A 273,273-nucleotide genomic window follows, 5' to 3' on the forward strand; every position below is an offset into this window, starting at 1 on the left:
AAGGTGTTGGACTAGGACCTGGGAAACCCAGGTTCAAGTCCCTAACTGTGTCATGGAAGCTTGCTAGATGACCTTGGGCCAGTTACGCACTCTCAGCCCTGACCCTGGCTACTATTTGGATGGGAGACCTCCAAGGAATACCAGGGTTGTGACGTCTCTTGCCTTGAGATCCCTACACGGTCAGCTGTGACATAGTGGCAAAAAAAAAAGTATATCATTACCAACTGATGATTAATCTGTAATATCGGTATGACAATAGTTTGCATTGCCTGTTGAACAGAAAAAACTCTTGCCCCAAAAAGGTTGATCATAAGTGGTAAAATAGAATGTAATAGGCACACAGAGCATCAGTAAATTACGACAAGATACAAAATTTCTGTTCAGTATCAATCTGCTTCTGGGCTGCAGTGGTTTTGCCCATCATCCCTTGAGGTTGGTTTGTTTGGGATTTGCAGCTGAATTTTGCATGGTACTCTGGTTTTCCATATGCTTCAGAAGAATATTCAGTAGGATTTGGTGGACTCTGTAGCTCAGGGGTCCCTAACCCTCTTGATCCAGTGAGCACCTTTGGAATTCTGACACAGGTGATGGGTGCAACCGCAAAATGGCTGCTGCATTAAATGGCTGCCACAAGAGGTAAAGCCAACCACAAAGGTCAAGGAGTGAGGTTATGCATAACTGTAATAGCAACTCCTCTGCATTTCAGGTAGGTCTATTTAACAGGATGTTATTTATATGAACTTATTGTTTAAAAAGTTTTCATAAATACAGCTTGCCTTCAGTCACACAATGTGCTGTCACACTTGTGCTGTGTTAGCAAATGTTTAAAAATCTGCACAGTCAATCAGATCTCCAATGGCCAGTCAGAAGCTTGCTGGGCAAAAGTTTCACCTGGCCCCACCCACTTTCTAAAGACACTTTGCGGGCATCAGGAAAGAAGGTGGTGGGTGCCATGGTGCCTGGACCCACGCTGTAGTTCTTCTGTAGCCCTGTTCTGAAGCAGGATGTTCTGGCTAGCAATATAGTTCTAGAATTTGTGGGTATGAATGTTGTTAGAGTTGTCTAAATTAGAAAATGGGCATGTTTTTAAAATGGGTTGACCCTCATGAGGTTCCTTGAAGGGGTAATGTACACCATAAGGTGCAGAGCTCAGATTGGTATGGGTGGATAGGATGATCCAGCACATTTTCCAGATGTGTCTCCTCCTAAGTCAAATGTTTCCTGCAGTAACCTTTGCATGCAATAGTTGTTCCAGAATAACACCTCTTTATTTTGCCACAGAGAATTCTCTGCCCTGAGGGTCATTCATACAGTTTTCTGAGGCAAGTTTTCTAATTGCAGTGGCTTGACTTGGTTTCTCTGTACACCAGCAGATGTGTCTCCTGTCATGGTAAGTGAGAGGCAAAATGGCAGTGTCCTAGTGCATCTTGAACTCAAGCTGCATGCCTATCCTGAAGAGTTAATCCGGCAGCGCTGTGGTTACAATGGACATACGGAATACCTGATTCGCTGGAGTGTCTTCAGCTTGGAGAATGGTACAGGAAGAAGCACAGATGCCTCTCCAGCAGAGAGCAAAATGGAGAACGTCCTGATGTGGATGTCAGCAGATGATGTTTATGCAAACTGTCCCACACTCCTGGGTACTAGGAAGCCCGAGGAGAAGCCCGAGGGGAAAGCATCATTCCCTCCTGATGTCCCACTGGATGAGGCCTCGTTTTTGGAGATGAAGGCTGATGTCAGGAACCTGGTGCAACGGGTTGCTGAACAGATGGTCAGCTCCACAGTCTCTCAGCCCTCCATCCTCAATACCATCCATGTGCTCAGCGCCTATGCCAATATTGGCTCACTGATAGGCGTCTTCAAGGAGACAGGTGCCCTGGATCTGCTGATGAAGATGCTGTGTAATGAGGAGAAGCAAATCCGCCGCAGTGCTGGCAAGATGCTGAGGGCTTTGGCTTCACATGATGCAGGTGAGACACATCAAAGGGTATGAGTGGAGTTGTTCGTTTTAGGGAATTGTGTTATGCAATTCCTATCAAAAACTTTGTAACCATTTCCAGTTTTTGTGTAATACCTAAATGGTTGGACCATCAAGACAAGTTGAGGTTGACTGTCTGATAAACACATTTCAGAGTCCCTCAAGAAGTGGAATCCCAGAAAAAATGGAAGTTGATAATTTGACTTCACCATCCTCAGGATCTGTAACTGAACAAAAGAAAGGGTAAAAATGGGTATTTGGCTCAAAGCAAGCAGGACCAACACAGTACATCATCTAAAATTAACCTCCACTATGATTAATACAAGAACTATGACATGTTTTGTTTTCTCTTGGACTTTTCAGGGACGTATGTTCTGTTTAGTGATAGACAGTTAACTAACCACTGGCTTCTGTGCTTGCTCTTGGAAGCTGCCATTATTCTCACCCTCTTCCCAGGAGGCCAAAGGTGCAATCTAATCCTAGTTCCACCTAGAATCTAGTCAAGTTTGCAAAGCATTCTATACAGGATGCAGATAAAGGGTCTTAAGGCCTGAAACATCTTGGTGTCTCCCACCCCTTTATAAACATCCAGCCTGTTGAAGATTTCTGGAGAACTTGAAAGCACACTCTCTTGTTTCATTTTGATTGGTCTTAATAAAATTTATTATATAGATTTTGTTTTTGGATTTTGCTTTGGACCAGTGTAGTAGCCTGTGCAACTTGAGTTCTTAAAATTGTAATTAGGTTTCCTTATGTACCCCAGTCATCTTAGTGCTACTGTATCACAACATCCATCTGCTCATCTTTTTATAATAGTTCAGTGGACTGCGCATTCCGTTATTAATTCTGGTATAAAACTTGATCCATTCTAAACATATGTTGCTAACATGTGTTCCATGTGTTCTGCTGCCTGTTTCATTGACATTTCCAAGCTACCAAGAGGCTCAGGGTTAGGCTCGGCTAGACTGTTGTTTCCAGCTTTTGCCTGACACTGTGTTTGCTTGCAAGGCTGACTACTGCTTCAGCATATTAGCAGGTTTAAATTCCTTCATGCCCCTGTCACATAGTCAAATAAGTTAAAACTTTAGTTGTGCAGAAAAGGGGCAGCTATTCTTACCTCTAGCATCATGAAATCTCATGTGGCCAAATTGCCAGAAGGGAAATACAGTATTTCCTCAGTGTTGACTGCTGCACTACAGCCTTGGTAGTCAAACTGGAATAGCTGTTGTAGCTGGAATGGAATTTGCTAACCTGTATTCTGGGAAAGAAGTGTTTAGGTGCTAGTCACTATATATACCTGTGTTTATTGGAGCACTTTCTTGCCCCTGCCTCTTTGTCTTTTTAAATCTGGAGCACTAGGCTGTAATTCCTATATTGACAGTCCTGTTCAATGCAAACTATAACCTTCTAAGTCCATTGACTACAACAAGCCCTGCTTAGGTGGGCACTGTAACTCCTGTATATTTATCTTATTTATTCACTCCATTTATAGTCTGCCTTTCTTGCTGAGACTTGATCAGCTAGCAAGAACCTTTGCAGTAGGACTCAAACAACATATAAAACACCAAAACAAAGCCAAAAAACCATCTAAGGCACTACAGTGCCATAATGTAGCAAATAGGTTGCAAAGGTAGAAGACACTGCAGTAAAAGGAAGGTGATAAGTACAAAACAACAACAACCCACAACTACAAGCTTGTTCTTTTATGAAAACAACATTCTTAACTGTTTCATTACATTACAGTTCTACTTCCTTTATAAAAATGTCCTGAACATTTCTATTTGTCACATTCTGCAAAATGATAGAAATGAGGGGGCCTTCTTGACCTCCTCAGGTAAGCTGTTTCACAAGGTGGGAGCCATCACAGAGAATACGCATGAATATGCAGTTGCCAATCTGACCCAATTGGTTTCCTCATTAAAATAATAATTGAGACCCTATGATGCTTCCCCCTCCCCTTTTCACTTTGCCAAGCGGCTCCTTTTTCCTCTTCTCTTTTTTTCCTGTCTGCCCTCCAGATGTTAAAATGTATATAATATTCTGGCCCACCCTAGGATGCTGAGAAACTGAAAAACCCTTCTTTGGTATATGTTGGAATAAGACACACATGAGGCTGATATGAATTCACAACACATAAACTTTTATTTCACTCTTACAGGGAAATGGTCAAGTCAGGCTGTCGGAGGTTTCAGTTTTAACCTTGACAGGTGAAAGGGCAACCGGAATGAACATTTCATATAACTATATACGATAGATAGGTTGTAGCAAAAATGTAGTTGTTTTGTTCTACCAACAGGTGTTTGTAGCTGTTGAAGGAGATCACTTGGCTGTCACTCCTTAGATAAACAAGGACAAACTTTGGTTCTTGTAGGTTATCCGGGCTGTGTGACCGTGGTCTTGGTATTTTCTTTCCTGATGTTTTGCCAGCAGCTGTGGCAGGCATCTTTAGAGGAATAACACTGAAGGGCAGTGTCTCTCAGTGTCAAGTGTGTAGGAAGAGTAATATATAGTCAGAAAGGGGTTGGGTTTGAGCTGAATCATTGTCCTGCAAAAAGTATCAAAGGTAATGTGCTAATCAAGGACAAACTTGTTTGACACAAAATTGTCAACGTCTGTGGAGGCAGGAATATACACACAGGTTCAAATTTTCCATCTTTAACACTTGATAGGGATTACCATCCTTTCCTAAGAACTATTTCCCTCAGGGAAGGACTACTGGTTCCACTTCCCTGTTTCCACTCTTCTCTGTACCTCCAACTGCCTAACATTCTGTCATCTCTCATTGGTTGCTCTTAGGGAGAGGCCAAACCTAACCTGTCTATCACAGGCCCTTTCTGTAATATTCTACCCTGAATCACCATTTTATGGCCTGGTGTGTCACGTATTTTCACGTTGTATAAAAGAAGTGACTTCCATTCTGCCATAGATTCCCAAGCTTGAAAGTATAAACACACATGTACATGAAGCTGCCTTAAACTGAGTGAGACTATTGGTCTTTCAAGGTCTGTCTTGTCTGCTCTGGCTGGCAGTGGCTCTCGGGTCTCAAGCAGAGGTATTTCACATCACCTACTGCCTGGTATTTTTTTAACAGGAGATGGCTGTGATTGAACCTGGGACCTTTATGTAAAGCAGTTGCTGTGCTACTGACCCATGACTACTCCCTGATTCTACAGGGTGCAGTAGAATAGGAGAAGGGAAACACTGCACTAATGTTTCTGGTTCTAGGAAGCCGAGCCTACGTTCTCTTGTCCCTGAGTCAGCAGGATGGCATTGAAGATCAAATGGACTTTGACAGTTGCTATACTCTCCTTGAGCTGTTTGCAGAGACGACATCCTCAGAAGAGCACTGTGTGTCCTTTGAAGGGATCCAACTTCCTGAGGTATTAACTGGTTGTCATCATCTGATAGTTTCAGCCCTCAGTTTTCTGGCTGGAACCCCTATCTGGTGATGTCTAATTACCACAGCAGGAATGCCAAAGTAGGTTTTCCTTGTTCCCTCCCTTTTCTGCTTGTCCAGTGGCCATCACAAGGTTGACAAATGAAAGGTGTGCAGTAATGGAAAGAGCAGTGATATTGAACGGGGTTGCCAGCAGCCTGAAGAAAAAATGACCTGCCCCTAGAAACGGGTTAATGGGATGTTATTTACCAGGTGGTATTATCTACCTCTGTGCCATGAAAAGCTCCTGGTGCCCACTTGCACATATATTACGCCTCTCTTAAAGGAGCAAGACATTTTATTTTCTCCAGGTTGTTGGCAACCCTAATATTGAAGCTGCAGTGGGTGGGCAGAAGCAGCTTGCAATCACAGTATGTGAAAAGTATGCTGGCATTTGAGGATTAGAATTGCCCTGTTCCCATATTAGAGTGAATGCACATACATCTGTTTGTAAGAAAGAGCCAATGCATGTTGACTTTGCAAATTAAACCAGGGACTGGTAAATGGATAAATGTGTTTAAATCGCATGTTCACCTGTACATGCATTGAATGTAAAATGAAAATTACTCAACACATGTATAAAGAAAAACCAAGCATACACTATACAGGGATTATAGATGTGTTCATCGTGACTTTTGAACATGGCTATGGGCTAGGTGTTTCACAATGAGGGACGGGATGGGAAGCAGTATTTTTTGGCCAAGAGGGTGACCTATTTGTCTGTTTCAGATTCCAGGGAAACTGCTCTTTTCACTGGTTAAGCGGTACCTGGGTGTCACCTCCCTCATGGGCAAGCTGAACACCACCTCAGAGCCAGGAGGGGAGGAGGCAGGCTCTGTGCCCTCCCCTGCAAATCATGAGGGACAGAAAAGGATGCAATGTGAGTTTGACTTCAGCGTGGCCATGGGCAGCCTCATTTCAGAGTTGGTGCAGGTTATGGGCTGGGATCGTAATCAGGAGCTCAAGGAAAGGCGACCTCGAGTTGCTAAGTCTATCTTCCAGCCCCAGGTTCTTCCCAACTATGCCATCGTCCAATCAGCCACTCACCTGCCCCAGAAAGAGATCAGAACCTTCAAGACGCGCTCTGCCTTTCCCAGTTGCAGTGGCTATGTGGAATATGTGCAAGAGAAGCTGGTGTGTGGCATGCGCGTGCGCATGTTGGAAGACTACGAAAAAGTATGTGCGGGAGACGAGGGCGACTTCCTTCTCAGCAATAATGGCACCCCACCTGTTCAGGTACTTCTGAGTGTGGGGCAGGGTTGTACTAGGTGATGCCATGCTCTGGCAGCTGGATGGCTGGCATTGAGATTCATGTTTTGCCAAGTTCGTTTAGTTTCTGAAGCTCTGGTGTGCACCTGTGTTTGCATCTGCTCTGTGAACAAGAGAATCATTCTTGAATCCAGAAAAATGTTTTGAGGTGGCTGCCAAGTAATATATGGGATGTTTTGGGATAGATCACCTTTTCTTGTTCACTGGAAAAGTAAGCTGAGGAATTCTTATGTTTGGCTCCAATTTTCTAGGTTCATTGGGAGTCTCTGGGCCATATATATTGGGTTCCTTGGCACATGATTGAGATTATCAGTGGATCGGGTCAGGCAGAGCAGAAGGCCCTGGAAAAAGTGTCCAACCTTACAAAGACTCTGAGAGAGGATACAGGTAAGGCAGTCCTAATATGTCAGGTTTATATTTCCTCAAGCTGCAAAGGCAGGTCTGTGTTCATTGTTCCGTCACCTACCATTTGGGCTTCGTTCATGCTGTTCATTTCTTTCCTATGGGCTGATTTTGGCTTACTCTTTTTCCAGTTTGCCACTTGAACTAATGGAATTGGCTATTGAAAGGATAATTTTTCCCCAGTGGGTCACATGTTCACAGGTTTTGTCTTTGCCTGATTCTGAGAGATTGGAAGCACAGAGCACGTTATTTCATCTATCTTAGCCATACAAACAAAGCGATGTTTCACAAAAAATTCATCCTTTCATGATTGGGCCATGTGAATACCTAGAAAAAGAACCTGCTTCTGTCTTGAGAAGAATTTATTCCCGTTCAGGAGAAGGCTAGGGGGTATTTCTTAGTCTTTGCCTCGGGCTAAGCCTAAGCCTGGATATGTCCTTTTCCTTCTTTGCAAATGATATATGATTGCTATATTCATAACTGAAATGGTGTTTAAAATGGGTATCCAAAACTCAGTACAAAATGTTGTGGGAAGCAGCCCTTTCGTGTATGGTATAAGAGATTGTTTCACTGGCTCTACTTTATTATTATAGCACAATGAATCAGAGCATGAGCTGTTAGCTGAAAGTCCTGAGCTAATGAGGTGGCTTTAGGTAAATTGTTGTATTTAAGCCTCAGCTTCCTGTATGTATTATTGAAATAATAATACTGGCCTACCTTACAGTGACACTGTAACGATAGTTGAGATGAAGCTTTTGGAAACTTTAAATATATAGAATTATTTTCCTATCATTTTCCCCTATCTTCCATTATTTCTTTGCCTGCATTCTTTGGTTGTTTATTAACTGAAAGTGCTCAGAGGGCTGGACTAGGAAGATTTTAATCCTCTTCTCGGCCATGGAAGCCAGCTGGGTGACCTTGGGCCAGTCACGCACTCTCAGCCCTGACCTACCTCACAGGGTTGTTGTGAGGATAAAATGGAGGAGAGGAGAACACTGGAAGCCGCTTTGGGGTCCCCTGTTGGGGGGAGAAAGGGCGGGATACAAACTAAGTAAATAAAATAAAATAAATAAATATATAGATTTAAAGCTGAGACAATGGTTGAAAAAGGGCTTTCTCCAGGATCAGATTGTATTGCAATCTGCTTGGATACCAGCCCCACCTACCTCACAGGGTGTCTGTTGTGGGGAGGGGAAGGGAAGGTGATTGTAAACCGGTTTGATTCTTCCTTAAGTGGTACAAAAAGTCGGCATATGAAAACCAACTCCTCCTCCTCTTTTTCCTCTTCATCTTCTACTACCACTACCAGTATTTAAAGTGTCTGCCTCTCAAGAAGCCCTAAAGACCCTCTCTGTGATTTTGTGCCTAGCTTCAGTTAACCAGAGGTTGTTCCATAAGCCACTTCCGGGGCTCTGCTCACTGCCATATCTGACAGATCGGATGACTGAGAAGACTGGGACCCTGAACCTGGCCGAATGGTGGGAGCTGCTCTTCTTCATTAAGAAATTAGAACCTCAGAAGCAACAGGAAATTATTCAGTTCATCCAGCAAAACCAGAAGGTAAAAAGCTGGAGGAATAATTTTGAGGCAAGCATGAACCTGTGCTTCTCTCCTACTATAGTACTAGTATTACAGTTGATCACTGATTCATGACAGAGAGAAAGAGTGTCCTAGAGCTTCCACCCTCACCTGTTCAAAATTGCCTTGCCTGCATTTTCCAGAGCCTGTAAGAAATAACCATTTAATAGGTTTAAGGGGAGACAGCTCTCCCACAGATAACACCACCAGCAGCCACTGGGGAGTGGCAGTTCAAGAAGTGGTTCTGTTAGTGCATATTCTGTTTCAGGCTGGCTGTTATTTATCGAAAGCTGGTTCTGTTCATTTTGGACTTGTGGGCATTTGGTGTGGGTGTGTCTAGCCCCAGGTGTATCATCTGCAGTGAGGTCTACTTCCATTAACTCTGTTTATGTTTTCAGCTGTCACAGCTGGACGAAGAAGGCCTGATCCAGCTGTCTGTGTCAACGGAGCTGGCTCAGAAAGTGCTAGAGCTCCTGAGCCAGCAGTGCCTGGGATGCACCCAAAGGGACCTGCAACGTTGCCACGTCTATCTCAAGTATTGTTTCTTCAAGGGGCAGGCAAATGAGAACTACCAAAATGGGGACAAGATTCCTGTGGAGTCTGGCAGCCTTCCTGAAGCCATGGCACCCAAAACGTCAAAGGAGTCACCCTCTGCAGAAGAAGCTCTCCCAGCTCCATCTATGGTGGAGAAAACAGACACACAACTGAATAAGGAGCTTTTCAGATTGGAAGAACTTTCCTTCCCAGAAACCCTGGAGGAGAAAGCCAAAGGTGAGTGCCAGCCAGCAGCCTAACCTTTCTTACGTAACATTCTTAAGAACATAAGAAGAGTCCTGCTGGATCAGAGTTGTGGTCCATTTCACACAGTAGACCACTGGTTGCCCTGAAGGGTCAACAGACAAGCCATAGTGGCCAAGCCCCTGATGTTGCCTCCTAGCACTGGCTTTCAGAGGTTAACTGACTCTGCATAGGGAGGTTTGCTTTAGTCACCATGTCTAGTAGCCATGGATGGATCTACCCTCTGTGAATATGTCGAATCCCCTTTTAAACCTATCTATGGTTGTAGCCCTGTAGGCATTTCTGGACCTGCATTAATTTGTGGAAATCACACAGCACTGACTGTAAAGAAACAGGTGGGCAAGAAGAACGAGTGCTGATGCAGCAATCCCCACTCTTGTGCTGCATCCCCATCAGAGGCACGTTGCTATCCTAATCAGTTGATGATCAGCAGGGATGCTGGGAAAAGAAGGACAAAGGGATCTGCAATATGGGTTGCTGAGAAAGAGCAGCCAAAGGGTTGGGATGCGCTGGCAAAACTGACTGAGGGACACATGAACACATGAAGCTGCCTTATACTGAATCAGACCCTTGGTCCATCAAAGTCAGTACTGTCTACTCAGACCGGCAGCATTTCTCCAGGGTCTCATGCAGAGGTCTTTCACATCACTTACTTGCCTAGTACCTTTAACTGGAGATGCCAGGGATTGAACCTGGGACCTTCTGCATGCAAAGCAGAGGCTCTACCACTGAGCCACAGCCCCTCCCCTTGTGCTGATTGATCCTGTTGATCAGCTTTCTGCAGTGTGAAAGTGGCAGGGAAAAAGAGCGCCTTGGAGCAGCTGGCAGAGGTGATGGAGGTGATCCAGAAGCCCAGTTGTGGCGTGTTGCTGCAGATGGCCAGTCTCAGATTCATCACTGATATCTTGGAAGAGGAGCCTGGGCAACAGAAGCAGCTTGTCAAAGCAGAGGATGAACTCGCCATCAGGTCAGTTCTGTGTTTTGTTGCTTCTCTGCTTGCAGATAGGACCCTTTCCATGACTCCGCTCTGTTGGAGACCAGGCCAGGAATCTTTCCCTCTTTTTTTACTTCACTGCATAGGAAAGGCAAGCGAACAGTGCAGCAGATTTTTGGCATAGAGGTGATGTTTGAAACTTCCATCATTCTTCTTTCCTCTGTTTTATCCTTGTAACATCCTTTGTGAGGTAGGTTAGGTGGAGAGTATGTGTCTAGCTCAAGGTCACCCAGCATGCTTCTGTGGCAGAATGGGGATTCAAACCTGAGTCTCCCAGATCCTAATCCAACTCTCTAACCATTACACTACACTGTCTCCCTGTTAAATCTCTTTGATACTTAACTGAAATTGACTGTAAGATTACTGTAGGCTGGGGCTTGGCCCTAATCAATCTTCTAAGGGTCAGGCTCCCTGATGACTGGTCCCTCTTACCACCCCCAGGGAGAAAACAGTCAAGATGCTGGTGGAGCTGCTGAACTGCCGAGTGGAGAAACTGCTGATTGTGTTGGTTCTGCGGATGCTGTATGTGCTTCTGGCCAAATATGACTGGCGGATACCCTTTGCCACCAAAGGCGGGCTGCAGGCCATGCTGTGCTGCATGCTGGAGTATCCCACGTCAGCGCTGGTGCAGCAAGCTGGCCTGGCAGTAAGTATGGATGCAGAGCTTGACAGAGTTGGGGGCAGGAGGTTGGGGAAGAAGAAATGAAGAAGCAGAAAGTCTGTGCTGATGTGCTGTGCAAGCCCAGAGCAGTGGGGTTGAGCACTGAATTTTGGGGGTCGGGAGTTGGTTTGTTTTAGGAAGGGATGCATAACTGTCTGTTCAGGAGAAGAGCATCATGAAATGGCAAGTGAATGGTGTCAGATCTAGAATCTCGCAAAATATGTGGGAATTTTTTGTTGATGGGTGAAGCATCACATTCTATGTTTGATTTTGGGTGAAAGGAGGATGGATGTGAAAGTGTCAGTGTTGGAAGTTACACAGCCATCCTAGGTATCTTGCCCAGTGAGGCTTCTCTTTCTCCGCTTCCTAGCTCATTCATTTGTTCACTCTCTCCCTCCCTCCCTCTCTCTCTTCCCCTCCCTCCCTCCACTTTTGCTGCCACCAGCTAACCGCTTTTCCCTTTAGGATTCCAGCCTGAAGGTTAGCGCTCAGGCACTCTCTGCTGCTTGCCTGTTAAAGCCTCCATGAACACGTAGAGCTGGAAGGGACCACCAGGTGGAAGGGACCACTAGATGACCACCAGGGTCATCTAGTCCAACCCCCTGCACAATGCAGGAAATTCACAACTACCTCCCCCCCCCCACACACAGTGACATGAAGCTGCTTTATACTGAATCAGACCCTTAGTTCATCAAAGTTGGTACCTTCTATTCAGACTGGCAGTGGCTCTCCAGGGTCTCAGGCAGAGGTGTTTCACATACGAACATATGAGGCTGCCTTATACTGAATCAGACCATTGGTCCATTGAAGCCAGTACTGTCTACTCTGACCTGCAACGGTTCTCCAGTGTCTCAGGCAGAGGTCTTTCACATCACTTACTTGCCTAGTACCTTTAACTAGAGATGCCAGGGATTGAACCTGGGACCTTCTGCATGCCAAGCAGATGCTATCACTGAGCCACAGCCCCTCTGCTTCATATTGTCTTTTTTTGCACTCACTACTGAGTACACTAGGGGAGTAGGGTTTAACTACTCCCCCCTCTCTTTCCCACTTTTGGTATGCATGGACTGGACAGGGGCACAGAGATCAGACTAGCCGCATGGAAAATGAGAAGTTTAATAAGTAAATAAAAAGTGTAGCCCGCGTATGGAAGCACAACAAACTGAGCAAGGATAAAAAGAAACATGTATAAAATGCCATCCTCTAATCCTTGACTCTACATATTCCTATAGAGAAATAGGCGCTATCATTCTTGAAGTTGCATGCATTTAAAAATCATCAGAGCAGCTAATAACCGAGAAAACACAGGTCCCCTTTCACACTGCGACCTTATCCCAATTTGTATGTTTGGGTTTTTTACGCAGGTAGGAACATTTATTTTCAGACATCAGTTAAAAATTATGATATCACATTTTTCTGTGGTTCTCTGCTTTTTTGGTTCATTTTATTAAAACTTTGTGCTATATCGACATATTATTATTTTAAGCAGCAAGTTTGCACTCCACATCCTTTCCCCCTTGTCTCTCTGCACCCTCACAATGTTAAAAGAAAACAAACCCATGGAGCTGAGCAGGGAGACTGATCAAATTTAAAGGGAAACATAGCTGTTGAATAAACAAACAGCAGAACTGTCAAGGGAAAGTCACCATTTGTGAAAGGGTAAGGGTACTTAATGCTAACAGAAACAGGTAATTAACATAACAGTTTTCTGAAAGGAAGGGTTGGAAAGCAATTACTTCAGTGCCACAAAAGCCAAGATTGCAGAGTGGCTAAAAGGCGGAAAAAATGAGGCAGCACATTTAGAAGCGCAGCAGACATTTCAATTGACTATTTGCCATAAATTAGAAGTGCAAGGAAAATTAAACATGGATTTTAACAGATGTTTTTTTAAAAAATGGATAAAACCGACATAAAAAATGGGACAATATCAATTACCCATTAAGGCGTCTGAGATAATGAAAAGAAATCTGTTAGGCATCAGAAGCCAAGTTGATTTAAACACCCTGTTTGAAAGTGCCCTAAGAGAGCTTATTCAACATGCTCAGGAGTTTTACTATCTGCCTCAGCTCACCCCCCAGAAGAGACCCTCTTTCCCTTCCTGTCTGCAGGAAAGGGCTGCTCTTTACTTTGGCCTCCAGAAACTCGATGGCTTAGGTGGCTGCCTATTGTCCTTTTCCTAGCTGGGGCCATCTGTATTTCTATGGCCTGGTTGTGAGGTGGTCCCTTCCAATTTGTCCCCCCCCCCGCTTTCTTCTTGCTTCCCCTTTCCCCCACTTACTGTGTTAGAGTTAACTGCTGTTCTTCCAGGCTTGAGGTGGTGGCTGTGACTGGCTGGCACGATAATTTCTTTCTCTCCCTTGGTGCCTAGACACCCTTTAGGATGCATTATGCTTGGAATAGAGAGAAAGGACTGAGAAAACATTTTCTCCTACCTAAAATACTAGAACTTGAGGGCATCCAGTGAAATTGATGGGCAGTAGATTCAGAATGGCTGAAAGGGCACCCTTCCTTTACACAATGAGTGACTAAAATGTGAACTTTGCTGCCAGAGGATTTATTTTTTGTTTTATTCAATTTGTACCCCGCACTTTCATGGCGAACCAGGATGTAGTGATGGCTACAGCATAGACAGTTTTAAAAGGGAATTGGATAGATTCATGAAGGTCAGGTCTATCCTGGCAACTAGCTATGGTCACTGAAGGGAACCTCTACATTCAGAGGCAGTCAACCTCTGGATCTCAGTGCTAGGAGGCAACATCAGGGGAAAGCCTCAGTCTCCATGCCCTGGTGGTCGCCCTCCAGAGTAACTGGTTGGCCACTATGCGTGACAAGATGCTGGATTAGATGGACCACTGGTCTGATTGAGCAGGACACTTCCTATGTTCATAAGTGCTGCACTTTGATATGCACCCTGGGGAACATTGTCCTTTGAGTGCCTGAAATTATGAACATATTTTTCATGGGGACTGAGAGAGGAGAGAGATTCTTTCAGCCTGTTTCTCAGTGTTACGGCTGGCTACTGCCACAAGCCTTGCACAGCCACTGCTGACTGCAGTGCAGGAAATGTAAGTGGGGTGGATTGTTGTCTCCTTCGAAACCAATGGGAATAAAAACGTACAAATGAAAATGAACACACGTGCATCATGAAAACAAGTGAAGAATCGTTTTGAAAAGGAAAACAAAATAGTGGGGGTATTGGGAGTTGCACATCTCTAATGATTTTATTCTTGCTGCCTTCCCCCTGCCACTGAACTGGTTGTCTTTGCTTTAAGGTGCTGAAGGTACTATTGGGTGTTGGGAACTATGAGCTACCAGGTGCCGGTGGAAAGTCCAACCCTCTGAACCATTCTGATGCCCAGATGATGCGGGAGATCTTTGCCAGCATTGGCTCTGCTTCCAGCAAAGACTCTGACAACTTGCTTTTTGCCATCCCTGCTGCTGTTGAGAAGATGTTGGGCACACCTGGGTAAGAGCAAATGGTTAACCGGGCCAGATAGAGGAGGACCGATCTGTGAGGCTGAGAGCCCACACGGGCAGTCTTGTTTCCATCGAGCGTCTGGGGTGAGGAATCCATGCAGGAATCGTGGCTTGGTCCACCATCCTCTCAGTGCTCCTTCCTCCTTGCAGAGAGACAATCTGATGGGCTCCTTGTCTGCTGCTGCTTGAATTGAACAGTTCTTTGAACAGTTGCTCTTCAGTTCATTTGTCCTCCTGCCCAATGGAATGGCGATTGCCCAGCAGAACAGACAGTCACCCGTTATCCCTTCCTTCCGCAGGGCTTCTTCAGCAGTGCAAAATGGGCTTTTGGCGTTGAACATGCTGATCAACAATCACAAGGGTCTGGCGGAGCAGCTGGGAAACTGTGACCTCCACTTGGTCCTGCAGAACTGCTGCCGCTCTGGCCAGAGCTCCAATGAGATGCTGGCACGAATAGTGCTTAACCGCCTGGCTGAGCATAAGCTGACCCTGAGCCAGGAGAACGCAGGTAGGGAATTCTCCAGCCTTACTAGTCTGATCCTGCATGTACTGCCAGCAGTATCACATTTCAACTATTTGTTGTTGGCATGAAAATGGTTGTGTACAAACTGGCTGGCACCCCCTCTCTCACTAGTACAGTTACCCTCTTATCGTTGGCCTTCTTATTGCCACTTGTGGTTGGTACTCCTGCCTTTTCAATTGCATTTTTCGGGATTGCATTGAGGATGGGGGATCTGCATATTGTTGCCCTGCAGGGTGTTTTTCAGGAATCTCAGAAATGGATGAGGATTCTGAAAACCAACCAAACAGACTTTATTGCAGAAAATTTCTCCCAAATATTGTCTCTCCCCAACCAGACTCTGCAGCCTCCATCATTCTCAAGGAGACCGAAGTTACAACGCTGCTGAGCAGCCTGCGGGAGAGCAGCATTTCCAAGGAGATGGTGGCAGCACTGGAGTGCTGTCTGTGTGGCGTGGCTGCCTGCCCAGAAGAAAACAATTATGAGCTGTTCACTGATGTGCTGCTGCTCAGAGACTTGACGCTGGTGGCATCTGAGAAAGATGTCATGCTGGGAGCACTGAAGTAAGTTTCACATGGATCAGTGGGAAGAGCATGTGGGTTGTGCGCATGAGGTCCTAGGTTCAGCTTTCTGTTAGGCTGAGAATCCCTAAAACATTGTCCTCAGCAAAGGTGACCATGCAATGCTTGGTTGGATGAAGTATAAAGATCCTCATGTCACATGAAGCTGCCTTATACCGTATTGGACCATTAGTCCATCAAGGTCAGTATTTTCTACTCAGACTGGCAGCAGCTCTCCAGGGTCTCCGGAGAGCTGCTACTACCTACTACATCACCTACTACCTGATCCTTTTAGCTGGAGATGCAGGGGATTGAACCTGGGACTTTTTGCATTCCAAGCAGATGCTCTACCATTTAGCTATGGCTGCTCTTGACAGGTCTGGAGATACCACTCTGTGAAGAGCTGGATTTCCCTGAGCTGTTTTCATTGGTATATCTATTTTCAGACCATCCTTCATGCTGTCCTCTTCTAACACTCTTCTTCTTTGGCACAGGGTTTTGGACAACTGTTTGGATAGTCCCTGGTGGGATAAAGTGCCCTGGCATGACTGTATCGAGCCATGTTTGTCTTCCATGAGTGCCCACATAAACGATAGACAGGTAGGGAGGAGGTGTGAAGGGGGACTGATAGCCACCTCAAAGTAGCCAGCCCCATTGAATGCCATTATATGTAGCATCAATTCCATGGATTTCATAGACCAAAATATTATTGACTAGGAAAGAAAGACACTCGGGCTTTGCACATCATCAGCAAATTTTTGCATGACACAAAGCAATATTTGTTTCTTGTTTTCCATGATAAATGTGGCTACTCAGTTTCTCTGTTAGCTAAGTGTGTTGTGTGATAGTGCTTACACAGGCTGTAGCATAATAGTGAGCATCTGGTTTGCGTGCAGAAGATCCTAGGTCCAGTCCCTTGCATCTCGAATTAAAATGTTGTTTTTTTGGTATCAGTTGTGGGGAGCCTGTGCTTGACAGAGTAGACTCTACTGGCTTCAGTAGCCTGATGGTATAAAGCAGTTTCTCACATTAATATGAATTTGGTATATTCATTTCTCAGAATCTTCCTCTTCCCCATTTGCTCTTTAAGATGAACAATATCATGCCTTGTTAAAGGTAACCCCCAACATAAATGCACACAGGCCAATTCTGAGAAAAAACACTGGAGAAGAAGGCAGAGAAAGAGAGAGATGTGATTTGCTAAAAAAAAAAGTCCCCCAAACTGTTGTTGCTCAGTTGAGTGAACGATGCCACCTCTCCTTTGCTCACAGATCGTTCAGGGGTTCACCAGCTTCCTGTACTGTCTCGCCACCCTCGACAAAGATTGTGCTGTCATGATGTGCTGCATGGGTGCTAAGGAAGCCTTGACTAAAGTCCTGGAGAAACACAGCTCCAATGTGCTGCTGGTGACCGAACTGAGGGACCTTGTGAGCAACTGCGAGAAATATGCCAGCCTGTATAAGAAGATGACATCCAGTATCCTGGCTGGCTGCATCCAGGTAAATCTGGTGCCCTTTGTCAGGTCTGGTTTGGGACAAGAGGCCAAGTAGCCAGAGCCACCTGCAGAAGGGGATGCGGAACGCTGAGTATTAGCTGCATCCAGGGGAGACCAGAGCAAACGAACTGAAGAAGCAGGAAGAGAGTGGCATAGAAACAGGCTCCCTATCCCACTCCAGTTTCAGGCCAGGTTTGGTTCTGTAAAACTGGTCATGTCTTGCTATTAGTTTAATGCTTTCAGTTAATACCTTTGGCTCTCTGTTCCTTGCCCTCCCTTATTGACAGATAGCTCTGGGTCAGATAGAAGAACACAGGCGGAGCCATCAGCCTATCACCATCCCGCTCTTTGATGTATTCCTGCACTACCTTTGTCAAGGTGAGTGTCCTTTTATGGTTTGCGGTCAAAGTGACTTCCCCTTTTAGGGCCCCGCCTGCTTGTCCATCTCAGGTTCTTTTGTAGTTTCTCCCTTAGGCTGCAGCTTGGAAGTAAAGGATGACAAGTGTTGGGAGAGAGTGGAAGTTTCCTCCAACCCCTACCGGGCCAGCAAGCTGGTGGACGGGAACCCCAAGACCTACTGGGAATCAAATGGCAGCACCAGCTCCCACTACATCAATGTCTACTTGCTTCGAGGAGTGATAGTCCGGTGAGTGGATTAAGCAGGGGTCTCTGGGCAGGCGAGATTTGGGAGTTGGGTTTGATGAGTGAAGGGTACTCTTGGCCACTGTAATATGTGGGGTTGAAAAGGGGTGGCATTTCTGCCCATTTGCCTAAAATGGGCTTTGTCCCCAACAGGCAAAGCGCTAAAACAGTCATTCTTTGCTGGAATATCCAGCCCTGGCAGGGCTTTCCGCTGGGATTTTTTGGGGTGTCATTTTGGGACCAAGAGAAACAGCAGTGGTGTAGAGCTAGCTTTCTTGTCTCGCCAAGTGTGTTGGTCCTTAAAAAACAAGCCAGACATGCCTTCCTGGTTTCAGAAGGTGTCAGAGTTTCAGCAAGGGCCTGCCTCTAACTCTGTCCTCTTTTCGTACAGGAAGATGTCTATGTTGGTGTCCAGTGAGGATTCCAGCTACATGCCAGCCTGCATTATGGTCATGGGAGGGGAGAGCGCCTCCAGCATCAGCACCAAGCTCAATGTGGTCAGTGCTGTGGCCTGCCTCCATACCCAGAAATTGCAGCGCACAAAGCTTATCAGCATGCCTTGCCTTATTGTGAGGGGCAATGCACATTTTTACACTGCTTTCCCTTCAGTGGCTCTGTGAAAGAGCCAGCATGGTGTAGTGATTAAGAGTGGTGGTTTGTAGTGGTGGATTCTAATCTGGAGAACTGGGTTTGATTTCCCACTTCTCCACATGAGCAGTAGACTCTAACCTGGTGAACCTGGTTGGTTTCCCCACTCCTACACATGAAGCCAGCTGGGTGACCTTGGGCTAGTCACAGCTCTCTTAGAGCTCTCTCAGCCCCACCTACGTCACAGGGTGTCTGCTGTGGGGAGGGAAAGGTGATTGTAAGCTACTTTGATTCTTCCTCAAGTGGTAGTGAAAGTCAGCATATAAAAACCAACTCTTCTTCTTCTATCTGCTATTAGAATATTGCTGGTCTTTTGAATTGTCCTTCCTTTTGTTGTCCACTCCACCCACATTTGGAAATTCTGGAAGAAGTATGTGGCATAAAAGCCTGCCGGTCATGTTGGACCTTTGTTCAGCAGGCACAATGGTGGCTGGGAATCAGTTAACAGCAATTGCCTCCCTGTGCCTCATGGTTTAGGAAATCTCACCTGGTTGAGAAACACTGCTTCTCCACTTGGTTTTTCAGATGTAGCCTTGGGAAAGGAATGGGTGCTGTACTGAATGAATGCTTCACAATCCACAGAAGAAGCATGGTGACTGTTGATTGCCTTGCATATACCAAAGCCTTGACTCTTTTACTTGGCATTCACGTCTCTGTGCAGTGTTCAGCTGGTGTTGGGGAAGGCAGTAAAAGTTATTGCAGCATGCCCCAAAGATTTCTTGTTCCAAAATTGATGAAGCTGCTGAGTCTGTAGGGGTGTATGCCAGGCATTCTGTTTGAGCTTCATATGGCCTCTTCTCTATCAGAGCAGTTGGCTTCTGGCCAGAGGAGACTTCTTGTGAAGCTCTGCCTTAGGGGTCAACTCAACAGCCTTGCCTCCTCCACAGAAATGGTGGGCTTCTGTACACATTTAAAATTTCTTCCTTTGTCTTCACAATATTACCTTGTTATGCGTTTTAGTAATTCTCGTGCCTCTGATCCAACAGGTGAATGTCCCATCATCAGCCAGCAGAGTGACCCTCTTGGAGAACATGAGTTGCTTCTGGCCAGTCATACAGATTAAGATCAAGCACTGTCAGCAGGTAGGAGGGTGTCTTATCTTAAAGCAGTTAGAAGAGAAGGACCCCAGACCTGCTTATCTTTGGCTGTCCAGTAGTCCTGCTAGCAGTACTGGCTCATGTAATGGTCCCATGGCCCTGACCTGGATGGCCCAGGCTAGCCCAATCTTGTCAGTTCTCAGAAGCTAAGTAGGGTGGGCCCTGGTTAGTGCTTGGATGGAAGACCACCAAGGAAGTCCAGAGTTGCTTTGCAGAGGCAAGCAATGGCAAACCACCTCCAAATGTCTCTTGGCTTGAAAACCTTATGGCAGGGGTGTCAAACATAAGGCCTGGGGGCCAGATGGGGCCACTTGAGATCTTTTATCCTGCCCTCGATCCAGCTGAGGCAACCACCCTCCCTACTCTTGATCTGGGCTTGCGAGGCCTGGCCTGGCCCAACCAAGTGACATTTATGGCATATCTGGCCCTCGTAACAATTGAGTTCGACACCCCTGCCATAAGTTGACTGCGACTTGACGGCATGTTACACACACAAAGGCCCTGTGCTCTCTTGCAGGGTGGCATTGACACACGTGTGCGTGGCATCGAGGTGCTGGGCCCCAAGCCCACCTTCTGGCCCATCTTCAAGGAGCAGCTGTGCCGGCGCACGTTCCTCTTCTACACCACCAAGGCACACACCTGGTGCCAGGAAATCTTAGAAGACCGGAGGCAACTGCTGCAGCTCTTCAACAGGTATCCTCGTCCTTCCTCCGGGAGCTGCCCTGGGAGCCTCATGCCTAGGTGGCAGGCAGGGAGGGAGGGGTCTCACCCTCCTCTTGCGCCCAGGCCACGGGATGAACAGGCAGGGCTTAGCAGCCTTGCAAGCGGAGATTCTCCCTGGTCAAGTGGCGATTCCCAGCACCTGCTCCCTTGTCAGTCTTTATCCACCAATTGTCCTAAGAATCCCTTCCCTACGTGGGCCATTGGAAGTGCCCCCATCTCTTGCCTTGTGCATCCCTTCTCCAATCCAGATGTGCCAGCAGCCAGGGGTTAGCCAGGCTTTCCTGCACAGTAATACCTCATGCAGCACCTCCTTGACCTTGCAGGCTGAACAGCGCTCTGCGCCACGAGCAGGAGTTTGCCGACCGCTTCCTTCCCGACGACGAGGCTGCTCAGGCCCTGGGCAAGACCTGCTGGGATGCTCTGATCACCCCCTTGGTGCAGAGCATCACCTCTCCAGGTACTGGCTCTCCTTCCTGGCAAGGCCCCCTGGCTGCCACGGTGGCCCATCCTTCCCTTGGCTGACTCGGGTTCTTCCTACCCTTCCAGACCCCAGTGGGATCAGCCCCCTGTCGTGGCTTCTGAGCCAGTATTTGGAGAACCTGAAGGCAGCTGCAAGAGCCAAGAGACCAGCCGCCATTTTCAACTCCCACGTGCGGCGACTGAGCCACCTGCTGGTGCACGTGGACTCCAGCGGCCCTGAGCCAGAGGAGCTGAAGGCCCCCGTGAAAGCCAGTGAGTGCCATCCCATTGGGTGGGCAGGCGGGCGGCAGAAAGGGTGGGACTTCCCTTCAGAGCGGAAGACCAGAGGGTAGTTGGGGGAGGGAGCCCCTGAAGGTCGGGAAGGTTTTGTTGCCTCCAAAATGGCAGAAGCAAGAAGACCGTTTGTGGCTGGGTTGGGGGGCTCTGTAGGGAAGAATGGAAACTGGGAGTGGGGCATGCGATTCTAGATGGCAGAAGGGAATCCCTGTTTTAACTCCGAGCCTCCCACCAAATTTTCAAAGCCCAGTAAGCCTGAGGCTGTGCTGTTTGATGACCTTCGTTCCCTGCCCATACTTTCATGCCCACTTTGCAGATGGGAAGAACAAGGAGTCGAGTTCTGGGGCTGCCAAGCCAGTGGAGAAGAAAGCCGGCAGCACGACCGGTATCATGCAGTGCTGGAAAGGGGTGGTCCAGCAGCAGGTGCGTGTGGGTGCAGTGGGGTATGGGGCGGAGCTTGTGGGGGGACCCCTTGCCCAGATGCACAGACTGCCTGTTGATGCAAGTTGGTGTTGTCATGCTGGCCCCTTCCTTAACTGGCTGTCAACATCCACTAGAGCATTGTTTACGTGTTTTGGTGTGTGTGTGTGTGTGTGTGTGTGTGTATTAGGGAGCCGTTGGGTGTTCCTTTCCCTGCCCTGCTGAGGAGATCAGAAACCCTGAGGCTGTACAGTGGGGGCGGAGCTCTGTGGGGAAGAGGCTTCTGGTCACCAATCCTTGTGTGATGCTGGTGACTTACAGGGCTGGCCCAAGGGGTTTTGGTGCCCGAGGCGAACTATGACGTTGCTCTCTCCCACCCCCCATTCATCATACATACACAAACATAATGAAACATCACCCGCCTCATTCCAAGGGCTGCAGCCATAAGCCTGCTTCCCTGGGAGTAGATCCCATTGAACATAGTGTGACTTAGTTCTGAGTAGACATGGTAGACATGCCTAGGAGGAACACTGATTTGGCTCCTTCTCTGCCCTGCATTCCTGAGGCTGCCTCTGGCCGTTTTGGCGTCCCCCAGCTCTGGCACCCAAGCTGATTGCCTGGGTTTGCCTGGTAGACCGGAAGGCCCTGGTGACTTAGCTGGGGCTTATTTTTATGTTAAAGTTTCTGCCCCCATCTTGTCGCCCTCCCATGGGCTCCCTGGGCAGCTTGAAAGCCAATGAAAAGATCAGTTAGAATACAAAAAAGAGTTCCAGAACTGTCATAAAATCTGACTTTTCCCTGGCTGGCGGTTGTCATTTGCCCCCCGCAGAAGCCTTGCTGAACAGAAAGGGCCTTAGGAACTTCCAGAAAGTCTTCATGGGCCACTAACGGGCTTGCCTCTGCTTCTGCCATTTGCCCAGGTGAAGCGGTTCCTGGAATCCTCCTGGCAGGACCCGGACTTCGTGGAGCAATATTGCAACATCTACCAGCGCCTCCGCACTGCCATGGAGGAGCTCTTTGGGCAGCAGATGTGCTTCATGCTGGCCCTGCGCCAGGGCTTCTCTGGGGGGCTGCTGCAGCTCTCCTTCCTGACCGCCATGCATGTAAGGGCTGCTAGGGCTTGGCGTCAAGGGTCTGGGCCTCTCCCTGGAATTTAGCCATTGGGAGGAGTGAAGTTTGTCCTGACCTTGGTCTCTTCTGAGGTCCCTTGCGCCAGGCCCAGCCATTAACCTTTGTCTCCTGCAGTTCCAGGGGTTTCTCTGCCTTCTCCAGGCCCCGTAAGTGAGCACAGACTGGTCCCATACTCTCTCTCCTCCTGGGCTTCAGGCACCAGGGACATTGGATCAGCCCCTTCTGTGGAGTACTTACTGCTTGTTTGGTGGGAGGAGTTCCTTCCTTTCCCCCCCATCTCTCCCTGGCTTATCAGGCTTCTCCTGCTCTGTGACCTCCAGGTGAGCGAGCAGTTTGCCCGTTACATTGATGTGTGGATCCAGAAGAGCTGGGCAGACTCGGGTAACGTGGAGACCCTGCGGCGCCTTCAGTGGAGCCTGGAGCCAATCCTCTTCCTGTCTGGTCTGGAACTGGCCAACACCTTTGAGCACTTCTACCGGTGAGGCCTTTGGGGTAGGGAAGAGATGCAGGATGTGGTGGAGGGGGAGAGGAGGAAGGCAGTAGGCGGGGCATGCTTGGGAAGTGATGGCAAAGCGCCTCCACGGGATGAATGGTGACGGATTCAGCCATTGGGATTCCTTCAGGGGAAGGGGTGTGGAAGGGAAAGGGTCTGTGGTCCGGGCTGTGGCTGAGCGAAAGGCCCATGGCCCTTCCTTGTTTCTCCAGGTACTACCTGGGCGACCGGCTCCTGTCCCAGGGCAAGACGTGGCTGGAGAGTGCTGTGGTGGAGCACATCGGGCTCTGCTTCCCCAACCGCTTCCCCCAGCAGATGCTGAAGAACCTGAGTGAGCTGGAGGAGGAGCAGCAGCAGTTCCACCTCTTCCAGCTGCAGCAGCTGGACAAGCACCTGCTGGAACTGGATCAGGATGGGAAATACAAGGAGGAGGAGGGAGAGGTGAGCAGAGCGGGAGGGAGGGGCTCTGCAAAGACCCAGTTCTCAGACCCTCGGCTGCCACGCCCTCTTCCCCGGCATGTCTCCCCAGTGCCTTGGGACCCTGTGGTGTTCTTCAGAGCCACAGTCTGGACACGGGTTCTGTTGCTCTCCCAGGTCATGGAGGAGGAGCCGCACAGTCCGGAAGAAGAGCCGGAGGTGAAGGTGCTGGCTCTGTCTCCCCGCTGCTGGACCGTCTCCCCGCTCTGCTACCTGGAGGAGCCTGCCAGATTTTTCCCACCATCCCTCAGTCAGCACTTGGGCAGGTTTGCTGACTTCTATACCCAGAGTGAGTGTGGGGCTATCAAAGTGCTGAGAGGGTGGTCCGTACAGGTCCCGTGCCTTCCTTGGGCTTGGCTGATCGTGGACAAATCAATGGTGCTGGAGCTGTAGGCTGTAAAATGGGGAAGGGTCCCAAAACCAGGAAATGGCCGGTACTGAACACCCCACAGTCTTTCTATGCCCAGGTCCAGAGAGGCAGTGTTGAAGGTTTCTCTTTTCAGAGGAGAGGTTCACTGTGGCATCTTACAGACCCCCCCCCCCCACAGACACACATACATACACACATGTGTTGGGGCCAGTGCAGATCCTGCCCCCATACTACGGTATCTTGTCCTTACATGGTGGTGGAGAGAGGATTGTTGTGTTGCCAGGAGGGGAGTTAGCCTAGCCATGGGACAGAGGCTTCTCATATTTTTGCCCTACCCTTTTGGCCAGTGACCCTGAAATGTGATAGGAGCTGGTGTCTTGGTGTCCCTGGCACAGTGAGAGGCCACAAGGGAGTGGCAGAGCACGTGCTGTGCAGTGCTGTGCAGCAAGTCCCACGTTCAGTCCTGTGAGAAGGAGCTTGGTTAGGTGGGCAGAGGCTCTACCGGAGACCCGGGAGAGCTACAGCCAGGCAGAGTAGAGGGTAGGGAACTAAAGGGACCGATGGGCCGACAGTATGAGACAGCTTCAAATGGTGCATCCTTTGTGGGATCTAGTTCCAGCCTGGATGTTGAGGGCTTGGAGAACCGGGGGGTGGAGGAGGAGGAGGAGGAGGAGGGGGAGTGGGGAAGCATGAGCCCCACCCATGGCGTTCTCCCTGACCAAACCTTTTTCTTGTTCAGGTCAGAGTCGTTTTGGGCTGCAGCACACGCAGCCACGGCGTTTGCAGTGGACATGGCTGGGCCACGCGGAGCTGTGTTACCAGGACTGGATCCTGCACGTGTCCACCCTGCAGATGTACATCCTTCTGCTCTTCAACACTGCTGAGGTTCTGCCTGCCTTGATACTGATTTCTTTGCCTCTCTGGATTTCTATAATTTGTAGAACAGAACCCAGTCCCTCATAACCCAACCCCCTGTGGATTTTGCACTGTGAAGTCCCACATTCTGCAACATGAAAATTATCCATGAGCACTGCAAGAAGTGGTCACACATAGGATAGTTCCCAATGTTCAATCTACTCTGCCCTGTTCTGGTGATGTATGCAAACCGTGCCCCGGCCTTGCAACATCTTGTGGGATTTGGAACTCCCTCTCCCAAGAGGCAGGGCGGTGGGAATTAAAGGATCGCTTTAATGCATTAACACCTGCTGCTCTGGAATCAGCCATGGAGATTAAGGCTGAGATCAGAGCAGCAGGAGTCACTGCACCAAAGGTCATTCTTTAATTTCTATCCTTACGCCATCTTTGGAAAGGTAGTTCCAAAGTCCTTAAAATTTCCTGTTTCCGAAAGGTCTTATACTAACCTCCCTTTTTTTGTTGGTTCTAGGAGGTTCCTCTGGAGAAATTGTTACAAGATACAGGTCTCTCTCTGGCCCTCCTGGCTCATGCACTGAAACCTCTGGTGGAGAAGGAGTTCCTGATGCAGAATCAGGGTAATTATGAAGAGGAGAGGGAGGAGAGGGGAGAGAGAGAGAGAGAGAGAGAGAAAAGGCATGCAGCTGGCTCTGGGGGATTTTGATAGCTATATCTATGGAACGCTTAGCTTGCCCGGCCCTGCTAGAGTAGCAGCACACAGAGCTTTCACAGCTACATCACATAGAGAGAATCCAGGAAACTGGATTTGCCCTGCCGATCTCAAGCCCTCTGGGTTGTTGTTGTGTTGTTGTTTTTTGCTCTAGGTCTGCTGAGGCTGAATGAGAAGATGCTGGCCCAGTTTTCTGGCCAACACTTGGCTCTGCTACCAAAACGGGCATACTTGAACGTGGTGCAGAATGAGGGCAGCTCTTTGGAGAAGAGACGGAACTTCATCTGCAGCCTCATCCTCCAGATCCTCAAAGAAGAGAAGGCGATGCACATTGACAGACTTGTGTTCAGGGTATGGAGTGCCGGGGTTTGGTCTTTGCTGTGCAGTTCCACTTGCACCCGTAAAGGAGGCTAATGCACTCTTTCCGCTTTTCTCAGGTGATTGATGACTGCCAGAAATTGGACTCTGACTCTGCACCGAAGTTCTTGAACTACCGTCGCAGCAGCAGCACAGATATCCTGTCTTGTGTCCTGCATCTGCTGAAGCAGGGCTCCATCCAGCGCCAGGACAAGAGGCCGCAGCTCCTGGAGTACATCTCCCCTGATCTCCCAACCCCAGTACTGCCAAAGAACCAGCCTCAAGTCGCATTTCAGACCGTCCAGATCAAGAAAGTGCCCAGCGTGCCCTGTGTAGAGAAGAGGCAGACTTTCTCTACCTTCAGGTAGAACTGGCTGCTGGCCTGCTTTTATGGGCCTGTGTGCAGCGCTGGTTGCTTAAGAGTGTAACAAGGCTCTTCCTGCCGGTTGCTACAAGCGATTTCAGCGAAGAGCGTAGTGTTGGGTCAGCAGCACCAGCTTCCACCACAAGTGCCTGCTCCCTGCATGATGGTTTGGTCAATTGCCACAGGCAGCAGTCTACAAGAACATAAGAAAGGCCATGCTGGATCAGACCAAGGTCCATCAAGTCAAGCAGTCTGTTCACACAGTGGCCGACCAGGTGCCTCTAGGAAGACCACAAACAAGACAACTGTAGCAGCATTGTCCTGCCTGTGTTCTACAGCACCTAACACAATAGGCATGCTCCTCTGATCCTGGAGAGAGGAAATGGGTGTCTTGCACAGTGATCGTCCAGCTTCCCTTTTACTGCCTTGCTGGCAGAATTAAGCAAACAAAGCTGGAGCCAGAGAATGTGGAAATTTAGAAAGCAACACAGGCCTCCCTTGAATGTCCAAAGTCGCTTTTGCATCTAAAATCCAAGCAACTCAGATAAATAAGAGGAAGGAGAAGAAACTTTCTAATTGCCTTATTTTTGGAGTAGCAAATTGCCAATGAAGCTTGGTCCCTTTCCTCTCCCTAAGAGCACGTTCTCTGATTAATGCCTCTGGCATTTAGGGAGGAGCTGCACCGATCCATTTGCAGATTCATCCTGCTGCTGGCCAAGGCTGATGGCTCAGTGAGCTGAAGCTGCTATTCACTGAGCGTCCTTTAACCTGTTTTCCACTTTCAGTTTGTCCTTCAAGCCTGGCAAGCCAAAGAGGATTTCCTTAAGCATCCTTTGCCATCATCTTTGTCTTTACTTATGTACATCTGCATTGGCTTCTTACATACTCAGCCACTCCCATACCAGCCTAATGGGGGCAAGACAGCATGAGTTTAATCAAAGGAAGCTGTGGGTCGTACTAACATAAGAAGAACCCTGCAGGATCAGACCAGGGGTTCATCTAGTCCAGCATCCTGTCTCACACAATGGCCAACCTGCTACTCTGGAGGACCAACAATGGCATAGAGGCCTTTGCTTATGTTGCCTCCTGGCACTGGGATGCTGAGGTTTACTACCTCTGAATGCAGAGGCTGCCTTCAGTTCTGAGTCAAGTGCCAGTGCCTTAGCACTCTACGGACCTCGGGTATGTGCTGAGGGAGCTATGGATTCAACTCTCTACCATCATCCCATGATTAGAACTCATCAAAAAAAGATGGGTGTGCTGCTTGTGGCTACTTCAGGATTAGTGGAAGCAGGTGCCAGCTTCTGCTCTGGGCCTGCGCTCCTTAATTCTTGATTCTTTCAACCATATGTAAACTGTGAGCTGGTCAGTTTTATATATATGTGTTGTTATTATGTTGTAAAGTGCAAAATGTAAGTAAATGAGAGCTGAGCACTGTAGGTGTCAACTATCAGGCTCATTTTGGAGCAGGTGTGCTCAAAACACCACTTTTTCTAGCACAGCTCTTGCCTAGCCCTTGCTTCTGCCTATTAGCTGGGGTTGCTGAAAGAGACTCAAAAGTGAGAGAGGAGGTTTCTTTCTTAATGGTACTGCTGTAGCTATAGTCCTGTCCTTTGCTTGGTTGTGGCCTATCTTCAGTGCCACCCCCTTTCTTCCCCATCAGCGTGCTCTTTTCTCCACAGTCCGAAATCCACAATCCTAACACTTTGAGAATCCCAATCAATAAAGACAAATTTGGCCAAGGTGTATTGTATGGCTTCCTTCAACTATTAAAGCCAGAGAAAGGTTGGCATGAACTAGATGACTTGGCATGAAGCTTGGCATGAACTAGATGACTGTCTGGTTTAAGCAACTCAGTTCAGTTGCTTTGGAAATCAGCCCTGGACATACCAAGGCTGGTGCTCGGAAAGAATGGTCAGCATTTGTCACTTGCACAACCGGTGCCAGCTTGCAGCTTCTCTCTTTGCATTTCTTCTTGCACTCAGTTCATGGGAGGAGAGTACAAGGCAGCTCCAGCACCTTCTGTCACCAATATCCTATGTGAGTACCTTTGTTCTTAGTGCAGACAGTGGAGGTATCCCAACCCCATTAGCAGCAGCTGTTCTATACAAGCCAGGAGGCCATTTGTACACACCATTCCTCTGTTGTTCATACAGGCCTGCAGACAACCCCCCCTTTAGTGGGGCAGTAAGGAATATGAACTAGGGAGGCGGCCACTCTTTAAACCAGGGGTGTGGAACCTTTTTTCTGCCAAGGGCCATTTGGATATTTATAACATCATTTGCAGGCCATACAAAATTATCAACTTAAGAATTAGCTGACCAAGCCCCAAGCAGGCAGCTACCCCCACCCCTGTGCGGGCAAGCATCCAACCGGTGGCACACTCGCCTACCTGGGGGCACAGGATGGTGTGTTGCTCCAGCCGCATGCTGGAGTTGCTCCTGCTCCGCATGGTCGGGGCCGGATTCTACAACCGGCTCCTGCTACCTCCGCCTGCAGGGATGAAATGAGGACACACTGGCTAAGAACTCCCCCCCCCCATGTGCATTCTGGCCCTGCCCCCTTTAACCCCTCCATTGTCGCCACTTCTGCCCCCAGCCCTCTTGTAGTACAGAGGGAATACGTTTCTCCATGGCCCAGGTGAGAAAGGGTTAACACAGTTTCTTGGGTGGTCCTAGCTGCTCCATAGCTAGCGACTTTTCTGCAAGGGGGAAAAAAGTTTCCTTTTCTCGGGAAAACAAACTCACAGCTGCCTTGGATAGAGGCTACTCCTGTCTGCGGGAGGGGGTGGATCACCAGTCTTAGATCCTTCTGAGCTAGAGATCAGCCAGGACCCACAAAGACCAAATGATTTTGTGAGCCTTAAACGGCCCTCGGGCCTGACATTCCCCACCCCTGCTTTAAACAGTTTTCTTTCTGACATTTGGAAAGCCCATACTGGCTGTTGGGGGATTTGATGGATCTATGGTGCTTAGCACAAGAGGTTGCTGACTAGATCTCACCCACCCCGCTTCTTGTTCTCCCTGAGTCAGGCAAAAAAGCCACACAGTACATTGGGGGTCAAGAGGAGTCTTGTGAAGAACTGGAGTACAAGGCTGTCACCTTTTTGGATTAGCAGAACATGAAGGATTGTCTCTCCCCCCCCCCTCAGTATTGACTCTGTGCCTCCTTTACTTCCCTCGCTGTCTTCTTACCCTCTCCCTGGCACAAGCTTTGCAACTCAGCTGAGCTCAAGCTGGCCTAAGCTGATTTCCCTCATGCCAGGGAGAGAGCAAAGGGGCCGCAAGGGAAGTCAAGGATGCTCAGGCTTCCTGCTGCTGAATCCTGCTCTAGGGCAGCCGGCAACATTGTAAAAGCCTCCCTTGGCAAGAGGCCTGTGCACGCTTTGCCATCCCTCTCTGCCTTCTCACTCCCCCGCATGAGACACAGCAGCTGAGGTGGGACTGCCAAGGCACCCGGAGGACAAAGGGGTGCGAAACCCCACTGGGGCTGGCTTGCTCTTTTCCTAGTGGTGGCGGCAGAAGCAACTCTATTCTTCCTTCTCTGCAGCCAGCTTGCTCTCCTCCTAGCAGCTGTCCACATGCAGGGAAGAGAGCGCAAGAGGCTACAGAAAAGGTTGGGTGGCTTGCTGGGAAGGACGGGCCTTTACTTCCATCCCTGGCATGAGGCTCACACTGTACCGATCCTCCAGTCCCTTCAGCAGCAGCAGCTGTCTCCAAGTGGGAACCCCCTACCAACCACAAGCCTCACCAGGCAATGGCCTTGCCCACATACCTGAAACACAGGGTGGGTGGCACATTGGGGTCACACGCAGCATGTCACGAGAGACATATTTGGCTGTTGAGCGAGTATCCCCACTTTGGACTCTGACCCCTAAAGCATGAACAAACAGCCAGCTGGCATTGAAAACTGATCCACAAACCCAAGCAGACACCTGGTCACAATGGTACCAGCATTAATTTATTAAAATTAATCCCAAAAGCAACCTTACATTAAAGTTTAACAAAAATAGAATCTTGTAAAAAATGGGGTTAACCCACCATCCCTGCTCTCCTAACCACGAGCAGCTGCGTCTGCCAGGCAGGCGCAATACCACAGTTTAGGTCTCTGAATTCGGTAGGATACACTTTCAAGGCGGGGGGGAGGGGGATTGGTTGGTTTGGCAGTTCTAGTGGCACGAGCTCCAGGGAAGCCAAGGCTCTAGCCTTGGAGCCTGCTTTGGGAGAGGGGGAAGGAAGAGGGCGTGTGTAAATCCAGTCAAGGAGGGCAAGGAGGCACCCGCGGCTGCCACAAGAAGGCTACCCTTTCGACACCTTGCTGTGATATCGGGCTGTCTTGTTGAAGCCACTGAAGTACATCTTTAAAAGGACGAGAAAGGGGACAGCCCTCCTGTTTGAACGGCCATCCCACCCTACACTTCATTACAGCTGGTGCTGCTCCTCTGTCTCCCGCTGGCCCGCCTCGCCCTTCCGACAGTGTAAGTGACCTACTACGGTAGCCCAAAGAGGAGCGGCGCTTGGCTCAGCTTACGGCTCCAAGGACTAGCCTCGGAGCTGTCTGAAAGAAGTGCTGGTTCGAGGGGTTTGCGCTGGCTACGAACGGAGTGTACGACTCACACTACTCCCGTTACAGAAGACCACCTTCTATGCCGGAGCTCGAAGCATGGCCGGGGTGGGGGCGCAGGGACCTGGCCTGCCCCACACCTGCGTGAGCATCAGGACTCCCTGGCCCCAGACAGGAGGACACAGAGGTGCTCTTTACACACAAGCAAACATGCAGTGGTGACACACAGTGGAAGTACAGCCATTGGGGGGAGGAAAAGGTCAGGGCTATCCTTGCCTAGCCTCACCTCCCTCCAGACCCTCCATAAAGGTGGAACAGAAGAGTTTGTGGGGAAGTATGCTTTTCCCATCGGTTTCTAGCTGAAGGGCCCTCATCTGAACTTTTCTGCTGTTCCCTCGAAAGGCAGCTTACTGTGCTTTAAAATAGCAAAGAACCCATCATCTCACCCTTCCACGGCTGCAACAGCTGGTCCCATCCTGCCTGCTGAATTGTAGCAGGTCCTGGACCAATCGCTGCCCTGAAACCTGCTGGTTCTGTACCATCACTTCCTCAAGCGGCCAGAGCTGATGAGCAGGAAAAGCTGCTGCCATTTTCCTCTCCCTCTCAGCTTGAACCACAGCAGAAACCACAAGCAGCAGCTCAGAGCCTGATGCTGAAACAGAAGCCCCTGTCCCTGATGCCTTTTTCCTGCCATCTCCGCATCTCTTGATCCAAGAGTATGAAGCTGAACACCACCGATCCTGTCGAAACAGGGAGAGGCCCAACAGTTCAGCCGAGACAGAGCGAGCTGCTTCGTGTTCGAAGGAGATGGGATGCTCAGGCCCCAGTAGCCCCCTGTGAATTCTGTTAGGTGTGACTGCAGAGCAGCACTGGTGGGCAGAGGTCCAGCTTGCCCAGGATGCAACTGTGAGAGCCTGGCTGGGCAACCCTAGAGGAGGGCACTAAATACAATATTTCCTACTAGAGCAGTTACAAAATAGCAGCATGTCAAGAAACCAGCTTCCCCTTCCTCGCCCGTGGCAGGAAGGGGACGGGGAACACAGCCACCACAGGCACAAAGCCTGGCGGGGAGCCGTATGAATCCCCTCAGCCTCTTCCACTCCAGACCCCTCCCCCCGCATCAGAGAAGGCTGATCTGGCATCCTAGCCTCGAGTTCAGGAGAAGCCCGGTGTGTCATTCTTGCATTTCCCTAGGACCCAAGTTCATGTTAAACTAAAATTCATGGGTGAGACGTAAAGCAAATTGGGATGCTCCTTGCCCGGGGCAAGCGGAGCAAGCAGGGCCCCAGCCGGATTTGGCCTCCAGCATCGGGCAAGTCAGTCTTCAGCAGAGGCAATGGAGCTGGGTGTTCTCTCCGTTCTGGCTGGCTAAGCCCCGGTCCTTCCAGGCTGCCCATTTTTGTTTCGTTTTGTCACACATTCTTTGTGTAGCCAAAGATGCCGACCGGGAAATACTTGACGTGTGTCGGCCACTGCGCAGCCAGCTGAAAAAACTTCACATCGTTCCACTCCACGCCATCAATACAAACTGTAAGAGGGGGACACAAAGATATTCAGAGGGTGGAAGGAGTGAAGATGGGAGGAAGTGCTCAGTCTCACAGCTGGGAAGCAGCTGCTGGGAGGAACCATTTTATGTTAAAACTCGCTGTAATAGTGGAGACCCCTTCTGGATGCACACCTTAACGTCGTGAGGGGATTTGTGTGTGTCAGGGAAGCTGAGAGCAATACCGTAAGGGGTCTAGACTCTATCAAGAGACTAAACTCCTAGCAGAGTCACTCAAGACGGAATGGTCACAGCTGAGACACCAGACGAAGATGCATCCACCCCCTTAAAGGATCAGTGGCCACATCCGCAGAAGAGAACAGGCAGTTCCAATGGGGATGGGGGCAGAGGAATCCCTGAAGGTTAGCTACTGGGCAGCAGCAGTAGTAAAAGGTGACACTGGCGGAGGATCTTTCATAGACAACGGCAGTGCCACTACAGCTAACCCTGGTTAGTACTGCACAGAAGAAGGCACTGGTAAACCACTTCTGACCAACCTTTATCTTGAAAACCCTATGATGAGACAATCCAAAATGAAAAAAGAAGCTACAGCCTTCAATTTGCAAGATCTGAGCAAGGCTGTCAAAGACAGGACATTTTGGAGGACTTTCATTCATAGGGTCGCCATGAGTCGGAAGCGACTTGACGGCACTTAACACACACACACAATAGTGTAGAAGGCATTTGCCTCAGATAAATACAAGCCATTTTCTTGAGTACCGGCGCCAAGGGCGGGGGGAGATGGCTGGGGATTGCGGTCTGGCAAGGTATTCAGGGAAAGGACCACAACTCAGCCATGACAGGCCCTGCAGGGGGAAGGCCTTACCACGCAGCATGGTGTTTTGGTGCTTGGCTGTGCAGATCAGACGTGTGATCCCTTCTATCACTTGGCTCTTGGGTTCCAAGTCCTTCTCTTTTGGTTTCTTGCTCAGAAACATCACTGCCAAGGGATAACACAATAGATTGTATAACAGAAGCATGGCCAAACAACAGCTGAACCAGCACACGATTCATGTTCTGGCCCATTTCTGAGAACATACAAAGAGCAGGCCACAAATCTGCCCGTGGAGGGGGAAAAAAGCTCCCATGGACTGACGGAAGAGGACTGATGCTGCAGTCTGATACCTTTCTTGTTCTTCTCCTTGGTGACCACAGTCATGGCCATAGTGTTGGGTGGGGCCAGCTCGCCGGGGCTGGGTATGCGGCTGACCTGGAGGGAGCGGAAGTTGCTTTTCAGGGTATTCTTGATGCCCGTTTCCCGCTTATCGGCCTCTTTCCTTTTCTCCAGCCCCTGGGCGGTCCAGTAATCGACCTGTAGACCCATCACCTCCACGCCTGGACTCAGAGAGCTGGAGGAAGAGGGGAAACACAAGTTATGACAACTCTGAGCCAGCAGGATTGGGTGTGGTGCAGCTCCTGCCAGAGTGTTCCACCTCCAACAGCAAGGAGAAGGGGTGTCTCATGTTTAAATGTCCCATATAAAAATTGCCCAGATACAGAAAACTAGGAATTTAAGAGAATGGTTCTAATGCAGCATTAATTCCAACATGCTATTTATTTATTTTTACAAATGTGCAGGGTTTATAGGGTAAGCAAGCAAACATGTAAAGCTGTGTCCCCTTATAGTCTGCGGTCTAACTGTAGTGCGAACTACACTGCATGATTCTGCTGATGGCATAGCTCAGTTCTCTGATTCTGTACCTCTGAGCAGACATCTCTGTGACTCGCACTGCCATCTTCCATTCCCATAACAGCTTCCGGCCACGCTAGCAGTTGTCTCTGTACTTCCACGCCGAGCCCTTTCTCTAACATCCGATGCCCAAATGCTGCCAGTGAAATTCCCAAGCCTCTTTTGGGAGCAAGCGGTTACGTACCACAGTCTCACTGCACCGAAAAACATGTCATCTTCAACCTGCTCTGGTGTTCTCTCCCTGCACCATGGGGATGGGATGTCTTGCTAAACCCAGCTGCTGCCTCTCACTGTTCTTTACCCTTGCACTCAGCGTGCTAGCTGACGCACTCACAGAAGATTCACCAGTGAAGTCACTGGCAGCGGCCAACTGTTAGTCCACTGGGCCAGAATTCCCGGCACAGCCGTAGCTGAGAGGTGCTTACCCTGCTCCCGAGAGCCCGCTGCTGACTGATGGAGAGGGCGGTGGGGTACCAACTGCCTCCTTGGTATAGGGGACCCCTCCACCAGAGGGAGAGGATGAGCCCAGGAGCGAGGTGGTGCAGATGGTGGCATCGTCAGAATCAACTACAAGAAAAGAACAAAAAACACCTGGTTAATAACGGGGAGGTCCTCGCCTCTCGGCCAGCTGTGCAAGAGGATGGCTGACTGTTATAGGGTGCTGCTTGCTTTACAGTGGGATCTCTCTTAAGTATGCCGTTAGCCTCCCTGGGTAGGGGTGCCCACTCCTGCTGCGGAAGAAGTGAGCTCCCATTTTCTGACTGTTCCCAGAACTGATGGATCCAGGCACCAGGAGGGCCAGCCTTTCCTCCCTTCTTCTCGAGAGTAATGCCCCTTGCGATCACTGATGGCACTGTGAGTCTCTAGGGGCAGCCCTCTTTTCCCACAAGCATTTAGAGTTTTCTATTTCCTGACAGTCTTCTCTCCAGGAATGTGCAAGTGCACAAGAAGCACATGGACCGTACGCAGGCAAGAGAGCAAGCGCCGCTGGGGCCCCCACTTTCTTTGGACAGGCAATGCAGGAACTTCATAGGAAAATGAGCTAGTGCCACCGTTTCTGACTGGAATGATTATTTTTGCCTCCAGGTGTTTCCAACCTATTCTCTCCAGGATCAGAGGAACACGCCTTTTATATGACGTGATGTGGAACACAGGCAGGACAATGCTGCTGCAGTGGTCTTGTTGTGGGCTTCCTAGTAGGGATGCCAGCTCCGGGTTGGGAATTACCTGGAGATTTCGGGGGTGGAGGGCAGGGTTTGGATGGGGGGGGGGACGACTTCAATGCCATAGAAGTCCAATGGCCAAAGCGGTCATTTTCTCCAGGAGAACTGATCTCTATCACCTGGAGATCAGTTGTAATAGCGGGAGATCTCTAGCCACCACCTGGAGGTTGGCAACCCTACTTCCTAGAGGCACCTGGCTGGCCACTGTGTGAACAGACTGCTGGACTTGATGGGCCTTGGTCTGATCCAGCACGGCTTTTCTTATGTTCTTATGTTCTAATCAGTTTGTTTCCCCAACTTCAAAGTAACAAGGTCTGAAAGGCTTCTCAGTCCTTGTGGGCTTCCATCATCTACGCAAATAATGTGTTGAAGTGTGCAAATGCTTTACGTCCTTTGTACAGTGTACTCTCACAAGAACTACGTACATCTTTATTTAAAACATTCGTGCCCTTGCCTTTCCACTATCAAAATACAAAACTAAAATACTTATCAGTCTTTTCTGGGGTGAAATGCCCCTTTACAGAGCCCTGATTTGCGTGGCACGATTTCAGTCTTCTAGGCCTTGCATCATGCTGGCCCCACTGAAGCCTGGAGCCAGTGTGGGGTAGTGATCAGAGTGTCAGATCAGGATCTGAGAGAGCCAGGACTGAGTCCCTGCTCTGCTCTGGAAGCTTGCTGGGTGACCTTGGGCCATAGTCTCAGCCTAACTTACCTCCCAGGGGTTTTGTGAAGATAAAACAGAGCAGAGGCTATGTTAGAAGCTACTTTGGGTCCCCACTGAGGAGAAAGGCAGGCTGTAAATAGAGAATTTTTTTAAAAAATGGTTGGGCCCTGTGGTGACCACTTTCAGATGGGTTTTCACTGTAGCAGGTCCCCAGCTGTGGAACCAGCTTCCAGATGAGGTTTTTCAGATCAGAGATCTTTGCCCATTTAAAAGGATCACAACATCCTGCTTATTCAAGACAGGCTATTTTCCTCATTCGTTAATGTGCTTTCGAGTTCTGATAGCTGCACAGTTGCCTGCTTTCATCTTTCCTGTTTTGCATTTTGTTTGATTTTATTCATTTTGTAGAGTGCTCCTTGCTTGGGAGCACTCTTCCTACTGAAAGGCAGCTTACGCCTCCTACCTAGTGAAAGAAAGTACAGACAGGAGGGGAGAACAAAGGGAGGCCCAACTGGGCTGGAGCCTGGAGGGCCCCATCTTGCCACCCAGCTGAACATAAGAAAGGCCATGCTGGATAAGACCAAGGTCCATCAAATCCAGCAGTCTGTTCACACAGTGGCCAACCAGGTGCCTCTAGGAAACCCACAAACAAGACGACTGCAGCAGCATTTTCTTGCCTGTGTTCCAAAGCACCTATTATAATAGGCATACTCATCTGATCCTGGAGAGAATAGGTATGCATCATGACTAGCATCCATTTTTACTAGTAGCCATGAATAGCCCTCCATGAATATGTCACTCCTCTCTTAAAGCCTTCCAAGTTGGCAGCCATCACTACATCCCAGGGCAGGGAGTTCCACAAGTTAATTATGTTTTGTGTGACGAAATACTTCCTTTTATCTGTTTTATCTGCTGCTCACCTGAGGTGCTGAAGGACTGCTCCACAAGCCCCACCTTCACCACCTGCCAAGCAAGACAGGAGAAAGGAAAAAGTCTGCATCAGAGTTCAGCCAAGGGCCGTCTTTCAGTACGCACACACCACCCCCGCCCCGACTGTCCAGCCAGCAATGGACACTGCACCTCTCAAAGGCAGTGCTTCAGCTTCCTTTCTGAAGGCGATCATCCTCTGTCCCTTTCAGCCTGCACCTGAGAACATCTCAGAGCTGACATTCCAAGTGGAGAAGGAGGCCAGAGAGCTTTCCTCATACTTTCTTACGGTCCTCACCCCTGGCAATACTCACCCCAACAAATGGCACGAATTTCTGGCAGGAGTCCTCGTCTGGGCTGCGAAACAGAACAGAGGCATTTAAAGGTTAAACTTCCCCTGCCTGCGAAGGCAACAGTGAAGCGTGGCTCATGCGCCCGACTTTGCCTCCTAGAATCCCTTGCATGTCACATCCCCAAGAGCCTTCAGATCGGCGAGGGAGCAGCTCTACCCCACCGAGGTCCCGTCTGACGTGAGCAAAAAAGGCCAGGCTTTTTTTTTTTTTTGCTGGCTCCGGGGCTTTGGTTGCAGACGTCCCAACAAAAGCCTGACATTTTTACTAAGCCTGACATTATAAACAAGCAGTGATTGCAGAGCCAAGCGTTGAGAGCCTCTTCCTCTTGGGAAGTGGGAAGGGGGGGGGGAAGAGAAAGGGGGAAAGAAGCAGGACTGATCCCTCTGACTCACACAGCACAGCACCCACCCCACCCCTGCGTCCCACCCAAACACTGGAGCACAGGGTCACACCACACAGGGGAAAGGAGGGGACAGCAGGAGTGAGATGCAGCTCAAAAGGGGATTTTCCTCCCTTCCTTCTTCCCCCCTCCCATTCCTACAGCAGGGAATTCACACATGCAAACCAGGAGCAGCCAGCAGCCCTCGCCTCACACAGGGCAGGCAGGGAGGGAATCGCTTCTGCCCCTAGACAAAAAGGTGAGACGGACGAACGCGGGAGGAGGCAACACTGCAGCAAGCCACAGTCCAATACCTGATATAAAAATCAAAATAGAGGCTTCTTTTCCTTGAATGCCAAAAAACCAAGAAGAGGGAGAGGCGTAAGCACTGCTGGAACACAAGCGATTAAGAGAGCGGTGCTGGGAGACGCCGCACACTGGCCGGCTCGCCCAGTGAGGAGGCCGAGGCAACCGAGGAGGGTGCGGCTACTCTGGCTCTCGCGGCAGCTGCTCGAATGACAAATACTCTCGTCTGAGCAGATCTGTGCAGAAGAGGGCTCCAAAACCCTTGAAAACATAACTGGACTTCTCTTGGTGTATCCAAACAGCAGCTCGCTGAAGCTCTTTCTTCTACACTTGCAAACTTAACCAGAAGCGCAGAAAGACGGTGGGGGAGGGGCTTGCAAAACACAAGGGCCTTTGGTGCCTGCATTTGTGTGCAATTGTACACTTATGCTGCTACCTTGGCGATGGTGGCCCCACCGTCATCTCCACAAGAGACTGGAGACTGATACCAGAGCAGCTTAGGTGCTGTTCTGATCAATTATAAAAGCACCTGTAAAATATTCTGGGCACGATACAGGAATCAAAGCATTCTGCCGTCCATGCTGTGCCTTCTAAGGTACCCCTCAGCACCTGCACTGCCTCCCCCTTTACGCTACGGAAGATCCTTGGGCACATTCTAGGGGCACACACTCCGTCTGTCGAGGGCACTGATCAGGCCTGTTAGGCGTCACTGTCAACCCATGTGAACAAAGTGCGCACCCAGCACCACACCCAATGCTCTGCTGCAGCCGTATGTTGCAGAGGATGACAGTGGAGACATTCCCTTCCGGTGGAATCATGTCTGTCATTAGCCATAGCACTGGGGAACCCCAGAAGTTCTGGAACGCAGGTCTGAAAACCGCGATGCTAAGGGAAGAATTGCAATTGCATGAAGAGCAGCTGCCAGTAGTGGAGTGGCGTCCTACAGCTGAAGAAGCCGTGTATGTACATAATACAATCAGACAAATGGAAGAAAGGATTTCTGATTCCAAAGGGGGGAAATGGTGACAAGGCCTATTTTTAGTGGTAGACCGTTGACATAACTCTTGTGTAATGTTTCATAGATTCTACATGCAGACACAATGTTATTGGCTTTGTTTTAAAGTCATTTATTTTTATTTGCTGCTTTCATATACGTAACTTTAAATTCTGACGTGCTTGGGTTGGGGTGCCTAAGTGATTTCGTGTGAATTTTTAATCATACAGTACTGTCCATCTCTCTCCCACGATTCATCCAAGATACGGAATTCAGGCAGCCTTGCTTGAAACTCAGCTGCTTCCAGAAGCCCAAAACCTGCACAAGGCAATGAGGACTGGCCCAAGACATTCCCATACCCTGAGGCAGCTGCAGTAGGCTATCCTAAGGCATGCGCCCCAAGGTCCCCCAAGCACTGAGGACACATTTTTCTGATCAGATGCTGCTTCCCTGGCACAGCCCAGAGCATCACTCAGGGTGCTATTGGGTCAGCTCTGAGTGCAATGAGTTCATGCAGAAGCCACAGACATGCTGGCCAAGAGCTTTAGGCTCCCCCTGGGGAACTCTCTTCACTCTGCGACCACTCTGCTGACCTGCAGCCTTGCAGGTTTCTGACACAGGCACCTGTGGGTCTGCTTGGACTACCCATGGCTGACCAGGGAAGCTGGAGGGTAAGCCTCTTCATGTTTGCCCCCTAAGCCTGTGGCAAGCTACTTGCAAGAACACATAGCTACATGCAGCATCAAGTTTATGGGTGCGCCGCACAGCAATGATGCAACGATCTTGTAAAGCAATGCTTGCGGTGACATGCCAAAACTCACAGCAGGTGCGCAAGGCCAGCCCACCACAGGCTTCCCGCATCACTCCCATGCCCTCAGGTGCCTGTGTCAACAGGTCAGCTGGAAGGAACTTCCAGACCTAACCCCTTTGCCACGTTTTTTTTCTCTCCCTCTTTGCACAATATGGCTGTCAACTGTCGCTCCATGCAACTGCTATTCCAGCCAAAGGGCCCTTTGGTTTCTCTGCTCATCAGCTCAGGCAAGTGGCGGTCACCTTTGTTTCAGGAGGCCTTAAACATCACAGGACAGGAGAGCATGAGGAATCTGTGAGCCAGCCTGCCTGGTTAGAAACACGAACGGCCTCCTTCAGCCTGGCCTGAGTTGGTGACCCCTCTGCACAGATTACGGGTATGCTTACAGGCCTCACTTTGCCAACTGCCATTCCCTGGCACAGGATTTCACTGCTCACATAAGCAGCGATTCAAACCAAGCAATGAACTGGCTGGAGAAGGGCACGGGAGGCACCAATAGCTGAATACAAGTCAGTGACCGTTTTGCTTCCACTGAGGCTGACGCCTCATATGCTGGAAGGAAAGCTCCTGTTTGGCGACTGCCCCATGGCCACTCCGTCTAGCACATGGAATTGGGCACAGGACCATTCAAGCCAGGGATCTGCCCCAGCAGGAAAGCAGGCCCTCTCCCCTCCTTCCCCAGACACCCCTGCAGTGAATGCAGCAAGCCAGCCGTACGTACTGCGTGCCGATCCCTGTTGGCTGTAGGGGCAAGCAGAGAACAGCAGGGAGTGAAGTACCCCACACACCTGAACTGTGGCAGGAGGAAGCACAGAAACAGCACTTGCAGTCCCCAAAGTCACCGTCTGGACGTGCCTTTTATGCCGGCACAAAGCAGTTTTCCCCCCACCAGGAGAGACAAACTGCCCGCCTGCTGCACCCTGCTGCTGTCCTGTGCTTCAGAGTAGGTTCAGACAAACCAGAGCCACACAGTAGCCCACTGACAAGTTTACCACGTGGCCCTGATGACGGCACGGAGAGGCAACAGTCTGTAGCCTCTAGCTCCCCTGCCTGCCTGCCCCACTGCCCCACCCCCTTGGGAACCGGGGGGGGGGGAGCAACCAGAGCCCATGCTGGATAGGTCCGGCACAGATCCATGAGGGGGACACAGTGTAAGACCAAGTGGCCAGGTCTTTTGCTGAGCTGGGGGAAGGGGTGAATGTAGGAGAGGAAGACTGCAGAGGCCCCCTTACCTCTTCTGCTTGTAGGTCAGCATGGCTTCAGAAATGGGCAGCTGGTGGGACAGGCTGGCACCCGCAATGAACTGGGCAACCCGGCCAGGGACATCCACAGTGTCTGGAGGGAGATGAGGAGATGGGTTAGATAATGCAAAGGGGGGGGGGAGTAAAGCCCCAAAGGGTCCTCCTTCCGCACAGCAGCTTCCCCATGCTGTTGGAGCTCCTGCCTGTCTTCTGGGCTATTACCTGAACTCGGGGGCTCGACTCTACTGAAGAGCTCCCTCCACGCCATGTCCAGAAACAAGGAGCTGTACCTGTTGTCCACAGAACCAAGGTACTTGGCCAGAGGGTGAGAGCCTGAGAATGACACGGAAGAAACAGAGGCATTTAAATAAAAAAAGGGGGAGGAGAACACAGGCAAGGCAAAAAACCCACTGCGTCTGTGACCCAGAGCCAAATCCTGCTTTGGCCAGTCTGTCTTGGCCTCTCCAGCCCGGGTTTTCTTCTTCATCCTTGGGAAAGCTGATAAGACAGTCCTGGTTGATTCCACAATAGCCGTTTAAGTTTAGCATCACCATGACTCATTCACTCCGTATTTACAGATGACCCAAGTGATGATGTAGTCAACACGCCGCATTCGAATATTTGTGGTGTGTTTCCATGTTCTCTTAGATCTGATTTGTGGCAATTTTTTTTGAACTAGAAACAACTGCAGTATAATAGCCAAGGACTACTAACGCTTCCCCAAGGCTACTTCCCAGGGTGGAGGATTTTCCACTGCTCTATGACATCCACCAGTCACGGGGCAGACCCCCCCCCTTTCTATAGGCCCCTCTCGAGCCCTCTCCCCACTTACTTTGCGGATGGTCTGCTGGGAGCTAATGGCGCCATTTTTATTATTATTTATTATTTTATAGAGCTTATTCTGTTTTAAGTGTTCTTGGTTTTAAATGTGTGTGTGTGTATCTCCCTCCTCCCCAGCAGCCCCATTATTTATTTACTTATTTACTACATTTATACTCTGCCTTTCTCTCTTTGGGGACCCAAAACAGCTTACATTGTTCTCCTCCATTTTATCCTCACAATAATCCCATGAAGGCAAAGAGAGCGTGAGGTAGATTAGGCCCAAGGGCATCCAGTCAGTTGGCCCCATCTTCCCCCTCCCATTTTCCCCACGGCTCTTGCTCTACGCCCCTGCTGCCTCCACCTCCACCCCACCTCTCCTCCCTCCACCTGCGTCTTCCCTCCTGACTACCCTCCACCACCTGGAATCTGTTTTACCCCAACATTCTTTCCCCTCCCCCCCCCACCTTCAAGTCTTTTCTTGTGTTTCCCCAGATTTGTAGAAATATGTATCTTAGCCCTGGGTGACTTTTTTGATCCACATGATGAGGCTACCCATCACTATTAGAAATGATACTAAGTTGTGAAAGGAGCCCCTGCCTCGAGTATATTGTTGTTGTAAATCAAATAAATCATCATTTTAAAAAATCCATTTGCAGCCGACTGAGGAAACAGCATCCTTCCGCTGCACGAAAAGGCAGCACCACCCTTGGCCAGAGAACATCAACGTCCTGGGCTGAAGGAAGGCTCTGGCTGCTCTGGGCCTGTATCAACGCCAAGGCTTACCCAAGGGCACCACCAGGAAGCGGAGGTAGTTGAGCCAGTCGGGGGTCTTGCTTGCCAGCTGCTCCACGAAGAAGCGTAGGATGATGCTCAGGTAGCTCTGGTCCCCCGCCACGGCCACTTTCACTGGAGGAGGCATGTGGGAATTACAGTTACAGCTGCCGGAGGGAAGAAAGAGTCTGAGAGGTTCAGAGCGAAGCAGCCACCAGGACAGGAAGAACAAAACACGCGCAGAATCCTTTCCCCACCCACCAAGCATCCACCAATTCTGGATTAAAGGCAGAAAACCACCCAAGCTCAGGTTTTCGATGAAGCTTGGGTAAGTATGAGTTCCAAAGAAGAGGGAAACAATCCCTGTAAATGCCTCTTTGGGATACAGGGCCTGAGCACAATTCCCTAAGAGGAAGCAGGAATGGATGTGTGCTCGATGGATATTGAACCCCAGAGACCGTTCTTTTTTTCCCCTTTTTTTTGGCAAAAGCTAACACATGGCACACCCCGGCTGCCTGCGGGCTATACTCACTATCTCTGGATGCGAGCGACAATAGTGTTGAAGGCAGCCTGGACGTCCGCCATGGAGCAAGTGGAGACGATAGGCTGCTTGTGTTCCTGGAGCTGATCACAAAGATACTGCCAATACAAATCCAGAAAGAAGAATATGAGGACCCGCCTTCTACTGAAGTAGACCCACTGGCCCATCTAACCCAGTATCATCTCCTAGGACTAGACAGCCACTTTCCGGGGTCTCGGGCAGAGACCTTGCCCGGCCCTGCTACCAGATTCATGTGTTCCAAGGCTGTCAGAAGCCAAGGAGCTTCTCCTTTCTCTGAAAATAAGTGATCACAATCTTATTCTAAATTCCTTATTTTTAAAACAATCACATCACAATCTTATTCTAAATTCCTTATTTTTAAAATTGCTTTATCAATATATTTGGGGGTGGGGATGGAAAGTGCCGTCAAGTCGCACCCAACTTATGGCAACCCTGCAGTGTATAAAGATATCACAAACATCATGGATGTTTAGAGGCCAGGGACATTCAGAGGTGGTTTGCCATTGCCTACCTCTGCATAGCAACCCTGGACTTCCTTGGAGGTTTCCCATCCAAGGACTAACCAGGGCCCACCCTACTTAGCTTGCAATATCTGGTGCTGTCATGGCCAGCCTGGGCTATCCAGGTCAGGTCATCAATATATTGACCTCTGTTTATTTTTTTATACTTTTCTATCTAGATCTTTATTACATTTTGGGGACTACAAACTCCCCCAGTCAAGCTGGAGAACCCCCCCCCCCCCGCTGTCTTTAGCCTTGGCTTGAGTCATCGAGTGGCTGCCTTGCCGGGGCCCCTGCTCCTCGCTTGTTTGCTCTGGACAGCACAGGTTGACCTGGGAGGGCTAGTCTTGGTTGCCGTGACAAGGGGGTTGGGCTCACCAGGTAAGGCATGCAAAAGACGTTCAAGAGGCACCAAGGTCCTGCCTGCCTACCCAGCGCACGATCCAGTGCTTACCTGGCCTTGCCACTCGGTGATGTTCACCAGGATGATGCTCTCGGGCAGCTGCTCATCCGAGATCAGGATCTGGTTCAGCTGATCATACACAGACTTGCGGGGCACCTGCAGGAGCCGAGCGAAGTGGCCTTCAGAGCAGCATGAAGCCTGTTATGCCTCTCCTAGGCTCGCAGGTGACTCAAGAGCAAGAAAGCGCTCCTGGCTCCCTTGGTTAAGTGAGAAGCTGCATCTTTGCTTCAACCCTTCACCCATCCATCCCTTTCCATGGGGGGGTCGAGTCGCTCCCAGGAAAAAGGGAGCTCTGCCACCACCTGACCTGAGTGCTCTGCCTTGAGTCTGGGGAGCTCTCGCTGTCCAGGCTGCTGGTCCGGTCCGCCTGGCCCTTGGAGTTCTGCCTGTCCTTGACGGACATGCTGCGGGGCCGCCACAGGGGCTTGTTCTCAACTTTGCTGAAAGACCAGAAGTCAACGTGAGCGGAGGAGGGGTCCCGAGGGAAAGGCTTTCCCTGATGACTGAGCGACCACAGCGGCTGGACTGTGAAAGCTGGCAGCAATGCACAGAGGTCCAGAAAGAGACCATCCAGCCTGTGATATTCATAGGGAACCTTTTCAGGAGGCTTCAAAAAAGCAATTCAAGGACATTGAGAAAAGCCAGCAGGTATCACCGCCTCCATAAAGATCAACTGAGCGTGTCCGCCGACTCTTAACTTCCATGTGTCAAGCTAGCATTGGAAGAATGGCCAGAGACACTTTCTGGATGGCCCTCTTTCAGACTGAGTTCATTACAATTAATTGAATTTCAGCACATCCAGTGATTTACCTTCCTGGGGCAAGTTGGCCAGAAAGAGAACAGCTCAGCCAAAGCTGCCGAGACAGATTTCCCATACGCGTGGGGCTCCAGCAGACAAAACCAGCACACTCCGGTCCCCTGGAATGTGGCCAACGTGGCAAACGTTTGCTATCTGGCCAGCAGGAGGCCCTTCCTTACCTGGGGGAAACAGTGGCTGGGAACTCAGGCTTGCTGATGCTGCTCAGCTGGGCCAGCCGGTCCACACTGCTGTCCTTCAGGGATGTCTCAGTTGTCCCCGGGGACGATTCGTCCACTTCCAATTCCTGAGAGGATGCACAGAAAGGATTGGGGGGGGGGGCTTTAGGCCCTACAAGGGCACCAAGTGAAGGTTTTGATTTGGCAGCCCCCCCCCCCCCACAGAAGCTTTCAGTAATCTGGTTACTCCACCACCACACTGTCAATCCTTCCATCTCCTGCAAATCACCACGCACACACTCGTTCCTTTCCATGCCTCCTCTGCACACTCACTACCCTGACTATATACCACTTTGCAGACACATCTGCTGAATTTACTGGTCACAGCTGGAAGAAGAGTGAAGTACTATTTTCAACTTCTTTGGGTGGGTGGGTGGGGGCGACCCAGCACTGTCAGGGCCCTGATAGCTGGGAGAAGATCCGGGAAAGTAACGGGGGTTTCCACGGTTCTATAATGCACATGATGTGCAAGCAAGCTGAATCACACAGGTTAGCTGGCTCACAGTACAGAGCTCCCGTTAAACGGACCCAGGAGAAAGAAAGGGGTGCAGCAGATATCACTGTACACCACCATGCTGCTATATACACCAGCGTTTCCCAACCTGTGGCTCCTGACCCAAAAGTGGGTTGCGAAGCCTGTGAAAGCAGGTCCCAGGTTTTTGCAGTTTTACTGATTTGTGCATATGCTCAGGTCTTTTTTAAAGCAGATGACCATAGCAAGTAAACTTGGCATCGTGGGTCACCATGCCAAAAAGGTTGGGAACCGCTGACATACACTGCCAACATATGTGCATCACACTGCCCTCGTTATGTTCAACACTGCAGAAATGCAGGGCTGGAGCCAAAGTAGAGTATCTCTATGTGCTGGAAATCCCATGTTGGCGTTGTTGGGGCACCAACAGAAGTTCCTGCCCACCACGATGATCCCACCCTCCAAGCAAAATGGAGAAAGCCAGCTAACCAGACTAGTCCGGTCACACCCATCAGCTTCACAGACTGACCACTGCCGGCCAAACCCTCTTTATGTACAGACTGTTGGGGACAAACGGGTTGTATTAAAATATCCAGTCCACCCAAAATGAGCAACATCCAGATCTACCTTCCCTTCAAAACAAAGTAACTGGAACAGGCAAAGACCACGCCCTTAACCTGGCACGCGGGACTTACCATCGCCGTGGTTTCCATAGCAGCCTCATCCTGGGTGCGGGGAACACCCGCCTTCCGCTTCTCCGCTTCTCCCTGGGTGAGTGGAGGAGGGTGGAAAGGCGGATGGGGGAAAAAACAAAACAATCAGACTAGACGTGAGGACCCCTGATCCACACATCCCCCAAGCGGGGAACAAAGGCAGGGTGCTTCTAAGGTAAAAGGAAACATCGAAACAAAAACTCTGCCCATGGGCTGACCAAGGCATTGGAAAAGGAGCCAGATGGCCCAGGAGGGGAAGCCACCGACCCCTGATGCTACAGGCAGGGGCCGGAGTGGCCCTGGCAGAGCACACGAGTCCAGCCGGCCTGCTCTGAACAGCTCATCAAAGAAAGGCAGGAGAAGGAGAAAGGAAGACAGGAGGGACTGCTCCCAGTAGGATGCAGGTTCTGGAGGGTGAAAGGAAGACAGGAGGGACTGCTCCCAGTAGGATGCAGGTTCTGGAGGGTAGCCCAGGCAGAGAGGCTGCTCGCAGGAGGAGGAGGAGGAGGAGGAGGAGGAGGAGGAGGAGGAGGAGGAGGAGGAGGAGGAGAAAGGAGATAGAGGAGTAACTCACAGGGCTGCCCGACTCTCGCTCTTGCCCTTTCTGGCCGTGCAGACTGCTGATCTCAGTCTGGGAACCAGAGTGTGAGACGCCCTCAAAGAAGCGCCTGCAGAAGAAACAGACAGACAGACGGACAGAGAGACAGACAGACAGAAAGAGAAATGAGGGAGAAGTAAAGTCACCGTGACCCCAGCTCGAAGCCCCTCCTCCGCCTCTGCGCCCGCCAGCAAACCCGCCACCAGAGCCCAGAAGCTTTATGGCGACACAAAAGGACAGGCAAGGAAGGGGCAGGCCCTGGTGAGCAGCAGGTGTGCGCGCGTGTGTGTTTTAAACAAAAAAAAACTTTAATAAAGAAAGAGAATAGAGAATGCCTCTGGCATTTAAGGAGGGCAGCGGGTGTGCCAAGAAGATGAAAAGCCACTGCTGCCTTGGCTAAGCTCATTCTTCTCCCTTGTCTTCCTGCCACACTCTCTCCTTCCAGCCTGAGCTAGGAGAGGCTGCTGGGGAGGGGAGCAGCCCACGGGTTGTCCTTCCCTTCCCTGCCTCTCCTGCTCTCCCCCCACCAGCCCCTTCTCTTTGTGCCTCATAGTGGGATTTTCAAAGTTTCCCCATTTTTATTTTCCCAAGCAGCATTATGATTCCTTTCCCCCCTGTCCTCCCAGGTTTCCCCTTCTGTCCTGGAGGAGCGGTGACCTCCACAATGAGTGGCCATCACTAGACGGACGCAGCACTTCCGGGTCACCTGCGCACCTACACTGTTAGGCCCTTATAAAAAGCCTGAGGCAGGGAGAAAAAACAAGAACAGCACTTCTGCAGCTCAAGGCTGCAGGCTCATTTTACATGAGGAGTGAACAACCAAGTGATAGGATCTGAACTGAGGACTGTTCTGATCTGCCTTCGGCCCCAGCATGGTTTCTAACAGTACTGACACCACATCTTTTGCGAGAACATAGTTCCCCATTTGATGCGTGCGGCATAGTCTGGACCAGGGGTTTCCAACATGGTACCCACCAACACCTTTCCTGGGGGCAGTAAGGGTTTTTTGAGAGTAAGCAGGGTCAAATGGTCCTTTTCCCAGCAGGGCTTCTGTTTGGCCACTGGAGATCTCATGGGCTGTGCAGATTTTTTAAGAGGTTGCTTTGGCAGCAGTTGCCAACACAGCCCGACTAAAAGCGTATGCAAGAAAATATTTTAAAACAATATGTTCATTATAAAAGGCACCTTGTTACACAGAGCTTCTGCCTGAAATGTTGAAGATTTACTACCAGACGTGTGCACCACCTCACTCTGATATTTTGCAGTTGTTCCGCCTCCTGTGGCAGCCATTTCCCGGGTGCGCCCACCACCCTGTATCAGAATTCCAAAGGTGCTCACAAGCTCAAAAAGGTTGGGGACCCCTGGTCTGGGCTGTTCACACCAGTTCGTCCTGCTTCAGAGCTACTGTTCCTACCAGCATGGATGCAACTTTGGGATGGATGCAACATTAGGAAGAATTTTCTAATAGTTAGAGTGGTTCCTCAGTGGAACAGGCTTCCTCGGGAGATGGTAAGTGCTGCTTCCCTGGAGCTTTTTAAGCACAAGCTAGATGGCCATCTGTCAGCAATGCTGATTCTATGACCTTAGGCAGTTCATGAGAGGGAGGGCATCTTGGCCATCTTCTGGGCATGGAGTAGGGGTCGCTGGGTGTGTGTGGGGGGAGGTAGTTGTGAAATTTCTGCATTGTGCAGGGGGTTGGACTAGATCACCCTGGTGGTCCCTTCCAACTCTATGATTCTAACTTAACCTTCAGAAACAAGACTAAGCACCACTGCAGGCGCTGAACGTTTAAGCAAGCATTTGTATCACAAAGGAACAGTGGCCAAAAAGGACTAAGTGTGAAGCAGAATGAAAAATCAACCGGTAACTGACTTAAAATGCCACATGCCAGACACCAGAAAGGGCAGAGTGCATTGCAATTACAGGCTGCTGCCACTGGGTGGCAGAAGAGGAAGGAGAAGTCTCAGGCACTTTCCGCTGAGCCCGGTAAAGCTACAAAGCGGCCAATGCCCCCATGCTGCAGGGTACGCAGAGCAATGGCTGGCAGCAACGGGCCGCTAACGTCACTGGGCTGGCCCAGGAGAAGGAGCAGGGCAACCTTCTTGAAGCTAAGCAGGTCCAACGGCTGCACGGGAGACCTCCTGGGAACTTTGTGTGCGTTGCCTCGAATTCCATGAGGGATGGAAGGCAGAATACAAAAGAAATAAAATGAACCCTGGGCAAGTGAATGAGGTGGGAAGACTCCGTTCAGAACTCTGCTTGGGCGTAAACGTAGCCAAGAGACTGCTGTTACCTCAACCTCATTTCCATGGTGACGATAATACCAGCATACCTTGCACACACAGTGTAAGAATTACTGAGATATTTATGAAGGACTATCTCCTTCCATTAGAAAAAAAAAAGTGTCATTTCAAAGCTTCTGTACAGTGCCTAAATACTGCTGGGGAGAGGAGGAACAGCTCGGCCTGCTTAGCAGGAAGTGTCCGATCAAACCCCTGGCATTTATTGTTCAAAAGGGGTGGGAAAGACTGTGCCCAAGACCCAGAGAGTTACTACGTGCTGGAGCTGGTAAGACCGACCTAGATAGACTGGTAATCTGACACCACGAAAACCAGTTTCATAAATGGTAAACAGCAGCAGCACCAATGCTTGCAGAACACCAAATCTAAATAGATTTTTATCCCCCACTAGTCATGCTTCCAATACAAAAGAATGCTTGCGGCAGAGCAACTGCGTCATCAGTTGCCAACTGCAACAAATCTGATTCCAGCAATTAAGCAGATAATGCCAACAGGCCGGTAAAGCCTCAAGTGCAAATATACTGGTTGATTGGATGCTGCTCAAGAAATTGCCCAGGAACTGCTGTACAGGTACTGCCTCTGCCTCTATAGATAAGGTCAGCAGGCTTCACCTATGGTGAATAAGAATGGCCTCCTGGTGATCAAACTCCAGTAAAATGGATAAGTCTTTAAGGTAATCAAAGGGCTGCACATAGCATAGACAGGCATAGATGGCAAGAAGACTCGCGGCCTTTGTGGCTTCTTTGTAAAGGTAAAGGACAAGGCCCAGCATGTCCCACAGCACCCAGGACCACCTGAGATGGGCTTCCACCTCTACCCCCACCCTATATCCAGGCACCAAGGTTAGCATATGGGAAGAAGTTCCTAGCAGCTCTGCCACAACTATGCAATTCTGTTTCCCTGAAACTCTCCCACTAAGGGATATTCTCAGTTTTAGCAATGAGAAAGAACTCCTTCTAGCATCTAACAGTTGGAGGTGAGCAAGTATTGAACCTAATGGATAGGGAGAGGCAAAAAATGAAATACACACAAACGTATTCTAGTTCTCTCATTGCCATACAATCACTCAAAGATCCACCAGAGAACACAGCCTGGTCCACGGGAGAAAAGGCAATTAAACCACAGCTAACAACAAAACAGTATTTTTCCTAACAGACTCTGAGACAGGGTTGCAGGGTTCTTCCCTTTCCGTTTCTCTCTTCCCTGCTTCTACATGCAAGGAGGCTGGTTACAAAGAAGGGACGGATGAGAACAGTGATACCCTCTTTCAGTTGGAGCCGTTTCCCACTGAGGTGCTTTGCTGGTCTATCCATCCCTGCTGGTCCACTGCAGTTTACGCAGGACTCTCTATCAGCCTGTCAAATCCAAGGTCAGCCTCAAGTTATCAGCATCCATCACGGAAACGTTTTACGGCCCTAAATCTCCCTTTTCCAAGCAAATGAATCAAAACGCAGAAAGCCGCCTCATAAGTCATTGCTTCAGCATCCTGGAGCCAGGGCAGCATCAGAAAGTCAAGCTCTGCTATGGGAAAGGAAACCAGAATTCCCATTTTTAGCAGTGACTCAAAGTGGAAACTACCTTACCTTTCAGGAGGGAGGAGAGTAAACATCCCCCCCACCTGAGACATGCAAAGCCAAGGTGTCGTCCTGCCATTATCCATGAACCTAGAAGGATCCAGGCCTGTCTTTCTTACCTGAGGGTAGGCTTCGGAGTGCTGTGGACGCTTTCGTTATCTTCTATCTCAGGACCACTGTCACTGTTGTTGCATTCCTCCAGGCTATCATAAAGCAGACCCAAGTCTTCCTCCACTTCTTGAGTCTGATCCACTGGATCAGAATCCAAAACCTACATAATCAAAACCAAAGGGGGATAAATATCAGATAACAGCAACCAGTCAAAATGATACTCTTGGAAGAGGGACATCTGTGGCCTAGGGAACCCAACACTCAATAAGAAAACCCAACACTCCATTCCTGCTTTGCCCAAGAATGCTGAACATTTTCTCCCTTCAGAAACATATTTCCTTTACCTCAGAATACATCACAGAAAAACCAGTTCCTCTAAAGAGAGTTTTCAGTGAGAAAAGCATTTAGCATGATATTTTAACACATGAACACACAAAATTAAAGAAGAACATACAAATTCTTCCTCTAAGATGAAGTTGCTGCATGCGCAGTTTGCTCCAGTGGAGAAGACTCAAGTTTAGATAAGACCCAGTGAGACTAGATCCCCGTCCTTTTTAAAAATAGTTAAAAACAACTATTGTGTGGGGGTATGAGTCAGATTGGGGCTAAAGTGATTTTCCAGCACATTCGTTTCCCAAGACCAACAGTGGGGCTCCCACTTGCTCCTCCCTCACCTCCCTAAAGCAGTACTATTTCAATGCAGATCAAAACACAACTGGGGTGGGGGGAGGGAGAGAGATATGCATTGAGAGTATGGCACTGGAGAAGAGGGTTAAACCACCCCTCCTTTCAGAATTGTGGCTCCAATCCAAATAACCTGCCACAAAGCTGCTTTTAAACCATTTTTAAAGGCGGTGGAGGTCACAGATCTCTCTGCATCTTGTCTACATTTGGCCCTCAGAGTGGCGTGCTGCTGCAATGTACCGTAGCCCGGCTGCTTTCTGCACCAAGACTATAAAACACATTCCATGTTAAGCCCCTATGCATTTGCACAGACAACTGGTGTCCGCATATAGCGCATTCTATCCATCGGCCTGGAACGCGCGAAAAGCGAGGAAATCTTCCGCTCGCCAAGAACTCTGCTGATGCAAGCCCTTCGACCTCAAGGGTATTGTTCTGCCAACTTCAGTGAGAGTGGCCTGACCTGGGTTCACCCTGCTGAAAAGAGGCGGTGCGGCTATTATATTACCCTCTTGCTTATGCAGCGCGGACTCGGGCAGCCTCGCTCATTAGGGGAATAGCTGACACTTAGCAGGGACTCCTAGATTTAAGCCTCAGCATCTTTAACAGAGGGAATTTCAAAGTAGCAGGGCTGGGGAACTGTGCCTGTCCATGAACCATCTAAGCCAGGTATGAGACTTCATGATATATAAGACATTAAGCTGATCCCCCTGAGGGTGGCCCTTGTGCAACATGGTCCAGGAGTTGTGCCCCAAAAAACTGTTCATCCTTCAACTTAATAACATACATCACTTCATTTCTCGGCATGATGACCGACAGCTGACCTCTTTGGCACGAGAACGACTGGCCAAAGGCTACAGTGGGGTAGATCCACTCAGGTTTTTCACCTAATTCTCCTCCTTACTCCAGCCCATTTTGCAAATGCCCGTTGCCAATGCAAGTCCCATGATCCCCAGCATAGCCTTTTTGAGGCCAAAGGTCTCCTACTTTATTCTCCAGCAGAGAGGTCAGTTCGATCCATCCCTGTGTTTTGAATTTTTCCATGCCATCGTTCGCTAAGAACAACCAGTGATGCTATCGAACAAACACTGCAGAATCACAGGATGAGGATGACACCCAAAAGCAATCAAGCTTGAACCCTAACCAAGGCTGGAGTTGCCATGCTGAAGCGACTTGTTAACAGGAGTAGGAGGCCACACAGCCCAGGGAGGTCAACAGGAGAACTCAATGCGCATCAATTCCTGCAAGATCTTGGCCTACCAAGGTCCCTAAAGAAAGGTCGCACCACAAACCCCAGGGCCAGGGAAAGCCAAACCACAAAGTTCCCTCTAATTTAAAAAAATATTCTGGGGGAATCTATCTCAGCTCCCCTAACATGGTGATCTGTTGGAGCCAGAAGGTGCTGGCCATACTCCAAGACTGTGTTTTTCGGCTGCTGAACAACTGGACCACACCAGCCCATCTCCCTGTCCCAGCTGCAGCCTTTGCTAATGCTTCTGATCAACATGATGCAGTCAAACAGATGCAATCTCATCTCAAGGCAACCTGGGCCCCTCTAACAACACCTGCCACACCTGGCGCTGAAAACCTTAATTATGACATTCCTTTTACCTGAAGCCGGCAGAAAGACCAAGACCAAAAAAGATACTAAATAATACAATAAAAGACAAATACATTGGCCCTAGGGAAGTGTTTGGCAGGAAATCCTTTCTGGTCCAAAAATGGCGGCATTAAACAGCATGTTAATGACATCTGCAGATTTTACTAATGAGGAAAGCTGTGAATGCTAAATGAGGACAAGGAAGTGATAAAAGTGGGCCTAGCAAGATTTTTAAAAAGGAAACATCAAGCACCAGCTACAAGGCGAGCGTGGGAGGCAGGCGCTGAGCTAGTCTACTTCTCATGCATGAGAGTCGGGCAGAGTAGGGAGAGACTTGGAAATCCCATCTGTGCCCTTGTCAGGAACACATCAACATAGAAAGTTGCCATGCACAGAGCATTTGCCTTTCTAGTTTAGCCTGGTCCACTATGATTGGTGGTGAGTCTTCAAGGTCTCAGGGGGAAAGTTTCTCCCAGTCTTGCAACCCTAGACTCCTTAACAGCAGATAATGGAGACTGGACCTGGGACCTTTTATATAGGAAAGCACATGATCTACCACTGAGCTAAGGCCTCATTCCAGGTTACAGTAACACACACAGGTATTTTATTCATTTCCAGTCCAATAGGACTTAATTTTAACATCATTTGTAGGTGGTTTTTTTTCTTTTTAATTCCTGTAAAACACTTCGGAAGCCAGTGTCGACTGAAAAGGGAGATAAAAAAATTTAAAAGGACAAATTAAAAATGAAGGTATCCCATTTCTATGAGCTGACATCCAGCCCTTTGCCCCTTCTCCCAAAGAAAACAAACATCACATCTATGGCATGAAGATCACAGTATATCCCTGAAAATGGGGTGGGGTGGAACTATACATCCAAAAGATGAAGAGTGGTTTATTTGTGCGGCCAGGCACATTCTGGATAAAAAAGTGTTGCACTGACCTATAACTGTTGTTCATTGAGATGTTTTCGGTGCAGGCACACATTAGGACTGTGCATGCACAAGCCTGCCGACGGAGATAATTTTCTAGCTTCTAGGAATATGAGAGGGCGCCTCACCCCAGCGCGCAGGCATAGGTTTCCCCCCACCCCCGAATGGGAGTGTGCCTAAAGGGGAAGGTGCCCCCTTTCTCCTCAGTTCTTCTTCTGCCCACTGAGCAAGACCCCCAAGAAACAACTAATGTCACTCAGAAAGCTCACAGTGGGGCAGGAGGCAGGGAATGTGTTCCTGCACAGAAGACATCTTGATGAACAAGTTACATGTAAGTGCAGCACTGTTTTCGTCTTCAGTCTTCCGTGCAGTCCCACATTGGGAGAATAACAAGCTACTCACCCGGTGGAGGATGCTGAGCTCTTAGTCAAACAGCGAATGCAGAACTGCTTTCCCAACTGCTGTGTCTTGTCTTGCATCTCTATCCACAGCATAATGGCAGATGAATGAGTCTGGAGGCAATCATGTGGCAGCCTCACAGATGTCCTGGCAAGAGACTCCACTATGGAAGGCAGCGGAGAATGCCTGCGATCTAGTAGAGTGTGCTTGAAGCGAATGAGGGCAATCCATGCCAGCCTGTTGGTAACACAGCCTAATCGTCTGCGCAATATATTGAGGCAAAGTCTGAGAAGACGCTGACTCTTTGGCACGCAGACCGGAAAAACATATAAACAGAGAATGACTCTCCCTAAAATTCTTAGTATGATGTAAATAATATAATAATGCCCTCTTAACATCCAGGCTGTGCAGTGTCCTTTTTGCAGAGGGAAGGGGATTGAGAAAGAACACATGTAAGGACACTGTCTGGGAGAGATGGAACCTAGACAGCACCTTTGGTAAAATTGATTACTGGGACATAGGAGAACCCTGTTTGGGAAAAACTGAACAAAGGGAGGGCAATCTCAAAGGGCTGCCAGCTCACCTACCCTCTTAGCAGAGGTGATAGCTGCTAGGAAACAAACCTTAAGTGAAAGTAAGGAAAGAGGGGCCTCTCCCAAAGGCTCAAATGATGATAACATCAATTGAGATAATACTAAGGAGAGAGACCACTGATGTAGCAGGCCATCTAGGAGGGCATAGATTAAATAACCCTTTAAGAAATTGCTTGGAAGTATGATGGAAAAATACCAAATAACCATCAATCCAATTATGAAATGCCAATACAGCGGCCAAGTGAACTTTCACAAAGGAAGCCCCCAACCCAGCATCCTTAAGGGATAGGAGGTTATTTAAAATAAAAGGTAAAGGGCAGGATGAGGGCGTCTGGCCCCTAATTGTGGACCACTTAACAAAGCGATTCTACTTCAGGGCGTATGAGGAGTGTGTAGAAGGCATCCTAGAATTCAATAAAACTTCTAGTACTTGATGGGAGAACTTCATCGGAGAAGACTGAAAAGCCAGGCTGTGAGGCGCAGTTTGTGAACCTCCTGATGCAGGAGAGACCCCATCGAAAGAAGGTCCAGGGCCTTCCGAAGGTGTATGAACCTGCCATTGGCCTTGAATAGGAGGTCTGAGAATCACAGCATGGCCAAAAAGGTTCCGTGAGGATGCAGTATGTGTTCTGTGCTTGTATACGGGTGAGTACCTTTCCCATCAGGGGAAGGGGCAGGAAAGCATAAAACAGACCCTTGGTCCAAGGGATTTGAAATGCATCCCCTTCTGATCCCGGGTTGTGACTGGCTCTGGAACAGAAACGGGGTGCCTTGGTATTTGCCGAAGTGGCAAACAGATCCACTGCAGGGAATCCCCATACCTAAAAGTCTGGAAGCAGGTAAGACCACTTGAGAGACCACTCGTGATGAGGAAGGGAAAATCTGCTCAATGCACCTGCCGTTGAATTGCGAGCCCTGGCAATGTGGATTGCTTATAAGATAACATTGTGTTGACGAGCCCAGATCCAAACTTTTGTGGCCTCCCTGCAGAGACAACAACACCGTTTCTTCCTGTCTTAGACAGTACATAGTGGTGGTGCTGTCTGTTTGCACCAACACTTGTTTGTTGCGTAGTATATCTGGAAAAAAACCAAAGCATAGTGAGCTGCCCTTAGTTATAGGAAGTTAATGTGTCATTTAGATTCATGATTAGACCATACTCCCTGTACGGAGCACCCCTCACAGTGAGCTCCCCAACCTAGCAAGGAAGCATCTGAGGGTTAACTGTTTTTGTGGGCGTGAAAGAACCCAAAGGGACACCAACCAGTACATTAAAGTGTCCACGGATCACCAAACCACAGTTCTTAGAACAGCTCAAGGAATGGAGAAGTGGACAGTCTGAGATTGTACCATAGGGTTGAAGACCAATTTCGCAATGGCTTTAGTTGTAATCTGGCAGATGGGATGAATGCTGTCGTGGATGCCATCAGGCCAAATAATATCTGAATGCATGAAGCAGATTGCCATCAAAGGATTGGTGATCAGATATCAGTCAGATAGCAAACAATCGTTCAGGGGGTGGGAAAGCCTTCCCTTTAAGAGGAATCCAGGAGTGCCCCAATAAACTGTACTGAGAGACTAGGGTGGACTTTTGCCAATTAATCCAGAGTCCCAATCACTGAACAAGTGACAATATTAACTATAGATTATCCTGAAGCTCCTCCTCAGAGGGAGCTGTAACTAGCCAGCCATCTAGGTAAGGGAAGATTGTGCAGCACTTTGGACATAAAAAGGCAACAACTTTGTGAAAACACGGGGGGCAGAAGATAGTTCAAAGGGGAGAACTGTATACTGAAAAATCTGGTCCCCACATTGAAAACGTAGGTACTTCCTATGGCTGGGATTAATAGAGGTGTGGAAATAAGCATTGTTAAGATCCAAAACTATGAACCACCAATTAAAATTTAAGAACTGCAAAATTTGGGGAAATGAAAGCATACAAAAAGTTTAAACAGACAAGAACTTATTCAATTTTCGAAGGTCAAGAATATGATGGAGACCACCATCCTTCTTTGGAACAGCAAACAACCTGGAATAAAAACCCCGGGTAGAAACATTATGGGGAACCAATTCAACTGCCCCTTTAGACACCAAATCACCCAAAGCTTGAGTGAGCTTCAGGTCAGAACCAGCTTCATTAGGAGAGTGGTGGTAAGCTTAAAAACTCCAGCCGGTATCATTCTGCAATAATTTTTAACACCCAAGAATCTGTGGCAATCTTCATCTAAGCTGGAAAGTGAGCAGCTACTTTCTCCTCGAAGCTAGTAAGTGATGGCAGGGAGCTGTCATATAGTCAAAAGGTAGATGTATGCCCCTGTTGCTTTGGAGACTGGGGCCAAGAAGACCCGGACCTGGGATTTGAAGACCTGCCCTTCCCATGGTTCTGTGCTGGTAAGGGCACTGTTGTCTATAGAAGGTGGAAGAATGACCAGACTTGTGGTACCTCTGCTGTAGGAAACACCCTCTCATCGGGAATTTCTGTCTAGATGATTATGAAGGAGAAGCAGTGACACCCAAGGACCTGGCAGTCTGCTTGTCTTTCTTGATTGGTCCCACAGCCTCATTAGCCTTCTCTGAAAACAAAGTGTGGCCTTCAAAGGGCAGGTCTTCCACCCTTGAGCAAGTCTCAATATTCAAGGCTGTAAAGCGTAGCCAGGAAAAGCGTCTAAATGTAATGGCAGCTGCCATGGCCTGAATCAAGCAGTCAGTTGCATGCCTGCTTGCATTCATTTGTTGTTTTGCCAATTTTGTCGCTTATGCCTTGAGAACTTTAGCTAAGGTACATTTGTCTTCTGGAAGGAGATCAATGTAAGATGCCAATTTCTCCCATCAAAAAAGCTGGTAAGCAACCATTATAGCCTGAGAGTTGACTGTACAAAATTAAGGGCATCAGCTGAGTAGACCTTTCTACCCAGGGCATCAATATTGTGGCCATCTTTGTCCACAGTGGCCGAATGCCCGCCCTTTCTGTATTTGGACTGCAACCAGGGACGAAGGTGCAGGATGTGAAAAAAGAAATCCACAATCAGCCTGTTGTACTTTGTACAGGTTTTCAAACTTTCTAGCCATTGCAGGGATGGAAGAAGGTTTCTCCCAGATATTCTTGGCAACGTTCATGAAAACCTCCAGAACTGGGAAGGCGACAGTCACTGGTGCCTTGGAATATAATGCAGATAAGATCTTGGCTTCAGGCTAGAAGACACTACCTCCGTGTCCAAAACCTTGGCCATTCTGAGCATCTGTTCAGAAAAGAGTCATAGGTCATCATTGAGAGATATAGGCAAATTATTTTCTACAGCCTCATATGGCAACGGGTCTGAAGGTAACTCGGATCTGAGATCGGAATGGGAAGCCTGGTCTTCATGGTTGGAATCAGAGAAGCTTCCACGGCATGAAGGCAGTACTTCAGGCTGTGAATACTGGGAAGCCATAGGAGAGCACTGGCTGGAGGGTGCTTGGGGGGCTGCTGGAGTCACCCATTGAGCCAATGGTATTTGATAAGTCGATGGCACATGCCACTGCAGGTGGATAACTGGCCCAATGTCCCTGCTTGGGTAGGCATGGGCCATTGGGGACCCCACCAAGATTGGGATGGTGGTTGTGGTGGAAACGGTTGAGCAGGAACCGATGCCTGTGGGGGCGAGGCCTGTGTGGCAGGTAACTCTAGAACTGATGACAGCAGAACCGCTAGCTGTGGAATCAACGACTATGTGACAGACACCCGCGGAAGCAAAAACTGCTTTTTCTGATAGGGGAGGATGCTCTGGTAAATCTTTCTCAGAACCGTAGAACTCGGGTTCAAGAAAGCGAGGTGACGGAGTGCAAGGACTGGGTGACGATACCTCCTCAAGCACAATCGGTTCGGAAAGCTTCAGAAGTGAAATAGTAGCTGGGGTCTCCTTGCTTTTATGGTGAGGCGCTGAGCCCTTGCCCACATGTTTGGACTTCATCTTAGCTTTCTTCGCAGGTGGCTCCAAAGAACTACGCTTGGTGACTGTCAGATCTGGTGACCGGGACTGATGTTTGTGGGTGTTCGGGGTCGGAACTGAACGAGAGGACACCACGGAAACAGACATAGAAGTCTGATCATGCATAGCCGATGACTTTGAGGCCGGCTTGTCTGAACAGGACAGAGTACGCTCCCAAAGAACAGCTTTGAGTCATGAAGCCCTATCTGAACAGGCCTTGGGCGTAAATTGCTGGCAATGGCAGCAGGCTCCAATGTTATGCGACTCACCCAAGCAGGTCAGACAAAGGGATGTGCTCGTTCGTTTGAGGCATCTTGGTGCTGCATTTAAGCAGAGGCTGGACAAGCACTTGTCAGGGATGCGCTAGGCTGATCCTGCATTAAGCAGGACTAGATGGCCTGTATGGCCCCTTCCAACTCTATGATTCCATGCATTGGAGACATTTCCTGAACAATGCCTTTTGAGCCCTCTCAAAGACGAAGAAGAAGAACTCTCGGTAGAAAGAAAAAAGAATCAACAAAGTGAGGAGCGAAGCGAGATTGAACCTTTCAGCTTAGTGGCAAAAGAAGAAGCGAGGAGAAAGGGGATGCCTCCCACTTTAAGGCTGGCTCTGATTCGGCAGGAAAACCTATGTATGAGTGCTGGGGTGAGCGTGCCCCTCCTATTCCTAGAAACTAGAAAAATCTCTCTGCCTGCAGGACTGCACGGAAGACTGAAGACAAACGGGGGTGGCCAAAAAGAGAGAAACCAAGCTAACAGTACATCTGACAGGGGCAGATTAAAAAAAAAGTCTTACCTCATCAGTCACTTTAAATCTCTTCAGCAAGGCAACAAATTTCTGCTTGAAGTTTGGTTGCTAAAACAAAACCATTAAGAGTGTGAGATAGCTGGGAGGGAAAGGTCTCTGCCCTTGTTTCCTTATATCTTTTTTCTGAGGAGGGCCAGGCACCAGTCGATGGTCTGGCACAAAACCCCACAGCCAAAGGCTTCTTTGCACATTAGGTTTTCCTATGCAGAAGTCACTTGTCATGCATCAGCCACAACATCTCTTGATCCTACATGTAAATGGCTGTGTCTTTTCCATTTTGAGAAGTGATTTATTCTCTCGTCCTACCTATCAACAGAGCAAGGTCTAGCGCCTTTCTCTGACCTTCCCTTAAAAGCAAGAGGCAGATGACTATGACACAATATAATACTATTTATTAAACGTTAAATGCCAGCGGCGCCTTGGGCACTGGATGGAATGCAGAAGTGACACAGTCTTTACCCAAAGTGCTCACAGTCCGCAAGGCCAGAATGCAGAGGGGAGGAATGCCAAGACTGATTATCACCTCAGCACTGACAGAGCTGTCACTCCTCTGACAAGCCATCCTTTCTGTCACGGCTAAAGGCACGCCAACATGGCAGCCGACTGTGCATTCTCCAGTTAAGGCTGCTCTGTGCACAACTGGATGTCTGGGATCTGTGCCACAACCCCTGCCAGCCATGTGGATGCAGAAAGAGGGCAAGGAATCAATCTATTTATGCCACCCCTCTAGGGAACCTGTTCAAGGTGGCTTACAAAATAAACAATTATAAAAACAAAAACATTACAAGTTATTAATTCAAATCTAGCATTACAAACCTAGCCACAGCATAAAAACAAAGACCATTGAGCAACTTAAAATAACAGTTTCAGAATAAAAGAACACTAAAATGGTATTAAAAGAGCCCTTAAAAGCCTGAGTGAACAGAAACATGTTGACCCCACACCTAACAGAGAGCAGTGTAGACACCAGGCAAACCTCAAAGGGAAGGGCATTCCATAAGTGAGTTGCCGCTGCTGAAAAGGCCCTGTCTCTGGTTGCCGCCTGCCTCACTGCTTAAGGTGGGGGGTACCAAGAGAGCAGGCCTTGTGAGGTAGATCTTAACTGGCAGGCTAGACAATATGGGACGATATGAGGCGATCCTTCAAGTAGCCTGGCCCCAAGCCATTTCGGGCTTTAAAGGTAAGAACCAGCACTTTGAATTTTGCCCAGAAAGAAAGGGGTAGCCAGTGCAGATCTTTCAGCACTGCGGTGATATCATCCCTGTATCCCACCCAAGAGTAGCCTGGTTGTGCATTTTGGGAAAGCTGAAGTTTCCAGACCATATGAAAAGGCAGCCCCATGTGGAGCATATTATAGTAATCTAACCTGGATATAACCAGAGCATGGTCACTTTGGCCAGATATCATTTTTTCGGGAACAGCTGTAGCTGATGTTATTAGTCAAAGCTAATACAAGATACTATGTGCCCCAGAGGCCAGGATCCAGCAGTATCCCCAAGCTACAATCCTGTTCCTTAATGGGAAATACAACCCCTTCCAGGGCAGGCTGACTCCTCAATCCTTGAGCAACAGCACCTCAGTCTTGTCTGGACTGAGCTTCGGTTTATTGGCCATCCATCCCATTACGGTCTCCAGGCACCTGTTATGCACAGATTTCCTATGCATGCACAGACTTCTGGCATCAGGCATGGTGTGCAAGAACATCTGCCAAGTGCCTTAAAGTCTCCCTGTAGAGACATTAAAAAGTGAACGTATGCCTTGGGTTGCAATCTTAAACATACTTATGAAGGAGCAAACGATCTGAGTTCCATGGAATGACTTCTGAGTGGGCAAGCTTAGGCTTCCACTCTCATGGGTGTTAAGTGGAACAGTGGTTGGTTGCAAGGAATCAGAAGAATGTACACTCCATGCTTAAAAACAAACAACATTCTGTAAAGGAGCTCGAATTCTACTTCCCCCAAAAGCTGACACCCCAAAGCAGATCTGGCCTTGGAAGTTGCTGGCATGGATGACTACCTGAAAACCAATGGCCTCTCTCTATATTCAGACTGGAGGTGCTCTAACTGTAACTGCCATAATCTTTCATCCCATCCATCCTCGCAGGAGCTCAGGGTGGCAACATTTTATTCTCACAACAAGTCTGTTGAGGAACTGACAGACTGGGACTGGGCCAAGATCACCCAGAGAGCTCCATAACTGAGCAGGGTTTGAACATTGGTCCTCCCTGGTCCTATCCAGCATAGGAACTACTACATCACGGTGGTTCTCCCTATGCATAAAACACTCGGACAAAAATTCTTTTCTTGGTTGTTTTAGTTTCCTTTCTTTTTTGAATGAAAATTTTCAACATGTCACATGCGCTGCTCAGAGCTTTTGGGATGGAAAAGGAAATAAATCAAATGAATGAATGAAGCCGCTCAGAGCTTCTTGGGAGGCAGAGGGGGATAAAAGTAACTAAATAAATGAATTCTGCAAACTGTATAAATCATGCAGATTAAGCACATTAAGCCTACACTTGGGTATTTTGAATAATTTATTCTGCTTCTGCTAATCATGAAGAAAGGGGTTACAGCAGAATTCCTGCTGCCTTTAGCTATTGCAAGGGCATCAACAACATGCTGAGTTCATAAAGAGTTCCAACTGGACAACAGTATCTCTTCAGTTGGACTCCTATTCTCTAGGACAGCAGTTCTGAAACTGTGCTCCACGGAGCACTTGGTGCTCCGTGAAACATTCCCTATTGCTCTGTGAAGAGATTGGAAAGAAAAATAAATAAAATAATTGTGACAAGATCTCAAAATTGTGAATTTTTGCAGCCATGAACTGTGTGTAAGTATAAAGTAGAAATTATTATGCCCAAATGCTTAAACTATCTTCCATCGTCAATACTACTGTCATTCGGTTTAGTACATAGGTGCTAGGTGAAAATTAGTACTCCGTGACATATTTCTCTCCTGAAAAGTGCTCCTTGTCTCAAAATGTTTGGGAACCGCTGCTCTAGGATATCATCTGATGGGAAAAGCACAGAGCTTCCCAGACAGGGATCAACAGGAATTCCATTCCCAGTAGCCTCCCTTTTGGAAAAGCCAAGAAATGTTGCACTTACTCTGGTCATAGATGTAGTCCTGATCATTTTCCGCCGGGCTTTCTTCGGCTTCCTCACTTCATCCTCTTCATCGTATAAATCCTGAACAGCAAGAGATTGTGGCAAATATCAGAAGAATCCAACATTTGAGGCCAGTGATTTCCAAACTGTTTCTGGGATTGCTTGGTAGTTTATCAACAGTTCCTCAAAGTGACAGTCAGTAATGGAAGAGAACCTTCACCCGAAGACAACTTTACCCCATCATTGCAAATCCTCTCTTGAGGTGCACAATTGCAAGGAAAAACTGGGTGCTTTTTTCCAGGGCCTATTCTCAGTTCACAAAGCCCAAAATTCCTGGACAGCCCCTTGTTGAACTGAGAAAGCCTCTTACAGCACATCTCAGAATCCTCTCTAGCATGCAAAGGCTCTACTGCCAGATGCTCAGGGGCTCCTTGTCTGCAGACAAAAGTATCCTCAGATGGCAGGGAGGTTGAAATGGTGGGCCATCTCCATCCCCTAATAGAACAAAGGGTCATCAGGGGATAGGGATGGTCTACCCAGTATTGGGATTCTTTGACTCCCCTTTTTAATAAGATAATTTAGGGCATCCTCAGTAGTCTCATGAATAACTGAGGTGGAGGCAGTTCTAAGGTTTTTTTTTAATTTGCATATCCTTTGGGATGACCCTTGTACCTCCCCACCACAGGTTTGACCCTTCACTGGGGCAGGAGTGCAGAGGAGTTCTGGCTAGAAAGATCTCTGCATCTCTACAGGAGCCTGTTCTGCAAGACATAGCACAAGGTATTTATTCCAATACAATTTCCAAACCAAATTAAATGCAATCATATGAAACAACTGTTGTACATAGATGTAGGCCTGATCATTTCCCACCAGGCACACTGATATTCCATTAAAATTATATTAAAGTGTGATGTGTTGCTGCAGCTGTGGTGCTGCTGCTTGCACAAGGAGAACTGCGCTAAGTACATCGTCCTTTCCACTCACAAGTGCTGGATCCAACCCATGGAAAAGTGCATTGAAATGAAGCTACACTGTTAGCTGAAAAAAGATAGCATGGGAAGAAGAAAAAAGATAAATACATAATCTTCTTGGAGAGAGGGTGACAGACAGAAGACAAACAGATACCTGGCCTTGCACTGCATCATCACTAGCTTCCTGCTCAGAGGAAAAGCTGTCATCTTCTTCTTCAGAGTAGTTATCAATATCTGGAGAGCGATCTGGAAGAGGAAAATGCAGTTGGTCAAACTGCCCTGAACCAGTGAGGCAAAGGGACAGGAGGGAGGAGTAATGGAAGAAACAGGCACAAAGAGTCAGCAAGCTTTAATGTATAGGACCAGAAACTTGTAGCAGATGATCAGGAGGCAGCGTTAAGCCACTGAAAGGGATGGCATAAGCTGAGGTGCAGAGTATATATATAAGCTCAGAAAAAGAAATTTTGGATTAACAGGGAAGGGAGATAGTGATGGGCGGACAGGAGATCAAGCAAAGATGAAGCTAAAGTGGAAGGCTGATAAGCCAAAGTTTCTAGCAGCCACAGCAGACATGAAAGAACTTCAATTAAACCCTGTCAGGCAGAGTTCTAAGAACATTTGGAGAGTCTGAAATATATATATTTACCAGAGGCTTTGATTTTGGGACCAGAGGGGACATTTCCATCTTCATGGTCAATGGGTTGGCTGGAGAGGGAGTAGATACTGATTTCAGCTACCCGGATGCTCACATCCTTGATGTTACTGTGTAGTCCCAGGAGCTGGCCTCCATCTGTTGGGTGCTGCATTACCTGAGTAGGGGACAAAGCGTGCTACAGGAGACCTCTGGAGCAGAGCAGTGCCTTCCCATTTAGAACAAGTGCTGCAACCAAACTTCTTTATGAGCACCTCCTGCTTCCCATCAGCTCTGGCACCGCCCAGAACTCACCATTCAGAGGTGGTGATTGACACAAAATGGCCGCCTCAGTCCCAGCTTCTCTTACCTCAGCCATGTTGATGATTCCCACTGCCAGTGTCTTGTAGCCCAGAATAGTTCGGTTCTTGTACCTCTTTCTGCGTTGGAGCATAATTTGGAGTTTGTTGCCATCTCTCTTCAGGAAGTGGGGATACTACAGAGGGGGAGACATACAAGTAAAAGCAATGGCTTGGCCTTTCAAACGCCCTCCAAGCCACCTTCCTCTGGGCTTCACCTTAACAGCCCTGCAAGCTTTTACAGCCATTCTAGTCTCCCGGGCATGTCTAGCTCGAACAGACCCTCAGAAGACCAATTATATCCTACACTATACACACGGAAGACAAAAGCCACTTCAGCAGAGACGCAAGGGAATTCCTAGTGTTGCTCTCTATTTCCTAAGGGCACGAATCTATTCAGAAGGCAAAGGTAGTAAGTGTCCTGGTTGCAAGACAATTCTCTGCTTCCTAACCAGTGAGGTTCAAATTACCTGCAACGAAAACGTTAATTCCAGGTCAGTCTCCATCAGGCCACCAGGGGGGAGAACATATTCATTGGATCTCAGGACTCTCTTTGAACCCTGTAACAAGACCAGGAGATGGGTGTGAAGAGCTTGTCAATGGTCACAAACTGAGGTGGTCTCGCTTTAGCCTCTGGAAGCAACCAGACCCGAGAATTTCATAACTTAGATTTAGCCCTCAGAACCAGAAGGTTTTCAGAGAGTTTATACAAAAAGAAGAAGGAAGAACTACTATAGATATTTTTTTGTTTTATAATGTTTAGCGAGTGCCTCTTCACACAAATACCTGAAGCAACAAGGTAACATTATGCCCAAACACATCCTGTAAATGTGAAGACTTTACTGTTAATAGGGTACTAACTTGCTTACAGCACCTGCCTATTCACTACAGCAGGTTAGTTTCTATAGCATAATATACTTCCAGCCCCTGGACCACTGTCTAAGGGGGGGAAAGTGGCCTCAGTGAATAGATAAGATAGCCATACCAGACAATTGACCACGGAAGACCCAAGATTCTACAAGGCTTGGACGATTAATCAGGAAAAATGTCTGGGTAATATTCATTACAAAATGCAAGATTTACAGAAAGGAAACTGCTATTACCAAGGAATCTAGAAGTATCAGCAATTTCCCCCTGCGGATTTAAGAGAAAGCTGATAAGTAAAATGTACATGGACTTGGAAGCAATTGAACAAGATCTCTCAGTACCCAGGAACACAGAATTAGCACTACAAAAGAAATTACTTCAGCGGAGGGATCCCAGGTACATGTAGTTCATAGATTCCTAACAGCATGTAAACAACAACAGTCAGGTTAGTCAACCAGAGCCATAAATGAGGCTGCCCACTATATCTCTGCATGATTTGCTGACCTGGACTCTCACAGGGCAGGTTAATTGCATCTCTGCATTTCTACATTAGATGAGATACAATCAAATGCAGCATATTGCTGACCGTGGGAAGAGGCTGCTCACTGCCTCTGTGCATGAGTAACTGCTCCTCTCCACCACTGAGGGGAGCGGTGAACAAGTTTTACTCTTATACATGAGAAACAATCCTTTATAAGTGTTATAATTGTTCAACAAATGAGAGGAGTATAAATCTTTTAACAAATAAAATAAGCACACCTCTTGTTTTAATTCAGACAAGTGAGTGTAACTTAAATTCCCCAGACTTGGCGGAGAGTGTTTAGATGTTCCTTCGCTGGCTGCCAGACCAGGGCCGTTGCTGAAACTCAACCGCCTGCTCCCATACTGTGGTGGGGGATTCTTTCTGCACTGGAAGAAGTTCTTTCTTGCCAATGAGAAATGTAGGGAAGGCCAAAGTGAAGCAACCAGGCCAAGTAATCCATCCGTCTCAAGTCATTAAGTGACTTGGGCATTAACTTGAGTCCGCTCAAATATTACACAGATCACTCTAGTAAGAGCTCTGCTTCCAGCAGGATTAACAGCAACCTGGCTTAACGTGAGAGAAAGGAAAAGGATTAGCCTGTGTAAAGTTTCAGGAGTGTTTCAACAGCTCTCACACATGCCCACCAATGCTCTCAGACTTTATGTTAGTAATGCCCTTTTAATTAGTTTAAAAATAATATTAATCCGGTGATTGTTATCAAAACAGGTCCCTGGAAGAGTCCACACCTGAAAGGGTGACACAGTGCTCTAGTGTTAGCCTGGGAGACAAGACACAGCAGCCACAGGTTTTTGTTCTAGAGGTGGGCAGCCCTCAGAACTGTGGGGCCTCCTTTTCTTCTTTTGCCAGCCCTGGATTCTGCCAGCCTGAGCCAGCTACAAAACGGTGGCTCCAGTCAGCCATGTCAGTTGCAATTACAGGCTCAATGAACGCAAGATGCCAGACTCCACAAAAACGGGAGCAGATGAAGTCATACATCAGGATGCTAGACAGTCTAGATTCTTCCAAAATGCAATTGACAGGATGTCTTTACTATTCTCTTTTTTCATATTTGGGATCTTTTTGAGTGTGTACAATATTTATTAAAAGGTTCAGAGCCCCAGCCCAGTATCTGATACACAAGCCTTTCCCCCTACTGAAGCTTTAATTTTGCTGGTTTTCCCTCTGAGCAGCAGTGAATGTGCAGCAGCCATCCATTAATCTAAGGGAAGGGAGGAGAACACAAATCAGGGTTTGTTAATAGATCACTGGCCAATGTTCATGACCTGCTGGCTACTGCAGTCCTTACCAACACACACACAGGGCACATGCAAGGGTTTACAGGGGGCATCTCCCCTTTTCCTGATTCCTTCTCTTCTTCTTACGCACCAGCCAGCCTCCTTTCATTTGCACCCGTCTTCAGTTTTCTCTCCCCACACAGCCATTCTCCCAGGAAAAGTCTTGATAACTTGCGCAGTGGCTGCCAACAGCATGCCATGCATAGCTGTGTGGCAGTTGGCGGGCTGGGCCCAGTTGCGCGGCGGCTAATGTCACAAGGCCAGGCCACGTGCTGTGGGTAGTAAGTCTCTGGCAGTCACCACCAAGCCAGTCCCCAGTGAGTCCTCTTCCATCAGCTGACATGAAGGGGGAGGGTGGCAGGACCCTTTCCAGATGGTTTTGGCCTTCAAATCCACCTCTGCTCCCCGTCCCCAGGCTTTGCTTTACAGAACCAAGAACTGGAAAGCTCAGTAATATTGTTGTGGTTGCCTAGCAGCCTCCAACATGGTCAGAGAGCTCAATGGGCATTTCCCCTTAAAACCGCAGGCAGTGTTTCTGTTATTTTGGGGGTTTTTAATTCCCCATTTGTTTTACAGATTTCAGAGGATTTTATTTTTGTAAATTTGGAAGTTCTTTCAGGCTTTAGAGAAATACCCCCATCTGTCCCTAGCTCCAGTTTGCAGATCTATTAATCCACACTCTAAACCCAGTATGGAATTAAGATATATGCCAAGCAGGAGACCTGCAAGACTTGAGAGAGGGAGACCATCCTTTTACATTCTCCTCCCTCCCCTATTGCTTCCCCTGTGGGCACTTTCCCTGCCTTTCACCCCTCCCCCCACATCTAGGGTTGCTAGCTGGTGGCGGGCAAACCCCCGGCAATTGCCCCCTATGCCCGTCAACCACCTGAGGGTCGGCGGGCAAGCGTGCACACGTGCAGCACTTCCGGTTTAGAACCGGAAGTTCCGCTTCGCCAAGGGGCCTTTACCTTTTAGTTTTAGTGGTAAAGGGCCACTTTACCACTCAAACGAAGAGGTAAAGGCCCTTTGCGAGGTGGCACTTCTGGTTCTAAACCAGAACTGCCGCATGTGCGCTGGCACGTGCGGTAAAGGGCCACTGTACCACTCAAACGAAGAGGTAAAGGTCCTTTGCGAGGCGGCACTTCCGGTTCTAAACCGGAAGTACTGCGTGTGCGTTGGCGCGCACACATGCACCCACTTAAATGCGAAAGCCTCCTACCGGAGGAAAAGAGGGACCTGGCAACCCTACCCAGATCCCTGCCTCCCTTTGTGGCCCCTTCCTTATTCTCATGCTTTTCCTGCTTTCCACCACCTCAGCTCCTGCCTCCTCCTCCTCCACCTGGGCTCACCCAGCTATGTCACCTTGCTTTCCCTCCCCACTGCCTCACTGACCACTCGCCTGTTCACCAGCCCACCTGCTTCCAGCCTGCCCACTCACTCGCTCGCTAGCTGGTGAACCTGTCTATATAACGTCTGCCTGCCTGGCTCACTCGGTGGTGGCTTCTCCTCCCCTCCTCACTACCTCCTCCCTTTCCCCCCTCTACCTCCTGGCAGCAGGATCCCTCAGGTGCCGCTCAACCTCCACCTTCTCCTCCTGGCCACCTCCATTCCATTATCACCATTGTCTCTATCTCTAATTGTCCCTTCTCTTTCCTTGGCATTGTCTGCATTTGCACGGACAATGCTCCTCCATTTGGATTAAATCCCCCCCCCCATTTTAAAAAACGTCCGGCATTTTTCTGGCAAACTTGTGGAATCCCTAAGGCCTGTAGAAAAATATCTAGCAGGTACCTCACCCCGTTCTCTAGGTCTATCGATCCACATGGGGACCTGGTTCACTATTAAATATAGAATGCTGGTCAGGTGGGCCTCATTGATTGAGAACAGAGACCCTCCCTAGTTCCATACACCCTGTTTTATGGACCAAGTCCTGTTCCTTTCATTCTGCTTGGATCTATGTGGAAGATCCCCAGACCTAACAACACCCACCGAAAACATCTCACCTCACTGCTGGTCAAGTGCCCCCAACTGCTCCATACTCTCAGAAAGTCAACAGAATTTACTTTATCAAAGGACAAGGCCCCTGGGCAGGTCTGAATTTATGGCAAAAGCACTGACAGCATGCCTCTGATAGATGCTCAGCATAGTCCAAATGAAAGACAAGCCAGAAAGAAGGAATGGAAAATTACTGAAGCTCAGCAGGGCTAATTTGGGATTGACTTGAATGAATGAAAACAGTCCTAGCATGTTAACTAAGTCACTGCTGGGAGAAAGGGGGAACAATGACCTTGGAGTCCTTGCTGAGAAAGGTGGAGGAATTATTTGCTCCTACAGGACTTGCACTGGTATCTTCCAACATGACTTGAACACAGGACTATGGCCCAATGGAGGCAGACCAGGACCCAGAAGGGGTATGTTTAAAGCTCAACCCATACACATAAAAGAACAACAACCTACTCTGGAGGCTATTTCGAGGATGAATAAAATGAAAATTGCAGGTCTATTTTTGCACACACAGTATAGGTATTAAGGACTGAATCCAATGGAGCATTTCTATAGAAGGAAGGACTTAGATAAATCCCCCCCCCTCATTTCAGCCCAAAATATCCCCTCAAAATGCTGTTCTTGGGGGTCCCTTTCCTCCAGGAGTAGCATTTCAGGGGACATTTGTGGGTGCAGAGGAGCATCGAGAAAGCCATGCTTCATGGATTGAAATCCTTTTGTCCATAGCAACATGCTTCTGGATCCATGACTCAATCTAGAATTGAGTCTCCAGAAAAAGCATTTAACATGGCATGTTTCTGGGTGTGTCAACCTTCACATCTGAGTGCTATTAAATTACACCTATTATGTCTCAACTGTCGATAATGAATTACTGGTGGTGATGAATGGAAATGGGGTAAAAACCTGAATGCCAAAATTATCTCCCAAACATTGCCAACTTGCTATGAAATGGCTGGAAAATGTATCTGTGTCAGATAGAGAAACAGAACCCGTACAACTGAGTGAGTCCCGGAGCCTTAAGGAGACAGAACTCTGTTGCCTACATATCCTTCCTCAACAGAAAGGAAGGATGCGGAGGAAGGGGAGGGAGGAAGGAAGAAAGGAAGAAAGGAAGAAAGAAAGAAAGAAAGAAAGAAAGAAAGAAAGAAAGAAAGAGAGAGAGAGAGAGAGAGAGAGAGAGAGAGAGAGAGAGAGAGAGAGAGAGAGAGAGAGAGAGAGAGAGAGAGAGAGAGAATGCATACACAAAAAGCCAAGAGCCCAAGGCAGCCTTTTGCAGAGCAAAAGCCTTTTGTAGAGCAAAAATTGTAAAGGAAGCCATAAAACTCTTCATTGGATGTTAACATTTCAGCTGCCCAGTGATGCCCTTTCTAAAGCTCTGGATGCTGTTTCATTGCTGACCGCCCCCCTGTTCCTATTTTATTTTGCCTCCCCTTAACACTTTATTCTTAAATTTGCACCTGCAACCATTGGGCTTCAGAATTTTTTCCCATGTATTCCCACAATTCAGGGATTCTCAAAACAGGAATTCCAGCTGAGCTGACAAGTGGCCACGATGGATTACTTACTTGCTTTCCCTTTGGCAGGCTAAACTCCTTTAATCCAACCTTTTGTAACAACTGGTCCAGAGTTGGCTTGGACGGAAACTATTAACCTGCACCCTAAATTCTGGTTGCCTCCAGGAAGGACCTCCCAGGCTGCAGTGAAGTCCATAAACATATTAGCCTAGGTAGCAGTTCTGTGTCAACAAGGCTCTGATATAAAGGAGAGGCTCTGTTGGACTGTGTCAAGATGCTCCATCTTGGACCCATTCCCAGGCAAGGGAATGTAGAAGCTCTAAGTAAGGATTAGCTAGCAATACACCTATTTGACTCTTTTTTAAGTGTTCTGCCTGGTTTCATCTTGTCTATAGATTGTTTCCAAGTATCTGTGCTTTCTAGGCTATATAGACAGATACATAGTTATTAAAGTTCTTTTACTTTCAGGACCTCAGAGGATGTAGTTTACTAAGAACTGCTTAGGAAGAATCCTACACAGAGGTTTTCAACACCAGATCCCCTTGGTGCTCAGCCAGTTCAGAGCGCAACGCTGAACCCTGAGAGGTGGGGTAGGGTGAAGGTGGCAGAGGGATGCTGAGAGCCAAGGCAGGTCTGTGACGGTACCCCCTCCCTGTTTTCAAAATTCCAGAAGTGTCCACAGCAAAGTTGGGGATCCATGCTGTCTAAGGAAAGACAGCTGCACATGTTACTTCTTAGGGTGAACATATATTCCAGGAACCACCACTCCTGGCACAAACCCATGGGCAAGCTGAGATCAGCCTGGCAATCTCTTCTGATCAGACCTCCATCACAGATGGTCCATCTGGCTTCGGTCAGAAATCAGGTGCTCTTTGTGGCTGTCCCCAACCCCTCGACTACGTAACCCTGAGACCGTTGGCAATATATATCTCAACCTTCTTAGCATTTACAGAAGCCTTCAAAATCTGGCTATCCCAGAGGGCTTTCTGATTGCAGGTACTAAGCTTCTAGCCTCTGAAATAAACATTTATTGCTTGACAAAGTTATAAATTACAGGAGCTGTGAAAGGAGGATGAATGTTTCTTAAGCTTTTGGTCCCTGATCACAGGGTGAATTTCAACTGTTTTCTAGTAAGTTATTCTAAAATCATAGAGATGGTCTTTAACTTTTATTCTTGGTCACCCTGAGCCTGCTGGAAGGGAGGGATAAACATGTTTAAATTATTGTTTTGTACATGCTATAAACATAACGTTGCAAAATACATCTGCACCGGCTGGGATCGTGACTGCTGCTCCCTGGAGTGCTGACCTACAAACATGAGTTTGCCAATGTAATGTATGAGGTAGTTTTCGAGGGAATTCAGTCTGCAGTGGTCTTCAGACTGCACCCAACATGGTCCATGTGCTGCAGAGTGAAGGACCATGCTCCAGCCGGAATGCATGGAATTTCTGTTTCTCAAAAGCCTCTTCTATAGCTGCTAGAAGATTCTTAAACAGGCCTATTTCTCACCCCCCCCCCCAGACATATTCTTTTCCATGAGAAAAAGAAGGGGTTAAAAACTGAAGTTCCTAAATCTCAAAGTGTTGCGCGGGGGTGGGGGGGAGCGAGAAACAGGAACCATAAGCAATGATGCAGCAGGCATTATGGGATCAACTGTGCAAGTAATCATTTAAACAGAATGGAAGTATTAGCAGAATGGAAATATCAGTAAAAATGCCTGAATGGTACATTAACAGCTCTGTCCTTTCTGCCACCCTTACCCGCAGGCTGCTGTTCACAATGGAAACTATAAAAAACCTTTAGCCTCTTTTGGATGATGTTGACTACACTGCATTTCGGGGAGGGGGGGAAATTACTATTAATTTAAGTGAAATGCCCCATTATGCCCTGGTTGCAATAAACCTCTAATGTTCTTGTGGTCCTTCTCTCTTAACCCTGGCACTTCCAGACAAGACTGGGAACTCAAAGTGAGAAGGCAACTGTTCACACCAGTTTTACTGGTGGTATGAATTGTACCACAACAAATTAGCCACCACCCTTCCGTAGGTTATTTATTCTCCCCAGAAATCACTAGGAAAACATACATGTTGGGTTAGTCTTTGGACTTTAATTTCTGGCTATTCCTGAACGTTTAGGAGACTTTCTACAATATAGAACAGTTGAGACATAAAGATAGCGCAATAAAGTGCTAGTACAATAATTTGAGATCAGGACCTGTCTATTAGTTTTTGTTTGCTTACTGAAGTACGAAAGAACATGACCATGTGCTCTATAAATGAAAGGATAAAGCCCCTTGGCACAGAGTGGAAAGATGCAGTACTGCAGTCAAGAGCTTTCCTCACTACCTGAGTTTGATCCCGGCGTAAGTTGGTTTCAGGTAGCCAGCTCAAGGCTGACTCAGCCTTCCATCCTTCTGAGGTCAGTAAAATGAGTACCCAGCTCACTGGGGGTAAAGGGTAGATGACTGGGGAAGGCACTGGCAAACTACCCCGTAAACACAGTCTGCCTAGTAAATGTTGGGATGTGACGTCACCCCATGGGTCAGTAATGCACCTTTTACAAGCCAGTGTAATTCTAAGATACTTTCCTGATCTATTACAAGGGCAGATAACAAGGGCACAGTAGTTTCAACATTCAATTTCCAGCAGTAAGGCACTTGTAGCTACTGGAAAATAGAAACCTTTACTGCAACACCAGCCTGGGAGTATAACACTCGGGCACAGGTGTCTCTCAAGAAGTGAGAACTGAAGATGTCTATGGGTGGCACATCAGCTCAGAGCTGATTAACTGAAGATAATTTTTTGTAACTTCAGGCCTATCCATTACATAGAATCTTATATAGTCCTCCAGGGAGACTTCAGAGGGGTAGCTGTGCTAGTCTATTACAAGAAAAGCAAATACAAATCTTGTGTGGCCCTCTAAATCAGACAAAATTGTATTCTGCCATAAACTCTTGTCCACAAAGGCTTATGCTGAAATAAAAGTTAGTCAGACTTAAAAGTGCAACAGAATCCCCAGATTTTAGCTCAGCCTTGCAGGTGTGTATAAATTTATGATGGACAGTAAATCAGTTATTTTGTGAGAGACTGTCCACAAGAATTAATATTTCACTTCAACAGATACGAAGAAACAGCTTATCTATGGAAAACTCTTGATGAAAGGATAGAAAATAAGTGTAGAATGTTGGATAACTCTTGTTGTAAAGATAACACCTAAGATTAAGTCATCAAACACTCTTAAAGAACAAAAGAAAGCTTGGAGGAAACAGGAACAAAAGCATCACTGGAACGTGAAACCAGAAAAGTATATGCCATTTTGCCCTCAGACTATGGTGGCCATTGTGCCCTCAGATTAAGGTGGCTATTTGGTCCATAGACAAACTAGACAAGCTGTGAATAATTCATGACCGAGATGCCCCTCAATGTTTTAAAACACTAATTAGTAGCACCATGCTGTACTTGTTCTTTTCCTCCACTGGAGCCAAGTATAGTTTCAGAGAGGCTTTTAAATTATAAAAGAGATATGGGGTTTATATCCTCTCTCCCCCAGTAACCTTCCCATGGGCCTGATCCTTTTTTCAGAAAATGTGAGCGCACCTTATCTTGGAAGTCTTGTGTCACAACTAATTTGGCCTCCCAGACAATTGCCACTTAACTGACATTAGTTATATTACTCATGTCAACAATCCCTTTCCAAAGACATTGAGGGAGGTGACCCACAGTAGCTCATCCCAGTGGCTCTTGAAATTTACACTAATGGGATCCACTCTCAGAACTGTACTTACTTTGAAAACAAAATAGTTGGTTCTCACCCCACAGGCTGACCACCCAATCTCAAACCTCCCACAATCCACTGCTGAGTCCTGATGCAGAAATACTGAATTACTTGTGTCTTCTTGAAGAGCTACAGCAACCTTGGCCTGAGATGGGAGATACAGGCAATCACACAACTGCTTCATCATGTGCTAAATATCATATGGATGTCTTCAACATACTTATCTGGTTGAGCAAACTGGGACAAAGTTAAGGATGTAAGTAGTTCAGCATATTCTGAGTATGTGGCAAAGTAAAACAACCGTCGTAGGAAGATAAATGTATGACTAGTCTACCCGTCTTTGGGGAAAGCACTCAGATGTACCATCTGGCATTACAACAGTACATGGGAATAATGCTACATTGTGGGTCAAATCTGCTGAATCCTCTTTACCATTCTGGATCCTGCAGATGGCAAAACATTTTGCTCCTCAACATTAATCTTCCAGGCTTTTCTGCTCTCTAAAAACATTAGTTTTAACATTCAGAGGTGAATGTTTCTTGTGTTAATTTCTGCCCTTCCTTTTCTTTCTTTCTTGGTTCTTTGGGCGTTATCCAACTCCCTTAACAGCTGCTGTTACACCAAAACAATCACCCACGAATGTAGTTGACACATAATTTTTATTCTTCCACCTGTATGGAAGCATAAAGAGAAGCATTTTGTATAGTGGAAATCAGACACGAAAGAAAACGGTGTCTGGGCCATCCTTGGCTTCTGTGACACCCTCTCACCTCTCCAATCTTGCTCACTTCCCTCAAGGAAACATGAGTTTCCCCCTTTGACACTCACAAACATATTAAATTGTTCCCCAAACTGAATTCTTCGCTCTTAAGAGCACTGCAGCTGCACAATGCTCCTGCTGCCACCCCGATGCAGTGGAGACTGCAATGCCTTTTTAAAAAATTCCTTATTTTGTAATTCCTTTCAATTCTGACATCAAGTCAAAATGGGCAAGCGGGAGACTAAGCAGCACTGCATTAAAGCTTGGGATGGCAAGAACTTCTACACACCTCAAAGCTTTGGAAAAGGTATGGGGTGGGAGAGGAAGAGGGAAATGAGATCAAACACATTGCCTAAAGACACAGGGCAACTCTGCACTTCACACTACCAGTATGAAGAGACCACAAAGATACACCTTTAAACATCTATGTGTTAATTGGGCCAGGGTTTTCCAGAGGCTTACATATCTCAGCTTACCACCTTACTTATTCTAACCTTGTCACTACTCTAGATCTCCAACTATTTAAAAAACGACATCCCTCCCCACAAAAAAACAGCTCTCCCCGTTTTTTAAATTGAACTAATGGGGGTGGGGGAGGTAAGCAGAACTGTCTAATTTTCATAATACATTCTGCAGTATTTTCAAGAAGATGTCACGACACGGACACACAGACATTACATAGGCAAGTACCAGTCCATTCTCAACCCCACAGTAAACCAAACCTCATTATATTGCAAGTCACAGCGGGAGGTTTAAGCCAGCATTAGGGAATTGCTATCACACAGACATCTCCATTTGTATTCATAAAGCAGCTCTGGGTGTTTGGGCAGTTCCATTCTGGCCTGTGTTTGAATCGGAACGGGCCCCCATCGACACAAGGCATTCTACTAAAGTTGCAAAGCTGTTTCCATTCTGAGTCTTTGTGTCCTAGATTCTAAAAAGCCTCAAAAATGTTCCCCTTTGGGGCACATGTTTTCTATTTTCTGAACATGTTTTTGTTTGGTTTCAAAGAAATCGCTCCAGTCCTTTGAGTGAAACAAAAAGGTAGAGGGAAAAATATTGTCTTGTTTACTGCAGGGAAGAATGAAAACAGCTGAAATCTGGGGTGTGAAAATGATAAAAGTTAATTCTAAGCACCACACAATTTGTAAACATGGGGGAAATTAGACCTGAATTAAGAAAATATGTAGAAAAGTCTACATGGATGCACCAGAGAGCCATTAATTTTTAAGTAACAGCAATCTGGGCAGTGGAAGGCTACATTCAGCTGGTATTCCCCCCCCCCCCCCATCTGTTCCAACCATGGTATTTATTTCTATATGAGTTCCTACTATGGCAGCACTTGTATCTTACAGCGGCAAATACTGAGTTAGTGCGAGAAAAGGAAAATATAGGCTGCAATACCAGGAACAATTTCCTGAGATTAAGCCCCACTGAATAAAATGAGACTTAACTACTCGACCTGTTTAGGATTGCTTCCACAGGGAGAAGGGAGGGGCTGTGGCTCAGTGGTAGAGCATCTGCTTGGCATGCAGAGGGTCCCAGGTTCAATCCCCGGCTTCTCCCATTAAAGGGACTAGGCAAGTAGGTGATGTGAAAGATTCCTGCCTGAGACCCTGGAGAGACGCTGCCAGTCTGAGTAGACAATACTGACTTTGATGGACCAAGGGTCTAATTCAGCATAAGGCAGCTTCATGTGTTCACAGCTGCCCACAGTGGCCTAAGGCATTATTTTATTCGAACAAATGTAATCCTATTTTAATCTGGCAGATGAAAAATAGCCTTCTTAGTCTGCACTCTTGCATTTAAACCCAGTCCTAAACCCCAGATGCTGATATGTGTTGTTGGCATGGCACTGCTAGTCAGTATCATGCTTCTTCAGTAGAGAAAACAAATGCAAACAGACCTAACTCCAAGGAGCTCGTAGCAACTGCACTGGACTCAACCGAGGCACCACCCATGCCCATCAAGCATGGAGTAAACATGAAACCTTCTGATTTATTCCAAGAGAGATGGAAGCTGTTCTATCAATATTATTCATTTCACTATGTTTATCTTAAAATGATTTTAGAGCCTACAGTCTTAAATCATATGGTAAATATCCACTTGCAATTTTACATATATAGGTATGTCTCACTGCGTTATTATGTTTATCACAATCCAATTTGGGTTATAACTGAGTTTGTGCATTAAGAAGAGAAGAAATGAAGGAGAAGAAAAGAAGACAGGACAAGAAATGTTGAAAACATTCGATATTACTTTAATAGGCAGTTTTTAATGTATTAGTGAGTTTGCCACAACATATTCTGGGTGCCAAGGAAGGGGGGGAGAAGAAGAAGATCAGCAATGCCCCATGTCAGCCAGATATGGACGCCAGCAACTGAAGCCACCTCACCCCCCATAAGTCACCCTGGCCCCACCCACCCACAGAACACAAAAAGGGGCTGGATCCAGACTAAATTGTCCACTAATGGAGGAGGTGGGATAATTTTAACCAATCCCCTTCCTGCTGCAGACCCGATTTGCCTTTCGTGATGTCCCGGGGGGGGGCAGTCCCCCAGGAGCAGAATTTCAGAGAGATCAGTGGGCTGAAGCGGGACATAGGCAGTTGTGTCCCACTGACAGAAGGGCCTTGCGTGAGCAGAAAAGTTAGTCTAGATCCAGCCCAAAGGAAGGAACAAAGGAAACGCAGCAATCTCCACTGCATGGAAGACTCTGGTGTGGCCAAAAGGAGCCTTGTGCCTACCATATTCCTAGAAATTCCACAGGTGAGCATTCTGTTGCCCTCCTGAAAATACACATCCTTCCAACAGGTGGACACACAGGGAAAGAAATGGGGCCACTCCAACCACATCTTCCAGTTACCTCAAGCTCAGAGTGGAGAGCGAAAGCCCACGGCTTCTCCTAAGCATGGGTCCAGGTCTTGAGGAGGTGGGGGGGATGCTCCAAGGAGTAGCCTTTTGCAAGGCAAGAGGGACACAGATAATGAACAAGAGAACTCTTTGTCATGTAACCTGGATGGTTTATCACAAACTGGGAGAGATGCGGGAGATTGTGACCCAGAATAGCTTTCCCCAATCCATCGCTAAGCAAAAATGAAGGACCCCACACACACTCATGCTCATCCCATTCTGATGACAGCTGAGATTAGTAACAGGCAGAGGGGTGGGTATAGATGTATCTATGTCCCAATGCCCCCCACAATTAAAAAAAAGAGGTTCAGCTCTGAAACAATTCAAACATTTACTGAACAGCATGAGGAATGGAGCTCTGAAGGCCAGTATGGAATTGATAACTCTTCTGGTCTGGCAAGGTTCTTGTGCCTTTAAAAGCAATGCTGAGAGGCAGCAAAATCACAGATAGAGCTGTCCCTATCACAGCATGCCCATGACAGGTGCAACTGTACTGGTCAAGCAACTGTCTGTGAAGCAGCTTGCAATGCAGCAGGAGCCCTCTAGAACTTGGTCGTGTTGTAGGATCAGCAGGTGTTCGGCACTTGCACTTGGTCGTGTTGTAGGATCAGCAGGTGTTCAGCACTTGCACCAGGGTCCATTCTGGCCTCTACCCTTGTTTGAACGCTGCCTGAAAAGAGCAAAAAGAGACATTAAGAGCAGTCATGAATGAAGTTCCAAGTAGCAATAAACAGTGTATGGGTTCAAGCAATCTGCACATGGCGGTGAACTTTGGGTTTGAGAAAGCAGCACTCTTCCAGCTCCTATACCTCTTACCCTTGTGTGGGGGGGGGAGTGTCCCACTCTTTAGGTTTCTCCTGGTGGAGAACTTAGAGGCCAATATTTACCCATTCTTTTCAGGGAGCTGCACTGGAAGTCTGGCTTCAGATTCTGTTGGTGCTGCTATGAGGGACTCTAATCCTACAAGGAAAAAGGTAGCATGAGTGCAGTAGTATTAATGGATGGAGGAAAGTTTGTTTAGTCAATATGTAATATCTACATGCTCTCGGGGAGGGGGGTACAGGAAGTCACACTCTAAGGAACCCCCGGTCCCTTGCTTACCTGTGTGTGATGCAAGATCTTTGCATCCCTAGTTGGAGGAGTGGAGACAGTCCATGTTGATGTTTGTCCCAATGAACTACCTGTAAGGGTTCTCAGTACAGCATGGTTAGCAACAAGCTGTTTGTACAAAATGCCCTTTCCCCAGAGCTGCTACCCCCTAAGTCCCCCCCCCCCGGTGAGTGTTCTAAGTGTGCCCAACATGAGACCAGACAGGTATAGCCCCAAGCAGCATGCCTTATCTTCTGAGAAATAGAAGTCCTCGCTGAGGTTAGGAGAGCCATCACTGGCTGCAGACTTTGTCAACAATGGCTTGGAAGGTGTGGGAGACACGGAGGGGAAAATTTCTTTTCCACTCCCATCAACTTAAGTGGGAATATTTACACTTATATTAGCATTTTCGCCTAACGTGACACTAATGCTACAAATGAGATGTGGGCTGAGAAGACCTAGGACACCAATTCAGCCCTACTTTCCCCTCAGCAGATCCCTGGTACTGCCTATTTCTGGTCTTACGCTGGAGTAGGGCTTAGCTGCAGTTCTAAACTGTTGACATACTGGATTGAAGATTGTTCTGTAATAAGCTGTATGTTTCAATATTTAATGGTGTTGATATTCACATCAATTTTTTTGCCTCTCATTTTCAGCACCAAACTAAACCCTGTCACATTTGATTTCTATCTTGTTTGAGAACTCAGGAGCATACAAATGCACTGAAAAATATCAGGACGACTAAAACTGGAACTCGCATTTCAAGAAATAGGTCTCTAAAATGTTCCTTTCCAGCTACTGAAACTCCACAGAGTATGGATCCTACGGATGTTACCTCAGAAGAGAATAACAGGGAAAGGGAGAAGGCCTGTCCTTCATTTGGAGTGGGGCATTTAATGGCACGTCCTAATCAAGTTCAATGGTGCATGTTCCACATGGAAAGGGAAGAAGACCACTTCACTATTTCTTGTCAGTTCATCAGGAGCAGCTTAAGGCGGTGTAGCTCTAACGGCATCCCTTTCTACCTCCCTGACTCTTGATGAAGTGATAAAACTAACAGCCTAGAATGTCAGAATTCTTTGAATTTTTGTATTCATTTAAAAACCCTGTCCAGTTTTAAAACAGATTAAAAGAAACCAGCGAAATGGACTGTGTTCATAAGTAGCAAATAAAGTAACATCTCTTTGCGGGGAGGGGCCTGGATGAACCAGTCGTGCATTTCATGTGTATAATGGCCATCACTCACTCCCAGCTTGAACTTGCAACATCTTGCCTTTGTTGCAAATGTCAAAGTCTAGTGACAAAGGCACTGTTCAAACTTGCCTTCAATATTTTTAAGTCATTGTATCAACTTCGCTACATTTCTTATTTTGGGGGACTAAAATGGCTACCAACACAATGTTGTAGAACAGTTTTTCCCTGTCCTGCGGCAGGGGTTGGAATAGAAGATCATCACCATATAGCTTAACTAACTGCATAAAGAGATGCAGGCTCTTGATCTTTTCCCTATCCAGCGACACAGAGTGGGTCTTTATAAGTTTATTACACAATGGATGACACATATCTTCCACAGATCTATATTTCCATCTTCCAGAGGCGCCTGGCTGTCCACTGTTTGCAACAGAAGACCCAACCAGATGTATCTTCAGCCAGGTAATTCTTTTTGGTAATCTGTCTAGTTCTTCCACATGTTCTCTCAGACCTTAATGAAGGACATTATAGGCACAGAAGCATGTGGTAAAGATGGGGGAAGGGATAGAAGAGAAATGTATGCAAGAAAGTCATATTGTTCCTTAGAAGCATTTCCAGAACTTCAGACCCTTTCTGTAACGCCCCTCCTGAACAACATATAAGACAAATGAAAGCACCAGATCCCCAAGAAGTATTACAGGCCCAGGGATCTTTCTTCAGTAGAAGAATTATAGCTGTTTTTACTTTCCACACACTAACAGATACACAAGTAGGTAAGTCTATGGAGACACATTTATCAAACTTAATTCCACTGCTTTAATCTGTAAATTCAGACACCTTACTCTGTGTGAAAAAATTTAAAGCAATCCACATAAAGCAACCAGACGGACACTCCAAAACTTGTGAAAGGCTAAGGTGAAGCACGAACATGTGTTGGCCTTCCATGTCTAGTTGCGCACAGCACAAGGCACAAATGCTTATGGATGGACACTCAAGGGATCAAGGGAGATGGAACAATCTAACATCCATTACTAGGGAGTGAAGAAGGCATGTTACAGACATTAAATTCGGCAGTACCTCAAGAAGAAAACCTTCACAGGGTTCCTCGCAACTTGCTACTATTCCACTGACGGACACGCACAGAGCTTGACCCGTAGCATCCCACTTTCACATGGATGCAGACTGCCCTGAATGCTGGGTTGACGACAGCGAATCCCCAAAGGCTGTGTACTGTCAAGTCTTGCCTGCCTTTTTCTCGTTTGATGCATTATCAGGTGACAGAACGTTACATGCCGGTGTGGGTCCTGCCATTGATTTGGGATGAATGGGCCAGTCTAGAACAGATCCTGACTCCAGAAACTGGGAGATCCTCAAGTTACAGCGTACCTTCTCATGTGCAGATTCTGTGTTTCTGTCAGCTCACCCACTACTTCCAGAATGGCAAGCCAAAGGCAGCCTGCTCATTCTGCTCCTTAAACCAGGCACACTACTAAGATTTTAAAGTTTCTTAGTTGTATGGCTACTATGATATTTGATGAGGGGGGTATTGCTATGTGTTGAATGGTGAGGAGTTTTACAGAAACCACAGCAATGACATAAGAACATAACATAAGAAAAGCCCTGCTGGATCAGACCAAAGTCCATCAAGTCCAGCAATCTGTTCACAGTAGCCAAACAGGTGCCTCTAGGAAGCCCTCAAACAAGACGACTGCAGCAGCGTTATCCTGCCTGTGTTCCAAAGCACCTAATAGGCCTGCTCCTCTGATCCTGGAGAGAACAGGTATGCATCATGACTAGTATCCATTTTTACTATTAGCCATGAATACCCCTCTCCTCCATGAACATGTCTACTCCCCTCTTAAAGCCTTCCAAGTTGGCAGCCATCCCCACATCCTGGGGCGGGGAGTTCCACAATGGCCAGGGTGGACTTCTCAGACAGAGGAATTATTACAATTACACTACAGACAGGAAGTGTGACATCTCCACAGAATAGCTGCTAATTTAATTCACCACCCAATTAAGGGACACCATCAAACTAGAAGGTATTAGAACAGTGGGATCTTTAATGGGCCTGACACATTCGATACAGTGAGAGAACAAGGTTCCTTCCATCAGCCTGCCTGGCCCAGTGTCACCTTGCGTCTTCCACTCAGACTCCATGGCCTAATACCACCTTGCAGAAGGGGAAGGGGAAAGAGAGACCCCAAAGCCCCTGATGCGGAACCATAGCCAGAACAACAGGAAGACAGCTAATTTGTAACTGCGTTATGTATATTCTTTGTAAGCCATCTTGGGAACATTAAAAGTCTCAAAAGCAGGGCACAAGGGTTTCCGAACATATAAATAGATAATATTCAGTACATATCAGTGCTCCTGTGCTTTCAAAGGGTAATTTTTCCTTCCACAGCAGCAATAGGACACTCTGAAGTTCTCCCTTCCAAGTGCTTATTAAAAGGCAGCAGAGTATCCCTACTGAATCCAGGAACTCCAGTGCTAAATTGCCTGCGTCCATTGTTCGTGCCTTCCTAATTGGAATACAAGGACAAGTGCAATTTCAACTCCCACCAGCTTCACTCCTACTCCCAAGGCCATAGACAGCTTTTCCTTATGACGTCTAAAAAGAGAAATCATGTGTAGCCTGATAATTTAGAGAAACCTGTTCTTAATCCATCATATTGCAGCCTTTTGCTCGCCCCCCTCCCAGCAGAAATTCCTCCCTCCTTCTCCCTTTGACTTATAATTTTACAGTTCTTGCAAATCTGCCTTAAAAAGTGCATTTTGCATTGTTAAGAGGCAATTCTTTACATTACTATATACTATTGATTATTTACCAGAACAGTAGAGTAGTGAGGTCTATTTAGAAGTGCCATTACTGAATTCAGTCCAATGTACCTTTCCTCTGAAGAGCCAAGCTCTGAAAACAATGGTTTTGCAAACGTGCAGCAAGAGCTGGCTGTGCGTGTCTTACAAGTAAGTATTTGTTTAAAAAAGAAAGCCACAAATAAATGGCTATTATAAATGTACATGGATGTTTAAAAAAAAAAGAGAGAGACTGACAGCCAGCCTAAGGCATGGCGTCGGGGGGGGGGGGCATACCAGAGTTTGATTCATTGACATGTACATCTGCCATTCAGCTGGTCAAAGGGGGAGGAAGCCAGGCTCACCGTGCAGCAGAACACATAAGTCACATCTGAATTATGGCGACCCCATAAGGTTTTCAAGGTAAGAGACCTTCAGAGGTGGTTTGCCATTGCCTGCCTCTGCATCGTAACCCTGGACTTCCTTGGTGGTCTCCCATCCAAATACTAATCAGGGCTGACCCTGCTTAGTTTCTGAGATCAGGATAGTTAGCTTTATTTTAACCCCTGGAAACACTTCAGCATGTCCAATTCTGTCTTCTGTTTATGATCACAGCACTTCTGTTTTTATTTATTTAAGCTTATTAAGTTGTCTGTAGGCAACTTCACACCAGAAGTCACCCACACTTTTGTTTCATGCGCACTGACATCCCAGAGAAAGAAGCCGCACCTCGAAAGTACAATATTACACTGATTCTAAAAAACTAGTCAAAAGTATTCTTTTTAATTTGTAACCTGTCCTATCCCATATGCTCAGTTGGCAGATGGCATCCAAAGAGTATTTCCCATCTCACTCTAGGTAACTCTCCCCACACACCAGATATCCCAGCGTTCCTTAGCCAGCCTTAAGGTACAATGTTTAAAATGCAGGTGTGTTCTTGAAATAACGACTATAGGAGGCAACTTTATACCAAGTCATACCATTGGTCCACCTAACTCAACACTGTCTGCTCTGACCAGCAACTAATACCTGATAATTGGCCTCACTAGAGATTGGCCCTGGGGTCTTCTGCATGCAGTTGGCCTACCCCTCCAAACTGCAATAAAACTCCTTCTTTCATACTGCTCTGCCTAACTAAGCTGCTGCTCTCCAGTATAAACCCTCTCCTTATCCATATCCTCAAGTTTATCCACCCTTTGCTTAACATAACATCTAACTGCACAACCACTGAAGTACCATCTCCTCCTCACACAAGAGCACTGCCAAGCTTCCCATCAGCCAGACACCAGGCTGGTGTATTTATCACGCAGTCTTAAGCCTGGGGTCTTACATTTCCCTGGTAGCATGAAGGATGCCATAGTGCCACCAGGGTAACATAAGAAGTTCCAATCCACGCAGGAGGAGTCCACACTGCAGCTTTCCCCCACATTCACATTGACCCAGTTATTCCAAGAGTTAATACTGGCGTGGAGAGGAGCCACAATGTGGGTTGCTCCAGTTGTTCCCAACTTTTCATGTCACCCCAGCTGCGCAGGAAATGATATTGCAGCTGTGGCTCTTGCACCAGAAGAAGAAAAAGGAGAAGGAGAGTTGGTTTTTACATGCCATTTACGCTATCTTTTAAGGAGAATCAAACAGGCTCAAAATCTCCTTCCTCTCCCCACAACAGACACCTTGTGAGGTAGGGAAGGCTGAGAGAGCTCTAAGAGCACTGTGGCTAGCCCAAGGTCACCCAGCAGGCTTCATGTGTAGGAGTGGAGAAACCAACCCGGTTCACTAGATTAGAGTCCACCACTCCTAACTACTATACCACTCTGGCTCTCTACCAAAACAGCATATGGATGTAGTGTGTGGTATTTAATAGAAAGCCCTGTGGAAGTTGGCAACAGAAACGGAAGTTCAGAATCTCTTTTTAGCTTAATTTTTGTAAATATTACCAAGCTAACAAGAATCTAACATTACAGACAAGAAAATACAAAGAAATCCATGCAAACCAAGAACACCCTTAAAGCGCTGCATTATGCACCACTTTTTCCTATTACAGAATACAGCAATTAAAAAAATTTAAATCTAGATTTAATTTTTGTTGCCAAAACACCAGAAAAGGTTGCAATGTTATCGAAGAACAAGGTTCCTGCTGTCTGCCATCCTTCAAGCATACAAACTCGCTCAACTTCAACCGTTTAGCAATCTGACAAACCTTACTGATCTATGTTTTTATATTCAAATCAATCTGATTTCCATTTATTTTGCAAATAGCATTTTTGCTACAAGAATAAGGTCAACAATCCTATTTACATTCTGCTTTTTACAATTCTCAGAAACAAGCCCTGATAGAATAACATTTGTTTATTTAGGAAGCAGAAGATTTCAATTATGATTAATATCGGCAATGACTTTTCCCCAAACATTTTTAACTGCAAGATATTCTTGCTATATATGAATATAATGGGCTGATCTCGGGCCACATTGCCAACATTTATGGAAAGCTGTCTGAATCACTTATTCAGCCTTTGTGGCATAAAGTACTAAAATAAGACTAATTTTTAAAGTTTCCCTTGCCATATCAAATAATGTCTTCCATTCCACTTCAGAAACCGTTTGTTTCAATGTCAATTCCTCTTACATGTGGAAGACTATCTTGGAGACATCACTGTCTCCAAGACCATCTTCCGCATGTAAGAGTAAGTCTTTATTTACTTATCTGATCCAATTTTCAAGGTTCACCCTCCATTCCACACTGTTCTATCATCTGTTCCTGGTGGTTCTTCTTAATTCTGGGCCTCGTCTCTTGGTTCCAGGTGGACACACTTCTTTCAGGATTTCCTATGCCAGAACCATACTCCTTGGCAACACATTTTGCTTAATCCTCTTTGCGGGTGGTTAGAAGGCCTCTTGAGAACATATTGTATGCCTTTACAGTTTCGGAAGACACAACTCAGTCCTACATAAAAGGAGGTCCCATTGTGCTCAGTGGGTCTTATTTCCAAAGCAGTAGTACACAAGACTGTGGTATTAAAATCCTGCATTTAGAGAGGAAGAATACAGTTTGCTATGAATAGGAGGAGCAGGAAACTCAGGGGCATGTTCCCTCACAAGAAACACAAAATGAAGACTGGCATGAGACTCAGTAGTTCTGCTGTCCCAGTTTTACTAGTGAATGAGACTGGTGTGTGGGCTAATGTACAGTTTACAACCACTACATGAAGACTCCCTGGAACAGGCTACCACAAGGCAGCCATAACATGTGCAAATAGGCTCAGCACATGGATCACCTGCAACACATGGAGACTTTACACATCACCGCAACAAATGTCAGGCAGTGTCAGGGAAGCTCGCTCTCTCTCCATCCGCACTGCAAGCTGCTTGGCACATTACGGTTGTCACACAGCATCTGCTTTCTGTGGCCGCCATGCGCTGTTTGCAGCATGTAGCTGGGACTCTGGCATGCAGGCAAAAACAAGCTTCCGGTCCTGGAGCGACTTGAAACCACCAGCTTCAGTTGCTAATCCCAGATTTAAACTCTAATGATTGCCATACACAGAAGGCCCTGGGCAAAGCCCTTCAGCTCTTCACCCCCGCCTGCTGTCAGCAGTATCCGTGGCTTTACCAACAGCTGACAAGAGCGCCGGAAGGGCACTGGAACGCAAACAGAGGGGGCAAGACCTTTGTTTCCATCCAGGGAATCCGTGCACCAGCTACTCTCGCAAGGAATGAAGGGAGAGGTCACAGGATCATGAGGAGGAGGAGGAGACAGATTTGCAATGTCCAACGTGGAAAGCGTCACATCATCATACTGAAAGGAGAGAGTGATAATCTTTCTCCTACCTCGTACGCAATGAAAAGGAGAAGACTGCCCTGAAAAGATGTGCCAAGACATTCTAAAAAGACCACAAATTCTCCCAATTTGAGCACAAAAGATAATCACCATATTCATATAATCTGTTATGCACACACACATACAAAGGGTAGCCAGGATAAAAATGAAAACAAAAACCTGCAGGCAAGTATAAAAAGCTGGCTTGCCATTTTATGATTGGTTGTGCTGGATAAAAAGGCATTACGCTTGTTTCTGAAGCATGCAAGAGAAGCCCCTGGAGTGATTGCCTTCCACCCTTCGCTTGGTACCATTACTGCTAGCTGCTCCCTGGGCACAATCCACTACTAGAGAGATCCGGTGTTTCCCTTCCTGCTCTTCCTAAAGTTCCACGTTTTGTGCGTCAAACCTGGGATTGCCACCAAGTACGTACCTTGACGGGGGGCAAGCCTGGGATGCCTGTATGTTCCTCAAGACATTCATACATTGCATTTTCATTGCAGTGCAGACTTAACATACACGTTGTGTGAAGTAGCCTTGGCTTTTTATTTCTGATAGCCTGTGTTGGGAAATTAAGTGCCCTCTTTGGAAAAGATAGAGTGAGATATGAATGAATCTATAACCTACGCTTCATATTGTGCTGCGCATAAACATTCAAAGGCTACTAAAAGACGCTGTGTTTTTGCAGAGAGGCGGCTGGCGTTTCAGTGGACCATATTCATATATCCTGGTAATGTGCGTCATATTTTCTTTACTTCAAGAAGGTTATGAGCCCCAAAGGAGAAGAATACAGCATTTAAAATCCCCAGATGGAAGGTATCCAAGAAAAGCAGGAAGCGGAGAGAAGGCTGGGATGCCCCTGACAGTGCCGGGGAAGTTCAGAAGACAAGGTCTGCCATGTAATAGGCAAATATTTCATTAACTAAACGACTGTCAAATTGACAGGAGGGTGGTTTTTGCTCCAGGTTTGAAGCAAGCCCAAGATAGGGAAATATTTGCTCTGCACATAGCTACTTAGGAGAAGGGGCGGGGGAGTTAGGCCACAGTCCTAGCAGCCCTTGGGAATTCTACACCAATAAATCAAAGCTGTGCCGACAGAAGCAAGCTACCCAAACTGGTTGCATTTCACTCATTTAATCAGTTTCATTTTGTAGATTTCCCCCCTCTGTCAGATAGGGAAAGAAAACTGGGATTTGGGAGGGAAGAGGAAAACTCTCCCTTAGGAAACAGACCTCGGCTTCCAAGTTAACTCCCTGAATCCCTCAAACTGCACACTGCACCACCCCACCCCATTCTCCATTACTTGGGGAGAGCAAAATCAGCTCTTTTTATAAAATACAGCATAGCAAATATAGGAAGGTCTACATTGACCTGGAGACCCTTGCTGCTTAAAGGCTTTTCTGCACAATGGCAGACAACCCTCAACCCCTTTCAGGGCCCTTCCTTCATAATCTTACCATTCTACAGAAATCCTAGCACCTTGCGTGGTTCAACACATCTATTATCTATGTCAGAAACCACTCCACACCAGAAAACACAGAGATAAGGAGGATGGCACTTCCTCCAGCTTTAAAGTTAAATCTTGCCTCAGCGAGCAGCCTCCATGGGAATTAGTTAGCTTCAAGGGCTATATTTGTGGCACAGCGTGCAGGAATGTATACAATTTCAAAAAGAAAAGGTTTCCATCAGACACCTGGCGCGCACCCCGTCTCTCTGAAGACCCACAGCAAGGACATGGGATAGGCAACTTACCTGAATCTTCACAGCAATGAGCACAGAGCTTAGCTCCTTGTCCAGTTCCCTCAGGACAGTCAGCTTCTTCAGGCGGAGGCTGCACAGCCTGTAAGACAGAGAGAATGGGACACATTCAGGCACCACCATCCCAGGGCCCCTGCCGCATGGTACCAGGTGCTCCGGAGACAACAAGGGAGGCTGCCGCTCCTCAGCTGGCAGCCTGGCTGAGGGACATCGGGATTCGTGCGACGCAGAGAAAGCGGATCAGAAAAAGAGGGAAGGAGGGAAATTAACAGAGCTAAAGCGGGATTAAGGGGATTATGCCATGACAGTCACAGCCCATGCAGAGGAGAGATCCCTGCCCAAACGGGACCACTGCCAGCCCTGAACACAGACCCCTTCACAATGACTAGTGCAGCGTCTCATAAACTGCAGCACTTCAAGCCATCTTTAATTTTTAAAAAGGAGTATTTGCCCCTGGTTATTTATACCACACTGGACCATGCCTTAAGACTTATCGTAACCGGCCCCTGTTGTAGGCAACTGCTCTTCCAAGCTGACACTGGAGGAACAGGAGATGAGCAACAGCAAGTTGTGCAGGCTTCCAAGATGGTTCCTAGTTGTGTAATCAAACCTCTTACTCAGCCAAGTCTGACACTCAGCCAAGTCTGACACTTATGCACCGGACCACACTAGTTCTTGCTTCCTATTTGGTCAGCCATGCATTCTTTCCAAAACCAAGCACATAATGGCCCCGTTCTTCACCAGTTCATCCACACTGAGTAAAGGAGAAGGGGAAAGAAGAAAACCAGTCTTTCTAGCAGTCTCCTAAAACTGAGATAGCTGAATAAAGGGTTGAACCTGGGGGAAAGGAAGCAGAAGGTGTGTGAGTATAGAATATGGCTGTAGTATCGAACACCTTAATGCACAAAGTGGCTGGAGGCATCCGGCTCCTGTTTCTCTAAGATCTTTTGCCAGCATCAATATGGGGGTCCAGAGGGGCAGTTTACTTGCCAGGTGTGGTTATGCAACGGCCATACAGGACAACGTGAGAATATGGAGGTTCTCATGCAAGTGTACCCTGCAAGCAGAGGTCCATGTGTGTGTATTTTGTAACTGTATTATACAACAGCGCATAAATTAGTATTAAGCAAATAATTCCGCTTCTTGAGAATCTCCTCTTCCTATTTTTTAAAAGTATGCTTCTAGCCCCAAGTCTTCGAAGACAACTTTGTTTTCAATATTTTATTGAATTTTGAAAGAGATGTGAGAAATACAAAAACTAACGTAAGTCAGTTGTATAATAATTCTTTCCAAAGAATGATAATAGCCTAAGGTTTCCTTCAACATTACTAATGGTGTTTTGGAAACCAGCCCTTTCTAGCCCCCACCCCAGCCATATAAACAAGAGCCAGTTAACTTGGACAAGATCCGTCGGAAGTCTGCCCTCTCTGCTTTCTCTGTACAAGGTAACCCACAGCTTAATTAATCACATCTTAACATCTGGCACGTTAGAATCTTTCCAAAGTCATGTCAAACATATTTTTGCAGTAATTATTGGATACGGAACAAGACTCTGCTAGACATGTTGTTTTTCTTTTTTCTTTTCAGTGTCTGTCTGGATATTTCCAAGGAGCAAGGTCTCACAGGAGTCCAACTGCTGATAATCATGAAGAGAGACATAAAGGTGTGTGAGCAATGCCTGATGAAGTCTCGGGATTCAGAGGGGGGCTTGAACAGGTCTTCCACTGGCCAGGGTGAAAGGCTTCAGTACCCTGTGTTAGAATTTCTTAGCAGAAACAAAATTGTGCAAGCTAAGCAGCTATGCAAATGTCTGTAATATGCATAATTTATACTAGTCTCAAACTCAGTTCTTCATATCATTCAATTAGGGTTACTTTAAGACAAAATTCCCTATTCCTGTATACTAGAATGGATCTGAACCCTTTTTTCGGCAGACACTGAAATGGTGGGCACAAAAGAGGGGGAGCCATTAACAAGCTATCTAGCTACTCAGGCGTGCTCACAACAGTTAGAGGTCTAAAAACTGGAGATCTCCTGGTTAGCTTAGCTATGTGTCTGTGACCTTCTGCATAGATTTTTTGGGAGGCCATGGAGCGTGTTAGTTGTGTCCAGTTCCATAATCTTCCGGAGTAGGTAGCACTGATCCAAGGGCAGCCACCAGTTCCCAGGCTTTAAATGACTTGGGATGTTAAAGGCTGAGCTCGTATTAACAGGATTGGCCTTACCTTGCTGCCATCAAAAGAAGCCCTTCTGCAGGTCAGCCTAGCAGCCTTGCTATGGAGGTGCCTCTCTGTGTTCCTCTGTAGCCTTGCTCCAAACCCACTATTATTCACCATCCTGCCTCTGTTCTGGAAGATCTCTCTACTTATCCCAGACATGGTAATTCAGTGGTGAAGGAACATCCCTTCTTCTCTATAGGTTTGTTCCCTGAATTGAACTCCATGTGAAGTGGTGGAAACCTGGTCTGTGATAAACTCACACACCCTAGCTCGGCATTTAAAAAAATAGCTTAAAGCACCTCTCTACTGCCCACCAAAGTCACAGCAGTCACCGCACATGTGTACTCCCTCATGTCACTGGGGAATATCCAGTGCAGCATAAGCCAGCACAATAACTCTCATCTGAAGAGCATGGAAGTCCTGTGAAAATGTATGGAGAATTTCTCTGTCCCTCCCCCTTGCCACCAATCCAGGGGACAGCAAAGGTGCTAGTTTATGCTGTTCAGGATGTTTCCCAATGACATGAGGAACTGCACAAACTGCATGACCTCAGTGGGCAGCAGGCAAGGGTAGCACACACCCGCACTTTTCTTTATTTACTGCTCCAGGGGCTCCAAGATGGAGTCTCCACAATCAAAGAGAGCCCTGACTAGTCACAAACAAGTATTTTGCCATGCAGGTCAAGTATCCATATTTATCTGCAAAATGGGACTAAACTACCAGGTAAGTTCAGTGCAACTCCAGGAAAACAAAAATGCATTAACTTTTTTTTTTTTTTGCTATCACAGGGTTTAATTAGGCAAAAAAAAACTAAATAGAAAACAAAGCATTAACATAAAAATATGAAACTTCACAATTCATTTGTAACATTATGATAGTCAATGTCCTTCAATAAAAGTGCTTGGATAAAAATGTCAATTGTCAGCCACTGACAGTGTACATCTACACTGCATTCTCAACCCATGTCTTTCTAAACTCTCAGTAAAACCCACCGATCTCATGACAAAAATTGCTGGTGTTCCAGAGTTTCGGTGTCACAACCAAGAAAGGCTTCTCAGAAGGCTTGGGGGGGTGGGGGCACCTCTGAAGATGAGGTAGCAGTCAAGTAGGTTTGTAAGGGAGTAGGCGGTCTCTTCAGGTATAATAACACCAATATACAGACAAGGATGAAGTGGTTTCTATAACACAGTTTCTTTTGCAGCTCAGGTGAGTTTGTATGCGGAAGATCCGTACTATGTCTTATACTTGAAGCATACCTGTTCAAGACAAATCCCACTTCCAGCAACTTCCCAAACAGATATCCCTATTCAGAGCCTTATGCCTTCCTATGAAGGGAGCACAGACTCTCAAAAGCTTATTCCCCCCCACCCCCCAAAAAAATCTTGTTGGTCTCTAAGGTGCTACTGGCCTCAAATCTAGCTGTTCTACTGAAGATGAACTCAGCAACCCCCGCCCCCGAAACGTATTTCTCTCTCTTAACTTTGCCAATCAGGCAGAAGCAGATGGATGAATTTACTTCCCCCAACATAAGGTGCCCTGCTAGATCAGACCTTTGGTCCATCTAGTGCAGTGTCCTGTTTCAACAGTGGCCAACTAGTTGCCCTCAAGGCCCAAACACAGCATAGAGGCCTTCACCCTTTGCTGCCTCCTAGTACTGGTATGCAGAGGTTTAATGCCTCTGGACATGGAGGCTCCCTTGAGTCATCGTGATTAGTAGCCATTGATGGATATGTCCTCCACAGATCTTTCTAATCGCATTACTAAAGCCACTGGCTGTGAATTCTACAACTTAATAACTCATTGTATGAAGAAGTACTTTCTTTTGTCTGTCCTCTTGCAGAACTCCACAGTGACAACCAGCGCACGTCTCTGTATTTGATAAATGTTACACATAATTACATTTCATTCTGTGCTCCCTATATTTTATGGCCCCCATGAGCCTGTTTGCTTTTTTAAATCTCCTACATGAAATGACTGCATAGCGAGGAACCACATGTAGCATCTGAACAAATGAAGTCTACTCCACAAAACTGAGACTCCTGTATATTTTACTAAAAATGCATTAAGTAATGTCACTTCCCCCAGAACAACTCTATGTGGACTGAACGTTTGCTGTGTAAGAACAACATTGGTCCAAATATGGCACAGAGATTTTGGAAAGGTTCTTTAAATTTTAAAGATGTTTTGCCTTGAAATTCTGTTTTATCGCTTCTTCATATTTTAATAAGAGATTCAGGTTCAGTGCATGTTTTAAAAGTCCTTGGCTAAAACAGACACTGGCATTGGATATCTTAATTTTTTATTCATGAATGTAATTTTATCCTTCCTTTCCATCCACATGTGAGACCCTCAGTGTGGCTTATAAAAACCAGTAAAGTAGGAAGAAAACCAAATATAAACAATATTAATAATACAACAGAAAACTAGAAACAAACAAGCAGCAGATCAATAAAAGTCAACCACCACAAAATCAACAAAAGCTTATTTTTTAAAAAGTCATCGATTACAACACGGGTCAACAACACACTGAAATAACTGTGCCTTGACATCTAAAGGCAAGTATGGAGGGAGTCAGGCAAATCTCCTGGGACTCAGAGCTCCAAAGTAGAATAGGATCCTACCAAGGATCCATGTAAGTTGTTGATGGTCTTTAATGAACAAAACACCATACCAAAGAAGTCTGTGATTCAATGGGATGCACGTATTCTAGATCTGGGCGGGGCCTTTTAGGTCATCTAGTCCAACCACCACTACCACTCCGTTCAATGCAAGAAAATCCAAACTAAAGCGTTCCCAACAAAATGACTGTCCCGTCTCAGCTTGAAAAACTCCAACGAGAGAAAGCCCTCCCCTCCCCGCCAGCCCACAGCCGATTCCATTGTCAAACTACTCTCACTGTTAAGAAGTTTCTTCTAAAGTTCTTCTAAATTCACCTTCCTGTAACTTAAACCCATAAACTCTAATCTTGCCTTCTGCAGCAGCAGAGAACTAGTCCTTGCCTTCTTTGATGTTACAGACCTTCAGGAATTTGAAAAATGAGATAAACATCTCCAGTTCTTTGCGCCTCTTAACAGACTTGTATTCCATACTACTGAGCGCCTTTGCTTCCCTCCTCTGAACCCAAACTGTCTGCACCTTTCTTCAAGTATCCTGCACAGGACAGGGTGAGGCCTGACTAGTGCAGAAGAACAGAGTGCAACTGTTACTTCTTGGATACTATGCTGCCACTGTGGTGGAAAGTGCCATCAAGTCCCAGCTGGCTTACAATGACCCCGTGGAGTTTTCAAAGCAAGAGACGTTTAGAGGTGGTTTACCCTTGCCTGGCTCTGCATAGTGACTCTGGATTTCTGTTTAGCTTCCATGATCTGAGGAGATCAGGCTCGCCTGAGCCATCCAGGTCAGGGCATGCTTCCAATAAGCACCCTAACACTGCATTAGCCTTTTTTGCCGCTGTATCACAATGCTGACTCAGGTTCAATTTGTGATCCACTACAACCCCAGGATCCTTTTCACAAGTACTGCTGCCAAGCCAGTATTCCTATCGTCTTATACTGCTGTGTGCCTGTATTCATAAAAATGAAGAAGAGTTGTTGTTTTCATATGCCAACTTTCTCTACCACTGAAGGAAGAATCAAACCGGCTTAGAATCACCTTCCCTTCCTCTCTCCGCAACAGACACCCTGTGAGGTAGGTGAGGCTGAGAGAGTGTGACTAGCTCATGGTCACCCAGCTGGCTTCATGTGGAGGAATGGGGAATCAAACCCGGTTCTCCAGATCAGAGTCCACCGCTCCAAACCACCATTCTTAACCACTACACCACGTTGGCTCTTTTGCATTTCAACTGTTAGTTTCAATCCAGCTTTTGAAGCTTTCAAGGACATTTTGAACCATCTCAATCACTGGAAACATTTATCCAATCATAGCAGGTTTTTAAATGCAGACAGCTATTTCTCACACAAGTCAGTCTCTCTTCCTCTTGCATACACATGGGCAGGCTGGCATCGGAAGGAACCACGCCATTGTCCCTTCCCACGCAGTAACTCTGTTCTGAAGGATAATCTGGCCATGGGTTTCGTTCACTACATGAAAAGCAGCGGACTGTTGGGGATTCTGAAGGCACCCTCCAGTCAACACTCAAGGCAAGCTTGGAAGTGGTTAAGATAAGAGTCCACTGGCCACCAGGAGTGGTTCAGGAGGACTTCAAGACATCTCCTTCCAAGATTTCCTAGGCCATTAATGCATGGCAAGATTTCCATTTGTTTGTCCCTGTTCTATTTCAGGATTTATAATCACGCGTTCAAAAAACTTAACGCATGGGGACAGGGACAAACAAATCACAAGAGAGTGCCTTCCCCATCGGGAGAAGCACCTTTTGCCCCCCCCCCCCCGGTCCGGAGCCCCAGGGTTAGAGGAGGAGTGGCGAGTCTGTTGGTTGGCCGACCGGGGGCGGCACTGCTGAGCCGGCTTCCTCCTAGCGGCTTTGGGACACGCACATGGCAGCTCTTCCCAGAGCCCCCCGACAGAAGTCGTGGAGGCGGTGGCTGGAAGTGTGCGCGGTTGATGCCTGAAGGAGCAGCCGCCGCTCCTCCTCTAACGCTGGGACTCCGGGCCGCAGGCTGCTGCAAGGTCGGCTCAAACCCTGGCTGGGGGAAGCAGAGGAGGAGGGCGCAAGGGGGAGAGAGAGGGGTCCGCTGCTGTTGCTGGGGCCTCTGCAGTGGCCACAAGTGGGGAGTCGACCCGGGTGCTGAAACACACCATCAAACTCCCGCTAGTGCAACGAATCTCCTGTAAAAATTGCCACAACGCAGCATTTGGAAACCCCAGGGAAGGGTTGATCCCGCAGGCGGGCAACGGCCATGCGTGTGGCCTGGGAAGATTCGCGGCACTAGCAGGAGATTCACGGGACAAAATGGCCATTGGTTTTTGGTCCCAGAGTCTGTTACCGCACTAGGTATTCCCAGCGATGTATCAAGAGTTTGGAAATGTTATAAAAAACATCGCTTTAAAAGGGTTTTTAAATGCCACGGCTAAAAAATGGTTGGAAGACGTCTTCACAGCTAAAGGGGCCAAAGAAAGTGTGAACAGTATTTTTTATAACAGTTTCAAACTCTTAATACATCGCTGGGAATACCTAGTGCGGTAACAGCCAGTGTCAGGAAACCAAACAGTGAATTCAGAATTCCAAACACTTAAAGCCTGACTTCTTTTCAAATGGTAAATGTAACGTGTAGCCAGGCTTATACAGAAGCAGCGTGGCATAAAGCCACAGAAGAATGGCAACCACACCACTCCTACAACGCAAGATCTGATTCCGTACCAGTGCATTCATTTTCTAGCAGGCACACTCCACTAAAAGTTTATTTCTATACCAACTCTCCCTAGACTTTTACAGCTCCCTGAGCACTCTCCCTCCAGTTGAGACTCTGCATTTATGATGCTTTTCTCACTCCTATGGGCAAGGTTAAAGATTTACCGTATGCTTTTCTTTAAGGTTCTTTATCCAGTCTGCAAACTACAATAGCCCGATACATAAGTCACTTAGGATAACAGATTTCATGTGACACTGTAGAAAATACTTTGCAAAAATCCTATTACTATAGCTACTAAGGACTGGCTTTAGCTGATGCTCAACTCACCGTACGAAAAGCTGCACTGATGCCAGTCACAGGCCCTCCAGAGGAAGTTTGGGTCACTAAGGATGCTAGACAGTCATACAGATACACTCATGTACTAACCTTCAAGCCTCCACCAACTGCCTTCCCCTCAACTTCAAGATCCATAGAAATAGAAGAAACCCACAAAAGCTCTCATCTTACTGGGTTATGCAAGACATGCTAAAGATGTAAAATTTCCAAAGATGTAGATGCGGGGGGAGGGGAGAGTCCCTCATCTATCTGGAAAAAATATAAATTTGTAATATACGCAGTGCTTACTTTCCTATCAACCCTAAACTTTTTACTAACCGCACAACATAAAATGCACCGTTTATGACTTACTTAGCATATAAAATAGTACTGTTAACATATGTATAGAATTCAAAATTATAAATATTTCTATTAAAAATTTGCAAGTATATCCAATATTTGAGAAAGAGCTGGAAAGTGCTGCATATTATACTATTATAGCACAAGGATTTCCCCCACCCTTTTTCCCAACACAGCCCGGGGGTGTGCTCCGTTGAGTGGCTACACGTACAGTATTCAGCGCCCCATGCAGCCCCACAACTGAAGCTATCCTCACACATGACAAATACCTCATCTTTCCCCCTGTCAGTTCTGAAACAGCATTCCTGATTATCTGCAGTTGTGATTAGCTGACGCCAAGAGATTGTTAGTATGGTACCATGGTAAACATTACATTTATTGCTTGATCAGCTCAGCTTTGGGGTTCATCCATTTGTCTCTTATCCCTAGTTGTTCCGGGGAGTCTATTCCAAAGTTTTATTCTGCCAGTGAGTAGAAGCTTGCTTCTGATACCCAAGATAAATATAACAGTTCCCATCCATTTGTTCTTTTACCCAGAAGCTCCTTAAAAGCAATTTATTCCATTATTTTTTAAAAAATAAGCCTGATTAGAATGCAATAAAATTTAGGCCAACGTCTATTAATGTCTCCATTTATCATAATCTATTGAAGGCATTTAAATCAAGATTTTAAATGTTATCTCACTGCATTCACATCATAAGCAACCAGCAGCAGTTTGCTTTTGTACACACCATTATGAGGGGAAACACATTTTAAATTTAATGCAGCTTGATGTGTTACATGTTATTGTTTTTTCCTTGATAAATTAATTTTTATTAGAATGTTTTCATGTTTTATTTTAACACGGTAATTAGTAATGAGCTAGTAATCAGACCTATTATCATGAATGTCCTTTTACAAAACCCTATATACCTAAATAGTAATACATACAGACATAAAAATAACCTACATAAGTGTGATCCTAAGCAGAGTTATATCTTTTAAAGTCCACTAACTTCAACAGATTTAGAAGGGTGTAACCCTGTTTAGGATTGCACTGTAAACTGTTCAGTTCAGTCCTACACACATTTACTCAGAAGACCTACTCCCAAGCATTTAAAACTATAGTAGCCTTATTTTAGTTTTTCCGGCATTACTTCAGAATCCTCCAAACAACTAGCCAGTTGAACATCCCAATTCACAAAGAACATAAGCCAACAATTCCGCTGAAGTCAATGAGACTGAGAGCCAATCCTTACATTCAAATGTGGATCAAGAGATTGTGGGCTAAGCAAAGCTGTGCTGAATGTATTACATCTGCATCCTGCTTTGCTTCATTAGAGCTCGGGGCTGTGTACATTCATTTCCTCCATTTTATAGTCACAACAATCCTGTGAGATAGATCAGGCTAAGAGATAGCAAGCTTGATGACAGAGCAGGGATTTTAACCCAGCACAATCCAGTTCAAGTCCAGTGCTTTATTATCTATGCCACATGAGTTGTGCTTATGGCAAAGCTGTCGTTTAAACCATCTTGCTAACTGCAGCTCACAAAACCACAACACACAATCTTTCAACTCACAACTTCAAAGCAGTAAGAGAAACTGAGCAGCTGCAAAAAAAAAAACAGATACATGCCAATAGTGGCATCACCTTCCATCTCCCTCAACAAGTCACAGAGCATAATCCAAAAAGCTCTTAGAAAGAGCTTGTACACATTATGGGCTTACAGCAGTACTTCTGTAGTCCGTCTACACCTTTCTGACAGTATATTACATCAGACTGCACCTGTGCACTTCCCTTGCCGTTATTCTCCTTCCTTCTCTTACATACAACAATCATGGGTCAAATTCCAAAACCAACTATGCAAAATCAAACAAATCTACAGCTATTTTTTTTCAATCTGTGCATTTTATTAAGCTTCAAGATCTGGGGTTTTCACATTGCAGGCTGTTTGACGTGAAAATGGCAATCGTGGAAGAGCAATAAAAGTAACGTACTGACCACGGAAGCTCAACTTAGCTGCTTTCAAGCTTCCAGAAAACCCGAGGCTGCCCATAAGCTTCCGAGCTTTTCATAAGAGCTTAAAAAAAAAAAAAGTGGGGATCTCTGAGACACAGAATTTTATCCCAAGTGCTGGATTTGGCTTTGATGCAGCCATTCCAGAGACATGCAAAATATAAAAGGCTCTAGCTGGGGAAAGGCAACATTTATATATGTATATATAACTAGTCTCACCTCAACGGCTGAGAGTGGATAACAGTAATCAAAACGATAAAGTAGTCAATTAAAATGCAATTAAAACACCTGTTACTAAAATATCAGTTCCCAAAAGCCAACTTGAATAAAAGGATTTTTACAACTCTTTCAAATGATGCAAAGGCAGCTAGCAAGTTTCCACAGGGAAAGGGTTCCCTGCTACTGCTGATGGAGCACTCCCAGTCAATCTTGCAGATTAGAATGGGGTGTATAGAGATGGACTCTCTCTAAGGGTGGTTGAACCCAAATGGTCAAGCCCTTCAGAGGCTCAAAATGCAGCATCTTGAATCATGTCCAAAACAGAACAGTACAGATCCTGGAGCACTGATGCTAACCCACAGCAGGAGGGCAGCTACCGTACTGGTATCAGCTGAAGCCCCCAGATACTCCCAAGGAATACCCACAGAGTGTGCATTGCAGTAGTCTAGATTTGTGGTTATGAAACTATGAACATACAGCAAGAGCTGCATGCTTTCTTTGGTATCTCCAAAATGACCAACCTGCAACTGAGAAAGCCCCTAGCCAAAGCTGCTTTCAAGCATCATTGGAGAATACACTCTCAACACACTATAGCAATAGTTTGCAACTGGATTTTCCTGTGTGTGAAAGCAGCACAGATCTCAGACAGTACTTTAAGCAAACCGTGGTTTTGGTGCTGTGTTTGGGACATCTGTGAAAGCCCTTCTGCTCAAACCTGGCACTTCCCTTTTCCCTTGCAAGCGTGGATCTCTTAATTGGTTCAAAGGGCAGGATGCCATAATAATGGGTAGGAGCGAAATACACAAAACGCAGAACTTTCTTGTCTGTCTACACATATTATTTATTAGTATACTCTGTGTCTAAACTTGGAAAGCAAGAACATCAGCACCCGTTGACCATGAAGGGGTCATCTTCTGAGCATGGAGTAGGGGTCACTGGGGGCGTGGGGGGAGGCAGTTGTGAATTTCCTGCATTGTGAAGGAGGTTGGGCTAGATGACCCCGGTGGTCCCTTCGAACTCTATGATTCTAGATTCTAAGGCTAAGCCACATGCCATGCCTTCCATGTTGGTAGCTTTCTTCTATTTTCCCCAATGACACAGGCAGGTCTACTCCAGAAATCACTTGCTCTAACCCATTTCCATAACTTCCATCATTCACCCCTTATCTACCAAGAATTCAGTTTGTTCCGGTGAATGGCACATCCACGTCAATAGCTTACAATGAGATGGATCACGACGGGTAGCTACGTTTGTCTGTAGCAGTAGAAAAGAGCAAGAGTCCGGTAGCACCTTAAAGACTAACAACATTTCTGGCAGGGTACGAGCCTTTGTGAGTCACAGCTCACTTCTTCAGACACCTGAACACACCTGGGATCTGAAGATGCCCGATACATGAAGAAGTGAGCTGCAGCCCACGGACGCTCACATCCTGTCAGAAATGTTGTCAAGTCTTTAAGGTGCTACTGGACTCTTGCTCTTTTCTACCAGCTTACAATGTCCTCAAGGTGGCAGCACTTTCATAGCTTCAGCTCCCCTCAGATGGTACCAGTCAGAAGAAGGGAGAAACCAGCTAGCCAGGTCTCTCAGAAAAATTTGAATTTGGACAGGAGGCTCTCCTCTGTTCTTCCCACAAAGGTTTACTATAACGGGTGGGGTGAACACATCTAACCAGACAGCATGTGCAGCCTCAAGAAGAACCGTATCCTCTTATCTAGCCAGTCTTTCAACACACACTGACAGAAATGTGTAAAAAAAAAAAAAGCCCTACATGGAGAGAGGAAAATGACAGGTTGCCTCTGAGGGGAGCCAGTGGAAGCCGGCGGGCCTGCTCTGTGACGACCGAGCCCTTCCTCTTGCCACTCTGCTTGGGTCCCTGCAGGATGCCTGCTTCCTTCCAGTGGAGATCGGAGCTACAGGCCGTTCATTCCCTGTACTACTCCTCTGAGGCTGAGAGGCTCCTGAATCCTGAGGGCAGTGGGAGGTTTGCTGGAGGTGCTCCCAAAATGCAGATAGTAAGAAAGATATGAACAGGAGGCCCACAGCAGAACTGTTTGACTGGTTTGAAAATAGCAAGCTGAAATCCCCCTTGCAAGTTATGTGTGGTGTTTCCTCACTCCTGGCCTGAATTCCCCTCAGTAGAAATAACCTAAAGGCATAAAACAGCTTTGAGAAAGCAACCAGCTAAGCCTCCGAGCGTCCCTCTAGCTTGGCTGAGGCAGCAACAGCTCAAATTGCATTTCTCTTGCAGCCAAGTAAGCCTGCCTGTGCGTTTTCCAAGAACAGCCTCTGTCTGCCTCCAAGATTCCAGTCCTGCTCTTCATTCCCTCTCTTTTGCTGGCCTGAGGCTCTCCCCTTCCTTCTCTGAGCAAGACCCCAAAGGCAAAATTGAAGGAGAGCACAGGCAAAAAGGGAGAGAGAGGATAAAGAGAGAACCTCAGCAATACACGCTGCTTGCCAGCAGTGAATTAAGCAACACAAAAAGGAGAAAAGGGAAAGATACAGGGGAAGGATGGTAGTGCTAGGTGAGCTACCTTTCCATCATCCCTGATCTGCTCTTTAAAATACCCCGATGAGCTTTCAGAGGGCCCTGGGTCCCCCAGACAACCGATTGACAACGAGGGGGGTGACATAACTAAAGTTAGGGCAGCCAACCATAACCCTGGTTTGGTGGACCTGACTGGAATATGGTATCTTCTCGCTAACCATGTGAAGGTCCCAAGTTAAAGATAGCCTGTCTGTATAAGGATGGTTATCTTGATTTATCTTACCCAAGTTAAAAATAAAAGCCAACTCTGGTGCAGAAGACCAGCAGAATCCATGAAATGCTTGAGCTTTCAATCTAAGAAGGGTTTTTTAAGTGATGCAGAGGCTCCCTTGAAGAGGATAACTTCTCACTAAAGGCACTCTGAAGGCTTTTTCTAGATTAGAATCAAGCAATGTGTTTTACAGCCGCATTAGCATTTTGATATGTCATGCAGGCAAGACAAACTTGGATATTTGGACACATTAGTTGCCTTATTGCCTAGGCTCCTCAGAGTATGAACTACAACCTGTTAATAATTCACACCAAAGTGCAGTGCTCAGCTTTTAAAAGTTACTTTAACATAAACTTATACTAGAATACAACACTGATAACTGGCTGCCCGTGGAGTGATTAATTCAGTCCCCTAAACAGTACTGTCTCTCCCTCTCCCATCCTCTCTCATCTCTCCTCCTGGATACTCGAACATTTCCCGGGTGGATTGGAACAAGGAAGAGACAGCTACACATCTTCCTCATCATGCTCCCCTTTACTCCTAGCTAGAAAACAAAAAAAGAAAATCTAGATGAAAATAACCTAAGGGGCATGGAGGAGTTGGGGGAGGTGCAAACAAGGGCTGCTATGGGGAGACACTATATACGAGGAAGGAGGAAGAGGGAAGAAAGAAGGAAGGAGAAGAAGAAGAGATGGTTTTTATATGCCAAACCAGCTTACAATTACCTTCCCTTCCCCTCCCCACAACAAACACCCTGTGAGGTAGGTGGGGCTGAAAGAGTGTGACTAGCCCAAGGTCACCCAGTTGGCTTCATGTGTAGGAGTGGGAAATCAAACCCGGTTCTTCAGAACAGAGTCCACCGATCCAAACCACCGTTCTTAACCACTACACCACGAATTGGTTCTTTGAATCGGCTACTTCAAAGAACCGATTTGTATGCTGCAATCTACAGGAACAGAAAGCGCTTTGGCCAGAGTTAATGTGCTACCCTCGTGCACCCTGCCGTTTGTCAAAAACACATTCCCTGTGGTACAAAACTCTATGTGCATTTGCTACATGTGATGATCTAAAGGGGAGGCTGCATGTTAATCCCCACAAGGCAGTATTTCCTGAGCAGAAGTGTTCAGCATCCCAACTGGTTTATTAGCTGGGTTGTCAGCCTTGGAAATTAGTACATACTAAACTGCTTGTCTGTGCTTCTCGGTTTTGTGCAATCAAAGAATCATTGTGCAATTTATACCGCCTGTATCGCATCATTTATAACATTTAATAAATAAGATGCATTCATGTACTTCTAATTACAGGAGAGCTCGGGAAAGCAATGAGATGTAGCCACCCTGAAAATGCACCCGATAGTTGGTCAGCTCCAAGATAATAAGAGCTCTTGGTATTTAAACAGAAAAATTAAAGGCTATGTAATAAATAAGAAAGGGGATGACTAATGTTCTTTAAAACCCCATTAGGGTTTTGTCTTTTCTCCTCATTAGTTCCTCTTCCACAAGGATATGACAGAACTAAAAACCTCTGCCTGACTCCCTATCCAAAGCGCCTTGTAATACAAGTATGTTGGGAGACAAGAGAAGCCAGAGACAACCAATTCAGGTCTGAGAATGAGAACACTTTCCAGGATTTCAGTTTTCTCCTTTTCTTGAAGCTACCAGGCGATCCATGACAACATTATTTGCATGTAAATCAAGCTCTCAGTATGCATACTGCTCCTTTAAAAAGGCCTGTCAGTGGTCTGGGAGAAATAGATCAGCAAGAATGGAATCCCTGTAAGCGGATGCCCCATTGCAAGCTCCACCCCAAAGCAAAGATTTACAAGCAATGAAACCCTGGACAGCTGAGCCTGGCTTATCAGACACGGGGCGGGGGCTTTCACACAGCAATGGTTTCCTGGGGTTTTCATGTTGCTGCAAGCTGTGAATTAAGCACAGTAGCAAGGGCTCTTCTAAGTGGTGTGTTTTCCCCAATTTCCCCTGCTCCAGCCCCTGCTTCAGCAACACACACACCCCGTACCACTAGGAAGTTTTTAAAAAAATTAACAATTATTAAAATTATTTATCCTAGCCCTTTTTGTTGCAATGCCTTTCCCTTTATATCTCTGCAACAAAATGGGTCAGACACTTTATTTTTAACATGAACGCTGGAAATGTATATTTACTTATTGTTTATTTAATTCATTTATACCTCGCCTTTCTCCCCAATGGGGACCCAAAGCAACTTACATCATCCTCCCTCCTCCATTTTATCCTCACAACCACCCTGTGAGGTAGGTTAGGCTGTGAGAGTGTGACTGGCCCAAGATCACCCAGCAAGCTTCCATGGTACAAGTGGGGATTTGAACATGGGTCTTCCAGATACTAGTCCAATACTCTTAACCACTAAACCACAGTGGCCCTCGGTCAGCTCCATAGGACTTGGCAGATACACTGTTATAACAATAGTGTGACCAAGGAAATGTTGATTAAAATAATAATAATAAGCCCTCTTCCTGCTGGTGCAGAGAGAAGAATGGCCACCGCCAAGGCAAGGGAACTGGCACCAATGTAGGTGGTACCAGAAATAATCTGGATTTTTCCATCTACACAGGAGCTTCCATAACATGACAGAAGTAAAATGGGTTTGGGAAAGAATGCAGAAAAGCTGGAAGGTGCACAGATGTACCACAAAACTGTGTGGAAGTAGGGGGAGGCAACTTCTTAATAACAAACAAGACCAAACAGCCAGGGATGGAAATGACTACAGTTTCATCTATTATGGCATTTTGCAGAAAATCCTCCACACCAATACCATCCTTAGTTACTCGGGTTTGTTACACTCAGGGTTGAGTTCTCCATTCTTGAAGAAAACCTCCATGTTGTCAATAAAGTTTATCACAGAGATTCGTTTCAACTGCTCCTGCAATGAGATAATGACTGTTTATTTGCTGGCGCACAAAATGATTGACATGGTTAGCTCTATGTTCACTGGGTAGAGATGGAGAAGGGGGAACTTGGGCAAATAGCTAGAAGGGAAAGCTCAGGGTCCTTTTGATATTATATACCACTTTTCTGCCATATACTCAAAGCAGTTTCCAGATATACAGGTAATAACAAACAGTAAAGCCAACAACAGATTCAATCAATGAGGGCAAAGTCTTATGAGCATATGATGTTGCCGTATTATTGGTCCTGCTAGGTCACTGTTGTCTAGTTTGACTGGTAGTAGTTTTCTAGGGTTACAGGTAGGGTGTTTTTTTAAAAACACCTGCTATCCTGTAATTTGTCCTCACATTACTGGGGGTGGGACTAAATTCTAAGAGATCAGGGGTTAATTCAGCATACCAAGAAAATTTAAGGCTGACAGTTTAAGGGACATTTGAAACTCCTGGATCACATCATACGCTCAACCACTATGCTATATCAGTTGTACCAGGCCTCTTTGAGTTCTTTAGTAGTCTTACACTGAGGATCACAAAGAATGGTGTTAGATATTCCATACAATACAAGCAAGGGGGCACAGCTCTGTTTCCATTTTTAATAGAAATGCAAGTAAATTTTATCTAGCGCAACAAGTATAAATGGAAAAATATAATACCACAAGTTAAAAGCTGAATACATCTTATCTGGATTAGCATGACAGTGACTATTTGCTATCTGCATTCTCTTCTTCCATTTCTTTACTGTCATTTTAAAGTTACAATCCATTGCATAATTCCCTTGGGCTGTATATCTTTTAAGAACACAGAATGCTAGATACCATCTTAATCGTTGAAAATGTTGTACCAATTTACTAAAACAGATAACCGTTGTCCCATTTAACTTCTTTAAAAGAATGTTTGCAATCTGCATAAATTCAAGAATGAATACAGATCTTTTAAAATGTTATACATGTGCGCACATGCTTGCTTTGCTTGTGTTCAAAGGTAATCACTGTTTTATCCGAAGTCTTCTGGAGATAGATCATGATGGGTAGCTGTGTTAGTCTGTCACTAGCAGTAGAAAAGAGCAAGTCCAGTAGCACCTTAAAGACCAACAAAATTTCTGGCAGGGTATGAGCTTTCGTGAGCCACAGCTCACTTCTTCAGATACCACTTCCTCTGGGGATGTAATGCTTACCATTCTCCTAACCATGGTTAAGAGGTAAGCAGCATTTATAGGCTCATGGGCTCCACTACCAGTTAGGATATCAGGAAGTGTTACATCCCCATCAGGTACTAGGGAGCTGTAACTGTACATCAAAACAACAGAGGCAATATCCCACAAAGTTACCAGAGATAATCTTTAAGAGGTAACGAGGCTTTTTAATGGCCTGTTTTTTTTAAATATTATGGTGATTTTAATTGTAAGCAAGACTCTAAAGAGGCAGTATAGAAATATCCTAAATAAACAAATAAACAAAAAAGATGGCAACAACTGCAATTAAATTGAGTATAACTCACCAGAGGAATAAGTCTCAGAATATAATGTAAGCCACCAGTATCAAATTCTCCCCTCGCTTCAATGAATTTAGTATGAATTTTAAATTGTTCCTTTGAAAGAGAAAACAAGAAAAGGCTCAGGGAGATCCACAATCTGATTTCCATGCAGATTTTATTTATTTTTTAGTTAAGTAACCCATAGAAGGCTCCTGAACTGGGACAGGATCATTATGCTGAGGGCCTTCCCCACCCACCCAGACCATTTTTCCTGAGGCAAGTCTCACCCTGGGGCTGCTATTTGCCCCATGGGGGAAAACACATACATTCAGGGCTCCCTGTGCCAACTGTTAGAATGAACACCTGCGGGGTAACACCTGACCTTGGATCTCCCTGCATTTCAGTGTCAGGAGCTATGGGGACCCAAATCCACAGCCAGAGCCCTGCTCTGGTTGTCAGCTGAGTGGCCTGCCTTCAGGGAAGAACTGCTTGCTCAATCTCCTTCGGACCACAGAGCCCTCCTCAAGATGGCCACCTGAGAAAGCACATTGAGACCGTAGGGGTCCGTTGAGAACCGCGAGGAGCAGCCCAGAGCAGGATTCTGCAACCTATGGCTCCAGAGTCAAATGTGGCTCCGTACAGAACCAAATGCAGCTCTTTAAAAAGAAAATGAAATCTTTAAGTGTGGTAAACTGGAGGGAGTAGGTGGGATGCTAGAATAACCAGTATGTCAGTCAGAGAAGGTTACATTTCTGATCCTCAGTTCACCTAACCTCTGGGCTGAGTTGGACTTCTCTACTTGGTCAGAATAGCCTTGCACCTCAACAACCCATACACTGAACTCCACTTAGAGGCATTTGCTCTGCAGTCAACTGTTTCCTGGATAATACTTTCCTGTCATATGCTTAGGCTTTGAGTGCAAGGGCAGAAATTCACACTTGGAGGCAGAAATAATGCCTTAAAACACAGATTCCCTATACAGCAAGAATGGGAAGAGGCAGACACTTACTGAAAGCAAAAGTTGGCCAAGGAAGTAGATCAGGAGAACTAGAAGTTCAAAGAGAGACCAGAGTCTCAAGTTGGAAGATCAAGAACAAGGAAATCTGATCTACTAACCAGACTCCTCATATTTATATATGGCTTTATCTATCTGCTTATCATTCATTTACCAACAGATTTTGAAACAAAGAGCCTCCCTTGAACAAACATATTCCGGGCTGTTTGTATTCGCTACCAAGCTGTATGGGAGCAACAGCAATAAGGAATATTTATTAAAATGTGGCAAACTGACAAGGAAGGAAGAGGGGGTTCAAAAACAAAAGGACTTGGGCATTTATAGCATGGGAAAGCATCGGGTTTGGGAAAGGGTGCACAATTCAGAATCTAGATAATCTCAGGTTCCATATTATTTTTATACATACCTAAAAAGTCAATAGCTGTTACATTGTAAACTTAATGTCAGATAATCTCAGGCACTGGAGTGGGAAGGGTGATGTCAGGCTGCTGTCTCGGTTTCGTTATTGCCTCTGTCTCTGCGCTGTATTGTCTGCCCCCCAAGGTCGCATACCTAGGCCTGGGAACTCAGCTCCTGGGAAACTGTATTCAGCCTGTGCGTGTAATCTCCCGCCTTTCCTGCCTTATAATATCTCCCAGCTAGTGAGTCTCTCATAGCTGTCATTTTATTCGTTTGCACTGTATGCCTATTTGACCAGTAAAAGCCATCTGTTTGGACTCTATCTGACTTTGTGGTGATTTCTGGTTCTGTGGGCCAAGGGCTGACATTATGACAGCTATCCCTTCTCTTCACCATTCTACTAGCCAGGCTGGAGCCCAGGGGGGTTCGCCTGCCACTTGGATGGGAGCTGTGCAGCTCTCCAGGTGATCTACACCCTGGAGCCCTTCTCTGAGGATCCTACTCTGTTACAAGACTTAATCGCTGAACTTTTCCGGACGACCCGAGAGGTTTGCCGCTTGAGGGGACTGGTACAGGAACAGTGGCAATCTCTTAAAGGACGTCTCTGGATGTTAACGTCGGAGGATACTGATGCTCGTCTAGATCTTCAGGACTTGGATCAATTACTGGACGATGCCCGATTGGCGACTGAGGATTTACAAATATTAACTGGACTTTTGGATAATCTTATTTCTCGAGAAACTCTTTCTACCATGGCGGGAGCCCCGCCGGAGGGTTTTTCCCTGATCCCGGATGCAGCCAGCTGTCAGGCTGAGGCCAAGCGAGTCGCTATTAGCACCGCTCTTCTCCTTGTGGAATGTACAAAGGACACCCCGGTAGCCACCTTGGCTCAAGTTTTGACCTCGACTTTTGGAGCCGAGGCACCCGCACTGGCGGTTCGGGTACAACCTCTGCTGGGCGGGGAACCCGACCCCCTACTCACACTCCTGGAGACAGAACTTTTGCCGCGCATTACGGCAGAGACTGCCCTAAGACTTGAGAACGCCAAAGTTCTTGCGGATCAGCAAGCCGCCGAAGCGGCTAAGGTCGCAAGAGAGAGAGAGGCTGCGGAAGCAGCCAGGGCGGCTGCAGCAAGGATTAGGAATCTGGCGAACGTGGACACGCGCCCCAAGGACAATCTACTAGGGCTATCGGGTCTGTCTTTTTCCCCGCCGTTTGTCCCGTCGCGCGCGACCCAACGCGCACGCCGTTTGGCTGACCGACGTCGAGACTCAGGAGAGTCTGAAGACGAGGATTTATATGGGGATAGCTCTCAATGGGCCACAAGCTTCCGGACCAGTAAGCCTCATCTTACTGGTGGCCCGAGTGAGGAGGTTCATCTCTTACGAGCCCAGAATCGGGAGCTCTCCGACCGTGTTGATCAACTCCAGGAAGTAATGGAACTTATGCTTCAAGAGAACAGGCAATTACAACAAACCCTGATAGCTCAGAGACAGCCCGTTCCGATACCGGGTCAGGGGGTACCCGTACAGCCACCCGCTAATGTGCCTGCTCCACCCTTGCCTCCTGGAGCTCCTGTTGCTCCTCCGCCCGGACCACCCGTGCAACCACCCGCTAATGTGCCTGCTCCACCCTTGCCTCCTGGAGCTCCTGTTGCTCCTCCACCCGGACCACCCGTGCAACCGGGTCAACCTGCGCCCGGCCCTTGGAAGCAACTCAAATTGAGGACTACGTATGACGGATCTCTCGAGACTTTGCCTTGTTTCTTGCATCAAGTGGACAGTTATATGCGAGAACAAGGACAACTTTTCCCCACGGAAGATAGCCGGGTGCGTTACGTAGCTTCCCTTCTGACAGGTAAAGCGGCTGACTGGATGGTCCTCCAGTTTGACACCCGCTCTCGTGCTATTCGTTCCCTCAACAACTTCATGACTGCCCTGAGAAGGAGGTTTGAGGACCCCTTCCTGGGGGAAAGAGCCAAAACGGAACTCTTACAATTAAAACAAGGCTCTGCTACAGTTCGAGAATTTGCCGATGAATTTCAACGACTGGCAAGTAAAATTGTAGGTTGGCCCGAGACCACCCTGATCCATCATTTCAGGGAAGCCTTGCATCCTGACATTCTGAACTGGTCTTACATGTGAGGCGATCCCGATACCCTCGAAGACTGGATCCTATTAGCCGAGGAAGTGGAAAGCCGCCGACGCTTTATTTCTCTTGTCCGTCAAAAGCACAAGGAAAAAGGCACCCAAAAGCCTCAACCCAAGGCACCACTGCTCGTCCCACGAAATCCCCCACGTCCGCCCCAGGAACGTGAAACCCGATTTCAGAGGGGTGCCTGTCTTACTTGCGGAGAAATGGGCCACTTTGCAGCCGTTTGCCCACGCCGCCAGGAATTATTTCGTCCCAGCACGACAACCCGCGCCCGAGGTCGTCCACCACGCAGAGGCACCGCGGCCACCCGCAGCGCAGCTCCGGGAAGACCCACACCCTCTGCACTCCATGCCGGGGACCCAGCCTCCCTGCCTACTACCAACGACCCCGCCGGGTCTCGGATTACAAGTGCCCCATTGGGGGACGACTTTCCCTCTTCGGATGAGGAAAATCCTTGGATTTCTCCAGCCTTAAACCTGGAATCTCCCCTCGACTTGTCAAAAAACGGCTCCGGTCTGTGGTGAATGGAGCGTCTCCACAGACCTCTCAGGATCTTCCTATCAAACCGAATGCTCCTACCAAAATCAAAGAAGTGGACTCCACCGTCTACGTAGATGCAGTTTTACAACAACTTAACGGTGGCCCACAAATCCCCGTCAAAGCACTAATTGACTCCGGTTGCTGTCGCACTCTCATAAGCGAAACCACTTTTGCTGCACTCAGAGCCGACTCTGAGGCTTTACCCGCCCCCGTCCAATTTGCCCAAATGGACGGAAGCCATTTCCAGGGGGGTCCAGTTGATCACCGCACCATAGGGGTGGCAATGGGAATTGGTTCCCACTGGGAACAAATAGACTTCACTATAGCCCCTATCCGATTTGAAGTGGTCTTGGGAATTAACTGGATTAAAGGACATAGTCCCAGTATTGATTGGGAAACAAACACTATCTCCTTCGCTAGTCCCACCTGCGACCAGCATCGGCAAAACTTTGCTCTGCTATATCCGCCCGTTCCAGCATTAACCTCTACTGCCCCAGCACCACCGGCTCTACCCGCTGTATACCGGGACTTTGAAGATGTCTTCGACCTTAGGGAATGTGATGCCTTACCCCCCCACCGGGCCTCAGACTGTGCGATTGAAGTGGTAAAGGACTGCACATTAACCAAGAGTAAGATTTACCCTATGAGCGCTTCCGAGCGCACTGTCCTCCGGGACTTTTTGGACAAAAACCTCGCCAGAGGGTTCATTCGCCCTTCGAATGCCCCAAACTCGGCCCCCGCGTTTTTCGTCCGGAAAAAGGAGGGCGACCTTCGCCTGTGCATTGACTTCAGAAAGCTCAATGCGGTTACCCAGACCAACGCCTATCCTATCCCATTAATATCCGATATTTTGGGACAATTACAGGAAGGCCGTGTGTTCTCTAAATTAGACTTGGTGGAAGCTTACTACCGAGTCCGTATCCGCGAAGGGGATGAGCACCTCACTGCCTTCTCTAGCTGTTTCGGAATGTATGAATTCCTTGTGATGCCGTTCGGATTAAAAGGGGCCCCGGGGGTCTTCATGCAACTCATCAATGAAATCCTACATGACCTTCTATATCGTGGGGTGGTGGTCTACTTAGATGACATTCTCATTTATTCGAAAACTATGGACGAGCATGTGGCTCTGGTCAGGGAAGTTCTGCAACGCCTGCGTAACCATCAACTTTTCGCAAAACTAGCTAAGTGCGAATTTCACCAAAGCAAACTCACGTTTTTGGGATACATCATCTCCCACCAAGGTCTTCGCATGGACCCCGCCAAAGTCCAAGCCGTCCTCGATTGGACTCCCCCCACCAACCGGAAGCAAGTACAGCAATTTCTGGGATTTGCAAACTTCTATCGAGGATTCATCCCTAACTTCGCCCAGGTGGCTCTACCCATTACGGACCTACTGAAAACTAAAGGAAAAGTAAGCTCGGCTGCCTTGCCCTCCGCAAAAATCCTATGGACTGAGCAATGCCAAGCCGCCTTTCTGGCCCTCAAACGCCTCTTCACTTCGGAGCCGGTGCTACAGCACCCAGACCCAAATCAAATGTTCATTGTGCAAGTCGATGCTTCCGATGTAGCCATGGGAGGGGCTCTCCTCCAGCAAGGACCGGATGGTCTTCTTCACCCTTGCGCTTACTTTTCAAAAAAATTTGCGCACGCTCAATTAAACTGGCCCATCTGGGAGAAAGAGGCCTCAGCAGTTCATCATGCACTGACTCTATGGCGACAATTCTTGGAAGGGTCTAAAGTCCCCTTTGAGGTTTGGACCGATCACAAAAATCTAGCTGCCCTCACGGGGTCCCATAAGCTATCGGCGAAACAACAACGGTGGGCGGAGTTCTTTGCGCAGTTCCGTTTCACCCTGAAGCACGTCCCTGGGAAGCAGAACGTTCTCGCGGATGCCCTCTCCCGTTTACCACAATATCCGGTAAAACTCGAAAGACCCACCAACTCTCTGTTCACCCCTATGCAACGTGGGGCTCTACCGATGCTGGCTGTGCAAACTCGATCCCAGCATCAGCACACCTTACCCAACGTACAAGCTCCGCCAGCCCAACCGACTGCCCAGCCGCCACCGCAACAAACCGGAGTTCCCGCCCTTCCTACCCCTCCGACCGCCCAGCCGCCTGCAGTCTGCGCGCCGCCGCACGTAAGCACTAGCCCCATAACTGTTTCTAAGATCTCCATGGCCGACGGGGGGGCCCCCTCCAAAATCCCCATCTCCGAGTCCTTTTTAACTGTCCTTCGGGACCAGTGCCTTTTAGAACGCACCGCTCATACCCTACCTCCTGGTGTTTTGGAACAAGGAGGCTCCTGGTACAAGGACTCGAAATTGTATGTACCCAAAGCTCTCCGAAAGGACGTTTTACATTTAGCTCATGGAGCCAAAACAGCTGGGCACTTTGGGTTTCTGAAAACCCTTCACTTATTGCGCAGACAGTTCTGGTGGGGGGGAATGCGTTCCGACATTGACTCCTTCATCCGCAGCTGTCCCGTTTGTGCCGCTGCGAAACGATCGCAGGGAAAACCCCCGGGACTGCTACAACCTCTTGAAACGCCCAGCAAACCTTGGGAAGTGATTGCTATGGACTTCATGACTGATCTCCCTCTCAGTGGGGGTAAAACTGTGTTGTGGGTTGTTACTGATTTGTTTTCTAAGCAAATACATTTGATTCCATGCGCAGGGATCCCCTCTGCTCAGAAACTGGCCCGCCTCTTCGTGACGCATATCTTTCGCTTACATTCGTTTCCGCGTAAGATAATTTGTGACCGCGGAAGTGGTTTCGTTTCTAAGTTTTGGAAAGCTTTCCTCAAGTTGGTGGGAGTGGAACAAGGGTTATCTAGTGCATACCATCCTCAAACCAATGGTCAAACTGAACGTGTCAATGCTGTACTTGAATGTTATTTACGCTGTTATGTTAACTACCACCAGGATAACTGGGTGGAACTGTTACCTTTAGCAGAATATGCCTACAATAATGCCATGCATCAATCCACAGGTTTTAGCCCATTTTTTGCTGTGTATGGACAAGATTTCAGTCCCATCGCTCCTGCAGATGATGTAGAGGGGGAGGGGAACCCCGACATTGCCTCCTGGGCACACGCCCTCCGTACCACTTGGCCCTGGCTCGTTAGCAACCTCGACCGGGCCAAACGTAAATACAAAGCGCAAGCTGACAAACATCGCTCCCCCGGGGGTGATCTGCAAGTGGGTGCTTTGGTTTACCTTTCCACCAAAAATCTCCGTTCCACCCAACCGTGCCATAAGCTCAGTGCTAAATACATTGGCCCTTTCCCCATCACCCGGGTCATAAACCCTGTCACGGTGGAACTGGCTCTCCCCAAATCCTTGAGGCGTGTGCATCCTGTTTTCCACATTAGCCTCCTCAAACCCCATGTTGCTTCTCCACAGTGGCATCCGGACCCACCTCCTGCGCAACCCATCATGGTGGGGGGGGGAGGAACACTTCGAAGTCTCCAAGATCCTTGACTCCCGTGTTCACCATGGCAACCTGCAATATTTAGTCCGTTGGAAACATTTCCCCCCTGCCTATGACGAATGGGTGCGCGCACGGGATGTCTCCGCCCCCGACCTCGTCGACGCCTTTCACATTGCTTACCCAGATAGGCCAGCCCCCTTGCGAACTGGGAGGGGGCCTTGAGGGGAGCAGAATGTCAGGCTGCTGTCTCGGTTTCGTTATTGCCTCTGTCTCTGCGCTGTATTGTCTGCCCCCCAAGGTCGCATACCTAGGCCTGGGAACTCAGCTCCTGGGAAACTGTATTCAGCCTGTGCGTGTAATCTCCCGCCTTTCCTGCCTTATAATATCTCCCAGCTAGTGAGTCTCTCATAGCTGTCATTTTATTCGTTTGCACTGTATGCCTATTTGACCAGTAAAAGCCATCTGTTTGGACTCTATCTGACTTTGTGGTGATTTCTGGTTCTGTGGGCCAAGGGCTGACAGGTGAGGGGAATGGTTTTAATGCCCTCCTCACCGTCCCCCATAACTAGCAGAAACAAAGTATACAAAATATGCTTAACATCTGTATTTCAGGTATGGAAACAGAAGTCAGCTTTTCCAAAGAAAATTTTTTAGTGCTGAAGACTTACAGTCTTAAAACTAAGTAAACACCCTTGCATATAGTCCCACTCAACATACCAAAATAGGTCCCACCCTCATCCCCAACACAAGGTAATGACGCAATCAGGCTGAACCTGTTCCCAATTTAAACACTCCACTATTATTAAATCTTTTTTATGCTGTTAGAACAAAACCTGACAGATTCAATTGTTACTTCACTTAAGATGCCTCACCTCTAGTGTCCCTTAAAATCCATTAGTACCAGTTTTCACTTCTTGAACTATTTATGCATTCTTATTTCACTCTACATTTCCCCAAATAGATACTTTTATCTTCATCTAGTACTGAAGTCAATCCTCTGCACTGTGCTCCCAAGGCTCAGGAGAAGGCCTTCTCTTTAATTATAACATTTATCTGAGGAAGTTTATTTTATGGATCACAAACTGGAATGATGAGCTTCGGGAAGAAAAGAATCATTCAAAATTCACTAGAGGTGTTACTAGCAGTACCTTTTAGAAATTAAGTCATTTCTAAAGATAACAAGCATATCATATTCTTCAGCTCATCAGCATTGAGATGGGAATTTAGGACTCTGGTATGACCTAAGATAAGTCTATAATAGAAGCCACAGCCCTCAGTTTGAAAGATCTGAGCAAGGATGTTAAGGATATGACGTTTTGGAGGACACTGATTCATAGGGTCGCCATGAGTCAGAAGCGACTTGACAGCACTTAACACACACAGGAGAAGATAACTTGCCACAGCCTTTTCACCCCTGTACAACCGCTCTTTTAAGTTACATTATTAAAAGGATATGAGACTTGCCCTCCTTGGTATCTAGCCTCCCTAAAGAGAGAAGAAAAACAGCCATATATGGCAAAAACATGGAAGTGGGGTTCATATTGTATTTTGGGACAAAATGAGGTTCTTGGATCAGAAAAGAATAAGGTGACTGTTCTAGCTACTGTTGGCCCAAGTCAGAATCCTTACTGGCTGTTCCAATTCCACACCCCATTTGTCACCATCAGGATGGCCATTGTTCTGTGGATTACTACAGTTTTAAATTAACTCTGCAGGGAAAAGCCAGTTCTGTTGCCTCATTCCTTCCATTACTCTAATCCCTTGGGATCAAATTCTAAGGTTCTGTGCCAGTTTATCCATGCTTAACTCGGGCAAGATTCCTACTGAGACCAGTAGAATTGAACAAAGCAACCCAAAGAAGAAATTTTATTATTGATTCACAGCAAGATAATCACTTCAGCAGACTCTGACCAGATGATCAGCTGTAAGTGGTGCAATCTGGAGAGGCGACGAAAAGGGGACAGGGAGGTAAGAGAACAGAATAGCTAGGGGGGAAATCAATACTTTAAGAAAACACAATTGTCTGTTGAAGCAGAGAATAGATAAAGAGTGCTTTTGAAATTTAGCTCAGAGAGGTGATTGGCAACCTCAGCAAATCACAACATTACTTGAAAAGTACCAAGTCTATATGAAAGTACAATAAACAAAATGCTCTCAAATGTACACTGATATTTAATACAGAGGTACGTGTAATGATATGGTAGCAAAGCTTGCTGAGAGACCTTGGGCCAGTCAACCCAAACAACCTCACAGAATTGTTGTGAGGATATAATGGAGAAGGGGAGATTGTTGTAATCCATTTTAGGTCTCCATTGGGGAGAAAAGTGGAGTATAAATGAATAAATAAAAAGAGATACTTCCTAAGGGTGTTCCTAATCAAAACTGTCTTAAGACTCTCAATAATTAGCAACCAAAACTACCTAGGAATCTCCATCAATTTCTTAGCCTCTCAAAAAGAAAGCTTCTTCACTTAACTCCAGGGGTCCCTAACCTTTTTGAGTCTGAGGTCACCTTTGGAATTCTGATACAGGGTGACGAGCACAGCTACAAAATGGCTTCCCCAGTAGGTGGAGCCAATCACAAAATCGCTGCTGCAGGTGGCAAAGCAAATCACAAAATGTCAGGCAGTAAGGTTATATATAACTCTAATATTAACTTTCTAGCATTTCAGGCAGAAGCTCTGTTTAACAGCATGCCTTTTAATCTACACAGCCAAGCAGAAGCCCTGCTATGCAAAAGCTCCATCTAGCCCCACCCACTTTCTAAAAGCACTTGGTGGGCACCAGGAAAGGTGTTGGCAGGCACCATGGCACCCTTGGGCACCACACTGGGTACCAATGACTTATCAGGTATGCAACAATGACTAGCAGACCTGTTGCATCTAAGGACTGTAAAAATATTATCTGAATAGTTAACCAAGATAGAGGAAATGCATTCCTGTAGATATTCCTTCTACCCAGAGGTAAGGAGAGAATCCTGATTGATGGCAGATCCCTCCCATCAAGATTTAAAGGCAGGAAAATTCTACAATTTCCTTTCTTAATGGGAGGCGATCACCCCCTCCTTCAGTTTAAGACTTCCACACCAGAGGTAAGCAGATTAGAAAAATGGCTCTGGAATCACCTGCACTTGAGAATGAATGTGAAAAATTCTTTCCTTCAGACAAATTGATTTCCATTGTCCACCATAACAGACTGCTCTGGATCCTTGTGTGCAGATGGACACACACAGACCATCATGTTGGAATAGGAAGAGAGCCCACTGCAGGAGTCTGGCACGGAATTTGATGCCCTGGAGGTTACCCAGGCACAAAATCACAGACTCCTGCAGGTGAGCCAGGAACGTCAAATCTGTCTTAGATGAGACTGCCACTCATGACTCTGCTATTCCAACTTTTGCTGGTGGTAAGAAGAAATTTTCCTGTGGTGTGTCCATGATCTCTATATCACAGTTACCTCTGATATATATACCAGAAAGACTTGTAATATATCTACTTTATGGGGACATACTTCTGGGACCTCTAGAGAGATCAATAATTTGTCCTTCTGTAGCACCTATGCAACACAGCTTTATGTTTCATTTGGAAGCACTTTTTTCAGGACCAGGTTTAAGAATGTTAGGCCTAGGATTGCCCTCCATTCTTCTTTGGCAAAGGAAAGAAAAGATAGAGTAGATCTCTGAAAACCATTCAGATGGTTTCTGCTGTCTGTTGATTTTCAGGTAATGAAAAGGTTAGCAAGGTGGTTCAGCTCTGAACAATGCCTTTAATCCAACAATCTACAGAGGTTGTCTCCCACTCAGAGATGAAGTCCTCCTCTCGCTGACTGCAGGCGTTCTACTGTCAGTTTTGGAAATGAAAACCATGTTTCTGCCATAGTGGTTGTATACTGTATCTTGAGCCCCCCCCCCCCTCGGGGAGGAGGAAAATGTCCAGAAGTTTCAAAATAATTCCCTTGTTCAAAAAGGGCAAAGTAGCTAGGTTGGTCATGGATGGTCATGAAGTCCACTGCTCAATTTTTAAAAAACCAATACAGTTTGCACTGTGCCATCATGAGTGCTGCCACTGCTTCACAGACAAACCAGAGAGACAAGATTCACATCTGCCATGAAGGAAGGCCTCTGCCTGGGCCAGCTACTGAGTCCCAGTGCTCACTCACCTGTCCTCATGACTTCTGTTCCGGGGAAAAAAGTAGCAACTTATGCTTGAAAGCAAGTGCCACTGTCTAGTAAGCTTTACCAAGGGAAAACTCACTTTTGTGGGTCTCTTGGGAAATCCCCTAATCCTCAAACACTATTGCCCTCGGACTAGGGTAGCTCCTAGGGCATCCACACTCTGATCAAAGGCAGCCATAAATAAGGCTTCTCCAAGAGCTATTGAAGCTCATGAAGAGGCCTAGCTCTGTTTGATAGTGGCTTTGCCAATTGCTCCTTCATTAAAAGAACTCAGAGAATGGAACTCCACTGCTTTCCCCTCTAGAGCATATTTTTTGGCCCTTGTTGCTTTGGATTGGAATAATCCCTGAGAGGATTTCCTCTATACTCTCATAGAGTTCAAGCACGTTAATGGCTCTAATGAAAAGGATTTGGAACTGGTGATCCATCTCAAAAACTCTTTCTTGGACACCTCCTCCTCTTTGTCTGATTCTGGATAAGAAAACTTTGACTCAGACAGGGAAACAGAGATGTCAGCGCTAGCTCTGCCCCTGGGGGTTGCTGGGTCCCCTGTTCTCAAGGTAGCACTCTGGGCAGAGGCCTAAACAGACTAAGCATTATCCTTGGATTAGGCCTTCCTCATATTGGAGGGGAGGCTGCTTTGGGCCCTGCTGAGGGGGACTGTGAAGAGTGTCTTTCTTGCTTCTTCCTACTGCCCTCTGTGGCCAGCTGTTAAGTCAACCAACCATTGGTTTGAGCCAGTCAAATAGCTCTGGCCATAAGTGTGCCCCACAGAGTATTTGAAAGGAGTCAGGGTGGAAGGGTACTATCTGAGACCTTACCCCTTTGCCTTGTGTGACCTGTTGCCTGGCTTGGATGGGGCACTGATCTGTGGGTAGGCCCCTGTGGTAGTCAAGTGGGGTAGGCCCCGATGGGGTGAGGGACCACAGGGTCAATGGACCGCATGATCAGTGGGTGATACAGGAGAAGGCTGGGGTACTGGGGCCATAGGCAGAGAACCACCAGTGGGCCAGGTGTGGCTGGTTAATGGCTTCTGCAGCCCTTGGTGGGGAAGGAGTGCCATTAGACATGCATAAGCCAGGGTGGGCTGGGGAAAGAATGGGAATGAAGTCTTAGGTGTAGGGCCAGTTACTAGTACAGGCATTAAAGGCAGTTATTTGACACACCTGAGAATGGCCAGCAGAGGAGGGGGCCCTGGATTCTGTTTAACATAGCAAGTGAGTCTAGCTACGCTAGAAGAACACCAATAAAGCAGTTCTGAGACAGCATGTGTGTGGGGTCCTTCCCAGAACCATGGAAGGTAGATCCTTGCCCAGTTTGCTGTGACCAGCGACCTTGCAAGTGAGCTGGGAGGCCCCTGCCCCACACGACAGCTCCTGCCACCTGCACTTGATTGTGAACAAAAAGCCTGCCTTCACAAGTGCTAAGTACTAAGCCTCTTTTTCAGAGGGTCCACATGGTGCAGTGGTTACAGTGTCAGAGTAGGATGTGGGAAAACCAAGGTACAAATCCCCACTTAGCCACGGAAACTCACTGGGTGACCATGAGCCACTCTCCCTCAGACTAACCTATCCCACAGAGTTGCCATGGGGAGGATAAAGTGAAGCAGAGAAGAACAACGTTGTAAGATGCTGCGGGTCACACCATTAGGAAGAAAAGTGGTATATAAATATCCACATCAGTAAAGTAAGAAACTAATCTGGGCATCCTGGTCTCTTGCACTGCACCAGGGCTCTGTTAAGTCTTCAGCACGCCCTTTCCTAAGGTGTCTTCTTGGCTCTATGACTGTAGGGGAATACGAAGCATACACTCACAAAAAGAATCTAGCCTGGCATTTGAGGTTTTAAATAAGTTACTCACAGTAGGCAGAGGAGGAGGAAGACGGGTGAATCAGACAAAGGAGAGGAGAAGTTGGAGACAAGGAAAATCAAATGTGAAAGCAGCAGAAAAGGCCTTAGCTGGGGAATTCGTCACTTCAGATCTCCCTGCTGGTCCTGCTGTCATTCCCAGCACAGCGAGAGAACTGAAGGAAGGGGTGTCCTCCTCCCACTGAGAGAGGTGTTAGCCGAATTGCTCCTTTATATGGGGAAATTAGCTGAGCAATCGGTAACTATGTATTTTTATAGCGATCTCGCACTCAACTATACCAGAATCCGTTTAATGAGACGTTTGAATAAAGACAGAGACTAGGAGTTCCAAATTAAACAGTGTTTATGTATTCAGGCATTCAAATGGTGCATCACAAGCATACAAGAAGCTAGTAAATTAAAGGCAGTAGTACAGGGAAATTTGCCAATTTGGCGGGATATCGTAGACCCAATATATTTACCTTATCTAGATGAGGTGCTGTCCAACTCACGCAGACTATAAACAGATTGAAAAGGAAGACCGAGATGGGGGTGGGGGTTCCCGTGGACTTGACCAGCAAGGCGGGAGGAAGCGTGGTAAGGCTCGCGAAACCAAACCAACAGAGTAACGGCAAAGGTGCCAGGAAAGACCTAAGGTGCTATGAATGGGCCAGGGGTATCCTAATTATACTGTTTTCTGGGGGCGGGCAGAGGGGTTTGACCCCTCCCAGGTTCCCAGGTGGCAAAAAGGTGGACAAAAGGATTAAGCTGTGTCTACCGGGGCAGGATAGTGAGAATTTGGAAATCTATTATAATTCCAATGGCTTTCACAACCCGAGATGGTCAAGAATCTTTCTGCTGATGGGATTTACATTCCGGAACAATAGGTGCGATCTGTGCAAATGTCCTGGGGTCTCTGCAGCTGGACAGGAGGGATGACTCATCTGGATATCAGGATTACTGCTAACGACTCATTGAGCAACGGAGGAAGTTGGGAGGGGGAGCAGCTCGCATTGGGTACGTGGCTGTCAGCTCTCTGCGAAATGGCTGCTTCTAAAACAGAGATGTACAGGAACATGGCTCCTCTCAGGTTCACAAGAGACAGCCCTTTGCATCTGGTTCCTAGTAGCTGGTTGCCCGGGCTGGCAAGAGCAGCTGTGTCAGTTTCAAATGAGTCGCGCCGCGACTGCCCAGTAGCGTTTGAGGCAGGCGTGCGGCTAGAAAGCAGTCTGTGCGCTTGCATACCGGGTTGCCAAGTCCAGTCCTGGAGATTTAGGCAGGCCCGTATGCTATCAATTCCCCTCCTTGCCGCCTGAAGACAACGTCTGAAATGGCGGCACACCTAACACGTGTTGATTGAAGTCTTGATTGGAGACACCGGGGTCGGGTTGCATTGGCCAATGGAGGTTTGGGAACCATTTGTCCTATACTAAAACCTTAGATTAAAAACGGGGCCGCCTAGTGACGTTGGACAACCTCTCAAGAAGGGTGCATTGTTAAATTTGCAAGCATATTTCAGGGCGGATGCATTGCATGTATCAAAGCATCCGGTTCATCTTACAGTACAAAATAAAACATTGTTTTCTAAACTCAAGCTTACATTGCTAAACTAACAAACTGAAAACATATACATTGAGTCATAACAGTATACATAGGATACAAAGAAAAAACCTTAGGCAACACTGCCGGATGTAAAAAGGAAAAACTTTGTACCCTTTTTAAAGTTACAGATAGACAAAGATAGAAAGACATACCGCTGGTTTACAAGCATTCGTTTTAGGATCTGGAAAATCTCGTTCCCCTCCTAGTAGAAGGGTGAAGGTACACATAAACACAATGGTTTCCAGTTCGCTCCTCCCTATGGTAAAGAGAGGGGGGGGAGCTAATTAAAAAAAAAAAAAGATCTTCTTTGCCTCTTCCGTTGGCAATCGGCTGGGCTCGGCTATCTTCGTGCTTCTTCGGTAGCACTCTTCGGGGCCTCGCCTGTCTCGGGGGTTGGTATGGGATGGCCTGACTAAGGGGGCGTGGGGTGATTTACATACAGCCTTGCAAGGCATTCTGGTTAGATCTAGGGCCATGCTAGGGGCACAATAAGATTACTATACCATTTCACTCTGGCACCTCTGCCTGTCATCAAGGGGTCAAGTGGTCTGGGATCCTTCCTGCGCACTGGTTTTGTGCCCACTATATCCTTTTAGGGTTGATCTATTGTAGTGGATGCCCTCGCCTTCCATAGCCATCCATCAATCATGAAGACTCGCGCTTGCGCGGTCTTCACTATGGTACCTCTCGGGGGTGGCGCCTATCTGGCGGGTCACCAAAGGTGACCTTGCTGGCTTACACTCGCGCCATTCTGGTTTCGGGCCGGATGATCCCGCCGGGCGAACCGTCGAGGCTCTGACTAATGAAGCGATTCCATTTGGTCAGGCTGGAATCGCTTCCTCGGGAAGGGCCTCAATACTCTTGGTAAAAGACAGATCAGACAAAATATACACACAACACACGCATTAAAACATATATGCATAACTAGAGCCTTAGGGTTGGAGGGGCGGTCGTATGCAAATGGCGGGCATACTGGCATGTTGGGTAGGGGCACCTGTGGGGGCCCCTAGCGCGACTACACACCAGGTGCTCCGTTTGGAGACCTGTAGGGGCACGTGCGGGGGATTAGGTCTGTCTTTGACCTTCCTAGTATGGGCTTTTTGCAATTTTGAGTCGGTCGCCATGCTAGGTGCGTCTACAGCTGTCGTGGACCCGGAGGACTTTCTAGCCCCTGCTCTTCACCGAGCCGGCCTAGTGCTGGCCGTGGGCTGGTGGTCCAAAACCGGCCCGACAATAACTGGCATTGGCTTCCAAGGCATAGGCCAGATCAGACAGTTCCATTCCCGCGAGTACCACAGTGAAACTGCCATCAAATTCCTGACTGTTCCCAGCCAATTTTTCCAAAGGGGCAAGCCGAAAAGGGGTAGCCCCGCCTATGAAGGTCAAAGAACAGACTTAACAGATGGGGGAAAGAGCCCGGATGCGGTCCTATCGGCAAAGGCCGGCCTTTCTCGGATTTCTCCGTAAGGGAAAGGTGTCAATCATTCCTAGTCTCGCGGCCTTTCGAGCTGCGGACCTTCGCTTTACTGATATCACGTTGGAGGCGATTTTGGGGGAGGAGAGGCATTTTGCATAAAGCGCAGGGTATTATGGTACACAATACATTTACACATTTCCTAATAAAACCTTTGCAATAACATTTCTATATCCAGGTGTCTGTAAGGCCTTTCCTGGTTTCCTATTCTTATACATATGAGAAAAATACTAGATGAGAGGTTTAGTTGGACACAGTCTGCAGAAGGTAACCGGGGCTAGGGGACCAAGTTAGACCGAGGCGCAATCCATTAGCTCTAAGCTAATTTTCCCTGGTGGCATGTCCCCACACCCACCAGTAAATGCGGTCCTTCCCCACTAGGCCCGTGTGGGTCTTTTGGATTGCATTTGGGCCATTCTGGTTTTGGATAGCCAGCCCACTGAGCGGGCTAACTATGTAACCAGGACCTTGAGGTCTCTTCCTAACAGGGCGATTCTACAGGAACCGGAATCGCCTTCTCGGGGGGAGACCTCTCCCATACTGGTAAAAGATAGAATTCTAACTAAACAAAGCAGCATATACAATAACATTTCCATACTTGACTTGGTATGCTCCAAGGGGAGGGGGCGAGGGGACTTCATGCTAAAACTGCGCAGACTCGGTCTGCACCAAAGGGTCCGGCTTATGCAAATTTTTGAGTCTAAGGGCTTGATGGGTAACTGACTGCTCCTGGTGTTTAGACAGGTATTCAGCCTAGGTGCTGTCCGTTAAAGAGACAGCTGCAGATTTTTGACACAGAGAAGGGTGCTGGCTTTCCAGGGGAATGTTTGTTTGTCGGTGGGAGGGGGCCCCTGTGATTTCAAGGCGGGTGTCTTTAGGAGACCATGCGGTGGCAGTGGAGGCCTTCCTGCATTGGTGGGTGGGCCGTCCAAAACCAGGATGGCCCGAGTGTTTGCACCCCCCCACTGCCGCAAGGCCTTCTTCTCCGGCAATCAATATGTCCGCTTTGCACGGGCGTCCTTCATTAGCTTGAAATCGGTCGTTGCACCGAGGCTCCCGCCTTTACGGTGGGTGTGAGGACGCGCCACCAGCGGACTCAATCCCGGAGAGAAGGGAAAAAAAAACCTTTTAATTTTTGTGCCCGGGGTTTGGCCAATAACAACCCCACTTTGGATGTTCAAGAATAAATATTGAATTCATGGAAGGGGGAGTGTTCCCTCCTTCCCAACTAGAGGGGGCTTTGGAATGCTGGGGGGGGGGGTGTCTGACCTTAAGGACAATTCATAAAAATACACATAATGCATACAACAATATGAAATTCATTTAGGTGTGCGCGCGCAGCCTGCATTGATCGTGGCATGCCGCTGGGGGTGGAGAGGCCTCTGCACTTGGCACTAGGCATTATGGTCATTCATATTTATGCCTTTCCACAATAAAATTTCTACAACTAGTTCATCCCTTTTTCCATTTGAGTGGCTTATCTGTGTTACACATTTTTACTTGCCACAATAATAATAATAAAATTGCTAGACGAGCCAGAGAGAGAGAGAAGAGAGAGAGAGAGAGAGAGAGAGAGAGAGAGAGAGAGAGAGGGGGGGAGTGGAGAAATGGAGGGTTCCATCTCCTCCCCTCCTCCCTTTCTTTTAGAGCGGCTTATATGCTAGTTGGGTGGTGCGATTGACAATCTCCAGCTTGCTGAGCTGCCTTTTTACCCAGCACCCAAGAAAAATAATCAGCACAGTTAAGCAGGCTTGTGCTGCCAGGATCACAACTATGGGGTGGAGAATCAAATTCAAAAATCCGGTGGCGGAGGGGCTCCATCCCAAAAGGGTTTCCCACCATGAGTGCTCTCCTGCTTTCTTTATTTTGGCAGAGATATCTGCAATCTCCTTGTTATTATGGGAGACGACTAGAGAGCTGGTGTCTCCGGACTGCTTTATTTTCTGGAGGGTTGAATGGAGTTTGGGATGTTGAAACAGCTGACTTATGGCTTCTAAGCCCATCCCTAAAAAGAGGGGTTGAATGTAGGTGAAGAGTTCTGGGGACAAAATCATTTCTTCTCGGGTCCATACAGGGATGGTGTACTGGAAATCACACCCCTGTACAGATGTGAGGTTGCAAAAGCATCTGTTCATAAACGGGAGCATTGGTTGTAATAAAAAGGAATTCAGGATGAGAAAAGGGCAGGGGGATCTTACACAGGCACATCCTTTCCCCAGATATACCAGCGCAGATCCATTCTCCTGCTTCAGGTCATATTTACAGATGCTGACCTGATCTATTTGGGGGGTTAAACAGGGGTGGTGAGGTTCTAACGCATAGTCCTCACAAATGAAACCGAGGCGGTCTCTGTGAACACAACCCTTGGTATTCAGAAAAATTATGCCTTGAGAGGAGAGTCGTGCCCAGTGGGAGGGGTTGTTAGCGTAGAGCACGTCTGACTCTCCTGCTTGCAAGCCTAGGGGAACGATAGGAAAAATGGGAAAAGATTCTCGGCTGCTAGCCGTTAATAAATACAGTAAAAGTTCCTGAGATTGGGGGTGGAAGGTGGAATTCATTAAGGTCCACCATGATTCTAACTGCAGCTCGGTGGCTGTTAATTTTGGGGCTATGAGGTGTCTGATTTCCAGGGGGAGGTGCCCCGCTGAAGCTTCTTTAATTATTCCCATGGCCACGGCTGTGTTTAAACTATGGGCTTGGGTACAAGCTATGGCAATGGACAGATTGGCTTGTAGAGACTGGGTCCCTTTTAAAAGGAGAGCAAAGTCTCTTTCAATTTGGCTTTCCCAATTCACTAAGATTTCACTGATGGAGTGCTGTACTTCAGACATGGATTGCATGGAGTTGGAGATGGGCTTGCCTAGGTCTGAGATCGTGGCTGTAGCATAAGCAAACTTATTAGCCAGGACCTCTATATTTGCCGCATCTATAAGGGCTGCTCCTCCCGCTGCGGGGGCAATCCAATCGGCTGCTGCTCTTTTCCTTCTGTTGGGAGAGGGAGAGGCGTCTGTCCACAACCTGAGCCAAGCTTTCCATCCTTCCTGGCCCGGTTTTAGATAGGGGGCGCATTGGGGTAATCTATTCGTGGTGTTGAGACCCGAGAGCTGAACTCGGATCTCCTTTAGAGACATTTGGGGCTGGATCAGAACGGTTTCCCTTATATCTGTTTTGATCACATGGGAGCCAGCGACTTTAGTAAAATTGTCCATGAGTTTTTGTGGGTCCGAAATTAGGGGGTCAAATGTTAAATTAAAGGAATCCCCTGCTTCCACTTCTAAGTGATATTGACCCACTGAATGAGTCAAACGGATTTCTATCACTCCCAGGTGGTGAAACCTGATAGAGTGGGCTTGACTGGGGCATTTGGGGTCCGTGGACCTTATGAGCCAGTCTGGAGATCCTTGCTTTGCCAAGTCCTCGTTGCTAACTGTCCAAGGGGTATTTGTCCAGTTTCCCACTTGGTTTGTGATGACCTCCCCGGTAGGGGTGGTTAATTTAGTGGACACTTCCATTTTGGTCCTGGTGCCTATTAGGATAATAATTTTTAGGGGTTCCCCTGCCTTCCAACTTGCGGCCGACAACATGCAAACTGCGCAAGCTGGAGCCCAATCCTCGGTAACAGGAGGAGGAGTGGGGGTACGGACAGAGGTGGTCGCTGGCTTTGGGGTAGTTTTCTTTTTACACTGGGTTTTGAGCTTAGGTTGTGGTAGAGTTACTTGGGACCAGTCTTTGAGATTGGGGTCTCCCTCTTGTTTCCAAATGCAAGTAGCTTCAACCAGTGGAATTTGTCTGTCTTCATGGGAATAGCACATGAGGACCTGAGCGCTGGTCTTAACTTCTATACACATGAGAATCAAGTTTGGGGTTTCATCCCATTGTTCTTCGCAACTTCTAAATCTGTTACTTGGGGAAAAGTAGGGATATTCTGTGCGTGTATAACTACTCTTAAGAATGTCACAGACCATGGGCTCATGTTCTGCTCTTGTGCCCTTACATGTCCAGTGCGGTTTTCCCGATATGCTGCGAATTGCATTGTGCAAAGATTGACCATTGCTAAGTTGCAGGGTAACGAGGAAGCACAAGGTCCTGATCCATATTTTCCATTCCATTTTGGGGACCCTGCAAGTACAGAGAGGGATCGGATTCAGGATATGCGGGGGGGTTTTCAACAGAAAAATTTGTGAGGAGGTTGTCTTTCTCTTTCCCCTCCTTGCTTATTCTGGGGCTTTTAACCCAGAAGAAGCAAACTAATAGAAACTATATACAGTCTGTTTCAGATCTCCATGAAGGTGCCTTCCAGAGAGACTGTTGGAAGGTGTGATATACTCATGACTGAGATCTGCTTAGTTCTGACTTCTGAGATTGGGGGCAGCGAGGGGGGTCTCGCGGCTGGTTGAATTTGTGGCTGGACTTCTGGCGGCTTGCCTTTCCACTCCTTTAGCTGGGAGCAGTGGAAGAATTTGTACCAGGTGTCTCCCTTCTGTCGGGGGATGGCGACCTGATAGACGGCAGGGCTCACTCTTTTAGTGATGGACACAGGTCCCTGCCATTTAACGGACAGGGGATGTCCGTCTTTGGAAAATTTTCTGTAAAGGACCAACTGTCCTTCTTCCCACTGTTGGGGTTTTTTGACCCAGCCTAGCTTTTTGTCTATCTTTTGCTGGGTGACTCCTAGGTTCCGTGCCACTTGAAGGTGCACTTCTGAGATGGTTTTGACCAGGCTGCGGACCCATTCCTCGTTAATAACTACAGTCTCCATGTCATTGGGTAGCTGTGAGTCAATCCAGAGGGATTCAGGGAGGCGCATTTTCCTGCCTGTCATGACCATATGGGGAGTATAGCCGTGGGTGGCAACGGTGCCTCTGAGGGCCATTAGTATGATAGGAAGTTTCTCGTCCCAATCTCTCCCTGAGGACTTCACCATTTTGCGAAGTGCCTCCTTGAGGGTTCGGTTTGTCCTTTCAATGGTCCCCGCTGACTGGGGGTGGCCAGCGATGTGGAATCTCTGTTTTATGCCCAGCGCCTTGCACAGCTCCTGGGTGATCTGCCCAGTGAAATGTGTCCCGAGGTCGCTGTCTACTGCGCATATTCCAAAGCGGCTAAAAATATTATTAAATAAAAGGCGGGCTGTGGTGGCTGCATCGTTCCTTTTACATGGAAAAGCCTCGACCCACTTGCTGAACGGATCTATGACAGTCAGGCAGTGCTTATTTCCTCTGGTAGTGGTTGGGAGAGGACCGATAAAATCGATTTGGATTTGTGCCCAGGGACCTTTAACTCTTTGGTGCTGGAGGGGGGCTTTGGGGCCGGATGAGTCCGCATTCACCATAGCGCAGGAGAGACAGTTGTCTACCCACTGAGCTACTTCCTGGCGCATGTGTGGCCACCACCCAACTTCCTGGACCCGGGAGAGCGTGTGCTCTTTGCCCCGGTGCCCCTGTTCATGGACAAACTGAATAAGATCCCCTCTGACATCAGTGGGCACAATCCAATGGAACTCGCCCTCTGAGTCTACTGCCCAGATTATCGAGTCTTTCTCTTGGATGGAGAATCTGCCTGTGGCATCTTTGCCTGCTCAGGCCAGCTCTTGAATAGTCTGGTCTGAACTTTGCATTGTGGCCAAGTCTAAGACTTCTGAGGTTTTCATTTGGGCAGCAGCCCTTCGGGTAGTTACTGATCTGATCTCATTGATGTAGTGGGGTGGGGAGGGTTTGTCATAAGCGGCTGCTGCTTTTGCTTCCTGGTCTGCTGCATTATTCCAGTAGGCAGTGGCAGAGTCATCTTTTTGATGCCCTTTTACGTGTGTTATCTGGGTTATGGCTATGCGCCTCTGAATTAAGGCTGCAGCATCCATCCAGCGTTGCTGGTATGTGACTACCTTGCCATCCTGCGTTTTCCAGTCGTTCTTTTGCCACACTGGGAGCCAGATGGTGGCAGCTCTGACTGCCCAATCTGAGTCTGAATATATGGCAATTGGGGTCCTGGGGTCTTCCCAGTCTAAGACGGCTAAGAGCGCATCTATTTCCGCCGCTTGGCTGGAGTGGGGGCGAGTTATTCCTTTCAGGACATGGTGATCCCTAACTCTGACGGCTGCAAAACCGGTGCGAGGAGAGCCATCAGCGTAGAAGGAGGACCCGTCGCAGAACCAGCACTCGAAGCCAAGTGCTTCTGCTTCTGCTAGGGGGACTCCCTCTCTTGCTGGCCAGGGATCGTGCTCAATTACTGGGAGGGGGCACTCATGTTCCTCTCCTGTAACTATGAGGCCGTAAGGGGAAGATGGCTCACTGGATGCTCTCTGAAACTCCACTCCCTTGTTTACCAGGGCTAGGGTCCATTGAGCGATCCGAGCGTTGGACACTTGTCCATCTTGGATCTTTCCAGAGAGGATGTATTTAAGCAGAGTATGGGTGGTGTGAACTACCACTCGGGATCCTCCGATTATAAACTCCCAGTGGGTCAGGCTCCAAATCAGCGCCAGGCATATCTTTTCACATGGGCTGAAGCGCATCTCTACGGGGGTCAGGTTTCTGGAGGCATAAGCCACTACTCGGGGAGCACCCGCATGTTCTTGGGACAGCGTGGCCCCTAAGCTACGTTCTGAGGTGGCAAGCTGAATTTGAAAAGGCTTGGCTGGGTCTGGATGAGCCAGCGCAGGGGCTTGCATGAGACTGGTTTTCAGGGCAGCAAAAGCTTCCTGTTGTTCCGAGTCCCACTTCCAAGGGGCGTTCTTTTTCAGTAAGGCATACAGGGGTCTGGCCTTATCGGAGAACGACTCAATAAAGTCGCGCGAGAAATTAAAGGTCCCTAGCAAGGCTCTGAGGGAGGGAACATCAGTGGGAGCGGGGAGTTTTGAAATTGCTTCCACCCGCTGACCGTCTGGTGTTCTCCCGTCAGGTCCTAGTGCTAGTCCTAGGTATTTGACGCTGGTTTTGACTAGCTGAGCTTTCTCGCGGCTCGCCTTGAAGCCGGTTTCTCCGATAAGTCTCAGAACTTCTTTTGTGATGTCGGCAGTCTTTTCTGCTGACTCAGAATGTACGAGGATGTCGTCCACGTAACTCAGCACGTGTGGACGCGAGTCAGGCTGGAGTCTTTCCCACATCTGAACCACGTGTGCATGGCAGATGCTCGGGGAAGAATGAAATCCTTGGGGCGTGCGTTTAAACGCATACTGTTGGCCCCTGAAGGTAAAAGCGAACTTGTACCAACAGGACGGGTGGAGCTCAATGCTGTGAAAAGCATTGGCCAAGTCAATAACAGAGTAGAACTTTGATCCAGCCGCGATGGCGGCAAGGATCTCATTATATTTGGCCACTACTGGGGCGACCGGGGGAGTGACTGCATTAAGGGCTCTGAAGTCGACCGTCATTCTCCATGTGACTCCATCTGCTTTTAAGACTGGCCACAAGGGGGCATTGCAGATGGACTGCATTGGGAGAATGACATCCCACTCCAAAAGTCCCTTAATGGTTTTCCCTATACCTTCCTCCGCATCCGCGGGGTATTTGTATTGTCTCTGGGGTGGGGGGTCTTTTCCTTCTATGAGCACACAGGCTCCATGGACCAAGCCGCATTCTGCCTTGTCTGTGACCCACACCTCTGGAAACTCCTGAACCCAGGAATCTTCCTTAAGAGGGGCCAGAGGCAAGGGAGCCTTCAGCGCAGCGCATCTGTGTACTGCGTTCACAAAATCGGGTCCTCCTGGGATACGCCACAGGAAGCCATTGGCGAGGTCAATGGTGATCTGTAGCCCCTTCAGAAAAGGCACCCCCAGGATCCCGTCGTCTTCCCCCCTGTTCTCACATGCAGTGAGGAGAGAGCGGGTGGATCCTACTTGGCAGGGGATGTCTGTCCAAGTTTTTGCAGTCTGATTGCCTCCTGCAAAGCCTGCAAGGCAGACCTCGTGGGGAGTGCTATGTCCCTGTCTGGCGAGCTTGGGATGCAGCACGTTAAGTGCTGCTCCCGTGTCTATAAGGAGTTTGGCGGATTCTGTGTGTCCCGGAGTCCCAATGTCCGCCTTTACCGTGGGCCTCCCCCATGAGTCAGGAGTCAACTTGGCTATGATCTGCCCTGGGGGTGCTATGGACTCCGGGCACCTCTAACACAGGTCTGGAGACGGATCACCGGTGCCCGCTGGGCTTTCTTTGGGCTGCACCTTGGAAATGGCGCTTGCGGAGTTTGGCTGTGGGTCTTTCCCTTGCGGGGCTTCCCAGTTTGCCAGGGCTTGCATTAGGAACTTTGTGGGTTGCCTATGGAATTCCTCCATATTGGCTCCCAGTTCCTTGAGTTTTCCCCAGGTGTACCATCTCAAAGGATCTTGTCCTGGTGGAGGGGGAGGCGTGTGGTTTTTCGAGCCTGAGAGTCCCATCTCGGAGAAGGGGGGGCAGAGGGGGCCGTGTGGTGTTCCGGTCGGTCGTTCAGAGGTCGCTGAGAGAAGGAACCACTTCTTTGCATGGTGTCTCTCCCTCCTCGCCCCCTAAACGAGCCTCGGAATCCACCTCGGTCATGGCCTCGGGGTTGATAGTCATTTCCATTCCCCTGCTTAGAGGAGTGCGTGCCCTCCTGGTAAGGTGCATGCTTGGAATGGGGTCCATTGTTAGAGTAAGTCACCGGCTGAATTGGCTCCCGTGTGACCCTCTCCTTTCTGTTACCCATCTTTGAGTTTCGCCCTGCATCTAAGGTTTCTCTCATGACATTAGCCGCCTCTCTTATGCGCCGCTCAATGTCTTCCCATTCGGTGTCGCCTGCAGCCATCAACCCTGCAGCGAGTTTTGTTTGGGAGTTGAGTCCCCGTACTAAAGGTTCCTTAAAGTCCCTGATATTATAGTCGGTCTGGTCTACTCCCTCGGGAGTCACAGCACCTGCTTGGACAATGCCTGCTAGCAGGGCTAGGAGTTGTTTCCTTGATACATAGGTGTCGGGATCGTCCCCTGGACCTTGCTGTTCCAGCACAAAAAGTGTCTGGACGCTCTGGCCTCCCCATAAGTATTGCAGCATTTCCACCATCCAATCCTTGCATGTTTTATATGCAAGTCTCCTTGAAGCCATAATGGCATTCAAACTGAGTTGCTCGCTTGGGGGAGCGCAGCGGAGGGCTAGTGCTGTTAGGTCGGCTCCGGTGGCCGTGGGATGGGTTAAAGCTACAGTGGCCATCCAGGACACAGCGGTGTCCCTTGTAAAAGGACCTACTTGGGACGCTATAGCTTTAAGTTCGTCTGGGCGCCAGCTCCTGCTTTCACTGACCACCTTCCGAGTGAGCACCGGGTCGGCGGTGCCTTCTCGAGCACTGGTGTTTATAACCTTAGCCAGGACTGGGTTAACTGGTTGATTTACAGTCTCTTGGCATTTAGTGGTCCCTTGGGTTAATATTGGGTACAGTGGGGCGGGGGTAGCTGGCAACTCAATTGCAGCCTCTGGGTGGACTGTAGAGATGAGTGCGTGTTGCAGCCCCAACTGTTGCTTTAAAGAGTTAATTTCTGCCTGACATGCATCATGGGATGCAGCTTCCATTTCTTTCTTAGTCTTTTCAGCTAGGTACTGTGCAGCTTGGGTTGCCTTAGAGGATTGTGCCACTGCCGCCTCTAATTGTTTTTCCAAATGTTTTATTTGAAGCACTAGGGCTTCATTTTTTCTTGTTACTTCTTCTAGGGAGGAGGCTAAACCTCGCTTTTCCAGAGTCAGATCCGTTTTTTCCAGAGCGAGTTCGGTTGTTCTCGTCTCCAGGAAATGCACGTCTTCCTCTGCTTCCCTTATCCTGCCTAGATATGCTTCCTCGGTGACTGCTAATTTATTATTGAGGTCTTCTACCTTTTCTAGTGCCTTTTTCTGAAGGGAAAGGCTATCTTTAATGGCGGAGTATAGACCCCAGGCTATGTGGCGGTCTTTTTGCTTGGATGACGGTTTCTTTTTCTGGCAATGCTCCTCGATTGATTCTCTGAGCATTGTTAGGGGGTCAGAGGTTCCCTGAAAGGCTCCGTCCTCCCAAGGACACTCCCCTTTCTTCGCCAGCCACTTCTCAAGTTTGGGAAGGTCGGACTGCTTCTTGTACCTTGTTTCTAATGTGGTCATAGTGGGCCTAACCCTAACCTCTTGGCAGGTATCCTAAGGGAACCTGCTTGTTTTAGAACCGGGAAACGCTCTTGGCTGCTCCTTTAAGGAAGGAGAGCACGTTTCTGTGCTTACAGGAGACGGTTCCGGCTCGCTTCACAAGGGAAGCGGGCTCGCCTCAGCACATTTGCTTGGTGCTTGCGGGAGACAGTTCAGGCTCGCTCCTAAGGGAAACGGGCTCGTCTCAGCACATGGGGACAACCTTTATCAGAGGAATGTCCTTCAGTCGCGGCAGCGTTCCTGGCACTCTCCTAAGGGATGGGTGCACGCTCCACTCGGGAACCCTTCTGTCGTGGAAACGCTCTTGGCACACTCCTAAAGGACGGGTGCACGTTCCACTTGGGGACCCTGTATTAGTGGCAACGCTCCTGGCACGCTCCTAAGGGACTGGTGCGCGTTCCACTTGGGGATACTCCTGGCAGAACTCCTAAGGGAAAACTGCGTATCCCAGCCTAGCGGGAGTGGCCACTCCTCCGTCCTAGGTCTTTCTGGGTGATTTTAACCCTATGCTGGGGCGCTTCTACTCGCCCAATAACCTCACTCCGCGTCCGGGGTGAGTGAAATAAGATTCAGCAGGCAAAGCCTGGTAATGGTGATGTGGGAGAGGAGAGGAGAGATCGTTTCCTCTCGGGGGATTTCTCAAGGAGGGGGGGGGAATATTATATTGGCCTACGTGTAGGTGCAGATGTCTACGTGCAACCCTACTCTGCAACACCCAACCCAGACAGCCGTTCAAATGGGGAGTCTCCGAAGAGAGGTGGTTCCCAGGGCAAAGCCGTTCAGTCTCCTTGCTTTGCTGAGAAGATAGCTCAGCTGGCGGCTAGACTTAGGGCTGAAAGAATGAAGGGGGGAGAAGCCAACCCACAAGATAGCGCTCACTAGAGCCACACACTCAGACACACACACACTGTCGTTTTACGTGACAATTGATTTTTTGTGAAAAACTGGTCAAAATTCAAAGCGTCTCAGAAAACTTTTTCCTACGTCAACACGCTAAATACACACGTGTCGACTCGCATGTATTCAGACATGCAGGAGTGCCCGCATTCTCCACCAGTAATCTGTTAGCCGAATTGCTCCTTTATATGGGGAAATTAGCTGAGCAATCGGTAACTATGTATTTTTATAGCGATCTCGCACTCAACTATACCAGAATCCGTTTAATGAGACGTTTGAATAAAGACAGAGACTAGGAGTTCCAAATTAAACAGTGTTTATGTATTCAGGCATTCAAATGGTGCATCACAAGCATACAAGAAGCTAGTAAATTAAAGGCAGTAGTACAGGGAAATTTGCCAATTTGGCGGGATATCGTAGACCCAATATATTTACCTTATCTAGATGAGGTGCTGTCCAACTCACGCAGACTATAAACAGATTGAAAAGGAAGACCGAGATGGGGGTGGGGGTTCCCGTGGACTTGACCAGCAAGGCGGGAGGGAGCGTGGTAAGGCTCGCGAAACCAAACCAACAGAGTAACGGCAAAGGTGCCAGGAAAGACCTAAGGTGCTATGAATGGGCCAGGGGTATCCTAATTATACTGTTTTCTGGGGGCGGGCAGAGGGGTTTGACCCCTCCCAGGTTCCCAGGTGGCAAAAAGGTGGACAAAAGGATTAAGCTGTGTCTACCGGGGCAGGATAGTGAGAATTTGGAAATCTATTATAATTCCAATGGCTTTCACAACCCTAGATAGTCAAGAATCTTTCTGCTGATGGGATTTACATTCCGGAACAATAGGTGCGTTCTGTGCAAATGTCCTGGGGTCTCTGCAGCTGGACAGGAGGGATGACTCATCTGGATATCAGGATTACTGCTAACGACTCATTGAGCAACGGAGGAAGTTGGGAGGGGGAGCAGCTCGCATTGGGTACGTGGCTGTCAGCTCTCTGCGAAATGGCTGCTTCTAAAACAGAGATGTACAGGAACATGGCTCCTCTCAGGTTCACAAGAGACAGCCCTTTGCATCTGGTTCCTAGTAGCTGGTTGCCCGGGCTGGCAAGAGCAGCTGTGTCAGTTTCAAATGAGTCGCGCCGCGACTGCCCAGTAGCGTTTGAGGCAGGCGTGCGGCTAGAAAGCAGTCTGTGCGCTTGCATACCGGGTTGCCAAGTCCAGTCCTGGAGATTTAGGCAGGCCCGTATGCTATCAGAGGAAACTGGAAAAATTGTCCTGCCTCCAAATCCCAATAGGAGGAATTACCCATCAGTCAGCATGCTCTCCTCCTCTGAGTGCAGATTTACTACACTACTTCAGTTTATGGGCAGACACCCTCTGTGTAAAAAACACACACCTCAGGACACACTAAATTCTAGGCCAGCCTGATACTTGCTGAACTAGTTTCCCATTTGTACTGAAGTTTGTTGGTTTTAACACAGAGGAGCATTTGAAATGGCAACCCCATCTGCAGTCTGAAGTGGTACAGTCCCATCCGATTACTCCCCCCCCCCATTTCACCACCTCATTCTGCTACATGGATGAGCTTCGATTCCTCTCCATCATATCCAGCTACACCCCACATCACGAGATACCTCCCCCACTTCCCATTGTATCATGGGAATGAGGCAATAAAGCCCCCTCCTTTCTAATATTCTTGCGAGCCAGTGTGGTGTAATGGTTGAGAGCAGTGGACTCTAATCAGGAGAACAGGTTTTGATTCCCTACTCCTCCACATGAGCAGCAGACTCTAATCTGGTGAACCGGGTTGGTTTCCCCACTCCTACACATGAAGCCAGATGGCTGAAATTGGACTAGCCACAGTTTACTCCAAACTCTCTCAGCCCCACCTCCCTTACAAGGTGTCTGTTGTGGGGAGAAGAAGGGAAGGAGAATGCAAAACGGTTTGATTCTCCTTAAAAGGTACAGAAAGGTCATTTATGCATGGGTACTTGAACTCACGTTTGCCCCGTCTGACTGGGCTGTTCCTTGAATTTCTGCACGTGTTTTCCGTCCATTAGAAATGACCTCGCTGCCAGCCCTTGCAATGTCCTGGTCTTCCCATTTCTCTGTTAACCCGACTCTTCCCTCTTCCCTGAGCTCAGCCCAGCTGAAATTTCAGTGCAGAAGGCAAACCACAGGCCACAGGAAAGAGGTGGGGATTCAAACGCTTCCTGTTTCCCCAGAGCTCTTTCTGAAAGGCTTTCTAAAACTTAGGCTTGGATTCCCCCCTCTTTTTTTCAGATTGCTCCGTTTTTTGTCCTTAAAATGCTTTGTTATATGGCAGTTGGGTTTTGGGGTGGGGAATCTTCTCTCACAGTGAGCACTGCGAAGTAAGCCTATTACAAAACAGCATTTAAAGGGGCGGGACTTGATTTGAGCTTGGAGAGAACTTGGTGCAGAGATTCCCAACTGGAAAGTGTGGGTCTACCCAGCAACGAACCTCAGGCAAAACTCCCATGCGTAAATGACCAAAGTCAGCATATAAAAACCAACTCTTCTTCTTCTTCTACCTGGGTGTTTCTGGAATTTGCCAAACACATACACAACATATCCAAACACCCCTCCCTACCTCCCCTCTTCCATGTTTTAGCATTAATGAATGAGGCCTAAGAATTTCAGTCCTCATAAAACCTGTAGGTGGGGAAAACAGTTTTCCCTGACGGAGAATGAAGCAACATATTACAATTGTACCAGGAGCAATATGCTTTTTGTGCCTCAATGTAATAAACCCAGACCACCTCTGGAGACAGTCACTGAAAGTTCTAGCTCTAAGCACTAAACTTGCAATCATACTCACTAAGAGGCTGATTTAATACCAAACATATAAAGTTTCTATGCAAAATGCACCCACAGTAATAGGCAATCAACCCAAATTGTAAAACCAACTAACTAAAACACAATAAAATCAATAACTAATAAGAGTATCAAAGACAGCTGCAGACACCATTTCCTTGGTTTAACCATGTCTGAGAACACAAAATCTTTCCCCCAGCACTTCAATGCAAATAATTAGCCAGCCTCTCCTGGGTAGCTGGTTCCAAAGATGTGATGCCACTTAGGACAGCCCTCCTCCAGGACTTACATGATTTTACATCAAGAAAGGTTGTTAAGCAAACTAAAATGCTACTCCAGATGCCAATGATCATGTCCTATTTCCTATGCTCTGCCTAGAGATTACAGAAAGGCTTCATATTGATAAGGTTAGCACTGCAGTACCATCCTAAACAGGATTACACCTTCCTATTCCCACTGATTTAGAAGGGTGTAATTCTGCTTAGGATGGCACTGCTAGTGTTGGGACATTTCCACAGACCACTCCTGGTACAACATTTTTGTACCAGAGATGCAAACGCCTGGGGGGGGGAAGGGGGATTGGCCGATCACCCTCTAAGGAAAATTTGGAAGTTTTGAGGGGGACACCACTGGCAAAGAACGCATATGAGACATTTTCTTTTGGAATTAGATTTGTTTTTCTTAAAGAAGGAGAATTTAGTCATGCAAAATGTGTACCCAGTGCGGCATAGTGGTTAGTGCAGGACTAGGATCTTGGAGACCCAGCTTCAAATCCCCACTCTTGATGTGAAAGCTCAGTAGATGGTCCTTAGACAAGTAATTCTCAGTTTATTTCACAGGGTTGTTGGAAAGGTGAAATGGAGAAGGGAGAACAATGTTGTAGACTGCTTTGGCTCCCCACTGGAGAAAAGCATTATGTAAACATTTAAATAAATAAATAAATAAATAAATACATAAAATAAAAACAGTGTGAAAATGTTTATGTAAGAATCTACAGCATTCCAGAGTATACTACAGATATATACAACATATATTTATTGTTTAAATATGACTAACTTGTCTACAATTAAAAGATAAATACAACATAAATTTATTGTTTAGGTACAACTAATTTTGTCCGTAATCAACATGCTATAATGTGTATAATACACTATTGAATAGTTAAGTATTTTCAGTGTTATAAAGTTTAACACACTATCCAAAATATGCTGCCATTACTATGACTGTATGTTTCTGTTCAAACAACATACTAAAAAAACTGCTATTTAATTTCAACGTTTGCTGTTTTCTGCCTCTCAGATGGCAAAAATTAAGCTGCACATGATAAGGTAGCTCTCCTCTCTCTTTAGCGTTGGGTGTATTCGGCATTGTGCTTGTTGTAAACTAAGGAATGTGTACTTTTAAATTTCATAAGTATGCCAAGCAGTAGTATCTTATACGCCAAGTTCTAAATGATACATTTTATGTTGTTAAAGTAGTAAAAATAAATACATGCTTCAGAAGAAAGTTAATGTTCCACATAGAAAATTTCAGAAGAATTGAACTATTTTTCCCATGGCGTCAAAAATTATATTATTTACCCCCTTAAACGTCTGAAATGACCAAATATGAGCTGGACACACACATTTGAATTAAAGAGATCAAGAAAACCCTAGGAGCTTTGCAGAACAGTTATTCTTCAGCTTACAAGTTTTCTACCTAAATAACATAAAATACACTTCTATATTATAATATAAATGTATATTACAATATAGATTATAAGTGCCCTGACTGGATGGTCTAGGCTAGCCCGATCTTATCAGAACGTGGAAGCTAATCAGGGTCAGTCCTGGCCAGTACTTGGATGGGAGACCACCAAGGAATACCAGGGTCATTACCCAGAGGTAAGCAATGGCAAACGACCTCTGAACATCTCATGTCTTGAAAAGCCTATGGGATCAACTGTGACTTGACAGCATATTACACACACACACATAATATAATGTAATATATAATGTAATATAAAGTGTGTAATTGTGGAGGGAAGGCATGATATAGCCAATCTTGTCAGATCTCAGAAGCTAAGTAGGGTCTGTACTTGGAAGGGAGACTGCAGAGGAAGGCAATGGCAAACCACCTCTGTTTCTCACTTGCCTTGAAAGCCCTTTGCTAGGGTCACCATAAGTTGGCTGTGACTTGACGGCATTTTAAACACATACAAAGTGCATATTACTTTTATTTTTAGGAGAACACACAACAGCAACAGCTTTAAAAACCAAATGCCATAGGAATTGCTAGAGATTTTAAAATTAAATAAATGCTTAAACAGAGAATAAGCTCTTAGCATTCCGACCCTAGAAAAGGTCCATGTAGGTAGTTTCCCTGTACCCAGTTTTAAAAAACAAAACAGAGAATGTAAGATCAGAAGTGTCCTTGAGACTTAATAGGCACACTGCATATGTTGTTATTAAAAGAGAGACAGAGAGGTTTCCAAGACAGGAGGACATGCTTCATCTGAGATGGCAGAATCTTCAAAAGGACGGAGGCACCAAGAATGACAAGAAACGCTCCCACACAGTCGACATTTAATAATTTATTTCAGAGACCTTGCAGCTTCACTTGACAGAAGGATTCCATGTCATCAAGGCCTATCCCTTCCATTCAGGTGCCTTCTCAGACAGAACTGCCTTTGGCAGCCTAGCCAAGAAGAGGCAGCTGCCTCAAGGGAGGAGTTTTAGCAAGAGCTCTTGCAGAAACTGAAGAGAGCAGCCACTCTGCTGGGAGCTTCTTCCAGGTGAAACGCTTCATATTGCTGCCTGTGTAGCTCTCCTGACTTCACAGTCATTCCCAATGAGCACGTTGAGTTGACTCAGCCTTTTACAAGGCTTATGGCACCATTCTGCATCAATGCTCAGCATGCAAAAAACAAAAAAACAAACCCTTGCCAGATATTTCTATCAATGCTCCAAATGTAACTTGTTTTATTGGTTATCTGTGCTACTACAAGCAATAGGCAGTCCTAATGGACCAGCAGAGGAAGAGTGATGTGTCAGTATGGTGTAGTGGTTAAGAGCGGTGGGCTCTAATCTGGAGAACCGGGTTTGATTCCCCACTTCTCTCCACAAAGCCTGCTGGGTGACCTTGGGCCAGTCACAGTTCTCTCTGAACTCTCTCAGATCCACCTACCTCACAAGGTGTCTATCGTGGGCAGGGGAAGGGAAGATGATTGTAAGCCACTTTGAGACTCCTTAAAGGTAAAGAAAAGTGGGGTATAAAAACCAACTCCTCTTCTTCTCCTCTGCCCCCCATGAGTTAGTTATACCTTGGATAAATGCCAGGACCTCCCCCCGAACATAATTACAGCAATGGTCAGATGAGCCTTTCTGGCTTTGTGTAGCAAATTGGCTAAAGAGTATAACGCTAGTCACAGCTCTTGGACCCACATCAGCCCGCTGTGCTATTTATTTAAAATATTTATAATCAAAGCCAGCTATAAACAAAAACTGAGAGACTAGCATGGGTCAAAGTGGGCCAAGCACACAACAATGACTGGGATGTTCATCCAAACTGTCAAGAATTCTCTCTGTACAGATATGGTCCTCTTTCTTGCTGCCCTTGGTGGCTAATTGGGCCTCACTGTAAGGTCAAACCGAAACCTAGGTATGTTGTGATATAGGCATGCCCCAAGCTTTCACCATAGAGTTGCAACCTCCTAGAGCAGCCCCTTTTGGAATTCATTTTTGTAAGGGGTGGTAGTGATCTCGGGGACATTTAGGGATATTCTGTCTCCCTTATCCACCAATACCTGCTGCAAAAGCAATGGTGAAAATATTTAAGTGGTTTCTAGTGCAAAAAGAACAAGACTGGAAACATATGGCTGAGAAATTCATGCCGAAAGCTTCTTGGTGTGGCCTGCAATGCCTCTTTCCTGAATGAGAAAGAGCCACTCAATGGATGAGTGTACTCTTTGGAACACACCTTAAATGTCTACCCAAGACAGATGAAATGAAAATTTCAAAATGTGATGACAAGCACTAAATGACAATTCAGAATCAATCCACATCATTTGCAGAGTTAATATGAAGCTGGAAGAGACCGAACTAAGTTCTATTCTGTTTATGGCAGCATTAAAAGTGCAGTATGTCCACTAGCCATGTATATGATAATAGGCACATTAATTACAGGAAACTAAAATATGCAGGTTAGATTAAGCCTTCAGGCACATCATTCACTTCCAGTTAGGTTCTCAGCATTCCGCAAGTTCTGGAACCACTTCCAGGCGGGAAACTGCATCCTTCTGTGGCTCGGTTCTCTTGCATAATTATAGAGCTTGTCCTCTTTGGTTCACAACTCCTAAAAACCAGGAAGTCACTGTATGAAAAACTAGCAAGACATTTGTCAGGTTTAACAGGCAGACCAAGGGAGGGACGAAGAATTCTAGCCTTTTCCCAACCCCCGATTCCCTTCTTCCCATACCATTACCTCAAATCCAGGAGTAGGTCTAAGCCTACTATTCCAAACCTGTACCAGTCCCCCCAAACCTGAACTCTAGGCTATGAGAAACTAGCAGTCCCCCCACCCAACATTTCCAACCCAAAAATTGAAGAGGGGAGTAAGAAAAAGAAGTAGCTCTCTACCGTGCCTGTTTCTGCCTCCTCACAACTGGAGGTGGAGGGAGAAGAAGCATCAGAAACATACTGACCTGAAGTTGCCGAGGGGGGGTGTTGCTCCCTTCTCTTAAGACACCCTTGCCCAAGGTGTCCAAGCCACCCAGCAGCAGGTGATGCACAACTTTGCTGCCTGTTTCAACACTGTCAACAAATGCGGTATTTTGCTCTTCCCTGTAGGAATGAACGGCAAGCCTTCGATTGTACCAGGAGAAAAGTACAACCATGGACAAAGGGACACCATCCTGGAAAATTTAGGTAATACAATTGTGTTCTCCAGAGACACTGACTAACAGAACCTTTATTCAACGCAGAAAAGATTATTTTGCAGGAATTCATGCTGACATTGCTAAAGTAACACAACCAAACCCACCATTACTCTATCTTGCAGCCTTCTGTTGTAAGAGTCCCAGGTTCTTACAAATACATCATTTCAGGAAGAAGAGTCATGCTAGCTAGTGCAATCAGAAATAAATAGAAACAGGAACTTGCTTCATATTTTGGGGGAAAGTTGTACACCCAGCTCTTTTGCAGCAGTGTCAAGCAGTGGAGAATTGCCTCCAAGATGGCACTAGGAAGGCATATTGCACCTACGCTTCCAATAGCAACTTGCACAACATATGCATCCCTTGAACATCTTGGACACATTACTCCAACCACTGCCAATCAAGGAGGAGGAGGAGAAAGCTGGCAGGGAACAAGAGAGGGTTGCAACCAATGTTTTTCTCCACAGAGGATGAAAAGGTTAAAAGCCAGCCATGAACACATGAACACATGAAGCTGCCTTCTACTGAATCAGACCCTTGGTCCATCAAAGTCAGTATTGTCTACTCAGACCGGCAGCGGCTCTCCAGGGTCTCAGGCAGAGGTCCTTCACATTACCTACTTTATGCTTTGTCATGTGTATGAGTTCCAAAATACTAGATTTCCCTTCCACCAACCCTATTAATAAGCAGAGAACAGGTGGCTTTCTGCACTATTTATCAGTAGGAACCCACCAAAACTCTCAACTAATTTATACCAAGTGTCATTCAGCCATCCTGTAGGAGCAAACAAGGCGCTGTTCTCCGGGAAACCATTCAATGCAGGTGTGTTTGGCATAAAACTGCAAGATTAAAGTAAATCAATATCAACTAGTTGTACACTGCAGTAAAATGTTGCCAGAAAGGAGCCAGCATTCAATCAGTTGTAAATCCAATTTTAGTTTAAACTATCAAAGTTATCCAATTAAGGATGCTCCCAACCGGGTGAAAGGTTTAGAGAGCTTCTTACACCTTTACAGAGCCACAGAAGAGCAGGCAGTTTTCCAGTTCTGTCTGAAACAGAACTCAGAATCAGTCTATGTGACATTTCTAACTGCCTACCTAATTACATGAAAAAGGCATACTGTGCAGCACTGGTGGCATCCCAAAGAAGGAAGCACGTGGTAGAAAACGGAGGAACAGGATGTGCGCCTGCTGGCCAGACCAAAAGAGTATAGTAAGAAATGGAAGCAAAGCCAAACTCACGGACAGCATTTTTTCCCAGGCTCCGAGGGCAGATCTCAACATTCAGTAGCGGATCCACAGGCAGAAACGCAGGTCAACCCCAAACAAATGAACAGTTGGAGGGGGAAATACAACCTGGTGGGCACCTTAACGCTTCACCTACTTGACCTTCATAGATCCAGCCGCAATGAACGCACATCTACAACCTGGTGGGCACCTTAACGCTTCACCTACTTGACCTTCATAGATCCAGCCGCAATGAACGCACATCTGGGAACCTTCAAAAGGGCAGGGAGTGCAGGGCAGGAGCAGCTATCCAGTAACAAAGGTCTAAGTTGCTCCTTCCCTGCCTACCCACTCCTCCTTCCAAATCATGCCCATCCTCTGGCTCTGTTCAAGTGTTAAATGTTGGGCATTTAATTCCAGCTTAAACAGGTCATAAAATGAAGCAAGGGCAGCCGATACGCACCTACTACAATCGGAACTGGCCAATTGAGGTGCGTCTCCTATTTTGAAGAAACACAAAGGGCTAGATTTTTCTGACAGCAGGCCCCACTCCTCCTGGTATGTTTAAGCAGAAGCTGCATTCTTCACTAGCTACTTCACAATCAATTCTTTACAAGCTACCGTGCATTCTGGGTATGTGCACAACGCTGGCTATTCATCAGGAATGATAATCTTTTTCATCAAATCACTCTTGGGCCTGGCTTTGACCCTCTCAGCTACTGTTTCATTACAGACTTCTGCTATAGAGCCAAAAGAAATTCACTTTTAAACCTTTCCTATATAATCTCCACTCCAGCGATCTTTCTTCACAGCAGGGACCTGTCTAGCAAGCAGGGCAAAACCAACCTTTACCTGACCTCATAAAGCCTACAATTCTAACCCACAGCCACCCCCCTGGCACCAAGGTGATGATCTGGGAGTTTCTGCCACAGAGTTAAAGTGAAATTTATCTTTGAAGGAAAACCATGGTTTAAGCTTATCTGACAATTCAGGGGGCGAAACAGACTTAATCCAACAGCCCGCAAGATCTTGCATTAGAATCTGAGAGAACGATAAAGAAGATTAATGCCTCAAGGAACAAGAGAGTTTATCCTGCAGGGGGAAAAACAAACATAACACAGACTCGAGAGATTCTGTTTCCCAGACAGCGTTCACAAGATCTAGTGACACAGATTGTGCTGTAAAAGGTAACTAGCCATGTTGTGTGTGAATGAGAAAGGGAGGGATATTTTGGGTTTTATCTGGATGAACACCTATGAGCATTCCAAGTGACTTACTCACAGTTTTAGAAAATTAAGCTTACGTAGTATCTTGGAAATATATATATCAAAAGCTAGCTAGTAGATGAAGTTCTGGATCTGGGAGTCCTAAGTCCCCAAGGCAGAGCACGCTAAGAAGCCTTGACCAAACTGCCAGCTGCAAATTCTCCCATGAAGGGGGATTAATAATGTTACTTGCAAAGGTGAACCCAACAGGGACTATAACTTTTTCCTGTAAAAATGAGCAACAACCACTGATACTAAAAATGTAAAGAAAATATATATCTGAACTACCTCCGAAAGAGTGATAAAGGATAATTATTCAGTATTGCCTTGAAAATGCACCCCAAAAGTATGATGCAGCAAATAAAATCTACAACAGTGACACAGGTAGTCAAACAGAGAGCTTGCAAGTATTCTTTCAATCGGATTCCTTTAAAAAGGGGGGCTTCTAGTTAGCATTTAGACTGACACTCAGGAGACTTAAGGTTAAATTTCTCGTTGCGATGGATTTCTTGCTTGACCCTGAACAAACCACTTCATCTTCCTGCTTCTGTACCTCTTGCTCTAAAGTGTCTTCTATATACTTTACTGCACTATGGCAGGAGACTTCTAAGGGTATTCCAACATACTTTCCTAAGAAGCTTATCAGGGATTGCTCAGCGAGCAAATCAGTAAAATGGAACAAGTTTCTGAACAGGCAACTTGCCCACTTCCACTCTGGAGTGTACAATGTATACCACAGAACAGAAGATTCCGTGTATTCTGGATCACACGTGGCACTGCTAGGGCCAATAGGACTAGACACTGTACCGGATACATTGAGCTTTTGCTTGTTCTTCAGCAAATGTGCACGTGTCACTGTGGAAAGGGTCTTTTGAAGACAGACAACATAAAAACTGTTTTACTGTAAGATATATCACCTCAATTCTACCCTGCCTACGTTAAGGGATTAACTTGTATTTCTTCCTGACTTTAGAATCTGTCAAAGGGATAAATTCTTTAACTTTCATCAACTAAAGTACAGTACCATATAGTATTTATTGGTTCAACTGACTTCAGTGCATTTCTGACTAATCCAATATATACAGCACAAGCCAGCATCAGCATTCTTTATCAAGCCATTATCTATTAACCCTTTTAGAAGGAGATCTCTGGTGATAAGATGCTCTCAAATGCATCCAGAACTAAACATTCAAGTATCCCTCTGCACCCAAAAAAGTTCAGGCCATCCAAACTGATTAACAAAATTCAATCACATGCCTGCTATCTAATAGCTCCTTAGAACTTGCCAGTTTTCATTAGCACAAACTTTGGAGAGTATCCAACAGTCTCTCTCCGTTTTCAAGATATCTACAACCTTTAAAAGAAGTGGAGTTACAAAAAATAAAGTGGCTTGGGTGTTCTCAAATGACCCAAAATGTTCATGCATACGTCTATACAAATACACTTTGCTCCCAAATTGAAAATGAAAATTAACTGTCCCCACCCCCTCTTCCTTTTTTATGTGAACGCTGGGGTCTGTTGATGATTTTGCTTACTCAATTGTAAAACCAATTTAGCACAAAAGATGTTGCAAGCTAGTTCTGCACAGTGTGCAGTCAAGTTGTTAAAATGTTCTCTAGCATTGTTAGTGGAATTAAAACTGGAGCTATTGAATACAATGAATCAGAACCAGCCCAACAGGCTACAAAAAAATCTGGCTAAAGCTCAAATGAGGCTAGTGAAGCTGTAACGTTAGACCAGATATACCTGGAAGGACTGAAGAGCAAAGGAGAAAGAGGAGGCATCAAGTGCCCAGGTCTAGACAGCCAGCATGGTGTAGTGGTTAAGAGAGGTAATTTGAAGCGGTGGACTCTGGAGAACCGGGTTTGATTCCCCACTCCTCCACATGAGCAGTGGATGCTAATCTGGCAAACTGGATTTGTTTCCCCACTCCTACGCATTAAGCCATCTGGGTGTCCTTGGGCCAGTCACACTCTCTCAGCCTCACTTACTTCACAGGGTGTTGGTTGTGGGGATGGGAAGGGAAGGTGACTGTAAGCCAGTTTGATTCTTCCTTAAGTGTTAGAGAAAGTCGGCATATAAAAACCAACTCTTCTTCTTCTAAAGGCTGGTGAGTATTTGGGACAGAGGGGTTGGTCTGGAAGCACAAAGAGAGTGTTTGATCAGCAAGGAATTGCCCAGACAGCAGATTCTCCAAATGGGAGACTGAATCAGAGAGGAATTAACACCCTGACCTGGATAGCCCCAAGCTAGCTTAATCTCATCAGATCTCAGAAGCTAAACAAAGTTGGTTGGTTAGTATTTGGATGGGCAACCTCCAAGGAACACCAGAGTCATGAGGCAGAGGCAGGCGAAGGCAAACCACTTCCGAACGTCTCTGGCCTTGAAAAACCTATGGGGTCACCATAAGTCAGCTATGACTTGACAGCACAAAAACAAATTTTTTTATTAAACTCCAGAACTATACAGTAAATAGGAATACAACTGTGGAGCAGCCACCACAGGAGATGGCAGATTTAATGGCCCTGGTTTTGGTAGAGAATCTGGAAACCTGGGGCTGACCCGCCCCACTTAATTAATCTGAAGGCAACAAAATGTTCATTCTTCCCACAAGAGATTGACAGACAGTTATAAAACGAACAGCTCTGCTCAGTATGATTACTAAATGTAGGGTAATTATCTTATGACACCCTTAAACAAGCCTATCACTGGGGATTACCGCACTTGTATTCCCACCGATGTATTAAGAGTTTGAAAAAGTTATAAAAAATACTGTTCGCACTTTGTTTGGCCCCTTTAGCTGTGAAGACGTCTTCCAACCATTTATAAGCCGTGGTATCCAAAAACCCTTTTAAAGCGATGTTTTTTATAACATTTTCAAACTCTTAATACATCGCTGGGAATACAAAGTGCGGTAACACCCACTATCAAGGTGGTTAAGAGCTGGAGAAAGGGTGGGGTGTAAACACTTTCAATACACAGAGGGGCAAAGTGAGGATTCCACTATACACTAAGGATTAAGAGGACAGATCAGGGCACAACACCTACTGTATAGCTTATTCAGAAAACAATCTACCGGTGCACTCTTATATATGTAATTCAGCAAAGGACACAGAGAATCACTGGTATAAATTACTAAAGAGTAGCAGTGTTGGTTCTTCTGATAGCAAAACCAGTGAACGAGGCTGGGTCACATTCTTTCAGGTCCCACAGGACTCTCTGCGTCCACAGTTATGGCCTCTATCAGTTGTGTTACCATTCTAAGAATTCTTCAGCACAATGTCCCTACCCATTCCCCTCCATCTTTTTTCCTCCTCCATCTTTGTTCGTCCTCCAACGTCTGCTTTCAGAATAATTCAATGAGAGACAGACACTGATTTGGCCTTGGCTTTAAACAGCTCCTGCTATCATCTGGTCAGCTTGTCCCCTACATTCGCTCAGCTCCACTCAACATGGATGCCGTTTGTTTCACCAAGGACCGCAAAAGCATCCCAGACATACTGCCAGGAGAACAAGAACCAGCCCCATTGGTAGAGGAAGAGGAGGTGGCAGCAGCAGGGAAACACAAAACACAGTTTCCTAGTGAAGAGAAGACAAAAGTAACTATTCCTTCACTGCCACAAAAGGACTAGCACATTAGAGTAACTCTTACCCACCAGGCCCATACCATTTACAATCAAAGCAGGTATAATTTGAACAAGCAACTAGGTAGTGGACATGGCGAATGTGCTTTAACCTTTATCAAGCCCCCCTGCCCCCAAACACCAGTTTTCCTGACAGGTGGATACATTTCACCAACCTACTTTTCCAAAAGAAAGCTACAGCACCTGAATTACAACAAGCTTCTCTATACTCTCATATCATTGGAAACAGGGCTTAACATGAGTCACACCGGATAGGGATGGCGGTAGTTCAAACTAAAGAAGACATTCCAGATAAAGTTAATTTACCAGGGATGTTGAAAATATATATGGCAGGAATTAGTACTCAATGCGCCAGTTGTACAAGGCAGTTAATACGCGCAGATGCAAAAGTCACAAAGCATTTGACAGCACTGAATTTGAAGCCTCAGCTCTCAGCCAAGAAACGCACTGAGAGACTAGTGATGTGAAGGCCCTTCCCTCCAATAAAAACCTGGAAAAAAACTAGGGGGAGTGTCCCATTTTTTCCAATGGAAAAATCAGAAATTTGAGGAGTACTGAAAAATACTTCTTAGTATGAAGACTTTTATATAAAACAACCTCAACTATCAGAAAATAATTCCTGTGTAGACTGTAGTGATATACAATACCTAAATTCAAAATGCATTTTTGTACCAAGAACGTGCTGCCATCTTCTGAGAGAAGCGGACAGGGCCTTCTTTAGCTGTGGATGGTCGCTGGCCCGAGATGCAGACAGCCACAGACCAAGCAGCTTACTGCCCTGCCTTACTGGAGGCAACACTAGTTTTTTCAAGGATATGTCCACTGTTTACATGTGACTTATTCTGCCTACAGTTATTATGCTACAATGTCTATTATGATAACAAACCCTTGAAGAGGTCACTGTTCACAAAGTTTAACTAAACACCCAAATATGCAGCTAATGCTACTGTGATTGTATGAAGCTGTATGATTGTAGGAAACTGTACATGTTACAGTCTTTATTACCAAACAACCCCAACGTTACAGTCTTTATTACCAAATTCGTGTTTTGTAGTTTCAACTTTTGTTTTTAAATCTCTCACACGGCAAAAACTAACATACATGTGCTAAGGCAGCAGAGGGTACAACAGTTTACAGTCTCTCTGTTGTTAGTACTGGGTGTGTTTGAAATGTCATTAGTAAAAAGCTCAGGCATTTATGCTTTCCAGTTAGCTAAATGGGTGTGTGTTAAGTGCCATCAAGTTGTTTCCAACCTACGGCGACCCTATGAATCAATGACAAATGATGCATTTTATGTTTTCGGAATAGAACAAGTATAAACCTGATTAGTAACTACTGCATACATTTTAATTCCCCCCCTTTCCATTTTTCCTGGAATAAAAGAGGGGGGAAATATGTGCCTTCAAAAGTTCTGGAACTTTTACATCTCTACTCATGACAACATCAAACCAAGAACCTGCTGTTAATTTTAAAACATTTCACCCCATTTTTGGGTATTCACGTTGCCCACAGCTGAAACATTCATCTCCCATAATCAGTATTGCCATTACAGATGCAGGCGAAATAAGGGAGAGCCGTAAAAACCGCTCCCTAGCACTGGTTTGACCACAAGGCTTAAGTTGCTGAGTGTGTTTGCGCATAAATGAGCTCAGAAGAAAAGGCTATTATTGGACAATCTGCCTAGATAGCATTCGGGGGGGGGGGGTCACACAGTGGTCTCCCAACCCCAGCCCCTGAAAAGATGGCTGATTCTGCTGCCCAGCGCGATAAACATTAAAGAGACTCTTCGCTAGGTTTAAGAGCAGCCACCCTGCAGAGATTAAATGGGGGAATCACTGCCGCAGTAGGCTGACTTGTCTGCATTTTTTTTTTTTGGTTACAAAAATGAGCAACGCTGGGAGGCCAGTTCATTCAAAACAGACAAAAGCTTCTACAATAAGCACACACTGCTGTTCTGGCTAGATTTAGACAGCTTTTAAAAGCTTGTTTATTCAAACTGTGCATCAACACCCCATAGGTTTGAAATGACGGGTATTCATTAAAGCGAACAGACATAACCACCAACTCAGGGCTGCTTCGTAAACTGCTTTTGCTAACGTTGATCCACAGCAGTTCAGGAAATTTAAATGGTGGGATAATATACGATATTTGATCCCCTGTATATAAATTAGGAGGCATGTATGCCCAGGGTAAAAAAAAGGTAATCTATACAAAAAACTTATATTGGGTTTTAGACAAGTTTAATTTATACTATGGCTTCCCCCTAAGAATCACTGTTTGGTGGAGGTCCTGATAATGCCCTGTAGACGCCTACTCCCTATTCCCCATTTCCAGCAGTTCTGAAAGGCAAATGCTATTAAATAAAGTTATGTCTGTGTGTCTGCCCCTTGCTTCGCCATCCACACATCACAAGTTAATCTCCATTATGCAACAACTGAACCAGTTTTTACCACACAAGAGTAAAAATTGTCACCTCCTTTTTAACAGAGATTCCCCATTTTACAAAACAACAAGGTGCAATCAGCCATGAGCATGGTTCTACCTTCATGTTGTGCTACAAAGCCAAAATAATCCTAATTCAATACTGCACACAGTGCGAGGAAAACAACATAAAGTAAAAATGTCACCTCGTGGAATGGTCTGGTCCTCTTAAAAAAAAAAACTCGACCCAGATTGACCCATAACCAAGAAAAGTTGCCTTACCATTTCTAAAACTGGTACAGCATACTCATTAACAGGCCAATGGTGCAATCTAATGCAAAGTTACTCTAAATCCAATAAAATTAATGGTCTTAGATTGAAGAAATTCTACCTAGGATTACACTATTATAAATGTGAATTATAAATAAGCAAGGCACCACGTTAAATCTTACCCCTGCCACGCACTCACTAGCTGGCCTTAAGCAAGCATTAAGAAAACTATCTTGTAGCCTCAACTCCTCATCTGCAATATGGGATAACATTATCCACCTACTTTGTAGGGTTGCTGTAAGAATGAAAAAAAGACAGTGTATGCGAAGTACTTTAAAACTATAAGATTAGATAGACTAGGACCCAAAACATCTGGGCTCCAGTTTAGACATCTGAACAAAGATGATTGTCAGGCTTTTTTTGTACAGAAGGCCAAAAGTAGTTAATGTCAACATCCCATTCTGGACTAAAGATGTTTTGTTTTTAATTCTGCTGCTCTTCCAAAGACAGAGATCGCACATGAACACAACAAGCATACCTACGGTTTTGGAAATGAAACAGAGGATGTGGAGAATATCAGAGGCCCAAGGAATCAAAGGAGCTTAGGGATTCCCTATAACTATTTGGCAAAGAAACCGGAGAAAAGACTTCACTGGCTAATGCTGTAGCCTACACACTGCACTGAAAACAACAACACTGGGCTTGGTGTATATGCAACAACGTTCATCATCATAATCTCTGTTGATTTTCATCATCTGGCTTTGTACGCGTGACCAGAATTCCTCTCCAATGAATGCACACCACACCAACCCAAATGTCTGGAACTAGTTACATTTCACAGATTAATGTTTGAACAGCAAACTGCTGATGAGCAGAATTCAGTGCCCAGGCATCTGGAACAATACATGTTTGCCACAGAATTTTAGCTAGGCAATTTGGCAACTACTGCAGAATGTGTAAAGTGCACCTTTCACACAATACAACAATAAACCCGAAACAGTGTCCAACTGTAGCCACATCCATCACTAGAGGGTTTAGCAGGTGGACACCTGCTTACATGTGGGATCTAAGCCACTTGCCATGTTCTGGGGGTATCCATCAAGGGTCCCTTTAATATTCTTAGAACAGTCACTTACCCAACACTTAGACAAACAGATAAATCATTCTGGTGCTCGTCTTTGAGGCGATTGTTCTTTACTCCTCCCATATGCTGTCACGCCTGAGTTTTCTCACTCTTCTAAAGAAGTCCAGGAGTCATGTCCCTCCCAAGGCTCACTACAGTCTATGTTGTTCAGTTAATAAAAGCAAAAGTATTAGGAGCCAAAGTCCATATCCCAATTCAAACAGGAAACTCTAGGGGTTACCCATGATCTCTCTGCCTAACTTACTTTACAAGGGTTTTGTAGAGATTAAGCAGGATGAGGGAGGAATTTACGCCACCTGCATTTACACCTCCAGCAGTGGCCCAGCTGCAGCCTTCAAGATGCCAGTCCCTCCCTCAAAAAGAACCCATAAGGTCCCCTTCTCTGGCTGCTTTGATTTGGGAGTGCTTTTTGCCCTTCTGAAGCCCTGAGAAGTCTATGAGTTATCTGGGAATTACTCAAGTGGGGGGGGGAGACCTCATCTTCTTTGCTGTTTATTGCCAGATGATGGAGGCAGGACAGCAAAACTATGGGGGGTGGTCTCCGCTCTTCATGCCCTCAAGTGCTCTCGGCTCAAGTACAAGGCAAAAAGGCAGCTCTACTTGTGGCACGTCCATTAAGGGGAGGGGCTATGGCTCAGTGGTAGAGCATCTGCTTAGCATGCAGAAAGTCCCAGGTTCAATCCCCGGCATCTCCAGTTAAAGGGACAAGGCAAGTAGGTGATGTGAAAGACCTCTGCCTGAGACACTGGAGAGCTGCTGCCGGTCTGAGTAGACAATACTGACTTTGATGGACCAAGGGTCTGATTCAGTATAAGGCAGTTCATGTGTTCAATGTGCGACTGTACAGGCCAAAGGCTGAGTGTGCTGCTGGCACATTGTCCCCTTTACATCACCTATGGCAATTGGTATTCTAACCATAAGGTGGCTACAGCTCCGGTTTGCCATTTCCAATTACCTCCATCATCCATTCACATTTGGTTTATCCGAGCGGCTCATTCAGCAGTGATGAAGTTCATCCCCAAAGGCATTTTATTTGTTAAAATATTTGTATGCAATCATTCACACCAGCCACGGCAGCTAACAATACAATTCATTTCTACAGAGTGATGTTACAGACCAAGCTGTGGCACTTCAGAAGCCACAGGGCTGGAAACCAGGGATTTCGATGACAAGTTAACACCAGTGTGATTTGGGGTGTGTGTGTCAGATTTGTCACCTGAACACTCTGACAAGATGAAGAGTCTCCATAACCCAGCTACGTCTGCATTTCATGCATAGCACGTAGTATGTACTGCTGGCAATTAAAAGATTATTATGGTAGGAAAGGAACATTATTTGAAGAGCAGCATGAGAACAGCAAATGGGAGAGAAATTCCAATTATTTCCTAATCTAAAAAAATAAAAAAATATTGAGGAACACTACAGGTAAGACCATGGTAAACTAGCTCTTTGCCAGCCCGGATCCTTCCCCGGTCTAATTCGTAACAGGAATCATGTCACTTGACTGAAAATATGAACAGGAGACCCTAGGTATTCATGGCTGTTACATTACACATCACATCGATAGTGATCAGTTAGCTCTAGTATTATGCTCACAATCCTCTTTTCAGAAACAATTCTGCCTATTACACAACAATCCTGTGTGATAATCTTAAAAAGAAAGGTAATCTCTGTCTCCTGAAGGAGAGTGACTAGCCAAGGTCACCCTGAGAGCTGCACGGCTGAACAAGGATCGGACACAAGCCCAATATTCTAGCCCCTACACTGGCTCTTTTGAAAGTATTGTTCCCTTCCTAGCTTGCTCCAACTTGGGGAAAGGCTCATGGGAGGTCAAGTTAAAGAAAAAACAGGAGACTTGACCCATCAAAGACAAGCATTCTAATTCTCAACATCTCCCCTGGATACCTGCCTGGTGCCCACCCTACTGCCTTCAGATGAGCCCAAAGTTTAGTTTTTACCCAGGCTTTTAGCTCAGGGGTTCCATCTTTTTAAAAGCTACTTTTATAGTCTGCCACTAGACTGAGTTTTATTAATATCATTTTAATGCTGATTTATGCCTCTTACTTGTTTTTATGGTGTGTTTTATTATTATCAGTTCTTGTCTCTTTGTGGTTTTGTTTTTTCTTTGTGAACTACCTTGAGAAGGTTTCTGAAGAGGCAACATTACGAATTTTCTCAATAAACAAAGAATAGACATGCCATCAGGAAAAGCTAGTCACAGGCAAGCTCAAGGCTATTAGTGTTCCCTAAGCATCATTACACCATTCCTAGTCCAGTGAAGTCAACCAGTAATGGAGTCAAGTGAAATCAAGTCAGTGGAGTCCAGAAATGCGGCAGGTTACTAAAACACACACACACACACACACACAGCTCAAGTAGGTCAGAGGTGCCACTGTAGCACCGCTGCATCACCAGTGACTTGCATTTAAGAGGTCTGGTATTACTGCACCAGAAGGCTGCTTTGGATCTCGTACACAACCAAAGCTCTAGTGGTCACTGAATTTGCAGGAGTCGAATTTAAGAGCAACATAATCAGTGTCGTGTATCGAGGAGCTCCATGAGCAGACCACTCTAAGGCCTCTTTGGATGGACTTGCATTGTCTTGCTGGACAGAGAAGTCTCTGCTACCACAGAGAGGCTGAGTTCTGTGTTACTAATGACAGAAAGAAGTGGAAAGATGTGGCTGATAGGAAAATTGCTGAAAAGCTGAAAAATCCCTGTGAACGGTTTGCAATTCAATTCCAGATATGGCTAATCTTGCATGGGAACTCTCACAATCCTCAAAATCCAAAACTGGTGTGGGCCCATGATGTCCGATTCTATCACTATATTTATACCCAGTCTTTCTTTAAAAATAAACCAACCCAAACTGAGGCAGCTAACAAACAAATACTGCATACAAGTTAAGTGAAAGCAGGCCTATGCAAAAGCCTCCTTGTTATCTCACTCTCTCTTCCCCTACCTGCTGATGGAAAATGTGTAGGGGGTGGGCTAAGCCAGGAAAATGCATCTCTCTTCTCTCCCTTTCTGCGAGATGGCTGCTGATGGAGTCATTGGACAGTCGGGCTAGGCAGGCTAATAGGCAGGCTCATTCAAATGTGGCCTAGCTTATCTTCCCTTAGGAAGTGTGGTTTTTACACTGAATGGAGGAACAAGCCTGACTGTAAACCGCAGGAGGAGATTTAGTAGCTATGGACTCCACAGTGTCAGTGAGGCTGGGTGAAAGTTGTACCAGCTGGCGAGACTCATTTGACCCGCTGATGCCCATCAGACAAGCACTGAACTGTGAGAAGAAACCTGTTTTGTAATAAACTGACCTTTTAAACTCTTCCTTGAAGGAGATAGCCAACACAAAATATTACCAGCATTTTAATTACATGAAGTCTCTAACAAAAGGTTCAAAGTTCACTCTTCCTGACAGGTAAGCACTGTAATACCCTGGCCTCCTAGGGCTTTCTTCTTTAGAGAATCCTAACAAGAATCCATTTTTCTGCAATACTTCAGTGTCAGAACACTGTCATCAATATCTGCAAAACCAGGTTTACTTCAATCATGATAGGCTTGAGGTAGAAATATTGGGGGAGAGTAATCTGAAGAATAATTAGCTCTGGTAATTGCCTCTTCTCAGTAAAAGAAAATCCCAATTCATTTCTACAGAGTGATGTTACAGCCCAAGCTGTGGCACTTCAGAAGTAGCAATTCCTCCATATTCCCCAATAACCAGTGAACACGTGATTGGTGTCTGCTACTGAGGAGGTGGCACAGGATTTCAATCACTCTCCCCACAGACACTGGGTCCCAGGATCCCCTGCCCTCCTTATAAGTCCACTGTGAGTGACTGTTGTTTCTATCACCTCCCAAGCCACCAGGCACAGGAACCCTGAACTGAGCAAAAAGAAAGTCTAATCTGGAGGTTTTAGAAGAGAAGAATCATGGGATGATGTGCTGGGTTGGGGGGTGGGGGAGGGGAAACCCCTACACGTTGCCCTGGCCATCTGGATAATGGTGATTAACAGACTAGAAAGAAAATGTATATTTGTGGACCCAGGACAAAAACTTCATCACAGACAAGCTACAAAAATGCTGCTCTCTGAAGAAAGTGTGTGCTACACCACATTTCCCTTTTATGCATTGAAAGGTCTATAGAATTCACCCAGATGTTGTTGGATGACTAAACAACCATCTTGTCCCTGCCCCCCACCCGAACCCCAAGACAACTCAAATCACGTCAGCACTACAATATCAGAGTAGGATTGGAAAGTCTATCACCTTGATATATCTGCTTTCTGAGTCTTCAGGATGTGAAGATATTTTCAGTTTTAGTGTAACCAATGAGGTCTAGCAGATTCAACGTTCATTCAAAAGCCCCCAAATGGGGGGGGGGCTCACCTTAAAACCTCACCTTGAAAGCCATTTAAACCAACAAATACATCATTAAAACAATTTAAAATCTGAGTTAAAATAAACACAAAAGATAAAAACAGCAGTTAAAACATTGGGGAAGAAAGAGGGACCACTGGGAGAACGTCAATCCAAGCAAAAAAAGTCATCACCTGCTGGTGGGAAGATGGCAACAAAAGGAGACAGACAAATCTCCCTGGGGAGAGGGTTCCAGAGTTTTTCTGTCACTGCTGAGTAGGCCATCACCTGGATTGCCACCCACCTAGTCTCAGACGGCAGGGGCACCTGAAGCAGAGCCTGCAAAGATGACCGCAATGGTCACGTCGGTTCATAAGGGAGTAGGCGGCCCTTCAGCTATGATAGAGAAGGAGAATACAGTCTGAATTTAACAAGTGCTTAAAAGCAACATGCTGCCCATGTGTTTCATCAGTCATCCCGACCCTTCTGTTCTACCAGATTTCCAGAGAAAAAGAACGTTCTGTCGTATTTGTTTGCATTTTTAAAAAAAATTCCTCCTCTTTTGGGCTTTGTCCTCGCCACAGTGAACCCGTGAACTGGACTCCATGCATCTGCTAAACAATGAAACCTGCCTGCCACCTGAAGCGCCTCCAGTTGGTTTAAAGTGCAGCTGCCGGTTGCCTTAGCAACTCAGGGCTCACAAAACACACCACTCTCCACTGAACACAGAGGCCATCTTGGAGATCGTGCTAGCTTCAAAGCCACTCCACTGCCTCTCTAAGAGAGCCTTCTTTCTCTTTCCTTGAGGACAATAGATTCCCAACATTAGTTAAATTTCACTGGAAACCAACAAACTTCCCAGCTGAAAGTTACGGCTTCTGAAGGGAAGGCATCAACAAAAAATCAGGGAACTCAAGCCAATGCAGAGAAGAAAACAAGGGCCTCGACACACTCTGAACAAAATCTAGGGCTTCTTGTAAGTCTTGGCTTCCCACACACAATCAAACCAGCTCTTAACACAAAACCATGCTCTCCCTTCTCGCACAGGCTATAAAAGGAAGTGCTATTTCTACTTTTAAATGTGCCTTGGGGTAACACTTTAAAAGCATAATGTACATGAGACAAAATAAAAAGCCAAATTAAATATGCAGCAGAGAATTTGTACAGGCAATTGAAAACAAAAATAAAAATAACCTCTCATTTTCATCACACAAGTCATTAGAGTGGTGTATTAGGATCTTCTCAATCAGGGGGAAAATGTACAGTCATTTTTAAGTCAAACCAGAGATGGATGGAACAAAAGAGCCATCCAATATAAACATCCTACCAAAACTGCAGGCTTATCCATCCACCAGCCACCCACATATGTATATATGTATACATATTAACACAACACAATGCAGTCCTAAGGCTCAGTACGGTAAATAAGCCAACACAATGAAATATACTGAGAATATCTTGGATCATCAGCACAACTAACATCAGTATAAGGACTAGAAATGGGCAGCGCTGGAGGCACATGCAGGGGGAAAATGGGACCTAGTCAGCAGTCTAAATTCTCTCAACCTAGGGTTCTGTCCCACAACACCAATGTAACGTCACACTGGCAAAAGAGCTGGCATAAACACTCTGATTATTCTGCTAAATCCCTGCTTCTCTCTTCATTCCAACCTCATTCTAACATTGCAGCCCCATCACTTTGTCAACAAGATCCTTAAAAGGGAGTATGGTGGCCTCAGTCCAGGTTTTTGGACAATACTCTCTACCAACAGGTCAGCAGCTCCTGTGAGAACAGGAGTGAGAAAAGGTGGAGAAGAGGTTTCTCTCCTGTGCTTGGCGATATTTATTTAAAACATTTATTAGCCACCTTTTGGCAGCTAACATAAATAAAACACATTAAAAACATGAAAGCCAAAATTTACAATCACAACTCAGGACTACTAGGTAAACTTATACAAATGCAGTCCTAAATAAAGCCGTCTTCAACTGCCTCCTAAAGACTGAAGTGAGGGGGCCAGGCACACCTCCCTGGGAGGTTGTTCCATAATCGTGGGGCTGCCGCTGAAAAGGCCCTCTTTCATGTACCCACCAAACAAGCTTCTTTGATTGATGGGTCAGTCAGGAGGGCCTCTCCCTGTGATTTTAATTCCCAGGCACGAACAAATGGGAGAAGATGATCCTTCAGATACTATGGTCCCAAGCCATGTAGGGCTTTAAATACCGAGTGGCTATTTATTGGGGCATTTCTATCTCCCTTTCCTCCCTTTGCAGCTTACAGAAAGTTCCAAATAACCAATTTTAAAATATTGTCGAAGGCTTTCACGGTCAGAGTTCATTGGTTCTTGTAGGTTATCCGGGCTGTGTAACCGTGGTCTTGGTATTTTCTTTCCTGACGTTTCTTTCCTGAAGATGCCGGCCACAGCTGCTGGTGAAACGTCAGGAAAGAAAATACCAAGACCACGGTTACACAGACCGGATAACCTACGAGAACCAACCAATTTTAAATTGACAAGACCAATAAACAAAAACAAATACATTCTTGGCAGGTTCTCATTCACTGGCTATCATAGGCCCCAGGCTGCAAACCAGGGGCTAAGAGCCAAGGGCCATTCATCCTCTACTCTTGCCCTTTGTCTCATGTTTCTGGCCATGCACAGGTTTAAGTACCTGCAAGTAGATGAAAACACCAATATCATCCCAGATAGTATTCAGTTGCGAGCTCTTAAAAGCTTCATCCCCTGCCAGCAGCTCATTCACACAAGACAAGTGTCCAACTGATAAATGCACAGACCACACACATGGTAACGGTCCTCGCAATCCATTGAGGCCCCGTGCTGTCAAAGTCCTCAATGTTAGTGCCCTCCTGTAGCAGAGAGGTCTCCAATCTAACTACGCAAATATCAATTTCTTGCATGTTTTTGGTATCTGAGATCTCTCAGTTTCTGTTCTTGTTTTATCAGTCAGGCAGTAGGAAAAAATGGCTCCCGATCTGCCTTCTGAATGCCATTCATCACATTAAACACGTCTCTCCTTGTTAGCTTCCTCTCTAATTTGAACTATTCTATTCCTGTCAGCCTCTTCACACAAGAGCTTATTTGAGACTTTAATCATTTTTGTTGCCCTTTCAAAATAAATAAATAAATCCAGTTCAGTGAAATCTCTTTTAAGAGAAGACAACTAGAGGATTCCAAACAAGGACAAATGAAGTGATTCACAACAGTGTTTAACTTCTGTTATTGTCTACCATCTCTTCTTTGTGACAGCCTAATATCTCATTTACTTTTGAGGCTGGAGCTACACAACCAAGTAATGGAAGTGTATTCAGTTGCCCATAAAAGTGCCTGGGTACTTTTCTTGACTGTTATTCTGGAAGAATATAGTGATTTAAAATTTCTCTCATGGGTACATCATTCTGCATTTATCCACAGTGCTTCTGGCCAATCACATAGCTTAACAATGGGGCCTCTGAATTCCCACACTTCCTTCAGGCTCTGAATAGTTTTATCAGCCACTTTTCACTCCAACGGGGATGGTTCAAATTCCAAGAGACTGCAAGAGAGGCATGCTTCCTATACTAACTACTTGCAGTGAGCCTGAAGCCTGCAGAGCTGAATGAATACCATGTGCATACATGCGTGTGTGTGTAAAGTGCCGTCAAGTCGCAGCCGACTTATGGCGACCCCTTATGGGATTTTAATGGCAAGAGACTAACAGAGGTGGTTTGCCAGTGCTTTCCTCTGCACAGCAACCCTGGTATTCCTTGGTGGTCTCCCATCCAAATACTAACCAGGGCTGACGCTGCTTAGCTTCCGAGATCTGACGAGATCGGGCTGTACCATGCTGCCTTCCCTCCTATGTACAAACATGCACAGGACTTATTTCTAATATGGTCAAATGGAACAAAAGAGATATTCAAAATACACACCTGTGTACATTGCACATTTCTATAACATTGTTAAATTGAAAGTTAAGGATTTCAATTTTTTCTGGGGAGGGAGAGAGGTGGCTTCCATTGCTGGTTGTAGGGGGCTATTTAAGTGTGTGATCACAGTGTGGTAAAATTTAAAAGAAAAAAATGGCTTTCCAATGATATGGGGCAAAGCTGCAATGATTTATACAATTCCTTGACTCTTCCCCATGGTTACTAATCCTAGGGCTTTCAATCTACAGAATCATCCACCTTATTGATTCTGTCTTCTTCCCTTGAAAAAGAGTCCAAGTTCTTTTAAAGCATGAGTTTACGCAAGAGTTTACGTCAAAGTTACAGGGGCCGCAGTGGATCTTGACTAGAGCCAAGTGGGCTGCCCTGTGACATCACCTGGCTCCGCTATGGCTTATATCCTTAGGGAGCTTTTAGGAGTTAACAGTGTTCTGATTTTTCCCAAAGAAAGTTTCTCCTTCACATGTTCTCTGTCAGCCCAGAGAACAGCTGAGAGTTGACATTTCAACCTCCCATCCAGCTACTTGTTGCCTCCCTACTCTGGGACACAGTGAGATGTTCCTTGGTGGGGGAGGACTTCTTGCTACATCCCAGAACAGGGATGTACCAACAAGTCTGAGGGAAGCGGTAGACCACACAACATTGGTCCACAACCCACATGTTTTGCATCTTTGAGTTTAGGTGTCAAGCATGAGTTGTGACAAGCAAACACAGGTCAATGTGCAGTGTTCCATAAAAGCACTTGCTAGCTCTGCAATGGCAAAGATGTTTTTCATTTGGCAAGTGCTTTTATAAGGAAATGAATTGGCAGGACTCCACATAAAACAGCTTCACAAATCTCACAGCAGACTTTCGTTTTCAGCAGAGGCTTTTCTGTGTCTCAAAAATGGTAGTCCTTTGGCTGCCTTCAAAATGGCCACCTTCAACAACAAGCTCCACACTTCTTTGCACATTTTTCAACCCTTTAAAGGGCATTTTTTTCATTTCCTAGCTGAGCCGTGCTGTAGCATTACATCACGGTTTGGCAGGGCAAGGAGAAGGGATTAAAAAGGAGGGGGGGTCCTCTGGGCTAAAGGGAGATATTGAAATCACTAGCACCTCTGCACTTATGACAATATGCTATGGAGAAGAAGAGGGGGCAACAGCAAGTGCATAATGGATGGGAGTGTGCAGATTTCATTCCTGCTCCAGTTGTCCCTGCTGCTGTGGTCCCCCATGCAGAAACAGCTTTTGTGGTACAATCAAAAACCCAATTGTAAAGATTTCCTCAAATTCTTCACATTTTCTGGGGGGAAAATTCTTCACTGGGAAGTGTATATGTTATACAGCATTTGAGCCTGATGCAAATATTTATGTACAAATGGAAAGCGGCAAGGATTTGCCAGGGGCATCTTTTCCCCTTCCCCCACTATTTCCTCTTTCCCTTCTCTGAAAGCCCTCATAGCCTCTCCTTCTTGCCTGCTTCCTTCTCTGCTTCCCACCTAACAGCCAACCTACCCTACATTCTCCTTTCCTTGTTTTTATCCTCACAACAACCCTGTGAGGTAAGTTAGGCTGGAAGTATGTGACTGGCACAACATCACCTGGTGAGTTTCCATGACAGACTGGTGATTTAAACCCAAGTCCCCCAGACACTACTCTGAAGCGCTAACTGCTGCAACATACTGGCGTTCAAAGGGTGGCTGCTAAAGTACAGTAGCAAGCAGCCACACCTAGATGAGTCAAACGGTTGGGTGGCATCAAGCTACCCAGTGGTTGCTGCCTGGCCTGGCCCCAAGTAGTCCTCCCTCAAAGGCCAAAACAGCCCTGGAAAGGGCCCTGCCCCTCCCCCTGCCTTTTACTGACAGAAATCAAGCCTACAATGCCAAGGTTGCCTAGCAACTGCCACTGAGGGCTTCCATTTTTAAAAAGTAAGGCCTTTCTCTTATCATTTGGGGGGGTTGACTTTTGTTGTTGTTGTTGTTGTTAGATTTCAGATTTTTCTGCAAACCTGGGACATTTTTCAGATTTGCAGAAAGATCTGTCTTGTCTATTCACGGCTCCAATCACCAGATTTAAGTCTCCTCTGATTTGGCTGACTTGGCTATACAAGAAGGAACTTGCAAGGACTTGCGGGAGGCATCTCATTTCCCCCTCCCCCACTATTTTCTATTTCCCCTTTCCTGAAATCCCCCAACACCTCTCCCCTTTTCCTGCTTCTTTTTCTCCTTCTAGAGTTACCAACCTCCGGGTGGGGCCTAGAGATCTCCTGGAATCACAACAGATCTATCACCTACAGAGATCAGTTTCCCTTAAGGTTGCCAGCTCCAGGTTGGGAAATTCTTGGAGATCTGGGGGTGAAGCCTTGGGAGGGCTTCAAGGTTTGGGGAGGGAAGCAACCTCAGCATGGTATAACCCCACAGAGTCCAACCTCCAAAGCAGCCATTTTCTCCAGGTGAACTGATCTCTGTCAATCATTTTTGTAGATTTCACATTTTTCTGCAAACCTGAGTCCCTTTTCAGGTTTGTAAAAAGATCTGTCTTGCCCACTCACAGCTCTAGTCACTGAATTTAAGTATCCAAAAGATTTGGCCAACGTCGCTATTAGAATATAAGATGACAAAAGAAATAAAATATTTAAAGGACAAACAGGTCAAAACTTACAAAATTAGTTTAAAAGAATAAAATGCATGTGTTCATTAATTTAAATAAGACTGAAGATCATGAGAACTGAAGATGCTTAATTCTTCATATTTAAAGAGATGTTTCCCTTGTATTTAGTACTGAGGTCCACTCAGTTGAGGAATTATCTTATTATTATAGGCAATACTGCAGTGAGATTGAATTTCACAGCTGGCACGTAGTAAACAACAGCTGGCTACAAAACCCAGTACAGCTAGTGGATGTTTGCCAATGTGATTTTGTATATGGATCTCAACCACAACACGCTGAGTTTCCTTCACACAGGAGTTAGTTTTTAACAGAGGACATATAGCCCAACTAATTTTCATAGGGAGGGGATTAAAAGATATGAGTGGAGCCCACTGCAAACTATGTATCAGATAGAAGGGCAATACCACAAGTCTATATGATCCTTTATCACCTTTGTTGACAAAAGAGCTATATGTGTGCTTTCCTCCTTCGAGATTTTCAACTTCTTGGGCTCTGCACACAGTAACCTTGGTTATCCAAGCCTTTTTATTATAGGAAGCTATACATAAGAAGGAGCATTTTAGTTATTTTACTGTTTTTTAAATGCTAGCAAGATACATTTCCACTAAACCAGAGAGACCCGGTGGGAACAGCATTATTTTTCATGATGTAACCTCACAGCACACTTGCCTTCTCTGCACATGGCATCATTCCTTCATGGAATTGTGCCAGGGTCTTAGAAAACAAATATCACCGCTTCAGTCTTTTGACATCTGTCACCACTTTTCGTCTCAGTAGAAACATATGCTCCTGTCAGAGGTTGGGTAAGAAGCTGCTGCCTCAGTAGTTATTTCTAGTTGACAACATGCTTTGACACAGCAACTGCTCAAAGTCTCCGGTGTTCAGCATGGCTTCCCACAAACCAGAGGAATATCTGCCTCTGCCAGAGAAGCTGCCACTCAAGCTGTTGAAAGCTCTCTCTCTCTCTCTTTGCTTTGCCTGTAACATTAGAGACAATTTAGCAGTCCCACAAGAAAGCAGCATGTGTAGGGAGTCTGTACAAATGCAACACATACACCCCTCAAATCACCACAGACAGGAGAGCTGATGAGAGCCAGCTGAGAGCACTTGTTCTAACTGTCCAGTTACTCCCAACACATACAGGCAAGGCAGATGACCCAGCTGTGCTAATTCAGGCAGAAGATGGCTTTCTGGGTAAGGAGAAGGTGGGTGGGAGATACCCTTTTAAGCCACCTAGCCCAGCTCTTTGCCCGTGGTTTAAAAACAAAACAAAACACCTAGACACATCTATGCACTCTAAGATGTGCACAAAAGCATAGTAGCCCATGCTTTATTATAAAGAGAGAGGGAGGGAGAGAGAGAGAATATTAGTCTAAAGAATAAGAGGGGAAATAATCCCGAAAGGCACTAACAATTACAGCATGGCAATTGTTGCTGATGGGGGTAAAAGGTAAAGGTCCCCTATGCAAGCACCGGGTCATTCCTGACTCATGAGGTGACATCACATCCCGACGTTTACTAGACAGACTGTTTACGGGGTAGTTTGCCAGTGCCTTCCCCAGTCATCTTCCCTTTACCTCCAGCAAGCTGAGTACTCATTTTACAGACCTCGGAAGGATGGAAGGCTGAGTCAGCCTTGAGCCGGCTACCGTCGGGATCGAACTCAGGTCGTGAGCAGAGCTTGGACTGCAGTACTGCAGCTTACCACTCTGCACTACAGGGCTCCTGCTGATGGGGGAGCCATTCCCAAAAGCAGTAAAACCATTCATGCTGTTTGAGATGTCCTTGGCTGTAAGGCCACCAAACTGCTGTGGGGCCACAGTTTCGAACCTTTGGTGTTCCTTCAAACTTCTGAGGTTCTGAACGTGAAAACAGTCCCTTGTGAGGGAGGCACAGCGGTTGCTAGGGTTATCTTCCAAGCAACCACCCCTTTTCCTGAAGTCCACTTCATACAATACACAAAAGCAAACCCAGGGATACCACCAGATTCCCAGAACAGCATGTCTACTTTTATTTTAAAAATACGTTTGCAAGCATTTTTGTTGCATTCACATATTGCATTTCTATAGAGGCTGTTCAGTGTACACCTGGAAAAAAAACACGTAACGAGCTTTACTTTATCTTATACAACTAGGGAAAGAAATGGAGTAAAAGGGTCTGGCCTGTTGAGCCTTCTACGAGCAGCCTGATCTTCAGAAATCAAAAGGTGAAGCTTACACTTGCAGATGAAACTGCTGATAAAGACACCAGCAGCAAGGACTGGGCGTCCAATTGGCAACCCTCGTTGGAAAGCCTGAGATCAGATGAGATTAAAGGAGACAAGCTGCAAATTGGGGGGCAAAAAGGCTGAAACAGGCCAGAGATTACATGACAACAAAAAGGGAAGAAGAGCAGCAAACCTGTCATAATCTGAATCCATGTTGAAGGATTTTTAAGACTAAATTTGTGCAATATCCCATTAGAATAAATGTTATGTGCTTTGGGTTTCCCATGGCAATGCTTGTACAGACTATAGCCTATGCTCTACCCACAGATCTCCCCAACTTCCTTCAGACGAGGGGAAGCCAGTATGGTCTGAGTACCTGTGCCTGGCAGGCTGGATGCATCAATCCATTTGATTTCCTCCCCCAAGAAAAAATGCTCTGGGAGAAATTCATTCTAAGAATTCAATGTGCAGAGAACCACAAGAGGAAGTGGTTAGAGGTAAATGAGATTTCCTTGAGCCACACTCTTGGTAGATAATGGGGCAATGAGCTAATGGTGCAGACAAATCAGCCTAACCAAATTAATTTCTTCAGCTCAGGAACAAGTGTTTGTATTGCAGAAACAGCTTGTCTCAAGTCAAGGACGCTAATTTAACTCTGTGGCAGCATTGTACTGCTTCCTATCCCCACTGAAAGTAACTTCCTCTAATAGGTACATTGACTAGTCCTTTTTTTCATATTTATACTGACCTTTTCAATGCAAGTTCTCAATAGCACACAAAGAAAAATAAATAATAAAAAAGAGCTTTACTACACCAGTAATAAACTCATAGTAGCGGAGAAGACTCTGAACAAAGCTGACAAAATTATTGCAAACTCCTGAGCTCTGAAAGCAAGTTAATAGGCACCAGCATGACTGCTTGCCTGAGATTTTTCCAGCCCTGATAAGACAGGTATATAATGTGAGGAGTCTGTTTAGTTTGCTTGACTGCACCCATGATCCCATGAGTAAATACAGTGCTCCTTCTCCTGCTACACAGCACTTTTTCTGTTTTTGGAAACGTGCATTGTACTTTTAGTCAAGTCGCCGAAGATAATCTTAACAAACATCTGCCTACTACGAAGCACTGGGCTCACTTTCCATATTACTTTAAGACGATGCTGGTAATTGTACTACAAACTTAATTGGTTTAGCAGTAATTCCTTCTCCCAGGGAAACTTGCAGCTACATTTCTGAGTGGGTGGACTGGGCTCTCTAAATTTATCGGCACCCACACCAGTCTCAAGAATTCTTTAAAGGACATTACAGTCGGTTAAAATGTTGAAATGCAAATGCAAGTTTTCAGTGTACATAGTACTTCTGATGTCACTGCCATGTAACTTTTATTTCCTGCTATGACATAACCAAAGAAAGAGATGCATATAATGCAAAACTCTGGAGGTATGGCTAGCAATTCCACCTGCCATAGAGATATGGCCCTATAACCATTGTCATGCATCTTAACACACAAGGCTGAATATCTTCGCTTTTAAAAATAAAGAAAGAACTGCGAAAAACAGCCAGTGAGCAGACTGAGAAAGCATAGTCTCAAGGAAAGGTCTCAAGAAAGCAAGAACATAAGGAATGGATCTTCCCCTGCAGTTCTCTCTCAACATGTCTCTTATCCGAAGTTGATTTTAAAATACAAGGAAGGACGATTCATTATTGTCTCCTACATTTTTGTCATATGTCTAGTTGCCCTAGTTACCAGATCCATGGTATCTAAGACAACCATGCTTCATAGGGCAAGGACAACACAATAATAAGCTTTAAACTACATATAAAAAATTTCATACCATATAGAACAAGGGTTAAGAGGGAATATTTGCACACTTACAGTTTGTGGGACAATGCGTTACAGTCTGAGATGCCTTCCCAGCATTATTTCACCTGCAAAGCTTAAAAGAAGCCACTGGATGTTCTCTTAATGGTATGCCTGTCTTTCACAACAAATATGTTTGGACTGTGTAGTGTTGCCTCTTGGTTTTTTTCCTGCTCCCCATTAGTAAGCTCAACCATTATCCCCCCCTCTCCCTACTGAGATGGCCTGAAATATGAGGAGGGGGATGCCAGAAACAGTATCTCAATTCAGCATTGCTCTGACATTACAAATAGCCACAGGAAGGGATCCCAGATCAGAGAATATATGTTTTTCCCATTTTTCACATCTGCAAAGAGATTTTCAGGCAGATAAATCTAGCTACACCATGCAAGTTTACGAGTACCTGAAAAACCTCTTGGTTTTTAAAGTGGCCCCTTCTCCTTTATCCTGTTTCAGAAAATGATAGCCCCACCTTGTGAGCTACAACCATCAAGGCAAAATTTATCATCTTAAATATATATTCTATAGAAATGGTTATTTGGAGATCCCAAAATGTTGCACTATTAACAAGCTTATCACTTAGGCAACTAGTCCGCCTAATCCAGTATGATAAATTGAACAGCTGGATACAAATGGAAACCACTGACCATCTCTGAGGGGCATTCCTTTTTATCTCAGCAGCACCTCGAAACAAAGATAACCTTCTCAATATCCTTACAAGGGTGGCACTGCAAATATGGTTCTCTAAGTGAACCCCTGTAGTTTCTTATTTACTCTCTTCTCCAGAACACTCTCCCTTCTACGACAGAAATATAAACAATTCAAATTTTGAAATAAGGGAATATCTCACAGATCTGTTTTCTAAACTATCAGCTTTATTCAGGAAAGCAGATGTTCATGAGCTTGGGCAATGCCCAAGTTTTGTGGCTTAAGTTCAGCCAAGACACAACTTAAATAATAAATAACAGCAGCGCAGCACTGAGGAACCTGATTCGAATCCAGTTACAACATCTGCCAAGATGGACAGCATGTCTATATCTTTATTGAGGGATTTGAGAGGGGCTGTGGCTCAGTGACAGAGCATCTGTTTTACATGCAAAAGACACATGATTCAATCCCTGGCATCAACACTTAAAGAACTGCAGGTAGCAGATGTTGAAAAAGGCACTTCTCTGCCTGTGAGAGTAGAGAATATTGAGCTAGACAGGCAAATGATCTGACAGCACAAGGCAGCTTCATGTATGCACCAAATCCTTCTATGAAACACTGCAAACAGACAAATTACCCGCTCATCCTTGCTTCTCCTCTCCTCCCTTTTATCCTGCTTGCATCTTATTAATGATAAAAGCATGTTGCCAATTATTTTAGCCCAAACATTTTTAAATGCAAAAACATTTGCATTAAAACGTTGAGCGGAAAAGAAGAAGTAGCAACTACAGAAAGTCTACCATCCCCCTGCACAAACACACAGACACAGAGCAATGCCCTGGCTCTGGCATACACAGCCAAACCACCCGCGTGGTATCTTGTACCCCATTAGCTTGTACAATCATGCTCTGTTCGCCTGTAGTGGCATCTCCTGAGAAAACAAAAGACACGCAGGGAAAACAGACTGAGCAGTTCCATTAACGGCATGCCTAACACCACAGGCATGATGCTACTAGAGTTCTGAATGCTTCAAAATATAATGCATCAGTTACTTGAACAGTTTCCAAACTTAAAAAAAATATATTAAAAGTATGTTCAGGGGAATAACACAGCAACATGAATTCTTCCACACTCGAGAACCTTAAGGTATGTGGTTTTGTTTTTTTTAAAAAGTCTATTCTTTACAACTACCTTCAAAGCTTAAAGTTCAATCAATTCCTTCAATTAAAAGTCCAAGTAAAAAAACAGGCAAGACCTCACATTGTTACAATCTCAAGCGAAAGCCTCACAAGACACCCGTTTCCTTTAATTCAAAGGACTCCTGCTGAAATTCATCTCTCTCAAAGACATTACTTAATTCCTGTAAAATGTGGAACCACAGCAAAGGCAGGCTGATCATGGGAGGGAAGAGAATGCTGAACAGAGTGCAATCCATACTGTACATACTTTATGCAGCTCCTGCTACTATATTCTTTAGACCAGGGATGTCAAACTCAATAGTTACAAGGGCCAGATATGGCATAAACGTCACTTTGTCAGGCTGGGCCATTCCTCGCCGGCCCAGACTGAAAATGGGGGAATGGCTGCCTCGGATGGCTCGTGGGCCAGATAAGAGCTCTCAAGGCTGCCAGATCTGGCCCTTGGGCCTTATGTTTGACACCCCTGCTTCAGACTGTCATAAACTAGAAGATTAATGGTATGTGAGCATCACGACTGCCACTTCTTCATGCTTGCTTTCCATACAACTCCAGTACCATCAACCATATTCATGGGAGGGGAGGGGGGTTGTTATGAAATGGTTACGTCCACAGCAGCATCTGGGTGGTAATGAATGCCTTACTGGCCCATGATCTTAAAACGTTTTTTACCTACAACCCTATTCTCTTTATTAAAATGCCAATTTTTCAATTAACCCAATTTGTGAAACAAAATTTAGGTAAACCAAATGAGGACAATGGCATTGCGAGGATGGGCCAATACAGGGCAAGAACAAATAAATTACAACGAATTCCATCTTGACATCGAGAAATTTCAATTTTGTTTTGAATCTGGATGTCATTCCATTGGCCTCCTTTTTACATATTACCAGCATTTGTACTTCTCCAGAACAATTTAAGGGTATACAATCAAAGTAACTTGATAAGACACATGGATTTAATTACAGATAACAGAATTACTTTCTTTTGTGGAAATTACAGTGTGGAGTGGAGAAAGACCTCTACTTTGTCTGTATTTACCAGTTAGGTCATACTTATCACATTGGCTGAGAGAACACAGTGAGCTCAGATCTTTAATTCATTTTGAAGAGCTTATTAACATTAAGAAATGAAGGGTTATTTAGGACAGCAGTATTCCATTATCTCTAGATGACCTGTTAGATCCGTATTTTAGATGCATTAGAGGAATACTGATCCTTGCTCACAATCTCTAAAGAACCGTGAGAAGATTTATGATGAAAGTGACCAAGACAGAGAGGAAGTTCATCCTCTTGAACATAAATCTTCCAAAATTTCTGTAGTTATTTGTAGTCTAGTATTCCATTTATTTTGATCTTTCTAGATTCCTCTCTCTATTGCACGCCCCCCCTTGTATGGCTTTTGTCTAGTCCCACAATCTACAGCATAGCATTTTAGATGTTTACAAGGGACCACTTTCTTCTTTTGCCATATAAAAATAGCTAACTTTCCTAACTAAACGGAACCTTGATTACTTACTATGAAGGTTCGTACTGCTCTGAGGATGGACGAAAACTTGACTGTCAGGTGATTCCCACCAGGGGGGGGGGACAGGATTTAAAAACTTGCTTCCTATCCACTGGGCGGGAATTATCTCTCCCTCAGTTTCACACTTTCCGAGCTAACAAGACAGGAAGAACTAGAAATAAAGACATAGAACAACAACTACAACCTTTTAAAAACTTCTGAACAGGTAAGAAACATATCAGAAACGTATCAGAAAGGAGAAGGAGATGAAGACATCACTTTCTCTTCTTCCACAGTTGAACTGGTACTGTCTGAGGCATCCGTCTTCAATATGCTTGACTCCTCCTCCTTTTTCGGTAGATCTTCATGGGCTGGCAAGATGTCGTCCATCCTCAGAGCAAAAGAAACCTTCACGGTACGCAATCAAGGTTCCGTTCTCCCTCTGAGGAGGAAACATCTTGATTGACGGGACCTCCAAGAGCTGTAGTCCCCGTTGGGTGGGAACTATTTATCTTCCACAACGTACTGGAACACCCGCCTGCCAAATGCCGCATCAGCCGAAGAATAAGCATTGATCCAGTATCATCTCACGAAGGTAGATTTCAATGACTAGGTGGCTGCTCTGCATATTATTTCTACTATCACTTGGTGATCAAACGGTGCAGTGGTTACTGCACTGCAGACTGAGTGAGCTGTGACATTGCCAGGAACAGGTAACTTGCTGTGAGCGCAAGCTAGACAAATGAACTGCTTGATGGTATGACATGGCCATTCTGGACATACTTTTACCTTTGTTAGGGGTTGAAATAGAAATAAACAAAGCTACTTCTCCCTTGTGACCATGAGCCTCTACGCTGGTCTTGTCTGGATCTGGGAAGCGTAATTCATGAATGAAAGGAAGGATAAGAGGATGAACACCTGGAATCCTTTTTAACGAGCTTGGCATAGCCTTTTTCTTTTCTTTGGTTTCTACCATCGTTCTTTCAAGCTTGTCCCCCAACAATCTGCCACTCTGAAAGGGATAAGCCATTAGAATAGATTTTGAGTGGCAATCCATCTGCCAAGCCCTCAGCCAGAGGGCCCTTCTAGTGGCAGCGGCAGATGACATAGCCCTGGTGACAAAGGCCACAGAATCCACTGTGGCATCAGCTAAGAAAGTTACTGCTTTAAGCGCATGGTTAGCTCCCTCCATGGTTCTTTTGTTCTCTTCAGGAAAGAGCTGAATTAATTTTCTCATCCTTACTATGGAAGCCCTGCCTAGACATAAGGGCTGCTGTGGCAGAGGCTTGAATGTTTAAGGTTGAAGCCTCATGCACCTTCTTTAATGCAAATTCCGCTCTTCTATCCAGAGGGTCCCTAATACAGCCCATACCATCCTCAGACAGAAGGTCTGAAGATTGTAGAGCGGCGATTGGAGCATCCACTAAGTGTAGTTGTAGGATGTCCATGGCATGGGGTGCCATAGCATAGAATTTCTTTGTGACAGCAGGGAATTGCCGGTTTGCAAACGCAAGTTAGATCCTACCAACTTTTCTTCTTGATCTTGTCAGATTCCTTTCTTTACTGCAGCGCCTGTTTTGACTACACAAGACCTATAATCACCAGCATAGTATTTTAGATGTTTAGAAGGGGCTATCTTCCTCTTTCGCCTGCAGCTGACAGAATCCAACCTTGCATATTTCGTGAAATATGCAGTCTCAGACCCAAGGCGGCCTGCTGTTCCTTGAAGGGCCATCATTAATTTCAAAGTAGCCCTTAATGAATTTTTCATATGGAGACCTTCATCAGAAGTCTGTTTAAATAAACACACAGAAAAGGAAAGAACCCCACTATTATTCTACAGGAAAAATATATAGCTGTGCAATATATTTAACCATTTCAAAAAGATCCGAAAACATAATACTTCTATTATCCTAATGTTTTAAAGGGAGGAGCAGTAGAGACAAAGGATAACTGATAAAAGGCAGTTTTGCCCTATTTCTTTTGAGCCTTGGAAAGCCCTAAAACAATGGCCTTTCCAACTCAAGAGTTGACTCAAACAAGTACATGTCTTTGTAACAGCCCTGTTCCGAAATAAAAGCATCATTGCTCCGTTTCTGTTATTGATCTAACAATATTGCTTTGATTCCTCCAGCTCTGTACCCCCATGCCCTAAAAAAAAAAAAAAAAGATCACAGAGCAGACGAGAACTCTAGCTCCTCGGTAATGAAAAAAAAATCAGAAGTACGTTCTAGGACACAAACATTTTTTTTGTATTTCAGGAAACTGTTTTCATTTTTGCAGTGTTCCTGATAAAAAGCTGGTTGAAAAGCATCAGCTACCCAGCAGGAACCTTTGGTTCGAACTCAGCTTTGGAGAAGAGAAAAAATTGACAGCACAATCAAATGCCATTTTTAAAAGACTCTCTAAGATCCTGAATATGTAATGCTTGCCAAGCACACAGCCTCAACCCAGTGGTTCCAAAGAGTAAGTGACACTTGACTCGGACAGGTTTATTTCTTGTTGCCTTTTATTAACAGGGGACACCCAGCATAGTCAAGGCCTAATCAATTCTCTACATGTGCATGGAGCAACCTCCTTTCACGGAAAAGCTCAGAAGTCTCTCTGCACAGAAGAGTTTGGATCATGCTGGGGGGGCCTGCCAATAAAATGTCACATTTAAAAGGGCTTTAAAAAAAAAACAGAGGGGGAAATGGTTTCCAGACTTAAATAAAAAACAGAGCATCCCTAGAACAAAGGACAGTATTAAAAAAAAAAGTTTACTATGATGTAGCCTCAAATTTTTAGGAAAATAAAAAGGTGCAAAAAGATATAGTGATACACAATAATTTTAAAACCCCAAATTTGAAAGCTATCTTTCCCCACCTGGCTAACCATGGATGAAATTTGTAGAGTTTCAAAGATCAAGTTCTTCCAAAGCTCTAGAATACTAAATAGCTAGCTAGCTAACTTCTCCAGGAACTTTTCCCTAGTCAGCATATCCCACAAATTATGATTGTCATCTGACTTTAACCTAGTTTCAGGGCCAATTTAAGACCAGATCAAATAGTAGAGGAAGCACCACTTGAGTCTTATTCTATAATGTGTGTGTGTGTGTGTAGTGTGTGCTTGTGTGTATACTTGCATACCGCAGAAGTCCATACTTTTCAGCAAGACAGGACTGGTTACAGCCCTCTTGAGTATATACTTGGTGGTAAAATAAGGGGGGTGGGATTTTTTGTTTTACATTTTTTTTGTTGTATAATGTGTAAAAAAGCCCAAAATCAGCCTTGACCAAATCACTCCCTCCCTCCTTTTCAGTTACTGAACTACTTGGTTTTGGCAAAATATTAAAAAACAACCTCAGTACACAACAGAGCTTTTGTTAATTAGTATTGAAAAGAAGGTAATCGAACCACATGTACATTAAAAGATAATTCATTTTGTATCCATAACTGTACTCCCATGGTAACATCAACAAAACCTCCACTTTATTATCCTATATTATACACAGGTATATTATACACAGATATGTGCACACAATTTCATGAAGGCCAAACTACTCCTGTTTGCTTCTGATCTGCCCACAATGCAAACCTCCTGCCAAGGAAGGAAAATACATAGTGCAGTTATCACTCGCAGGCAGCAAGGAAGTAGAAAGAACATCACACATGAAAAGGATGCTGTCCATCTACCCAAGGCAAAAGAAGTTACACCTCGATCTCAGGCCCATCTGTGCTGTCACTCCAGGGCTGGGAACCCCTTCCCCACACTGCCAATCTCTAGAGTAGGCCAAAAGGCATTTTGGAGCTCTCTTCTGTCCTGCTCCAATTTTAGTCCTACTAGGGCTGCCTTACTGCTCACGCTGGAAGATGCTAGCATCAAGCACTGAGAGAGACTTGAGATTTCTCCATTCTCTCCCCCATACTGGCCATTTGTTTGCTCCACAATCCTAACTACATCAACAGCGCCACATTTTAAATGCTAACTCTCTCTGGTTAGCGAGCTCACAATAGCGAAGGGCCACTTCTCAGTAATACCATAAAAGCCCACAATGCATGCAATCATGCACTTATAGGGTACATTTGGAAAAGGTGTTAAATAAAGGATAGAAAACCACTGTGCTAGAGAGAAAGAAAGCAGGCCTGTATTTTGATATAAAAAGACTTTTCTTTCTTTTCTCAGCATCAGGAGGAGAAGCGCTGCCTACCACATCAACACAGGGCTGAAAATCTGCTACTGCTGGCTGAGCAAACTCAAGCTTCATCATAATTCCGCTCACTCCCCACAGCCTTTCCCAAATTCTGATCCATCCAGCCACAAGCCTTGCCAGAACTGTAGGAGGGACCTAGAAAGCACTCGCTATTCTACCCTGTTTTCGTGCCAAGGTGCCCTTGCTCAGCTAGACTATCTTCTGCAATTTGCATTTCAAGCCTAGGGTTTCCCCTTGTAATCAACTTACAGACTAGAAGCCTCAAATAGCTTATATACTTATGTTTATATGCTATTTGGAGGCATCCTGTTCAAGCAGCACATGCTTGCAGAGTGTATTCACTCAGCAGGAAAGACTTCCAAGATTACAGCATGCCTCAGGAGGACACCACAAGGATTTCCTATTTAGAAGCTAAGAACCACCCTTCAAAATGTCACAAATACCGCAAGCTAAGGTTACACCGGGCTACAGTTTGCAAGCTTTGGGGCCTCATGTTAGGGTTCCACAAAGCCCATGAGCCTATTCTTATCTCACATATTTGGTATACACAAGCCTACCTCTGTGTAAGAGGACACATTTCCCCCCACCCCCCATCATTGGAATGGTCATGTAAGCATACCTAACAAACAACGGTTGGCAAAGTTACAGCTAACCTATACCACACAAGAGCTTGGAAAAGGGCATGCTGCTAACAAGGAGACCAGAGTTGTCCAAACAGGCTCCCTACAAATAACTAACCTCAGAGCAACTGGTTTTTTTAAAAAACGACACTTAGCCACTTCACACATACTTGTGCTGGTCTTCTCAATTACCTTCACACTTGCTGTCTGGATGGCGCCCTGCCAAACCTCTTATTCGAAAGCATTTGTTTGCACCTGGCTGAGGTATCTTTCTCGCACAGCCGAGTGGAAGCTGTTTTGTTTGTGATACGATGGCACATGGATGAGGGCTGAACTCAAGTGACTCAGCCACAAGTGTGGTGGAGGCCATGAGGCCTAACAACTGCTGAATGTGGTAGGCTGTCTGAAAGCGTTTCTTAGTGAACTTGGCCACCAACTTTTGGATGTGCAACCTCTTTGAACAGGGAGGAAGGCCCTGGTTTGTTCGGCATCCAGGCGCGCTCCAATGAAGGTCTGTACCTGTGCAGGGACAAGTTTGGACTTGGATAAATTAACTAAAAGACCCAGATTATGAAGAACTGCAAGGACTAAATCCACTTGCATGGCCAACTGTGATTGAGAAGGACCCACGATTAACCAATCGTCGAGGTAAGGAAATATTACACAACCCTTTAGGGCAAGGTGAGCTACCACGACCGCAAGGCACTTTGTGAAGGTCCTGGGGGCCATAGATAACCCGAAGGGTAACACATTGTACTGGTAACATTTTCCGTTACACTCAAACCTCAGATATTGGAGACACTCTGTGTGAATCGCGATGTGGAAGTAAGCATCGCAGAGATCTAGCACCGCGAACCACATGTGTCTGTCCAGGAGGGGAAGCACTTCTGGGAGCGAGAGCATTTGAAATTTTCTGGTCTTAATAAAGGCATTTAGGTCCTGGAGATCCAGGATAGGGCGCTTCCCCCCCTTTTTATCCACAAGAAAAAAGCGGGAGTAAAACCCGCGGTTCTGGTCGGCAGATGGAACCTCTGAAATAGCCCCCTTAGAGAGGAGATTGTCAACCTCTTGCACAAGAAGGTCAGGGGCCGGTGACAGAGAGCGGGCCAAGGGCCTATGTGGAGGTAACGTAAGAAACTCTATGAAGTAACCGACATTTATTATTTTCAGAACCCATACATCACTGGTAATTGCAAACCACGCATGGAAGAAATCAGACAGGCGATCACGAAAAACAACGGACACGTCTAGTCATGCCTGTTTCGGTTTGTTGAAATGGCCCGGAGACCCTCTGGGGCCTTTGCGGATGCTAGGTTTGCTTTGGAACTTCCTTTCGTTTTGAGGGCGAGGAAAGGAAGGGCGGAATGAAGGTTGTGTGAAAGACCCTTGAAAACGGTATGGGCAGGAAGGTTGGTTGGTTTGTCGGCCAAAATAACGCCGCTTGAAATCAGGCACCTGAGAGGCAGTCCCTAGAGACTTTGCATTTGTCTTATTCGTTTTCAAGCGATCCAGGAAGGTATCTGTTTGGTTGCTAAATAGGGACATCCCTTCAAACGGAAGGTCTTCGATACGTGCCCTAGTATCATAGGGGAGCGCAGATTGACGCAACCAGGCGTGTCTGCGGATGACTATGGCGGAAGCAATGGCTTTACTGGACGAGTCCGCCACATGGCGTGCTGCCGTGAGCTGCTGCCTTGCTAAAGACATACCCTCGGACTGAATGGCTATCGCCGAAGGGCATTGGTCATCAGGAAGGATGGAAATTTGAGGGGATACACGATCCCAAAGGGAGTACTGATATCTGGCCATGACTGCAAGGAAGTTGGAAATGCGGAGGCCTACCGCACTAGAGGTATAAATTTTTCTAGCAAGGAGATCTAGCTTGCGACCCTCTCTATCCTGTGCTCTTGACCTATATTTACCAGGCAAAGCCTCCACTGTAATGGAATTAGGAGGGGGATGCTGGTAGAGGAATTCTCCACCTTCTCTGCGAATCTTATATAGATTCTCTACTCTACTCTTATGGTGGAAGAAAGGACTGAGGCAGGCTTAGCCCAGTTGGTACGGACCACTTCGAGAATGCTTTTTATCATAGGGAGGGCCACAGGGTCTACATCAGGGTTATGGAGAATATCCATTAGGTCATCTATAGGACCGGAATCCTCCAGTTTAAAATCAATTTTAAGAGCTTTCGCCATGCGGATTAGTTGTTCCGCGTATAAGCAAACGTCCCCCGTAGGAGAAACTGGTTTAGAGTCCCCAACAGTGTCCTCGGGTGAGGGAACTGAAGCGCAGGATTCCTCATCCTCAATCAGGGGAGAAGGAGGCGTCATACTTGGATGGATCAGTGTCCCTTGACTTAGAAGGAGACCTGGATAGAGGAGGCTTGCGAAGCGACGCTTGCCTTGGATGGACGGAATCCTTGGAATGATCATCAGGATGGCGAGACGGCGTGTGTCAACGCCGATGAGAGCCTCCAGAAGGCAAACATGAATGGGGGCGCCGGTGACGACGACGGTCGACCGAAGAGCCCAAGCAGACGGAAGGAGTAGGATATCGGCGTCGAGAAACATCTCGGCGCCGACGAGAGGGAGACCGGCTCCTAGAGGAGTAACGGCACCTCTGAATGGTCGGACTGCATGAACGAAGTGAACGGCTATGTCCGGTGTTTGACTGTTGGATGAAAAACGGCGAGGTTGAACATCTGGACCATGTGAACGAAGTGAACGGCTATGTCTGGTGACTGACTGTTTAGATGATGAACGGTGTTGCTGAACGGCTGGAGTACGTGAGCGGGATGAATGGCTATGACTAGAAGAAGACTGTTTGGATGAAAACCGATGAGATTGAGATCAACAAGAGGTAGATCGGCTCCGACGAGACGAACAGCTCCGACGATGGGATCGGCTCCGACGAGTAGATCGGCTCCGACAAGAGGATGACCGGTGTCTGCGGGAAGCGGATCGACTCCGACGATCGGATCGACGTCGAGAAGAGGATTGGCTCCGACGGACAGGGCAGCGACGGCGCAGGTTCGACCAACACTGACTGGATCTGGACAAAGCCGGAGTTCGAGAGTAGCGTTGAGAAGTCGATCAACACTGAGGCCATTGGCCGGGTTCAAGATGGGACGATCCTTTCGGAGACTCCACTTGGTTCTTTTCGACAGACTGCTGGGAGTCTTGTTGAGCGCTCACAGGAGGGGGTGGTTGATCGGCACCGACCTGGAGCTCTGTAGGTTCTGCCCGAGGCACTTTATCATCAGGCCATGGGGACTTTGTAAGCACCGGAGGCACATCTTTATAGAGGTGAAGGAGGTGCTGTTTAAACTCAGCCGAGTCTTCCCTGGCCCTGCTCGGACACGGAACCGAGGGGGTAGCCAGGGAATGAGGAGGCGAATCCTCGATAGTAATGGGCTGCTGCACAGCTACTTTGGAGGCGAGCGACGCCGATGGTTGAGACGCTTTGGTTTGAGATCGGCGTTGAGGAGAAGCCGAGGATGATCGGCGTCAAAGAGACTTCGGCGAATGCGAAGGTGATCAGCGCCGAGGCGATCTGGAGCGGGACGCATGGCGCGAAGAGCCACGGCCATCTTGCGAACCCGGAGCAATAAACTTTGCCGGACGACCAACGACGGCTTCTTAGAAGGGCCACCCCGCTTGGATTTTTTTGTTGGGGTACCTGGTTCGGATTGCGGCTTACCGGTCGAAGGACCAGGCTCAGCAGATTGACCTCGTGGGCGAAGAGACTCCTTATAAAGATGAGAGAGCAGGCAAGTCGACCGAACCCTCAAGGCCTTGTTGGTGAGTTTGGAGCAACTTTTACAAGTTGCAGGAATATGGCTTTCCCCCAAACAAAGGAGGCATTCAAGGTGAAGATCATTCTCCGCCATCTTGGTACCACAGGAGGTACATTTCTTGAAAAGTGGAGCTTTCTTGGACTCCATGGCTAGAGACAAAGCTAACATGTTCTCTCTCCATGGCAGCAGAAAGAGAACTGGAGGGAAGAGTGCTCCCTCCCCCTTGGGTCATGTGATAATTGCATGCCCCAAGGAGAGGGGGAGCACTCTCTTAGATTTTGCTAGAAGCTGACAAATCTTATCCGTGGCTGGCCTGCGCAGTCCCCAATGAGGGACTGCATAGAAGCCACGCAGATGGACACTATATTTTGCTACAGCCTACTGTGTCTCCCTCAATTTAGCTGGGGGGATACCTATGGAGAGAACCACACACATCACGCCGCAGTCACACATGCACGCAGAGTATGAAACAGTGTGCTGGAACAGAGTTCAGCAGTCTGGCACACTAGTAAACATGTGGTGGGTACACAATTTTCAGTCGATGCACTAAGTGAAACAATATTGCTGACTTGTACTCAAAATATTCCGGCAGCCAATCCACATTTCTGGCTGTGAAGGGGGGGATTCTAGCAACTGGCCCAGATGTGTTTTGGTGTGTGTGTGTGTGTGTGTGTGTGTTTTAAAGACTCCATCTGGAATGGGTTCGTTCTGTTTTTTGCGAACTTAAGGAGAAAGAAGGAATGTGAGCAGAATGGGTACCAAGAGCGCCAACAGACACGCCATTATTTCACAACTGCACAGCCCCCCCCCCTTCCCTTATCCTCTATAACCCAGGTTGGGACCAGAGGTTTTGAATTATGTTCTATTTAGTAGGAAATCAAAACAGTTTTTACTTGTTACAATATTAATATACAGGCTTGCTCATCAAACAGATCAATTACAAAAGGATTTCAGTTTTTTCCTCCTCTCTTGGCAACTTGAACTGCAATGCTTTAAATAAATCTACCCTGAAGGCAAGGGAAAGATTTATTTCTGATACCATGAAGAACTATTGCTACTAAGCAGAGGAAATTATTATACTTGATGGATCTTTATAGTATAAGGCAGTTCCTTAACAAAAAAATGTGTGGACAAAACTTAAATCCCCCTCTAAACAACATTTTTACAAATCTGGAAGCATTAAGACTGAACACAAGCGAACTGTTCCATTTTAATTTAACTGGCTCTGTTTCATCTAATCTCAGATGCTAAGCAGAGTCAGCCCTGGTTTGCCCTTTGATGGGAGACCACCAAGGAAGTCCGGGGTTGCTACGAAGAGGCAGGCAATGGCAGACCACCTCTGTTTGCCTCATGCCTTAAAACCCCTATGGGGCTGCCATAAGTCGGCTGCAACTTGACAGCAGTTTCAAACACAACTTATTAAGAGAGTCAGTCTTGTGATTTGCACAGCTCCAAGGTGGCTAACAAAAATTCTCAGTGCTCCAAGTACCCCCAAAGGGTCTGCAGAAGAAAACTGCCTTGGCTTGTTACCTGAACAGTACAATAAGGGAGGAAACACAGTGAATGTCCTGAGGGTGTAGTAGGTTCCACAATCTCTGTCCCACTATAGGGAAGGCCTCATCCCACCCAGGGCACTTCAGATGTTAAGGGTGCTCAGAGTGTGGTGGCCTCTGTGAAAGATCTTAATATGAGACGTCACAGTTGCCAAAACTTTCTCCCACAAAGAAACTATTTTTCACAGGCCGACTTAGTGGAGTTCAAACATCGTAGGAAGCGGCCAACTCCTTTTAATTCAGCCAGGCAGATAAAGGCACCTATCAAAGCCACTGAACATTCCCTTAATTGTTGCAGCACCTTTATAGGGAAGACCACTGCCCCATGCACAGACAGGGAAAAAAGAGAAAGAAACCAGCAAGAAAGAATAAAGACAAGGTAAATCCCCCAAGTATGTTCCCTAAAGTTGCTGCTAGGGTAGTGATCACAGGATAACTGGACAGGAAAGCATTTGCTCCAACCCTCCAGGAATGCACAGATGGTCACAACTCCCCTCTGGCAAGGGAATGAGGGCAAATACTTTGGCTAGAGCACTAAGGCAGTTTGAAGTTCTATGGTTGTGCAGGAGCAGCATAAAGTCCACAAATAAGAACCCTCCATTACCACATTTAGTAGTGACAATCTAGACTGCAAAAAAAAAAAGTTTCCCCGTCTTCTTCCTCACATCCACCCAGGGTGGATAAAAATTAATTATTTTTAAAAAATCAAAAATTTAGATTTTAAAATTTTCAATAGGATTTTTAAAATTTATATTGGATTTTTGTAATAAAATTCTTTTTGAAGAAAAATCTATCTAAAGACAGTTAAAATAGTTTTTTATTGAAGATATAGTACAAAGGTTATTCATCATGAAATAAGGTTTTTAATTATGTAGCATGAGACTATATATTTATGCAATGTTTAAATTTTATGGTAAATGAATTCCTTGAATCCATTCACAATGTCATGCTCTTCCAGAGGTTTCTGTAAGATTATTTTGGGCAGTTTTTCTATCTCGAAGATATTATCACAGATGCTGGGTTTTGCAGTTCTCAAAATTGTGAATTTGTGTCTATAGAGGTAACATGCCTCTTCTTCCCAGTAAAAAAGTTATAAAATAAATATACAGAGTTGAGAAAAAGACCTTAATCCCATTGGTTCTCTGCAAATCTATGTATGCAGAATTAACCCCTTACCTCTTAAGTGCTGAATTTCAATGAATAGAAGATTATTGTCGAAGGCTTTCACGGTCAGAGTTCATTGATTCTTGTAGGTTATCCGGGCTGTGTAACCGTGGTCTTGGAATTTTCTTTCCTGACGTTTCGCCAGCAACTGTGGCAGGCATCTTCAGAGTTGCTGGCGAAACGTCAGGAAAGAAAATTCCAAGACCACGGTTACACAGCCCGGATAACCTACAAGAACGAATAGAAGATTGTTTGGAGTGGAATAGAGCTGCACAAGGAGCTAAGTGTGAGGAGGGAGGGGCAAGCAGTGAAAATGAAAGTGAAACCTTTTGAGCAGACTTCTCTACAAGTCTTGGGATCTTTGTGTGTACAGCTGGGGGTTTATCATATTATTTTCTCCCTGGAGTAGAAAATTATAATGCCAGCAGGCAGTAAAAGAGACTCAGTTTTGGAATATTTTAATTAAGTTCCTCTATCTGTGGGTAAGGCAGGCAGGCATTCAAAATGCAAACACTGCAACAAAGAAATGTAAGGCCTGGTGGCCTGAATGAAACTGGAGACCGCTCACTTTGCAATAATTTCATAATTATCGATGTATTTCTAATAGTATAACCAAATCAGTAATTTTTTTTATATAACTGAAAAACTAATCTGAAAAGTTATTATTCTTCATTTGGTTGTGAATATTAAGATTATACCAGCAAGAATGAATCTCTATGTAGAAAACCATGATTTAAATCAAGTGTTACTGACTGGTGATTTAAATCGGGACTTAAATCAATTTGGTTTAAATCAAATCCACCCTGCACCCACCTACACAGAAATGAGTTATGTTTTGCCTGGATCCATACAGCACTGTCGACCAGTCCCTTTCATAGAGATTTTCAGCACAAAAAGGAAGTAACTCCCCCCCCAAAAAAACTAGACCTCCTCCACAGCGCACTGACAAAATGGTTCAGCCAGATATCCCCACCCACACGCCCACCTGCCAAGGAAGCTTATTCAGGAGAGTGAAGAAAAGCTTATCAATATAACAAGATTCTCTGGCAGAAAGCAGGCACTTTCAACTTCTCAAGCTTGTGCCGAGCTAACCCCGGTGAATAACTTCTTTCAAATGAGCTTTCCCATCTGTGCGCCCCAAGGAGTCATCTCGCGTTCGTCAACCCTTCACAAGACACCCGTCCTTGCCCCGTTCGGAGCCTCACATATTGCTCCAATTCTAAAAGCAGTACGAACAAGGAAATTAAGTTTCTGCAAATCAAGGGCTTTGTTCTCCCCGTGGTCTGCCACCTTGCAAGAGCAAGATATGCACAAGCTGGAAGTTCAGACATCTTGCATAAAGATCAGAATGATAGAGGATAATTAAAACTAGGCCAGTGGAGAGTACAAAGCAGCAGCACCTGGCAGAGGATTAGTATACCTCCCCTCCCCTGTGGATCATACAGCAGACATTTGGATTCAAGGGCTGGCTTTTAACCTTTTTAGAACATCGAGAAATCACCATATATGCACGCGCCCCACAACACACATAACAGCTTTCTTCTAAAACTATAGGTGTTGGGGGGAAAAGAGCTTGCAAATTCTCTCATTTACAGCCATCTTGTGACCTCTGGGCGCGCTAAGAGGATGTGCCGTTTGACCTTCGCCTTTTGTTTGTGATAAACCTCAGAGGGCCCCAGACACCCAACCATATGCATCCAACGCTAATGATTTTCTCCAGAGGTTTTGGCTGCTGGTGGTGTAAACACCAGCGCGGTAATTATCCTAGGTCCCACTGGTGGGAACAGCTATAGCTTGAGTACAAAAATTACCACCATTGGGGGTAATGAATGTATTGGTGTCACTCCGAAGCTGCGGGAGAGGAAGGAGACTGTGTGTACGTGCCACACATCTCACAAAAGCAAAGTGCAAATACTAAGTCCAGCATTATGGGGGGGAATTCAGCATCGAAACTCCCAGCCAGTATCAGCTTGCGGGTAACTGTTTGTGACATTGTAAGAGCTAGAATGGAACGGAGGACCTCCTGGTCAGGGGTCTGGAATCTAGTGCTCTAAATGAGTTGTCTTCGACCCATGAGTCATGACCCTCACGTGAACTACAGAACCTCCCCCTGCTGGGACACAAGCCATGATACTGCCTCCATCGTTCGTTGTTTTTTGGAAGGATGTGCTGCAAGTGCATACGGGTAGAGCAAGGGCACTATACCCCACTTTGCTTGGCACCCCCACTGAGAGTAGCACCAGGGTGATGGAACAAGATCACTCAGTGATGGAGAGGATTCCTCCATGGCTCTGCACCTTGGCTCGTTCTTCACTAGGGTTCTTGTGGTTCAGTCAGTGCTTCCCTGGCCTCGTCTCTCTTGGTCTGCTGCCCGGGCCCTGGTGGGGGGCCGAGGGGATCATGCTTAGCATGTAAAGCTGTGAAAAGGAACTACGCAAATCTGGCTTCTCACTTAAGTTACAATTCTGTGAACGGGTGCAAACAAAAAGTAGTGTCTTTATGTCTTATGGCACGGTTATCAATAACCTGAGCCAAGCTGTGATGTCCAGCTCAACAGAACAGGATCGATGCTATTGAGACAGCCAACATGACCAGACAGCAAGAAAGCTGCTGCACAGAACAGGACCAAATAGGTGACATGATGGCAATATACTGCGGGCAACTCACAATCACGGTATCTCAACAAAGCTTTTGCCAAGATGGAAGCGGCAACAAATCAACACAATCCTACATGCCAAGACAATCTATTAGTGACTGCAACTGATCCGTAACTTAGTAAAACTGACTTTCCCTAGGTGCAGATTTCCCTTCCAATTATGTCAACACACCATACTTTACTTTAACTATCCATGTACTTTTTTCAATCACAGAACGGAGCAAGACAACACACTGTAACAGGTATTGTACTGAACTTAAACAGGGCAGATTTGGGTTCAGGTTCTATGTCAGCTATTAACTCTTTAGATTATAATGGACAATCTCATGGCTCTCTCTGTTTCTTCTTTATAAAATGGGGATTGCAGCTATGTCTCAGAGCAGCTGCATGGATGAATAAGAAATAATATATAGATGCTGTATTCTTTAACGGCTAACAATGTTTAAGCAGCAGCAAACAGGGACAAGTGGCAAGGCATGCGGCGTCTCCCCTGGGGATGCTCATGCCGCTATCTTGCCATGAGATTCAACACAGGAAGAACCTCTACCCAAAGTAAAGTCTGCATTTAACCCAGAGGGAAAGCTTCTTGTAAGCAGCTTAACAGGTCCCAGGGGGACTGGCACAAAGAATAAGAGACTACAGCTTTAGTATACAGACTGGCCAAAACAGCTGCAGAGTTGTATGAGCACCAGAAGAAACACCTGCCATCAAGTAGCAACCGACTCAAGGCGACCCCATCCACAGACCACTCCAGGCAAGAGATGAACAGAGGTGGGTTGGCATTGCCTTCCTCTGCACAGCAACCCTTGTCTTCCTTGGTGGCATCCCATCCAAGCACTAACCTTGGCCGACCCTGCTTCGCTTCCAAGTTCTGACAAGCTCGGGCTAAACTGGCTGCTAAGCACGGATTAAAAAGCACCTGTAGTATGTCACAAAACCTGCTAATTTTTAACATAAATAGTTGCACTTAGTCCCAATTACTATCAAGGGCTTGGTAAATTTATTAGAGTATTTTGTTTTTACATGAAGGGAGAAGTGCCACCCCCAAACATGGAAGGGGAAGAAGGAAGCACATTTTAAAGATGCTACTGAAATAAAAACTTATTCTGGCAAAACAGAATTCACAGGGATGCTGGGAGGCCCTCGAGGTTTTAAAATCTCAGAAGCAATCAAAATTCTTCAGCACATGATTTAAAATCAAAGTAAGTTGGCCTCCTTCTGATTATCATTTTGCCAGAATAAACTTTTGCACTCTGCATCGACTTGACTCTCATCCCTTTTTGCTCATCTCCTGTTTTCACAAGTGCGTGACTCTAATCAACACTCAGTTACCACACCCAGCTTTAAAAGGGCTTAATTGTTACAACCCGTCACCTCACCGTTTATTTACAAAAGGTTTAATTGCCCTTACAATCATTGATATGAAAGGGAAATGTGGCAAAATAATTACTCTGCACTTATTTGTGTGACTCAACAAACAGCTTGCCCTATTCTTTGTCAAGATAATGGCACAGAGGGGTCTGAGATGTGTTTGTGAGCCCTGAAGTGCTAACCCACTGTGATGTGGCAAAAGTCGCTAAATGACTCAGCCATTGTTTCTACATGCAACAGCAAGATGTGCTAATGAGCTTACCCGACAAAGCAGTGCAAGTGTTTACAACTGCACATTACCACTTACAGTCTCTTGGAAACAGGGACAAGGCTTTGAGGGCTGCCAACTGATACTACAAAGTAACTTATGTTCTTTTTGAAAATCTTCCCAGAAGCATTTAAAACACAAGGGGTGGGGGGGGGGAGAGGTCCTAAAACACAGAAACAGGATTCTCAAGATCCTCCTCAAGTTTTGAAGCCAGGCATCTTGAATTTATGGAAGGAAAAGCAAAAGTATAACTGGTGAGAGCCAGCGTGGCTTAGTGGTTAAGAGCGGTGGACTCTAATCTGGAGAACCGGGCTTGATCCCCCACTCCTCCACGTGAAGCCTGTTGGGTGACCTTGGGCCAGTCACAGTTCTCTCAGAACTCTCTCAGCTCACATGGAGGCAGGCAATGGCAAACCACCTCTGAACGTCTCTTGCCTTGAATACCCTACAGGGTCGCCGTAAGTCAGCTGTGACTTGACGGCATGCAAACACACACACACACACACACACACACACACACAGTATCACTGTTTCACTCAAGACCCTCTGCAGCAGTCTAGGGGAGCCAACAAAAGTCCTCACATTGTTCAAAGCCCTCTGGACAGGACCGCATATTGCAAGGAACAGAGCTGCTGCCAAAAAATGGCATCGGTGCGCCAAGTTCTCTCGTTCCGCAATATTTAATAAAACTTACCCCATGTCTTGATATAATTGAATTGTGTACTTCCCACGTCAGTATTGGTAGGGGCAAGAAGATGCATGAATTAATGGAACATGGGGCAGGGTTTACTATACACTGTGGAAAGGAAGAACACTGTACAGGCATCTCATTAGTGATAGCAACCGTGTGTTCCTTGTCACACGCTGTTCTGTCCTCAGGAAAAGACCACTGGGATTTACGACAAGCATTCATTCTTCTCAGTGGAAGAAGGTTATCACCTGCCACACACTCCCAGAGATTAGGGAAATGTCAACATTCCCCCCCCCCACTCATTCACTTTGGTGGGAAGACTTTCAGGAGAGACTGCACGCTGAAGGCAAAACACTTCAGAAGCATACAAAAACTTGTGAGGGGGGCATGAATGAAGATGTCAACAGGTTTAAAGGACAAAAAGGGGCAAGAAAAAACCATCCTTTATGCTGAGTTTCCAGTACTACACCTTACTACCAAGAAGAGATCCCCACTTTCCTTCAAGCCTTACATAATTTAATATGACACATTCAGGTGGGCCTCGATGAGTTCCTTCCACTGAGAATAAATGCTCTGGCAAGTACCAACGCTCCCCTCTCTCCATGCAAGAGCACCCTTCTATGGCATGTCTAACAGCAGTAACCTCTTCATCACAGGTAGGATCCCCAACAATCCCTTCAGAACTTGCTGAGCCTAAGAGCACACTAGCCCTCCACACACAACACTACCTGCTAAGCAAAATGTAGATTAGTGTAAAGAAGTCCCTTACAACCAATTCTTAAATTTTCTTCCCCACAAAGAATAAAGCACAGAGAAGTTACCTCGTCTATGAATGTGACACATGGTACTGTGGATTAGTATGTGCGTATGTAAAAGACTCTGGATTTCAGACTTCCGCTATTACTCCTAACAGAAATGCCTATGCCTTTCTGATGACTACAAATTCAATAGATAGAGCTTTGTTCAAGAAAGCTCTATCAGTTGAATTTCTGGCTACTATACACCTCAATCATGAAAAAATGGTGACAACTCTTAATTGGTCTGGAGGACCTTCTGATGACCTCCAGCCCTCAATTAAAGGTTTCACCATTTCCATTTACAAGCTCCTGTCAAATCTTTAAGTACCTCATCTCAACTACTGCCAATTTAAAACTGTTATACATTTCACTTTTAAAACTAGGGACAAATGTCTTCCCCCGAAGCCATTCTTTCAAAACAGCTGTACTATTTTCTGCAGCAACATTTTAAAAAGCCCATCACGAACAGGCACCAGGTAAAATTAACTGAAGGGGGAAAAAAAAGATATTCTAATAATAGAAAATGTTACGCAACTATGACTAAGTATAGCTCACAGCTTCACCTATAATTAAGGTAATCAACTAAACTGACGTTTGCAATCAAAGTCATTCAGAACCGATCATAGTTACAAGTGTAACACACAAATCTTCCTTCCGGCTACAAAAGTCAGCATTTGAGAGTGTGAGGTTTGTCAGTATCCAGTCTTACCTCAGTATGAAACAGTTTCACAAAAAGGATATCCCAATGGTAAAGAAGACCAATTGCTGAAAATCTGCTAATGCAGGGATGGCCAGTGTCTGTATTTGAATGTGCCGCTCTGTTCTGGGGGCCAGAAATGTATTTATTTTGCCACACAAATCATTCCCTCTAAAAAAGGATCAAGCACCACAATAATAAAGTTGAACCTATCTAATACCAAGGCCCTCCCATTATGAAGTGCATGTGTTCAGGCACAGTAGTACTTAAACATCACTTTCTGGCTTTACATGTAACATGAAAAATGTCTGTTTCTTACAACCTCAAAACACTTTTTCCCCTTACAAGTCAAACTGTAAGCAACAAAAAGTGGAAAGACAACCAAGGATCAATATTTGATTATACCAAAACACAGGGGAATATCCAAACCTTAATGCTGAAACAGTCACATGATAGTGGCTATGGATAAAGTGCTTGCCCATATAAACATTTTGCATGCTTTCCCTGACTTATAGATGTACTTAAAATCATATGAATATATATATACATATATTAAAAAAGAATTACCAGGGGCATGTGGAGGATCAAAGGATGGCAGGAAGTATCCTTTTCTGCTCATTCCTTCACTGCCTGCACACTCTCTTGTTGACCCATTTGTCCCTATTCTCCACCTTCCTCCCTCTTCCAAGGCCCAAGGAAAAGGAAATGGCCAGCCAATTAAAAGTGCCACTGGGAACAGGCTATGGTGGTAGCCTCCCAAGCTACCCAGCAACAACCTGTGCTGACAGAATCCCCCCACCTCCAGGATCCCAAGCCTAACACACTGCCCTCTCTTCTGGGGACGCACAACTCAGAGCTGTGGATAGTTTTTAGACATTCCAACCCCCTCCCTAATATTTTTCTCTGTATTACTAGACCACTCCTTATCCTGCCCACCCCCACTAATGGGCCCCTCGGATGTCTACATGACAGGTGCCCCCTTTACTAACACAGGAAGCCATATGAAGATGGGGGGATGTACTTGAGTCGCTGGTTGCAAGACACAGGAGACAGCTTCTCCTCCCTCATTTCTTCCTCAGACTTTTGTCCTCTCCTGGACTTACAAAATAATTAATTTTTAATGGAAATAATCAAATGCTTTTTATTATACTAATCCATTTATTATTAGTGAGATTTACTATTTCTTTTCTTTTTTCTTTTATTCTTATTTCCTTTTTTCTTTCCTTTATATGATATTATTAACTATTAATCTTTTTTTTCCTTGAAAAATATAAATGTCAAAGAGATCAATAAATACTAACAATAGTATTAGGATTAGAATTTTGTGCAAAAGAGATTACTAATTCATCACAAGATGAAGGGAGATGTAGGGGAAGTCAACAATTCTTTATGATATATAAATTTTTTAACAATGTTACCTATTTGTTTTTATTTTTTACTGTTTATGTCATTGTTAAACTATGTGATTAATAATTTTGGAAAAATAATAAAAACATTATTTTTTAAAAAAGACTTTTGTGTTCTCCCCTTCCACAGCCATTCTGCTGCAGCAAGCCTGACCCAGCTGTGCCACACAGCTGTGCCACACAGCAGGTGGAGAAGGGAAGCCCAACGAAAGGAGAAGGAAGGAAGAAGAGTTGGTTTTTATACCCCGCTTTTCTCTACTTTTAAGGAGTCTCAAAGTGGCTTACAATCGCCATCCCTTCCTCTTCCCACAACAGACACCTTGTGGCGAGAGAAGGTGTTCCAGGCAGCTTTTAAAAGGGACAACGTGAAAAGCTCCTTGCTGCAACACACTAGGCCAGAAATACACCAGAGCCAGGCGTATTCACATCTGGAAAAGAAAAAGAAGTGGCGAGAAAGCCAAAAGTGAAGACATCATGAGCAGCAGTTCAGTTTACAAAGTAAAATGTCGCCAAGGCAGTTTTACAGGACACACGACCATCCAGTGATCACTGCAGAGACACTTTTTTTGTCCAGTTTATATTCCACATGAAACTAAGACAACTCCTCCTAAAAACAATCAATTACCAAAAAAGGCAATTGATTCCGTGATGAAGAACTGCGGCCTCACCTCAGCACTGCCAGTCTGGAGTTACAAGGCAGAGTAATAGTTTCAAAATGGCCCATAAAATCACAGTCTAGAAATCAATCAACACTCCCAGGACGTGTTCTGGCCCCCAGAAAAAGCACTCAGATAAAAACCGAGCGCTAGAGCTTTGGTACAATAAAATGCCCCGAGAGAGAGAAGCAATCATTCACGGATCTTATTAGGCACACAGATATATGGACTTCATCCAGGTGAACTAAATTCTTATACGAATACGCAGCAAGGCTAACCCCCCCCCTCTCATTTTAAACTGGCCCTGCTCCCATGCACTTCACAACAGCTCGTCACAAGAAACAAGCAAAAGAAGCTTTCCCCACAACTCACTCCAGTGCCAGGAAACAGCGCTTCATGTGATGAACTTGAGTGTGTTGGGCTGCTTTCTGAAGGTGCAGCGGCAGGGCTAGTTATTTAAAAGAAATGGCAATCTTCACCACGTGCATTTTTAAACAGAATACTGAACACCGGAGCTTTATTTGCTCATAGCAAACAAATTCCAGTTATTTCTCACATTTATATCCCCTCCACGGATCTCAGGGCAGCGTACATGGAGGCCACCCTGTGTTATCCTCACCACAATATGGCAAGGTAGATTACAGTGGGACTGAATCCCTCTGCTGAGCAGGGATCTGAGCCCAGCCTGCCAGCCGCTAAACCACACTGTCTCTCCCAACGCTCACTCTACGCACACAAAACAACTAAAACATGGAACAGTAATCAGGATTTTGCACACTGTCCGCATGGAGCCCACCACAGGGACAAACGGACACACGTAAAGCTCTCCTGACTGTGATCAAGAACCCTGCTTTTCCTGAGCACACAAGTCCTGTACACATGACATATCAGTGTACATGGCCAACATTCAAGAACCAGCTTATCTTGGTTTACTCCATACGTCCTATGAGTCTGCCTCAGTGAGTGATTGAGAGCAACCTGACCCTGCCTGGGCACATTCACTACCTGCAAGCACAGGCTGGAGCCTGGATGTGTACCCCCCACCCCCAAAACCCAGTGGCTGACACTGCCGTCCTAATCATTACTTTCAAGTAGACATCCCTAAGATTATGCTGAAGACCACCATTCTGAAACCATCTCTATAGGTCAGGGAATGCCCTGAGCAAAGAGGAAACCAAAAACTGTCAAGAGAATGGTGACCTCTACATTTCATAAAAGGGAACAGGAATTTCAGGAAGTCACACCTGAACTGAGCAAGACTGAACATTTAAACCACCAGTATCCAAGTCAAATAGCAACATAGTCACATCAGTACTAGTAATGTAGCACCCTCAAGAACCACAATTTAAGATGCCCTGGTTCAGCTGTTCCAGCAAGGCTATTCCATAGCTATGTAAACGTGTCCTCAGAAGCATACACCTTCCCGGTCACCCTCTATGATCTTCAGCTGTGAAGAGACAGACATAGCACTATAAAGCAAAATCTTCATTTCCGCGCAACTTCTGGACCAGTGATCAATGGCCGCTTGACACCATCAGTTATCCCAGAATAATCAAATCTCTAATTGGTTTCTAGGGATGAATCAGAGAATTGAGGTGAGCAAAAGACAGCCAGGAACCACTGGCAAGGTCACAGGCTCTTGACTCATCACACTTTACATTCCGGCAAAGTGATCACGTCAGCCACAGAGTTGCAGAACACCCAGCAGTAACCGCAAACAATTTGAGGGAGGTTCTCTGGTCTCGTGTTAATCTGCCTACTCCACAGCCCAGCGCGTGACAAACTACCCCCTTTGCCCCTTCCCTAAGTGTTCTAGCACAGAGGGAAAAGAAACAGATAGTGACAAGCACAAATACTTGGCTACTGAACTGAGACAAGCTTAATAGCTGAACTTGTTTTACCATCTAACAGGGGTTAAGATTCTGTGTTTGTAATAGTTGCACAACAGAGATTCATCAACAGTTCCACAGAGGAGCAAGCCAATTTATGAATGACAGAAAATAGAATAAGGAAAAACCCAGCTTGGCCTCTTCTTCCTCTGACTGTAAAGCAGTGGTTCTCAACCTGGGGCCATATGGCCCCCTGGGGGCCCCCAGGATATTCCTAGGGGGCCTAACACATGACTTTCTTCATTGCACTTCTATGCATCATTTGCAACAATGGATTTTTGTATTGCTGTAATCTTGTTCAACGGTGGTAGAGGCTTTGTTCTCCCTTGTATGTGAACATTGTTGTTTATTAGCGTGTTGTATTCCCTTTTTGTGGGGTATTTGTTTTTTAAATTTCAGCTTCCCAATAAGAACTGCATGTGTGCACTTTGTGTGGCTGTTTATGCTTCTTTGTTCCTTGGCTATTTACAAACAAAACTTTTAAATAGCTACCTTTGTACCGGTAGGACGGGGGGGGTGCGCACAGGAAGGAAACAAGGTCGGAAGGAGGCCATGGTCGGAAGAAGGTTGAGAACCACTGCTGTAAAGTGATGGACAGAAATCAGCAGGCAAGCTTTTCACAACTGGGAGATAATGCAGGTAAGTAATAATGTTTACGTTTGCACATCAAACTATTCTTAAAGGCACGCCTACAGTGGCTGATTGAAAGGTTGGCAACCCTTAATCAGAAACAAGAAGGTAGCCGGGACAACCTGAGAAGTCCTTGTTCATGCAGGCAGGTAGGACTCTTCAGGCCAGCAATTCTCAGAATGACATAGTCAAGATTCAGGTGTTAACAAACTTCAACAGATTTCCTCTGCTGTTCACCTCAAGGTGTGGAAAGGCAGATACACATATGTGAGATTAAAAAGTCAGTACTTATGTAATTAAAAATCAGAGCACAGGCAGTCCTTGCAAGATCAAGATGGTAGCTCTGGCTATGGGGCCATGCAAGAGAGAAAAGACAAAGCAAGTCAATCAGCAAGGTAGGATGAGGGATGCTACACACACTGGAGAACTAAGAGTAAAAACTTACCCACCAAGGCTCAGGGAACAGTAGCTAGTTCCGAAAAGGAAACTGAAAGTCAGGATACAGTAGACTGGAGCTCACAAGATATGGCTACTGCAAGTCCTATTAAAACCAGGGGCCATTCCTTTAAAGAGCTGACTGGTTTGGGTCACAAAGATCTAGCACCAGATCAAATCTAAGGCTATAGAGTCCAACAGTGTGCCCCTAGGATGCTCACAGGCATGGAATGATGAAGCCTGCTATTTCCAGTTGCTTGTCAAATAAAAGACTGACTAGTTCTGAACATGGAAGCTCCACTGTTAACTATTATAGTTAATAGCCGTGGATAATTGATCCTCAACCCAAATCCCACTTCCTCTATCACCATCTCTGGGAAAGTGGCTGGGGCTCAGTGGTAGAACACATGCAGAAAGAAATGAGTTCAGTCATGAGCATCTCAACTTAAAGCAGTTGTCTCCAACGTGGTGCCCGCCAATGTGTTCCCTGGTGCTCTATTCCTTCTTCCCCAAAGTGAAGAGCCAAACTGGACTTTTCTCCATCTCACTAGACTAGGAGGTGGTTTAGAAGAGTCCAGGAGGCATTACCTTTGTGTATGCAGGGAGCACCCATTAAGAAACAGGTGTATATATCATGGGAAGATGCTTGGCTTGGAACAGACTTCCACAACATTTTCTGACTCTCCCCAGCCCCTATGGCAATTATTCTGTGGCTGACCATGCCCTCCACCCATAGCAGCCATTTTATGATAGCGCCTACTACCTGTCTTTAAAACTGGCCAAAGGTTCAAACAAAGTTGGAAACTCCTGTCAACAAAAGTAGAAACTATTGAGCTCAATGGACACATGGTCTGAGGCAGACTCACAGGACATTTGGAGTAAACCAAGATAAGATAGCTCTTGAATATGTCAGGAACAAATGTCTATATAACCTCTTTTTAAAATGCATTCATATTCACCAGCCTGGAGCGATTGCTGATACATTCCAGAGCGTTCTGAATTTAGACCCACAATTTACACTCAACCATTCCATTTGATGTAGCTTCTGAAAACACAGCAGCTCCTTTCCATCTTGCCTTTATCCAAGAATGAGGTAACTTATTTATTGCTCAATCAAGTAGCCACGATGCTTTACACACATTGGAGTTGAAGCTCTTCCAAGACATAACTGTGTTTTCTCTTACTGCATTCACTCTTCCACCTCTTGGAATTCCCTGAGAGCTTAATTTCACAGCCATTAATTAAGGTTTACTGTCTAGCATTTTTACGGGAGGTGTGATAGCAACTCTGTAATTAAAGATAGCTGTTCCCCCCTTTCATTCCAAAACAAACTTTCAGCCACTTCATTCTAAAACAAACTTTCAGTCCATACCTAGCAAGGTTATTATACGTGGCTCGAATTAGATTACCAATGGATTTTGCCAATTACATTTATTACTTCAATTTCATTTTTGAAGTACAAGCTTTAGATTTGTTATTAATTCTCACCTCTTCAGGCCACAAAGCAGTATAAACATACAAGCAGCATTCCACATGCAAATAGCTTATTGCTAGCTTGCAATGAAATGTCCCTTGGCACAGTTCACCAGAGGACAGCCATGCACTGTGAGAGGAGCTGAAGTGTACTTTCAAACTTAAGCCGCCCCAACAGAATAGAGGACTCCTCCATGCCCTTCAGACCAAGGAAGGGGACAAGTAACACCAATTCTCCCCTTACTTGGGGGGGGGGGGGCAGCAATTGCACAATTGGGGATAAAGATGCACAGGGATTCTGTGGCATAGCTCAGTGGTAACACTGACTTATAATCCTGGCATCTCCACTATAAAGGATCTCAGGTAGCAGAAGCTGAGAAATACTTCTCTCCCACCCACCCCAAGACCCTGGAAAGGCATTGCCAATCAGCGTAAACAATACTGAATTAGATGGACCAGTAATCACTCTCATCGGTGAGCATCGATTTCAGAAAGAATTAATGAAATGCAATATGTGATGGACATTGGCTTATATGTCCAGGCTGTCAACGAACAACCAGTCTAGCCGTGAAAGCAAAGTAGAACTTCAAGATTCAGAGGCAGTATGCTGTCTGGGTATAACCACATGGAGAGAAGGGTTTTTATGGCCTTGATTCCCTACTTAAGGGTTTCCTGGAAGCACCTGATAAGCCACTGTGCAAACTAGGCTGCTATACCAAAAGGTTTTTGGTCTGATCTTTTGCTGGACAAAAGTAACATGGATGCAAGGATTTGGTAGACCATGCTTCCAATTTTAATGCAGAAAAACAACAACAATCCTTAGTCCCAGGTATCTAGTATTATTTACATCGCCTTCAACAGGACATGGGGAAGGCAATGGCAAATAACCCCATAAACCTGTGTGTGTGTGTGTATGTGTTAAGTGCCGTCAAGTCGCTCCCAACTCATGGCAACCCTATGAATCAATGTCCTCCAAAACACCTTATATTTAACAGCCTTGCCCAGGTCTTGCTAATTGAGGGCTGTGGCTTTCTTTAGAGTCAATCCATCTCTTGTTGGGTCTTCCTCTTTTCCTGTTGTTTTCCATAAACATAGACTGCCTAATAAACATCATGATGTGACGTCACCCCATGGGTAAGTAATGACCTAGTGCTTGCACAGGGGATTACCTTTGCCTTTTACAACAGCCCAAGCAGATTCCGAAATGAGCTCTCTATACCTACTAACTCACATACCTGCCCCAGGCAGGAAAGGTAAACTTCACTTCCAGGCTTCTGCTGTCATACATTTAATTGCCACTAAAATAGCAACTACTTTCTGAGCGTTCAGGGTGATCAGAGATGTTTGAAGACAAGAGACGTGGAGTAACCTTGAAGAGAAGGCTGAAACCACAAAGGAATGTCAATGGGTCTCCAGTGCTGTACTGGTCACCAATTAAATGCAAATGTGTGTTTGCGTCCCCACCCTAAGCCAAGCAAATGGTGCAGAACACTACAGATGTGGCAATCAAGCACCCTGGCCTGTCTGTACTGTGCCCTTCCCACACCTATGGAGACCTTCAACGGGGAACTAGAAGCATAGAGCTGCATGCAACTAATTCTTCCTTGCCTTTATGGCTGTAATGCTAACCCACAGCCCTGGTCCCACTACTGTACCTCATACACCTCCATCATCCCATTCCCCCTGCTGAAGAATGGGAGAAATGGTGGTTAAGACTGCCAGCAGGCTATGGGAAAGTTTCCACCAATCTCACCTGGACAAGAAAATTCTATATCCATCAGAGATTCTGCACATCCTATTGACTCTTCCAGATCTATGGGTCAGCAATAGGTTTCCTAGCACATTCCTAAACTTGTTTTCCTCTCCCATATCCCTGACACACGGGAATTCAGTAACCAGTTAAATAATTGACTGATTTCTCTGAGAGAGAACCTGCTGAGAGAAATGAATGACAGACATATTGGTGTGGCTAAGCCTACCTGAATACATGGAGCGGATATCCTTTCCTAACGAGCACAGTTGCTAGGTCCCATACATCTTCTGCCATAGCTCAGCACAAGCTTTGTAATCATTTCAGAAGCCGGGAGACACTGAACATTGCATACCATTTTTCACAGTTTCATATTTTGCCTGCTTCAAATTACATCTGTCTGAACTGAGCATTTGGGGCATATATCAGCCAGATAGCCTCTCATTAATGTTTCTTTCCTCTACTACAAATTAAATCTCAGCAGCAAATTAAAAAGCTGGACTTACTTGGCAGTTTTGATATTAAAGCTGGAGTTAGATTCTGTCTAGTTCAATGTGGTGTTTTTACTCAACATCCTATCTAGCTTCCAATCCTAGAGTGATTTGTCCCATAGCAGCTTTTAGACAGGGGAGACAAACTGGGCTCCCAGCTTGAAGGGCAGAAGAAAAAGATGGGGAAAGGAGCCTTTCCTACCACTTACATCATAAGCTCCAAATTACCAACAAATGTCATTGTCAAAGCACGTTCCTTCCTCTGGGAGAATGCTAGCTTATTACCGCAATGGATCCCAGCCTATTAACAACTTGGTGTACTACAGTGCCTTTGCATATCTGCAGGCTTGCTTGAGAGCAACACGCTAGAGAGGAAATAAGGGGACATGGAGGAGGGATAGAGCAACTGACAATGCAGATGTGACGGCACATGAAAATATTCATTAGGGATGTGCATTTGGGTCTATCCCAGCCAAAAACACACCCCAAAAATACCTTACTGGTATTCTTCAGGTGTTTATTCAGCCAGTGTGGTACAGTGGTGATGGGCGGTGGACTCTAATCTGGAGAACCGGGTTTGATTCCACACTCATCCACATGAGTGGCGGACTCTAATCTGGTGAACTGGGTTGGTTTCCCCATTCCTCCACATGCAGCCAGCTGGGTGAACTTGGGCTAGTCACAGTTCTCTTCAAGCTCGCTCACCCACCTCACAAGGTGTCTGTTGTAGGGAGAGGAAGGGAAGGAGATTGTAAACCAGTTTGATTCTCCTTATAAGGTAGAGAACGTCAGCATATAAAAACCCACTCTGCTTCTTACATAATCCCCCTGTGCAGCCAGTTATTCTGATCCCAACCTCCCCTCCAAACATTCAGGATTTTTCAGGATTATTCTGGAATGCCAAATAGCTGCAGTTAAATGGCTTCAAAACAGCCCTTTCCCCACCTTTGAAGGTTTCCAGGGCAACAGGAGGGAGGGATGAGGCATTTATCTAAGGCAAATAGGAGAGCATGTTAGGGGGAGCTGTACTATTTTTGCCCAATCACAACAGTTACTTTACAGGGTTGTTTGGCTTCAAATGTGAAGTCCAACAACTTTGTTTCTCCCTCCACCCTCAGCAGGGTTCCCAGGGAACAGGAGGGAGGGAGGAAGGAGGCAGTGGCAAATAGAATTGCAGGTTAGGGGGAGACTGAAGTGAGCATGTCCTTGTGCCAGAATCTTCTCTCAGTCTGTCTTGGGAAGTCAGGGCAAAATGCTCTTTCCAAAATTAAAATGTCACTAGAAGGAAGCAGCCGGGCACTTCCCCAATTTGATTGGCAGAAACCACTCATTTTAGTCAGTCTTTGGCACACCTCTGTGCCTGAGTTGTAAGCAGATACATCTTTTTACACTCATAGCACAATCCCACACCATTACAGAATAATGTGAATGTATCCCAACCATGTGATCAAGGCAAATCGCATGGACACAATCAACACCCTCTTTCCCACTGAAGTGATTGGTTCACCCATATGGTTCCAATACTCATCCACCCACCTACAATCCAACTGAGAAGCTCCCACTCTGTGGTGCAAATGGAGGGGGGCAGAAAAAATGTTTTCATTTTCAAAATGACTTTGGGTACAGTTCCACAGACACAATACAATTTTGGAAATAGCTGTATGTTCAAGTCTCTCCAGCGTGGTGTAGTGGTTAAAAGCGGTGGTTTGGAGCGTTGGACTCTGATCTGGAGAATCGGGTTTGATTCCCCACTCCTCCACATGAGTGGTGGAGACTAATCCGGTGAAATGGATTTGTTTCCCACTCCTACATACGAAGCCAGCTGGGTGACCTTGGGCAAGTCACACTCTCAGCCCCACCCACCTCACAGGATGTCTGTTGTGGGGAGGGGAAGGTAAGGTGATTGTAAGCCGGTTTGAGTCTCCCTTAACTGGTAGAGAAAGTCGGCATATAAAAACCAACTCTTCTTCTTTAATATACCGTTTATTTCAAAATAAACTAGGCATCAACTCTCCTATATGAATTCCCTGTACTGCTTAAACCACACCATGTTGTAGACTGCACAGGTTGATTTGGGGGGTCAGAGAGGGCCAGTGGATGGCCTTTGGACTGGGAGACACAGGAAGGAAGAAAAAACCTTTTGGTCCATTTAAACTCTAGAGATGTTATACAATACCTTCATTTATGGCTGAAGAGTTTATGTAGGTTCAGAAGATCTTGCAGACATCCATCACCCTCCTCCCTTTCTGCTTAATTGTTTCTGAATAAAGGATTCTTAATGCCTTTAACTAGAATGAGGCAATAGAGTCAAGTTGATAATGTAATCCCCCACATTTCTTAAATGGGCTAGCTTTATCCTCAGCATTCTCTCCCACCCAGTAACGTTGTTAAAAGGACCACAGGGCTTAACTCCTCCTGCTTTTCAACATCCTGGTGCCAAGCTTTTGGGCTTCTAATCATGCTGCATACATTTCATTCCTCCCTCTCCAGTTTTTAATCCCAATTCTGAAGGAATGTATCGCCTATAGCAATGCGCCCCAAGAAAATTAATTTGACTTGGATTTCTAGTTGGAAAACCCAAGTTAAAACAGTCTTGCTTGGGTCTTGCAAACTGAGGGCTGTGGCTTCCTTGATTGATTCCATCCATCTCATATTGGGTCTTCCTCTTTTCCTGCTGCCTCCATCTTTTCCTAGCATGATTGCCTTTTCCAGGGACTCTTGTCTTCTCATAATGTGATCAAAGTAAGATAGCCTCAGTTTTGTCATTTTAGCTTCCGGGGAAAGTTCAGGCTTGATTTGATCTAGATCTCACAAGGAAGGGAGGGATACAAATATGATAAATGAGTCTGTGTGGAATCCTTAGCATTATTTATGTAGTACATTTCCCACCCTTCTCACAAAGAACACAGAGCAGTGAACATTGTTTTCCTTTCTTCTATGTTATCCTCACCACTTGGAGGTAGGAGAAGCTGAGAGAGAGCGATAGACCTTCCCGGTCTGAACCTTGGTCTCCCAGATCCTAGTTCAACACCCTAATAGTTACTCCATGCTGACTCCACCTACCTTGCTATCTTCTAATGGTTTTTATTCCATTCTTTGTTCAAGGACTTCAGGCTGATATTGGTTGGCTAAACTACAGTTATGACAATAATCAGACCAAAGCTATTACAATAACCTTTGTGGTTGAGTGGGAATTTGAACCAAGACTGCCCCAGTGTAAGTATGACACCATGGCCGTTATACCACACTTGCTCTCTTGTACCTTAAAGAAAAGGCAAGCACCAGGAGAGTGAAATAATGAAATACTATTTCCCTTATTTTGTGTTCACCTAATTGACCTTCAGTCAGTTCATTCTACCTGCAAAATGCTCATGCTAGATACAAGATTCACATTTTTGCCCTTGAGAACAGTATTCTTCATCCTTCTTCATTTCTGCAATATTGCAGGTGTCAACTCGTTCAGTCAGACAAATCTGTAACATTTAACTAGATGACTATAGATGCAGGATAATTCTCCACCCCTGCCCTTCATCACCCATTTTGCTTTAAGTGACACTCCAGTCATTTTGATCCACATCTGACTTGCTACCTAGAGGGTACATGGCTAATTAACGGTCTCCAGTACTGTCAGATTGTATTACAGCATAAAATTAATGCTAGTGTCAGTCCCTCAGCAGGTATAATATGTTCAGACACTGCAGCCATATTCCCAGCAAGGTTCTGAGCAGAGGATGAAGGGTCAGAAGGAGAACCAGAGTAGGAGAAAAGGGAAGCAGCTTTGGGGGGCAAGAGGGGAACTATTTTATCCATGAGCAGGTCCAAGTAGAAATGAGTGATCCAATAAGAACAAACTGCTTTCTATATATTCTTCTTACCCCATATGCCTGGCTCTGAGTTTCACAGAGAGAAAGGATTCCAGTTTTGCAGCTACAGTGAAGGATCGGGCAATCGGTTGACAGCCGCCTCCTGTCTCCACAATGGAGCAACCCCCTACGGCTCCACAGATTGCCCAGCATCTGCTGGCCATGACTCCTCCCTGAAAGTGCTCCTTCCATACTCTTTTGAAACCTGCAGGTGAGCCTGATGCCCAAAAGTCATATCGCATCCTGTTCCAATGTTTCATTGCAGAGTTCCTTACTGTGAGACTGATCTTTCTGTGCTGGGGCTTGGAACAGTCAAACTGTGTCCATGAAAGAAGTCCAGCGACACCCCCGTTTGAAGCAGGAGCGACTATTATTTCTTTGGACAGCAGGAAGTGCTCTCCTGCACAAAATGGGATGAACAGCTAACGAGAGGGGGGGGGAACCCTCCACTGCCCCTATTTAAGCCAGAAGAATATACTGACCAAGGCAACAACAGATTCTTCTTTAAAGGGGGCTGCTACTGAATCTCAGTGCCGCACTGACAGCTCATTCCTGTTGCTAAGAGAGACAGGTGCCCAGGTATTGCAACAATGGTCATCACTGGGAAATTCTACCAGCACTGACAAGGAGCAGACTGCAGAATAAGATACATGGAAGGTTGCTTTTGTTTTCCTCTAAGAAAACATAGCACCACAGTGCCGTTCATTATGGCTGGAGCAATACATCTATCTGCAAAGCAACACTAGAATTATAAGTACTTTAGTGCATAACCTGCCACTATCTAGTAAATGTTACACGTTGCTATCTAGTTGACCATCTTGATTCCAGACAGCAACTGGAGATGTCTGGGATCAAATTCGGGACCTTCTGCCCGTAAATCATTTGCTTTTGTCACTGAGCTATGACCCCTCCTCCATGAACCAGGGATATGTCTCAGTTAAAATGCAGCTTGATATGTGGCCAAATCAGGACCACTTTCTACATAGCCCCTGACAATTCCCCTTCATTAATGTCATACAGCCCCAATTTGTGTGAGACCCAAACATATCAGTTGCCCATGTTTTTCTCAGGAAGATTTCTGATCATATAAGAATATGTGAAACAGGCATTTATTTCCTTCTCCCTTTTGTTCCTACTAGGTATTTACTCAGAACTGTAATGCACAGATTTCAAGCAACAATCCAAGCACAGGATTTGGGGGGGGGGGTGTAAGGGGGAGAGCAGAAAGGAGGGGAAATGTGCTTACACCTGCTTATGTAAATGCAAGTGTATGTGAACATGTCTGCCACGTTAGGAAAGCATACATCTGTGTTCTGGGGTGTGCTTCAGCAGCCAGTTTAACACCGGCTGTCTCCCACAAACCCCACGTTGAGACTGCACACACAGGCTGTGCCTTCTCTGAAAAGTGACACTCCTCAGTCTTCTTTACTCTCCTGTTTCTAAGCAACCCGAAGCGTTCCAATATATCAGTATCTCAAACATTACAGCTTGTGCTAATTCCGAGCACTGGAGGGGCACCTGCTGAAACAAAATTAGAGAGTTGACTACAGGAGACTGGCCATTCACACAGTGCTAACCCCAAATCCTCACCCTGCCAACTAACACAGAAGTAAAATGTTCTCACTGCCACCCACCCTTTCACACACACCCCTTTGTCAGTCAAAATCTAAAAGGGCATGACTGGAAGAGCTACTTAGATGCCAAGTTGAGAGCAAATAACAACCTCCATCTTGTCAAGAATGGACTGGAACTTATTCCTACTGCTGTCCTAAGGACATGTTCTAATAGGACCACAAGTACAAAGCCCTCACATATTTCTATTTCACAGGGCAATTAAACTGTTGACCAAAGACAGCTAACAGGACCCAATTATAGCAAATTTCCCCACACCTCTCCTCAGCATTCACCCCTCCAGTAGCCTATGGTTACCCTATGGTAACCCTATGGTTCATCAAGGTCAGAGCTGTCTACTCAGATTGGCAGTAGCTGTCCAGGATCTTAGGCAGAGGTCTTTCCCACACCAATTACCCAATTCTTTCAACTGGCGATGCCAGGGATTGAATCTGGAACCTTCTGCATCCCGAGCTACTGCTCTACTACTGAGTGATGGTCCCTTCCCCAAGTTAATACAAGTGCAATCAAAGTACCTTATATCAAGACTTAAAATGGTGTATTTTAAGTATCCTTGAAACACACCACATGTGTAAGACAACCCCAATCACAACCACCAAAGTTCAACCCCCTGCCCGTTATCACTTGATTTACAGGGGCAACCACCATGCTTCTTTTTATGCAGGCCTTCACTCATTTCCCAGCAGTTAAAAAAAATTAAGAGCTACCATATCCTGGACCAACTTGCTACGTTCTGGATCTACACATTCCTGGTTTTTTCTTCTCTTTATGATCTCACAGCTCTTCTGTATTGAAAGGTACAAACGTTTTGTTCATTTGTTTTACAAACTTACACAATAGGACATATTGATGGAGAAGAAATAGCAACAAGCTGCACAAAGAATACCAACTGCTAAAAAAAGCAAGGTTCCAAGTCATGATTTCTCTGCTTGGAGACTGTTCCCATCAGTTGCCATGGAATGCAAAACAGCCCATGGATACACAAACCTTTTCAGAGGCAGCTTGCTTCTGTAACATACCCTTTTCCTGCATTTGTGTGAACACTTGTTCGTCAGCTTGAGCTGTTAATGCCTCTCCCCTACCTTCCCCCAAACCGCCATCTCAGAAAACTAGTTCGCGCAATCAATAAGACTCAAGACTCCTTTGACTCCAAAGCATTTCCTGTGAGTGCCAAGTAACCTGTGGGGGTGGGGAAAGTCTTTTCATTCCACTGAACATGGCAAACCGGGGTACCCAGCTAAGAATGTAATTCTAGATGAGCAAGTGTGTTGGTCAGCTGTAGCAAAACTATACAGGATTCCATCCAGTAGCATCCTGAAGCCTAAAAAGTTGTTTCTGTACAAGCTTTTTTTTTGTGGGCATCTCCTCTTCACCCTACAACCTCTTGTCTATCCACTCCAGGGTCCCACAGCCTGTGACCCTCTTAGATGCAAGTGGGACACCAGCTAAGTCACGTGAGCCTTTTCCAACACGCATGCAGATGTGCACAGGAATGCTTAAGCGGATCCAATCTGTTCAACTGTATTTACATATACTGTTACCTCATACAGCACTTACAACTTTATTGCTTGTTCAGGAACTATGGCAGGTTTGCTTCGATTGCTTTCTCAAGTAGAATTAGGCACACTTAAGTATATGATTTATCTGGGAGCAGACATAGCCCTGACCTGGATGGCCCAGGCTAGCCCAATCTCATAAGATATTGGAGGCTTAGCAGAATCAGCCCTGGTTAGTATTTGGATGGGAGACCACCAAGGAAGTCAGGTACACAACACAGAGGCAGCCAATGGCAAACCTCTGAACATCTCTTGCCTCGAAAACCCTATGGGGTCTCCATAAGTCATCTGCAACTTGACGGCATTTTCCACCACCAGACATCGCTAACTCTTCACAGGATTAGGCTGAAAATTGCCTGCATAAAATGGACCCAGATGCCTCAATCACATTTTATTCTTACTACCAACAGAATACCCAAGTAGAATTCATAAAAACTCCTTTCCCAGGTTAACGGTGTCGACTTAATTATCAAACCCCTTTCCATATAAAAAAGGTATTTTCAAAGGACGTGAACCAGTAATGATTTGCAACGACAGGAAAAAAAACACAGAGTAAGCTGGGTGTAAGTAACTTTGGGAACAGATGGGTGTTATGCATCAACAGCCCCTACCCACCATTCCAACACAGATGTTCACTAGCAATACACTTTCCTGGAACAGGAGTGAGGCCTTTTTAAAAAGTTAACTAGGCAAAGATAGTTTGAAGTATGGGTCTGGGGGTGGGGGGAAGCAAGGGAGTAAGAATGAATGTGTGATTAAGGCCTTGCTGTTCTAAGGTACTTTGCAGACATCTCTCCTAACCAAGTCTTCCATAGCCTTGTAAACTTCGAGCCCACGACTGGGTTTCCTAGAAGGCCATTTGGGCAAGGAGTGGAGAGTTGCAGGCTAAGCACCAATATCCCCCCCCCAACATCTGCTCAATCTAATTGTCAAAGGTATATCCACATCCTGTTGCTGGGATCAGCAGCTAGAGGCACGTACCATCACTCAGGGGCTACCAATTGTCAAACAATATTGCCCAAATTCGTTGAAAGTACAACAACCCCAAACTCTCTTCAAGATCACACAGCTGTCTGAAAACATTTTTTAATAAATCTTACAGTGTAAAGCACTGCTCTTCAAACAGAAACACCATCCATCCAAGGCAGCTTCAGAGCAAGGCAGAAGGGCAAACAGATCAGCAATCTTAAGTACTTCTGGATCTGATTAGTGTCTAGAAGGCAGAATAACTCCCTAGGAACTTTACTTATGACACTTTAAGTACCATGAAGGAAAAGAGGGGGTGGGATACAAATTAAATAAATAAAGCATTCAAAGAACCCAAAAGACACTTGGAGTCTCCATTGCAACCTATAGTGAAGTACATATTATATCAAGTACTGAACACTGATTTTTAAAAGACGTGAGGCATTCTGTGTCTGAAAAGCAAGCTAAGATAAAAGGATACATATTATGCGTGTGAGTGACTACACACAGTCCTCTATCTGTTCACACATTTATATGCCTGCATAAACTTATTCCATCGATGCACCGATTTTTTCAGAGAGGGGGGAGGGAGCTACAGTCTCCGTAGTAGCATACTCCAGTTCTTGTACCATGCACGCGCACACACCCCTTCCCCATCTTTAGCACTCCAACCGCCCTCAACCCAAACCCCTATAACCAGCATCTACCACACTTTCTAACTATCCCATAGAGCACAAGGATGACCTCCCCCATTCAACGCACCCTACTGCCAGACACACACACCCTCCATTATTGCACTCCCAACCCCGTGCCATGCCATGCCATGCCAGGGCTACACGCCCACACCCTTCCCACAGTGAAACCCACGCACGGGGGGCATCTTCTGCCCACGCCTCTCACGCTTCCCCCCCCCTTCTGACTTCACCCCGCCCGGATCCGAACGACGAGACCAGCCTGGCTGCGCCCACCCCCCCTCTCCGGCCCCCTCTCCGGCCCCCTCTCCGGCCCCCTCTCCCTCTCACCTGGGCACGCAGCTGGGCGCCGAGCGATCGATCTCCCAGGTGGCGAAGAGGTTCATGGGTACCGGGACCGGCCCGAGCCCCCCAGAGACCCCCGACGCCACCCCGCACGGGCCCATGGGGGGGCCGGCCGCACCGGCAGCCCCCCCAGGGCCTGACCCCAAAGAGCCCCCCGCCGCTGCCGCCATCGCGCCGCTACCCTGGGCTGCCGGGACCCTCGGCCCAACCCCGACCTCCGCCTCACAGCCCAGGCGGGGGCGGGGCCGGCCTGGCGTCGGCCAATCGGGAGAGAGGGGCCGAGACTGGCGGTGCCTGCAGGCCAACCACAGCGTGGAGCGGAGTTGACTGGGTTCAGCGCCGTAGCCAATGTGAGCTCGAGGGGCGGGCTTTGAAGGGAAGGCTTGACAGGGTGGGGTCTCTGGGAGGGGAAACGAGGGGAGGGGAAAGAGCCCCTTAAAGAGCGGGACCGAGTTGAGTGGCACGAAGCTCACCCAATAAAGAGAGGGCCAAACAATAAAACTGCTATTATTGTTATTGTCATCTTGTTGTTGCTCTTTATGGTGCGTCCTTGTTTTGTGTGTGTGTGTTAAGTGCCGTCAAGTCGCTTCCGACTCATGGCGACCCTATGAATGAAAGTCCTCCAAAATGTCCTGTCTTTGACAGCCTTGCTCAGATCTTGCAAATTGAAGGCTGTGGCTGCCTTTATTGAGTCCATCCATCTCTTGTTGGGTCTTCCTCTTTTCCTGCTGCCCTCAACTTTTCCTATCATGACGGTCTTTTCCAGTGACTCTTGTCGTCTCATGACGTGACCAAAATACAACCGCCTCAGTTTAGTCATTTTAGCTTCTAGGGTCAGTTCAGGCTTGATTTGATCTATAACCCACTGATTTGTTTTTTTGGCCGTCCACGGAATCCGCAACACTTGTTTTGGACTGTTGCAAAAATTAACATTTGTGATAACACTGGATAACGATGGTACTGTTAATATCTTAAGTTATTTGTTATAGATGTTCAAGTCAATCCACAAAGTGTTGTGCATAAACATGATGAAAGTGTCAAGTTGCCTTTGCATTACTTTTCTTTCATTAGAAGCTGTGAAATCCCTCCTGCCCATTTAATACTGATTCTCCCATTAGCTTGTCCAATATGATAACTTGCACAAGATTCAGTTTCTGGATTTGCCTTTTTCCTCCTTGTTGCCATGGGACTCAATGTTGAGTTGTATATACAGAAAAATTGTTCATTTCCTTGCATCAGTGCATTTGCTGAATTGGGGAAATAATTTTGTTGTTAGGAACTTGATGGTGGCCAAGACGAATTCAACTGAAAATTATGTTTTGACCTGTCTGTTTTACCACCTTTACAGAACTCATTAGTCTTAATACAGGGTTTTAATTTTTGTGTTTGGGAAGAAGTGGTGAGGGAAGTTGATGTTCTTAATACTAACCACACAAAATTTCTTTTATTGTTTACTGGCTCATCTCAACTACCAACTGATTCAGTGCTCACATGTATAAGGCTAGCGCCCGAAATATGCCCACATTCAACAAAGTTGGACTTACTGATAAGTAATCATTAATCTAACTCACTGCATGTGAACTACAATCACCTTTTTGCTCTTTAGAACTATTTCACATGGCTTCGTTTGCATGGAAGATGTATAATGTGCCTCCTTTTGCCATCACTCCTGCCACCAGTCCAGACAATGACTTATCATGTTCAGATTCAGACGTGCCTTAGAGCATTCACAACGAAAATCAGTTCAGCATGCCAAAACCATTGAGTCGCACAAACCTGAGTATTTTCTAAAGGCAATGTAATAATTTAGTCTGCGTTGCTAATTGAATTTGATTAGGCTTATGGAGCTGCCATATACCTAGTCACATCATGGTCTGTCAAGATCAGTGTTGTCTGTTCTGACTGGCAAATAGGGTTGCCAACCTCCCAGTGGTGGCTGGAGATCGCCTGCTATTAAAACCGATCTCCAGGCAATAAAAATCAGTTCTCCTGGAGCAAATGGTTGCTTTGTCAATTGAACTTTATGGCACTGAAGTCCCCTCTCCAAACCCACCCTCCTCAGGCTCCACCCCTCAAATCTCCAGATATTTCCCAACCTGGAGCTGGCAAACCTACTGGCAAGAGCTCTTCAGGGTCTCAGGTACAGGTCTTTCAGATTTTTTTTTTTTAAGTAGAGAAGCTGGGGATTGAACTCAGAACCTTTGACATACAAAGCAGATGCGCTACCACTGAACCACAGCCCCCTTCCCATTCTAGCTAGTGTGCTGTAAGCTCAGGAAACAGGAGCAAATTCTATCTGCCATGTTTTCAGAACATACCCACACTGTATGAGTTCATTATCATGTTTCTGCATTTTGGTTGCATACATTTTGCTCTTCAAAGCTATCCAAAGAGCTAGATTGAGCACAATATTTTAGTAAAAGACATATGTCTTGATTTATTTTCACTACAAATAGCAAATTGATTGTGTGTATGTGGTCTTCTTGAACATTCTAAAGTTCTGTCTTATTTTTCAGTTGCTTACCAGTTTAGTATACTACTCTTTTCCAGAACAGAATGGAGAGAGAAGGATTTCTCCGCTAGCTAAGAAATGAGGACTACCTCTTCTCAAACCCTGAACTGACATCCCAGTTTGTATTTAAATTTTTCTTGTATTCTTGGTATGGAAAGAACTGGCAAGTGATTGTGGTGATGGCAATACTCAAAATTAAGGTCTGATTTGGAATCAGTTATAACTACACACACAATGTGTGTGTGTGTGTCTGTTGCTGTACATATCAGAAACTTGGTCAGCATTTACTGATATTCCTTCACATTTCAAAACACAGACAGACCATGTTCAGCCTGTGCTACGCCAGCTGCACTGTCTTCTGGTTTGTTACCAGATTCGATTCAGGGTGCTGGGGTTATCGTTCAAAGCTTTTCTCAGGGAGAGACCCACCTTCCTGAAGGACCACTGATCTCCAAATGAGCCCACCTGCATGATGACATCAAATACGCAAAAACTGTTGTGAGTTCCTTCTTGCTACCAGGTCAGACCCAGAAGACAAAGAACAGAATGTTTTTAGTAATGGCACTCTCTTCCTGGAACCTACCTCCCAGACAGGAGAGGAAAGCCACTCCTCTAGTTTTCAGAGAGGTTGAAAAACATTCCTTTTGACCACACGAAGCTATGTTATACTGAATCAGACCACTGGTCCATTAAAATCAATACTGTCTATTCAGACTGGCAGCAGCTCTCCAGGATTTCAGCTGGGGGTCTTTCACATCATCTACTACCTGATCATTAACCGGAGATCCTGGGGATTGAAAATGGAATCTTTTGTGTACCAAACAGACGCTCTACCACTGAGCTATGGTCCCTTCTCTTGAAACAAGTGGTTAACCTGTAATGAATGCTGAGATTTTTACTTGGTGCTCTTACTTGGACTGTGTGGCTTTTATGTTTGATATGACTGCTTGTTGTGTTTCAATGTTTTGTATGTATTGCTTTTATTGAATGGTATTTATTTAATATATTATGAGATGTGGGATAATTTTCAGCTTGTCCAGTCTGAGGAAGTGGATAGGATTCTTGGAAGTTTGAGATCTACCACCCTTGCCCCTCCTGCCTATTTAAATCTGTCAGGGGAAGGGGGGTGTTGGTGGACTAGGTCCAGGAGACAGTAAATGGCTCTTTGAGAGAGGGGATGGTCACCCCTGCCTTGAAGTGAGTGATGGTGCATCCACTCCTAAAGAAACCTACTCTGAACCCAGGAGAGGTGAATACGTACCACCCAATTTCAAATGTACCATTCTTCAGCAAGGAAAACTTCAGGGATTCCTGAATGAAGCCTCCATTCTAATCTGTTTTCAGGCCTGGTTAAGGAACTGAAGAAACAGCCTTTGTTGCCTTAGAGGATGACCCGCACTGGGAGATGAACAGAGGGAGTGTGACTCTATTAATTCTTGTGGACCTCTCAGTGGTTTTAATTATCATCAATCATGACATTCTTTTGGACCACCTTTCAGGGCTGGGATTGGAAGACACCATTTTGTGGTAGTTTCAGTCCTACCTTGAAGTAGGGTTGCCAGGTCCCTCTTCGCCACCGGCAGGAGGTTTTTGGGGCGGAGCCTGAGGAGGGCAGGGTTTGGGGAGAGGAGAGACTTCAATGCCATAGAGTCGAATTGCCAAAGCGGCCATTTTCTCCAGGTGAATTGATCTCTATCAGCTGGAGATCAGTTGTAATAGCCAACCCTACCTTGAAGGTAGGTTTAAAAGTATGGTGCTGGGGGACTGCTGCTTGACCCCTGGCATCCTGCAAGGTTCCATATTATCCCCCATACTTGTTAAGATCTTTGTGAAGCCACTGGGAGAAATCCAGAGATTTTGGCTGAGTAGATGACATTCAGTTTTATCTTGGCTTCCAGCAGATGCCAGGGAAGCTGTGAAAACTATGAACAGATGCCTGGAGGCAATTCTGGAATGGATGAGGGCTAACAAGCTTAATCCCCAAAAAACATGGTGCTATCGGTGGAGGAAAGGTCAGACTCGGCTACTGGGATGTCTCCTGTTCTGGATGGGGTTGCACTCCCCTTAAACAAGCAGGTTCATAGCTGCGAGATGCTGCTGGACCCAAGCCTCCTGTTGGATAAACAGGTGGCAGCAGTGGCTAAGGGATCTTTCACCAGTTTTGGGTGGTGAGCCAGCTGAGGCTGTTCTGAGCCGGAAAGATCTTGCCACCGTGATGTATGCTTTGGTAGTATCTAGATTACTGAAATGCACTTTACATGGGGTTGCCCTTAAAGACTGTCTGGAAACTATTGTTAGTACAGAATGCTGCAGCCAGAATGCTGATTGGAGGGGATCAGCCATATCACTCCAGTTTTGAACCATCTACTCTGGTTCCCATTTGTTTCTAGGCCGAATTCAGGGTGCTAGTATTGACCTTTGAAGCCCTATACAGCTTGTGGCTAGCATACCTTACGGACCACCTATACCCGTATAAACCTACCTGTCCACTCCAGTCATCTTCAGAGGACCTGTTCCAGGTGTCCCTGCCATCTGAGGCTAGATGGGTAGCAACCCAAGAAAGAGCCTTCTCACTTACGGCTAGGGTTGCCAACCTCCAGGCAATAGCGGAAGATCTCCTGCTATTACAACTGATCTCCAGTCGATAGAGATCAGTTCACAGGAGAAAATGGCCACTTTGGCAGTTGGACTCGATGGCATTGGAGTCCCTCCCTTCCCCAAACCCCACCCTCCTCAGGCTCTTCCCCCAAAATCTCCTGCCGATGGCGTAGAGGGACCTGGCAACCCTACTTATGGCCCTAAAACTTTAAAATTCCCTCCCCAGGTAGATTTGTCTGTCTCCCTCTATTGTTGTCTTCTGCCAGTGGGTGAAGATTTTTTGTTTGACATTCACTCACTAATTCTTATTAGTCCTCCTTCCTGTTCGTGTGTTTTTATTAGTGTGTTTATATGCTTTATTTAATTGTTTTAAATATTTTATATATACATGGAGACCCTGAATTGGGTGGAAAAGCAGCATAGAAATGTTCTAAATAAATACAAAATGAAAACATATGAGTCCCTTTGAGTATGAAATCAGGTGGGATACAAAACCTTTAAATGAAATAAACTAATAAATTAGAGAGCAGTGTTGCGAAATTTTGACGCAGGGCAATCAATCTCAAAGTAAATCTTTAGTAAATGGTCAAATGTTATCCATATGCCTATCATTCACCGCCAAATTATTATATATTATATTTTGTATAATGTCTATATTGCCTTCTGTGTATTTGTAGGAAAATTATTTAGAAATACTAAATAAATGCCCATTTTACGGATCAGGAACTGACAGATAATGACCTGGGATGAGTAAGGACAGCTGGCGTAGGACGTGACCTCAGGTCTTCAGGATCCAAGTCTAGCACTATCTATTGACAATGCTGTCCTATCAGAGGACTTTACAATATGTGACACCATCCCAGAAGTGTTTAGGTTTTAAAACATTATTGTACTTTACCAATAATGGTGATGGTGGAAAGTGTCGTCAAGTCACAGCTGACTTCTGGCAATCCCGTAGGGTTTTCAAGGCAAGAGACAGTAAAAGGTGGTTTGCCATTGTCTCCCTCTGCGTGGGTTCAGAGAGCTCTGAGAGAAGTGTGACTGGCCCAAGATCACCCAGCAGGCTTCATGTGGAGGAATGGGGAATCAAAGCCGGTTCTCCAGATCAGAATCCGCCCCTCTTAACCAGTACACCACACTAGCTCTGTTACCAATAATAACTGCTTTTAAATTAAAATATCACATCAACCCCAGTTCCCCATGTAATCTTACAAAGCCAACAACTGCAAGCTGCACTAGGAGGTTAGTATGCCCCCCTCCCTTTTTGACTGTGTCTGGGTTTATGGAGTTTACAAAGCTCTCCTAATAGTTGATAGACTCCATGAGATACGCTTCTCAGATTTCGTGATGCCTGGAGGCTCATCTAAGTAGAACATCTAACCTCCAGTAAACTCTCTTCAGGGCTCATAAAACATATGATCGCCAACAGGAGACTTCTGCACTTTATAGCCTTTCCTTCCTCTTGGAAAAGGTAAGGTGGAAGCCAGGGCTTAGGCAGCTGAGCGGCAGCAACACTGCTAGTAAACAGCTGATTCTGTGCTTTGATCCAGACCTCCTGAGACATGTCTATGCTGTATACATTAGTTCGTTCTGGTGGGGTCTGACTCATACTGCTTACACCACATTTGCTTTCCATCTTGTGCTTATCCATAGATCCAAAATGCACTTTTACCTCAGGTGGTGTTAGGATAATTGGGCGATCCCAGAGGATGGAGGCTTTTGTGTGAGATTGATCACCTGGGAATGGATTCATCACTATGGCTCTGTCCAAAGCATCAACCGACAGGGATCACTGAAGGGCATCCGAAGTGTTTGGAGCAAGTTCACAACTTACATTCAGAGAAAAGCAGGATAAGTGGGAGTTTTGGAACTCTGCGTTGGTTGAAAAAGAAGCATGTAGGTATAGAACTCAGTTGTTATGTCACTTGGTCGAGCCGGGCCATGCCTCACCAGCCCAGATAAAAAGTGGGGGGGGCCTGCCTCGGCTAGGGTTGCCAACCTCCAGGTACTAGCTGGAGATCTCCTGCTATTACAACAGATCTCCTGCCGATACAGATCAGTTCACCTGGAGAAAACAGCCGCTTTGGCAGTTGGACTCGATGGCACTGAAGTCCCTCCCCTCCACAGGGACCTGGCAACCCCTAGCCTCGGCTGGCTCGCAGGCTGGATAAGAGCTCTCAAGGGTTTGACACCCCTGATGTAGACACTCTTCTGGAATCTGAAGTAGACTGAGCTACTTTGCTGTATGAGTGCCTTTTTGCTTCCAAAATGCTTTGTGAATATATAAAACTTATATTACAGAGACACCATAAGTCTCCCAATGCACTTCTGTCCAAAAAAAATTAAACCCCTGTCACCACAGACCTTCTCAGAGCTTGAGGAAGTTGGAAATGTTTAATATTATAGATGTGTCACCTCCAGCTTTCAAACATGCTCCTATAAAACCATGGGTACAAAAACGCTTCTGTGTTTATTCAAATCCGAGACCCTATATATTTAAACATACTAAAATGATCCCAGATTGCTTGATTTGAGCCATTACATTTATGGGCAAGATTGTGTCTGTTGCTGTCCTAAGTTTCCCATACTTTTGTATTTGTGTGTGTGTGTAAAGTGCTCGTCAGATCTCAGAAGCTAAGCAGGGTCAGCCCTGGTTAGTATTTGGATGGGAGACCACCAAGGAACACCAGGGTTGCTGTGCAGAGGAAGGCACTGGCAAACCACCTCTGTTAGTCTCTTGCCATGAAAACCCCAAAAGGGGTGGCGTCGCAGCTGACTTATGGCGACCCCTTTTGGGGTTTTCATGGCAATAGATTAACAGAGGTGGTTTGCCAGTGCCTTCCTCTGCACAGCAACCCTGATATTCCTTGGTGGTGGTCTCCCATCCAAATACTAACCAGGGCTGACCCTGCTTAGCTTCTGAGATCTGACGAGATCAGGCTAGCCTGGGCCATCCAGGTCAGGGCTTTTTTTTTTAGCATCTTTTATAACATTTGAGTTTTTTTAGTACTGTACAATAAATTACACAAAGTAATTTAGTAAAACAGGTGTCTCAAACATTTTGAATAGATGGATGCCTTTTCCAGAGTACATTGGAGAGGGAGCAACTCAGATTTGCAAATGTCCACTAAACCATTGCTCTGTTTGTATCTATTAGCTGCCTTTAGCCTTATCTACTTAAAGGTAACACCTCATCTTTTCCTAATACTACCTAGTGTAACTAACTGATCAGAAATGCAAGATTTATTTTGTCAGACTTATTATAGCTTACTGTAAAACAAAATGGTTAGTTGAAACTTAACTGTTACACCAACAATACATTTACTGTTTTTTTGTTTATTATATTTGTGTTATTCTTTGTTTAAAAATCCAAAAATAAAAAGTGTTTTTTTAGTTGTCTGTTAATACTGGAACAGAGGCGGGAGGGAATGTCAAATCATCTGCATGGTATAGGATCTCCATATGTGAAACATTTATGGGACTCCCATAGCAAATAATGGCACACTGTGGTGCTAGGTGCCCAGGGATTCTGGGTGGCACACATGGCTGTCCCTTCCTGCCTTCATTTTGCCCTCATAATAACAACCACGAGAAAATAGTTTGGCCAATGAGCTTCATGGCCGAGGAGATTTGAACCCAGATCTTCATGGGACATTCAAATGTACTATATCAAACTGGCTTATTACCCCCGGGTGTGCCTCTGAAAGAAAAAGTACTCCGCAGATTCAAATGTCAGATTTCGGACATATCCTATCAGGTCTGCTGCCAGCATGGACAACATTTTAGAGAATTTCCTTGAAGGAGTTTGTTAATTTGTAGCATTGCATGGTTGTTGCTGATCTCTGTCTGCAGAGAGAAGGGAGAGATTGTAGGGGCCATTTGGTTAACTTTATAAAATCCCAATAAGAACACCAGCGTATTGCCTTTTATTAGAACCAACCAAAACGTCACAACATAGCTAACAAGCTTTTGTATTCCCAAGAACTTTTAACTGATGTGGGTGTTCAGTAGAAAACTAAAACTAAAAAAAGGGAAGGGGGAGGAAGACATTTTAGGGGATGATGGGAAATGCTCTACATCTGCAATGAAGAGTTTCCTCATAGTGCCCTTATTCCTTTAAAGAAAAGCAACACCAATACATTTCATCCTCCAAACCACTCCAGCAGACACTGTCACTCACCAAATGGTTTCTGGTGAAGCAGCATCTACGTATATCAAAACAGATAAAATTCAAACAGAGATTCAAAACAGATAAAAGGAATAATTTTTTCACACAACGCATAGTTAAAGTGTGGAAATCCCTGCCCCAAAATGTGGTGATGGCTGCCAACTTGGAAGGCTTTAAGAGGGGAGTGGACATGGTCATGGAGGAAAGGGGTATTCATAGCTACTAGTTAAAATGGATACTAGTCATGATGCATATTCTCTCCAGGATCAGAGGAGCATGCCTATTATCTTGTGTGCTGTGGAACACAGGCAGGATGGTGCTGCTGCAGTCATCTTGTTTGGGGGCTTCCTAGAGGCACCTGGTTGGCCACTGTGTGAGCAGACTGCTGGACTTGATGGGCCTTGGTCTGATCCAGCAGGGCTTTTCTTATGTTCTTATATTTTTAGAAAGATGTTGTTTGCAAATTGCAAGGCATGCTGGTCTCTGCAGAACTCCTATTCCATGTGCCACTCAACAATATGTGTGAGCTTGAGACTCCCAAAGAGTCTAACCTCATCACTGGATACCTCTTCAGTCTTTGTTCTGTTTGTCTCAGCACCTCCTGCAGGGAGTGCCTGATGGGTTATGTGACTAATAAGCAGATAATTCCATTCCTCATCAGAGACACAAAGCTAGAAGTATCTAGCCTTATTCCTCTTATCTGCAAACACAGCCTTTAGGATTTGCTGTACCAGCTGCAAGGAGGAAGGGGCCGTCCATTTGCGAGGCTGGATGCACACAGCATATCTATTTTGTTCAGTGGAGATGCAATAGTCTGTAATCAGCAGAAATCTTTCTTTTTCAAAACGAGGGTTATCTGGCAATCACTTGCTTCTCACTTAATTGAAAACAATGAAAGAAAATGCACACCATGACAGTGTTCAAAGATGTGAGATGAGGGGGAAAGCTGCTCTTCCCTACTTATTATCTGTTTCAGACATTGTTTTAAAATGGGCAAAAGGGTAAATGGGAGGTCAAAATAATCATAGTCTCGCGCCAGGAACAAAAGGACGGGCGTTCTCACAAGATCTCAGTGTCCTGAGGATGTTAGTTTAGTCGTCACACAGACATGTGGAGAATTCTACAAAGATACTTTCTATCAGATCACTGCAAAAAGATGTTCAGGCAAACACCAAAAATTGAGATTTCCTCTTTTATTTAAGGGATTCTCTAGCAAAGGTAAGGAAATCACAAGACACTACTCCTGGGAGTAAACCCAGTATACTGAGCTTTGGCATGGGTCCAAACGCCTTTAGATCCGCTGGGTTACTTTTGGCCTAGCATAACCGGATGCAACAGAACAGGGGCAATAGATATTTTTTTAAGCTTGGTGGCCAATTTAAGCTGGTTAAACTCATTAGGACATTGCCCTACAGAAACGAGAAAGCCACACCTGCATATAGTCTTTTTTTTTGCACAGCTGTTAAAGGTTCAGGAGTCCCACCCTCCTTTGGAGGCCATATGACCTTGGGCAAATCATTACGCAGCCTCATTGTTTGGAAGCCTCTAGCCTTCATATCAAGAGTTTACACTTCTCACAAAAACATCCAAACATATTACTAGTGAGAAGCACCATGTTTGTTTCAGCAGATTCACAATGTTTCGGCTGCACAGATAGCAAGAACCATTTGGGCCAGTTCCAGGGCTTCCATCAACCTTGATGCCAATTTTTTTTTGCTACCAGATAAAGTAACACTGTTCATAATAGTCACCTCCTGGATTTTTCTAGACCTCTTGGGATGGATTTAATGTGATGCTATTGCCAGGCCCCCTAGCCATGGCTTTTCCTAAGAAAATCATATTTGCTTGGAGGGGTCTGTTTAGTCCACCCTGAAAAGCTTTAAAATGTGCTTCTCTTCATCCAAGTTCAAAATGTGCAAACAAACAAAGAGCCTATTGTGCCCTGTCTGGCAGAAGGGCCCACTGCATTAAGGCATGCAAGCTGAAGTCCCTCGGCGAAGGAGCGAGGTCACGAAAATGCCACTTACTGCAGATTCTCAGTTAGAGGCACTCCACAACAAGGAAGCTGGGGAATGAATCCTGTGGCCTACAGCATCTGCTGTCTGCACAAAATATGCTCCTATTAATCCAGAGAAATGCCTGATCAGCAGCCTCTCTGTAGAGGCTCAGTGACACCCAGTGGCTGCCTTGATTCAAGCTTTCTCTCTCTATCTGTCTCTCTTTCTTTCATGTATGATAAATATCTCCTGCAACTCAGGACGAGAACATGGCAAAAAGAACCATCATGCTACTGGGATCAGAGCTGGCCTTATTATCAGCTAAAATCATTTACGTACTGCATGGCTTTCTACTTTTTTAATTCCATTCTCTGCATCGTTTGACACATCATTGCTTATTAGACATCACCTGGTATTTGAATATGTTGCTTTGCAGTGCATAATCCACCTTGAGTCTCAGTGAGAAAGGCGGGCTATGAATAAATAAAATGATGCAGCTCCCTCAGCCGGAGAGTTTTGTCTATCATTAAAGAACAGAAAATTGCCTGTTATTATTATTCACTTTTATCATGGGGAGAGGGAATCATTGAAATGGTCTGCCTTAAGGGCCAAAATGCCCCGAACCAGCCCACGCTAGCCCGGCTGGTCAGATTTCTGGATGACATAAGCAGGCACTTGAGGCTACCTGTATGACTTCCTGGGGAGAAGGCACCCTGACCTGCACGGGCGAGGCTAGCCCGATCTCGTCAGATCTCAGAAGCTAAGCAGGGTTGGCACTGATTAGTATTTGGATGGGAGACCACCAAGGAAGTCCATGGTCACAACACAGAAGCAGGTAATGGCAAGCCACCTCTGAATGTCTCTTGCCCTGAAAACCCTACAAGGTAGCCATAAGTCGGCTGCGACTTGGCAGCACTTTCCACCACCAGGCAGGGAATGAAAAAAAAAATCTCAACTGGAATAATAGGATTCGCCTCACAATTTCTCTGGCACATCTCATGCACATTCCAATTGTATACAATTAGTAGAATCCAACAGGAGCACTTCAGGCTGAGGGCTGGGGTGGTGGAGTGGGGGTTATGTCTTTGAATCCTCCCCGCCCCCAGGAAGCAAAATAACCTTGCACACAGAAGAAGAGCCTTCCTCTCTTTAATACTAGAGTGGAACTGCATGTTATGAAACGAACGCAGGATGCTTGTACTGCTAATGCAGGGGCTTGGGGAAATTGCAGGGGAGAACGGTTGGGATTCAGGCAGGGACAATATGGCACATTAACTCAGCAATTACATACCGCCCCCCTCTCACCAATTCTCCCCTGCAAGTGCCTCTCTGGACTGTTTTTACACTGTTCTTTTCCCCATTTGTGCTCTAAGCCCTCCGAGGGGGGGGGGAGAGTGGAGTGAGGGCATTTGCGCGGTAGATTTAGTGGACACAGTAAGAGTTTATTTCTGAGTTAAAATACTCGCAGCCTGCCTTCTCCATCTTCGAATGATGGCTCAAAGCACCTGACAACGCAGCCCTGGCTGACTCTCCCCATCCCCCCCATTCACGCAGACTCTACAAACATAGGTTTAGGAGAAGTCTTTGCTAAGCTAACTTGTTGTTCTGTTCTTATTCCGACCTTGCCTACATGCGAGAATAATGTTACCATGATTTTAATTGATCTGCGTTCAACGAACTTAAGGAAAATGCCTTCAAGTGTAGTAGGTTGTTATTGTGAGAACATAACCCAGCACACTAGCAAATTCAGCCCTTGAAAACAACCGGATGGATTGAACCACCCAGTCCTGAAGGCACGGCTCAAGTTTATTGATCTTTTTTAATGTTCAAGGCAGATATGATGACAAAGGACTTTTGTAGCACCTTGATAAAAATTCCAGAGGGATAGCTGTGTTATTCTGCTGTCGTGAAATCACACAGGAATCCGGTAGCATCTTAAAAGCCTCACAAAATTCGTTTCAGAATGAGCTTGCAAGAGTCAGAGCTCACTTCCTCAGATGTATATGAGTGTATCCATCAGGCCCAATTTTATATACTCATAAGAACCCCCCCTCCCCTTGCATCTGAGGAAGTGAGCTCTGACTCATGAAAGCTTATACTGAAATAAATTTTGTTAGGCATTAAGGTGCTCCTGTGCAATTTTATAGCACCTCAAAGACTAACACGTTGATCGTGGCATAAGCTTTCATGGGCCAGAGCCCACTTTGTGACGAAGCTCATGACAATTTATGCCACAATAAATCTGTTAGGTTGTTGATGCACGGGTACTTTCACTCACATTCACCCCCGGTCTGTCTCGGTTGTTCCTTGGAGTTATGCATGAGTTTTCCGTCCATTAGAGACAACCCTGCTGCCAGCCCTCATATTCCTTTGTTAACCTGATTCGTCCCTCTCCCCTGAGCTCAGTCCGCTTGAAATCCCTATGCATACGGCAAAGCACGGGACACCTGAGCTTGGTTTCTCTCACAGCCAATCAGAAAGAAGTGTGTAAAGAGGCAGGGAATCAAATGCTTCCTGCTTCCTGCTCTTTCTGAGCAGAAGAAAGGCTTTTTAAAACCGTTTTTTGTTTTATGTCCTTACAATGCTTTTTTATGTAGCAATTGGATTTGGGGGAACTTTTCTCTCACTACAGCCAGTTACGAAGCAGCATTTCAAGGGGCGGGGATTCAAATACTTCCTGGCTTGAGCTTGGAGACTGCTGGCGAATAGACGCCCAACAGGAAAGTGTGGGTCGAGTGAGCAACGAACCTCAGCTAAACCTCCCATGCATAAATGACCTCAGTCTTGCCACAAGACTCTTTGTTATTTTGCCTACAGTAGCCTACCACAGCTACTCCCTCTGGAATTTGTTGAGATACTGAATTTTAAATAATATACTGAATTCCATGCACCGTGTAGAAGAAGGCAAATGGATTGCACTCAGGTTTAAATGTCAAAGGATTTGGGTCAAAGGCACATGCAAAGCCTCATGGCTGTATCTTACAGCACAATCCTTATACCTTTTGAAGTCCATTGGGCTAAGAAGGGGATAACTCTGCCTAGGACTACACTCTCAATGTCAAAGAGATGTACTGAATCACAACTAAGAACAGTCAGAAAATGGCAAATGTTCTAAGTCCAACCCAAAGTTTCATTTTGTTCAACCAGTAAACAGAAACTGGCGAACACTTGCCTAGTCGTCTTGGGGAAACACGAGGAAGCAAAAAACGTGTTGTACCAGTAAGCAGTGCTGGTTGATTCATCCCACTTGCCCACCCTCCTGTAGGAGGTGAGAAGCAAAGATACAATGCAGTTTTCAGTAGCTTAAATAGTGTACTTTTACGCCTTTGACGGGGAAGTCATTAAGATATGAAAGCTTCATCTTCATATGGAACGACAGTATGAGTAGAAGAGCGTGACTGAAATTAGGAGGTAGGAGAGCGCACTGGAGTTAGGAAACTAAGAAAACACTCTGTATGCGTCAGGATGCAGGGAAACCGTCTTGCACAATGTGCCCAAACTGTTTCTCACACTAGCCTAGGCAGATACATCCAATTGCCAGTACCGCTAACCCAAAATCACTGGGGTTATGGCTGGGATAATCCTTCCAGGATGATGATGATGAGGAAGAAGAAGAGTTGGTTTTTATACCCGGCTTTTTCTCTTTAAGAAGTCTCAAACCGGCTTCACCTTCCCTTCCCCTCCCCACAACAGACACCTTGCAAGGTAGGTGGGGCTGAGAGAGTTCGGAGAGAAATGTGACTGGCCCAAGGTCACCCAGAAGGCTTCATGTGGAGGAGTGGGGAATCGAACCTGTGGCTGTTAACCACAACACCACGCTGGCTCCATTTTTTCCATGTTCCTTCTGCCTCTGATTCCTGGTGCCGAATTGTTTCTGCCTAAGTTAGCTCTCTCACAATGGATGTTTCAGTTCCTGATCACCTCCCCCACCTGCTCTTCAGCACTGCATGCCACAGAAATCTCCCGAGACCCAACTCTTGGTGACAGATGATGCCCATGCTTGATCCTCTTACAATCCTGTCACTCATTGCTGGATTAGCTAGGCCCAAGAGCAATTCTTTCCCACCTGCTGCTTGGTGCTTTGATTGCCTTCAAGGGGAAGCCCTGTCACATCTTCTGCCCACCACCCGATTGTCTGTGCCCCAAAGAGAATCCTTTCAAATCTGAAATCTGGCACCATGTTACAGTCCAATTAGCAAGCCTTTCCTTATCCTGCTATAGGACCGAGGTCTCTCTGAGCCTCAAAGCCAGTGGCTATATGCTTTGGCCATGCAAACGAAATTCTGCCACTGGGGGCTAGATGCAATGCGACGTTTTGCAGGCAATGGATGTTTTCAGAGTGATTCCTATGAGTGGATACGTGTGAAAATGTTTCAGCCCAATGGGTCTGTACACACACTCATGCACAGCTTGCTCATAGCTGATCAAGGGCTATATACAAATGACTCGTACACTGAAAAAAATATATATCCAGGACTTTGGAGATTGTGCAACTTGTATATGTTACATAAATTATGACAGCCCAGGTTTTCAAGATGCTGAATGCTTCACTAAATACCAATTTGTATGGTTGTATCGTATGATCACAGAACTAGAGATTATACACAACCCTGCAGTAGACCGTACATAATCCTGTGTTCTCCAAAAACATTTGAGAGAGTTGCTCATCATGACCTGGGAAATTCTGGAAGTGTCCCTTGACCAAGAACCTGCCAACCCAGCAAAAACTCCCACTATACTGGTGAGTACACTACTACTGGTGCAACAGGAACACATCACTCCCAGAGGCTATGAATCAGCCTCTTCTGTATGCATGGATATGCATTCAAGACCCAGGGTGCTTTCACACATGCTGCATAATGCACTTTCAATCCATTCTCAATGCACTTTAGCAATGGCTTGCAAGTGGATTTTGCCATTTCACACAGTAAAATCCATCTGCAAAGTGCATTGAAAGTGGATTGATAGTGCATTATTAGGCATGTGTGAAAGCGCCCACAGTCTGTTCCTGAAGGCATGAAGCATACCACTTTCTCCACTTCTTGTGCCCTGATAAAAGCACCAAAATGCAAGTAATTCAGTTTTGTCTGCTTGCACCAAAAAAAGGAAGTTTAACAGTGCAATCCCCGGCAGAGTTATACTCTTCGAAATCGACTAAAGTCAGCGGGCCAAAGAAAGTGTGACTCTGCTTAGGATTGTACTGCAAGTCTTTTTCTTTTGGAAATATAATTATTATGCCATGTTGCCCATATATATGGCATTTTACAGATTATGTGAACCAAAAAAAAGGGGGTCTCTGTCCTAAAGGCATTACAATTGAGACTGCTATAATAATGAAGAGAAGAAAGGAAATGATGTAGAAGAAGACATTTATGGGTAGCATTCCAAATGCCTGGGGTTAAGGTTTTCAGGTAACAGATGTTGTCAAGACCCCACTCCACCAGAAACCCTGAACCAGGCAGCGCTGTGCAGTGTGGACATTTCGGTCATTTGGTAAAAGGCAACTTCATCTGCGTATCTTTCCAAGAATCATGACTCTGGAGGAGCTGCTGGTTTGTTTTATAGCACAGATATGCCCCTAAGGAGAGGCTGTCTCTGTTATAGCTGGTGAAATCTCCCACCAAACACTGCTGGCGGCAGGGGGCTTTGCCCCACCCCATAATCCATGGAAATCAGCATTATGCAAAAAGAAAACATGCACATTTTTGCATTTCCATCCTTGATAATGCTTTCAGGACGCATTCCAGCGATGTAGATGACCTTGCAGCAGAATATTGGCTGGGGGGTGGGTGAGGCGGGTAGCACCAAGCATACAGTCCGTCGGTGGGTGAGAAGGAGCCAGCCGTGTGAAGGAGCGCAGGCAGCGTGTAGACAGGGCGGGAGTCCACGGCTGCCCCGGTCTGTGTTTTGACTGAGGCGTCCGCCAAGCGACAACGCCCGGGAGGACACGCCCACACGCCCCCCGGGGTCGCCCCGGGGTCGCCCCCCCGCCTCCCCTCAGGCCTCTCCAGGCGGCAAGCGCTCCGCTCGCAGGGGTTCATCACTGGGCGCCCTGCCTGCTCGCCCCTCCCTGCCTGCCTGCCTGCCTCCTTCCCTCCCTCTCCCCCCTCCTCGCAGCGCGCTCTCCGGCGGGAGGGGCCATGCCACTTTAATTCACTGCCGCTCTGGGCTCCGGATGGAGGCAGGGGCTGGCTCGAGCCCGGCCCAGGCCAACCCAGCAGCCTGCCAGCCTGCAGCAGCGGCCGCGTTGCACGACTCAACCCCCGCCCCCCCCCACCTACCTACCTCCAGTCCAGGGATCTTCCTCCGGGTTTTGTTCTCTCTCTCTCTCTCTCTCTCCCCCCCCCCCCCAGCTATCCGAGTCTCTCTCGCTTGGCACCTTTTGGCCCTTTCCCATCCAAGGCGAAGCGCGCCGGAGGGGAGATCTGCAGCGTGGGCTGGAGAAGAGCGGGGCAGAACTCAGTCCCGCACTTCTCGGGGCTGGAGGAGTTGTGGGGGTGGGGGGGGGGCTGGCTTAAACCATAAGCGCCGGACCCTCGAGGGCGAGGGGAGTGGCGAGCCCGCTCTCCCCCGGAGGGAGGGAGGAAGGAGAAGCCCCGACTTGGCAGCCCTGACCTGCCGCCGCTTGGCCGGCCGAGCCCGCTGCTGACCTTCGCTTCCCGCGGGGAGCGTGGCGGGGGCTGGTGCGGGGCTCCGGGCCTGCGGGGCTCCGGGCCAAGGGCTGCTCGTCCCCTGTGCCGGCGAGGAAGGGGTTCGGGGCAGGGGCGAGCCTGGCGGCGCGGCGCGCTCCGCCGACGGCGCTCCGCTGAAGCAGCCCGCAGGGGAGCCGAGCCGAGCCGGCAGCGAGGAGCGGAAGGGAAAGGCGAGCCCGACCCGGCCGTGGCCCGGAGCCCCGCGAGGCTCCCGCCCGGAGGGGGTCTCGGGGCTGGGGTCGGCTTCCTGGAGGGAGCGACCGAAATAGCGGAGAGGACCCACGCGCACAACTTGCAGAGCATCCAGTGGCTCTCGCTTGGCGAGGGATCCCTCGCTCGCTTTCTAACCCAGCTGATTAACTGCCCGGATCGCGACAGGCGCCTCCTTCCCTCCTTCCTCCACGCAACTATCCCGCTTGGGCGCAGGACCGGAGAAAAGTCCCCGGCTTCCAAGACCGGCACTAGGTAAAATCATAATAGAAACGAAGCTAAGCGGGGGTGGGGAAGGAGAGACCCTTTGATTATTATTATTATTATTATTATTATTATTATTATTATTATTATTATTATTATTATTATTAGAAAGCTTCGGGAAGCGCCCCGGCGGCTCTGCCAAAGCAGACGAATGGCCCCAAACTGCGGGGTGATGGGCGTATTGTGCATGTTTCAGGGGATGTCCAAAGCATTCGGTAAACGCCACCATTCACACGTGAATGCTGACAACACTCGACTGGCTTGGTGAATGCCTATACACTCAGGAGAGATGTGGGTGGATGTTAACCGTTACTTATGTGTAGCCGTCAATAGTCACTGGGGTATGTCCCCGAAGTGGGAAAATATGAGATGCACAAAACTGGTGGTTGGAGGTTGGCAGCATTCACCGGTGTATGTTGACACGCACCAGATGCTGGGTGTTCACTTTCCTGGTGGGCAGCAGAAGCTCTCTTCCACACACAGGTATTGGGGGTAAGCTGTGTGAAGACAGGGAGGTTGTGTAAATGAGCGTGCACATTTGCACTCCATCCCTTTTGCTGAGCGCTGTTCTGGCTGCCTGCCTGCCTGGTTTTTATCCCATACCGTGTGCGTGTGGTTATCTGCTCCCTCATTTTATCCTCAGAACAACCCTCATGGAGGAATGCAACAGCCGGCATGCCCTTCTCCTTTATTCACATGATTGCCTGAGACTGGCAACCATGGCTTTTAATCTACCCATGCTGACTTTCTTCTGTGCGCCCATGTGCAGAGCTGAGCAAGTGATTTTTTTCCCCCTGCCATGCGCTACGCTGAGCTTGGATTGGCTTTTCACGCTCACACAGCACTGCTCCGAAACCTGCCAGCATGCCAAATGGCAAACGCTGACCCAGGCTCCGTGGTTGGCGGCATGTGGCAATCGCGCGACTGGTTCAGCCCACAGCAGGTTGGCATGCACTGATTTGCAGAGCGGCTGCCCCAGGCTCAAAGGGTTGTGTGAATGAGCCCCCCTGTGAGTAGACTGGTGGTGCCAGCCACTGAAAGAGGATGTGGGAATAGATGGGAGAGTGGGAAGCTCTTCCTTTCAGGACAATGATCTTGTCTCCACTACAGTCTTTGAGTCTTCTCTGTTGTCCATGCGCCTCTAGCATGGAGAGGAAGGCCTTTAAACTAGATGAGAGCTCAGTCAGGAAGATGGAATCTCTTAGGGGGGAAATAGGCATGCCCAGATTTGCAAAAAAGAGTGTGATGTCACTGCTCAGGTTAGAATGGTTGCATTTCTCCTCTAGTGGGGTTGGTTTCCATTGGTGAGATTGTGAACGCTTCCCAGTCAAATTGACAGAGAACTCTTGTTCATAATAATGAAGGGGACTGGCTGGCGAAGTAGCTCTCCATCCCCGTCTGGTGCATCAAAGGTAGTTCTTGGTTACTGGGGATGTGTTCTGTCAGAAGGTAGACGCGTCACTCATGGGAAAAGAGGTGCTCCTCCCAGGGCTCTATCTGAAGCTATCCTGTTAAGCAAGGGCCCCCGAGCAAATTGGTATCCCTGCTGGTCCATAATTCTTGGATTGCCCCTGTGAAGAGAAAGAGCCTACCCTACACTGGAAAGAGCCATAATATCTGCATGGCAGCTAATTTCAGTCAATGGATTGGTTTGACAGCTAAAGGAAGCATATGTGTGTCACAAGAGCTGGTGTGATGTATTGGCTGAGACACTGGGCAACGCTCAGGAAATCCCTGGTTTGAATCTTGCCCTTGTCATGGACTCACAGGGCGACTTTAGGTAAGCCGCACTTTCTCTGCCATAGAAGGATGATCATACCTATCTTATAGTGACAGGGGTGCAAGGATTTCTCAAGGGAATGTATGTGAAGTGCTTGGAACCCTTGAAGGCACTCTACAAATGTTAAGCACAATTAGCAACCACCTATTTCCTGTGGGCAGGTCTAGATGTTACTTTTGCCCAGGGTATCATCCTTCCCATGGTGGATTTCTCCACCCACTTGGACTGCATCCTTTTGGCATTTTCCATTCCTCCCCACACATCCTGTTAAGGCTGACAGAGTGCTGCTTCTCAATGGGCAAGACTGGTCCAAGCAGGAAATGACTTGATTAGAGCTCACCCCCCTCCCAGCTGAAGCCATCATATCATGATGAGTTCCCCTACTTGCAAGCCACATCACCACCAGTCAGCTAGTGAGGATGGGAAACTCACGCGATGGCCCCAACTCACGTGGGGGGCTCTAACAGAGTCAGCCCTTCTCTTTTTCCAAAAAGAAGGACACTTTGTGGATGAGAGGGGTCTCTTTGCTGGTCCAACATGTTTGTGGGGAAACAAGTAGAAGAGACCACAGAAAATGCCAGTAGGGACCGGATGTGGTACTGGGATCAGACAATGCTCAGGGCCACCATGCAGCCATTCCCCTAAAAGGAATTCTAATTCCCCAAGGCAAATGGAATGACTAGATGAGCTCTGAGTTATTTTTTGTGCAGCAGTCTGGACCGGCTCTGCCAAAGCGATCATTAATTAAAACCATTTTGCTAATAAAGATGGTTGCTTCTGAATTGTCCGGACCAGAGTAAACTGTACATTACAATGAGTTCACTCTGGTAGGGGCTTTGGGGGACTTTGATGAACCAAAAGGGAGGAAACAAATGTAAAAAAAGAAATAAGCAACATTAGGCACTCAGTCAGATAGATAAATATACATGTTCATATATAGTACTTATTAAAAAGCAACCGCTGACACTTCCTATCTGTTTGTTGCCCGTAATATTTTATTTATTTACTTAAACTCTCCTCAGTGGGGACACAAAGTAGCATACATCATTCTCCTCTCCTCTCTTTTGTCCTCACAACAACCCTCTGAGGTAGGTTGGACTGAATGTGTGTGATTGGACCAAGGTCACCTAGCAAGCTTCCATGGGAGAGTAGTGATTCGATCCAGAGTCACCCAGATCCTAATCCCACAGTCTAACCACTATAATGAGATCTTCCGCTCACTGGCCATACCTATTCATTAAATGAGTGGTATTTCTTTAATAAACTAGGACAGAAGGCAATAAGAAAGTACTACGTGAGAGGCAGCAACTTCAGATCCACCAGTAACAACAAGATGTGATGACAATATGGGAGAAAAGGGGTCAGGTCTATGTGTTCTTCATTTCCATCTAGTAAGGCAACACATCCTGGGATACAAGGGTAGACCCCACACATTCTTAACTTATCAAAAGTTATGCAAAACACTTCTGCCACAGAAGTACAGAAATATTTTATCAAATGCTTAATATATACTGCTTAAAATGGAAATATGGTTCATTTCTATTGTATTAGTCAAATGGTCACTGTCTTGGATATGTTTCTATATTGCCTCTTCAACTTGCATTAGACTCAGAGGGTATGGCATTCAGACAGTCTGAGATTAAATTAAAATCAAATTAAATCAATTAAATACATATTACAAGATGCTCCATCCTGTGTGTTACTCAGCTATTTCTTCAGGTTTTGTTTTTGTTGTTAACTCTTCCTGTACTTCTTGCATAAGGCATTGTTAAAAGATTCATACTGAACTAAACAAGGTTCTAAACAGGGTTGCCAACAGGTCTGTAGAAGGATGCCCTTAATGTGTGGAAATGGGCAGCTGAAGCTTTTCATGGCATGTAGATAAATAACATCACCTAGTAAACAACATCCCATTAAGCAGCTAATAAAGAGACAGGGCATTTTTTTACTCCACCTAGTTGGCAACCCTGGTTCTAAATTACATCATTTTGTGACCTCTCTGTTCCCTAAAACTGTTATTCCATATAACAATATAACACTTGTATGTTGTTGCTGTGTAATTTTCAGTTCTAGGTAGCTGAATGTCTGATACGGTGTATCACAAAGTACTTGATTAGATGTAAAAAAAAGAGTATCCATATTCTATAATACCATGTGTTAAACACAATTAATATTTTATATTTTTTAGCCACTTTACCCTGTCTTTTTAGCTTTTCGCATCTAAGCCAAAGAAGGGTAAAGTAATGAGGGTGTATGTATTTCTTTCTCCTTTTATCACATTTTTTTTCTTTTTTGTTGTTTTTTTCAAATTTTAGCTAGGGATTTCATAAAATATAGCTCAGCCTTGCATAAGCTTCAACTCGTTTAATAATATATTTAGGAGAAGAATAGACAGTGGCTTGGTCCAAATGTAATGGCAAACCATGGCTTGTTGGTATGTGATTAAGCTTTGAAGGAACTTAGCATTGTTTGCATTACTGATGGCTAGTGGACGTTCCACCCAAATGGTGGTGCTTCAGATGCCAAACCAGGTTTGCCCTATGCCTTACCCACTCAACTGTTGTCACCTGTCCCATATCTATCTCTTCCCGCCAGAGTCGCTCCCCTCCCATCTTAATAATGTCTGAGAGAAAGTGACTTGTCCACAGCCAGAAAGTAAGTGATAAAATCCTTAAACACAATTAGTCCCTGATTTACTGTTAATCCGTTTATATGGATTGGGAACTAAATGCTGATTCACATGTTATAGAAGATACGTTCTAGAGTTCTGTGTTTCCCAGGCATGTGTGGGCCCAGTTGGGAATGTGAGAAAGGAGGTTTAAATCTTTTCCCATGCCCTCTTTTCCCAATCTCCCAACAGTCCATCCTTGGAGACCTGTTGGGGAAACTTGCATGCACTGATGATTACACAGAAGTTTCCCCATCGAGGCAAATAGCAGCCCTCCAGGGCTTTCCAGTTGGGAAAATGGGAAGAGAGAAGCTTAAGCTCCGTGTCACTGTGTGCCATGGTCCCAGTCTGAATCAGGTCTACATGTAGCCGGGAGGCACAGAGTTCCAGAACACATCTTTGGGCCCTTAAACACACGCTGAATAATCCATTTTCAATGTACTTTACTGAACATTTGCAAGTGGATTTTGTTATTTCGCACAGTAAAATCCAGTTGCAAAGAGCATTGAAAGTTTGTAATGTGTGAATTGGCCCTAAGGCTGAGAGAAAATTATTTGGCTAAAGCCAGACAATGAGTCCGTGGATGCCTGATGCTATGCCAGACAGAGCTCTTGCTCATTAAATAGCTATGCAGAATGCACCATTTTGGCAGAGGCAGATTTAGTCACCATACTCCAGGCTACGAATACAGCAAACAGTGATTTTGGGGATATGTGCAGAATGTATTTCACTCACCAAATCACACCATGATCAACATCCATTTATCTGAGATTAGGGAAGAAGGACAACCAGTTTGCTTTGTGTGATTGTATAACACTGTGTTTATTTTTTTGCTGTCAAGCTGCAGCCAACTTATGGCGACCCCATAGAGTTTTCAAGGCAAGAGATGTTAAGATGTGGTTTGCCATTGCCTGCCTTTGCGTCGCAACCCTGGATTTCTTTGGTGGGCGTCCAGCCAAGCACTAACCAGAGTCAGCCTTACTTAGCTTCTGAGATCTGATGAGATCGGGCTAGCCTGGGCCATCCGGGTCAGGGCACACAGCTGTAAACAATGAAAAGGCTACCTTGCATTTTCAAAATGGAGACCAGAAAGTGAAATGAGAATGCTGAAAGGAAGATGGGGTGGTGGTGGTTTGGTGGCAGAAGAGGAGAGGAAAGTATATGAGTGGGAAGTTTGAAAATGGGAGGGACAGGACTGGGGGAAGTAGTGAAGCCTACAAGTGGGCGCTTCAACCCCCTGGGCAAAGGGGATAGAGGAGTGTGCTTGTATTTATTCTTGGAGCTTGAGGGGAAGCAGGACTTAGAGGCTTTTCCAGGGGGAAATAAATGAATTTGGAATGAGATTAAGCAAGATTTGCATTTTTTATTTACATCCCACATTCCTCCTGAATGGGCCCCCAAAGTGGCTTAGAACATCATTTCCCTCTCTTCCATTTTCTTACGTGTTAGGGTGGGCTGAGAGAATATAACTGGCCCAAGGTCACCCAGTGAACTTCCAAGGAGGGGATCATCTTGGGTCCCTCAGCATCTATATCTGATTCTCTGTCCACTACGCCACATTGGAGTCGGGGGTGAGATATGAGGTGAAGGGGGCTCTCTCCCCTCACCCTGCCTACTAAGAAGTTTTGCTAGGGATGAAAATCCCTTGATAGAATCCACCCAGGAGTCTCTACAGCTACCTAGTCAGGTCAAAATAAAATGCCCTGATGGATAGGGTTGCCAGGTCCCTCTTCACCATCAGCGGACGGTTTTTGGGGTGGAGCCTGAGGAGGGCGGGGTTTGGGGAGGGAGTTCAATGCCATAGAGTCCAGTTGCCAAAGCGGCCATTTTCTCCAGGTGAACTGATTTCTATCGGCTGGAGATCCGTTGTAATAGCAGGAGATCTCCAACCACCCCCTGGAGGTTGGCAACCCTACTGATGGATAACCTCCAATCAGGAGCAGCAGTGCATTATGTTATCATCTATACTCCTGGTCCCCTGTAGGCTAAAACCCAGATGGCACATGCAGCAATAATTTTCAACTGGATTATCCTGTGTGGATAAATCAGTCCTGTTGCAAGTGACCTGCTATAGCGTAATGACGGCGCAATATCCAACGGTATGTGGATATTGCCCAGGAATTCCAAACCATGGTTTGTTTGGTTGGAATATCTAGTATAAAGGGCTAGTTTATACCTCAGTCGCTAGTTTGGATATAATAGCAAACCATGGTTTGCCGGGGGAGTGCAGCTAACTAATTAGCTCACCATATGCAAGAGGAGTGGGGGAGCAAAGGATTACATAAGCAAGGCTTTCATGTAGCCTTCAAGGCTTTCATGTAGCAGCAAACCATGGCTCACTACTATGGGGGAAAGGACTGTGGCTCAGTGAGAGTATCTGCTTGGCAGGTGGTCCCAGGTTCAATCCTCAGTATCTCCAGGTTTTTTTTAAAAAAACAACAGGTAGTAGGTGATGTGAAAGACCTCTGCTTGAGACATTGGAGAGCCGCTGCCAGCCTAAGTAAACAATACTGACTTTGATAGTTCGATTCAGTAGAAGGCAGCTTCATGTATATCATTATGTCTGAGCCAAGCTAATGAGATTAGAAATACCCCTTGGGTTAAATAAGAAAGAAGTGCACAGATTACACTTCACTGGAGCTCCTGTTTGTGTTATCTTTGCCTATCTGGATATAAATATGGGATAAAGAGGCAGCAGTTATCTGGTGTGGCATCCCGCTGCATAAAGCTAGTTAACCTGTTCTTGTGAACTGAGTCTCTGAGCAAGAAGCAGGTTGGCTCAACTAGACCAGATCCCGGGTCTGTGACAGCTGTTGTATTAATTGGCTTCTTAACGTGAGGCACTACTTAATGTTTTGCTGTTAAAAACCAGTTACACATGGAAGAGACATAAATTTTGCACAACACGATCTATACCAGTACTACACTTTAAATGTGTGAGCTCCTGGCAACTTTATTGGTGGAACTCCACAAGCAAGAGGGAGGATTGAATGCAGCAAAGAGGAAAAACCAGTGAAGGCAGCACAGGGTACTCTATACACCCATAAGCAACAACCAGTATGGTGTAGAGGTTAGACTGATAGACCAGGACCAGGGCAACATGAGTTTGAGTTCTCCACTCAGCTATGAAGCTCAGTGGGTGACCTTGGACCGGTCACACATGAACGCATGAAGCTGCCTTAAACTGAATCAGACCCTTGGTCCATCAAAGTCAGTGCCTACTCAGACTGGCAACGGCTCTCTAGGGCCTCAGGCAGAGGTTTTCTCAAGTCACTCTCAAGCCTGTTTAAATTATGATTTTGGTTCTCCTACTTCATGTACAGTGTGGTATAGTGGTTAAGGTGTCAGACTAGGACCTGGAAAACCCAGGTTCAAATCCCCACTGGTGCCATGGAAGCTTACTGGGTGACCTTGGGCCAGTCATACGTCCTCAGCCTTGACCCTGGCTAGTATTTGGATAGGAGAACTCCAAGTAATACAAGGGTCATGATGTGGAGGCAGGCAATGGCAAAACCACCTCCAAAACGTCTCTTTGCTTAAAACCCCACCAGGGGTTGCCATAAGTCAGTGGTGACATTATAGCGAAGAAAAAAAAACTTTACATACTGTGAGAACACACCACACAAGAACCCCTCAATACATAAAGTTACCATTTATTGCCAATAGGGCAATGCACATATTTTCCAGTTTCAGTGTGCATGAATGCAAAATCTGTATTTCCAGCTCTGTTTCTTGAAGCTTGAAAATAGATGCGCTGCCCTATTCATACAGAATGGTGAATGTGCAAACTGAGAGAACGGTGCACTATCAGATGCGGTTTTAGCCAATGGATAACAGGGGCAGCTGCCCATTCTGGGAGGGGCCCCTAACACCCATGGCCAACCCCCCAAAAAAGAAGAAGAGAAGACACCTGCTGCCACCTGTGCCTGCCCCTTCTGGCTGTGGCTCCCACCCACCTCACATGTGGGGAGGGACACTGCTTGCTTGGCCCTGAGAGCAGTGGGGGGTGAAAGTGATTCTGAGGCTCCATCCTCGCCTTTTTCCCAGTCCTCAGAATCACTGACCACCCCTGCATCCTATGCACTGGCATGTGAGATAGTAGCACTAAAATCATCCCAAAGGAAAAGGACTTCAATTTTAGCCACCTCACAGGTTGGTTGTGAGGAAGCAATGTAGGAAGGGAGAATCCCATACACCACCCTGAATTCTGTGGAGGAAGAGTGGGGATGCAAATGAGATAGATGGAAGTTTGCATTCTTGCCTCTTCCTCCACGAAAGTGCTGTGTGTGCGAGAAAAAACATCGTGTATGTATGGAGCAGCCCAAAGACGTTTTGCTGTTCTCGCCTTTCCCGAGTTCGGCCCTCAATGGCTCATCTGGGAATTTTTCTCCCCACAGTTTTGTTAGCAGCATTGATCCCAGCTCCGTTTGTTTGCCCTGCTATCTTTTGCCTTATGTCTCTAATCTCAGGGGTTTCTTTTGTTGCTTTTTTTTTTACGCTCCTAGTCACAGCTTTCCACATTTGCAGTTGTGAACGCCATTAGCCTGTCATCCCAAGTACATCAGCGAACAAACCCTTGATTCCCCTGTCAAATACAACCTCACACTCCACTCTTTACAGCCCTTTAAAAATGTAAAGTTTGAGAGCGAGTGGGCTATAGCTGCTAACAGCCTAAGACTGTTTGCTCAGGAGTTCATCCCACCTTGTTGAAAGGGCCCTACTCCCAAGCAAATTCCAGTGGGATAGCTGCATTAGCCTGATGCAAAGCAACCAACCTTGTTGCACCATAAATAAAAAAGAACGGAGTTTTGTGGCACTTACTGTAGCATAAGCTGTTGTGGGTTAGAGCCCTCTTGTTAGAAGCATTAAGGAAGTCTTCAGTCAGCAGAGTATACACACGCACAGGCAGGGTGGATGAGTGGAGAGACAACTGTAAACAGCAGACCATGAGATGCAAAAACCTGGGACATGTCCATGCAAAATTCAAAATCATACAAGATAAGCACAGGGATCATTAACATGGAACAGTTAGAGAGTTGGACTAAGATCAGGAGATCTGACCTCAAATCCCTGTTCTGCTGTTGCAAAACCCTGTTCTGCTGTTGCTGGGTGACCCTGGGCTAGTCAAGCTTTCTCAGCCTAGCCGACCTTACAGGATTGTTGTGAGACTAAAGTGAGGGATGGGATAACATTGGATACTGCCCTGAGTTCCTTGGAGGAAAGGAAGGGTAAACATGTGGTGGACAGATAGAAACAGTTGACGTTGGTGATAACCCAGTATCCCTCATTATTTTAATCAATTAAAAACCCATAGTAGTTAAGAAATGTATAATCTGTTTACCCTGGTGAATACAATTCAGCCTATTAATAAATTATAATTTAATTCAACAGTTTCACCCTATTCACATCTCCTTTTGATCAGGACTAGATCTACATTTTTAAAGGGGGCAAAAGTACAAATTGATGCCTCCATATATTATATGCATATTTCTTTCTTTACATAGTCTGCTGCTGCTGCCCCCCTCTCCGTGCTGCCTGAGGCAGGTGCTCCCCTTGGCCCCCCTAGATCTGGCCCTGCTTTTGAAGAATGAATGAATAAAATACAATAAATACACCCAAATACAAAATAAACCCCACATAACTGTGCATAGGATTGCAGTGTAAGAGAAAGAACTGGTAATCCAAATGTCCCTATTTCAAATTTCACTTCAACCACGAAGCCACTAAGTGGTCTTAAGCAAACACATCTCTCACAGCCTCAGTATTCAGTCTGCAAAATGGGGGTAACAGAACCCAGCTGATCTACAAGGCGATTGTAAGGATTATTAATGCACATGAAGTACTTTGAATGCTAATTCCGTTTGCAATGGATTGCCTTCTGTCTGAATTTTATCTTTTGAGAAAGAATGCATGAGTCAACATGCGTTTTACTGTATTTACTTAAATCTTCTCTTTTGTATTCAGGTACGTTTATCTGATTTTATTTACAGTATTTCAATGCTGCTCTTCCAAGTTGCTCAAAGCGAGGAACAATACATACAAAGATAATAAAATCAACAATGAAAACCGCATAACAGCATACTTTTGATACAACAGCTGCCTGCTATTAAGTATTCCAAAGGGGTTATTCTGTTGCAGCTAAATAAAATAGAAGTCCAGTGGCACTTTAAAAAGACTAACAAAATTTATTCCAGTACAAGTTTTCGTGAGTCAGAGCTCACACCTCTGATTCATTAAAGCTTATGCTGGAATAAATTTTGGTAATCTTTAAAGTGCTTCTGGACCTGATTTATTTGTAATATTATGTAGAATGTTGTTTGTTCCAAAAAAAAGAAAGAAAGAAAGAACAGGAGCAGAAGAGGTAAGAACAAAAGAACCTTGAAGGTTCTAGTCTAGCATCCTCGTTTTTTTTGGGGGGGGCACCAGATATCTTTGGCAGTTTTACAAGCAGGGTGTGATGGCAAAAGCCTGCCCCTTCCGCTGCCCCCCCCTCCACCAGTCTTAGTGCTCAGAGGTTTCCTGAAACACACAGGTTTCATTTAACCACCATGGCTCTGAGCCATTGATAAGCATGGCAATATCACCTTCTGTCGCTGTACATCTCCGTTTGGCACTGGTGAGGCTAAGTTAAGCACCATTCAGTCTCTTTCATTAAAATAACTAGAATTTTAAAAAATAGCTACTTTGGCTGGGTCGTGCTCCTAATTTGTAACTGGAGCCAGATAATCAAAGTAAGATTTTTCAACAAGCCTTTAAGCCTCCATGGGTATTATCTGTGTCATTAATCACAAAGATCCTTTGCTAGAGCAGCAAAAGAAAACCCAGTTCTATGCTGACCTGACCCCCTCTGAGTGCCTCTGGCATAGAGATGCTCAGCTTCTTATACCTCTATGTCTATGTGTGCGTGGGGAGGGAGGCGGGACTTGTACCTTAGATTTAATGCTGAGGCTAGTTGGCTGGACTGGGCTGGCATCATGTCAAGAGCTCCGTCCAACCTGTTGGGGCCCATGCACCATGATACCACATGGGAGAGGCCTCTGCATGAAGGGCTATGCTCTCATTTTGAGCAGGAAGGAGAACCTGGTGGGGGACTAGCGTGAGAGGAATTCTGTATGCCACTTCCAACTCCAGAGAGGCTCGTGTGGAGTGGTGACAAGACTTGACGCTCACTTAATGAGTGACAGCAGGGTACAAGAAGACCTATTCCCAGAGCTCAGAGGGGGTGTCATCATGCAGCCAAGGAGCTATGACTCTTTTGGAGGAAAACGTGAACGTAGGTCGCACAGTGGAACCAGAATATCCTATCATGAGCTCAGCAGGGAGGGAAAGGACAACACAAAATCAAGGTGGAGCGTGCCTAGCTGGCCATTATCTCCCGCTGTGGCCATCACTTCTTCCCAAACTGCATGGCCATCACTTCTTCCCAAACTGCATTCCTGACAGACCTAAATTTTTGTATTGCCATAGACTCTTACTTCTCATCTTTTCAACTTGGTTTCCCATTCAGCATCTCATTCCCTCTCAGACAATCCCCATTAGGATACACCCTAGCAATCTTCGGCCTTGGCCTTTAGCTTATTCTGCGGATGTCTCTCTGGCACAAGGCCTCTCAAAGCAACAGGAGCGTGCATGCCCAAGATTTTCCAAGATAACGTTAGCAGCATCCTTGGCAAAACTCCCGGTTCCTATACTCCCTGTATCATATGGAACCTGCACATTTTCAAGAGCCAGAGGGCAGGAAATGTTTGTGGGAGTACACGTGAACAAGCTGGTCCTCAGTATACACCTATCATTCAAACGCTATTCAGCTAAGCATGAGGCCTTCCCATATTTATGACAGCTCAATGGTGCATGGTGGTAATGATTTAGAATGCAAAGCAAGTCATTGTGTTTTCTTTCCTTCAGAATTTTAAAGCTAGCCAGCCTTAGGCTGTTTCGGCACAGGGTACAGGTAAAGCCACCCCTGTTGTGGAAGCAGCAGCGGGCAGATTGGAGGCAGGTAGGGTTGGCATGCTCACACATTGTCCCTGTAATGCTCGCTGCTATGTCCGTTCCCCCATCATGCTGGGGGCAGAAATTATGGCAATGCAAAATACTTTCCAGCTCCTTTCCCCCAGGGTTCTACCCCCTTTCGCAACTAAACTGTAGCAGTGGACTAAAAAGAAACCATAAACGGCTGAAAGGAGAGGGGGAAATATGGAGTTTAGCTCCAGAGTTTTGCAGGTGGAGCTGAACTCCTCCCTGGATTGGCTGTGGGCAGACCCTCCACAGGTGTCTGCACCTGCGGCTACCCTGCCATTTCCCCTTTAAGTCAGAGTGTTCAGGGTTTGCCTGGTCATATGAGAATCTAGAAAACTTGCTACTGTCACCTGATAATCCAAAATATTTTCTCAGCCCTAAGCAAAACCATCTCCTAAATTGTTTAATTTCTAGTAATTTCAGTCTTTTCCCCCAGAAAGGGGTGGGGTTTTTTCTTCTTTTATAAATCGACAACAATATTTATATCTCTTTCCCCTAAGTGCTCAAAGCATTTCTTATATTTTATCACACTTTCCCCTAAGTGCTCAAAGCATTTCTTATATTTTATCACGCTAGTAGAAAAATCGTGTGAGGTAAGCCTGTATGATTGTCTCCATTTTACAGGTATTTTAAATGGAATACTGAGGACGTATTCCCTTCAGGTTTACTCCAATTTAGATTAGCTTGAACTGAAAACCCACTTGCTTCCCCCCCTTTCTTTTGCCAGAGTCCTTCATCTATGAGGTCACTGGGAACTAAGGATAGATGAATTTGCATTGTGAAATTGAGGAACACAGATACATTAATGTCCAATTTAAAAGCTGTAGAACGTGAAATTATTGAGATGTAGTAGAATGCAGGACTGTGGTTGCCAAGGACTCCTGCCTCTTTGACTAATGTGTTTGTGTGCTCCTTGTTTCAGGATGGTTCCTCCCCCACCCATTAACAAGCCCCATGTCTGCCTCTCCACTACTCTCATCATGAGCAGCATGGTGCTGATGGATGCCTATTTGGTGGAACAGAACCAGGGCTCCAGAAAGCTGGCAATCTGCATCATGGTATCAGTGGGGGACATCTGCTTCCTGGTTGTGCTCAGGTACGTGGCGGTATGGGTTGGGGCTGAGGTGAGGACCGCCAAGCGAGGCTATGCCATGATCCTATGGTTCCTGTACGTCTTTGTGCTGGAGATCAAAGTCTACTTCATCTACCAGAACTACAAAGCAGACCGTAAAAGCTTGGACCTCATTGCCCGCAAGGCCTTGACCCTCCTGCTATCCATCTGCATCCCGGCCCTCTACGTACTGCTAGTGGCCACAGAGCACATGGAGTATGTCAGGACGTTCAAGAAGAAAGAGGACCTGCGCAACCGTCTTTTCTGGGTCATTGTTGACATGCTGGATGTGCTGGACATCCAGGCCAATCTCTGGGAGCCCCAGAAGAAAGGGCTGCCCATCTGGGCCGAAGGCCTGATGTTCTTCTACTGCTACATCTTGCTCTTGGTCCTCCCTTGTGTCTCATTGTGTGAGATTAGCATGCAAGGGATCAGTATCATGCCACACCGCATGATGCTCTACCCAATGCTGAGTATGCTCACCATCAACATCACCACCATCTTCATTAGGGGAAGCAACATGGTGTTCTTCAGGGACATCCGAGTCTCTGGCATCTTCATGGGGAAGAACGTCCTGGCCATCGTACTCAAGGTCTGCATGTTCGTGCAGTACAGGAAGCATCTCCACTATGCTCCACCAGGATCCGGCGCAGCAGAGCCTCAGCACAATTCCGCTCTCCAGCCACAGCCTGTCATGCATCTACTGAAACCCCAGAACCAGACTCCCTGTCCCGAGGGGCTCGCCCAAGAAAACACATGACATGCTGTGTTCTAGGTGTGCGCCTACCCAGTGATGAGTAACACTTTTGCCTGCGATCATTTGGGTTCAAATGCCAAGAGGGACAGAGTCGTCGAGCTCCACGCAGTCAGCGCTGGGCCTCTTCAGAAAGTCTGCCAGTGACCCTCCTTTCTCCCATGCACAGTTATGCCACCAGCTGTGTCCTGGAATCGCCCCAGGCTGGAAAAGAACCCTTCCAAAGTGTCACAGAACCAGATCCCATCCTTGGCCCTAGCGAGCAAGCTAGCAGAGACTATAGAGACTCATGGGCAGGTCCCTGAACAGTAGCAGCCACAGGATTGGTGATCTACTCAATTAACAGCAGGCAACAGCAGTCGATGAGCTCCTTCTTTGGTCTCTTGTGTACTTACTTCTATAATGAAAGGCCTCTGGAACATGTCCTGTTGCCTGGGGTATATTTGCTTCTGGGATTTCCAAATGCCTCAGGAGACTCCCCCCCCCCCCCGATTTGGGTAGGGGAAACACCTATATTTGGCAACTATTCTATACATAATTTTCTAGTTTTGGGGGGTGGCCTTCCTTTCTGAGAAGGGTAAAAATAACACTGCCCTTGCTTAAGTTCCTCAGAAGTGCAGGGATGCTTCGGGTGAGGCTCTAGTTTTTCCATCGGTTTCAGAGGTACCTTGCCCCCCCCCCCCCAGAAACATGCTGGGTCATGATCCCCCTTTTTTATTGAAACATTTCTCTTTCCAATAAAATGAAGGTGAAGCCTTGAGGTTTCCCGGTGTCGCCGTGTGCAGCTGCTTTGCCAGCATTTTTCAGTGATCAAGACAGAGACTCTGTCTGGTTCTGTCCAGGTGGGTAAAAGAATATAGGTGCAGCAACAGAAAACAAAAAAGTGGGTTGGGAAATGGCTTCGTCTTTTTTATCCTAGGATTGTGTACTGCTCAATTTTGAATCCGTTCAAAAATTCCTGTTAATACATGATTTAAAATTATACTTTATATTTCCCATTGCGTCGATCAGAGGCTGATGAAGGCCAGTTTTTCTTATGAGAGCAAGAAGGAGGCACAGTCTTTGTTCTCAAGCAGTATTCCCAACCTGTCAGTGCCCTTTGAAGCTGGTTGAGACGGCTGAAACTGTGTCTGGTCTCAGGGCCAAAACAGATGAAAGGTTTTGCCACAAGTCAAGATGGCGTTCCCTTGACCCAAGTGGGAATCTCTCACAGCCAGATGGCAGCTGTGGCGAACTGTTCCCATTGTTCCCAAGCCCAAATGTGATCAGTGCCACAGCACAGGGGTAGAAGGGCCTCCATCTCCCCACCACCACTATTCCCTCTACCAGGAATGGCCTGGAGGGTTGTTATTAGCCCTATTGGGGGTCTGCATGCCCAGTTGGTGCACCCAATGGTTGCACCTCCCATTTGTGTAGGGTTGCCAGCCTCCAGGTACTAGGTGGAGATCTCCTGCTATTACAACTGATCTCCAGCCAATAGAGATCAGTTCACCTGGAGAAAATGGCCGCTTTGGCAATTGGACTCTATGGCATTGAAGTCCCTCCCCTCTCCAAACCCCACCCTCCTTAGGCTCCACCCCAAAAACCTCCCACCGGTGGCAAAGAAGGACCTGGCAACTCTACATTTGTAGCAAAATGTATCTTCTCATTTGGCCCCCAGAGAACAAAGGAGATGAGCTCAGTAAGGTGGTGCCTTTTACCTTACTAATTTCTCCTGGGGTTTTCAATTTATGTCAGGTGAGGAGAGCCTAAGAAGGACAGAATTCCTGTACCTTCTTCTCCCATATTTATTTATATATATATATATATATATATATATATATATATATATATATATATATATATATATATATATATATATATATTTATTTGTGTGTGTGTGTGTGTATATATATATATATATTAGTGAAATTAACGATTTCCCAACATGCCCTGAGGCTTGCTAATTCCTGGTTGGGAAATTTGTGGAGATTTGGGAGTGGTGCCTGAGGGGAGCAGTGTTTGGGGATGAGAAGAAGCTCTGCAGGGATGTGATGCCCTAGAGTCCACCCTCCAAAGTAGCCATTTTCTCCAGGAGAACTGATCTCTGTAGTCTGGAGATCCATTGCAATTATGGGAGAACTCCAGCCCCCACCTGGAGGTTGGCAACCTTATCCCTCACCTTTTTTTTTTTTTTAAACTGCAGCATCAAGCATGAAGATGAGTTCCAGTTGAAAAGCTTGTTCACTATTGTGAAATGTTTTAGCTGGTTCTAATGAGAGTTATGCTACTGCTTCCAACCTTAGTTTAAACAAACCCTTTGACAAAAAGTCTTAATTCCAACAGACACCCCATATTTTAACAGCCGTTCTACCCATTACCCTTGCTGTAATTTTGTCGCAGGCACATAGATTCCTGCCTCTGGTGGTTCCACAGAAGAGAGAATTTTGATAGGTGCAGCTTTTCTTTCCCTGCGTAACAAGATGAATGTACCGGTATTGGTTCCTCTTCTATACAAATAAACATATGGAGCTGCTTTATACAGATTCAGCCCCTTGGCCCATCTAGTTCAATATGATCTCCTCTGGCTGACTGCAGGTCTCCAGGGTCCCAGGCAGAGCCTCTTTCTCAGCATCTGCTGCCTTTTAACTGGGGATGCCAGGGATCGGACCTGGGACCTTCCTCACGCAAAGCCACAGCCTTTCCCTGAAGTAGAGAGAGCTACATAAATCAATAGCATTAAACCAACAGAACTAGGCCCTATAAAAATAACGGGCTTAACTCTTGTTTTCTTAACCCACAAAACTCAGGGTAACACCAGTGCAAGGCCGGCCACAGAACCAGAATTGCTGAAATGCCTCCTTTCCCCAAGGTCAAGTGTCCAATAATGAAAGCACAGACTTTACGCAGAGACAAACAAGGGGTACATTTTAAAATGTAAATTATAGGTTAGGGCTGCATCCGTACATTGCTGGATACTGCGCTATCGTCGTGCCATAGCAATCATTTGCAGCTGGAGTTTCCTGTGTGGACAAGACCATTCAGGAGGTGAATGACTGAGATAGTGCCAAGCGTGTTAAAAGAGTTACAAAGGATTATAAGAGTTAATAAAGAGTTTGCAGGAGAGGCCATCTGCCTTCTGGTCATGTCTGGGAAGAAGAAGCTGCAGTGGTGGTGCTAAGAAGTCTGTTGGAGTGGTTGCAGTTAGGTTCTGTAGGCCCAAATTGTATTATATCTAAATAAACCAGTTGAATTCAGTTCTTTGGGAAATGTGGAGTATCTGCCTAAGCTCTCATTATAACACCAATGTCATGCAATATCCAACCATCTGTGGACACAGCCTAGCTGTGGTATTCCTCCAAGGAAAGCTGGGATGCATCTTTCTGTCAGGATGCAGAGAATTCTTTATCAGACAATCCTACACGTCCACAGAACTACAACTCCCATAGTTATTTGTGGGAAAGGCTGCTAACTTGGTTACATTTTTTGGCACAGATAAACCTGCAATCCTGCATTCTAACACCCAAGGTCAAACTGGCTTCCACACGGGTATAACATCTTATGTGGTGCATCCTAAGCACATCTGCATTGGTCTGGCATGTGTGGGTGTAAAGTGCTGTCATCACAGCTGTCTTATGGTGACCCCTTAGGGTTTTCAAGGCAAGAGAACGTTCGGAGGTGGTTTGCCATTGCCCTCCTGCGTGTGGGCTGAGAGAGTTCTGAGAAAACTGTGACTAGCCCAAGGTCACCCAGCAAGCTTCATGTGAAGGAGTGGGGAATCGAACCCAGTTCTCCAGATTAGAGTCCGCCACTCTACACCATGCTTGCTGTCTTATTGGTCTGGCAAGGCCTCATCATCCTTATCATAGTGGAGTGAAACTTGAAAGGGAGCGGTTTTTATCTTAAGGTTGCTGATACCAGAAAGTAATTAAAAAGGAACTTAAAATTCCTGCTGTTTTTATGCCATCAGATGTCATGACTTCAAAATCAAATTAATGCTTTTGAGGGTATGACTCATGCTTTGGAATAATTCGAGGTTTTAGGGCATTGAAACACCTACCACCAGACACAATCTTGCTGCTATTCTACTGGCCTCTGAAGAGATGGAAAAATTCAGTAAAAAAGAGGGCCAAACTTCAGAAGGTTCAATGGAACCTGTTCTGTCAAAAGTATCCTTCAGAGTTAGTTAAGCTTGGCACATTTCCAAGGATAAAGTACCACACTAGGACAATAGTTTTGGGTCTGCTGCATGAGATAGTTTCTTTGAGAGAAGGCTGTCCTTTTCTATCTGAGCACCTGTCATACTAGGTGCCAGGCGACACAAACAAGAATATCAAACTGCCTCAAGAGTTATTCTATTTTGCCCAGTGCTGTCTATTCTGGCTGACTGAGACTCTCCACAGCCTTCGGCAGACCTAAGTTTCTTTTCAGACTAGAGATTGAACCTGAGACTTCCCTGCGGGTTGGATCCAACCTGCTTTTCTGTTGGTGAAAACGGAAGGAAGGCCCGCCAAATAAGCTTATGCTGGGGGTCATGTACAAAAGCCATGTGCAATGGGGGTATTGTAAGGAAGGGAATTAGACAAAGTTTAGGGGGGGGGAAACCAAACCTGGTTGAATCCATCCCAGTTTTTATCACATATACTCTCCATGGATTTTCTGGAGGGCTTCTTAACTCACAGTACCTTTGGAAATCCCTCTTCTGTTTTTGTCAGCTGTTTCTTTCTGCCTCTTTATTCTTTTCTTGCTTTAGATACATGGATAGCCTCAAGTTTTATGGATTCACAGCAGCAGCACAAGCAGCTACTAGTGTCTACTGAAAGCGAACCCAATACTAGGCTTCCCTTCATTTATAAGGTTGCCAGGTCCCTCTTCACCACCGGTGGGAAGTTTTGAGGGCAGAGCCTGAGGAGGGTGGGATTTGGGAAGGGGAGGGACTTCAATGCCATAGAATCCAGTTGCCAAAGCTGCCATTTTCTCCAGGTGAACTGATCTCTATCAGCTGGAGATCAGTTGTAATAGCAGGAGATCTCCAGCTACTACCTGGAGATTGGCAAGCCTATTCATTTATTAGTAACTGTGATCATAAAACTCCATAGTATCTGCCACCCCAAAAGGCCCATTGGATGAGAGGAAGGAGACCTACAGTTTCCAATCCCCCATAAGACTATTTTTTGCTGCCACTCTTTCCCACAGCTGAGGCAGCTGCTGGTACTGGAGCAAGAATGGGCTGTTGGCAGGGCTTGGCCCTGGGCCTCAGCAGCAGAGATGGAACACCCAAAGCTCCATGGAACCCAAGTGAAAGAGCTAATATATAGGACTAGTCTGGCAAGCACAGACACTTGAGTCAACACTCAAGAAAATTAACTTCTCTCTGCAGTAATGTTTACATTTGCAAGCAAACATTTTCATGGCTGAAATTGATCAAGTGTGGATTAAGACCTAGTTAACTGGGGATTCTCTTCAAAACATGTCAAGGACACATCTTTGCACGAGTACCTTAAACAAACAGCTTCCCTGAAGAACCAACAACCTTTATGCCTTCTTGCTCCCACACCCAGTCTGTTAAAACATACTACCTTGGTCTTTTCAGACAATTCATTTACAATGTCACAGATGCACAAACAAACAAAAAAAGGTCACCGTGGCTTCTCTTGGAGAACCATGTTAGCTATGAGGGAATCACAGTTTCTCAGCACTCATATCACAGAATCCCGCTGCTTGGGAAAACACAATTCATACCCCAGCTTGTGGGGTGCATGTGATTTGGAGAGCATTCTGAAATGAGATTGTCACCTGGGATTTGTCAAGGGCATCTATTCACTGGTGCTCATGACATCATTGATGAGTGACATCCCATCCCCATGCCTTACCCACAGCACCATCCAGCCTGCCAAGAGAGGACCAGGATGGAAATGTACTAATTTCAAGGCAAAATACAGAGAAGGCTCTTGTCAGTTTCACTCTCCTCCACTCTCTGCCCTGCAAAAAGCTTTAGGCTCACCCATCAAGGGCTTCTCCAGACCTTACATTCAGACAAGTCCATTTTGGCTCTTACATTACTCATTTTTGAAGGCTGAGCCCTCTCCTTCTGTACTGAAGAGAACATCCTAACCTCCCCCCTCCTGCAGTGTTTCCCCTTTTCAAATCCATTATTTGTGTACTAGATTATATCCTACTGTATTTAATCTGTGACTTAAAAAAAAAAACTTCTGCAAAGCTAAAAATACAGGACTTGCCTCAAACCAATCATCTGGATAAACCCAGTGCATAGTGTAAAAGGAAAGTAAAATTAGGTAATGGAATTTAATGTTTTCTGCTGCTTTGCTACATACAACTTTATCTGTATGCATTTACGTATCAATCCAAGGGACTGGATATTCAGATTGTAATGTACATGTTGGACCCAGACTTACTCTTACTCTTTCTCACAACCACCCCATAAGGCTAGTCACTATTACTCCCATTATATATATTGTATTGGGCATTCTGACAGTCTAGTTTACAAGTGCATTTGATTGCTTTTCCTATGCTTAGAATATTTTTGACTGGCAGCTGAATATGTGAACACCAATGAAAACACAACAGCTGGGGCAATTTAAAAAATCTGTCTGTGGTGTTGAATCTGTGATTCACACAATCAAATCATCAAGTGTGAACTGGCTGTTGATGACTTGTGTCAGCTGACTTTTCTGAAAAGCACTGTGTTTCGGAGGAGTTGCTGTAAAATGTAAGTTCTTTCAGCAGTGTTAATATCCATGGTGGTCAATTCATATATGCAAATCACTGCAATGTTGCAAACATCGAGTAATGAAGATGTATGGGGGAAAGTAAGAGAGTGAGATGCCAAGCACTACCCCGAGAGTTCGAGCTAATCAAGGATACAGACCTGGCACTCCAACACTCTGTTGAACTGAGGTATGCTATTAAAGCCGTATTTGAACAAGCGCGGCTCCATCACGACAAGAAGTCTTCGTGCCAGAATTGCAGTTTGTTCTCCATCCAAGTCAACGTTGATGGGATTATGCTGAAATCGATGCTGTTGAGGTCAATGGGGCTGAAGTAGCTAAAACCTCAGCCCCACTGCAGCTTCACAGAGCAATGGATCAGGCTGTACATCTGGCGAGCAATATGCTCAAGTGAATTCAATCACGTTCACATGCCAGTGAGTTTGCACGTGCCCGATGGGGCAGATATTATTAAGCAGAAGCCTGGCCTTTCCATTTTTCTTTATGCCTCAGGTGGGTCTGGGCTGCAAAGCACAATAAATCAGGGTTGGCAGGTAGCAGAATAAGGTCTCCCGCACAGGCCATCTGGTGCACACCTCCAGCTAGGGAGATGCTGAAAAGGTGGGCTGGAGAGTTAGGCGAGTCCCTCCCTCCCCCCTGCAGATAATCTTTCATGAGTAAATGGATGGACTAGTCCAGGGATCTCCAACAGACAGCTCATGAGCCACCTGGTAGCTCACCACCTGCAGCGTATCTCCCGCATTCCCTGGAGGACCCAAGAAAAGTTTGCAAGAAGATCCACTCTAGGCTTTTTTCAAAGCCTGCTTTTATTTTGTAAGATTTCCCTCGCTGCCGTTTAGCTGATAGCTTCATTTCTGGAGCTCTTACTAGCCCAGGTTGTTTCTAGGACAGAGCACTTTTTGGTAACATGCCGCTGCCAGGGTGGGGGATAAGTTAGAATATTTTCCATTACTCAGAAGTAGCTCTCATTAATAAAAAGGTTGGCAACCACTGGATTAAACCAAGGAAAGTTTGTAGCCCTCCATGAGAGGCCTATCCCTATCCCAGGTATTTGTTAAAGAACAGGGGGGTACGCCAAAATAAATGATGGGGCCCATGCATATATGACACATTGAATGAACTTTACCTTCTAAATGCCTTTGATTGAATAATGATTGAAGACAAATTTTAATCATTTGTTGTGCAAGAAAATGGCAACGTTCTTTATTGGGGGAGGGGAGGCTATTTTGGTCCTAGGGTTGCCAGCCTCCAGGTCGGGTCTGGAAATCTCCTGGAATTAAACCTGATCTCCAGTCTAGAACAATCAGTTCCCCTGGAAAAAAATGGCTGCTTTGGAGAGTGAACTCTATGGCATTATACCCCATTGAAGTCCCCCCACTCCCCAAACCCCTCCCTTCCCAGGCTCCCCCCCAAAACTCCAGGAATTTTCTGACCTGGAGTTGGCAACCTTGTTGTGACCAGACCTGAAAAGGAGATTATTAAAGTGGGCTATTCTGTTTTGCAAAGACTGGTGGCTTTTGTGTATTCAATTGTAATCACCTTTACACTTCCTTATTGCAAAAATGTACCAATACTTGGTCATATGCACCATTTACTAAGATTTAGTTCATTAATTAACCAAGTGATCGGTTAAAGGAGAGATGATTAATTAGCGAAACAGTCTTTAATCAACAGCCCTACACTGTCTATTTTCATGGGAGAGATTAGAACACAGCTGCAGTCTAAACACAGTCCCATTTTATAGAGAATTAGCCATAATTGTTTTCCTCAGGGAATCTACAGTTTTGAGAGCATGCTGAGATTTCTCATTGCATCTGAAAAAGTGGGCTGTAGTCTGTGAAAGTTTATGCTGGAATAAAACATTGTTAGCCCTAAAGGGGCAAAAAGGCTCCTGCTTGTTTTTGCTGCAACAGACAAACAAGGCTAGCCCTCTGAGATTTTCTTCCTCAGCTGCCTTATTGAACTGCAATTCCCAGGGGTCTTATGATAGCAGTGGGCAGAACGAATTAGGCAGATGTGCTTCACATCTTGGTACAGGCACCCCACCTTGCAGTGCCGATCTCAGTAGCATTTTACCTCCTTCCATTGCTCACGTTGGTTCCCACTTACAGGTCTCCATCTGTGCTGCGCGGCTGCCCATCTCCCGCTTCCCTAACCAGGAGTGACCTGCTCTAGAGATTGTGTTCGGTGCCCCTGCAGCCCTTGGCCAAAAACAGGCAGGCCGTGCGCCAGGCTAGGAAGATCAGTCCCTGCAAAATCTCTGTGCAGCTGGCTTCTTTCCAAAGAGCGGGGCAAGGAGGCCGCCTGAGTACACGAGTCAGCCAGACGACAGGGGAAAGGATTTATGGAGTGCTCTCCCACTTGCATGGCCAGGGCTAATGCATAGTGCTAAATTACTGCAGAAGCTCACTGCTCCTGGTTCCCTTTAAGGGCTGCTTGTTCACTGGCGTAGCAGGGATCACGCTGCATCGTGTAGGCCCTCCATCACAGAGCAGCATCTGGCTCACTTGCTAGCTCCACAGAGGCCTAGCTTGTAGGCAGCTGAGTTGTCAAAGGCCTTTTCCTCAGGAATAATGAGAAGTAATAGGTTCTTTGCTCACAGCCTTTGTTTGATACACACTGCTCATAAGCAGGCATGTTCAGTCACACAAGGGCCCTGCATAGGGTTGCCAGCTCTGACCAGAGGAATTCCTGGAGATTTAGAGGGCGATGCCTGTAGAGAGGGGGAGTTTGGGAAAGGATTCCCCTTAAAATTTGTGGTGTACCATACAGTCCGCCCGCCAAAGCTGCCATTTTCTCCAAGGGAAACTGTTCTCTGTAGCCTGGAGGTCGGTTTAATTCTGGGAGATCTCCAGACACCACCTGGAGGCTGGCAACCTGGCTCCTGCAGTTTTTCTTCTGAAGCTCTAGACTGACCTGTACCTCAGAAGGGAGACTCATACAGGGTGCTCTGAGCATCAAGGAAGAAGAATAAGATTTCAGTGTGGCCACTAGAGGCCCAGTTCTTCAGTCATTGATGCTGGACAGTGTCAGTGGGCCAGGCCAACCTTGCTTTCTGCAACTCACGGTCTAGAAATGCATGTAGGCGGACACAAGAACCCGCACAGAACCAGAATGGGCTAGACTCCATATGTGGTTGACATTATCTAGTGCTACCAAACCTGATCTCCCTGAAGGTAAGTGTCACGCTAGTCATGACTGCAGTTGACTCATCAAGGGAAATACAATGATGCATTAGTGTTAACTCTTGTGATCTGAAACCAATCCAGCAATTTAGACACTCATCTGTTTTGGCCAGGCAATCAAAAGCATCCCTGGCTGCCTTTGCTTTCAGCAGCGCAACATAATCTGAAAAGCATCAGCCCCTCTGCCACTTTGTTGTTGGTAGTTTTTTTGCAGTCGAGTCACAGCTGACTTATGATGACCCCATAGGGCTTTCAAGGCAAGAGAGTTCAGAGGTTGTTTCCCACTGCGTACCTCCGGATCACGACCCTGGTATTCCTTGGAGGTGGTCTATCCAAATACTTGCCAGGGCCGACCCTGCTTAGCTTCTGAGATCTGACAAGATTTATTTAATTTCATTTATTTTATTTTTATTTATTTTATTATATTCAACTTTTACCCCCACACCTTTCCCTGCCAAACAGGGCTCAGGGTGCCTTCCAACAATTAAAATATACCATATAAAACAGCACATCAGAATTTAAAACCTAATTCTTAGTCTGACATTATAAGATGGTGCCCTGTATTACATTACCTGTTAAAGGTAAAGGTTCCCTGTGCAAGCACCAGGTCATTCCTGGCTAATGGGGTGATGTCACATCCCGGCGTTTACTAGGTAGACTATGTTTACAGGGTGGTTTGCCATTGCCTTCCCCAGTCGTCTTCCCTTTACCCCCAGCAAGCTGGGTACTCATTTTACCGACCTAGGAAGGATGGAAGGCTGAGTCAACCTTGAGCCGGCTACCTGAAACCAACTTCTTAGCATAAAATAGACAACCCCATCATAGGTGAGATAAAATGGGGCTATCTAGGTCAGTGTGCCCCACTACTGTAAGAGAGGAAAAGTGAGAGCGTGGCTCTGCCAGTGAGGTGGGAGATTGGGATTGGCTTTGGACGGTTGACCAAAGTGTCAAGAAGAGAGCACACAAGTGCCTTGCGTCCCCCTTCATATCCAGAGGGGAACTCATGGAAGAGAGCAAGCTCAGGGCTTGTTGGGCTAGGGCCGAGGAGACCCAGGTTCAGATCCCGCCTCTGGCGCAAACTTCACTGGGTGACCTTGTCCAGCCCTCCTAAGGATAAAAATAGGTAGATAGTCCAAGGTGCTCTCATCCAGAGCCAGAGGGCATGTTCTCTAGTTCGGAGTCTCAGCCGTCAGTGGCTCGATCTGGTCCTAGAATGCAACAGGCAGGACATTGTGCTGTGTGGAACCAGGCAAAAGGAGTGTGCCAGGATCCTGCCATTTCCACTAGGCGTAGCCAGTCCAGAGGCTTCATCCTGCACAACAAACAAACCCATATCCTGCTGGAGAGCTGTGGACAAATACCCCACAGAAGCTCGCTAACCTGGATCAAAGCTCGAGCCTGTTTCAGATACAGCTTGTGCTTCAACCCCGTATGAGTTCCTCTTCAGACACAGCAACAGAAGCACCAAGAGGAGAAGTGCAAGTCAGCCTGAAAATTGAACTGAAAATGGCATGAAAGAGAAATCAAGGCTCACGGCATGTACATTTGGCTTCATGTGGAGGAGTGGGGAAACCAACCTGGTTCACCCAGATTAGCACCCACCGCTCATGTAGAGGAGTGGGGAAATCAAACCCAGTCCTCCAGATTAGAGTCCACTGCTTTTAACCACTACACTGGCTCTCACCACAACCACTGCTTTTCGTTTTGTTTTTCCAAATGTCAGTTTTTAAAAGTGTTTATAATTTCTCTTTTTTTTACAGTGGATAGCCGTGTTAGTCTGTCTGTTAGTAGTAGAAAAGAGCAAGAGTCCAGTAGCACCTTAAAAACTAACAAAAATATTTTCTGGCAGGGTATGAGCTTTCGTGAGCCACAGCTGAAGACGTGAGCTGTGGCTCACGAAAGCTCATACCCTGCCAGAAAATATTTTTGTTAGTCTTTAAGGTGCTACTGGACTCTTGCTCTTTTCTCTTTTTTAGTACACTACTGCTTTAAAAAACCTGTGTGATAAAGAGGCAAGTGGACAAAAAGAGTGAATGTGCATACCATAGGTAATGGTGGCTCTATCGTCCTACTTTTTCGCTCTCTCTTGAAAACACTGTCTCCAGTCTCAGTTGCTCATCGGCTGGTTGATGCAAGCTGGTGGAGCTCAAAGCCTCCCTGAAAAGAACTCTCCCCCTTTAAGAGTCCACGTTCTACAAGCACACGATGCAAGTGAAGAATTTGTGGCCGTAGCTAGACAAAGAACGGAGCAGAATCTCCGCTATTTTAACTCCTGGAATGTCTGATTAAGTGCCAGCACACCAGTGTTGTGGCTCTTTAGTGTGTGGCTCTAGAAGATGCCAGAGAGGCAGCAAAAGGAACCTGGCTCAAAAAGACAAAGCTGGGATACTGATTCTGAGGCAACTCCAGAAAGCAGGCTCTTCGGCCTGAATTAAACGTGGCACTGGTGAGACAAAAGGGCTTACTGCTGGGGACTTTGGATTCACGCAGCATCTCATTTAAACTGGGCCAAAGCCGATCACTGTGCTTTGTGAGCGTGCCAGACGTTTTCCGTAGGCTGGGCAGATGTCTCCCTGACATGCTAATTAAACACATCCGCTTGCTTTGCCCAGGTGGGGAGCAGCCCAATTGAAGCGAGACGTTCGGCAAGTCCAGAATCCCACCGGGAAAGGCATTCTCTCCCCCCTCAGGCCTCAGTCTGTACAAAGCAGAAGTAGGGTTGCCAGGTCCCTCTTTGCCACTGGCAGGATTGGGGCGGAGCCTGAGGAGGGCAGGGTTTGGGGAGGGACTTCAGTGCCATACAGTCCAATTGCCAAAGCAGCCATTTTCTCCAGGTGAACTGATCTCTATCGGATGGAGATCAGTTGTAATAGCAGGAGATCTCCAGCTAGTACCTGGAGGTTGGCAACCCTAACCAGAAAGCCCAGAAAATAAAAGGCAGTCTCCAAGCCAGCTCCTTGTGGCCAGTCTCCCCGCTGCCCCAAATGCAAGAGCTGCTGTGTGCGTCTCTAGGAAGAGGCCAGTCCAAAGTGTTTTTATTGATTTATTTCTATTTGAGATATTGATGCCTTGCCGGCGGCCTGGAGCTGCGCAGCTGCAAACTGCTGGAGCAGGGCAGGCACCCCGGCCGCAAACGAGCTTTCCTTGCGCGGAACGCGAGGGCGTCACAAACAAGCGGTGGCCACCCGTCTGCACGGGCCTTGGGCGAAACCGCAGGGGAGGTTTTGCCTTGGACTCTAGACGCACCTTCCCCCCATCTGAATTCTCAAAACTCTGCACGGGGGCTGACGGTGGAGTTCTGAGAATTTGGCTGGGGGAAAGGTGCCTTTCGAGAGCGGCAAAGCCTCCCGGGCGTTTTTGCCCCTTGGCCTGCCCGAAAAGCCCACCGTCTCGCCGCCGCCCCCGCCGCTAATCAAGGCACTTTGTAGAAAGCGCCTCTCTGTGCCCGGGGAAGCGAATCAAGGCTGCTAAACAAGAGCAGCTCATTTGCATGATTTCCTGCAGGAGCTCCGGGTAAGTATCTGGCGCTGTAAGGGGAGGGTCAAGAGCGGCCGAGGAAGAGGGGAGCTGGTTTTGTCGGAAGGACGCCCGTAATTTGTTGCGGCGAGACTCCGGGGGCCGGTTCGTACATCTGCAAATCAAGCAGCGTTGGAGGTGAGGGGACAGAGAGGCCATTCATGCCTGGGATGTTTCCCCTTGGATCTGCTGCTCTCGAGATGCACATTTTGCCCATCCGAATTCTCAGCACTCTGCATGGGGGCTTGCTTTTGAGTTTTGAGAATTTGGATAGGAAGTTGTGCATCTAGAGAGCGGCAAAATCCTCCCGTACATGAATGGGAGATGTGGCACCCTCCCGTTCCGCATGCACAGTGCCTACAAGTGAGCATAGGTCTCAGGCACAGAGGCTAGACAGAGTATAGATTGAGAAACACTCCAGGACGAATGTTCCCTCTGCCATGAACTCAGTAGGAAGCCTTATCTCGCCTCAGTCCCTTGTTTGCAAATTAGGGTTGCCAACAGGCCTGGAGAAAAATGCGCTGTCCCCTAAATGGAAGCGTAATCTTTGGAAATGGGCAGCAGAAGCTATTCACGGCATCACCTGGTAAGCAACATCCCATTAAGCCTCTATTAAAAGGACAAGACATTTCTTTCTCCCTAGGCACCGCGTGACCCTAATCAGGCCCAACTGTTGTTTCAAACTGGCCTCTCTTTGACACATCCTCCTTCCTAAGATCCACCCCAGCGCTCTGCGAGGTGGATCCGCTGAGCCTGATAGATTTACACTCCTGTGCACCCGGTGAACGGAATTCTGGCTCACAAAAGCTTATGTGGGAATAAGCGTTGTTTAAGTTGCTGCCACTGTTTCATCTGCAGTGGTGGAAATGAGAAGTGAGGGTTCACCAGATTAGCATCCACCACTCATGTGGAAGAGCAAGAGTCCGTAGCACCTTAACAAAAATATTTTCTGGCAGGGTATGAGCTTTCGTGAGCCACAGCTCTACTGGGGCAACCCTGGCTCCTTCCACACCAGTACTTTCACTACTCGTAATAGGAGGGGTGAAAAGGGGGAGTCTGGAGAGTTGAAGGGGTAGTGCAACACAGCAGGGGGTGGCTTTAACAGTTGTGGCACAAACAACTCATCTGCATTCTCAGTTTTGCAGCACTGAGCTAGTTCTCCAGGACCTTTGCCATAGTGTGCTAAACCCCCGTCTTCTCATGCTGGATTAAGAGAACAGCAGCTCATTCTTCCTTGAACAGAACCTTGATTATACAATAGCAAAGAGAGATTCTGATTCGGTGCATCCCCTTCACATGGTGGGTAGGCAATAGACTCAATTTTGTTTCTTCCTGGGGAAAATAGGTGTGAAGAACTCTCTCCATTGAGAGAACTGTTGGGGAAGGGAAAGTTGGTAGAAAAAACATCATTTTTGTTTATAAAGGGAATAAGGTTGTAATAAAATTCAAGTGTTCAGCAGGGCACTTTTATCAAGGAGACAGGGCTGTAGCTTACTTCACTGTTGATTGTATTTATTGCCTTGTTTTCATAGTGTTGTTTTCTAATCTTTGTAATCCAGTCTCATTGCATTGTTTATGGCATGTTTAACACTGTTCCATTTGCACTGTTTGTTTTTAAAGTTTGTAATCTGCCTTAAGTCTCAGCAAGAAAGGTGGATTATAAATAAGTAAATAAATTCAGGCCCATTGCTGTACCTTATGGGACCTTCATATTTATGGTTGTCAACAGGCCTGGAGAAAGCTGTCCAGCCCCTTTAGTAGAAGTTTAATGTGTGGAAATGGGCAGCTGAAGCATTTCATGGCATGGATGTAAAGAAAGTGTTAAATCACATGCCGTTAAAGCTGCTGATAAAAGGAACACTCTTTTTTTGTCAAGGTAGTCGGCAACCTTATTGGCATGTCTGGTATGTGAGGGTATATCACTTTTCAAGAAAGTTGACAACCCTGCAAGGTTATTTTTTTCCTCTCCAGTTGAAAAGTATCTGGGAAGCTCTAACTGCAGTATAACAGCCCCGTGGGCTGAGCTGCCTGACCAAAAACCTTGTCCTTGCTTGCCCAGTGAATTCATCAGCCATGTAGCAAAATCCTTGTTTGGTTGCACCATGGGATGGCCCAATGGACTTTTCATGGTGGGCCGAACAGCAGTTGGTTCATGTGGACAACCTGGCGTGTGTTTTGTTACATGGCAGTCAAGTCTGGTTTTCTATCTTCTGGTTTTCTATCTTCTGGTTTTCTATCTTCTGGTTTTCTATCTTCTGGTTTTCTATCTTCTGGTTTTCTGTCTTCTGGTTTTCTGTCTTCTGGTTTTCTACCAAAGCCCTAAACTTTCCTTAACATCTATCCAGCTGGTTATATTTTTATTCCCTTTTCAAGGATAAATTGCTCACAGTAATAAAAAAAATGCAAATGATATTAAAATGTAATGCATATATTCCTCAAGGAAAGGATTCTCAGCCAAGCTGGATACCCAGGTACAAAAGACAGTGCCTGGCTGCTTCTTACCTTCCCTCTAATGGGCTCTTTGATGCCAATTGGAAACTGGAGGCAGGAGGTTCTCAGGTGGTGCATGTTGCCATTGCTGGGGCCTTGTGCTTTTAATGTCTTTCTGTGCTCTTTGCCTTGATGCTGTTTGCTTTGTTCTTAACCGTTGTTGTGAGCCATCTTGGCCTTTCTGAACTGAGGTTTTAAATAAATAATTTTAAAGAGTTGCATCTGGGCATGGTGAAAGGATGTTTGGCTGCTTCCTGATCTCCCTGGAAAGCCTCATTGATGGCGTGTGTGTGTGGGAAGCTGTCAGCTGGATCCAGTTGTGGCGGAGGGGTGCCTGGCTGCGTCTGCCCCATTGGATAATTATACCTATCTGTTTTTATTAAGCTCAGGTTTGTTCCAAGCTATTGCGAATGGTCTCAAAGACCCCCGAGGGCCTCTTCCCACAACATTTTGCTTCCACAACATGGTTCTTGGAGTTCCTGAGATGGTAAAATGGATGGCACCACTTCAGACAAAAGATTTGGAATTAAATGCTCACTACAATTTTTAAAAAAATGTCTACAGTTAGGAAACCAGGCAGTGGGCTTGACTGGAATCCTGCATTTTGCTGTAATAGGTGTTTGTTTTAATTTGTTGTAAGTCTTTAAAATGCAGGCATATGAAACAAGTAGCATCCACCAATTGCAGTGGTACAATCTATTCTACGACCTCAGGAGTCTTCTGCCTCATTCTGCGGCATATGTCACTCAGGCCTGACCATATGTTCTGCCAGTTGTAAAAGAGTATTCCATCACATTGTGTTTTTCTTGGTTCCGTTTCAAATGCCCTATTTATATGTGACATGTGGCGCACTTACCTATTCCAATTGGCCTGACATGTTTAATTAGCGTATTACATTCACCAACCTAGATGTCTGTAATATTAGCATCCGTCCATCCATCCTCCCCTCAATGGGGGCCCATAGCAGCTTACATCATTCTCCTTTCTTCCATTTGATCCTCACAACAACCCTGTGAGGTAGGTTAGGCTGATAGTGTATGACTGGCCCAGGGTCATCCAGCAAGCTTCGATGGCAGAGTGGGGATTGGAACCCAGGTTTCCCAGATCCTAGTTAGGCACTTTAACCACTATACCACACCACCATGCTAGTTGCTGTTGGCTTGGATAGGCATGCTAACACCTGCACATGTATGAGTCAGCATATATAGTAGTTTTAAGTGTGCTGAGGGTTTCGTGGAACACTTATATAAGTTTTTTTTCCCTTTTTAACCTGGAGCCTGAGTCACATAGTCTAAATTTCTTATAGAAAAGATGTGGCTAGCATGTAGACACATCCAGGGTCAAAACTCCTGCCCCTCCCACCTCTTCTCTTGGGGTTCATGACCCAAAACAAAATTAACCACAGGATTCTTGGCTAATTCACATCTGCGGTCAGAACCAGCAAACTTAAAATACAGCAAGAGGGCTCATTTGCAATGTGGCCATAGAAACAGGGCACCCTCTCTTGTATCGTTCATTTCAGTGTGGTAGCTAATTTGAAGTCTTTTTTTTTTTTTATCTTCTAGTGGATGCCGAGCAAATGTCATTCATATTTCTCTAATCTCATTATATGTCATCTGCTGTCTGGAACTTTCAGTGCCATCGCCGGAGGATTGCCGCTGTGGAACCTCCATGGCATGTGCGTCCCTCGTCATCAAAATGATTCCCACAAGCACCTTTTGTAAAACAACTGGGTCCAGATTTCTGGCCACTCGCTTGAATTGTGCGCCCTTGCAACAAGTACAGCAGTCTTTGTTTGCTTTTTGCTTTTGGGTTTGTAGCACTGCCCGCATGGAGGGCTGGGCAAGACATTTTCTGGGCCAGAGATGGGAAATCCAAACAGCATTCCACCCCCTGGTAATGCAGGGCACACTCCGTCGAGAGAAGATGCAAACTATTAAAATGAACAGTAGCTGTGCAAAAGGCTTCCTGTGATTTTCAATGGGATTTGAGCAAGAAAACATCTTGAGTGCTACTGCCCCATCTGTCAGAATGATGTTTCCCACACTGCTGCCCTTAATGCAGGTCATAAATAATAACATAAAAAAAAAACCCTCCTTAGGTTACCGTGACACACATCCCCTCTGTTAGTAATCTATGGCCTAAAGAAAACATCTGTTTTAACACTTCTGTGCCTGATTGCCTGGAAACAATTCTCATTCGCCATAGGTGACTAGTTCTTTACAAGTCTGCCTTAATGGCATCCACTCCAAATCGGCTGCCTGATGTGGCTGCCTCATCGTGCTGGATTTCAGGGTAGCCTCCGCTTAAATGCTTCTTTTCATCTATCGCTTCCTATTTCGCTGCTTTATAACTTCCTAGATTTAAAAAAATCTGCCATCTGTTTGAGACCTAGTGCGTACCATTCAGCATGCTTACTTAAAAACAAAGGTATGTGGTTCTGTTTTCAAGAGAGAGTTCACTATTTCTGAACAAAAGTCCTCGTGTTTTTGCATCTCATCCCCAGATGTCTGTAACCAAGAAATCCTCAAAGGGACATAATTACACGACTGGTTTGGTTGCTTCAAGCCTGCAACATGTTTGCTGATGGCTTCCTGCATGGAAAATAAAATTAATTTCTCTCCCTTAAACAGACTGTATATTTTATAGCTTTCATCCTTCAGTGTCAACCATGAGAAACATTCCAGCAAGTGTCCAAATATCAAAGAGAGTGAGGCCAGCAGCAAGAAAGACCGTGGGCAGAAGGTGTCGCTTCCGCATGCTCCTCGACGCCGCTGCAGCTCTTTTTGGTCCCTGGAAAGGCGAGTCTCAGGGCATTGAAACCCTCATGGAGGGAGGAACAGCTGTATGGTGTAGCGGAAGGGCTAAACTGAAGAAGGACCAGGAGTTGAGAATTGCTCCTCCCTCTGCCACTCTGCAAGAGTGACAATGACATTAAGAAGAAGAGTTGGTTTTTATATGCTGACTTTCTCTTATCACTTACAGGAGACTCAAATGGGCTTACAGTCGCCTTCCCTTCCCCTCCCCACAACAGACACCCTGCGAGATAGGTGAGGCTGAGAGAGTGTGACTATCCCAAGGTCACCCAGCTGGCTTCTTGTGTAGGAGTGGGGAAACAAATCCAGTTCACCAGATTAGCCTCCGCAGCTCATGTGAAGGAGTGGGGAATCAAACCCTGTTCTCCAGATCAGACTCCACCGCTCCAAACCACCGCTCTTAACCACTATACCACACTGGCAATTTCATCCCTTCGTCCTTTCTCATAGCAGCCTCCTGTCCCTCATAATTGTTCCTCTGCAAGTATCCTGTGACACCCCCCCCATAAATGAGGGGTCCGAAAGAACAGCAGCAATGGTGAGGAACAAGGGGAAACTCTGTGCATCCAGTGCTTTTTTATGGCTTACCAAGATAGTCCTAATGGCCCATTTTCAAGTTTCACCTATGTGCACTTGCTGGAGACCTACACAGGAAACGCAAACGCAAGGGAACCTTCATGCCTTTCCTTCAGAGACCACGAATCACCCTATGCAGTTAAACGTGAGCCATCCTGTACTCAGGGGTTACCGAAACCAGCTACTTTTAACAACTGTCCTACAATCTCTTTTAACAGTAGAAAAGAGCAAAAGTTCAGTAGCACCTTAAAAGACTAACGAAATTTCTGGCAGGGTATGAACTTTCGTGAGTCACAGATCACTTCTTCAGATACCTGATTATCTGAAGAAGTGAGCTGTGACTTGCGAAAGCTCATACCATGCCAGAAATTTTGTTAGTCTTTAAGGTGCTACAGGACTCTTGCTCTTTTCTACTGCTACTGACAGACTAACACGGCTACCCATCAAGATCAGTCTCTTTTAAGCAAATGTTTATATGCATTTTTCCAGGCCTTCTGGATTTCTCCATAGCTAGAATGTCTTTTGAATCCCTCAAGGCATCCATAATTCATAGCGCTGGCACCTTTGTTAACCTAGCCATTGTCTCAGGTGCCAGCAAGATTACAGTCTTTACAAATCCCAAATCCCAAAGGAATACAGGGCCAAGAGTTGGAAACACAGCCTAAAATGCTCTGTCTGGCTCCTGCATGTTGTAGAGAGTGCTTTCCAGGTAACAAATGGCAGGTCTCTTGGGGTTATTCTCATTTCCCTATGCTAATTCATTCAAATATAAGCATTTTAAAGATTGTCCTTTTGTGGGATAATGTGAAGCCAAACTACGAAGAAATGCAATATTTGCTAATTTTAAATTGCCTGTGGGTTAGTGTTTGGGGCCAAGCTGGGAAGAAAACTCTCTCCTTCACCCAAATCAGGCTGGCTTAAACCCAAACAGATGTCAGCCTGCCCCTGGCTGAATCCCAAGCTCAAAGACAGACAAACATATTTATCTATCCTAGATTTAATCTTGGCCGGATGATGGATAGCCTTTCTGTAAAACTTCCTGATCTTGTTGCTTATGCATTTATTTTCAGTAGTGCACCTAGACTGCCTAAAACTAAGGTACCCACGGAAGCAAAGGGACAGATTGACAAGGCCAGACAGGTAGTCAGAAGTCAACTTCTTCAGGAGAGATCCAGCAGAGAAAGATCTGGTTGTCACCTATAACTCTCCATGAACATTATTCAGCACATTATCAAGGATCTAAAGCCCCTCCAGCAGAGGCAGAAATCCTGGAACTAGCCCCCACAATAAATCACTGGGTTAGTTCAGACCCCACATCTACTCAAGTGACGTATGTCCTATGTGCCAGCAGTGCCCTGCTAACACCTTGGCCACATCAGACTGTCTCTACTTAAAAGAACAAATGGATACAAATCAGACGTCAGAAAATATGCTGAAATCAGATGGGGAGCTTTGCGATATCCCTGGGTATTCAGTCACATTTCAGCAACGTAAGTTTCAAAAGTGCATGAAGCTGCTGAATTGGAATTCCTATGAAGGTCTGACTTTATTGGACTTGTGCTCAATGGGACCTGGAAGCAGCTAGCTCACTCACTGCTCCTTTTCAGAGGTTTAAGTACACTCCCTCCCTCCTTGCCAATTCATCAGCAGTTAGGAGGTGTCTCTACCGATTCTGACTGGATCATTTATTCTTTTGACAGGACTTTCTTCTGAGCTTTGCTGATCTTTCTGGCTTCACTTTGTAATATGACTTATGAAAGCTTATATCACAGCGTATTTGTTAGCCTTTTTAAGGTGCCACAGGTCTGTTTATAGTAGCAAACCCTATTTCCAGAGATACACCTCTACCACTGCACTAATTAGGGCTGATTCACACATGCAGCCATCTCACTGGATGACTGCAACATCTGGTATGATTTGCATGTGTGAATGACCACAAAAATTCTGTAGTTGGGAACTTTCAGATTATCTCTGCTTTTTTTCAGAATCTGTTAACACGTGCATCTGTAAGTCTTCAAGCAGTAAGTGATTAACAGTACAATCCTCAAGATACTTTCCTAGGACTAGGTTCCGTTGAGTAGACTTGAGTAGTATTCTGAGTAAACCCTCCCACTTAAGAAGGAACTGCATGTGATATTTTCTTTTTAATCTAACTTCAATTGTAAGTGGGTTTTACTATTTTTCATTTGGAATGACTCTGTAGTTATATTTTAATGCTGTATGATGCAGTGGGTTGCCTTTGGCAAGTGGAACCACGCATACATACTGTAAATAAATAACATTTGGGTACCAGCCCTTAGATTTCTCTTCCTCTTGGTATCCTCAGACTTCCCAGCATCCCATAATTCCTGGACCATAGCCTCCCCCAGTTATTTGTTTCCATGGAGATGTGTGCTGGCCGGCAGGAGAGCTGGCTCCTTTATACCGCCATCTGCTCTAAGGTGGTGGCGATCTCTGCGTTCTCCTAAGTGGAGCTGACCTGCAGCGGAAGCGGTGCTGCAGGAGAGAGTGCTGGGGTAATCTCCTTCCATTAGCTGCCAAACACAGGGTGGGTATTCATCATGACCATTGACTGGCGTAAAAAGAAGGAGAGCGGCAGCAGCAGGTGCAAAGGGCTGAGCCGCACGAGACTCATTTATCTTGCCAATTAGCACTCCCCACCCTCTCTCTCTCTCTCTCTCTCTCACACACACACACATACTGTACTCCAGGCTCCTGAGTGGAATGCAAAGCATAGCATCCTCCTTCCCAGGGCAGCTACTCATTAAACACTGACAAAGCAATGAGAAAGCTGATTAGCTAATGAGGGCTCCCATCCCTGTTAATCATGGCCCTGCCACTCACAACACTTGGGGACCGGCCCTGCTCTGCAATTGCTGCTGAGGTGGGGGGAGGGTTAGGGGGCAGCAAACCATTCTCTTCAGTTTACAGCAGGAAAGACGCCTCCCCCGTGCGCACTGTTGTGTCTGTGTGTACACAATAGCTGCGTTTTGGCTAATTAGTTAATGAAATTGCAGTTTATTAATCACTCCGGCTGGCGTCTTTGCAGCCAAAGGAGAAAAGTCTTTTGAAAATACACATTCCGTCGGGGAATGCTCTCTCCCTGGGCCAGAGAAGGTGTGAGAAAGCGGGAGAGGGGAGCTCGGAGCCAAGACAGCCATCATTTCCCTCATGGACTCCTCAGTGTTTTCACAAAGCCTTTCCAAACCCACTCCTCAGTATTTATTTAAAATATTTATACCCTACTTTTGCAATCTGAGAGGTCTACAAAGCAATTTACTATCTAGAACATAAAATCTAACAATCGGATATTATAAAATCCACACAGCATAAAGCCCACGACCAATTGGCTTTCTTTCTTTCCCTGTTTGTCATCTCCAAGTGTTCATTGCTGCTAAGTATGTGCAATGCAAAAAATGAAAACGTTTCAATTAAAAAGAAATTATTTGGAGGTAAGGGAAAATAGTGTAGGGGAAAAATGGTGTTTCTTTCTCTTGACCAGAAACAACGGAATGAAGGAAAGAAACTTTTTTTTAAAGTTGGCAATTTGAGAAGAAGCCCATTCTGTGGCTCCTCATCATGCACATGTTTTTTCTCAGTTCCATGGGGTTTCAACGTGGGCTCCTGGGACATGGGCTGAGGCCACTGCAGTGATTACAATATTGCTAGAATGCCAGAAAGACAATAGGAAGCTGTATTGGTCCATAGCACAATCTAAAAACTAAGCCATGTAATACTATTTATTATGACCAACCCAAATAACACAGCATGCAATAGGGTTGCCAGCTCCAGGCAGAGAAATTTCTGGAGATTTGGGGGTGGAGACTAGGGAGGGTGGGGTTTGGGGAGGAACCTCAGCAGGGTAAATTGCCATACAGTTAGGGTTGCCAGGTCCCTCTTTGCCACCGGAGGTTTTTGGGGCGGAGCCTGAGGAGGGAGGGGTTTGGAGAGGGGAGGGACTTCAATGCCATAGAGGCCAATTGCCAATGCAGCCATTTTCTCCAGGTGAATTGATCTCTATCGGCTGGAGATCAGCTGTAATAGCAGGAGATCTCCAGGTAATACCTGGAGGTTGGCAACCCTGCATACAGTTCACCCACCAAAGCAGCCATTTTCTCAAGAGGAACTGACCTCTGTAGTCTGGAGATCAGTTGTAATTCTGGGAGGTCTCCGGGCCTCTCCTGGAGGTTGACAACCCTAGCGTGTAAACTTTTGGAGTGCTGCAGAATTCTTCATCAGCCTGGATGTTAAAAAGAGGGAGGGAGTAGAAGAGAATTTTTTTTTCCAGGCCATGCGCTCAAGGCCTCTTTGTCAGCATCCTGTATGGATGCTTTGCTGACTTCAATGGACACCGGGTGTATGGCTGGTATCAGGTTTCACCCTTGGCATGCTGGGAACAAGAAGTGACAATGGAATCTAATCAGTTGAAACTGTAACAACCAATAGTTGATCAAATGGAGAATATGAAAGCTTGCACATTGCATTGGGTTATTTTTGCTTGGTTTTAATAAAAAGGCACTACACTGCTTGTATTTCGTTATTGTAATATTGTTAGTGCAGCGCAACAAGGAGGTTTTGATATTCCCACAAAGAGGTGGAAAAGAGTAAAAAACACTTGGTATTCTGAATTACCTCATGGGGAGTGGCAGTGTGTGTGTATAGAGAGAGAGAGAGTCAGGGCAGAGGGAAATAAAACACAAACTATTGGCAGAATTGTTTTGGTGGTCCCCTGCTCTTGTTTACTGCTCACTTCTCTGGTCATAGAGCTCAGTTTCTCTCTGAGCTGACCTAGTTCAAGGCTACACTGATCATGCATTCAGTGTTTACAACCTGCTAGGCCTTTCTTCCTTAGGACCAGGCCTGTTGTTGCCATGGGGCATGGCTTTTGCCACATAAATAAATCAAAAACTCCCGTGAGACCCTGGAAGAGGTTGACAGGACCAGGCGGTGATGAAAAGTGATCGTGGCTGGGCAGAATTGCAAACAGAGTCCATAGTGAAGACAAACAGCTCTGCTTCAACTCTCACGGGCTTAGCACAGTTACATGAACACCACAGAACTGGATGGGGGCAAAATTAGTCTTGGGTAGCCATATACCCCTCTGAAGTCTGAGGTGTACCTTGGAGCTTCCTGGCGTCACTGTCCAGTGTGTGGAAAGAACAGGTGGGAGAGAGTCTCGAGGGAGTTGTAGCATCACCAGCTGGGATCTTAACAAACCAGTAGAACAAAAGCAAAGAGTTTTGGTAGCCTCTCTCCTTGATAGCATTATCATGAATCTGACCATTAGGGCTGCTTTTCTAAAAGCATCCACTAAAGCTATGGTTATGTAAGTCTTCAAGTTTTAATTAAAAACAAGTATAAGGTCTGTGTGCATCTTTTTCTCTCTCTACTGGGGCTAATAAGTGCTAGAGGAAGAAAGATTTCTATCCAGTGTGGAGGGAAGAGCTATCTAGTCCTGGCCCAGGATAGCTGTACCAATCTTCCATCCCACCTGTTTAAAAAAATTAAAGGCATTAAAGACAACACACCAAGTCATAATATGCAGTCAATATTCTGCCAGATGCTCCACAGACTCCATTTTTACAGTCCCAGCTAGGGAGCAAAAGTAGCTGCATTGAGCACCTGGTAGGCTGTATTTGGTTTGGGGACATGTCACAAATTGCGCAAATCTGCCCTCACAGGAGTGAAGAGTTTCTGAGGGGAAAAAATGGCTCTCCTCTCACCTACGCACTGGAGTGTGCTTTGTATTACAAAGTGGGTTTAAAATTCAAATTTTGCCTCAGCTATGAACTCCGTGGATGGCCTTTTGGTAAGCGCTGCATATGTACAAATGGGAAGTATTAATCTTGGGGCAAACCTGCTACTCAGTGTGATGCATGAAATGACTGTACTGCACAGTTCACTGTCGTCCTGTAGAGAATTTGTACCTCCTCACTGGACTACTGGGGGCGGTTATGGAGACCTACACAGGAAGACATTCCTATGCCACTCAGAAGGAAGGATCTGAAGAACAGGCAAAGGCCTGAGTAATAGGGTGGGTGGGATGGCTTATTGACCAAGGGAAGGTGCTGAAATGTGAAGTGGGGGATCTCCTGCTGAATGGAAGACATCTTGTCCTTATTACTTTATGTCTCTAGCCAACATCTGCTGCAGATGTTCAAATGCCAGTCAATTTAAAACACAGTATGTTATTAAGGGACTGCAAGATGATCTAAAGGGGTGAAGGAGAAAACCTGGTGCAACTGGATTTGGAAGAGCTGGAGGCACTGAAGATCTGGACTCACCTTGCAGAGAACAGGGCTTGGGGAAAAAGCTCTTTTGGAGGGCTGTATGCAAATATTTTTCCAGGGGCGGGGGCGCTGCTAGCAGCCAGCTATTGAGTTCAAGGCAGTTTAGTTCCAAGATACTGAAATGGCACCAATTCAGGAAGCATTGCCAATTTGAAGAAAAAGGCAGACTGTTAAGGTTGCTGTCAGGGAACGAAGTCAAGTTTGAATCTGTGCATTTAATTCATCCATCACTGCCCATTCTGGACAGGCATAGCAGGTAACTACGCAGCACATCCCACTCTTCTCACCCGTCCCCTTCCCCCAGGCATCGGGATGGTTACTTCTCATTTCTTTTTACGATTCCCAATAGCTGTTTTAATCTTTTATGATTTCCACTAATTTGAGAAAGTAGCTTTCTTCCCTGTATTTAGGTCATTCATTTCCATGAGTATGTTCTAAAGCAGCCCGTGGTACTTCAATACATTCGGCCCACTAAATAAAATTACTCATTAACTTGGTAAATAGATTCAGAAGGAAAATTTACAGTGGGGGGAAGTAGAAACAAATTGACCTTGCAACTCTCCCTTTCTTGTAAAGGCACGTTCAGACAGCTGTCTTTGGGAAATGAGGATTCCATTTTAGTGCTTTTGCCCCTGAAATGTTTGGGGACCTTAATTAAGCTCAGGCTGGTCTGCGACTGACAACGAGCCTTGGCTACTTACCGTGAAGGCTTCTTCTGCTCAGAGGGACGAAGGACATCTGTAGAATGGGTGTTTTCCGTTCCTCGTTCTCCGGGAGGCAGGACTCAAAACTCAACTTCCTGTCCCTTGAGGGAAACGCCCCTCCTTTCAGTTTAAAGACTTTCCGAGTAAATACATTTCAAGTTGGATAGGTAAACATAAATATTAAAGATGGAGGATAACCACCTGAATAACGACAGAAACTAAGAACGTGCAACTATCTAAGAACGTGCAACTATCACAGGGTTTAGGAGGAGACCCTGTAGTGTAGAGCATTAAGGAACTGTCTGCTAACTTCCAATCGAGTTGATAGGACGTCTGGGTGGGCCAGATGTCCTTCGTCCCTCTGAGCAGAAGAAGCCTTCACGGTAAGTAGCCAAGGCTCGTTCTCGCTCAGAGGGAGAAGGACATCTGTAGAATGGGACATACAAGAGCTGTCCCGGCCCGGGTAGGGTTTAGACGTCCTGGAGTATACTTTGTAAGATGCGCCTGCCGAAGGCGGCGTCCGCAGAGGCATATACGTTTAACTTATAGTGGCGCACGAATGTGGAAATGGAGGACCAGGTCGCGGCCTTGCATATTTCCTCCAGTGGGGCTCCTCTATCGAAGGCGGTGGAGGTGGCCGCGCTCCTGACTGAGTGGGCTGTGACCCCTGAAGGAATGGGAAGGTTGCTTTCTCTGTATGCCTGTGAGATGCAATGTGTGATGGTTCTGCTGATGGATGCCCTAGACATAGGTTTGCCCTTGTTAGGGGCTGTGAGATTAATGAATAGTGAATCAGAGTTTCTGATTGCTTTCGTGCGTTCTATGTATATATGGAGGGCTCTTCTAAGGTCTAGGGAGTGCCAGGCCTTTTCCGTTATGGTCTTAGGTTTAGGACAGAAGGAAGGCAAGACTAGCTCTTGCTCCCTGTGAAACTGACTGTTGCGTTTTGGGATAAAGGAAGGATCTGGTCTAAGGACTACTTTGTCCTTGTGGAAAATGCAAAGGTTTGGTCTAACTGACAGGGCCCCCAGCTCTGATACTCGGCGGGCCGAAGTGACCGCTGTTAGGAATAGGGTTTTCATGCGTAGCCACTTTAGACCTATCTGAGTGAGTGGTTCAAATGGTGGTTTAGTGAGGGCCGTGAGGACGGTATGGAGGCTCCATGAGGGGAATCTGTGTTTGACTGGAGGTGAGGCAAGGCTGACCCCTCGCAGGAAGGACTTAATGTGGGGATGTTTGTTTAGAGAATATCCGGAAACTTTTGGAACTATAGTTGCGATGGCTGCTAATTGTCTGCGGAGAGTGGATGGCGCCAGACCCTGAACGCGACCGTCCTGGAGAAAGGCTAGAATGCCGACTGCGCGTGGTTTCAGGGGGTTTCGGTGTTTCCGTCTACACCAGCGAGCGAAGGCTTTCCATGTGGTGTTGTAAATCCGTTGGGTAGATGGCCGTCTGGCCGCAAGAATGGTGGACACGATCTCGGGGTTGTAACCCTTGTCTAACAGTCTGCTCCGTTCAATAGCCATGCGGTTAATTGAAACCAATTCGGGTCCGGGTGGCAAATCGGGCCCTGTATCAGAAGGTCTGGTCTGTCCGGGAGCCTCCAGTGGTTGTGTCTGGACAGTTCTATCAGAGACGGGAACCATGGACGACGGGGCCAATGAGGAGTCACCATGATGACTGAGGCCTTGAGAAGCCGGACTCTCCTTAAGACTCTCGGGATGAGAGGGAGGGGGGGGAAGGCATACAGAAGACCCTGTGGCCAAGGGGAGAGGAGGGCATCGATTTGTTCCGCCCCTGGTTGTTGGTACCTGGAGAAGTATCTCGGGAGCTGGTGATTGGTCTTGGAGGCGAAAAGGTCTACTAGTGGGGTGCCGAATCGGCGAGTGATGAGGGGAAAGACTTCTGGGTTGAGGGACCACTCGGCTTCGTCTAGGTGTTGCCTGCTGAGCCAGTCCGCCTGTATGTTCGTGGTTCCCCTGATGTGTTCTGCACATAGTGATGAGAGATGAGTTTCCGGCCATAGCAACACTGCTGTGGCTTCCCGGTGGAGAGCCGATGACCTGGAGCCTCCTTGCTTGTTCAAGTAAGCTTTTGCGCTCACATTGTCTGTTCTGATCATCAGGTCCTTGCCCACCAGTTGTTTTTGGAAATGTTGCAAGGCTTTGAATATAGCTCTGGTTTCCAGTATGTTGATATGTAGCCTCTGCTCGGAGGGGTTCCACAACCCCTGCGCCGGTTGTCCAAGTAGAGTTGCACCCCATCCTAAGAGGGAGGCATCTGTGAACATCTGCAAAGGGGTGGGTCTGATGTATTGAAGACCCTTGGAAAGATTGTTTGGTTGTGTCCACCAGATGAGACTGGACCTGGCCGCCTTTGATAGGATTAGGTACCTGTCCCTTTTCTGGATGATGTGCTTCTGATGGGCTCTGAGGAACCGCTGGAGAGGTCTTGCTTTGAGGCGAGCCCATTGCACAGCTGGTATGCAGGAAATCATGTGGCCCTGTAACTTCGCCAGGGTCATGAGGCTTACGGTTCTGGATTTGAAGGCAGATTTGGCCATGGAGTGTATTTTGAGAATCTTGTCCTCTGGTAAGATGAGAGCGTTGATTGTCGTGTCTATGTAGACCCCTAGGTGACGGAGTCTTTGAGTGGGATCTAGATGGCTCTTCTTGAAGTTTATCATGAATCCGTGAGTTTCTAGGGATTCCAGTACCCTTTGCGTGTGCAGTGAGCTTTGCTCGGTGGATGAAGCGCAAATAAGTACGTCGTCCAGATATGGATGTAGACGTATTCCTTCTTTTCGTAGCAGTGCCACCACTGTCACCAGCACCTTGGAGAAGACTCGTGGGGCTGAAGACAGACCGAAGGGGAGCGCCCGGAACTGGTAGTGATGACCTTGATACTGGAACCTTAGAAATCTTCTGTGTTGAGGGTGAATTAAGATATGAAGGTAGGCTTCTGTCAGATCTATAGAGGTGAGGAAGTCTCCCGGTCTTAGGGCCTCCGCGATGGATTTCAGGGTTTCCATCCTGAAGCGCTTTTTGAGAACGTGCCTGTTTAGGTGTTTGAGGTCTAGTATGGCACGCCATCCGCCGTCTCTCTTGGGCACGGTAAAGAAGATTGAGTAGATTCCCAAGGAGCGTTCCAATGGTGGGACCGGTTCTATGGCCTTGATAAGTTGAAGGTGTAGGATGGCCTGGGAGGTCCTGTGTTGTTTGTCCCTGTTCTTGGAGGTCGGTGAAACTCTCATCCGATCTGACGGAGGTCTGAAAAATTCGATTTGATAGCCTTGACGTATTAGCCGAAGCACCCAAGGGTCTGGCTGGGAGGCTTCCCACTGAGGGTAAAATAGAGTGAGTCTGCCCCCCACCGGAGGTGGGTTGGCGTCACTGTTTGCCTTGGCGAGCAGTCTTGTCTCCTTTTTCCCCTTGGAAGTTGGAGAATCTGTTGGATCTAGAGAATCGACCTGTTCTTCGAAAGGAGCCACGGTTGGAACTCCAATTGCCTCTTCTCTGTTCTGGTCTGAACCGCTGGAGGGTATGGTAGGGTCGAAAGGATGTGTTAGATGAGAAACCTTTGGGGTCCTTGCGTAGACTCTTGGGAAGCATCTTCTTTCTGTCCCTGGTTTCCACCAGGATGGAGTCCAGTTTATCTCCGAAAAGCCTCTTCCCTTGGTAAGGATATCCCATGAGGACTGATTTAGATCTGTGCTCTGTCTGCCAAGGTCGAAGCCAAAGCGCCCTTCTAGCGGAAGAGGCGGTAGCCATGGCTCTAGCAGCGAATGTCATCGTATCTAGAGTAGAGTCTGCCAGGAAGGACACAGCTCTCAGAATTCTTGACAATCCCTCCTGGGCATTTTTCTCCTCTGCCGGAATAAGTTGAGCTAGCTTGCGAGTCCATATGATGGCCGCTCTGGAAACCAGGGCCGATGTTATGGAGGAGCTTATGGCTAGAGCAGACGCCTGATGAGACTTCTTACATGCTAATTCCGTCTTCCTATCAGCTGGGTCTCTGATCATCACTAAACCCTCCTCAGTGACCAGATCTGAAGAGTGTAGAGCTGTAACTGGTGACTCCACTAAAGGGACCTGTAGCAGATCAGCTGTGCTATTGGCTATAGAGTATAACTTTCTAGTGGCTAGGGGGACCTGTTTGGTTGCCATCGGTTTGTCCCATTCTGCCTTTAGTAAGGACAGGAAATAGTCTGGGACAGGGACTGTCCTGTCTGGGGCTTCATGCATATGGAAAAATTCCTTGGATCCTCTCTTTTGCTGCTCTGATTGCTTATCAGGTTCTGCTGAGAGGTCCAACGCTGCAAGCGTCTTAGTTATTAACAGGGGAAATTCCTCAGTATTAAAGATTCTATTTTGTTTTGGTTGGTCAGGGATCTCCTCGCCCTCTGAAGAGAACTCGCCCTCCTCTTTGTCACTCCCTTCGTCTTCAGAAGAAAAAGGGGAGGTGGTCTGTTGCAAGACATTGTCCTGAGTAGCAACAGTGGTCCTACGTCCCTTCCCTATTAATTGACTGGAGTAAGGATCCAGTGTTTGAGCTCTGGATCTCTCCTCTGGTCTGGGTGCAGAGTGCCCAGCCATGATGGATGGAGGTGGGGAGGCTATTTGTGCTGCTCTGATGCCTTCAGTGAGGGCTTCCTTAAATAAGGTAGAGAGCTCTGCTTTTAGAAAGGAGAGGCCGCTAGTATCCAGCAGGGGGGGGTGGGGGGAAGGTAGGATTCATTGGTAGAATGTTGCCAGAGGCGATTTGAGGCGAGACGCCGGGTATATTTTGAGGCGAGACGCCTGGGAGGGGAGGAGGCGAGACGCCCATGAGCGCGCTGGGATTGAGCAGGGGCGAGACGCCCTGGAGCATGGCGGTGGAAGGGACTGGCGAGACGCCGACCGCCTGGGTAATCCCCCGTGCGCTGAAGGAGGGAGGAGCGGCAGACGCCGCTGAATGTTCCCCGGTTCCAAACATGGAGAGGGGAGGGGCGATAGCCGCGCCGTAATCGCTAGTAGCGGTTTGAATATCGGCGGCGCGTGCTACAAAACCCGAAGCGGCGTGTGCTGCTGTTTCTCCCCCGCCCGTCTGGTCGGCTCGTATTTTTGGGGCGGCCTGCGGGGCGGGCGCCGCCGCGTCTTTCCCTTTGTTCCCGCTTGTAGGCGCGGTGGAAGAAGGAGAGGTGCGATCGGCTTTAGGCAGGCGTTTAGCTTTGCCAGTTTTAGAGTTGCCGGTCCGCTTCCTCTTTCCCGCTCCGGGGCCCCCTTTTTGCTTACCCTTAGCCTCGAAGGTATAGCTGCAGGATGGCTGCTCCTGCGAAGTTTGAGTGGGCTGCAAAAGACCCGGGTCCAGATCCCCCGGGACTATGAAGGGATCGGGCTGCTTGTCCGCCATCTTGGAATGGCGGGAAGGCAGGTATCCTAATGTAGGTTAAATTTAGGACAGAATTAGGGATAGATAATTAGTAGTAGATAAGTGATTATAGTAGTAGAATAGGAAGAAGAGGAAGAAGAAGAAGAGGAAGTAATCAGATTATTTTCTATTATCTAGTAGGTCTGCGCAGAGCTGCGACTCTAGGCTGCTCTCCCGACGAGGCAGGAAACAAAACTGAAAGGAGGGGCGTTTCCCTCAAGGGACAGGAAGTTGAGTTTTGAGTCCTGCCTCCCGGAGAACGAGGAACGGAAAACACCCATTCTACAGATGTCCTTCTCCCTCTGAGCGAGAATGACTAGTCCAGGAACAGGACATGTTGCACAATGTCTGTGGCCAATTTCCCACTGAGAAGTGACACAGGAAGGTACCTTTCCCTGGGAAAATACGGTGCTTAACAATGAACACAAGCTGTCTGCAGCACCCACTCTATCAGTGCAACCGTGTACAGTCACTCCAGTGCAGAGTAACTCAAATAGGATTGCACTGTATGTCTATCTACTCCCCCCGCAACTTCCTTCTCATCAGCCATCCTCTCATTGTTCCTGAGGAACTACTTTTGTAGGGCTGCAGTTATCCTGCGCATTTGGTGTGTGTGTGTGTGTGTGTGTGTATGTGTGTGTGTGTGTGTGAAAACAAACCCTATTTCTATTTCTCTCTCACACACACACAAAGATGTTTGCAGCTGAGAATTAAAGAGGCCAATTAGGATCACATGACAATGTAGATTCTGTGACTGCACTGTACAAACAGAGCCCTGACACAACATTTGTACTCCTGAAAGTTTCATGTTTTGTTTTTAAGTAAAAACAAACCTCTTTGTAAGCATAAAGGCCGCTATGATGAGCTTGACCAATGTATTTATTTACTTCATTATACCCCACTTTTTGCCCCAATGGAGACCCAATACGGCAGACAACATTCTCCTGTTGTCTATTTTATCTTCACAACAACCCTGTGAAATTGGTTAAGGCTGAGAGTGCGTGACTGGCCCAAGGTCACCCAGCAAGCTTCCATGGCAAAGTAGAGATCAGAACCCGGTCTTCTAGATCCTACTCCAACTTAGTGAAGTTTCAGAAGTCAGATGAATGTGAGCAGGATTTCCAGTGGTTAATCTATTTATTTATATCCTGCCTTTCACCTCAATGGGGACCCAAAGTGGCTTAACATCATTATCCTCTCCTCCATTTTATCCTCGCAACAACCCTGTAAGGTAGGTTAGTCTGAGAGTGTGTGACTGGCCCAAGGTCACCCAGCAAGCTTCCATGGCCTGAGTGGGGATTCAAACCTGGGTTTCCCAGATTCAGTACTTTTAACCGCTGACTTCAATGCTTAGCATCATTCTTTGCCCCCAACATCCACAGCCAGCAGAATTATACAATTTAAATTGGTCTGATTATGTATAAGGCAGTTTCACATGAGACAGACTTGAATTACAATGGGAAAGGCAGATGACCCTTAATTAAATCCACAAGACATGTTGCCTGACCACCAGCAGCACCCAAGGTGCAAATCTCACCTATTGTTTTAAACACAGTAGCTAAGCGGCCCTCTGAAAAGTTTAGGGCCAACCCACCTTGTGACTTATGAGTCAAGCCCCGATGGAAAGTAATTGTGATATTCCTCAGTGTCTCCTGCCATTCCCCAAATGGAGAGGTGTTCTTTGCACAAGATGAGGGTACACAGCAACCAATCAAGAGCACAGAGAAAAGACACAAACGAAAGAGCTAATAAGATTCAGAACACTGGGGGGGGGGGGGGAATCCCAACAAGAATCCAGTTGGCGAATGAAGCCATGCTAGCAATTACTAGCTGAAAAGATCAAACCATTGTAAACAAAAGAGCGAGAGAGCAGAACAAGGCATGTGAAGGAACAGTGGTAAATGTCTGTGTCCTAATGAAATAAGCAATACTGTATGCTTGTGTCTCCTGAGAATATATCAGTTCTTTTGTTCAGCATTAAAAGAAAAAAATAAGAGCTCCAAAGGAAGACAAGAGTTTGATTTTATTAAAATTTTACTTAAGATATCTGTTCAGTGAAATGTTACTACAAAACATTCTACCAGTTACCCGAGGAGCCGTGTGAAGATACAAACTGTCTGTTTATGGTACACCACAACCTATTGCTTTTGTGCAACATTTCTAGGAAATTTCCAGTCCAACGCAGAACATTTGTAAGAAAGGAAGCAGTTGTCCTCAGCCAGAACCTGAGTAAGCTGTAAATATACATACAAGCCTTCCCAATGAATAGAATCCTCTGAGCTATTTGTCTTTCTTCCAGATGGAACATTGTAGGCATGGCAGTGTTACTATTTTAGGGAGGGTTTTTGTTTATGCAGTACCTATCTGAGAAACCAAGGCATGCTGCATACTGGGGGATTCTGTGGGCTCCTATAGAGCCCAAGAAAGAAAACAGCTGGGAAGAGAGCCAAGCAACGCTTCGAGATAGGAGCAAGAAGATACGCACGCTGCCCGATGGGCTACAGGGAATAGAAGGGACCCTGAGAAGGCAGGAAGAAGAAGACTTAAGGAGTTCCCAAGTCTGTTCAGGCTATGTGGTGGGGGGGTGGAGAGGAAAGGCTCTGGGCAAAAGCATTACCTCGTGGGAGGAACAGAGCCTACCACTCTGTGTGCTAAACTCTGGTTCTGGCCTCTGGAAGAAAGAGGGAAAGAAATTGGGCAAGCAATACAAATC

General features: G+C 46.2%; 3 protein-coding genes and 1 non-coding gene across 5 annotated transcripts; 2 read left to right on the top strand and 2 right to left on the bottom strand.

Moving 5' to 3' along the window:
* Positions 1-1,387: 1,387 nt before the first annotated feature.
* Positions 1,388-29,343, top strand: CUL7 (cullin 7). The gene is made up of 32 exons (XM_056853390.1): positions 1,388-1,970; positions 5,204-5,358; positions 6,144-6,650; positions 6,935-7,070; positions 8,455-8,645; positions 9,062-9,434; positions 10,236-10,428; positions 10,897-11,101; positions 14,389-14,582; positions 14,893-15,101; positions 15,451-15,676; positions 16,168-16,273; positions 16,945-17,172; positions 17,456-17,546; positions 17,643-17,814; positions 18,202-18,307; positions 19,445-19,540; positions 20,073-20,248; positions 20,602-20,735; positions 20,825-21,010; positions 21,351-21,457; positions 22,375-22,557; positions 22,906-23,063; positions 23,291-23,519; positions 23,673-23,844; positions 24,665-24,810; positions 25,310-25,415; positions 25,662-25,858; positions 25,945-26,228; positions 26,899-26,959; positions 28,214-28,268; positions 29,261-29,343. The coding sequence occupies exons 1-32, from the start codon at positions 1,388-1,390 to the stop codon at positions 29,341-29,343; spliced, it is 6,048 nt and encodes a 2,015-aa protein (XP_056709368.1).
* TRNAA-UGC (transfer RNA alanine (anticodon UGC)) lies at positions 10,133-10,204 on the bottom strand. The gene has a single exon. It is a non-coding gene; the product is annotated as a tRNA-Ala (tRNA).
* Positions 29,344-32,188: 2,845 nt separating the features above from the next.
* LOC130480523 (phosphofurin acidic cluster sorting protein 1-like) lies at positions 32,189-206,206 on the bottom strand. 2 transcript variants are annotated; one of them, XM_056853081.1, is made up of 25 exons: positions 206,059-206,206; positions 89,187-89,274; positions 65,360-65,449; positions 64,901-65,026; positions 64,546-64,708; positions 64,054-64,145; positions 62,929-63,009; positions 59,811-59,870; positions 50,852-51,003; positions 46,835-46,928; positions 46,243-46,314; positions 45,019-45,143; positions 44,348-44,480; positions 44,032-44,136; positions 43,048-43,154; positions 42,528-42,682; positions 41,145-41,255; positions 40,914-41,016; positions 37,885-37,917; positions 37,153-37,195; positions 36,832-36,874; positions 34,450-34,591; positions 33,460-33,683; positions 33,161-33,274; positions 32,189-32,319 (listed from the first exon to the last, which is right to left on the bottom strand). In XM_056853081.1, exons 1-25 carry the CDS (start codon positions 206,172-206,174, stop codon positions 32,204-32,206), a joined length of 2,688 nt encoding a protein of 895 aa, XP_056709059.1. In that variant the 5' UTR covers positions 206,175-206,206; the 3' UTR covers positions 32,189-32,203. The 2 variants fall into 2 exon arrangements, with proteins under 2 accessions (XP_056709059.1, XP_056709058.1); XM_056853080.1 differs by lacking the exon at positions 37,885-37,917 and having other exon boundaries at positions 206,059-206,196.
* Positions 206,207-224,433: 18,227 nt separating this feature from the next.
* On the top strand, positions 224,434-238,907 carry LOC130480589 (transmembrane protein 121-like). Its single transcript, XM_056853189.1, has 2 exons — positions 224,434-224,505; positions 237,904-238,907. Exon 2 carries the CDS (start codon positions 237,905-237,907, stop codon positions 238,850-238,852), a length of 948 nt encoding a protein of 315 aa, XP_056709167.1. The 5' UTR covers positions 224,434-224,505; position 237,904; the 3' UTR covers positions 238,853-238,907.
* Positions 238,908-273,273: the final 34,366 nt, after the last annotated feature.

This window comes from Euleptes europaea, chromosome 7 (genome assembly GCF_029931775.1).
Source record: "Euleptes europaea isolate rEulEur1 chromosome 7, rEulEur1.hap1, whole genome shotgun sequence".
In the NCBI taxonomy this organism is placed as follows: Eukaryota; Metazoa; Chordata; class Lepidosauria; order Squamata; family Sphaerodactylidae; genus Euleptes; species Euleptes europaea.

Bases quoted from the DNA above. Each gene is read 5' to 3' on its own strand.
- CUL7 (XM_056853390.1), top strand. From the start codon at position 1,388: ATGGTAAGTGAGAGGCAAAATGGCAGTGTCCTAGTGCATCTTGAACTC. The intron at 19,541-20,072 runs GTAGGAGGGTGT...GCTCTCTTGCAG, and splicing joins AGATCAAGCACTGTCAGCAG to GGTGGCATTGACACACGTGT. The intron at 20,249-20,601 runs GTATCCTCGTCC...TTGACCTTGCAG, and splicing joins CTGCTGCAGCTCTTCAACAG to GCTGAACAGCGCTCTGCGCC.
- LOC130480523 (XM_056853081.1), bottom strand. From the start codon at position 206,174: ATGGGCCCGTGCGGGGTGGCGTCGGGGGTCTCTGGGGGGCTCGGGCCG. The intron at 64,709-64,900 runs GTAAGAGAAGCT...TCCCCTACTCAG, and splicing joins GAATCATCAACATGGCTGAG to GTAATGCAGCACCCAACAGA. The intron at 46,315-46,834 runs GTGAGTTACTCC...CCACTCACCCAG, and splicing joins AGCGAGAGTCGGGCAGCCCT to GGAGAAGCGGAGAAGCGGAA.
- LOC130480589 (XM_056853189.1), top strand. From the start codon at position 237,905: ATGGTTCCTCCCCCACCCATTAACAAGCCCCATGTCTGCCTCTCCACT.